The sequence below is a fragment of the Neovison vison genome, chromosome 4 (assembly GCF_020171115.1).
Source record: "Neovison vison isolate M4711 chromosome 4, ASM_NN_V1, whole genome shotgun sequence".
NCBI classification, from domain to species: Eukaryota; Metazoa; Chordata; class Mammalia; order Carnivora; family Mustelidae; genus Neogale; species Neogale vison.
Window position 1 is genome coordinate 41,709,472 of NC_058094.1, and position 288,358 is coordinate 41,997,829.

General features: G+C 39.7%; 4 protein-coding genes, 1 long non-coding RNA gene, 1 other non-coding gene and 1 pseudogene across 20 annotated transcripts; 3 read left to right on the plus strand and 4 right to left on the minus strand.

The window, feature by feature from the left end:
- Nucleotides 1-360: 360 nt before the first annotated feature.
- Nucleotides 361-13,957, plus strand: CCNE2 (cyclin E2). Of its 3 annotated transcripts, none has more exons than XM_044245270.1 (12): nucleotides 361-450; nucleotides 1,634-1,673; nucleotides 1,760-1,856; nucleotides 1,935-1,988; nucleotides 2,924-3,075; nucleotides 3,948-4,083; nucleotides 6,228-6,374; nucleotides 7,561-7,656; nucleotides 8,956-9,090; nucleotides 11,166-11,277; nucleotides 12,049-12,206; nucleotides 12,576-13,957. In XM_044245270.1, the coding sequence occupies exons 2-12, from the start codon at nucleotides 1,660-1,662 to the stop codon at nucleotides 12,687-12,689; spliced, it is 1,215 nt and encodes a 404-aa protein (XP_044101205.1). In that variant the 5' UTR covers nucleotides 361-450; nucleotides 1,634-1,659; the 3' UTR covers nucleotides 12,690-13,957. The 3 variants fall into 3 exon arrangements, with proteins under 3 accessions (XP_044101205.1, XP_044101206.1, XP_044101207.1); XM_044245271.1 differs by lacking the exon at nucleotides 361-450 and adding an exon at nucleotides 663-698; XM_044245272.1 differs by lacking the exon at nucleotides 361-450 and adding an exon at nucleotides 679-706.
- Nucleotides 13,958-13,976: 19 nt separating this feature from the next.
- On the minus strand, nucleotides 13,977-63,026 carry INTS8 (integrator complex subunit 8). Its single transcript, XM_044245273.1, has 27 exons — nucleotides 62,755-63,026; nucleotides 61,276-61,450; nucleotides 58,927-59,067; nucleotides 58,340-58,411; nucleotides 57,353-57,404; nucleotides 56,298-56,480; nucleotides 54,463-54,570; nucleotides 52,978-53,133; nucleotides 49,645-49,745; nucleotides 49,086-49,227; nucleotides 42,614-42,684; nucleotides 42,076-42,251; nucleotides 40,810-40,943; nucleotides 39,053-39,163; nucleotides 36,522-36,723; nucleotides 32,779-32,900; nucleotides 27,503-27,687; nucleotides 27,054-27,087; nucleotides 26,119-26,175; nucleotides 25,968-26,029; nucleotides 22,939-23,057; nucleotides 20,808-20,911; nucleotides 20,016-20,066; nucleotides 18,214-18,287; nucleotides 18,074-18,138; nucleotides 17,876-17,919; nucleotides 13,977-14,166 (listed from the first exon to the last, which is right to left on the minus strand). Exons 1-27 carry the CDS (start codon nucleotides 62,882-62,884, stop codon nucleotides 14,050-14,052), a joined length of 2,988 nt encoding a protein of 995 aa, XP_044101208.1. The 5' UTR covers nucleotides 62,885-63,026; the 3' UTR covers nucleotides 13,977-14,049.
- A 23,009-nt stretch (nucleotides 63,027-86,035) lies between these two features.
- On the minus strand, nucleotides 86,036-155,465 carry DPY19L4 (dpy-19 like 4). Of its 7 annotated transcripts, XM_044245274.1 has the most exons (20): nucleotides 155,361-155,465; nucleotides 148,132-148,242; nucleotides 147,233-147,304; nucleotides 139,171-139,295; nucleotides 135,816-135,906; nucleotides 134,912-135,033; nucleotides 134,662-134,807; nucleotides 124,800-124,923; nucleotides 121,761-121,895; nucleotides 118,221-118,352; nucleotides 118,027-118,125; nucleotides 117,408-117,481; nucleotides 113,477-113,635; nucleotides 112,013-112,132; nucleotides 106,058-106,178; nucleotides 104,379-104,435; nucleotides 99,926-100,008; nucleotides 96,495-96,627; nucleotides 89,517-89,675; nucleotides 86,036-86,882 (listed from the first exon to the last, which is right to left on the minus strand). In XM_044245274.1, exons 1-20 carry the CDS (start codon nucleotides 155,374-155,376, stop codon nucleotides 86,718-86,720), a joined length of 2,244 nt encoding a protein of 747 aa, XP_044101209.1. In that variant the 5' UTR covers nucleotides 155,377-155,465; the 3' UTR covers nucleotides 86,036-86,717. The 7 variants fall into 7 exon arrangements, with proteins under 7 accessions (XP_044101209.1, XP_044101210.1, XP_044101211.1 ...); XM_044245275.1 differs by lacking the exon at nucleotides 147,233-147,304; XM_044245276.1 differs by lacking the exon at nucleotides 121,761-121,895.
- An 8,658-nt stretch (nucleotides 155,466-164,123) lies between these two features.
- LOC122905581 lies at nucleotides 164,124-164,309 on the minus strand. Its single transcript, XR_006384365.1, has one exon. It is a non-coding gene; the product is annotated as a U2 spliceosomal RNA (small nuclear RNA).
- Nucleotides 164,310-168,372: 4,063 nt separating this feature from the next.
- Nucleotides 168,373-227,216, minus strand: ESRP1 (epithelial splicing regulatory protein 1). 7 transcript variants are annotated; one of them, XM_044245284.1, is made up of 17 exons: nucleotides 227,084-227,215; nucleotides 225,313-226,543; nucleotides 224,670-224,798; nucleotides 223,310-223,423; nucleotides 219,135-219,249; nucleotides 205,015-205,113; nucleotides 204,822-204,876; nucleotides 203,223-203,333; nucleotides 202,975-203,107; nucleotides 202,838-202,880; nucleotides 200,543-200,844; nucleotides 196,871-197,089; nucleotides 194,528-194,714; nucleotides 190,761-190,929; nucleotides 178,790-178,940; nucleotides 174,318-174,427; nucleotides 168,373-169,834 (listed from the first exon to the last, which is right to left on the minus strand). In XM_044245284.1, the coding sequence occupies exons 2-16, from the start codon at nucleotides 225,442-225,444 to the stop codon at nucleotides 174,353-174,355; spliced, it is 2,034 nt and encodes a 677-aa protein (XP_044101219.1). In that variant the 5' UTR covers nucleotides 225,445-226,543; nucleotides 227,084-227,215; the 3' UTR covers nucleotides 168,373-169,834; nucleotides 174,318-174,352. The 7 variants fall into 7 exon arrangements, with proteins under 7 accessions (XP_044101219.1, XP_044101217.1, XP_044101218.1 ...); XM_044245282.1 differs by having other exon boundaries at nucleotides 194,516-194,714; nucleotides 227,084-227,213; XM_044245283.1 differs by lacking the exon at nucleotides 227,084-227,215 and adding an exon at nucleotides 226,784-226,849 and having other exon boundaries at nucleotides 194,516-194,714.
- An 817-nt stretch (nucleotides 227,217-228,033) lies between these two features.
- LOC122905550 lies at nucleotides 228,034-234,341 on the plus strand. The gene is made up of 3 exons (XR_006384352.1): nucleotides 228,034-228,285; nucleotides 231,252-231,310; nucleotides 233,810-234,341. It is a non-coding gene; the product is annotated as an uncharacterized LOC122905550 (long non-coding RNA).
- Nucleotides 230,295-230,558, plus strand: LOC122905549 (annotated as a pseudogene).
- Nucleotides 234,342-288,358: the final 54,017 nt, after the last annotated feature.

A 288,358-nucleotide genomic window follows, 5' to 3' on the forward strand; every position in this document is an offset into this window, starting at 1 on the left:
GTCCCAGACCCGACGGGGGGCGCGCAGGGACACACGTGGCCCGCAGCGCGCCGGGCTGTGTTTACATTCTGCAGCAGCTCCACGTTGTGCCGCCGTCGTCGCCTCCCATTGGCCAGCTCGCCAGCCGAAGCGGCGCTCCTCCCGCAGGGGCGGGCCCTCCCGGCCCTGGCGTCTTTTCCGACAGAATCGGGTTCCTTGAGGCCTTAGCGGGACCGCCACGGTGCGCCGCAGGATGGCCACTACCTCAGTACTCTATGCTCGCCCGTGACGCCTCCACCTGGCCGTAGGCCGGGACTGAGCCGCGGCCTGACGTGGACGGGACCTGGGAGTTGAGGGCGGGAGGGAAATTGAAAGTACTGGCGGGAGATGCGGAAGCAGAGCGGCCGGGAACCAATCCTCGGAGGAGGAGCCTCTGAGAGACTCCCTCCCGCCTCCGGGCCGCGCAGGCAGGTGAGGTGGAGAGCGGGTGAACGCGGACTGAGGGCCTGGGCAAGCTGGCCCCGGCCCCTCGGGGTGGGCGGGCGCGGACTGAGATCAGGGCGCGGCGCGCGGGCCTGCGGGGCGGGCGCGCGGGAGAGGGGAGCGCGCAGTCCGGAGGTGTCAGTGTGAGGCGCATGCGTGCGGGGCGGGCCCGGCCCGGCCTATATATTGGGTTGGCGCCGGCGCCAGCTGAGAGCGGAGCGGTAGCGGGTCCAGCGGTGAGAAGGTGCCGGGCGTAGGGCGGAGTGCGGGAGGAAAGAAAGCCCACGGGGCCGATTCTTCCCGCGGGCGGGAGCCTAGAGGAGGAAAAATGGGAAGGCTGAGAAATAGGCGGCTGGGGCGGATGGCTTCCCGCGTTGCGTCCCTGTCAGGATCTCTGGCAGGGAGCCGGGGAAGCGGCGGGGGTGGAAGACTGCCCCGAAGGGGGAGGCCACGGAAAATGCCCTCATTCTAGGGGCTTCTCTCGCCCACGCTCGTTAGGGGAGCTCTCCCGCGGGAGGGAGGATAGGGGTCTGGGTTCCCTTCACGGGGCGAAGAGCTCCCTGACCACCCCAGTTTCCCCTTTAACTCTCTTTCCTTTCACTCCCACCCCCATCTGGAGTCGGGGTCCCGGTGCCCCTTCAAGCAACAGGCAGGGCCCGGTGGGGCTGGGAAGGAGGGAACGGAGACTGAAGGACGTGACACAAGTCTCCGTTCCCTCCGCCCCCTGCTTCCCCGCCACCGCCGCTCTCCAAATTGGCGCGGAACCGGCTTCTCCACAGCGTTTCGCCTCCACAACCCCCTCTCTCTCCGGGACTCGTCCTGGATGGAAGGGGGGACGCGGGGGCGCTGCCCAAGCCCCCGTCGGGGTTCCGGGAGAGAGGATGGAGGGCGCAGAAATGACCCATTTGGGGGGAGACCTGCCTCCTTGCTGGGGTGCTTTGTAAATTCTTGAAGACACTCGCGTCCCGGCTGTCTATTCAACTGAGGAGACGCAGGCATGTGTCCAAAATGAATACCGTGAGATAACCATTGTAGTGCGTGAGACAGCATGGTCAAGTGGCTCAGGCCATCTCCTGAGGGACTTAGCCGAAACCCCTGAGTGAGCGTCTGATTGGCACTTGGGAGAATATGGGTGACAATATTTGACTCTCGTTTTTCCTGTCCCCTCCAGGGATTTCACACACTTGAAAGAAGAGAATGTCAAGACGCAGGTAACACTGTCTTGTAGACATGTTTAAAAATTCGCTGCTGCGCTTTAAACGCATGATTAAACTTTCTTTTAAAAATTTCACCGTAGTAGCCGTTTACAAGCTAAGCAACAGCCCCAGCCCAGCCAGACGGATTCCCCCCAGGAAGCCCAGATAATTCAGGCCAAGAGGAGAAAAACAGTTCAGGTGAGTTGAGAGAGAGAGGAGAGAGAAGAAATTCTTTGCTGGGACTTCAGGTTAATAATGGTCTTTTTTATTTTCCAGGATGTCAAAAAAAGAAAAGAGGAGGTCGCCAAGAAACAGCAGTACGAGATTAGGGTAATGCAGAACTGGGCTGGGTGGGCTTGGGGGAAACAAATGCAGGACAAATGATAAAACTGTTTTATTGCTATGCAATAGAAAGATACCTCTGACACTTTTACTTCGAATGCCCCTAGAGGTCAGCAGAAGGCCCCTATCTTTGGGTGGTTTTTACGTGCCTGAATCCTACTACAGCTGCAGATCAAGTTTGCCTTGAAGCAGCTGGTTCCTCTTTGTAAAACCCTCCCTCTTGGAATCGCCTGGTGCACCAGGGCCCGCCTAATCTGTCCAATGTACTGCTCTTTGTTCCCTCTCTGACTATAGTGGAGGGTCCTAATAGCTGTTCCTTGGGGCATAAATAGGATGGAAGTCACTGACAGACTGGCACATAGCCCTTTGCCACCTATTCTCCCTATGTGTGGTGCAGAAAACCCCAGAGACAATGGTTCTCTTTGAAACCAGCATTGGTTGGGGAGAGGGTCCTTTAAAAGCGATTTAAGTAATTGACATCAGTTGATTCCACTTTTAAGGTTTTGCTTTATAGTATTCTGAAGTATCAAAGACTTAACTGGCGTGGGGGGAGGGGCTTTTTATAAAACAAGGTGCCCTTACCACTATTGTAAAGAGGGAGAATTTCAGTTTTATGATCTTGAAAGTGATTATTAGTGTTTGACTACAGATGCATTTTGTTATTACTCCCTTCCCCAATATCTAATGCCTTGTATATTTCTAGAATTGTATTTTGTTCTCTAAAACATCCCCACCTGTTACACTTTATGTATGAAGATCCGTATGAACGGTGTCTTAATTCTAAAATATGAATGTCAACTGGATTGTCAGCAGTGGTTAACTAACAGTGGTGTTGGGGGAAACTATAGACGTTTAGAGATACTAGCTTCCATCCAAGACAAAAGCTGATTTTCTTTCGCACAAATTTTTGTTTTATATGACAGAACTGTTGGCCACCTGTATTATCTGGGGGGATCAGTCCTTGTATTATCATTGAAACACCCCACAAAGAAATAGGAACAAGTGACTTCTCCCGATTTACAAATTACAGATTTAAAAATCTTTTTATTAATCCTTCACCTTTGCCTGATTTAAGGTAAGAACATTTTTTATAATTTAATATCAAAGATTAAAACTACTTAGTATATTACACTATCTTGAATCCTATTTTGCCTTCATTAGAAGACCGAAAAACATCCAAAAACTGCTTTACTAATATTTATGCATGTACTGAGAATGGTGATGTTTGCAAAGGATATGGGTATTTAAAATACTGATTTTATGAAGTGCTTTTCATTTACTTGTTGAATACTCTAAGCCTCATTAGAGGCTTTTTAAATGAGGTTTGTCATTTTTCTAAATTTTAATAAGGAAGCACTTTAACAGGTATGACATTTTCATTTGATAGATCAACCCTATTTCTTACCAAGTTTAGAAATACCTATATTTTTTCTAGTTACTATGACTAAGAGGTACAGCTTATACAAAGCATGTAATGTAGTATATTTGGCTCTAATATACAAATTAATGGGCAGACATTTAAACTCACCATCCCTCCCCTTTATTATACTCTGTCCCAGTCACCACTTTAGGTGACTTTACTATTGATTTATTTGGAGATGACTGGAACTTGTCTCTACTGGGATTATATGCTTAAATATTTAAAATTTGCAGTGTTGCTCTTGAGAAAATATTATCTTAAATGGAAGCCTTTTAATTTATAAATGGGGGAAGCACTCTTGAAAGCCGTAGTCTAAGTTCTTGCTGTACAATTTCAGGCTTCTGCTTTTTTATGCTAAAGAAATGGTTTCTAAAAGTTAAAGTAGCAATTTTTTCCTAATTTACTTTAAGAGCTCCTCCTTCCAAGTTCTAACTCAAAGTTGTTTTTCAATACCTGAAGTTGACTCTTTGTACAACAGTTAGCTTGAATATTAAATAGGTCACATATTCTTTTCTCCCCTTCTATAGCTGGGGATGTTCAAAGGATGTTTGGCTAAACATGCTAAAAAAGGAGACCAGGTATGTTCATGACAAACATTTTGAAGTTCTGCATTCTGACTTGGAACCACAGATGAGGTCAATACTTCTAGACTGGCTTTTAGAGGTATGTTCCACCAATACAAATTTTCTTTATCTCCGTATAATGGAAAAGTATTTAGATGTGTATGTGCTTTCCATGTGCCCTTGCTATATTTTCAGTAGCCATCTTTTGGGGGATATATACTGCAGTTAACAGTACCAAAATGGAAAATGTCTGCTTTGTGAGAATAAAGTAACATAGCCACTGCATCCCATACAACCTAAACTTAATTCAGAACTCCTGGTGTCTGTGGGAATTGCTGTGTACCAGGCACTAGATGCTGAGGATAATCAAGATAAACAGAATATATACATAGTTGAAAAGGTTTTGAATTCTGCTATGCAAAGTGAAGAACCAGGACTAGGCTTCGGCCCTCAGAAGTCCTTTTTCTACATCACCAAAATCAAATTATGATTTGGAATCCTGATTTCTAGGTCCTAAATAATAAGGAGGCTTTGAATATCCGGAAGCACTAAGCCCTCTGGGCTTCATGTAGTTTCCCTTTATTACACACCTTTATTCCTTTTTGAAACACACTGTACCATTAATCTAAAGAAGTAACCGTGTTCTCCAAATCTCTAAAGATCTGTGACAGAATGTTCTGTTTAGGCCCATTCCTTTTCTCTGGATAATAATTCCAAGAGTCTCTAAAATTGAGAAAATTACTTGTGTAAATGACAAACTGATTTTTCTCCAGCCCCTGGATGTTTACTCTGTAGTTTCCCTGTGTTTGATAGGCTTTTCAGTGGAATAATACATGGCAGAGTAGATCTCAGAAGCTATCAGAAAAGTTTTTAAGATTATAAAACACTGTCCTTTTGAGTTAGGTTATCAGTTCTTATTCTGACTAGCAGGGGAGATATTTCAGTCATGTGGGTACAAGAAGGTGGCTGAATTTTTACTTTTGGAGTGCCTAGTGACCATGGAAGCAACCTAAGCACAATTATGTAGATTTTTTTTTCCTTTTTATGATTACGCTGACTTTATCCGGTAGTCACCCATCAAATTTATTGCTGTCTTCCCTTAAATAGGATTATATGCAAAACTATAGAATATAATCAATCCAGCAGTGTTAAACTCTAGTTTTTCTTAGTATATATCCTTTTAGTCTATGAATGCAAAGATGGTTCAATATTACCTTAACAGTTTAAAAGAGAAACATAAAGTGTCGATAGACTTGAAAGACATTTTTTGAAATTCAGTTTCTGTTCCTCATTTCAAAATATGTAATAAACTAAGAGTTCCTTACATAATTTACTAGAAACTCATGTACTTCCGTCCCTGTTTCCTCATCTTCAAAATGGCGATAAAGCTGCTACTTCCTGGAGTTCAGAATTTAAAGCTTTCCCTATACTAAGTATGGAAATGACAGATACTGTTTATTAACAATAGTGAAACATTAGGAAAGTTCCCATTACAGTAAGAAACAAGGGATGAGATCAAGACTTTGTCTATCACCAATGTTGTTCATTCAGTTGTCTTCTATAAAAATTCTTAGCCAACACAGTAAAACTTGAAAAAAATGAAGTTAAAAACACTGAAAAAAATGTTATTTTGTAGTTAAATGTCTACCTAGAACAGTGAAGAGAATCATTTCGAGCTGTTAAAATTATAAACTAAGCATGAAAATGTAACCACTTACCAGTAATAAACAATTAGGAAACTAATGGAAAAAAGTTCCCACTCACAGTCAGCAAAAGTATATCTGAGAATAAGTTCAGTCCATATGAAAAAAATACATATATAAAACTAGTAACAGTAGGGACACCTGGGTGCCACGGTCAGTTAAGCATCTGCCTTCGGCTCAGGTCATGTTCCCAGGGTCCTGGGATCAAGTTCTGTTTGCTCAGTGGGGAACCTGCTTCTTCCTCTGCCTGCCGCTCCCCCTGCTTGTGCTCTGACATATACATAAATAAAACCCTTAAATAACTTAAAAAAAAATCTAGTAAGTAAATGAGGATAGTAATAGATTCTTTTATCCTATATCCTAGTATATGTTAGTATCTGTATATAATTAGTACCCCCCTCCTTATCCCTGCCCAATCTTAGCTCTGGTATCCTAAGAAGCAATTTTGGTCTTGAAAGTATTCTAAAGACTGGTATTTTAGGTGAAACTTTCTAATTTGGAGAAATGCATAGAATATTTAAATGTTCGGATTCTTCTCTAGGTATGTGAAGTATACACACTTCATAGAGAAACATTTTACCTTGCGCAAGACTTTTTTGATAGATTTATGTTGACACAAAAGGATATAAATAAAAATATGCTTCAACTCATTGGAATTACCTCATTATTCATTGCTTCCAAACTGGAGGTGAGTTCTCAAGCTTTATCCATGATCATATATCTCACTTTTTTAAATCAACACATTAATAATCTCAGCAAATACAGCTTTTGACATTAACTCTATAGGAAAGCTGAATGGGTTTTTTCCCCCAGAACATTTTCTGGATATTACTGATTTGGATAGATAAATACAGTTCTCTTTGTTAGTATCTGAACCTATTATAAGCATCTGGTTTACTAGATTCTGGAAGCATCAAGGTGAAATATCCTATGGTTCATTCTGCTGGACAAAATACACCAAAAGTGTGGTCTGTATACATATACAGCACTTGCATTCAATAGAATGGCCTTTGAAAACTAACTGACCAATCAAATGAAATAAATACTATGCTGGGTTAAAATAATGGTCTATATATACTGAATGGTCTATATTCTGTTTTTGGGTGGTGTTGCCAGGATGGAAGGCAACCCTTTTTTGCCTGAGGTTTTCTTTCACATAATCTCGTTTTTCTTAATCCATTTTGGATATCATACTTTCTTCTGAAAGTTTTGAAAAACTTGTCATCATTTTGAGGGTAGGAGAGGGACTGTGAATCCGGCCTTAATCTAAGTGTGTTTTTCTTCCAAATTTGTCTTTTGAGCACCAAGAGCTATCTCCCAATTCTGACATATTTGGTAAATAATTTTGTGTTCGGTCTATCCTTACTGCGTGCTTCAGGTAGCTTCCTAGACTGAACTCTTGATTTTTAACCTGTTCTCATCTGTAGCAGGCCTCTTTTCTACTCTGATCATTTTGTTTTTCTCTGGGCTGTTAAGACAGACCTGTCAGCCAAACTGCATAACGTATTTCTTGATGTACCACACCTTTATAAAGGAACTGTTTTCAGTAGTTTCTAGACCTTGTTGAAGTGTCTTGTTTTGGTGTGGCCAATATAAATAAGCAATCTTTAAAAAAACCTGGCTTTTTGTTTTTTAACAAGTATTTTAAGATACTCTAGTTTATTAATTGAAATTCAAGATCAAGTCTATGAAAAGAAGTGTCAGTGTAGTTGGCTGATTTAGACTCCTACATCTGTGAAAAATCTTGTTACTAAGACACATAATCACTTTATGAAGCTGTCCTTAAAAATGAAGCCTGTATGTGGTTTCTATATAACCTTTTGTTTTAATCTCAGTCTCAACTGTGCTTAATTTTTAAAAAATCCACTTTAAAGGAAATATATGCTCCTAAACTACAAGAGTTTGCTTATGTTACTGATGGTGCCTGCAGTGAAGAGGATATCTTAAGAATGGAACTTATTATATTAAAGGTAATAAATTTGTCTATTTTGCTATTTACTAAGTTAGTAGTTACTACTGAATCTGAAAGACCACAATGTAAATAGTGAAAACAGGTTTCACTCAGCATTAGGATCCAGTTCAAAGAGGTTAATGTATCAAAATACTGACAATAGTATATAGACAGAATGGAATTTACATAACCTGTAGATTCTTCTTTTTCTGTGTCTTTGTTTCTATTGAGAATATATTATTTTCTTAATTTTAAAGTTAAGGAAAACACTTTGAAAAGTATAATTAACATAGCCTAATTCATTTGTGTATACAAATGAATTTCAACAATTCAAATCTTAATTCTTATATTTTATTCTGATAATTCAAATCTTAGTTCTGATACTGCCCCCCCTTTCTTCCAGTAGACACAGAATGAAAATTATTTCATTGTCTTTTTTCTTTCTATATGCAAAAAAGGACTATTAACAAGCGGGAGAAGAGAAGCATAAAGGTGTTTAATCAGGCCCTGAATTAAAGTAAACGCTGAATGTTAGCAACTAGAAAGTATGTTATTAAATTTGAACACCCTGAGTTTATATATAGGAAACACCAGAAAACAAGGACTTTTTATAGATTATCTAAACTATATTTATTATAAATTATAAATTTGTATTTTGTAAATTATGTTTACAATCTATTCATATTCGTAGCTCTGTTAAATATCAGCTTACCAGAAAGATGCCATTCTAACAATAACCTTATTCACATTCAGGCTTGAAGCACACTATAAGGAGTAGGTAAAGAGGAGATGGAGTTTTCTGTAACACTGTTCTCACCTAATTATTTTAGACTGCTTGTAAATGGTAAAGTCCTAGGGCTTCATGGAGGAGAGGATATCATAAATCGGGATTTGTCTTTCTTGTTCTAAACTTTTAAATTTGACAAGAAGCCATCAAAGATCATGAAAAGATCTACATGGAATTAGCTCTGCTCACTGAATACAATTTTACAAAGGCAGTTTCAATAAATAATAATAGATGTGGAAGACCAGGGGCGCTGCAAGAAATAAGAGGATGAATGAATACCGGACCTAGTAAGCTTTTTAAAGAAAGACAACTAGAGAATTATAAAGGGGCCTCTATTAGTAGACTGTAAAATATAAGCATCTTTACATCCTGAGGTACCTATAAATATTTTTAATAAAAATAAGGGTCAATAAAATTCCTAGGAAGAAATAAACCTAAAGCATAAAGTTTTTAAATGACTAATAAAGTAGCTATGTATTATAGTGTATACATATCTACATTTATTAACAGGTATTTTAATTCCATTAACAGGCTTTAAAATGGGAACTCTGTCCTGTAACAGTCATCTCCTGGCTAAATCTCTTCCTCCAAGTTGATGCTCTTAAGGATGCTCCTAAAGTTCTTCTACCTCAGTATTCTCAGGAAAAGTTCATTCAAATAGCTCAGGTATTTTCAATGAATATATGCTAATGTTTATTATAGCTATTCAGTGCATTTAAAGTCTTAACTAAGTTATATAATAAAAAGCATAATGAATTAAATCCACTCCTTAATTGACAAGAACAAAACTGATGCATGAAATTCTGTTCCCGATATTTATATTGCTTAGTAATTCTAGAAAACAAACTTTTTAAACTTAAGAGTTTAAATGTATTATGAATACTTTTCATTCTTTGAGTTCAAAGTAGAGTTAAATACCTCTTTTTGATATATAAAATGGAAAAAGACATTTAGCCAGTTGTCTTTAGTTTGATGTGAAATTATTCTGCATGATTATCTTATTCTTATTTGAATACAAAGAGTACCTACTTTGTACTTTAGAATTAAGATTTTTTTTTTTAAAGATTTATTATTTATTTGACAGATCACAAGTAGGCAGAGAGGCAGGCAGAGAGAGAGGAGGAAGCAGGCTCCCTGCTGAGCAGAGAGCCCGATGCGGGGCTTGATCCCAGGACCCTGGGATCATGACCTGAGCCAAAGGCAGAGGCGTTAACCCACTGAGCCACCCAGGCGCCCCTAGAATTAAGATTTTTTTTTAAAATTAGGTTCAAATTATGCTTTCCTAGGCCAGCGTAACAAATGTTCTTTCCTGCCTGCTTCTCCTAAGTATCTTAAAGGCCACTGTAACTGTTCTGTGTTTTAATTCTATGTAGGATATGAAAAGCTTAAATATGGAATTGAAGGAACTGTGGTATACTGGGATGGGTTTTAAATAACCTAGGGTGAAACTTAGTTTTATTTTAAATCTAGTCAACACAATTATGAACACGAACACTGAAATACCAGTAAAATATGAGAATTGGTTCATTTTATAACATTTTGTAACAAACGAGAACAAACATTTGATAAACTGGTAATTACTGTATCTGTATTGTTTATTTCTAAGTCTTCTGCTCAGTTTATTCCACAGCACAGGTATTCACCTTAGGCCTCTGAAATCTAGCCGTTTTACACCATTCTTCTCCATTATACCGCCTTTTAAATAATCTGTTTAGACTACAGTGAAGCAGATATAGGGGAACACGTTTCTAAAGGATCATTCTTAAAATGTGGCTTTCCTGGGCGCCTGGGTGGTTCAGTGGGTTAAGCCGCTGCCTTCGGCTCGGGTCATGATCTCAGGGTCCTGGGATCGAGTCCCGCATCGGGCTCTCTGATCAGCAGGAAGCCTGCTTCCCTCTCTCTCTCTGCCTGCCTCTCCGTCTACTTGTGGTTTCTCTCTGTCAAATAAATAAATAAATAAATAAAAGTAGCTTTCCTGATTTAAAGTCCTCCAGTAATTTCAGTAATCAGAACTAGAATTCTTAAGGACCTTTTATGATCTAACCTAGGCTAATCTATGATCTAATCTATCCCTCTCCAGCTACTGCCCCCCCCCTTTAAGTAAGGAATGAAGGAAAGGAATTCCTTTGTTCTGAACTAGGAGTTCTAAGGGCAAGGAATACTTTCTCATTTGTCTCATTTCTCATTTGCAAATGCTGTTCCCTATATGTAAAATACACCTTCCAATCTTCTTAGCTATCTTGTTTTTTTAAGATTTAAGCAGCACAGGGACACCTGGGTGGCTCAGTCTTAAGCGTCTGCCTTTGGCTCAGGTCATGATCCCAAGGTCCTGGGATCAAGCCTTGCATCAGGCTCCCTGCTCTTCGGGAGGCCTGTTCTCCCTCTCCCACTCCCTATGCTTGTATTCCCTCTCTCTCTCTTTCTCTCTCTGAAATAAATAAAATCTTTAAAAAAAAAAAAAAAAGGATTTAAACAGTACAAGTCTTCCCCACCCTGGATTAGGTGCCCCTCCTACTATTACACAGCACACCACATCCTAACAATCCTTGTCTGTTAACTTCCTAACTCAAGCCACCACCCTCAAGGAAATTACCTTTGGATCCCTTAGTTTAGCAATTCTTGGCATATGGATCCACATCATAAGTACTCTAAAATTGTACCTGACTGATCTTTAGTAGCAACATGTATCACTCATCCTTTCTCCTCTTAAATATGTGTACTTTTGCTTTTCCCTTGGTTAGCTTTTAGATCTGTGTATTCTAGCCATCGATTCATTAGAGTTCCAGTACAGAATATTGGCTGCCGCTGCCTTATGCCACTTTACCTCTATTGAAGTGGTGAAGAAAGCCTCAGGTAAGGCACTGTATTTTGTTATCTTCTTACATGTTTACAACTAAATATTAAAGGGGCTTTTATCAACTTTAGCTTCCTATTAAAATGGAAGAAAATTAGTTTAGCCATTATGTTCCCTTTTGCTAGAAGTACTTTCTAATTGTCAATATATATCCATAAACAAAAAGATCAAATGTAAATTACATCCATTTCAAGTTAGTCAACTTGGATAAAGCTCTAAGAGTTCTTTGGGTTGACAATTTGTTTCATATATAGAAGGTACTGATTAAGAAGCTCTAAGTCTCGGTGGCTCAGTTGGTTAAATGTCCAACTCTTGGTTTTGGCTCAGGTTTTGGGGATCGAATCCTGTTTTTGGTTCTGCACTCTGGGGAGTCTGTTCCTCTGCCCCTCCCTATACCCTTCTCCCTGCTCGAGTACTCTCAAATGAATACATCCTTTAAAAGAAAAAAAGGCTCTAAGTTGAATGGTCACATTATTAAAAGGCCAAAATCAGGGCATCTGGATAGCTCGTGGGTTAAGTGTCTGACTCTTGATTTCAGCTCAGGTTATGATCTTGGGTCATGGGATCGAGCCCCATGGTGGGCTCCACACTCTTTGTGGAGTCTGTCCTCTCCCTCTGCTGCTAACATGTGTTCTTTAATAAATAAGTTTAAAAAAATAAAAGGCCAGAATCAAGTTCCAACAAGTTAAAGCAGTTTAGCACTCTCAAACTATGTTTAAAGACAGTTTCTGATGGAACCTTCACATTTTCCTAAACTTTCCTCTGTCTAGGTTTGGAATGGGACAACATATCTGAATGTGTAGACTGGATGGTGCCTTTTGTCAGCGTAGTAAAAAGTACTAGCCCCGTGAAGCTGAAGATTTTCAAGAAAATTTCTATGGAAGATAGACACAATATCCAGACACATACGAATTATCTGGCTATGTTGGTATGTTTCTTGTGGGGCTTCTGGGTTTTATCTAGTAAGTCACTGAAACTGATAGTAAGGATACTAGAGATACTTTAGGGCAATGGTTTAGCTACTAGGGGCTAGAAAGTTCTTATGGGCACACTAATGTCACAGCAAGATTTGTGGAGTGTCTCAAGATCAATGCCAGTATTCCAGATAAGAGTTTTTAAAAATACAGCTGTAGGCAGTTCAAAACGTTGTATCTCTAAAACGTGATTAGTCATGCTTGCAAAGACAGAAACCTACATGAGGCCTAAGTAGTCTCAAGTTAATACCCAAAAAATCTGGGTTTTGTTTTACTGTCAGTGCTTACCTGTTAATCTCTGCATGATTTCTTCACATGTACAGGATGAAGTAAATTATGTAAACACTTTCAGAAAGGGTGGGCAGTTGTCACCAGTGTGCAGTGGAGGTATTATGACACCACCGAAGAGCACTGAGAAACCACCAGGAAAACACTAAAGAAGTGAACTGGCAAACAAGTTGGAATTGAGTATTGGGTAGAATTTCATAGAACTGAACTACTAAAGTTTTCAGGAAAGTAGTGCTATGACTGTCCTAGCCAATTCAGAAGTTTCACTGCCATTCTTTGATTTTAAGAAAAAACACTTAAAATTGGCATTAAGGAAGAAATTCCTAGGTTAGCTGTTTAAACAGCTGGACTTGTTTACAAAGATGACTTCATTCCCAGCATGACTGGATAGAAGCCAGCCACAATTTATGCCGTAAGAATTTTTTTGATCCAGTGTTACTATGTTTATCTTGATAAATTAAGAATTTTATCATTGGAGTTTTAGACTAGACAAGTGCTACCTTAAAGGGGACACGAGTAATACAATACTTTGAATCTAGTTTCTAGATTCACAAAATTCATATTCTTGACTAGTGCAATTTGGTTTCTGAAAATAAAATTTAAACTTGTTTACAAAAGTTTAGTTTTATAATAAGGTGACTAATTTATCTATAGCTGCTGTAGCAAGCTATTATAAAACTTGAATTTTTACAAATGAACTTTAATCTGTTTTTTAACTGATACATTTGCCTTGCCATAACATTTTTTAACCAATAAGGCTTAGATGAACATGGTGTTTAAACTGTGCTCTAAAAAGGGGGAATACCAAAGAAATTTTAAATAAGATAAATGTTGTAGCTCCTACTTTGGGCTTTGACACAGAGGTTGCTTTATAATAACTTTTTGTACATCACAATTTAAGTGAAGAAGTACCCTTTCAACCTATTTATATGAGAAAGTCACTTTACTAACTCCAAGATATCCCTAAGGACTTTTTCTTAATTTAGTGTGACTAAGACTATTTATGTTTGCAAAATTATTAAGGTCCTTTTTAAATTCCTACATTATGAGTTAAGGACAGTGTCAAAGTGATAAAGCTTAACACTTGACTTAAACTTCTTTTCATAAGGCAGAAAAGTAGTAAATGTATACTGACTGCTAGATTATTTATTGAAAACAAACAAAAAAACCTGACATAAGAACTTGCTGTATATAGACTAGCTACTTATACATATTTTAGTTTTTTAAAAAAATGAAATTTCAGCCTCAAGAGGGAGTCTAAGTAGAAAACAAATTATACTAAGTTGCTGGTTTATTCTGTTACTGGACATGTGAATCTCTTCCTTTGAAGAAATTATAAATTTAAGCTATGGTTATGGTATGAAGTCTTCTGTATAGTTTTTAAATTTTTTCAGTATTGTCTGAAAAGAAAACACCACTAAATGTGTACATATGTATTATATAATCTAATACTGTTTATTTTTAGCCCATTGTTTAAAAAATAAAAGTTAAAAAATTTTAACTAACTGCTTAAAAGTAAAGTTTTGCCATTGCTTGGAGAAACTTTTTTTTCCTTCTCTGTGCTGCCAGCTGTAACACTTCTTCTGGGTTGCTTGCATTCAGTTCTGTCTGGCCGATGGCTTTGATCTTCCAAAACAAGAAAGTGACATTATTATAGGTGTGGTCAAAAATACTAGTATACAATAATATAAAACTACCTACATACTAACACTCAGCTTAATGATTAGTTAACGTCTAATTCTAAATGATGAGAGATATGGAAGAAATTAATAAAAACAGACTAGAGCCACTCTTAAAAAGGATATGCTAAGCCACTTTTTATGGAATTATAGTATAGGTCCCCCTTATCTGAAGGTCTAGGGTCCGGAAGCAGATGATCCTTCTCCTGACATATCTTAGAAAGTCAAGAGTAGGGGGGCCTGAGTGGTTCAGTCAGTTACGCATCTATCTTAGGCTCAGGTCATAATCCCAGCATCTTGGATCCCTGTTCAGCAGGGAGTCTGCTGCTCCCTCTGCCTGGTTTAGTGCTGATCAAAGCCTCCACCTGCTCTTGTGCTCTTGCTTGCTCTCTCCCCCTCTCAAAATCTTAAAAAAAAAAAAAAAAAAAGTTAACAGTAATCTAATACTGTACCACAATGCTTACATCATTCACCTCACATCACAAGAAGGGTGATGATACTCTTGAGAGACTATATTCACATAGCTTCTTACAGTATATTATTATAACTGCTCTTATAGGTAGATATATACATGTAGCATTTAGTACTAGCCATGATTTCAGGCATCCACCAGAGGTCTTGGAATTTACCCCTGTGGAAAAGGGGGGAGACAACTCTATCTACAGTAACATTAATTCATAAAAGATTGACTAAAAATACCAGTAAATATCATGTCATTTGACACATTTGTTACAGTTAAATTAGGGCTCCAACAAAAGTTTATAAATCAAAATTCATGTTTCAGGAAAGGCTTCACTTTTTTAATGTGCAAAAATAGCTAGCTGTTCAGCACTGTAACAGCATATAGTACTGCACTTCTTCCATGATTAGAAAGAAATACCTCAGCCTACTAAAAATCGACAGTATTCTGCCAAGGAGCATTTTGTGAGAACATTTTAGTATCTTTGAATTACCTTTAAAGAAACCCAATTAGAACATCTTTAAACAACAAAGACTGTTCTGATATGTAGCTTGAAGGGGGATAGCAAGACTACCCAGAAATGATCAGAGTAGGAAGACTTGCTGGATAATACCATTTCCATATGAAGGAATACACATGGAAAAACATGGTCCCAAGGTATAACTACAGAGTAATTTCCAACAAACCAAATGTCACAAAGATAACTGGCTATAAAAGTCCAAAGTAGAAGACAGAAATTGGAACAGCCCAGAGATTTGAGAGAAACAATGTACTCTGTGTAGCAGTCAAAACTGTAAGTGGATAGAGCTACCAAGGGAGGACGCAGAGCAAGCGGAATAATGGAGGGACCAACTTTTGGGGGAAATCAAAGTTAAGGGGCAGACAGGGAGATACCCACAGAGAAGAAAAGTCCTAACAGTCAGTGAAAACAACAGTCAAAATGATGTCAGGGAAAGAATTTTAAGAAGTGAGAGATAAACAAAAGGATAAGGACTGAAAAATAGCCACTGACTGAATGAACCTTGAGATAACAGGAGTGGTGAGTTACACTGGACCAAAGAGCTTCAAAAAACTAGGCAGAGAAAGGGAAGAGGGAGGTAGAGGCACAGCCAAGGATCAAATAGTTCATAAGCTATGGGGCAGATTGACAATAGAGGAGAGGAGACAACTAGTTAAAGGTCACCGAAGAGAGAATCAAAGCCTAAAAACTTGCCTTCATCAAGGAGTAACAGAACCTCTTACTAAGAGGGCACCTCGTGGTGAGCACAATTAGATTTTAAAGGTGGGAAGGAGGGATTTGAAGCTGTACTCATATGGCCACAGTTCCCAAAACTACAATTCCTATATGGATAGGAGCTGGTCAGTCTTTTTTCTGGTCTGAACACAGGCAAGGAAGTACAGAATACGGAGAGAAAGGACAGGGGGGCTAAACAGAAGGCAAGTCTAAATTAGTCCATGAAAAAGTAGACCCCTGACTGCTGGCCATAACACAAGAGATGAGGGGCCAATGAAGGTTGGAGACCAGGGTTTGGTAGTGGCACCAGCTTCTATGGTTGCAGGAGTTTTTCCAGTTGGACTCTGGCTCAGAATAAAAAGCTTACATTTTTGAAAAGGGATTTTTCCAGGTGAAGTGAAGGACCAAAAAAAAAGCAAAGATGCTATAATATTGATCAAAGGGTAGTTCTGACAGTCAGCCATAGACAAGCAGGGGTTTCCAAATGTGGTTTGTCATCAGAACAACCTGCCAAAATTATAATGTGGATTCCAGAACCTCGTCTCAGACCAACTGAATCAGTATCTCCGACAGCACACAGGTTGGTATTAGCTATACTCAAGTGAGTAGGGAAGGACGGGAAGCTGGGGAGGCACTGACAGACTGAGGAAAAACTAGTCTTGAACCTGAACATCTCCCTGATAATGAGGAACATGGGAGCCAGGAAATAAGAGAGGGATAGATTACTGGCAGAAAGACCTTACGTAGAACAACTGACAATAAGGCCGGGCTATGGGTGTGGGTGGCTGATTCAGAGTAAAGGTAACAATGGAACTATGCAAAGCTAGGGGTACTGGGTTAACAGATCACATATTTTGATGTACGTAGAGGAACACCCAGTAGGTTGGTTTAGATGAACTCATGTGGAGACCGACATAAGCTTTAAAGAGAAAGCATGTAAGATGATTACAAGTAAAGGCAATTTGGAAGTAACAATTTCAGTACTGCCTTCCAGCCCTGGATAAGCTGGAAATGCAGGGACAGTGGCCCCCAGTCAAGTGCAGCTAGTTTCACGTTTTTTTCCTTTCATTTTTTAAAAAGATACTATTATATTTTTCCTCTAAATAATGGTCCTACAATTTAGTCCAAGTAGAGAGTTTTAAAATACGGACAATAATATGTAATTTTGTTAATGTGGGTGATAGAGGAAAGAGAAAATATCTTTGGTGATAATGATGCAAAAATGTTAGGCAAATAAAAATGGCCATAAATTTATAATGCTTTGGCTTATAAGTCAAATCTTTAAATAATCTATTTAATTACTACTAAGTATCTATTATGAGCCAGGAAACATTCTAGGTATCAACTGTAACAAAACCAAGTCCCCACCTTGTGGGGAAGTAACCAATAAGTAAATATACAGTGTATCAGATGTAATAAGTATAATGAAGGAAAATTTCAAAAGAGAAATGAGAAGTGTTAAAGGGTAAAGGGTGGGGAAAGACTGCCTATTTTATAAGATGCCCAAGAAATGATGATCACTAAGAAGACAGTTGAGGAGACCTGAGGGAAGTTAAGAAATGTTTCTAGAAAGTAAAATTTCAAAGGCCCTTCAGTGATGGATGTCTTCAGCACGCTCAAAGAACAGCTAATGGTATAGCAGAAGTTAGCAACGGAGAAAGTGGAATGGATAGTGGTCAAGTCATCTGCAGCCTTGTGGGTCATTATTAAGGACTCTGGCATTGCAGGAAATGGGAAACCATTTAAAGGTTTGGAGCAGAGAGGGATATGATCTAACATTTTAATATAAAATAAACTAGAGGTAAAAGCTCTAAGATAAAAATAGGACCTATTAAACAGATAACTAAATTCTGGCAATAACCAGGCACACAAAATCTTTTTTTGTTGGTCCAAATGTTAACAATGGTTTAATACCATGGAAATTAAGTATATCACTGAAGAAAGGCATATGAAGTAACTTACTGCAATTTGTCTTTTATCTGTTTCTCCTCTTTTATGGTGAAGATCTAAACAAATCAGTTAAGAATAATAAATCTGATACTATTAAATACCATGACGTAATCTCAATTGTTCCTCAACTTTGATTTAGGAAATACACAGTATTTTTTCAATTTACAGAAATGAACTGTTCCAATAACACATATGCTGATGAAAGGATACAAGTCAAATATTCCAAAATGGTAACATCCCATATGTAGTCATAGTAGGAGTCCATAGCATCATGACTGAAAAATAGAATTTAGTTACTTCCTCTTTCTTAAGCCGAAAAATTTCAACTTCATTTTAAAAATGATTCGTACCTGTTTTGTTCCTGCAATGACTTAAAGGCTGTCTTGTAGTCAATTTCTCTGAGGAACTGACATAAAATTGCCACCTACATAAACAAAGATTTGAAAATGGTTTCACGTAACCAGTGTCAACAATGACTCCCTTGGGCGGGGTAAATTTTTTAATTTATTAAAATTTTTTTTTAATAATCTCCGCACCCAATGGGCGGTTTGAACTCACAAACCCAAGATCAAGAGTGGCATGCTCCGGGGGCGCCTGGTTGGCTCAGTGGGTCGAGCCGCTGCCTTCGGCTCAGGTCCTGATCTCAGGGTCCTGGGATCGAGTCCCGCATCGGGCTCTCTGCTCAGCAGGGAGCCTGCTTCCCTTCCTCTCTCTCTGCCTGCCTCTCTGCTTACTTGTGATCTCTCTCTGTCAGATAAATAAATAAAATCTTTAAAAAAAAAAAAAAAAAAGAGTGGCATGCTCCTCCAACTGAGCCAGCCAGGTGCCCCTGGGAGGGTTAAATTTAATGATTCTTACATCAAGAATATATTCAAGAGGACTTGCAGATCGTACTGAGTAGATCCGCTTGTATTTATGGACTCCTACATCTAATTTTAACTATGAAAAACCTTTACACAAGAATCTGTCTGCCCAGGGCGCCTAGTGGCTCGGGGGGTTAAGTGTCAGGGTCCTGGGATGGATCCTCTCATCGCGCTCCCTGCTCAGTCTGCTTTTCCCTCTCCCTCGGCCCCTCCCTCTGCTTGTATGCGCATGTGTGCACTCTTGTATGCATGCTCTTTCGTGCTCTCAAATAAAATCTTTTTAAAAATCTGCCCAATATTTTTTAATCAATGAACTAAATCATAGTTTAGTTTTATTGGAGAAACTGGCAAAAAGCCAGTTCAGAAAACTGAAAGGAATGGAAAACTGCCAAACAAAAGTATTACATAATGACTTTCAAGGACATACAGAACATGCAATTAGACCTGTCACAGCTAGTCCACTCCTCCACACCCTCGGTCTCTGGCAACCACTTACCTACATTTGGACTATAGATTCGCCTACTCTGGACATTTCATATGAATAAAATCATTAATACAAAGCCATGTTTATGTGGCTTTTTTTCACTCAACAAAATACCTCTAAGATTCATCCCTGTTGTAGCACGTATCAGCCTTTCATCCGCTCTTATGGCTAAATAATATTCTACCACAGGATCTACCAAATTTCATTTATCCATTCACCAACTGATGTACCTCTGGGCTGTTTCTACTTTTTGGCTGTTATGAATAATGTTACTGTGCACTTTTATGTACGAATTTTTCTGGGGACTGGTTTTCAATTTCCCTGGTTACAAATCTAGGAATTGAACTGCTGGCTTACATGGTGATTTTATGCCTAAAGTTTTTGAGGAACTGCCAAGCTGTTTTCCAAAGGAGCTGCCCCGTTTTATATTCCTACCAGCAATGTATGAGGGTTACAATTTCTCCACACCTTCACCAACACTAGTTACTGTCTTTGAATTACAGCCATCCTAGTGAATATGAAGGGGTATCTCACTGCCATATTGATTTATAGGTCCCTTGCTGACTAATGTATATACCCACTCTTACATATTAAAAAAAATACTTGAAAACGCAAAGACCAATGTTTTCTAATTCATACTTTCATTTCAGTTAAAATTTACTAAAAAATTTGAAAGAATATGCCAAAATCTTAAGCACCATAAACTTTATGATACAGAGAAAGGCTACTTCCCAGTTCAATGCTTTATATTTAAAGTAAACTCAATACATGAAAATAAATCAACAACATGGTATCATGAACTAACCTGTGTGTGGCAATTCAGCAAGGAACAGCATTTTATCATTCGTTTTATTACCTACAAAAATAGATTATTTTCAAAAACAAGTCAACATCAATGGTAACCAACTGACCCGATGTAGAATGTCAACAGTGGTAAAAATTTTGTGTATGTGAAAATGGTGGGTATATGAGAACCCTATTTTTTGCTCAGTTTTGCTGTGAATCTAAAACTGCTCTAAAAAAAAACAATTTTTAATTAAAAGTAGCTAGTTACTACAAAATTTAAGATCTCATTTTAAAAACCATTTATTACTAAAGTACTGAAAAATACCATTCAGTAAGTTTTGATAACAGCGGCCTAAACCAGAGGAAAGAGCAATACATAGGAGAAGAAAATGAAATAAATTTGAGATTTAAGAGAGAATCAGTATGTCTTGAAGGCTGATTAGATTTCAGGCGGAGTGTCAGTAAAGAAGAGGACATCAGGATTTGGGCTTGGTCAACTCAAATGGTCGAACAAAGGTGTTTGGTATTTTGGTGTTTTGTTGTTCTTTTTGTGGGAAAAGGTTATGAGGAGGGAGACTGTAAGGTCAGATACTGAAATCAGTTTTGGACAGGTTGAGTTTTAAGTGTTTTGGGAAATCAAAGCAGCAGTGATCTGTGGGCCCTGGAAATATACAGTGGAATTGCAGCTAGAGCGTTCAATTTGGAGTTATCCCCACATACACGGAAAGAAATAAATTCACCCAAAAATTTTGGAGCCCCAAAAAAACACTGTAAAGGTAGGAAAGAAAGAGAGCCCACAAAAATAGTTTACCTGGTCTGTATATACATCAGGGGGCACAGCCTTATTGAAGAAATCAGAACACACAGCTCCTGCCTGCAGGTAATAGTGGAGAGCTGCTGAATACTGATTTGTTGCTAAAGTAGAAAACAGAAGTAAAGAATTACTGATCATTAGGCATAATAGGTGAAAAAATAGACAAGGCCTCTTTTGTGAAGAGTTGGGTATTATTACTTCATGAGTTGATAAAAGCAGATTCAAACCACAGGAGTAGGGATAAGACTTATCCAGGACAACGCATATACACACACACACCACATTTTTAAGAACTACTTTAAAGAAGAAATATAGTATGTTCCTTGCTTTCTAAAACCGATTAGCCAAAAATTTAGCTCAGATCTCCTGTCAACCTTACTAGCACATTACTAGAATTTAGTATTAGAGGTATCTGTTTCCCAAACACCCATACTAGAAACATAACCTGAATTTTCCGAGGTAGTTTATAATCAATAAATCTATTTTGAACATGGATATTAAGATTTTGAGAGTAAGTTCTTCGAGGAGTTCTGGTAAAAATGAGCATTGAAACTAGTAATTATTTGCTTCAAAAAGAATCCAGGAGAGGGGGGATGATGCAGGTGAGGGTACAGATAAAATAAGCTGGGCATAAGTTAATGACTGTTAAAGCTGGATGACAGATACATGGGGGTTCATTTTACTAGCCTTTACCCTCTCTTTTATTTTGAACTTTCTCTTTAAAAAATTTAATTCCTAAAGAAAATTGATCCTGAACCACCACCAGTCAGAAATTTGATTTTATCGATACAGTAACAGAAATATTGGAACTTTCATATCAAGTATCTATCACATATAATGGGGTGGGGGAGGAGTCAGAAATCTACTTCCAAGAACACAAATAATTATCAAGAGTGCCGAGACAGATTTTAGAACAGCATATTTAGAGTAGAATATTTTAAATTTCTTTTTAAAAGGTGATTTTGTTGTTCTTGTTGTTGTTTGTTTTTTAAAGATTTTATTTATTTACTTGACAGAGATCACCAGTAGGCAGAGAGGCAGGCAGAGAGATGGAGGAGGAAGCAGGCTCCCTCCCGAGCAGAGAGCCCAATGTGGGGCTTAATCCCAGGACCCTGGGATCATGACCTGAGACAAAGGCAGAGGCATTAACCCACTAAGCCACCCAGGCGCCCCAAATTTCTTTATTAAAGATTTTTATTTATTTATTTGAGAGAGAGCAAGTACAAGCAGGAGGAGGGACAAAGGGAGAAGGAGAAGCAAACTCCCCACTGAGCAGGGAGCCTGAGTCAGGGCTCCGTTCCAGGACCTGAGCAAATGGCAGCTGCTTAACCAACTGAGCCACCCAGGTACCCCTGGGATAGAATATTTTAAAACAGCAATTTTAAAGGGGCGCCTGGGTGGCTCAGTCGGTTAAGTGTTTGACTCTTGGTTCTGGCTCAGGTTATGATCTCAGGGTCCTGGGATCAGGCCCCCACATCATACTCCCAGCTCAGGGAGGAGTCTGCTTGTGGATTCTCTCCTTCTCCCTTTGTCTCCCCCCCTCCCTGCTTGTGCTCTCTCTCAGTCTCTCTCTAAAAATAAATTAAAAAAAAAAAAAAAAAGAAAAGAAAAAAAGGCAATTTTACAAACTACCTACCTTTAACTTCTTTTCCTAAGAATGTTTTAACCGGGGCGCCTGGGTGGCTCAGTGGGTTAAAGCCTCTGCCTTTGGCTTGGGTCATGATCCTAGGGTTCTGGGATTGAGCCCTGAGTCGGGCTCTGCTCAGCAGGGAGCCTGCTTCCCTACTCCCTCTGCCTGCCTCTCTGCCTACTTGTGATCTGTGTCTGTCAAATAAATAAATAAAATCTTAAAAAAAAAAAAAAAGAATGTTTTAACCAACTTAGTAGATGAACATTCAAACTTTTTTTTAAAAAAAACAGAAAAAAGGTAATCAATATAAAAAATTAAAAGTATGCAAACCAAATGCTCAATATGGAAAAATGAATATATAAGTCTATCTAGGAAGAAGAGTTAGAGATGAAAAACAAGACTTAAAGTATTGGGGGGAAAATGTGTCATGTATTTATTTTCACTTCCAAAAGTGCTACAAAAAAGCAAAAACACAAAGCAACCATACATCTCACTTACCAAAATAAATGTCTGCCTGAATAATTAGCCAGGAATGGGTGTTGGGGTTTATGCTGAGGGCGTACCGAACTAGCTCTTTCACTGTGATTGCCACAGCTTCAAAGTCCACCGACTGGAGGCTTAAAAAAAAAAAAAAAAAAAAAGACAATGAACATTAATCTCTATTTTTCAACTTCAAATTCCAGACACACTAAAACAAAGACTTAGCCAAAATTTAGGTGACCATAAATACAATGCTAAGTATTACTAAGAGTAAATATATTTAAATGATCACAGCAACTAAGTCTAAAAAAGGAGTAAGGGGAAGGAAGGAAGTCAGCTGCTCTGAGCCTGGTTAAACCTGAAAGTCCTTTGACACAAAAATACAAGATGGAACTGTGGGGATAAAAGCCAGCCCAGCATCCAAGAAATACAGCTGATAGTGCCCACCTCCCAGAAACAGTAAGGGATAGTGGGAGAGAACATAGGCTCTGGATTCAGACACACAAGAGGGTCAAGATCTAACCATAGTTCACCAGCATCCCAGTACAGAGGAAAAGAAACTATGGTATTGTTGGCAAATACTTGATCAGACATTTACAACTAAATGAGTTAAACAGGTTTGTGATACAAGAAATTTATAAAATGTTAGTAAGAATTCTATCTACAAATCAAAACTGATATTAAAACAGTAATGTTTAATCCAGGCCATTCTCACACTATTTTTGGAGTCAATAAAGACTCTTGCTCAAGAAAAATGCTTTCTTGGTCATTTAGTCACATTTTATTTTCTCTGGGTCAATTTACATTAGAGTGCCTTTATCACGAAGATAATGGTTATTAGGCCTATTATGTGCCAGTCCTTATTCTAAACACCTACTTTAGAAAATGTATTAATTTATTTAATCCTCACAAATCTGAGGTAGGTACTATTCTTTCACCCATTTAATAAATGAAGAACTGGCAAAGAAAGCAACTTATCCAAGGTCATCCCCTAGGTAACTGAAAAAGAGGCTCAGACTCAAACCCTACCAATCTAGCTCAAAGCCTCTATGGTAAACTATTCTTTTGCTTCATTTATAAACATACACTGAAAATCAATCATTAAATTATGATGCTACCGACTATCAATTAAAAAAGCATAAGTATTTCTACCTGACTTATGGACTGCTATCTTACATACAGAATTTTACATAAGGCGCCCCTGGATGGCTCATTTGCTTAAGCATCAAGACTCTTGATTTCAGCTGGGGTCATGATCTCAGGGTTGTGAGACTAAACCCCACATGTGGGGCCTCCAAGATTCCCTCCCTCCCTCTCCCTTTGCCCCTCCCTGCCCAACCAGGTTCATGCAGGGAAGCTAGGGAAAAAAAATTTTCAGGGGTGCCTGGATGGCTCAGTCTGTTGCACATCTGACTTCAGCTTAGGTCATGATCCCAGGGTTCTGGGATCGAGTCCCACATTGGGCTCCCTGCCCAGCAGGAAGCCTGCTTCTCCCTCTCCCTCTGCTTATACTCTAGCAAATAAATGAATAAATCTTTTTAAAAAATTCATATAAAAAATGCAGTTACAGGATGCCTGGCTGGCTCAGTCAGTAAAGCATGTGACTTTTGCTCTCCAGGTTATAAATTCAAGTCCCATGATGGGTACAGAATTACTTAAAAATCTTGAAAAAACAAATCTGCAGTTATAACGTTGTGTAGTATAAACATTGGCTTCGTGAAGCATGGTGATTCTTCCGGAAACAAGCCTCTGTAAGTGGAGGAAAGGGTCACCCACCCACTTTTGACCCTCCAAACCTCTACTCAAGATGCACAACTACTTTCCTACTTCTCCATCTCTAAGACTGAGATGAAAGCAAATTACTCTCATTCTATAGACCACTTACCTACCTACCAAAATCTTTCCTTCTTCAAAGACGCCACTAAGAGCAATAAAATAAGGCTTAGTCCTGCCCTTCAGGAGTAAGTTAAAAAAAAAAAAAGCAAAGAAAAAATTGGGGAATGAGGAAGGAAGAAAAAGTAACTTTTGTAAGAAAAGAAATGGGACTCTTGAATGAGAAGTGGCTATGGGTAGGAAAAGCAATGTGTAAATGGTTTCTTCTTTCAGAAAAAGAACATTTTTGGGTACCTGGGTCGCTCAGTCAGTTAAAAGTGTCTCCCTTCTGCTCAGGTCATGATCCTCGCTAGGCTCCTGGGATCAAGTCCCACATTGGGCTCTCTGCTCCACTATGAGCCTACTTCTCCTTCTCCCTCTGCCCCTCCCCCTGCTTGTGTTCTCTGTCATATAAATAATAAAATCTTTAAAATAAAATAGAAAAATAACATTTTCTTCTCTCTCTCCAAAATTCCCCCATCATCTTATTGTGGTTCTCAGGAGATGAAAGAAAGAACATTTCTCAAAGTACCCAAGAACTTCTCAGTAACTAAAAGGGGTTTGGGGCTGGGGCGCCTGGGTGGCTCAGTGGGTTAAGCTGCTGCCTTCGGCTCAGGTCATGATCTCAGAATCCTGGGATCGAGTCCCACATCGGGCTCTCTGCTCAGCGGGGAGCCTGCTCCCCCCCCCTCTCTCTGCCTGCCTCTCTGCCTGCCTCTCTGCCTGCTTGTGATCTGTCTCTGTCAAATAAATAAATAAAATCTTTAAAAAAAATAAAAAATAAAAATAAAAAAATAAAAGGGGTTTGGGAGCCTCTGACAATCACAGTATTAGAGCAGACCTACAAAGAATTATTAAAAAGTCATTTTCAAATAGATACCTGTAAAAGATGCAAAATCCTGGAAATCTAATAGGAAATCAATTTTTTTACCTTGATTTTCTATTTCTACCCATTGACAAATTGTCAGGATCACTCAGGGATCTTTCTGTTCAACTGAAGGCTGGTGTAACTTAGCTCTTAGAGTTAGGTTACATTCATTTTTAGGAACATAATGACTGCAACACAGAAACAAACTTGGCTGGAGAAGCCTAAGAGAAGCCTTTTAGTCAAATTACTCAAGGTTACCTATATCAGGATGGTTTAGTAATAAATATAAAGCTATAATACATCTTACTTGGGAATGGAAGATGGCCAAATAGAAATGTGCTCAGCTGTAATATCATTGACGATGTCCTCCTAAGAAGAAAAAAATATATTTTTTTAAAAGTGTGATTTTTAAAAAATTTCTTTTGAAGATTTTTTTAATGAGATTATGAAATACTGACCCGAACATTGTGAAGTTTCACAAAGAGTGACAAAATAATAGTCAAAACCAATGGCTCCTACAAGAAAGAAAAGAAGAAAGAATCCTTAAATGTATATATTTAATATTCCTGTCAACCTCAGGGACACCAAGGATTTGCTCTCAAAAAATTCTTTCACTTTTGAAATATACCATCTTCTTTAGAGCACATACTACAGGTTGTTTATTTTTAATCTCATGAAAGAAATCAAGCATACAATTTACACAAAAATTACCCTATTTAGCGGCCCCTGGGTGGCTCAGTCAGTTGAACATCCAACTCTTGGTTTTGTCTCAGGTCATGATCTCATGGTCATGGGATTAAGCCCTGAGCTGGGTTCCACACTCAGCATGTTGTCTGCCTGAGATTTTCTCCCTTTGCCTCTACCTGTCCCCCATGCATGTGCACCCATATGTATGCATGTACGCCCTCTCTCTACATTAAATAAATCTTAAAATAAATATTACTATATTGAGGTGACAAGCCTATGGTGCTCCAGTCCTCAGATGACTTTTAAAATTGAGTAAAAAAATCTCTTTCCAATTAGTACTTCCAGCTATCTCTAAAAAATTAAACTTTTTATTCTTATTCCCTACAATAATAAAGAATGGAATGGAATCTAGGTTATGTCCAGTATATAGATGTAATATTAATGCTAACAAAAATTAAAACCAGGCTTCACACAACCAGCTCTATTAGGAAGACTTCTTTAAAAAATACCTGTTCTATTCACTAAAACATGTTAAGGTAACTGCAAAATAAACCTCTGCATTCAGACCAACCTATCTTCAGGAATGATCACTGAAGATAATAAGCACATTATACAAAGTATTTAAATAATCAGCATTTAAACACTCTTTTTCAGTCCTGTTGTATGAAAATCAGCAGTAATTAGATCAACTTTTAATAAAACTTACCCGTAATTTTTTGATAAAAGAAAGTAGTTCGCTCCTACAAAAAAAACACAAATTTTGTATTTACATTTATTATCAGAATTAAAAAGAAAGCAAATTATAAATGGTTTACTTCTAACTCTCCAGTTCTGCACATAGCAAAGAAAATAATGTTCTATTGTCACACTAACCTAATAAAACAACTTGTCTGTTTTATCATTATGAGACTTCTTCAGTACAATGCAATCACAGGCTTCACTGATTCTGAATTCCAATAGATATTAAATGATTAGCAATCTCTTAAAATAACATATAAGCATAAGATACCTCCAAAGGTGGCCATGTCAGACCAGAAATCAGCACCAGAGAACTCTAATAGTGTCTATCTTTATGATATACAAAGATAAAAGGCTGATGTTCTTGAAACAGTACACAGTACACATAACTCAAGAAATAAACTGATAGAAACATACCGATACATTATACCTAATGTAGATTCCCTTTGCTTTATTAAACTAACTCTGCCATCATTTCCACGTTTGTGTTGACTGGACACACTACAGATCTGAACAACAACTTCCCAAAGGTCTTTAGCAGTCCGTCTACTTTCTTTCGGGCCAGGAAGTTCTTTGCATGTAGCTGCTAAAAGCTGTCCAAGCTATAACACAAAAAAAAAACAAAAACAAAAATTCACAAAAGATAATTTGTAACAACAGAATCACAGATATAAGTTCTATTATTAAGGCACACTTGAAGAAAGAAAGATAACTATCCAAATATACCAGTTATTTTATACTGTGCCTTCCATCCAACCGCTGAGGAATTTAGAGCTCATTGTCTACTAACAGATCAGAAATCTGAATGGGAAAGAGGATGCTCTGGTTCTGCGACACTATAAAGCTCATTTTTTCTACACAATTAAAGTTTAATGAGGACAAACAAGTATAGTCTAGTAAGAACAAAACTGAGACAAAGCAAAGAGGTAGGTGCTTCATTAAAAGTTGTGTTGGCAGAGCGGCAGGTGGGAGGGACACACCAAGCTGGTAAATAGTATGATCCCACTTTAAAAGGGGTGGGGGACGTGGGTGTGTGCGTGTGTGTGTGTGTGTGTGTGTGTGATGGAACATATACATAATGTTAACCGTGGTAAAGCCCAGAGAAGCAATTAAAATAGTGCTTGAACTTCACACATGCTTTAATCACTCAAAACAAACTTTTAGTGAAAAAATGAGAGGAGATATTTGGAAATTGAAGTTGGCAAGATAAAGTAGTAAGATTTAAGGACAACCTTTGTCTAAGAAAAATGGCAGCCACTGACTGGAGCTATTGCAGATGTGAGGAGACAGAAGGAAGGACAGATTACTCAAAGTGAATGATCTAAATAGAGGAAGCCTTAATGACCAAAAATGCAGGAGAAACCCATGAAGAGTAGAAGGGCTGAAAGCAAAAGACAGAGAAAAGAAAGGCCCCATATGTACAGGAAAAAATTGGCTTAAGTCAAATTCAGCATTTCTTTCCCTCTGTAATTTCAAAATAAGAGGGCTCCCCCATCCTTCGTTCTTATTAAATCTGATAAGTAATTGTTCTTTAAGAGGGTAAAATGGCAAGGATAATTTCAAGTCTATCAGGAAACCCCAGATCCCTTACTGGACCTAGAAAATATTCATAATGGGGTCCCCACTGCTTAAGTCAGTTTCTTCAAGAAAGTGGCTATATTATGACAAAGATGAAAACTGATACTTCTCTCAATTTATAATAGAACATTTCAAAAATAAAAAAATCTGAATAGTTCAATACCCATACACTTGACTTACTGTGAATATTCTGCCGCATTTACTTTACATGTCTACCTATACAGCTTGTCAGCTAGTGAGCTGCAGACACTACACCTCATCCTTAAATACTTCAGGATGTATCTTCTAAGGCAAGAACATTCTCCTACATAATCACAACTCATAACCACTACTCCGTGATCACACCTAAGAAAATTTAGAACCCTGGTGCTTCCTAAGGTAGTAAAAATGATGTAAAAACCCCTGCTGTGGGGCACCTGGGTGGCTCAGTAGGTTAAGCATTCAACTCAATTTCCGCTCAGGTCATGATCTCAGGGGCACATGACGGAGCACTGAATCGGGCTCAGTGCTGGGTGTGAGCCCACTTAGGATTCTCTCCCTCTCACTGTCCCTTCCACACCCACGACTGCTTGCACTCTCCAACAAAAAAACCAACTCTAGCTGTGCTATGTGAAAGGAAATCAAGAGTCCACAGTCTAGCAGAACATTTCCTCCTGCATGCCTACTGAACCCAAGTCGGCTCCGACAACGAGGCCCACCATACATGCAGGTACTGACGGGCAGTGCAATGAGGGCCTCCTATAGCTCCCGGTCTTCATTCATCTTCTGTTGTCAAGAATCACACACTTAGTTGAACCTCACTAGACTGCTTTACGTGAAAGTAAAAATTGTCAGAAATCCTGAACCCCATGGGCACCTGGCTGGCTCAGTCGGAAGAATATACGACTCTTCATCTTGGGGTGGGGAGTTCAAGCCCCACACTGGGTACTGAGATTACTTTAAAAAACAACAACAACAACAACAACAAACAAAGTCTAAGGCCCCAAGTCAACTGAATTCCACAAACATTCTTAAACATCTGCTATGTGTGGGCACCAGGCAAAAAAAAACACTGAGAACATAAAAAGTAACTATGAAGATTACACTGCATAAGTCCAACAAAAATCTATGTCTATGGTTCAAAAGTAACAGGACCAGTAGCACATTTCAAAGGTAAGGTGAGGAGAAAGGAATAAGGCAAAGCTTCAAAGAAACCACACAAGGGGCACTAGGTGGCTCAGTCATTAAGCATCTGCCTTTGACTCATGTCATGATCCCAAGAGTCCTGGGATTGAGCCCTGCATGAGGTTCCTTGTTCAGCACAGAGCCTGTTTCTCCCTGTGCTTGCTGCTTCTCCTGCTTGTGCCCTGTCTCTGTCAAATAAATAAACATCTTGGGGTGCCTGGGTGGCTCAGTGGGTTAAAGCCTCTGCCTTCGGCTCAGGTCATGATCCCAGGGTCCTGGGATTGAGCCCCACATCGGGTTCTCTGCTCAGCGGGGAGCCTGCTTTCTCCTCTCTCTCTGCCTGCCTCTCTGCCTACTTACGATCTCTGTCAAAAGGATAAATAAAATCTTAAATAAACAAACAAAAAAACAAACAAACATCTTAAAAAAGAAAAGAAACCACACCAACAGGCAGAAGCAGGAAGGGTATCCCAGCTAAATGACCAAACAGCACATGTTTAAGTGTAGAAGCGGAGGAAATATCCCGCACACAGAGACATGTGAGTACTCAGAGAAGTCTGGTACCACCAGCACAGAGCTGGCATGACAGAGGAGCAGCAGAGAGCCAACTGGGGAAGAATCACCTGCACCTTAAAAGGCCTTATAGGCCACATTAAAAACCCTGCTCTTGTGCTATTACTATTACCACCAAGCCCTCCTCCTCCTCCTAGCAGCTAGTCTTTTATAACCCAAGAGTCCATAAATCCCTGTGCACTTCCCAATATATTACGCTTCCTCCTCTCCTGATCCAAGGGGCAGACGGCACAGTTTTGTATTATTTCAAAAGGGCACAATTTAGTTACATGCTTAAGATTTTTTCCCTTTCTTCTTTGTGATTACAGCATATCCAAATAAATAAGAAAATATGGAAAATAAAACTGATTAAAATCACCAAATATTCCACTATCCGGAGATAATGAGAGTCGATACCCTTCCAGATTTTTCCCAATGCACATGTATACATATTCCATGCCAAATTCCAAGTTTGGAAACTGCTCCAAATGAAGGGATTTTTGAAAGGGATTTTCAAAACATCCCTTACTCTAGACTTGTCGGATTCCCTTTTCCTCACATAAACAAGGCAGCAAGTGGCCAACGAGGGAAGGGGACACACGAACCCTAACTAGAGGAGATAATGAGATGCCTCAGTGACTTTTCAGCAAGGTCACCCCTCCTTTTGGGTGTGATCAGGGGGACTGCAAGAAGCAGTGAGATCACCCAGCCCACGGGCAGGGAACTTGCGGCACAATATCCTGCACACTGCAGGCCCTTAACCATGTGCCCAGTCCTGCCTCTGCACAGTTCCACAGAACTCACTGGAGAGAAGAACAGAAAAGCTACTGTATTGTCCTGAGCCACAAGCGACAATCCTAAGTGGAAATCTCTTGGAACAAAATGCTTCTCTCACCTGAGAGTTTAGTAAAGACCAAGACTATGGGGCATAACCAGACAACTACTCTAGATATGAGGAACTCCTATCACAAAGGTTACAAAAAAACAAACAAACCCGCCCCACACACAAACAAAAAAAACAGATATAATCCAATGTCTAAAATTCCAAAGACAAAAATGATTCAAATTATGACAATAAATTTTTGAAACAATTTTAGAGAAGACAAAAAGGAGGAAAACCTTCACCAAAAAATAGCAGTAAATCTTCAAAGAGTTGAAATGAGCTGTTTTTAAAAGGACATACATGAAATTAGGAGGAAAAAACAACCAAAGACAAATGTAAAAAAGTGACAAGAGTCTTTCAAGAGTTCCCAGATAACCACTGATTTAAGAGATTATGTACTAAATTTGAGAGCAGATAAAGAAAAAGCATACAAACAATAAGGAGGAAATCTAAAAAACTAAAAGTACACACAGAAAAATGTTAAATCACTAAATGTTATCTTTTTTTTTTTAAGATTTTATTTATTTGACAGACAGAGATCACAAGTAAGTGGAGGAAGGCAGAGAGGAGGAAGCAGGCTCCCCACTGAGCAGAGATCCTGATGCAGGGCTCAATCCCAGGACCCTGAGATCATGACCTGAGCAGAAGGCAGAGGCTTTAACGTACTGAGCCACCCAGGTGCCCCCACTAAATGTTATCTTAACTATAAGACCAGGAAGCGAGAATAGTCCACTGCTTATTCACAGTATACACAGCACAAAACAGACACAGTCTTAGGGAAAACTCCAGTCTCTTTTCTTGTTTTCTCCACCCAGAAACATTTTCAGTTGCACAGGACAGATAAAATTAAGAAAGGAGAACTAAGCACCAATTCGCTGAAGGAATTCTTTCACTGCAGTGTAATTGCATAAACATTAACAAGAATCACGCCCAAATCTAAAGGAGGAAATAGGCTCCAAAGAAGGTAAGGTGCACAGATAGAAACAGCTGGAAATGTACCCCTCACAACTCCACCAGTTCATACACAGGTAAGCTCATGTATTCCAGACCTTAAAACTAGAGTTTGATTATTTTGATCAAAGCAAGAAAAGCTAACATCTCACTAATTTAGAGTTATACCAAAATGTTGTCTGTTAACTAATTTTTGCTTGCCTTCTCATGAACGCAAAACTATACTTTTAACCACAAACATTTGTCCAATCTTCCATTGTATTATAGAAACTGGACAAGTTCCCTAAGTAGTACAAATCTAAAGAAAACAGGAGCCCCTGGGTGGCTCAATCTGCCTTCAGCTCAGGTAATGACACTAGAGGTCTGGGATGGAGTCCACATCAGGCCCCTGCTCAGCCAACAGTTGGCTTCTCCCTTTCTCTCTCCCTCAGCCTCTCCCCCTGCTCATGCTCACTCTCTCTCTAATAAATAAACCTTAAAAATAAATACATAAAGATAGATCTAAAGAAACAGGTATAATAATCCCAACCTAATAACCCCTTTATTTAGATTAAACACAAGTTACCTTTACATATGGATTATTCTGAAGCAGAAACGCGGGAACTTGCAGTGTAAGGTATTCATTTTCCCTCCAGTTTAACATAAAAGCAACACACTCCTCAGCAATCACCTGACGAAGAGGAATATCTAAAAAGCCAAAAGAAAATAGTTGGAATTACCACATAACATTAAAATGAGAACAAAGCAAACATGTACTAAGATTTCACTTGAACAAATTAAAAACAACAGTTACAGGTGAAAAAATAGAAAAATTCCAACATTTTACATTTTTCCCTAGAAAACTAAGGTTTCCCAATAACAAACAGACTGCATGGTCCCCACTACTAATCAACACAACCATCTACTAGGAATACGTTACATGGCCAATACCCTGAGAAAGTCCACAGTACCTGTCCTCTAGAAATTTGTAATTCAAACAAGCAGAGAATAAACACACAAAGTACAATGGTACCACATAAACTTTTAGCAAACTTAGAGCACAGAAAGAACTAAAACATAATAAAATTGTAATAAATCTAAGTAAATATACCATTTAAAATATTTTTTCAGATTAAAATGTAATAAATACTCCTCAGAAATAAGACTTTCACTTTCAAAAAATATTTACTGCACCAAAACCAATTTTAAATAAAAAGTGATTGGGGGGGGGGAAATCACCCAGAATTCAATTGTTTTGGACCCCCCCCAAAAAAACTGTTTTGCACATAATTTCCTTTGAGATTAAATATACCTTAACTATTTAAATATGCTGCAAATTTTCATAGCTCAAAGTATAGAATATTCAGGGTTTTTTTAAAAGATTTTTATGTATTTATTTGACAGAGAGCGAAAAGCACAAGTAGGCAGAGAGGCAGAAAAAAGGAAAAGGAGAAGCAGGCTCCCAGTTGAGCAGAGAGCCAGATGTGAGGCTGAGCCACCCAGGTGCTCCAATATTCAGGTTTTAATGTACTTCAGCAAAAAGAAAAATCCCAAAGAATACTAAATAACAATGTTAACTTAAAATAGGGAGAGCTATTAAACTTCTTGAGTACTGTATTAATAGTGTAGTCTTTCTAGAAAAGACTGTGGCTATTAGTTTATATCTCCCTTTACCGAAAAAAGGATTTGACAGGACAAAGAGAGTCATAGGAACACAGCAAAATATACATTATTTGCAACATCGTCAAGAAAGAACAAAGACAGAAGTGAAATTAGTATCCCCAATGCATGCATGTCACTGAGTTCTTTACGTTTTGCTAAAGGCAGATCACACAGCATCTGGCTCCAAGGTTTCCTTTATTCACCCAGCACTCCCCAATAATAATAGAGCAATGGTTCTTAAAGATAAATCAGAATCTAGGGAGAATCCTGATACAGCCTGAAAAGCAATGATTTGGAGATTAAACTTCCCTTTGAGCATCTGCAATGCAATTAATCATTATTTCTAAATGTAGAGTCCTATGATATAACAGGCACCCAGGGCAGACCTAAAATTCAATTTTGTTGAAATCCTAGGAACATAACAAAAACACGTCTTAACAGAAAGTAAGCTAATACAAAGGTATTAAAATTGGGAAATTTCTGCTTTAGCTGGTGGGATTGAGCCTTTGCTGGGCTCTGCACTGGGTGTGGAGCCTGCTTTTCTCTTTCTTCCTCTCTCTACGCTCCCCACTCTCCCAAATGAATAAATCTTAAAAAAGAAAAAAAGAGGGAGGACTATGTAACAGATGTCACCTTTCGTGTGCACCCCTCCCCCTGCTGTCACCCATGGAGAGACCATCCTACCCACCCCGACTCTCACAGTGGCAGTGGGGTGCACAACTGTCAAAGAATCAGAGCCAGGTGTCTGCTGAACTCAGGGACCTTAGTCTGTAACTGAGGCTTAAAGCAAGGCACCAAGCCTATGCCTGTTTCTCCTAACAATACATGACATCCTTGCAGTTCCATTTTAAACACTAAATGTAACACCAACTATGGGACAAGCAGCTGAACATCCAGCAAGGTAAGAATTTATATAAATTACATGCAGTGCTAGGAGTCTTGGATCAAAAACAAACAAACAAAAAAGTGATGTGGGGCGCCTGGGTGGCTCAGGTCATGGTCCCGGGATCCTGGGATCGGTCCCGCATCGGCCTCTCTGCTCAGCGGGGAGCCTGCTTCCTCCTCTCTCTCTGCCTGCCTCTCTGTCTACTTGTGATCTCTGTCAAATAAATAAAATCTTAAAAAAAAAGTGATGTGAATTCCAAACTACTTAAAGGTCAAAAAGGTAGTATAAAGTGACCTGTGCTTATTTAAAGGCATTCCCATCTATTTCAAAGAGTGAGAAAAGAGGCTTAGCCAGGACTGATGGATTCAAATCACTGTTCAGTCTCTTACTACATGACTTTGGCCAAATTCGTTCATCTCTCTGGACCTGTTTCCTGATTTATGAACAGGAATAATTCAAGTACCTACTTCACCGAGCTGCCAGAAGGACTAAATGAGTTCTGCACCTAAAGCTGCTCCAACAACATCTGACATGCAGTTAACACTCAACAAATGTTAAAATTAAAAATTTAAAAATTCCTTTTACTTTACATTTTAGAGAAATTATACATAAAAAACCAAACTTCCACCTTTAAAAAGAAAACACACACAGTAGCATGTGTCAGCTGATAGTGCCAATATATTACTGGATCCATTTTTTAAGACATTAAAGGGCACTAATGCATTAAAGCTCAAAGGTACTCTATCAGCAAAGTGCTAAAAAGTTGTAGTATCTGCTAGAAATCAGAATGTAGTAACAAATTCACCCAAAAGCCCCAGAGGGCCAGAAGCCATTTCTGGTTTTGCGCATTACCAGCACCTTCCTTTATACTTCACTTTTATAGCTTTAATGTGTACCATATGATTTAATTGCTCTAAATTATCACTTAAACATGTAAAATTGCTTTAACTAAGCAAGATTTACATACAACAGAGATCATTTATATATCTAAGCTCCTTATCATAACATATTTACACTTATAACTGGACACAGAAGGTCTGTTCCTAAAGTGACAAGTGAGTTCCTAACCCCCTGGCAACGATTTTCATAATTTCTATGATGATAATGAGGAATTAAATGTTCAACCTATACTTACAAGGACATTTTAATTCTTTGTTAACAGAATATCTTAACATTGCAATATAGTTTTATAGTGTGCTGAACAGTGTTCCCTCAAAATTCATTTCCATCTGAGACCTGAGTTTCCTCGCTTGGACAACAGGGTCTTCACAGATATACTTAGTTCAGATGAGATCACACAGATTAGGACACACCCTAAACCCAATGACTGGTGCCTTTATAAGGGGACACACACGTGGGAAAGCCATGTAACAAAGGAGGCAGAGACTGCGCTGTGAAGCTACAGGCTAAGGAATGCCAGAGATTGCTGGCAGCCACCTGAAGCTAGAAAAAGCCAAGGAGAGATTCTTTCCCAGAGCCTTCAGAGGGAGCACAGCCTCGCAGACACCTTGATTTCAGATATCTCGTCTCCAAAAATGTAGAGAATAAATTTCTGCAGTTTTAAATCATCTAACTTATTATACTTTGTTATGGTAATCCTAGGAAATGAATAGTTTCCTCCATTATCTCTGATGCTCTCAAGAGAACTCCACATCTGAATTCTGTTTTAGGAGAGCAGTAACTTTTTGAAGAATGGCAAAAAGCCAAGCAAGTGTTTAAGGTTCTTCCCTACGATTAGTTGAGCACTGCATTTCTGAAACTTGACTTTGTGAACATCTTACCAGGAAGCCTCATTTCCAGATATCCCCGCACCCTACTAATAAGATCAGAAGGAGGCCTCTCTCCTGACTGCCCGGTTCCAGCTTCATGTGTATGAATATCCAAAAGCAGCATCTCATTCAGCATGACCTGACGAAGTTTTGGTGAGAACTCTGTTACCAACTCCAAACAAGCAGCAAACAGCTGTTTGGCATGGGAAAAGTCCTACAGAAAGAAATAGCAGATCACTGGATTACTTTTCCTCCGGAATAAAAAAAGTTGTGCATTTTTTCTAAGTACAGAGCAAAGAGAAGAACTAATTTAGATGGTTAACAACAGTTGTCTCAGACAGTGAGGCTAGAGTATCTTTTTATCATCTGTGTCACTGATTTATTCCAATACTTACTTCTTTTAAAAAATCCAATTTACAGTATACACGTTTAAAAAGCCAATAAACAGTATAAAAACATGCTATAGAAAACAAGTTTTAGGGCGCCTGGGTGGCTCAGTGGGTTAAGCCGCTGCCTTCGGCTCAGGTCATGATCTCAGGGTCCTGGGATCGAGGCCCACATCGGGCTCTCTGCTCAGCAGGGAGCCTGCTTCCTCCTCTCTCTCTGCCTGCCTCTCTGCCTGCTTGTGATCTCGCTCTGTCAAATAAATAAATAAAATCTTAAAAAAAAAAAAAAAAAAAAAGAAAACAAGTTTTACATAAACTATAAAACAAAAAATTTTTTACATAATTTATATACATATCCTATACATATACTTTATATACATAAGCTATACATGTTATATACACACACATAAATTATACATGTCACATACTTATATGTATATAGAGAATGCATACACTTTCTATGACAAGTACCCTACTACACACCTAGATTATTCAGAATTGGATCTTACACTCTTCAGTAAGGTTTTACATTCCACAATCTTTGCATACGAGCTTACTAGTTCATATAATTGGCTAATAAATAAATTCACTAAGTCCAACCCTTTTCTTTACATATCTACTTCTAATTTTTTCAAAGAGTAGTCTTCATTCATTCTTTCTCTCTCTCCTCCCACGTGCCTCCTTGACTCCTACAATCTGGCTCCTACCCCCATCACAATGAAAAAACAGTTCTTACTAAACAAAGATACTCTAATTGTGCAAACTACTCAACACTTTTTAGTTATCTTACAGGACTTAAGGACTGCATCCAATGCTGCCCACTCCCTTGTTCTTTTTTTTTTTTTTTAAGATTTTATTGATTCATTTGACAGACAGAGATCACAAGTAGGCAGACAGGCAGGCAGAGAGAGGAGGAAGCAGGCTCCCTGCTGAGCAGAGAGCCTAATGTGGGGCTCGATCCCAGGACCCTGGGATCATGACCTGAGCCAAAGGCAGAGGCTTAACCCACTGAGCCACCCAGGTGCCCCTCCCGTGTTCTTGATAGTCTGTCTCTTCACTTGGCTATTAGGACTCCACCTCTGTTTGGTCCTCATATCCATCATGCCACTGTTTCTTGGACCCAATGTTGTATCCCCTCAATTCTGTATATTCTCCCTGGGTCATCTCTCAGGCCTACCAAATCTCTATCTGTAGCCCAGACCATTCCCCAAGCTTTAGACTGTTTCTCATTGCAGGCCCAAATTAACCATTGTAAAAATGAATAATCAATCCTTCAAAAATGTTCTTCTGCATATTCACTTGCTGGCATCCAAAGCAGAAAGCTAAGCACTGCTCCCCATTCTTTTCTCCCTCTTGCCTTCCATAGCACATCAGTAAGCAATCAATTCTAGATTTTTTTTTTTTTTTGACAGAGAGAGATCACAAGTAGAGAGGCAGGCAGAGAGAGGGAGAAGCAGGCTCCCCACTAAGCAGAGAGCCCGATGTGGGGCTCGATCCCAGGACCCCGAGACCACGACCTGAGCTGAAGGCAGAGGCTTTAACCCACTGAGCCACCTAGGTGCCCTTCAATTCTAGATTTTACCTCCTAAATGTTTCCCTCTGTTCTCTTTTATCCTTTCTAACACTTGTGCCACTTACTAGCTGAGTGACATTAATTTAATACCTTTGACTCTGATTTCTCACCTATAAAACTGAAATAACACCTTCTACACTGTGTGTGTGTAATAAGTGAAAGAATAAATATATATGAAAACTGCATTAGAGTCTCTCCATGCCCAATTAATGTTACTTACTTTAGGGATGGAAAGAGAAAAGCTGCCAATGACATGCCCCCTATTATAAACTTGTCAATAGCTCCACAATTATCTAGAGCTGTATGGTCCAATATGGTAGTCACTAGCTGTACATGTCTACTGACCACGTGGATTGTGACCAGTCCAAATTAGGAAGTGTCTTGAGTGTAAAATACTAGATTTTGAGTGAAAACCTAGCACACACATTAAAAGAGACAAAGACATAAATAAATTGGAGACCCAAATAATTGAAGACATATACTAAGTTCATAATTAAAGGACATAATATTGCCATCAATTTTTAGGTCAGACCCTGAATATAAAGCACATTCTTAATCAGTAGTTGATGTACGCTTTTACTCACCTTAACAGTACTGCAGTGCAAACCTTTGGCCATGAGAATATAAACCAAATCTCTTGTTAAATTGTCTTTAATTCCCAGGATAACCCCACTATACACGGAAGGCACTTCCCACTAGAAGAGATAAAAATAACATAAATACACATACACACACACAGGAAGGCAAATCTAGGGAAGAATCTTTCAATAATCTTTAATCATGTCTTTTTTTTTTTTTTCAAGAAAAAGTCTTTTAATTAAAGATGCTTGTCCAGTGGAAACTAATATAAAATTGTATGCTAACTAGAATTAAACTTCAGAAAATTTAAAAATAAAATGGGTATAGAGTGTGGTATACAGGATTTAAAGGCAAAACAATGCAATTATAAAAACTGAAGAACTGGTGATTAAAAATATTTTTTTTTAATTTCTTTTCAGCGTAACAGTATTCACTGTTTTTGCACTACACCCAGTGCTCCATGTGATACGTGCCCTCCCTATCTTTAATCATATTTTAAAGAGATTGGCAAGGGTCACTTCTGTAGTGAAAGGAAAATGACAGCCATAATGTAATACTAATCAAAATGAATATATTCACTATCACCCAGTAATAAATTAAATGGATTGGAACTTTCTAAATGATAATCTATAGACAAAAAGAAGAAAATAAAAGCTCTAGGCGTGTATCTATTAATTTATGTGATCCTCACCAAAATACTATTAAGTAGGTATTATTATCCTCATTTTACAGATAAGAAAAGCAAAACACAAAAATGTCAAATAACTTGCCCAAGATTGATTATACAGCTAGTAAGGATAGAGGCCAGGATTCAAACTCAGGCAGTCAGATCAGAACTCCCTCTTCACTATGCTACACTTCTTCATCTGTAAGAATGAGCACTAACAGAAACATCAACACTAATGAAGCCCAACACTAATGTTCAGAGAAATCTTTCATCTCACTGCACTTACATGTTCAAATCCCATAAAATATACATAAACTTCTGGCTGCTTTTTTACTACATTTCCAGCAGAGAAGTACGCAGTGAGTTAGAAGTACTGCCATACTACTTTTATTTCTCCTGTAACCTTTGTATCTTTAGCTACATTCCACTGAAATGGTGTTCTAAAAGTTATTTTCATGTGCACTTTGCATGCAGGAAAGCTTTTAAATAGGTAACTCAGAAACAGGTAAATCCATTGGCTGGACATTTTTAAATGAACATATAAAGCAAAAAATGTCCTATAAAGAAGTTTTCATAAATCAGTTTCAACCTTCAGGCTTTAGACTTCAAGAGGGTATTCATAAAAACAAAAATACTCGTAAGCACATAGCAAGAAGCAGCTACCTAATGCATAAAGAATATTCCTTATACAGGGACGCCTGGATGGCTCAGATGGTTAAGCCTTTGGCTCAGGTCATGATCCCAGCGTCCTGGGATAGAGTCCCACATCGGGCTCCTTGCTCAGCAGGAAGCCTGCTTCTCCCTCTGCCTCTGCCTCTCACTCTTTCTGCCTATGCTCACTCTCTCTGACCAAAAAAAAAAAAAAGAAAGACAGAAAGAACATTCCTTATACAGACACTTACAGCTTTATTTAAAGTATATAGAAATGTTATGACAATAAATAGGACATAAACTTATTTTTAGAAGTTATGGAGGGAGCCTCTTCCCCCACTAGTGCACATGCACTCTAACAAATAAAATTTTTTCTAAAATAAATAAATTACATCAGAAAAGAAGTGTGATTTTCTTATGTGTTCTTGACAAAGGGTTTCTAACCTTGTTAGACACTGTCCAGAACTGGCGCTCTGAAGTCATACCATGTAATTCAATTAAAATCTGTCGAATCCTCCAGGGATCCACTGACAGTATCAACTGATGCTCCAACTGACCAATGTTGACACTTGCTGAAGCTAAGAAAGAAGAGATTTCCATTTCAATAACGACTTAATTCAAAGAAATCCTTAATCCTACAAATGTAAGAATGATAATTCATTGAGAGAAATTGTATGTTTGTTAAGTATTATAAGTGAAAAACAGCTCTCATCTTCAGAACTCATTCATCATAAATTATATATTCTATCCTCATACAGAAAACCTAAGTTTGTATTAAGTCTGCATTTAATAAATAAATACAACGAAAATATAAACAAAGATAAAAATCAGTAACTGATTCAAAGAACTAGGTGGGATATATGGAAAAATTAACTTATGTAGACAGTCTCCTACTTTCAAACATAATGTGTTAACAAAGGCATGTGTAAATATATTTTTGTTTTAGTAAATACTAAAAATGTTGTTTTTAAAGGGAGAGTAAGAGAAGGTGGAGGCACTACCTTCCCAGAAAACCAAGAAGTTCATTAAAATCCCCAATTACAACTCGACATTCAGATATAGTCTTCATTAATCCATTCCCAGCATTTTAGGTCTTAATGTCATTTTCCTAGTAAGGTTCAAAGCAGCTACAATTTTGTTTTGTTAAATCAAGTGCATTATGTCTCACCTATATATTAAGCTCTAAATCTTATGTTTCTTAATAAGAGCATAGTATTTTCTACTTGTAGCCATAATATAAAAGCAAAAATGGAAGAAAATCATCAAATAAATAAGGCAAACATAGCAATGTTGCCAAAGAGGAATGCTTAGTCAGCAGATAGTATCACACAGCACTGCAGACTGAAACGCATGAGAACCTGTACTTTTTTTTTTTTTTTTTTTTTTAGTTTCAGGACCCTTTACCACTCCCCTCCCAGCTCTCATTTTTACCTCCAAGAACACAGCAGCAGCAGCAGAATCACTCTATTTTCCCAGCTAGAATCTTGTATGTAACTAGGCCTCAATCTCCATTAACCATAGACTCAGCAGAGTTCGGCACTTAATGCTTAGACAGAAATACGACTACAGAAGACTGGTAAATTTCTAATTAATTACTGACATAAGTATAAATTAAAACAAATAAGAGGGCATCCTCAAATACACTGAGGGGCAAATATAATAGAGGGGCAAAATGTGCCAACATTTTCGCTAGCAGACTAGAGAGCTAACCTGGGATATCATAAAATGAAGTTACAGGTTTAATGCACAGATTTACTCTAGGGGATCGCTTCCTCATCTGATCAACAAGTAGCTTTCGTTCTTCATCTTTCAACAATGTAATGAAAAGCTCATGTGAAGAAATCATGAAAACATACTGCAGATCTTCCAACCCCAGACACACATTCCTAGATCAGTAAAAATATTGTAAAACAAAAGAAGTTTATAATTTAGTTTGGGAAAAGCAATCATATTAACCAATCTTTACTCATAAACCATTTAACAAGCTACCACTTCATAAACTGTATAATTATATTTGAAATATATTTAAAAATATTTTTGGTCCTTACTTAAAATTGTGAAGTCAGTGTCAAAATATACAAAAGGAGTAACTAATATAAATCCTAAATTTTGTGTCACTACACAAATCTGAACTTAACTGGCTCTCAATGGACTGCCTGGCTATAAAACATGCAGGTTATATACAAAAAATAATGTTATTTTTCTCACAGGACTAACTTGAAAGTGAAGGAAAAAAAAAAGCACTTACTTTAGAAAAGCAGCCATGTTTCCTTTCAAAGAATCGGAAGCTTTTTCTAAATTTATTGATCTTGAACATACCTAGGAATTTGAGTAATTTTTATTTGAATATTGGCACTTTAAAAAACATACCCTACAGTTTGAAAAGTTTACATTTAAAAACAACAAAGTTCTCCTTCTTCAGACACTTATCAATCACAGATTTACCTAAGTAATTTAAAAAATGAGACTGTGAAATAAGACTCATTATGGGGAGAGAGAGTGGAATGTGATCATTTCAACAACTGCAGGTATTTATATGATATAAAAAATAACATACCTAGCATGGTATAAAGCTTTCCCAGAATGTATAAAGTACATTAACCAATTCTATGAGGTGATAAACTCTACAGTAGCTCCAGTCAGAAAAGTGAAAGATTAATCTGAAATAGCTGAATGATCAGTAACAGCTAAAGTATACAGAACCAATGATTAAGAAAATAACCAAGGTTTTAAAAATAAAGACTAAAATTAAGGAAAACGAATTGTGGAAATGTTAGTTATTACACATAAGAGTCTCATAATATTCTGAGTTTATTCATCAGATTTATTTATTTATTACTTACAATAAACCAAAACAACGCCATCAGTATAAAAGTCCCTAACTGATGGAAATTGTCAAATATTCCCTAATATGTTAACAAAAAAACAGAATGTTCACAGCAGCATTACTAAAAGCCAAGAACTCATAATAGCCAAGAAACCTAAAGTCCATCAACTAATGGAGACATAAAATGAACAATGAAAAATGTATCCCTTCTATGGGTATTATTCAGCCACAAAAACTAATGAAGCACTGATACATGCTACAATATGGATGAACCTTGAAAACATTTAGTAAAGAAGTCGGTTTAAAAAAAAAAAAGAAAGAGGGCACCTGCGTGGCTCAGTGGGTTAAGCCGCTGCCTTCGGCTCAGGTCATGATCTCAGGGTCCTGGGATCGAGTTCCGCATAAGGCTCTCTGCTCAGCAGGGAGCCTGCTTCCTCCTCTCTCTCTCTCTCTCTCTCTGTGTCTGCCTCTCTGCCTACTTGTGATCTCTCTCTGTCAAATAAATAAATAAAATCTTTTAAAAAAAAAAAAAAGAAAGAAAGAAAAGAAAGGGCCACAAAGGGGCGCCTGGGTGGGTCAGTAGGTTTTGTTATGACTCTTGGTTTTGGCTCAGGTCATGACCCAGGGTGCTGGATTAGGGCCCTGTATTGGGCTCTGCACTCAGTGTGGAGTCTGCTTGGGATTTTCTCACTCCCTCTGCCCCCCCCACTCACACTCATACACTCTCCCTCTAAAATGAGTAAAATCTTTAAAAAAAAGGGGGGGCATATGATTTCCTTTTATATGAAAGGCTCAGAATAGGCAAATCCAGAGATATAATTAGATTAGTAGTTGCCTGGGGCAAAGGCCACTGAGGGAATATAAGGGATGACTACTAACAGATACGGAGTTTCGTTGTGAGGTAGAAGAGGGAGGATGAAAAGTTCTGAAACTGAGGTGGTAAGTTGCGCAATCTATGAACATACTTTAAAAAAAAAATCACTGGATTGTAGTTTTTAAATGGGTGAACAGTAGGATACGTGATTGTACCTCAATAAGGCTGTTATTAAAAGGGGGGCAAAAGGGAGCACCTCAGTGGCGCAGTTGGTTAAACGTCCAAGACTCTTCATTTAGGTTCAGGTCATGATCTCAGGATTGGGAGACTGAGCCCCACTTCAGGCTCCAGGCTGGGTGTGGAGCCGCCTTATGATTCTCTCCCACCTCTCTCCCTCCCTCTTTAAAAAAGGAAAAAAATAGTAATTTTTCAAGTACCATGTTCAGAAATAGCCTTGTAAAAGAACTATGCTCAGATGAATAGATTATCAGCATATAGCACATCTGAACATCTTGATGTACAAAATACATAGCAATAACTTTGCTCCACACTATAAATACTAATGATTTTATTATAAGTAATACCTGAAAATGCTTTCACAATAGCTTATTCATACATAGTGATACATTGTACACCTATCAAGAAACTTAGGGAATGGGTGTTAACTTCTGATAAGCAATATAACAAATGTGTTAATTAAGCTCAGTTCTTAAAACATGAAATGGGGGCATCTCTATAAATGCTGTAAACATTTTATTTTCTTTAAAGATTTTATTTATTTATTTATTTATTTGACAGCAAGCGAGCCCAAGCAGAGGGGTGGGGGGTGCATGTTGAGGGCAGGGGTAGTGGGAGAAGCAGACTCCCCGGATGAGCAGGAACCCAATATGGGGCTCAATCCCAAGACTCCGAGATCATGACCTGAGCCAAGCGCAGACATTTAACCATATGGGCCACCCATTTTAAAAATATAATAAATTTAAAAATGTAGGTGAAGTGGGGGCACCTGGGTGGCTCAGCTGGTTAAATTTCTGACTCTTGGTCACAGGCTCAGATCTTGATCTCAGGGTTTGAGTTCAAGCCCTGCACTGGGTCCACACTGGGCATGGAGCCTTCCTAAAAAAATTTCAGGTTAAGTGGATAAACTCTTTAAAAAAAAAAAATAACTTCTTAAAGATAATCAGGAAAAATACACTAACTCTATATCCACTGATGAAACTGAAGCAATGCCAGAAATCTTTCCTCACACAAAAAATCTCCAGGTCCAAATATTTCATTGGTAAATGCTACCAAACACTTAAAGAAGCAATGAGTTTATTTTTAGAAGAACTTTTCCAGGCAAGGGAAAAAGATCCCTCCATTTATTTATGAGGTATGTATGACCTTGGTACCAAAATCAAAGGAAGGACATGAAAAAAACAAAAAAACAGCTATATCAACCTCATACACAAATTTAAAACACCTTAAAATATCACAAACTAAATCCTGCAATATGTTTTAAAAAGTGAACATATACCTAAAACTAATATGCTACATGTCAATTATATCTCAATTTTTTTTAAAGATTTTATTTATTTATTTGACAGAGAGATCACAAGTAGGCATAGCGGCAGGCAGAGAGAGAGGGAATCAACCTCCCTGCTAAGCAGAGAGCCCGATGCGGGGCTCGATCCCAGGACCCTAAGATCATGACCTGAGCCGAAGGCAGCGGCTTAATCCACTGGGTCACCCAGGTGCCCCAATATATCTCAATTTTTTAAAAAGTCATGATTTAGCTGAGTTTACTACAAGCAAGCCAAGGTAATTTAACCCTTAAAATTAACATATTCCTGCAGCTACCACAGAAGACAAGATAGAGATTCCTCAAAAAATTAAAAATTGAACTACCATGTAATTCAGTAATTGCACTACTGGGTATTTACTCCAAAAACACAAAAACACTAAATTCAAAAGGATAGATAAACCCCATGTTTACTTAAGCATTATTTACAACAGCCAAACTAAGGAAGCAGCTTAAACGTCCTATGATAGATGAATGGATAAGATGTGTATAGATACAACAGAATATTGCTCAGCCATAAAAAAGAACAAAATCTTGCCATTTGTAACAATGTAGATGGAATGGGAGTATAAAGCTAAGCTTCAGAGAAAGATAAATAGCATATGATTTCACTTATATGTGGAGTTTAAGAAACAAATGAAAAAAGAGAGGCAAACCAAAACAGACTCTTACCTACAGAGAATATCTACCAGAGGGGAGGTGGGTGGGAAGACAGATGAAAAAGGTGGGAGGGATTAAGAGTACATTTATCTTGATGAGCAATGAATAATACATGGAATTGTTGTATTACTAAATTGTACACCTGAAACGAATATAAATAACACTGTATGTTAACTAGAATTAAAATTTTTTAAAAATTAAAAATTTGGGGTGCCTGGGTGGCTCAGAGTGGTTAAGTGTCTGCCTTTGGCTCAGGTCATGATCTCAGGGTCCTGGGACAGACAAAGATGACACAAAGAAATGGAAAGAAATGTTCATGGATCAGAAAAATAAGTACTATTGAAATGTTTATACTACCCAAAGCAATCTACGCATTTACTGCAATTCCTATCATGATACCAACAGCATTTTTCACACAACTAGAACAAACAATCCTAAGATTTGTATGGAATCACACACACACACACACACACACACACACACAACCCTGAAAAGCCAAAGTAGTCTTAAAAAAAGAAAAGCAGGGCGCCTGGGTGGCTCAGTGGATTAAGCCACTACCTTCGGCTCAGGTCATGATCTCAGGGTCCTGGGATCGAGTCCCGCATCGAGCTCTCTGCTCAGCAGGGAGCCTGCTTCCCTTCCTTTCTCTCTGCCTGCCTCTCTGCCTACTTGTGATCTCTCTCTGTCAAATAAATAAATAAAATCTTTAAAAAAAAAAAAAAAGAAAAGAAAAGAAAAGCATCACAATTCTAGATTTCAACTTCTATTACAAAGCTATCGTAACCAGGGCCCCTGGGTGGCTCAGTCATTAAGCGGCTGCCTTCAGCTCAGGTCATGATCCCAGGGCATGATCGAGCCCCGCAGCGGGGTTCTCTGTTCAGTAGGAAGCCTACTTCTTTCCTCTTCCACTCACCCTGCTTGTGCTCCCTCTCTCACCCTCTCTGTCAAATAAAATCTCAAAACAAACAAACAAACAAAAAACACAAAGATACAGTAATCAGGGGCGCCTGGGTGGCTCAGTGGGTTAAAGCCTCTGCCTTCGGCTCAGGTCATGATCCCAGGGTCCTGGGATGGAGCCCTGCATCAGGCTTTCTGCTCAGCAGGGAGCCTGCTTCCCCCTCTCTCTCTGCCTGCCTCTCTGCCTACTTGTGCTGTCAAATAAATAAATAAAATCTTTAAAAAAAAAAAAAAAAAAAGCGGGACGCCTGGGTGGCTCAGTTGGTTAAGCAGCTGCCTTCGGCTCAGGTCATGATCTCAGCGTCCTGGGATCGAGTCCCACATCGGGCTCCTTGCTCGGCAGGGAGCCTGCTTCTCCCTCTGCCTCTGCCTGCCTCTCTGTCTGACTGTGCTCGCTCTCTCTCCCTCTCTCTCTGACAAATAAATAAATAAAATCTTAAAAAAAAAAAAAAGCTACAGTAATCAAAACAGTATGGTATTGGCACAAAAATAGACACATATTAACGGAACAGAACAGAAAGCCTAGAAATTAACCTATAATTATATGGTCAATTAATATTTGGCAAAGCAGGAAAATAATGGAGAAAAAGACAATCCTTTCAACAAATGGTGCTGGAAAAACTGGAGAGCAACATGCGAAAAATGAAAGTAGACCACTGCTGTATACCACATATAAAAATTAACTCAAAATGGACAAAGACTTGAATAATGGACCTGAAACTGTAAAACTAGGAGAAAACATAGGCGGTAAGCTCCTTGACCTCAGTCTTAATGATTTTTTTTTTTTTTGGAGTGGACTCCAAAGGCAAGGGTAACAAAAAACAAATTGTGCCTACATCTGCTTCTGCATAGCAAAGAAAGCCATCAACAAGATGAAAAGATAGAAAATAGTTACAAACAATATATTAAGCAGCTAACATCTTACAGCAACAAAAAAGTCAACTATAAATGCATACGACTTAGAAAAAAAAATCTGTTAAACATATTCTTTAATGAAGGAAAAGAAATACATTTTGTATGATTTCATTTCTATAAAGTTTGAAAAAGGCAAATTAAAGAATATTCTCTAGGGTACATATAAAGGTGACATAACTATAAATAAAAGAAAAAAAATTATCACAAAAGGCAGGATAGTGGTTCCTCAAGGGGAGACGGAGAGGGTTTGGTAAGGGGCATAAAAAGGACTTCTACGGGCACCTGGGTGGCTCAGCCATTAAACGTCTGCCTTTAGCTCAGGTCATGATCCCAGGATCGTGGGATCAAGCCCCAAGCCCCAAGCCCCACATCGGGCTCCCTGCTCAGCAGGAAGACTGCTCTCCCTTTCCATTCCCCCTGCCTGTGTTCCCTCTCTCACAGTCTCTCTGTTAAACAGATAAACAAAATCTTTTAAAAAAATAAAAATAAAAAGGACTTCTAGAGTGTTGGCAATGTTGTATTTTTGGAACTAAGCTGGTATTAACTGTGCTTTCTATATTTTTCTCAATGTCTGTTATATTAAGACAGTTAAGGAGGTAGAAAGATCCAACAAAAACACAAATTCTGGAGCTCACAGAAGAGGTTAAAGTTATGATTTGGGAATTTTTAGTCAAAATGTGACTGAAGCTTTAAATAAGAATTCAAAAATGGTATGAAATAACTGAGCCAAAACCAAAACTACTGTAAACAGAAACACTAAAGGGAGAGCAAAAGAGACGTCAAGAAACGACCAAGGACAACTTGGTACTGAGGAATCAGCAAAGAGTTCTGGCAGAAGACAAGGACGGAGAGCACCGTCTGTCAGGAGTATCCAACACTGGCAAGTCAGATGAAGAGAGAAAAGAGGGCACTGGATTTGACAACTAAGAGGTCATTGGTTAAGTTTATAGCAAAATTACAAATCAAAAAGGGAAAAAGTGTCTTACCTCAAGAAGAAAGTCTATTTTCTCTTTATTAGGTCTAAGAAATAGCTGGTTAAATTGAACACTAATCGCTCTACCTTCCAATATATCACGGACTGTGTTACAGGCACAGACTTTAAAACAGATTTCATCTAGAGCTTCATTTCTGTAGAATACAAAAGTAGATCCACTAATACATTCTTTTTAATAAAAGGTATATATTACAAAACCAAACTGACAAGAATGAGTTATTTATCCTTGAGAGGTAAGATTTTAGGTTATTCAGGCACATGTCAAGGGTGGGGATAGAGCAGAACAGAAAAGTTTTAAATCTGTCAAGGGATGATTTAGTTACAGTTTAGTAACAGAACCAAATTCTGCTAATTTTTTCCAAGTGCTTTTAAAATGGATTAGATGAACATTAAAGTGGCTCCTCTGACTGTGTTAGTTTCCCATTTACTAATAAAGGTGAAACTACTGTCACAGTCTTATAGGTAATTTGGAGGTTATTTTTGATAAACCCAAAATGCACTTACTCTTTTATCCAAAAATAAGAAAGTAATTCTTCAATTTACTTACTTACCCCTGTTGAGCTTTCTGGAAGAGTTCCCTCAGTACTGACTGCCGGAACTGGATAGGTAAACTGAAGGTTAAATTATCTTCAATGAAAATCTTTACTACATCCTAGAACACAGACATAAAATTGCATCCAGTTCAAAAATCCTAGCAAAGCTTCTTTAACAGTCTTTCCAAAAAGAAAAAAGAGTCTTTCTATAATGGAAAATATATATTGAAGAAAATCATGAAACTAGGAAAGAAAATCATCTTACTAGGAAAATCTTTTCTAAAACTTTAAAATTAGATTGAGGATAAAAACAGCCACCCACCACTCCCTAAACCCTGCCCTTTCAAACTGAAGATAATGAGCCAAAAATAAGATGTAAAGGAAGAATCAATCAATCAAAAGCAACCCAGGTACATTATTAGAAGTTGTAAAAATTCAGGGTGCTGGGTGACTCAAGTCATGATCCTGGGGTCCTGGGATCAAGCCCTGCTCAGTGGGGAGTCTGTTTCTCCCTCTCCCTCTGTGCTCACTCACTTTCTCCCTCAAATACTCATCTACTTTAAACATAGGTTCATACAACAAACTTTTAAAAATATTAAAACCGTTAAAATAACTGAGCTGGAAAAAGCACACAAAGAAACAATTACAATAAATTTAAATGGTTTAAAATATAGTCATTGATGAATTACAGAAAATACCTATATCACTCCATACAGACTTTGTATCAGCTCTTAATCAAGCAATTGAAGAGAAGGAGAAAGGAGTGATATCAAGCAATTTAAGAGAAGGGTTGAAAGGAGTGGTAACACATGGAGATAGGGAAGAGGATTTCTGGAAACATTTAAATCTAATCAACTGTCACCATCAAAAAAGTAGTGACCAAGGTGGTTTCACAACTAGGGAGCAAGCACTGTCCATAGCAAAACATGAACAGTGTAGGCCTACACACAGGCAAGACAGACTTTTCCCACATGCAAGAAGACACATTTGTTATAGCTGTTCAATAACTACATTCATTCATTCATTCATTCACTCATTGGGGGTAGGGTGGGGAGAGGGAGAGAGAGAATCCCAAGTAGGCTCACTTAAGCTCACTCCCAGGGCAGTCGAAACACGGAACAGCAGCTCAGATCCCACCAGCCCAGGGTCATGACCTGAGCGGAAATCAGAAGTTGGACTTAACTGAGCTTAAGTGAGCCACCCAGGCACCATCAAGTAACCACAAGATCAGCACAAAAACTACAGAGTTTATATAAATAGGACCCTATTTTTAAAACCAGACTAAAGGGCGCCTGGGTGGCTCAGTGGGTTAAGCCGCTGCCTTTGGCTCAGGTCATGATCTCAGGATCCTGGGATCGAGTCCCGCATCGGGCTCTCTGCTCAGCGGGGAGCCTGCTTCCCCTCCTCTTTCTGCCTGCCTCTCTGCCTACTTGTGATCTCTCTCTGTCAAATAAATAAATAAAATCTTTTAATAAATAAATAAATAAATAAATAAAACCAGGCTAAATATGATTTCTATGATACTCCTGTATACATAACTGAAATGATAAATTTCAGAGTTGTAATAAAATTGTGATTTTCTTCTTCCCAGCTACTCATTACAATACCTTCTGATTTATAAATGTTGGCTTTTCATTATATTCAGTTAATATTTGCCTATCCATGAGAAATATTTCTAAGGTCTGTTTACAAAGGTTTACCACCCCAGAGTTTCCTAAGATTCTGAATCTTACTGCAACTGATTTCCACCCTCTTTATAGAGCCTGTACTAGGGATATATAACTAAAAGATGTCTATATAAATCCATCTGTATCTAATCTGTCTTTAAGAAAGTTTAGTTTTCTTCCCCAAGGCAAAGCAGCATTTAAAAAGGGGGCAGAGGTGGGGGAGGAAGTACTATCCCTACTCTTATTTTCTGTGGGGGGAAAAAATCAATTCTATTTTAGAGTGAACTAAAAAGCTTGGCTAAGGGGCACCTGGGTAGCTCAGTTGGTTAAGCATCTGCCTTTGGCTCAGGATCCCAGCGTCCTGGGATCGAAGGTCTCATCAGGATCCTTGCTCAGTAGTGGGCCTGCTTCTCCCTCTCTCCTTTGCTTGTGCTCTATCTCTCATTCTCTCTCAAATAAATAAAATCTTTTTTAAAAAATTAATTTCATTTAAAAATAAATAAAAAGATCAGTTAAAGGCCTATTTGTAGAGACAAAACTAAAGATATGCTATAGCTTTGTCATTTCATGACTCCAGCTTTGAGCTAACATGAAGGCACTATTCATTTTCTAAAAAGAAAGCTTTCCAATAAAGATTTTAAAACTACAAATGCTAATTCCCAGTGGTTTTCATTATAAAACTAAAAATATATACCCAAAGGAAGCAATAAAAATCTCAAGACTAATTTAAGCCCTTTGCATGGGTAAAACTGAGGTAACAACCACACTCGTTGGTAAAGCAAGCTGTGTAAGAGACCATCCAAAACTACCAACACCACTTTGGTCACTTTCTTCTTCAGTCTTAATATCTGCAGTGACTAACAAGGCTGGGCTATAAGGCCATACTTTTTTTTTTTTTTTTTTAAAGATTTTATTTATTTATTTGACAGAGATCACAAGTAGGCAGAGAGGCAGGCTGAAAGAGAGAGAGGAAGAAGCAGGCTCCCTGCAGAGCAGAGAGCCCAATGTGGGACTCGATCCCAGAACCCTGGGATCATGACCTGAGCCGAAGGCAGCAGCTTAACCCACTGAGCCACCCAGGTGCCCCTATAAGGCCATACTTTTAAGTCAGACACAAGACTTAAGGGTCCACAAAACTAAAAATTCTCTACTTTTAATTTAAAAAATTAAAAGTTCTGCTTACAGAGTTTCTTTAAAAATTTACTTAAGGGGCGTCTGGGTGGCTTAGCAGATTAAGCCTCTGCCTTCAGCTCAGGTCATGATCTCAGGGTCCTGGGATGAAGACTTGCATCCGGCTCTCTGCTCAGCAGGGAGCCTGCTTCCTCCTCTCTCTCTGCCTGCCTCTCTACCTACTTGGGAGTTCTCTTTCTCTGTCAAAAAAATAAAATCTTAAAAAAAAAAAATACTTAATATGGGCAAATTCTTGACCTTTAAGAAAGGATATTATCAAAATGAGTCAATATTTGTACAAGGCACTGCTTAGTTTATAAACTGTAACTTCTCACTTTATTCTCATAGGGAGCCTATGAAATGAGTTAACTATTACCACCATTTTAGAGGTCAATCTGTTTTACTTGCCCCAAATCACACAACTGGTAAATGGTGATGCCAGATTTTGAACTCAGTTCTGCCTGGTTTCCAAAACTTTTCAACTACCCTATTACATCCCTATCATACATCTTACCTGATAGTTGCCAGATCTCAAACAAATATGGACTTGACTATATGGAGTCAATTGTTGAGATGTACTATCAGAAGAAGGTACAAGAACATCACATGCTTGACAATAGCCCGCTAACCGCTTCTCATCTATGGTACAATGAAGAGATAATGAACCTATCTGCAAAGTAAGAATTATACATCATTATCCATCAATGTTACAAAAACAACAGTCTAGTACCCACTCAATGCATTTTAACAGTACAAGAAAATGTAATGGAAAATTTAGGGATGGAGGAACCATAAAAAATTAGCACGAGTTAGCAAACTAGTATTCACAGGCCAAATCTGGCCTGTGGTCAATTTCTGTAGAGCCCTTGAGCTAAGAACCACATTTAAGGTTGTAAAGGAAAAAAACAAAAACAAAGAACACAACAAAAAAATGAGTATATGCAACATAAGCTGAATATAGCCCACAAAGGCTAAAGTATCTATTATTTGGCCTTTTACAAAAGTTTGCTGACTCCTGGTTTAGTTTTCAGACCAACATACAAAAGGCAGACGTCATTACTCTAAGTAGATATGACAATTAAGACATTAACAAAAAGCTAATACTGTTAAAAAACAACTTAAGATACTTAAGAAAACATAAAAGGAGAACAAATCTGATGAATGCCTGGACAAAGGAAAATGGGAATTCCCGACAGGTCTAGAATAGATTTAAAGTAAATCTCTTGAACATTTAATCAATTTCTCTGATGACGAGAGACTGAAATAGGAATTTTTCTAGGCACCAAGCACATAAAAACCTAGTTATATACTTCATAATGCAGGTGCCAGAATCATACAAATAAAAATGCAAGTGATAAACATGAAAAAGTTCACCCCTACTAAGAATTAAGGAAATGCAAATGTTTTAAAGTTACTGTTATTTCTCACCCAACCAAATTAGCAACTGGAAGGGGAAGAAAAAGGAAAAACACATTGCACTGCAGATGAGAGTACCTTGAGAGAAATGTACCTGGAAAGCAACTTGGTTTTATGTTTCACAGCCTTTACAAATTTAGTAACCATTGACTTGACATTAAACCAAAAAACACTTATGCTTGGAGACAGAAGTATCATAGCTTTACAATAAATAAAAGTAGCAAACATAAATGCCCAAATATTAGGGAAATGAAGTAAATCACAGCTCATCTATACAGCAGAAGAGAATACATTTAAGTGTCTATCCAAAGACTTGGGCATGGTAAAAATATGGTAAATACAGTCAGTCTAAGCTTATCTATATAAAAACAAAGAATGAAAACAGGAAGAAAAGAAACTAAAATGACAATAGGGGTAATTTCTAAGCAGTAGTATTACAGATTTTCAAAATGTTTTCAGTATTTTTTAAAACTTACCAAATGTACTATAATGAACACTTATTTTTATTATCACCAGAAAAAGCCAAAAAATAGTTGGACTTTTTAAGGACTGATTATCCTGTGCCTGTTACCACTATACTTACCTCTGCAATTAGTTCTTTGGTTCTAAAAAACTTCTCTCTGGCATTTTCATAGACAGCTGAATTCGTAGAGCCCTGCTGGAAGTATGCTGCCCCCAAATCATAACACACCTAAAATGGTGATGAAATTTGTTTAGTAACTTTTCATTTTTAAGAGCTAACAAAACACTAAATTATGTTTATCTCAGCAAAACACAAGTACATATGTAAGAAAAAAAATTTTCAGTGAGCAATGAAAATGTTCTTAGTCACAAGCAACAGAATCCAGTGGACTGATTTAAGCAGAAAATAGATTTAACTCTTAAGATTTCAGATGACCTTTCGAATTACTGGGCTTACTGAATTATTGTTTACTAATCAGGCTTGGTAAACAAAAGGGGCAAGGGAGGCAAGAAGCCAGATGAGAGCCCAAAGTGACCTAGTGAGCACTGCAGCCATCTCAACACTAGACTCCAAAGCTCTTACCACATGTGGCCATCAGCACTACACAGAGCGCAGCAACGAGCTATACTCTTGCTAGGGCTGCCACTGGAAACTAGATGTTACGATCACCGTTGCTGCATCCACCATCATAATGGATTCTCTACCATCTCTACTTCTTTTATTTTTTTAAGACCTTATTTTAGAGACAGAGAGCGCGCGCCAGGAGTGTGCACAAGTGGGGGAAGGGGCAGAGGGAAAGAATGACCTAAGTCAAAACCAAGAGTTTGACTCTTAACTGAGCCACCCAGGCGGCCCAATCTCCACTCTCTTTAAAGGGAGGAAGAGCAACTAAATGGCCAGAGTGAAATAGTAAGAAATTTGAACTATAAAAAAATAGGAAAAAAAAAAAAAAAAAAAAAAAAAACCGGAAAAGTACTAATAAAATCTGTTTATTTCTTCAAGAACCTTTTTATTTTTTTTTTAAGATTTTATTTATTTATTTGACAGAGAGAGATCACAAGCAGGCAGAGGCAGGCAGAGAGAGAGAGAGGAGGAAGCAGGCTCCCTGCTGAGCAGAGAGCCCGATGCGGACCTCGATCCCAGGACCCTGAGATCATGACCTGAGCCGAAGGCAGCGGCTTAACCCACTGAGCCACCCAGGCGCCCCTCAAGAACCTTTTTAAATTCATGCCTAGATTCACCAAATGCAAAACTCAAAGACTCAGATTATTTAACCCAACCTGAACATTTTCTGAACAAGAACAAGGCCCAGAAAGTGACAATGTCTGGTTACAGGCATATAACCAAGTACTGGCAGAGGCCAGGCTCAAATCCAGATCCCTACAGCTCCTTATATCCTGTTTCAAGTTTATTCTACACATCGCGGACAAATCTGATTTTTCTTTTTAAGGTTTATTTGAAGGAGGGAGAGGGAATCTCAAGCAGACTCTGTGCTGAGCATGCTGTGGGGCTCAACCCACAACCTGGAGATCATGACCCAAGCAGAAACCATAGGTCAGACACTCAACCAACTGAACCACTCAGGCACCCAGACAGATCTTTCTTTAAAAAGTCTTCAAATGGGGCACCTGGGTGGCTCAGTGGGTTAAGCCTCTGCCTTCAGCTCAGGTCATGATCCCAGGGTCCTGGGATGGAGCCCAGAACTGGGCTCCCTGCTCAGCGGGAAATCTGCTTTGCCCTCTGCCTCTCCCCTCTCCCCAAAGATCCCCACTTGTTCATGTGTTCATGCTCTCTCTCAAATAAAATCTTTCAAAAAATAAATATGATGCAAAGTTTTAAACAACATCTTAACTCAAAATCAGAGAGACAAAGGCAGAAATTAAAAACGCTAGAATGATCTCACTTAAGGTCTTCCAAAGATTTGCCACGCATTGATTAAACACAGCTATAAATACCTGGCACTGCATTTCCTCGGTTCTGATTTTCAATCCAGCAGTAGAACTCTCCGTTTCTCCATTTACCATACCTGGCTCCACTGCCAATAAATCTAGTGTTCTCATCGTGTGGACATAAAGATCCTTGTTTAATTTAAGGGCTGCCTCTAGCACCAAAATAGAATCAGAAGCTTGCTCTTTTAGCTACAAGAATTCAATAAAAGAACTATTAAAATACACAAATCACAGAAAATTAACCAAAATATATTTACAGGATACTCAGTAGCTTGTTGCACTAAGCTATTAAAAAATTTTTTTAACACAGGAGAGCAATTAGATCTGTTGAGATTGTTATCTTAAATTTTTAAAAATACAGAAGTTCCTATTTTGAAATTAGAAAATATGAAATGGAAAAGATTTTTTTAAATAGAAAATTGAAAGAAAAATGCTTTAAAAGATTTGTTTCCACTGATTTATTCCAGAAATATTTGTATGCATAACTGATAGCCATTTAGTAGGCACTAGTAACAAAAATAAAATAACGCAGGTTTTTTCTTCCACATTCAAAATACTACAGAGCATGTTAATTTTATACAGATATAGATACAGAAGATTTCTTATCTTCCCTGAGTATCTCTGGCACATTGTAGGTGTTAAAGAATTACAGAGATCACTTTTAAATTATGGTAACTCCCATATTTCTACTTTTATATTAACTAGATTTAAAAGTAACTGCTACATTTTCCTGACAGTAGAAGTAATTTTAAAATGTAAGTATTATGTGCTTATTATAGAATTCTGAGAAATATTAAATATAAAAATATCACTGAAGGAGTGATTTCTCTAATCTCAAGTATCATGACAATTTGACAAAAAAAATGGTAAAGCACCACCATTAACACTGAAAAGCTATACAATTTACAATTATTACCAAACTATGTTCTAACAGTAAAAACCTAAATGTCATTGCTTCTAGACCTTGCCAATCCTCATATACTTAAGGTTATAAGCAGCATGTGAACATACTCTGCCATGCAACCCGGAAATATAAAAGTATAACTGATGCCAATACTTACTACTTTCAAAATATTTTCTGTTAGCTCTTTCTCCTGTTGCATCTGATTCATACTGAAAGAGAAAATGATTGAAAAGAATCAAATGTTACTCAAAGGACTATAAAGTCTAAGCGTCAGAGGATTATTCAACCTGAGCTGGAACTGAAATAACAATGTTTTTAATGCTATTTCTTTTCATGCTTAAAGATAACTAAATAAATAAAAACTCGGGCGCCTGGGCAGTCAGTTGGCTAAGCATCCAACAACTTGATTTCTGTTCAAGTCATGATCTCAGGGTCCTGGGATCTGTCCGAGTCAAGCTCAGGGCTAAGCAGGGAGTCTGAAAAATCTCTCCCTCCGCCCCTACCTCAACCTGCACACTCTAAAATAAATAAATCTTTTAAAATATTAAACAAAAAAAAAACATAAAAACTCAATTATGATGCTTATTTAACCATTATTTTCCCATGTGCTTTGTGTTTAAAAAAATAATAATTCTCAATTTAAAACTAAAACTTACTGGCAGCAAAAGCTCCTTTATATCAACTTAGAAACTATGCTCTCGAGCCCCAAATTTGGGTAAACTACCTAAATTTTAAGTATTAGGTTTAAAACATACAGATAAATTCAGTAATTAATTTTCGAACTCCTATCAATTTTACATATTAAGACAACTTCTCTATGTACAGAATACACCTTCACATAAATTTAATTTTATGAAGAAATCTTAATACTCTGGAGCAGATGAGCTAACACCAAAGATGAAAGGCACAATTCACAAAGCGCCCTCTCCTACCATCTTTCTAGAGCTCTCTATTCTAGATGTCCAGAACCCTACCTGATTCTCTTACCCTTCCAACTCCTTCAAACCTACCTGGATGCAAGCCTTCTGCCCTCTGGTTCTACTCTACACCTTCTGTACCACGGGTTTTTAAAAATTTGCAAGAAAAAAATGTTTTTAACTCTGATGAAAAAAGTGCCAACAAAGGGTCATATCTGCCAACTTACACACTTAACTGAGGAGGTCCAGGTTTTGCCTGTTTGACAGGAAAACTACTTTGAACAATTGTCCTAATTGCCCTGAAGAAAAGACAAAAAAAAGAAAATTTAATACATTATAAATGTCATTTATTTTTTCAAGTACTCCTTAGAACATTTGTATTATAAATTATCCTGTTTTAATTCAGATAAAAACTTCATAAATCATCCATATTTTTATCAGAATGCTCAACTATGCAGTCATCAATTTTCTCCACCATCAGACTCACAGTTTACAAGATCCTCTGAGAGTCTTCTAGGTTATAGCAGACCCTTAAAAGCATACCCGAGGGGCACTTCAGTGGCTTAGTCAGTTGAGGGTCTGCCTTTGGCTCATGCCATGATCTGGGCCAGGGTCTTAGAGTCGAAACCCAATTCAGGCTCCCTGCTCAGTGGGGAGTCTGTTACTTCCTCTGCCTCCTCCCCACTCCTCAGCCTGTTCTCTCTCTGATAAATAAACAAAATCTTAAAAAAATAAAAAAAGGCATACCCTTGAAGGCCAGAGTGCAATTAAAAAGAGGCTGTCCAACACATTTTAGGTCTATGAAAAAATTTACCATCTGTTGTAGAGAAGGATAGCCATAGCAGTGGTTGGAGGTAAAGTGGCCAGATCCATGTCCACATGCTTTGTCCCAGGAGGAACTTTACTGATGCACAGCAATTCATTTAGCAGCATATTCAATACTGGAACAGACAAACTTAAAAGAAAGAAGTAAAAGGTTAATGTCTGCATAAGAGGCATAAAACGCACAATTCAGTATTTTCACTGAACATAATTAAAATGCTAAAGGACTAAATCCACAGGGCCATTTTATTCACCTGTCTCAACAACTTACACAGAAATACTAAATTTCAAAGTATTTTTAAAATCTCATTATGAAAGCAATTTAAACACACACAACAGTATAAGAATAGAATGAACCAATATGTGCCATCATCTAGTTTCAACAATTATCAGCTGATGGCTAATCTGGTCTCATCTCTATTCCTACTTCCCTTCTTCCTATACTATTGTGAAGCAAATTTTTAACATTAAATCATGTCTTCCTTAAGTGTTTCAGAACAGATCTCCAAAAAATTAACTGAACAGGGGGAGGGGGTAGGCGGTGCCTGGCTGGCTTAGTTAGAAGAGCATGTGACTCTTGGTCTTGGGTTCATGAGTTTGAGCCCCACCTTTATGCAGAGAGGACTTAAATAAAACTTCAAAAAATTAACATGGCCACAGTATTAATTTCACATCTAAAAAGAATTCAGTTGCTTATCAAATATTCCATCAGTGTTCAATTTCCACCTGTATCATATATATCATACTTTCTTTGAACACATCACCATCTCTTGATACACCTCCAGCCTATTAATGGACAGGCTCTTCCTCAGATTAAAGAATTCTTTCCTTTAATTCTAATGCTTAACGCTGCAGAAGGGTGGTGAAAAAGTGTTTAAAGACTACCAGTGAGAGCATAAACTAGTACAACTCTCTTGAAATGCAACCCGCCACTACCCATCATGGGATTTAAAAATGTTTATACCACCTTAGTCAGCAATTTAATAATCTGTACTAAGGACATAACCAAAAACTCAGATAAAATTTAAGGACAAAGATATTTAAGGCTCTGATTTAGTAAAGTGAAAATGTAGAAATAAACTAAATGTCAACAGAAGAACAGTTAATAAATTCTCCACATGATGGAATTATCTCCAACAAACCAAAATGGGGAAATATTCATGATATTGTTATTTGGGGAAAAAAGAAGGGGCACTGGGGTGGCAGAGTCATTTGGGCATCCGACTCTTGGTTTTCAGCTCAGGTCATGATCTCAGGGTTGTGGGATCTGGCTCAGAGCTCAACGGGGAGTCTGCTTGAGATTCTCTCCCCCTCTGCCCACTAATTCCCTCTCTAAAATAAACAAACATATATACACACACGTATATTTTAAAGATTTTATTTACTGATTTGACAGAGAGCACAAGTAGGCAGAGTGGCAGAGGGAGAGAAGAAGCAGGCTCTCCACTGAGCAAGGAGCCCAGTTTGGGGCTGGATCCAACAACTCTGGGATCATGACCTGAGCCAAAGGCAGCCACTTAACCAACTGAGCCACCCAGACACCCCTAAAATAAATCTTTAAATAAACAATAAATATATGTATATATATACACACATACATACATGTATATGTATATGGAGAGGGGGTGCCTGGCTGGCTCAGTCAGTAGAATAGCCAACTCTTGATCTTGGGAGTCATGAGTTTGAGCCCCATGTTGGGTATAAAAACTACTTAAAAAAAAAATTGGGAGAAAAACAACAAAAGTTACACAAAAATGTTAGAAGTACTTGTCTCCCCTCCACTATCATTTCCTTCCTAGTTTCTGATTTTTACAAAGTACTTTCTTTTTAAATTGTGAGAAAAAGGGGAGGAAAACAAGTTGTTGTTTTCTAAGCATAGCCTTAACAGTACTTATTGTTAAAATACAGGCATTGACTCTAAGATATTTTAATAGTTTGGGAGCTAGTGACTGATTTATGACCAGTAAAAAATAACTGATTTATTTAAAAGCAAATCATCTATATTACAGAATAACTATCATTAATTTTCATTCATTTTCTTCAGATACGTAAAAATAGACTGAAACATTTAAAACTGTTTAGGTGTGGATTTTCCCTGGTCATCATATCAAATAATAATGATAAACTAAGTCACTATGGGTAAGTCTATACTTCAAAAGTGATTTAAATTCATCTAACATTCAAATATTTTATACCTTTTGAAAAAGAGTTGCATATTTTACCAAGAAAATACAGAAAAATAATATGCATTTTAAGGGCTGGTTATCATAAGCATACACAGAAATAACCCAAAATATCTAAATAGTACTTCAAAAACAGCTTCCTTTTAAATATTGTATACCTTTTCTCTAATATGTCTAAATCCCACTTCAAATGTGCAGCAACTTTAAGAGCAAGCAGTTTTAAAATACGATTTCTCTTGTTATCGGGTGGAGGTTGCACCTGGTTTTGCTCATTCACTGAAGGTTTGGAAGCCTGTTCCAAAAACTGAACAATAAGTTGAACTGGTGCAGGATCTAGGATATAAAAGAAAAAAAAATCTTATATTTAAGTTTTAATTATGAAGATGCAAATGGTTTCCCTGTACTAGTTTTTGGCTATAAAAAGAACCTCAACAGCTGTGTACTTATAATAACTAAGGAATATGATTTCTAAGAAGTATGCTTGGGGATTACAGCGGAGATCAGAAAGGGCGGTAAGGAGAAAGTGTAGACTAGAGCAGAAGAAAACACCTGCAGAGTAAGAACAGAATGGTTATAGGTCTCCAGATCAGCGAATAACCAATGTTAATTACAGGAAAGCCATGTCATCTTTAGAACTAACTGTTTTAACAATTAGTGCGACCTGCATCAGGTTACCTCTCTGCACCTGTTTCCATCAATGCAAAACAGAAGATACCTGAGATTATGAAGGCTGAATTAAATGAGATAACAAATGAGAAGCATTAAGCCTGGCACCCAGAAAGCACTCAGTAAGTGTATGAAAAGCAAAAAATTAAAATATGATACAGGCAGTAAAACTGCCGGAGTGAAACCACTAACTTCTGGCAGAGTTGTCTCTATAATGAAGCTGATGTAGACTGAGCAAGTTACATCTTTATGAACTTTAGGAGCCAAATACTATTCAAGAAACTTACCTTTTCACGCCAGTACCTTTTTCCAGACACGCCTGGAGTTTTTCCTCCTTCCCTAACAGCACTCATTAACTGGGATATTAATCCTGATCATCATTAAACAACCATGTTACAACTGTACAGCATTTCCTACTCCTGGGAGATTTTCTCATTTTAATTCACAGCCCAACGGCGGAATATACAAATATATGGGTATCTATACGTGTGTGTGTGTGTGTGTGCGCAGATGTATATATAATCTGTAAAATCTCCTCGCTGAGAAACAAAACATTTAAATAAGAACCTAAAATATAACGAATCAGCGTCAGGAGCGGCACCAGAACAGCAATTCCTCGCCCGCTCCAAACTGATCCCAGGCCGGCGTTCTGCAGGGGTGTGTCAGAGCCAGCCTCCCCAGCCCACGCAATCCTACACGACCATGTCGAAGATGCTAAAACCGCAAACAGTAAAAGAGCCAAGGGCGCGAGAGGCAGGAGGGCCTCGGTTTTGCGTTTTCAAGTCCTCCACGGCAGCGCCCCGGCTCTGGGATGCTGAATGCTTGGCGAGGGTGCCGGGCCACAGCTCCCCACGGGTTCGCGCCTCCCGGGCCCGCAGCTTCGTGGCCGAGGAGATGCGGGTCCTGAGAGCCAGGCGGGCGGCGCCCGTGGCCGGGTCCCCGTGCCCTCGGGGTGCAGGCGCCGCGCTTACCCGGGCAGGGCTTGCGCAGATGTTTCTCCAACAGCGACTCCTCCAGCAGGAACTCGAACCAGCTGGTCTGCGGTGGGGTGCAGGGCCGGCTGGAGGTGGCCGCCTCCCGGTCCGCCGCCTCCGCGCTCATCCTGCCCCCGCCGCCGCTACCCCCAGGGACGCTTCCCGGCTCCAACCTGACACTCGGACGCGTGCCTTTGGCCTGTGATCTACGGAACCTCCCGGGGCGAGGCCACACTCACTACGTCCTGGAAACCCACACAACTCAAAATGGCGACGCGGCCCAGCAGGAGCTGAGGAGCTTAAGCCCGCCTCCTTACGCCACCGCTGCGCCACCGGACCAATCGCTGTACGACTTGTCGAGATGGGGCGGGGCCAGCCCTTAGATCACGCCTCCTCCCCGGTTGCCATGGAAGACGACTGGCAAAGAAGCTGGGTCGCCGGTGGGCTTTCCCCTTTCCTTGGGAGATGACCAGCAAGAAAATGGAACAGTCTCATCCAGGATTTCAGCGGGCGTCAATGTCCTCAAAAGACAGCGAAGACTACGCGTGTAAACTGTGATCCAGGCATATCTTGTCTTCGGTGCCTTCAATTTCCCCTTTTCCATTTCCTAGATTTCCTCCCACTTAGGTGCGCTGGGTGGAGGCGCCCTCCTGGCTTGGGCACTAGCGTCCCTGACCACCCTTCCCCAAAAGATGACAGAATGATGCCCCACAGTGAGATCCAGCTTTTCTGTTACTTCTCAGGACTAGCTCTCAATATTTAGCGCTCAATTAATCCTTTTGATATCCCAGCTAGAGGTATTGTTAATCCCATTTTACATTTACCGCCATTCTGTAATGTGTTTTTTAATTAGTAATTAAAATCTGGGAAAGTGTATTCATAGATCATGCACACGCTCAGTGTCAAGAGTGCAAACTCGTCTAGGTTAAGCTGTTTAACCTCTCTGAACTTTAGTTTCCATATTTGTACCTAATCTTAGGGTTGATAAGAGAATTCAAAGCAGAGCTTGAGATAACACAGGTAAGTTCGATAATCAGGTAAATGAGATAATGCAGGTGAGCTTTTTAAGATTTTATTTATGAGAGAGAGAACATAAGGAGGGGAAGGACAGAAGGAGAAGCAGCCTCTCCAATGAGCAGGGAGCCCCGCAAGGGTCTCCATCCCAGGATGGATCATGCCCTGAGTCCAAGGCACAAGCTTACCCAACTAAGCTACCCTGGTGCCCCCAGTTAGGTTTTTTAAACAAGGCCTGACATTTAGAACGTGCATGTTACCTGATCTCATATAGTGCTTTTTTTGTGTGTGTGTGTGTGTATTATTTTCTTACACATGAGTCTAATTTTCTCCTATTAACAAACTCATTATACACCTTTTAACCAATAAAGAAACTGAGGTTCCAGAGTTATTTGACCAAGATTTCCCAACAAAGTAGGGGCTGAGCCATGACTTTGGTGAACTTTCAGCTGGATCCAGGCTGCTTCCAACATGGGATAAGCAAAGATCAGTTGCTTTTGGTCTTTTCCAGAATGAAGAAGGAGGGCATTCATAAGTTTTAAGAAAAATAAATGGAAGTAACTCCTTCGTAAGTGAAAGTGAATCAAATACTTCAGTGGCAATCCTTGCCCTTTTCTTTTTTCCTGCCCAATCCTCTTTCTGGGCTCTGTGCTGCTTCTCCTCTTTCATTTTAGTGTTCCCTGGGGTCCCATTCCTTGTCCTCTTCTCACTGTAAAAACCATCACTGGGTCACTACCCCTCAAATAGTGCAATTCTATTCCAGGCTCTAAAGAAATCATTCATGTATTAGACTAATAAAACCATGAGGACTAAATTAATAAAATACAAGCAGGGATCTTAAACAATCATTTTCATGGAAAATTTGGCGTGTTTTACTCACCAGTTAGGCATAAAAAGGTGAGGCGAGAAAGAACGGATCCCATATTCCTGACTCCATTGATAATGGTAGCTGACCTGTGTCTCCATCCTTTATCAGTATAGTGAATAGCTAAGAGAAAGTTTGAAATTCATGCTGAAAATGTTTGACTATGCACCTTTCGTTAGGTGTCAGAATGGAAATGTCCAGAGGGTGCTAACTTTTGGACATGTGATTTGTATGCAGAAAAAAAAAATTTAGTAATAGTAGCCAATGCTCATTTGTGAACTCATTGTGGTGCGGATTTACACACAGGGATTCATGCATTGTCTTAGTCCATTCAGGCTGCTAAACAAGATACCATAAACCGCGGGGCGGGGCGGCTGGCGGGCTCAGTCGTTAAGCTGCTGCTTTCAGCTCAGGTCATGAACCTAGGGTTCCTGGGATCGTGCCCTGCATCTGGCTCCCCCTTCAGTGGGAAGCCTGCTTCTCCCTCTCCCACTCCCCCTGCTTCTGTTCCCTCTCTCGCTGTGTCTCTCTCTGTCAAACAAATAAAATCTTAAAAAATAAAAATAAATAAAAATTAAAAATAAATTAAAAGATATCATAAACTGAAGGCCTTTTAAACAACAGAAATGTATTTCTCACGGTTCTGGAGGCTCAGAGTCCAAGATCAGGGTTGCTAACATGGTTGCATTCTAGTAACAGCTCTTCTGGGGGCAGACTGCCAACTTCTCATTGTCTCCTCAACTGACAAAGCAGAAAGGAAGCCAATTCTTTCCTAAGGACATTAATCCTATCCAAGAAGTCTCCACCATTATGAACTCCTCTAGTCCTAATTATTTCCCAAAGGTCCTGCCTATTAATACCATCAGGTTAGGTGGTAGAGTTTCAACATTTCAACATATAAATCCGATGAGCACAAACATTCAATCCATAACATGCATATTATCTCATTCAAGCCCTATGAGGTGGGTTTCACTATTATCTTCATTTTCAGGTGTTAAAACGGGCACAGAGAAATTTTTAAAACAACTATTAAGTGCCAGATGCTAAGCATGAATTTAAGCAGCATCATGGCAGAGATTAAAATCTTACCCTATGCACTATGTGTCTCTTTAATAAGAAAGGACCAAACAAAACAAAACAGTCCAATAGAAAACTGGGCTGTCAAGAAAATGCAGTCTACAAAAGAAGATATCTGAATCCAAGTAAAACACTGAAGAAAATATTAGGCTCAATAAACAATGAGCAGTGTTTGAAAAGTACAATTAACAGGACTGCAGATTCCAAATTGTAACTAACCTTTAAAAAAAAAACACTTGGGGCGCCTGGGTGGCTCAGTGGTTTAAGCCTCTGCCTTCGGCTCAGGTCATGATCTCAGGGTCCTGGGATCGAGCCCCACATCGGGCTCTCTGCTCAGCGGAGAGCCTGCTTCCCCCTCTCTCTCTGCCTGCCTTCTGCCTACCTGTGATCTCTCTCTGTCTATCAATAAATAGATAAAAATCTTTAAAGAGCAAAACAAGGGGCGCCTGGGTGGCTCAGTGGGTTAAGCCGCTGCCTTCGGCTCAGGTCATGATCTCAGGGTCCTGGGATCGAGTCCCGCATCGGGGTCTCTGCTCAGCAGGGAGCCTGCTTCCTCCTCTTTCTCTCTCTGCCTGCCTCTCTGCCTACTTATGATCTGTCTCTGTCAAATAAATAAATAAAATCTTAAAAAAAAAAATAAAAAGCAAAACAAAACACTTTCTTGAGTTTTGGTGTAGTATCAAAGAAAAAATCCACAATTATCTAAAAAGACTTAAAATACTCCTTTTTCTTTTTCTTTTCCTTAAACTCTGAATCCAACATGGGTCTTGAATTTACATGTTATACCAACAAAGACAACAAAAGCACCCCAAAATACTCCTTTTTACAACTACGTATCTATGTGAAGCTGGATTTTCTTCGTATATTTTTACCAAAAGGATGTATAGTATTCGAAAACAGAAGCAGATATGAGAACCCACTGTCTTCTGTTAGTTATACATGAAAGAGATTTGCAAGAATGTAAAACAAACCCATCTCCTTATCAGTTTTAAATGAAAATAAGTTATTTCACATAAAAATTATGTCAACATATAACAGGCTTGTGATTTGTATTATTTTTATTTATTTAATTCCAATTAACATACAGTGTTATATTAGTTTCAGGCATGCAATGTAGTGATTCAACAGATTTTTAAAATCTTATTTAATTTAATTTTTTTTTTGTTAAGATTTTAATTTATTTGACAGAGAGAGACACAGTGAAAGGAAACACAAGCTGGGGGAGTGGGAGAGAGAGAAGCAGGCTCCCCAATTCCCCAGCAGGGAGCCCCATGCAGGGCTGGATCCCAGGACCTCGGGATCATTACCCCAGTGGAAGGCAGACAGATACTTAACGACTGCCCAGATTTTTATTTTTAAATGAGTTTAGTATCCCCAGCTCCACTGGGCCACTCCACCATTTTAGATTGTGTGGATTTCTAGAATGTTCTAAGCCCAGCCTTGTTGCCTGGATTCATGAGGTTTTTAAATGAATTAAATATTTTTTTAAATTTCTCAGTTTTAATTTTTAATATGGTAAATATCAATAAACATAAATAGCAAATAAAGACCTTATTTATCACTTACGAACCAGGCAGAGTATTTTATTTATTTATATATTATATATAATACATATATTTATATATATTATATAATATATATATTTATATACCATTTATGCACAGAACAGTGCAGAGTATTTTATTACACATGCCATCTCAGTTAAGCCTCATAACAACCCCACAATAAATAGGTACCATTCGCTGTATTATGCCATCTTATAGATGAGAAACCTAACTCTCAGGGGAGTTAAGTGACTTGCCCAGTATCACACACCTAGTTAGTAGAAAATAGGGAGTTGAGTCTGTTTTAATCCCAGAGCCCAAACTCACCACTCCACCAAGAAGATACCTTGCTGTTGATTTTTTAGTTTGCTTTTTAAATAGTGATAAACCTACAAAAAAGGTTGTAAGAATCATATAAAGAACTTTTTTTTTTTTAAGATTTTATTTATTTGAGAGAAAGAGAGAGAGTGAATGAGCAGCGAGAAGGGCAGAGGGAGAAGGAGATGCAACCTCCTCACTGAGCAGGGATCCTGACTCAGGGCTCGATCCCAGGACCCTGAGGATCATGACCTGAGCTGAAGGCAGTCACTCAACGGACTGAGCCATCCAGGTGTCCCCACATAAAGAACTCTTACAACCACTTCACCCAGATGTCTCAATTGTTAATACTTCACTGCATTTCCTCCATCGCCCTCTCTCTGCAACTCTCTATGTATCATTCTGCTTCTTTAGACACCAACAGAGTGACCAACTCATCCGAGTATGGCCAGACCCCAGCACCTCCCTATTCCCCTTCTGGGCAAACCCTAACCTCAGGCATGCTGCCCATGCAACAGCACCCCCTCACTTTGCTTCCAGTTGTTTGGGTGCTGGCGGCTGTCATCTCTACTTGGAGAAAGTAGATGGGAAGTGAAAGGAAGATGGGAAGAGAAGATTGTAGTTAATTATTAATTCATCAAGTGGCCTGAAAGATGCCAGAGTGCTAAACTTTAGAATGAGGGAAAATCACAAATTAGGTGATTCCAGATTTAATAATATCATAAGAATAAGTGCAATTCTAGCAAACATTTTTACAATGGTGATATGTAATTAACAGAACATCTTGCAAGGTTCATATGCCATGTATGTGCAACAATTATTCAAGCTACAGTGGAAAAAATGCAAAGAAGTATTATTACTGTTTTTTAATATTTTAAAGATTTCATTTATTTTATTTATTTATTTGAGAGAGAGAGAGACCAGGAGGAGAAGCAGAGGGGGAAGGATAAGGGGAAAGAATCTCAAGCGGACTAAGAGCAGAGCACGGAGCCCAAGGTGAGGCTGGATCCCACGATCCCGAGATCAGGACCTGAGCCAAAACCGACAAGAGTCAGATGCTCAACCGACTGAGCCACCCGGGAGCCTCAAGATATTATTACTGTTTTTCTATTTAAAGATTTTATTTATTTATTTGACAGAGAGATAGTGAGAGAGGGACCACAACAAGCAGGGAGAGTGGGAGAGGAGAAGCAGGCTTCCTGCAGAGCAGGGAACATGACCTGGAGCTTGATCCCAGGGCTCGGATCATGACCTGAGCCCAAGGCAGACCCTTAATGACTGAGCCACACAGGAGCCCCAAGGTGTTGTTTTTGTTTTTGTTTTTAAGATTTTATTTGTTTATTTGACAGACAGAGATCACAAGTAGGCAGAGAGGCAGGCGGGGGGGGGGGGGGGGGGGGGGGGGAATCAGGCTCCCTGCTGAGCAGAGAGCCTGATGTGGGGCTCGATCCCAGGACCCTGAGATCATGACCTGAGCTGAAGGCAGAGGCTTTAACCCACTGAGCCACCCAGGCGCCCCTGTTTTGTTTTGTTTTTTAAGTAAATTCATTACTATTCAATTATGAATAGATAATTTAAAACTTTTTTCAGTAAGTATTTTAGGAGTGAGGACCCTGGCAGCCTCAGTCCATGGAGCATGCAACTTTTGATCTCTAGGTTGTGAGTTCCAGCCCCAAGCTGGGCATAGGGCTTACTTTAAAATAATAATAATAATAATAAATTATTAATAAAATAAAAACAGTACTATTATTTTAATTAATAAATTAGTAAATTGATTAATAAATTGATAAAAATTTAACGAAATAAAAGAATATATAATAATTAATCATTTATTTATGATTAATAATGATTATTATTATGAACAATGGCCGGGTTAAGTACTATATTGATGTTACACTGCCATCTTGTGGCCATGGCCAGTAGTGTCCGTATCTACCAGTTGGAAGAAGGACTATGACATGAGGCTTATGATTGGAAGTTACCTATTCTTTACATAAGCTATCCAGCTACATCTAACTGAATCACATCTTCACGGGGAATTCCAAAAACAGATCTTTCAGGACTCCTGGGTGTCTCAGTCGGTTGAGCGTCTGCCTTTGGCTCAGGTCATGATACCAGGGTCCTCAAATCGAGTTCCACATCTGGCTTCTTGCTCAGTGGGAGCATGCTTTTCCCTCTTTCTCCATCACCCTCTCCCTGCTGCTCCCCTTGCTTGTGTGCTCTCTGTCTGACAAATAAATAAATAAAATCTCAAAAACCAAACAGATCTTTCAAGAGAGATAATGAATCCTGTAGCTATCAGACTTAACTTCCTGGGGCATCTGGCTGGCTCAAGCCAGTAAAGCATGCTAACTCCTGATCTCAGGGTCATGAGTTTGAGCTTCATGTTGGGTGTAGAGTTTACTGAAAAAAAAAAAAAAATAATAATAATAATAAAGATACTTCCAACCTTTAAAAAAAATTAATTCCTTACACATATATTTCATTTCTCCAGGGCCTTTCCTTGACTCCTTGAACCGGTAAGGCACCCTGTTACATGCTGCCGTAGCACTCAGCATCAGCATCCAGGCCCTCACCTCACCTGCTTGCAATTAATTAGCAGCCTAACTTCCCTGCTAGACTTTAAGCTCTTAGGTGTGTGGTGGGGAGGAGCAGGATAGTGGTTGTATTGTTTACCTAGTACAGTCCTTGGTACATAAGAGGCACCCAATAAATATTTGCTAACTCAATAAATTGTTTGATTGAACATGTAGTACCTACATGCAAACAGTAGAAACCAGAGCTACAAACCTTAATCTCTCCTTTATCTGACCTACACCTTTACTAAATTGCTCCTAAAACCATGCACTGATGTGTTCTAGGCTTTACAGCCAGCAATGAACTTAAAGCTCATATACAGCGGTGTTCATGTCGTAAACTTCTGTCTTTGTATTACCCTACGTAATTTCTAGTCGAATGGATAGCTGCCTGTGGGCCCTGTTTACTTAAGAAAGGGAACAGGCATATGCTGCTGGCCACAACGAAGCCAGAGCCGAGTCCCCAAGGTCTTTCTGCCTTCACCTGGCCTGCTTCTCCCTCTCCCACTGCCCCTGCTTGTGTTCCCTCTCTCGCTGTGTCTCTGTCAAATAAACATAAAAAATCTTTAAAACAACAACAACAAAACCAGTCCTTCACTGCAGATGGTCTGAGAAGCACCGTGCCAGCACTCCCATGAAAGATATTCTCGGCCACAGTTAACAAGCTCGAAGTTCAGCTGTGGCCAATAAACAACAAAATCCACAAAGGACCTCTACGGAAGAAGAGTAATTCAGTTTGTTATTCCGGCCAACCCAGAATGGACACTCTTCCTTCAGACGCTTCTCTACATACGGTTTTTCTACTTTTTAAAAAAATATTTTATTAATATTTTTTAATATTTTAATTTTTTTAATATTTTATTTATTTGACAGATCACAAGTAAGCAGAGAGGCAGGCTGGGGGGTGGTGGCGGGAAGGCTCACCGCTGAGCAGAGAGTACTGAGCCACCCAGGTACCCCGATTTTTCTACTTTTTAAAGCAAGCTCTGCTCCTTCGACCACTTCTTTGGGAGCCACATTGCCTGGGGCTGGAGGCAGGGTTAGCAGAGCAGTGGGAAGGAAGAGACCTCGGCGCCCCATGCTGGAGCTTTCTCCACAAGGCCACACGGGGAAGGGGATTCGGTGGGGCCCACTGAGGCACAGCAGCCTGTGTGACGTCCACCCACCCATGGTGACAGCAAACCTCAAATTCTTACTGTCCAGAGGCAAGCTCTTCCATGGAGCTGCCCACCAAGCCTGCAACCTAGGTGACAGGAGAAAAACATGGGACTAGAGAGGAGGAGCCACCATCCAGCCTGTCACAGGGAACGGGAAACCTACATGCTAGAATGACGCCAGCCCAGCGGCACTATCACCAAGAGCCACGTCCCCTGGGCAAACATGCAAGGAGCCCAGCTCTTGGCTCCAACTAGGAATGAAGCCCTCGCTCTTTTGGTGGCTTCATCTGTGCTGAGAAGAAGGGAAGGGGTCATTTCTGGGATGCCTCTACTGGGACAGCTGCAGTGGTGGACTGCCTCCCGAGAGCTCCCAGGAGAGCAGGAACCATGGGCTCCTCAAAGGCAGACAGCCCACTGGCTCTGCCCGAAGGCCATGACTTCTGCCACATGCCTTCCATGGACACCCTCCGAGGCTCAGAGACTAATGCCAGCTTGTGGAGGGCATTGAACCTGGAGGATCGTAAGGAGTAGGGCTTGGAAGCAGTCATCTGTAGACAGAAGAAGCGGGTCCACAGAGGTAAAAGAAGGGAGCAGACACGCTAAGAGAAGCAGGGACCAAGTTTAGCTCCAGTGAGACAGAGAGTGGCTAACTGCTCGAAGATTTTTTTTTTTTAAGTTTATTTAAGTAATGTCTACACCCAACATGGGGCTTGAACTCATGATCCCAGGATCAAGAATCACCTGCTCTTCCAAGTGACCCAGCCAGGCGCCCCTTGAAGATTTTTTTAGTATCTGTTTCAGGCCTGTTGCTGGGCACAGAATTAGAGATTCTAAGCAGCATTGTTCCTATCCCAAGTTTCCTGTTTTCAGATTCCTGGAGATTTGTTCCTGTCCATGACCATGACCATTTCTGTTCTTTATAATCCCTAAAACTTGGCGTACCTCACTGTTGCCAACCGCCAGCGTGGGAAACTGCCTCATGAGAACACTTTGTCCCTGTAATATGTCAGTCATCCATTTCCACAAGGCGTTCATTGCACAATGCTTCACGCCACAGTGCCCCTCAGCACAACATGTCCCAGCCCATGGGCTGGATGGTCTTGCCTCTGAGGATGAAAAGAAACATTTCTGGCTTTCAAGAGTCTATTTTTTTCACTGAACACAAGGCCCATCTTATTGCCACAATATAATTTCGGTTTCTAAATGATCATATGTTGAACCTAATTAGATAGTATTAACATTACAACAACAAAATTCCTGTAGAATTTCCTAGAACAACATAGTGAAGTGCCTAATTTTTTTTTTATTAAAGCTTTTATTTATTTATTTGATGGAGGGAGAGAGATCACAAGTAGGCAGAGCAGCAGGCAGAGAGAGGGGGGAAGCAGGCTCCCTCCTGAGCAGAGAGCCCGATGCGGGACTTGACCCCAGGACCCTGAGATCACGACCTAAGCCAAAGGCTGCAGCCTAACCCACTGAGCCATCCAGGCGCCCCAAGGAGTGCCTAATCTTGACCAAGGGAAAATTCACAGTACAATTTACAATTCTACCATAGAAAGAGAAAGACATATATTTTTTAAAGAATTTATTTATTTGATGGGGCGCCTGGGTGGCTCAGTGGGTTAAGCCGCTGCCTTCGGCTCAGGTCATGATCTCAGAGTCCTGGGATCGAGTCCCGCATCGGGCTCTCTGCTCAGCAGGGAGCCTGCTTCCCTCTCTCTCTCTCTGCCTGCCTCTCTGCCTACTTGTGATTTCTCTCTGTCAAATAAATAAATAAAATCTTTAAAAAAAAAAAAAGAATTTATTTATTTGAAAAAAAATTATTTGCAAGAGAAAGAGGAAGAGAGAGCATAAGTGGCGGGGAGGGGGGGCAGATAGGGAGAGAAGAAGAACCAGACTCCCCGCTAAGCATGGAGCCCGATGTGGGACTCAATCCCAGGACCCTGGGATCATGACCTGAGCTGAAGGCAGGTTAACGACTGAGCCACCCAGGTGCCCTTAATGGGCATTTTCAAATATTTATAACTATAGCAAATTGTACAGTTTTATTCTTCTAAAATGTTTATACTGTTTTGTTGCTTTTTAAATTACATAATCAATCCATGTTTATGAAATTAAATTTAGGAAATACAAAAAGAATAAATTACAAATTGCCAATAATTCTACCACTTTACCATTATCAATATTTTGGTATATAAGCAGTCTTTGCTTTGTTTAGTAGTGAAGAACCATAGACATGACCATGCAAGCTGAAATGATGCAAAAATGATCTCAATCATCAATAGAAACTGTTACTATTGTTCCATGATCTTTAAATTAAAAAAAATTTTTTTTTCTAAAGATTTTATTTATTTGACAGAGAGAGAGAGAGAGACATCACAAGTAGGCAGAGAGGCAGGGAGAGAGAAGGGGGAAAGCAGGCTCCCCACTGAGCAGAAAGCCTGATGCGGGGCTCGATCCCAGGACCCTGAGATCATGACTTGAGCAGAGGCTTACCCCACTGAACCACCCAGGTGTCCCTAAATTAAAAAAAAAAAATTTTAGGGGCGCCTGGGTGGCTCAGTGGGTTAAGCCGCTGCCTTTGTCTCAGGTCATGATCTCGGGGTCCTGGGATCGAGTCCCGCATCGGGCTCTCTGCTCAGCAGGGAGCCTGCTTCCCTCTCTCTCTGCCTGCCTCTCTGTCTACTGTGATCTCTCTCTGTCAAATAAATAAATAAAATCTTTAAAAAATTTTTAAAATATTTATTTGAGAGAGGGTGTGTGCGTGCAAGAGTTGGGGGAGAGACTCTTCAAAGAGACTCCCCGCTGAGAGTAGAGCCCGACGTGGGTCTTAATCTCACAACCCAGGAGATCATAATCCGAGCTGAAATTTAGAGTCAGAAGCTTAACCAACTGAGTCCCCCAGGCACTTCTAAATTTTAAAACTTTGAAAAATTTTGTCAAAACATTACATAACTCTTTAACCGGCAGTTCCAAGTGAACATGGAAGTAAAAGAATGGAAGAAGTGATATTTAGTATAATTTAAACACTAAAAACTTGGGGTATTAAAGTATTTTATCTCTCTATAAAAAACTTATCAGGGGCGCCTCGGTGGCTCAGTGGGTTAAGCCACTGCCTTTGGCTCAGGTCATGATCTCAGGGTCCTGGGATCGAGTCCCGCATCGGGCTCTCTGCTCAGCGGGGAGCCTGCTTCCTCCTCTCTCTCTCTGCCTGCCTCTCTGCCTACTTGTAATCTCTCTCTGTCAAATAAATAAATAAAATCTTAAAAAAAAAACTTATCAAAAGTAGTTTCAACAGTGCTTGACTTCTTCTCATCACATAACTCGTGATACAGAGCAAGCATGTGTTCTCTGTTTTGGCAAATTCTCATAACCCTTTCTAAGCTCAGATCAGCTTTCATAATTTTATCTTTTGTGTTTTCAATGTCATGAAATATCTCTCAGAATTCCTTTAATCCTAAGTTTTTTTGTTTGTGTGACTTCCTCTGGGACATCTTTTATCTTTTCTCCTATCAGTACGTTCACACGGCTCCTTTGAGGGCATCTCTAGAATCTGCCAGCAGTGGCAGTGTTGATATATATCCCCGTCAGGTATCCATTGTCTAACTTTATTTACATTTGGTTCAACATTCATTCAAACATTATCACTTTTTCCCCCCCTTGGTGTACTTTTATCTTTGTTTGGCTAATCCCCTTTCAGTTCACCCATTTTTGTAAAATGTCACTCGGATTTCTCACTCACTGGGAGACACGGAGGTGACATCACCACCTGCTTTGAGGTCTGTGAACTGGAACAGATGTGCAGTTAGTTACCAATCACAGATTGCGAAAGAGGTGCAGGACATGTATCTGTTATGTGCATCGTCCCTTGTGCGCTGAAGAGCTGACAGTGAAGTTTGTACTTTCTGTGAGTACAGTTACTGTACGATGGTAACTGAAATTTGAACTGGGCTGCTGGAGGACTGCTGTTAACTAAACCATGGTAGCTGACGTCAGTGTATGTCGAAGCAAGGAAAGCCTACATACCCTTCCGGTCTTTTTTCTATTCAACCGTCTGCATAATTTTTAAAAACTGGATCATCCTTGCGGCATATATAATAAACTGGCTTATCACCACTCATCCCAGTAGCTTCTTTTCTGCAGGAAAGCTGAAGTCTACATTCTCCGATTCCCATCTAGAGCTCTGCATGTGACTTAAGGTAGTAAGATTTGTTCTAAGTAGGTTCAGGGTGTGATTCTTGTTTTTCCTAGCTATTTTTATCAGTATTCCTGAAAGTCCCTTAAGGCTATAAAGCTACAGTAGTTAAGAGAGGTTGGTATTGATGAAAGAAAAGATGAATAGATTAATGGGATGGAATGGAGACCCACATATATACAGTCAACTGATCTTTTACAAAGGAGCAAAGACAATTCAATAGAGCAGAGACAGTTCAACAAATGGTACTGGAACATTCACATGCAACAAACAAACAAAAACCCAAGTCTACATATTGACCTTACATACGTCACAAAAATTAACTTGAAATGGATCATAGGCCCACGTGTAAAACACAAAATTATAAAACATCTAGAAGATAACATAGGATACTATCTAGATGACCTTGGATATGACTTTTTAGATAAAATACCAAAGGCATGATCCATGAAAGTAATAGCTGATAAGGTGAACTTCACCGAAATTAAAAACGTTTCTGTGAAAGGCAATGCCAAGAAAATGAGAAGACAAGCCACAGACTGGGAGAAAATATTTGCAAAAGTTGTGTTGGATGAAGCACTGTTATCCAACATTATACCAAGAATTCTGCCCTAAAGAGAAACTAACTAGAGCTTAACAGCTAGGGCTTCATCGGAGCCTAACTACCTAGGAGAAGGTAAATATTCAACCCTAGCCCATGCTAGCCATCCTGTCCCACCTATAGGGAGAAGAATGAGGAGACTTGTGAAGTTCACAGTCTAGAGGTATGGGCTAAGAGTGTAGGCCCCGATCACAGCACGATAGCATGTTTCCCCTTCTTCCACATCTTACCACTACATTACTAAAAGCCCATTTATAGCAATTCCTTTAACCCAGAGTATGCCTGCCTATCAAGAAAAAATTACATACTAAAAGGCAAATGACACAATTTGAAGAGACAGAGAAAGCACCAGAACCAGACATAGCAGGGATATTGGAATTATCTGTAATTTAAAGGAATTTAAAACAACTATGATTAATATGTTAAGGGCTCTAATGGATAGATCACATGCAAGAAAAGATGAGCTATGTAAGCAGAGAGATGGAAATCCTAACAAAAAAAAACAAAAAAAACAAAAACAAACAAACAAACAAAAAACAAAAGAAATACCAGAGATAAAAAATACTGTAACAAAAATGGAGAATGTCTTTGATGGACTATTATTGCTATTTTGTCCAATATACTTAGATTTCACTTAATAAGCCAACCCTTGGATTGCTCTTTTGCAGAATTAATTTCTAATGTAATAGTCAATTATCTTATTTTATTTTCACAAAGATTTTATTTATTTGAGAGAGAGGATGAGCAGGGGAAGGGGCAGAGGGAGAAGCAGACCCCCCCCCCACCACCCAAGCCAGGAGCCTCACATGAGGCTCGATCTCAGGACCCAGATCATGACCTGAGCCAAAGGCAGACGCTTACCACCTTGAGCCACCCAGGTACCGTTAGTGGTTTTAGAAGATAACACTTAATAGGAGCTCTGAAAGTGCTAACATTGCTATGTACGAGGCACCAGACCAGAACTTGATATTCGGATAATAAAAGCTTCAATTTACAAAACACTTGCTTCCTGGTAGGAATTGAAAATGTTTTACTTAGTATCAAATTTACTTAGTATCAAATTTTACTTAGTATCAAATTGAAAATGTTTTACTTAGCACCAGTTACACTATGGGGTAAGCATTATCTTAATTTCACTGTTTTTTATCACTGTGGTTATAAAAAACACAAAACAGGATTATAACAATATTTGCAGCAGTTTCTTTTCTTTTTTTTTTTTTTTTTAGATTTTATTTATTTATTTGAGAGAGAGAGACAGTGAGAAAGAGCATGAGCGAGGAGAAGGTCAGAGAGCGAAGCAGACTCCCCATGGAGCTGGGAGCCCGATGTGGGACTCGATCCCGGGACTCCAGGATCACGCCCTGAGCCGAAGGCAGTCGTCCAACCAACTGAGCCACCCAGGCGTCCCTGCAGCAGTTTCTTGAGCCTATTTTTCATTGCTTTGACATTTAGTTTATTAGGTTGACAAATAGCCAGTCCTTCATTTTGATAGCCCTAGTCATAATTTTTCACGTTATAACTGTTGATTAATTTTATTTCCTTACCAATGATACTAGCAAAAAGAAAGTCAATTAGTAACTACTGTAAATGATCTGCTACATTTTTCTCCAGTCATCAATAGCCGTGAAGTTCGTGTACACAGTCTCACATCTAGAACGGCAGTGTGAGAAGCTCCCATGAAACAAGCCTAACTGGTGACAATTATTTAAAAAAAAAAAAAAAAAACACCATTTAAAAATATCTGGGAATTGACCTAAGCCCATATGGTGAGTGAAGAAATATTTATTCAAAGAAATCTAAAACTCGGTGAGAACAGCCATAGTCTATAGCACTTGAACCCATGTGGCATTGGAACCACTATCCACCCCGTTGCTCCCCACCCCAGCTCAGCATGATGGCAAATCCACTTCAGGTGGGTACAGCCACGAATGTTGCTGTTGAGGGCTACAGTACCTTCCTCGGAGAGGCAGGCCACCAGGATTTCCCATTTCTCCTAGCCATGTGTTGCAAAGGCTAAATTCCAAGCAAGTGCGGCCAAGAGGTGAGGGGTTACCTTTTTTCACCTGTCAACACAATTTGAACAAACCTTTCAGAATCTCTAACAGGAAAAAAGAGAGTTCTATTAGAGCCCAAGTTAGGACAGCTGCCCAGGAATAACTCTTCACAGAGAAAAATTGTGTGCTGGGGGGCACCTGGCTGCTCAGTCAGTGGAATGTGCAACTCTTGATCATCCGGGTTGTGGATTCTACACCCAGCGAAAAGTGTTCTTGAAATGAACAATTTCCACAGGGTTACACACTTCTTTACATCTTGTAAAAGCTGAAAAGATGATAGATTCCCGTATGGTCAGGAATCACAAGTTTTATCATAAAGGAATGCAGGGACTATAAACATTGATCAGGGGGCGCCTGGGTGGCTCAGTGGGTTAAAGCCTCTGCCTTCGGCTCAGGTCATGATCCCAGGGTCCTGGGATCGAGCCCCGCGTCGGGCTCTCTGCTCCGCAGGGAACCTGCTTTCTCCTCTCTCTCTGCCTGCCTCTCTGCCTACTTGTGATTTCTCTCTGTCAAATAAATAAAATCTTTAAAATTAAAAAAAAAAAAAAAAAACAAACGGGACGCCTGGGTGGCTCATTTGGTTAAGCAGCTGCCTTCGGCTCAGGTCATGATCCCGGCGTCCTGGGATGGAGTCCCACATCGGGCTCCTTGCTCAGCAGGAAGTCTGCTTCTCCCTCTGCCTCTGCCTGCCATTCTGTCTGCCTGTGCTCGCTCTCTGCCCCTCTCTCTCTCTCTCTGATAAATAAATAAAATCTTTAAAAAAAAAAAAAAAACATTGATCAGTAGATTATCTCAAGAACAAGGTGGTTTTCCTTTATGGTACTCATTCACAAAGCAGATGTACAATGCATATGTACTGGGTGACAAATCAGACTTTTGGTTTGAACAAAGTTTATATACAGTCACGCTGACTTAGAAATCTGAAATCATTTCCCGTGGGTACTAGGCCTTTAAAGAGTTTTTCTCTCATCACAACCAGCTTCCACTATTAAGAGGAGAGACTCTCACGGTTGCTAGAGGAAAGAAGGGGCCAAATGAATAAAGGAGAGTGGGAGGTACAGGCTTCCAGGTATGGAATGATTCAGGAATAAAGGCACAGCATATGGAATATAGTCAATGATACTATAATAGCATCGTTTGGTGATAGATGATAGCTGTGTTTATAACTAGCATAGCATGATGTATGGATAAGTTGCATCACTACATTGTACACCTGAAAATAATGTAACATTGTCTGGCAATTAAACAACAACAACAAAAAAAATTAAAAAAAAAAAAAAGAGGTTGAGACTCTATCTCAGGCATGGCACATGGGTCATTCTTATCGTAGCTAATTTGTAGGGTGAAGGTGGCAAATTGGGAGAGCCACGGCAAGACCAGAGAGGCTTTCATCTCTACCCAGAAGCCTGCTCCTAACACGGAAGGGCCACTTACACACGTAACTCTGCCTCTACTCCCAGCTCCAGAGCTGTGGCTCAGTGATTTCTGGCTACAGAGAAAACCAGGATGTAAAACAAAGAGCTCCACAGCTATCTCCAAAAGAATTGCCTTCATTTGAAACAGAGTGTAAGGAAGTTCAAGCTTAAGGGTACTCAAAACAACAAAGATTTTAGTGGAAAGCAATTATGAAGAAGCTGGTAACTTCACAGAAGATACAAGCTAAATGACAGCCCACATCGTACCAGAGGCAAGCCGGGAAAGAGACAGCACAAGAGCCCTCTTGGCACTGGAACAAACCACAATCATTGCCCCCCCCCCCACACACACACCAATACCCCTTCAAAGTAGACAGAATTGGATCAGGTTGTGGAGCAATTTATGCTCCGGGGATTGCTGACTAGTAGAGTTTCACAGCTGATTAAGATCAAGGTGAGGGTTGAAGAATAGGGAGAATGAAGGAGCCCTGCTAAAACCCACTGTCACCCCAGGGTGTCTGTATACATGCTCAAGGGAGTGATGTCGGAGGACCAACATCAGAGGCTCCATAATGTGGAGAAAACAGACATCACTAAATAGTCCAGACAAAACTAAGGAAATAAGCAAGCCAACTATAATAACAAGCTCCAGGGAATGGGAAGGAGACCAATACCTACAGTTACTATAAACAGTATCAATAGAGATAAGAATGGTATAGGCACACACACACACACACACACACACACACACAAATGTAAATTCAGAAAGGCTCAAAAGTAGATTTGGACTGACAAAATTAGCAAACTTGAAGACAGACTGAGATTATGCAATTCAAAGAACAAAGAAAAAAAATGAAGAAAAATTACAGAGCCTCAGAGAAATGTGGGTCACCATTAAACACACCAACATATAGGTGTGGATAGGAATATAAGGAGTTGCAAATTTGATTTAAAGAAAATTCTTAATGTGTATAACTAGGCAGCTCAGCAAACTCCAAGTAGGATACATGTCAATCTACTTCAAACACATCATAGTAAAAATGCTGTATCGGGGTGCCTGGATGGCTCAGTCAGTTGAGCATCCAACTCTTGATTTCAGCTCAGGTCATTATCTCAGGGTCCTGAGGTCGAGCCCTGCATTGGGCTGAGCTCAGCAGAGAGTCTGCACGAGATCCTCTCTCTCCCTCTCTCTTGGCCCCTCCTCCTCTGCTCTCTAAAATAAATATATTTTTTAGGGGCGCCTGGGTGGCTCAGTGGGTTAAGCCGCTGCCTTCGGCTCAGGTCATGATCTCAGGGTCCTGGGATCGAGTCCCGCGTTGGGCTCTCTGCTCAGCAGGGAGCCTGCTTCCTTCTCTCTCTGTCTGCCTCTCCATCTACTTGTGATTTCTCTCTGTCAAATAAATAAATAAAATCTTTTAAAAAAAATAAAATAAATGTATTTTTTAAAACTAAATATTTTTTTAAATCAATAACATCAAGTACAATCAAAATTAAAAGCATTTGTGCTTCAAAGGACACTATCAAGGAAGTGAAGCAAACCCAAAGAATGGAAGGAAATATTTCCAAATCATATATCTTATGAGTGACTTATATCTAGAATCTAGTATCTAGAATATACAAAGAACTTTACAATTCAATAGTAAAAAGACAACCCAATTTTTTTTTTTAAATAGGCAAAGAATTTGAATGAACATTACTCCAAAGAAAATACACAAATAAAATACACATAAAAAGATGTTCCACATCGGGACACCTGGGTGGCTCAGTTGGTTAAGCAGCTGCCTTCGGCTCGGGTCATGATCCCAGGGTCCTGGGATTGAGTCCCACATCGGGCTCCTTGCTTGGCAGGGAACCTGCTTCTCCCTCTGCCTCTGCCTGCCTCTCTGTCTGCCTGTGCTCACTCACTCTCTCTCCCTCTGTCTCTGACAAATAAATAAAATTTAAAAAAAAAAAAAAGATGTTCCACATCATTAGCCATAATGGAAATGTGGATTAAAACCACAATAATATACCACTCATATCCACTAGGATGGCTACAATTAAGAAGCAAGGTAATAAGCAAGTGCTGACAAGGACAGGGAGAAATTGGAAACCTCATACACTGTTGCACGAATTGTTAAAGTGGTACAGACATTTTGAAAACCAGTCTGGTAGTTCCTTAGTTATCATATAACCCCAAAATTCTACTCTTAGACATATATTCAAGAATAATGAAAAAACTATAGCCACCCAAAAATTTGTACACAAGTGTTCATAGCAGCATTGTTCATAATAGCCAAAAAGTGGAAACCCCAAATATCCACCAGCTGATGAATGGATAAAGAAAATGTGGTCTATCCATACAATGGAATATTATTTGCAATAAAAAAAGATACATACAACAACATGAATGAACTTTAAAAGCATCATGCTAAATGAAAAAAAACCAGTCACAAAAGACCATATATCATGATTCCATCTATGTGAAATGTCCAGAATAAGCAAATAGAGACACAGAACTGTATTAGTAAGAGTTGCCTAAGGATATAGTGGTTATGGATGACAGCCAAAAGGTATGGGGTTTCTTTTTCCCCTTTTTAATATTTTTATTTATTTATTTTACAGAGAGAGAGGGGGAGGGAACACAAGCAGAGGGAGTGGGAGAGGAAGCAGGAGGTTTCCCGCTGAGCAGGGAGCCTGATGCGGGGCTCCATGCCTGGACCCTGGGATCATGACCTGAGCCGAAGGCAGACACTTAATGACTGAGCCCTCTAGGCAACCCAGGTATGGGGTTTCTTTCTGGGGTGATAAAAATTTTCTAAAATTAATCTAAAATGTGATAACTGCATAACTCAAAATACTAAAAACTGTCAAATTGTACACTTTAAATGGGTGAAATGAATGTATAGAAATTATGTCTCATTAACAAAAAAGATACATATATAAAATAAAAGACAACTTAAAATTCTAAAAACTTTTATTATAGAAACAAAACAAGGAGTGTCATTAAGCATGAAATAAATAATTTCATTCTTGATAAAAGTACATTTAATGTTACAAAATCTGAAGTAAACTAGTTTATAACCCAACTCTTAAAGGATTTCTATTTCTTGAAATTAACTTTTATTCTTTTGTAAAGATGTAACTTTAGTACAGGAGAAACACATTTAATTTGTTATACATTGTTACAGATACAACTCAGAAGTCAACATACATAGAAGCAGCTATATTATTCATTTTTGCTAAATAGCTGTACAAAGCTATTAACGTACAATATAAAAAAAGTTGTTCATGAGATATTTCAAACTAGAAGTTTAGAATGCATGTTTCTATCTGATACCATTAATCCACTAACTACCGTGGCCAGATGTTCAGTGTATCTCTCATAGAACTGCACTTAAAATTACTGAAGTCAGGTAAAATGTTGCAAATTTTAAGGGACATAAGTAAATAATCAAAGATGATTTTATGGTAAATTTGGCAAATCTGGTGCTTAAATGTCCCTTTTTATTACAGAAAACAAGGAAGTCTAATGTTTAGAAACCTTAATGGATGGAAAATAGTTGAGTCAAATATATTCACTGCAAGTTCTACATCTAATTTTATTTAAAGTGTTACCTCTGAACATTTAAAAAGTTAATGTGTTATTATTTTAATAAGAAATTGTCCAATTTTACCTGCAACTTTTCAAAAGTATAATTTTAATACATATTGGGATCTAAAACAACTAGCAAATAGCAACAATCGAGACTATATATTTTAAAAAGTGGACAAATGAAGAGAGAATATATTGGGATGTAAATTAGGAATTAGTTATTTGCTTTACAAAAGGTTCTTAAATATACACAGTAATTCATAACACGTGATCTTTAAGTATTCATGCATTTAAAATAAACTTAGCAGAAAGATCGACTTACAACTTTAAGAAACCCCACGAATTTATAAAGAGAGGCACTACTTTTATCTATTCACTAAAGGTAATAAAATGTTTTAAAACAGTTCAAAAATAGGGCCAAAAAAGTGATTTTTCAAAAACAAAACAGTTTAGTAAGATGGCTATTCACTGTGCTCTTCAAGAAATTCATAACCTACTTTTATAAAGCATATTTTTCAGCCCCAACTTGTGATACACTTTGACCACCATTTCTGCTTCTCCTTGAATCGATCTGGAGTACCTGGAAGAGGGCCACAACAGTGAGGCTACTGGCGGTTTAGGTTAATGTCCTGAAAAAACATGCTATGTACACAAAAAGTAATGAAAAAAAAAGTTAGTTCTGAAGTACAACACCTATTCCCTAGGCTGTAAAACCCTACTAGTCTAACAAAAAGCACCAAGTTATAGGCGCCAAAGTTGGAAAAAAATAGATACCAGCACAGAGTCATTATCATATACCTTATCAATTAAGTTTTATTTATTGGTCTGTTTGGCATTTGGAAAGTAAATAATTTAGCAGGCTAGAAATCCCATTAGTACTCTTGCCAAAGGTTTGCTTATTAACGAATTAAAAGTTAATACTGAAAACAGCATTGTGAGGAGTCTTTCTCTGTGCTTAATGACGTGGAAAGATACCAAAATCATCTTACAGAAAGGAAAAAGGTCCATAATATTTTTTGAAAAGTTAAAAAGTAAATGTAAGTTAAGGCACTTATTTCAATGGTTCTGCAACATCAAGGGCAAAGTATGTTTTGTATTTCTCTGAGAAATCCCTTCCATCCTAAAACCATATCTTTGCTCCTTTCATAGATTTTTATTATCAAATCTAACAACTGTTAAGTTACCCAAATGGAATTACTTACAGAATTTTTAATCACTTGTTTTTCTACAAATAAGCAAGAAAATTAATTGCTCCTCACTCAAAGTTTTCGACTACTTCTGTATTAACTGTAGTTAAAACAGAAGCAAGTAAGCTAATCTTTCATATCCAATATTACTACTTCTGTAATAAAGCTTACATTTCCTTTTTAACTGATGCTGACTGAAAAATTTATCATTTAAAGAATTAAAAGTTTCTCCAAATCTATTTAAGAAATAAGCTGACAGAAGCAAAAGCAACTTACTAATACATATATGTCAAAAGCTAAAAACAAAAAACACACATCAAAACTAATTCAGCATATGTGATAATATAAATCAGTAAAAAGTGAATTAAATATTTCATGCTACACAGATTATTCTATTTTCCTTTCAAAATATGCAAGCTGACTTTGAAATTGCATTGTTTTTACACGCTCTGATCACAAGGACTACCAGGTGACTATTTGTTATACTTAGGTAACCACAGTAATATATTGTTTTAAGATTTTATTTATTTATTTGAGAGAGAGCACAAGCAGGGGGAGAGGCACAGGGAGACAGAACATACTCCCCGCTGAACAAGGAGACCAATGAACAGCTTGATCCCAAGACCCTGGGATCATGACCTGAGCCGAAGCAGACGCTTAACCACCCAGGTGCTCCCACAGTAATATTTTCTTAAGGCTTGAAGCTAAATACTAGTGATTCACTAATTAAGATGTATAGAGAACCTGAAATGCCCTGTCTTTAACTATGTTAATATAATTGTTAAAACTATATAAAAAGCATAAAATGAGAACCAATAAAACTAGTGCATCAGATATAGGACACTGCCATCAAACAATTATTCTGAAGCTCCAAAAAACCAAAACATCCTAGAGCTAGTATAAGAATGCATGTGCTTTTGTACTTAAAAAAAAAAAAAAAAAAAAAAAAACACCAAAAAACCCCAAACCATATATATATATATATAAAACAGAAAATAAAGTTAACGAAAAGATGCTCCCTTCTAATGTAGTAATTCAGAGTACTGAAATTGTACTTTTTATAGCACTCTAACAAGTGAAAATTTTAAAGACCTGTTCACTAAATATGTGTAAGGTAAAACTAAACATGCATCCTGTCTTATTAAAATGATACATCTATCCCAAATCTCTTTATATAGCCCAACTAATCATTTAAGAACATCTTTTCATAAATGATTAAAAATATGAAAACACTTAACCTAAAGGAGCGTAGCATTTAGGTTGTGAAACTGTGTTGTGAATTTAATAAGAATTGTCATTTTGTTCTTAAAGTTGAAGACTATACCATAGTTTCATAAATAACAGCATTTGTGTTTTATAATAAACATACCTGTATACAGAATTGTTTTTAATAGCATCTGCCCCCATCTCCGGAAATTGTTCATTTTAGTGTTATGTCATTTTAGTCATTAATGTTAGAATATTCTTGTGCTGATAAAGATTTAATTTTTTACTTAATACTTCCGTAGAAAATATGTGAATACACTGTATACCCCATTCCTTATCTTTTAAAAACCTGAACAACATTCTTTTTAAGTATCTGTTTTAAAAAATATTTAGGTAACAAGAGTGACTGTTTTATCATGATTAAACTGGTATTAAATTTACAGGCACAAGTAAAAAAAGTTAACCACTTAATAGTGTAAAATAATAAAATGCAACATCATGTATGTATTTTACTAAGAAAGTGCACAGTTATACAAGCAGCAGATGATGAGAGCCGTATCATGGAACATCTGGATATATCTCTATGTATATCCTTCAAAATCACATTCCTTTATACAATTTACAAATTTTAATTTAAATGTCACATATTATCAGCTAACATTTAAATTAGTTTTTACTGTACTATTTCAATTCTATTATAAACCATGAAATACCTTCAGAAACTGCCGTGAGGGTAAGAGGAATCCCTTCTTTTGAGTCTATAATTATATGACATTAAATGAAATATTTATTAAATGTTCTATTTGAGAAATATATTCTCACCTTGAACATATTCAAATTCAAGACCTATGTTAAGACAGAATGAAGATTTATGAGGACAATTTTATAATAGTTGAGAAGATAATGAGAAGATAAAGTCTGTAAAGACCATGTAATGATAAGGAAAACACCTGACCAGAATATGACAGACTGGTAGATTTGACATTTTACCAAAGGACAGTAATGTTTGATGTTCTATTCCCTGCAGAACTCTGAATCCAGTTAAGAGCAGGAGGGAAAAAGCAGCAGCATTTCAAATGTCCATACTCTGATTTCTAAAAGACACCGTGTAGGTAAGAAGAAAATCACATTTTCCTTCAAGTGATATAAGTCTTTGAAATGAAGGCTCCGCTGTCTTTCAAGACTGAAAGGATATCACAGTGTTGATTTTATATACAAAGTAGGATCTGTTCCAGTATACTCTAGTGAAATAATTCACATATGGAGAATAGTTAATTTTGACTTCATGACAAAATCGCCCATATTTTGAGTAGGTTAACTTGTCACCTTCTTCGCAAACCACCTATCAAAAGATAAGAAACAATATTCAAAAAGTTATGAAGTTTATAGGAGAAATACAATCAATGTACAAGTGACTATTTATATAAAAAATACATTATTGCTATCTCACGCTGATTAGTAATCTAGAACCCTCTTTATAGAGAATCACCATCTCCATTAAGCTCTTCAGCTTCTCCTAGAGATTGAGACTAGTATAAAGTGTTTCTGGGTTTTTTTTCTTATGTTTTTTAAAAGATTTTATTTTATTTTAAAAGATTTTATTTCAGAGAGAGACCTAGCAAGTGAGGGAACATAAGCAGGGGGAGTGGCAGAGGGAGAAATAGGCTTCCTGCCAAGCAGGGAGCCCCACACAGGGCTTGATCCCAGCACCCTGGGATCATACCCTGAGCCGAAGGCAGGCACCTAATGACTGAACCACCCAGGCATGTTTCTGATTTTCAGAAAGATTTTTAAATCCTCAAATATAGAAGACTGTCTCCTCAGTTAATTATCATTCCTCTGACTTATCTACTGAGAAATGGACATATTTTTAATATATGTTCAAACTCTTTTCCTTATATAGAAATGACTCACAATTATCTAGTAAGCAAGTTTTTGTGACTTATCCAGTGCAAACCTTTACATTCTCATCTTAATGATGTTCACTAAGATAGCTTAAATAGCTTGAAGGGTTTTCTACACTAAAACATTAAACATTCTTCTAATGCTTGGAAAGTGTCAGAGAACCAACTTTTAGAGTGAAAGGATGGAGTAGCTTTAAGTCCATGCCTGGTTATTACATGAAAGAAGAAATAATCTGATCTTCAAAATGGAGCAGAAAGATGGCCAAGGTCAGAATTAACAGGCTCCAGATAACAGGCAGCAACACAGCAGTAATTACTGAATACCTGATGTTTAATAAAATCCCATTTTGTCACCAATTAAGCCAAAGATCACAGATATCAACTACCAACAGAGAAAATTCAAAATACATGCAGCAGAACACAGAATACATTTATATTACAGGTTTATGGGGTCATGATGAAAGACAAAAGTAGAAATCATAAAAACTAATTTCTCACCTCCAAACTGGTCTGGGACAATAAGAGAAAGAACTTATCATTTATGAAAAGACAGAAAAAATCTTGGCTGTAACCCATATAGAACACGCATGTCAATTCAGAATTGGCAACTGAAATTCTTCTAAGGTCCCTCAAACCCAACTTTCCAAGGAGTAAAGACACCCATTCCAGACAACACTAATTACCAGATAGACAAACTCCCACCTTTCTTTTAGTTGTCAGATATATAAGGTACATACTGCAGGCTGAGAAGTAAGAAAGCTTGGTAAAACAGCCAAAACCAATGAAAAATTAAAATACAGCTATAGCTAAATCCTTAAAACCGAGGTAGCTCTGAATACACTAATTTTTGTGGATATCAGGGACTGTGATAATTTAGCAAGCGATTTTTCTAGCTATGAATCAAATTATCAGAAAATTCAACATAATAATGTAACAACACAACCAGCTGCTCTTTAGATTATAAGTTAAAATAAAATCATCATTCAAATCAAATTATGCCATCTTATTTTTTTTAAGATTTTATTTATTTATCTGATAGAGCGAGAGAGATAGCGAGAGAGGGAACACAAGCCGGGGAGTAGAAGAGGGAGAAGCAGACTTCCCACTGAGCAGGGAGCCCGATGCAGGGCTTGATCCCAGGACCCTGGGATCATGACCTGAGCTGAAGGCAGATGCTTAACGACTAAGCCACCCAGGTGCCCCAAATTATGCCATCTTTTGTACATAAATGTGGAACATAAACAAATACAGGCAATGAATAAGAAATCCAGGTATTGGTAAAATTATTTTTTTCTGCAAACTGCCCAAATTTTCTTTTGTACATTGGAAAAAATAGGGCACCTGGGTGGCTCAGTCATTAGGTGTCTGCCTTCGGCTCAGGTCATGATCCCAGGGTCCTGGGATCAAGTTGCTCACAGAGCTCCCTGCTCAGTGGGGAGTCTGCTTCTCTCTTTGCCCCTCCCCCTGCTCTCTCTCTCACAAAAATAAAATCTTAAAAAACCCCAAACATTTCAAAGTACTTTTAATGTACTCCCCCACTGTTAAAGGTCTTTTTTTTTTTTTTTTAAAGATTTTATTTATTGGGGCACCTGGGTGGCTCAGTGGGTTAAAGCTTCTGCCTTCAGCTCCGGTCATGATCCCAAGGTCGTGGGATCCAGCCTGGCATCAGGCTCTCTGCTCAGCAGGGAGCCTGCTTCCCCCCTCTCTGTCTGCCTCTCTGCCTACTTATGATCTCTCTCTCTCTGTCAAATAGATAAATAAAATCTTAAAAAAAAAAAAAGATTTTATTTATTATTTGAGAGACAATGAGAGAGAACATGAAAAGGGAGAAGGTTAGAGGGAGAAGCAGACTCCCCATGGAGCTGGAAGCCCAATGAGGGACTTGATCCCGGAACTCCGGGATCATGACCTGAGCCAAAGGCAGTTGCTTAACCAACTGAGCCACCCAGGCACCCCTGTTAAAGAACTACTAATTATATTCTTACTTAAGGTCTAGAAATAAAGTTTGATGAGTAAAAGTTTAAAAAAGTCATTTTTCTCAAAAAGATTTAACTTCTTAAATGGTTACTTACGTGGCCATTTGCAATGTCTAATAAATCTTTAACCCTACAGCCTCTCGTGGTTCCCACCTCATTGCAGATAGCATCCTCTACAATTAGGTAATTAGCCTTGTAGGATGTCAGTATTTTATAAATATCCTCAGCAGATCGCTTTGAATAGATTTGATAGATCTGAAAGAATATAATTAAAACAGTAATTTTTAAAACTTGTTATTTGAAACTATACATTGAGTATCTACTATGACTTCGTATTCGGCACTATCTCTGGAAAATAAAGATATTCACTAAGACTTGATTCCTGCCCTTAAGAAGCTTATGGTCATAATTCATTCATTGTCCACTCTGTATCTTCTTTGGAGAAATGTCATTTAAGTCCTTTGGCCATTTCCTCCCCAGATTTGTTGAGATATAATCGACATAATATTTTGCAAGTTTAAGGTGTACAATGTATTGATTTGACACACTTAAATGTGTGGTTTTTTTTTTTTTAAGATTTTATTTATTTACTTGACAGAGAGAGAGACATCACAAATAGGCAGAGAGGTAGGCAGAGAGAGAGGGGGAAGCAGGCTCTCCACTGAGCACAGAGCCCGATGTAGGGCTCGATCCCAAGACCCTGAGATCATGACCTGAGCCGAAGGCAGAGGCCTAACCCGATCCACCGAGGTATCCCGGCACACTTAAATGTTGCAAAATGATTATCACCATGACATTAGCAGGCACCTCCTTTGTGTCACATAATTGCCATTTCTTTTTTTTTTTTTTAATGAAAACATTTAAGATTTACTCTCTTAGCAACTTTCAAGCATATAATACAGTACTGTTAACTACAATCACCATACTAACATTATCCCCAGAACTTATTCATCTGATACCTTGAAGTCTGTATGCTTTGATTAATATCTCCCCATTCCCCTACCCTCCAGCCCTTGGTAATCACCACTCTATTCTCTGTTTCTATGAGTTTGGCTTCTTCATACCTTTTTTATATCTACCATATATAAGGGTATCATATAGTTGTCTTTATCTGACTTCTTTCACTTAGCATAATGCCTTCAAGATTCATCCACATTGCTGCAAATGTGCTTTGCTCAATTCCTAATTGGCCTGTCTTTTTATTATTGAGTTATAACAGTTCATACGAGTTTTACTACCATGTACAGAGTATTTTATACTCATTTATACATGAGATTAGATCAGCAAGGTTAAAACATTATTTGACCACTGTCACAAAATACTGAGTGAACAAGAATGCTTAAAACTCATGTCTTGGGGCGCCTGGGTGGCTCAGTCTAAGTGTCTGCCTTTGGCTCAGGTCATGATCCCGGGGGCCTGGGACCCAGTCCCATATCCGGCTTCCTGCTCAGCGGAGAGCCTGCTTCTCTCTCTCTCTCCCTCTGCTGCTCTCCCTGCCTGTGCTCTGTCAAATAAATAAATAAAATCTTTATTAAAAACAAATAAATAATCAGGGTGCCTGGGTCGCTTAGTTGGTTAAGTGTCTGCTGGTGATCCCACCATCCTAGGATCAGGCCCTGCACTGGGTTCGCTGCTCCTCAGGGAGCCTGTTTCTCCTTCTGCTGCCTGCCATGCCCACTGTTTGTGCTCTCTTTCTCTCCGTCACATAAACAAATAAAATCTTTAAAATAAATAAAATAAAATATTCATGTCTTGGTTCCCTGGTGTTTTTCATTACAATTCTGCTGCTCTTGTAAGATCGTTAAGTTCTAGATCTTATTAAATAATAAGGTTTTTCAGTTTTTCTGAAATGCTAACATTGGACTAGCTCTTGCTACCCTTCAGAAAATAATAAAATAAAAAATGTTAAGCCCAAAGTACCACATACTATATGCCCTAGAAATACCGAGATTTGAAATCTAGACTGGACAACATCCCAAACTAATTTGATACTCAGCAGCCGCCTACTCCATGTTATGGTTGCCGTCCCCCCAGCACCTTGAAGTCTGATGTCCACCAACACAGAGAAATACTCAACTGAATCTTCTGTGATAAACAGAAGGCTAATGAACCAAGAGGAAGTTTCTCCCTCATTTTACTTTTACATACATTCCAATGGAAATAGTTCTATCCAGTCTATATCTGTTTATTGTATTTCACATACATTTTTATTTATTTTTAAATTTTGAGAAACTGTGGCACATTAAAAAAAAAAACACCACCTCTCTGCAATGGCAATAATATTACTGATAGATAGGGTTTCTCGATCTCAGCACTACTGACATTTTACACTAGATAATTCATTGCTGGCACAGAGGAAAACAGTTCTGTGTATTGCTGGATGTTCAGCAGTATCCCTGATTCACTAGAAGGCTACAGAATTCCTTCTATACTTTTGACAATCAAAATGTCTCCAGACATTGCTAAATGTCCCCCAGGGGCATAAAAGTCCCAGGTTTGAGAATCACTGGCCTAGGAGATTATACAAAGATTAGTCATATGTCATGAATTATAGATAGCATCTAATTCAAATTATATGGTCTTATTTATGGAGTTTGATTTGAATTTTAATTTAACAACAAATTTATTCAGCACTTACTATGTACTAGACACCATAGAGAAAGACAAAGATTTGAAAAAAAAAAAAAACATGGTTCCTATCCTCACAGTCAAGTCACGTAAAACATAAACTCTAAAAAGTTTAAATTTAATTAGAACCCAATTAAAAGTCTGACCTAATTATAGGTGATTCTGAAATTCTGTATTAGGAAAAGACTAATCATAAGATAACAAAGAAATCCACAAAAAATAAAGTTCAGAAATATATCCATGAATATATATATATATATATATATATATATATATATATATATATATATAGAATGCTATATCCATTCTGTTTAAGCGACTCCACCCTTTCAAAGTACAGCAAATACTAGTCAAAGGCAGCTGTTGTCTCTAAGGTAAATCACTGCCAGGTAGATCTCTTCATCTCTGACCTCTCCCTGCTTCAATCTGTTTTCTGCTCTGACCATAATTAACTCTCTCAAACAGATCTAAGCATTCCATTCCCAGGATTATTAAAGGTCTTTGATAATTCCTCAAGGGTGAATCTAAATTCTTTAGCAGGTCCTTCAGAATTTGGCCTCATTGTATTTTCTAGTTTCATGGCTATACAAATTTCATAGCTCATGTTACTTTTTCAGCCTGGAATCATAATCATATGCATTCTTTTTCCAAACAAGTTTCTACTAGTCCTTCAAAGCCCAGATCAATGGAATGCCCTTTATGAAGACTTGGATTTTTGTAGCCAGAAGTGACTGTTCCTCCTTTTGAGCTCTTCTTTGTATATTCTATGTTTCTATGTGTGTGTGTGTATGTACAATATTTAGTATTTAAATAACTATTATCTAAGGTCTACTATGTTTTAGGCATGGCGTATTATCTGTAATTCTCACAACTAGGACGTAAGAACTTCCTAGATTCAGATTCAGAAACTTCTCAAAATTAAAGAAATTGGGGCGCCTGGGTGGCTCAGTCGTTGAGTGTCTGCCATTGGCTCAGGTCATGATCCCAGGGTCCTGGGACTGAGCCCTGCATCAGGTTCCCTGCCTAGCAGGAAGCCTGCTTTTCCCTCTCCCACTCCCCCTGCTTGTGTTCCCTCACTCGCTGTGTCTCTCTCTGTCAAATACGTATGTAAAATCTTTAAAAAAAAATAAAGACACGGATAAAAGGAAAGATATTCTATGCTCATGGATTCAAAGAATTAATACTGTTTAAATGTACATACTACCTAAAGCAATCTACAGATTCAATGCAATCCCTATCAAAATTCCAATGGCATTTTTCACAACAAACAGTCCTAATGTTGTATGGAACCACAAAAGACCCTGAAGAGAGAGCAATCTTGAGAAAGAACAAAGCTGGAGGAATCATGCTAACTGCATACTATATTACAAAGCTATATTAATCCAAACAGTAGGGTTTCAGGATAAACAGACACAAAGATCAATGGAACAAAACAGAGAGCCCAGAAATAAACTCACACATACATGTATACAAAATACATGGTAAATCAATTTACAACAGAGGAGTCAAAAAATACACTTCGAAAAGGACAATCTCTTCAATAAACAACGCTTGGGAAAACTGCAAAGCCACACGCAGAAAGAATGGAACTGAACCCCTATCATACACAATACACAAAAATTAACTCAAATGGATTAAAGTCTTGAATGTAAGACCTGAAACCAAAAAACATCTACAAGGAAACATAGGTGGCAAGTTCTTTTTTTTTTTTTTTAAGATTTATTTATTTGAGAGAGAACAAGAAAGAGCAGGGAGAGAGGCAGAAGGAGAGGGAGAAGTCCCCACTGAGCTCAGAACCCACTGCAGGGCTCAATCCCAGGACCCTGAAATCACAACCCCAGCCTAAACCAGGAGCCAGACCCTCAAATGACTGAGCTGCCCAGGTACTCCAGGTGGTAAGCTCTTTGATGTTATTCTTGGCGATGATTTTTTCCGGATTTGACAGCAAAAGTAAAGGCAACAAAAGCAAAAATAAACAACTGGGACTACATCAAACTAAAAAGCTTCTGCATAGCAAAGAAAACCATCAACAAAATGAAAGGCATCCTAATGAATGGGAGAAAATATCTGCAAATCATATATGTGATCAGAGATTAATACCTAAAATATATAAAGAACTCATACAGCTCAATTAAAAAAAAAAATCTGTGGGGTGGCTCAGTTGGTTGGATACCTGCCTTCGGCTCAGGTCATGATTCCAGGGTTCTGGGATCGAGCCCTGTGTCATGCTTTTCCCTCTCCCTCTCTCCCTCCCCAATGTTCATACCCCCCCCCCAAAATAAATAAAATCTTTAAAAAATCTCATTAAAAAATAGGCAGAAGACCTAAGTAGACATTTTTCCAAAGAAGACATACGGATGGCAAACAGGTACACGGAAGGGGGCTCAACATCATTTATCATCAGAGATACACAAATCAAAACCATAATGAGATACTATCTCACATCTGTCAGAATGGCCAAGTATCAAGAAGGCAAGAAATAAGAAGTGTTGGTGAGACTGTGGAGAAAAGGGAACCCTTGCACTGTGGGAAGGTAAAGTAGTGCAGCCACTAATGGAAAACAGTATGAAGTTTCCTCAAAAAAATTAAAAGAGAACTGCCATATCATCCAACATTCCACTTCTGGGTATTTATCCAAAGGAAATGAAAACACTAATCCAAAAAGATACATGCAAACCCATGTTCACTGCAGCATTATTTACAATAGCCAAGATATAGAAACAACCTAAATGTCCATCAATGAATGAATAAAGAAAATGTAGTATATATGTGTGTGTATTTTTTTATTTATTTATTTGACAGAGAGAGATCACAGGTAGGCAGACAGGCAGGCAGAGAGAGGGAGGAAGGGAAGCAGGCTCCCTGCCGAGCAGAGAGCCCAATGCGGGGCTCGATCCCAGGACCCTGAGATCATGACCTGAGCCGAAGGCAGTGGCTTAGCCCACTGAGCCACCAAGGCGCCCATGTGTGTGTATTTATAAATAGGAAATTATTCAGCCACAAAAAAGAAAAAAAAATTTGCCATTTACAACAATATGGATGGACCTTGAGGGTATTATGCTAAGTGAAGTAAGTCAGAGAAAGACAAATACTATATAATCTCACTTATATGTGGAATTTATAAACAAAAACAAAAACATCCAAGCTCACAGATACAGAGAACAAACTGGTGGTTGCAGAGATAAGGGATTAAATGGGTGAAGGGAGTCTATAAACGTTCAGTTACAAAATAAATGTAAAGCATAATGACTATAGTTAATAAAACTGTATTGCACATTTAAAAGTCGCTAAGGGAGTGTATCTTAAAAGTTCTCATTATAAGAAAAAACATTTTTATAACTGTATGGTAATGAATGTTAACTAGACTTGTGGTAACCACTTTGTAATATATATAAATACCAAATCATTACATTGTACACATGAAACTAATATACTGTTACATGTCAATTATATCTCCATTAAAAAAAAAAAAAAGAGCTATTGTGGAAATGCAAAAAAAAGAAGAAGAAGAAAGGAAGAAAGAAAGAAAAGAAAAGAGGCGTCCTGGCTGGCTCAGTCAGTAGAGCCTATGATTTTTGATTTCTTGATCTCGGGGTTGTAAATTTGAGCCCCATGTTGGGTGTAGATATTAGAAGTGCTCAATCACTATATTGTACACCTGAAACTGGTATTACACTATATGTTAATTAAGTGAATTTAAATAAAAACTTTTTAAAAATCTTAAAAAAAAAAGAAACTTGTTCAAAGTCACAGAGCTAGCACATGGCAGAAGTAGCATTTGAGTCCAGGTATTCTAATTCCATAGTCTGCATTCTTGCAGTCTAAATTCTATATTGCTATACTACCTCCTTAGCTTAGAGCTTGATTAAAAACCATTATGAAATTCTCTCTAACTGAAAAACAGAATATTTGGAATTCAGGTTCAGTTAGTCACTGCTCTCAGATATGAAGTTACCATTTATATCCAGACTAAACATTTAAATATATTCTCTGAATAGTAAAAAATTAGATTATCATCCTAATATTATACTAAGTTATCAGTAACAGCCCATACCAAAACATAAACCACAGTGAGATACAATTTTAGCTTGGAAATACAAAATACATCAAGATATTAACTGACAGCCTGACTTCCTTCAATAATCTGGTTGAGAACAATGATATTTTCCAAAGAGGACATATCAGTGTCCTCTTGAAACTCTGTGGAAAATTAAAGGTTTCTCCTAGAAACATCAATACTATTCATAAAATAAAGAAATTATTATTTGAATTTTGATTCTCCCCTTGCTTAAACATACAGCTTTTTAAAAACTAAAGCAAATTAACTCTTTCTAAAATTGTTTGGATATTCCTAGCTAATCAAGAACATATATATCATTACAGAGCTACACTGAAAATAAAGAGCAATGTTAAAAAGATCCAAACGTGTAATCTAAAATGCCTTACGTTTTCATTTCTCTTGAGAAGATCATCATCATTGTAAAGGGGCAAGCTGGTCACCATCCATCCAGTGCATAATTTAATGGCGCCCATTAACTGTGGACTCCCTGCAAACACAGCTGCAACTGGAGCTTGCCTTCTGTAAAGAGACACACAGATTTACACACTATTTAGATCACTGATTTATACCAACTCTGATATAGCACGAACTCAACAACGTATTGTACATTTGAGTTTCAATGTCAGCTTTTACTTCATTTACAAATTCCTTTAAAAAAAAAACTGTGCACTTACTATGTGCCAGGAACTATTCTGAATGCTAAAAACACAGAAATTTTTTTTAAAGCAGGGATGAAGATGAGGTCCCTGTTTTTGAGAGAGACTGTAAGGACAATAAACATATAGGCCAGGTGGTAATAATACCACTAAAAAATATGCAGGGTATATATAATGATAGGAATTGACTACTTTATATAGTGTGGTCAATTCACTGGTGATAATGTGAATTCTCAAATTTATCGTTCTTCGAATATTAACTACCACAGCCCAAAATCTTCCCAATCCATCCACCTTCCTGCTTCTTCCCTACCTTTACCATATACCTGTCTTCAGATAACACATGTAGTTCTCCACTTTGAAGCACGATCCAAAGTCCCAGACAGATGCCACTTACAAAACTAAAAGCAGATCCTGAAGGATTGCTCCAATGTCTTTACTTATTTAATCACTTCCTGTGTTCAACATTAACCTACACAGTCTAGGAACAATGCCAAGCTCTGGAAATAAAAGGCAGCATATAACCACTGTCCTCAGGGCACACCCAGTAATAGGGAAACAAACATGAAACAGGATAATTACACCATGGTAATATGTAAGTCTGACTGCCTGATGCACAATGTTCAATGTTCAGGACCCTGTGCTGGTTTTGAAAATATTGTGATAAATCACAAACCCAGAATCAATTTCCTCTTTTGTTAATAACAATGCAAAGCTATACAGTCAGTGTTCCACAATGGTAAATACAATTCACAGAAAATATTAACAGGCAATAGTTAAGAGTGATCAAAAGAAAACAATTTTTAGACATATGAAGGATGTATTTACAGCAACAAGACTTTATGATAAGACCAATTCTCATTTCTATAAATCTATTCCTCATTCTAGAAACATTTTTGTCTCCCCCCCCATATTTTCTTGGCTATTTTTTTTTTTAAGATTTTATTTATTTATTTGTCAGAGACAGAGGGAGAGAAAGCGAGCGAGCACAGGCAGACAAAGAGGCAGGCAGAGGCAGAGGGAGAAGCAGGCTCCCCGCCGAGCAAGGAGCCCGATGCGGGACTCGATCCCAGGACCCTGGGATCATGACCTGAGCTGAAGGCAGCTGCTTAACCAACTGAGCCACCCAGACGTCCCATTTTCTTGGCTATTTTTGATAGTGTTTCATTTCTTTTTCATGTTTTAGTTTCTTCTTCTATGTCTTAAATAATTTCCAATGTAGTTCATTTTATAATGTCTATCCGTGGAGTATTCTAGTCACAAAACGCCTGCAATGATTCTTCTCCCATACCTATGCTCTCGGAGCAAATGCTGGTCTTGGTCATGTGACCTGCTTTGGCCAACAGAACAACATAAAGTGAGCAGAGACTTTAAAAATGCTTGACATTGGGGCGCCTGGGTGGCTCAGTGGGTTAAAGCATCTGCCTTTGGCTCAGGTCATGATCCCAGGGTCCTGGGATCGAGCCCCACACCGGGCTCTCTGCTCAGCAGGGAGCCTGCTTCTCCCTCTCTCTCTGCCTACTTGTGATCTCTGTCTGTCAAATAAATAAATAAAATTAAAAAAGAAAATGCTTGACATTGGCATCTGTGTTCTCCTGCTGCTCTCTTGGGAACTTTACAACCACTACCTTGTGAATGAACCCAGGCTACCTGGCTGTATGATCAGAGACCCATGACCAAGTCAATTCCATCCCTTCAGCTGATACCTTTAGACATATGAGAGGCCATGCCAGGCTAGCCAGTCCTAGATCAGCTGGCCCAGACCAGAAGAATCCTCCCCACTTCCCTGACTCAGCTGACTGTCAAAATGGTGCAAAATTACAAATGTTTATCGTTTATAGCCACTAAATTTTGTGATAGTCTATTATGCATCAAAAACTGACATAAACAAGTTTTATTATCAGAAATTGCTACAGGTCTGGGGGATCTGGCTGGTGCGGTCAGAAGAGCATGTAATTCTTGATCTCAGGGTCTCACTGGGTGTAGAGATAAATCAAGTAAATACATAAATAAACAAAAAAAATTGCTAGAGGTCTAATTCTGCTGTTGATCTCAAACAACAGCTAATTCTTACTGTATTAGACTGTTTCCTCATGTGTTTTGTAATTTGAGAGCTCATCTTCATGAAGTCTTATTTGTAGGAACCTGTGTAGCCTGGGTTGAGAATATTAACAGATACTCCAAACCACCCCAGGACCACTTTTTATGATACTTTCTTGACTGGGGGTTTCCTGGATTAAACAAGTATAACTTCAAGCTGCAAACCCATGTGAATTCAGATCCAGTGCTACAGATTCAAAGGAAAAACTTTTTTTGACCAAAAGCTGAAGCCAAGGAATATAAGCCTTCTTAACATCTGCTTCTAGCACTCCTGTTAGATTGTTAGTCTATCCTTTCCCTGATGCTGTAACCCTCTGAGGGTCCCTTAGTTATGTGCATGTGTTGGGAGAGGGAAAAGGTGTCTCAATTATGGTTCCCTGCATCCACTGGCCCAAGACCACATCTCTGGTTCTATGTGAGCATTAAAATGTGCATGGGTATTAAAACTAAAATTTTAAGTTTTGGTAAAGTTGGTTACCAAGACTAGCAATCCACCACTCATCCACTTCCAACACAGGGCAAAAGAAGCATCATCTTGACTATTCAAAGGAATATTTGTTTATTTATACTCCACATTTCTAGGTGTTTGATGGCAAGATCTCAAATTTCAAACTCAGAATGCTGTATTTTCTTAAGTTTTTTATTTATTTAAGTAATCTCTATACCCAACATGAGGGCTGAACTCACCACCAAGAGATCAAGATTCGCATGCTCTTCTGACTGAGTCAGCCAGGTGCCTCACAATGCTATATTTTCAGTGAAGAATTCAATTAGAAAGTAATCTCTATACCCAACATGAGGGCTGAACTCACCACCAAGAGATCAAGATTCGCATGCTCTTCTGACTGAGTCAGCCAGGTGCCTCACAATGCTATATTTTCAGTGAAGAATTCAATTAGAAAATTTGAATTATAAGTCAATCAAAAATTAAATATCCCTAAAAGCATGGAGGTAAAATTCTGAGTTTTATGAGAACAGAAAAGCATTAATTTATTATTTCCTCCAAATCAATTAGATAGCATGCAACAATTTAACAGTCTTAAAAGCAGTTCAATTCTTACTTTATCCAGGTCATAAGTTCCACTGTATCTGGGTCATAAAATTCTTGTAGTTCCATTAATTCTGTCATTAATCTTGGAAAAAACTAAAATGCAAAACAAAATTTCCAAAATGTATAAATGTATATAATCATGTATATATCCAGAAAGTTTAAAACCGTTATACAGTATTTCAAAAGACTAAGAAACTAACATAAGACAAAGAGTATTTGAACATTTTTCCCAGGGGAAAAATGTCATGGATCTTTTTACTTCCTTTCAGTGAGCTGCTCTTCCCTCTCAGTTACAAATAATATAAATAATCTATTTTAGGGGCATCTGGGTAGTTCAGTCGGTTAAGCATCTGCCTTCGGCTCAGGTCATGATCTCAGGGTCCTGGGATCGAGCCCCACATCTGGCTCCCTTTTCAGTAAGGAGTCTGCTCCTCCGCCTCCCTCTCCTCTACCCCTGCCCCCCAACTCAGGCTCTCTCTCAAATAAATAAATTCTTAAAACTAATCTATTTTGTTTAATTTAATGCCTAGACTCAATAATTTTCTCATTACCAATTATCAGCTGTATCTTTCATGCACACACAATTAATTTCAATTAGCTTCATGTTACATTATAATAAACTAAAGGATTTAAAATATTTTACAAATATTTAAATTTTGGAGTTGCCAAAATAATTGTTTAAAAATTCCAGTGTAATTAACATACAGTGTTATATTCATTTCAGATGTACAATATAGTGATTCAGCAATTTCATATATTACTAAGTGCTCATCAAGTTAAGTGTATTCTTAATCCCTTTCATCTATTTCAACCATTCCCTCACCCACCTCCCCTCTGGCAACTGTTCATTTGTTCTCTATAGTTGAGAATCTGTTTTGTTCTGGTTTCTCTCTTTTCTCTTTCCTTTGTCTTATTTCTTAAATTCCATGTATGAATGAAATCATATGGTATTTGTCTTTCTCTGGTTGACTTATTTACTTACCATTATACTCTCTAGACCCAACAATGTTGTTGAAAATGGCATGATTCCATTCCTTTTTATGGCTACATAATATTCCATTGTAAGTGTATGTGTATATGTATATGTATGTGTGCATATGTATATACATACATGCACCACATTTTCTTTATCCATTCATCTGTCAATGGACCCTTGGGCTGTTTCCATAATTTGGCTATTGTTTCCATAATTTGGCAGCAATAAACATAGGAGTGCACGTATCCCTTTGAATTAGTGTTTTTGGGGCGCCTGGATGGCTCAGTGGGTTAAGCCGCTGCCTTCGGCTCAGGTCATGATCTCAGGGTCCTGGAATCGAGTCCCGTATCAGGCTCTCTGCTCAGCGGGGAGCCTGCTTCCCTCTCTCTCTGCCTGCCTCTCCATCTACTTGTGATTTCTCTCTGTCAAATAAATACATAAAATCTTTAAAAAAAAAAAAAAAAAGAATTAGTGTTTTTGTATTCTTTGAGTAAATACCCAGTAGTCCAACTGATGGATCATAACATAGCTCCATTTTTAATTTTTTGAGGAAGCGCCATACTCTCTTCCACAGTGGCTGCACCTGTTTGCATTTCTTTTCTTTCTTTTTAAGATATTTATTTATTTATTTATTTGTTTGTTTATTTATTTGAGAGAGAGAAAGAAAGCACAAGCAGGGGGAAGAGCAGGCAGGACAGGGAGAAGCAGGCTCCCCACTGAGAAGGGAGCACAATGTGGGACCCAATGCCTCAATCCTGGGATCAGGGCCCCAGTCAAAAGTAGATGCTCAACCGACTGAGCCACCCAGATGCCCCACCAGTTTGCATTTCTACTAACAGTGTACAAGGGATTCTATTGAGGGATTCTATTCTTCCACATACTTGCCAACACTTATTTCCTGTGTTTCTGATTTCAGCTCTTCTGACAGGTGTGAGGTGATATCTCCTTATGGTTTTGATTTGCATTTCCCTGATGATGAGTGATGTTGAGCATCTTTTCATGGGTCTGTTGGCTATCTGTACATCCTCTTTGGACAATTATGTCTTCTGCCTATCTTTATTTTTTTTTAATTTTTAATTTTTTATTTTAAAGATTTTATTTATTTATTTGACAGGGAGAGAGATCGCAAGTAGGCAGAGAGGCAGGCAGACAGAGAGGTGGAAGCAGGCTCCCTGCTGAGCAGAGAGCTCAATGCGGGGCTCAATCCCAGGACCCTGAGATAATGACCTAAGCCAAGGGCAGAGGTTTTAACCCACTGAGCCACCTAGGTGCCCCATATCTTTTTTTTTTTTTTTTTTAAGGACTTGTTTTTTAAGAGATTGAGTGAGCAAGAGCACAGCGGGGGAGGGGCAGAGGGAGAGAGAGACTCTCAAGCAGACTCCCTACAGAGCTTGGAGCCTGACACAGACTCAATCCCAGGACCGAGATCATGACCTGAACTGAAATCAAGAGTCAGATGCTTAACCAAGTGAGCCACCCAGGTGCCTCAGTTCTATATACATTTTAGATACTAACCCCTTATCAGGTACATCATTTGCAAACATCTTCCATTCAGCAGGCTCTCTTTTTATTTTGTTGACTGTTTCCTTTGCTGTTCAGAGCTTTTTATTTTGATGTAGTCCCAATAGTTTATTTTTGGTTTTGTTTCCCTTCTCTCAGGAGACATATCTAGAAAAAAGTTGCTATGGCTAATGTCAGAGAAATTACTGTCTGTGTTCTCTTCTAGGATTTTTATGATTTCAGGTCTCACATTTAGGTCCTTAATCCATTTTGTGTTTATTTTTGTGTATGGTATAAGAAGGTGCTCCACATTGATTCTTTTAGCTGGCCAGTTTTCTCAACATCATTTGTTGAAGAGACTTTTTCCCACTGCATCTTTTTACTTCTTTTGTTGAAGATTAACTGACCATATAATTTATAATTGTGGGTTTATTTTTGGGCTTCCTATTCTGTTCCATTGGTCTATGGGTCTATTTTTGTGCCACTGCCATACTGTTTTGATTACTACAGCTTTGTAACATAACATGAAGTCTGGAATTGTAAGACCTCCAATCTTGTTTTATAAGATTGCTTTGGCTAATTGGGGTCATTTGCAGTTCCATATAAATTTTAGGATTGTTTGTTATAATTCTGTTGGTATCTTGGAAAAATGCTGTTGGTATTTTGATAGAGATTGCACTAAATGTGTAGATTATTTTGGGTAGTATAAACATTTTAACAATATTTGTTTTTCCAACCCATGAGCAAGGAACGTCTTTCCATTTCTTTGCGTCATCTTCAATTTCTTTCGTCACTGTTTTATAGTTTTCAGAGTACAGGTCTTTCAGCTCTTTGGTTAGGCTTACTCCTAGGTATCTTGTTATTTTTGGTGTAATTGTACATGGGACTGTTTTCTTAATTTCTCTTTCTGCTGCTTCATTCATTATTGGTGTATAGAAACGCAATGGATTTCGGTATAGAGATTTTGTAGTCTATGATCTTATTGAATTCAATTATCGGTTCTAGCAGGTTTTTTCGTTTTTTTAAGATTTTATTTATTTATCTGAGACAGAGAGAGAGCAAGCATGAGCAGGGGAAGGGTAAAGTGGAGAGGGAGGGAAAGCAGACTCCCTGCTGAACACAAAGCCATACACAGGACTCAATCCCAGGACCCTGGGATCATGACCTGAGCTGAAGGCAGAGGCTTAACCAACTAAGCCACCCAGGCACCCCAGTTCTAGTAGATTTTTGGTGGAGTTTTTAGAGTTTTCTATATATATATATACTATAATGTCATCTGCAAACAGTAAAAATTTTACTTCTTCCTTACCAATTTGGATGTTTTTTTAATTCCTTTCTCTGGTCTGACTGCTATGGCTAGGACTTCCAACTTCCAGGACTATGTTGAATGTAAGTACAGAGAGTAGACACCCTTATCTTTTTCCTGATTTTAGAGGAAAACCTCTCAGTTTTTCATCATTGAGTATGATATTAGCTGTGGGTTTTTCATGCCAAAATACTTCTTAATAATATCACCTATTTATTCAGTAATTTCCTTTGACAATTATAAACTGAATTTTAAAAGCATTAGACACATGCATCACATGGCATTCCAAAAATGTCTCAGCAGGGCACCTGGGTGGTTCAATGGATTAAAGCCTCTGCCTTCAGCTCGGGTCATGATCCCAGGGTCCTGGGATCGAGCCCCACATCAGGCTCTTGGCTCGGTGGGAGGCCTGCTTCCTCCTCACTCTCTGTTTGCTTCTCTGCCTACTTGTGATCTCTGTCAAATAAATAAATAAAATCTTTAAAAAAAGAAGTCTTAGCTCTTTCTTTAATGTTCCTACTGATAAAAAATTAAGCATACTAATAGCACATTTTATGTTGTGAGAGTAGTGTCTCAACATAAATATGCTACACAGACATAAACTTATCAATACCTTGAAGTACATATTGAGTACTTGAGAAGCAAGTACATATTAATAATACAAAAATCTGATTTTCTTACCTCTTTCCATAAGCTGAGACCTATTATAGTGGGAACAGCCATACTCAGAATAAGAGCCTAAAACATTGAAAGAAAAATGATTATGGATAAATACATTTCAGGAAGTCTTAGACACTGACTCTATGACCAATGACAGATTCTTACAGTTGTAGAAATTTCAGTCAGAGAAACTGAAGTCAGTGTGGAATCTAGTTCACAGAGTGAGAACAGTGAAGACTAATGAATTTAAGACATAAAGTGAGACATAGATGTTTACTATATAAAGGCAGAACATAAAAAAGGGTAACATTTATACTATATTTCAAATAACAAATCAAGGGGCGCCTGGGAGGCTCAGTGATTAAAGCCTCTGCTTCAGCTCAGATCATGATCTCAGGGTCCTGAGATCCAGAAAGCATTGGGCTTTCTGCTCAGCGGGAAGCCTGCTTACCCCTCTCTTTCTCTGCCTGCCTCTCTGCCTACCTGTGATCTTTGTCTGTCAAATAAATAAATAAAATCTTTTTTTTAAAAAATCAATATTTGACACAGGAATTTAAATTTTAAGAGTTTACAAAGGACACTGAACTGTGCTACCTAAACAGCTATCAACAAAAAGATAATGAATTAACACAGGAAAAATAGACAGTATATATCAATAATTATGCTAAAATAAGAACATACAGGGGCACCTGGGTGACTCAGCGGGTTAAAGCCTCTACCTTCAGCTCAGGTCATGAACCCAGGATCCTGGGATTGAGCCCGGCATTGGGCTCTCTGCTCAGCGGGGAGTCTGCTCCCCCCCACCCCATCTCTGCTTCCCTCTCTGCCTGCTTGTGATCTCTCGCTGTCAAATAAATAAATAAAACATTTAAAAAAATAAATAAAATAAGAAAATATAAATTTCTCTGGAAAAAGACTGGCAAAACACAATATGACTATTACAGAAGATTATTAACTATCATCTCCTTGTCAAAACCTGTTCTTCTTCCATCGTCTCATGATAACCCCACAATCCGTAGTCTCACAAACTAGTGACCTAGGAAATATCTATGATTTCTCCTTCTTCTTTAGTCTCCATACTTAATGAAGCACCAAGTCTTATTAACCTTCTTTTACTATTTTTTTCACTCTAGTATAGCACAGTATTAAGTAAACGGTCTCTGGAGTCAGAAAAACCTAAGTATAAATCATGGTTTCCACATTTATAAGCCATGTGATCTTGGGCAAGTTATTTAACCAGTTTAAGCCTTAATTTTTTCATCTACAAAATACAGATAATAAAACTTGGCCATTAGGGTCTTTGTAAGCACTGAATAGCACATGCAATGTTTTATTTCATTGAGTGAACACTCAATATATTGAAGTTTTTATCACTTCCATCCACCACGTCCAGTACCTGGACAACAGCCTTCTTCTTGGCCTGTTTGTCACCCTTAAGTCTACCCTTCAAGAACTAAAAGCATGAACTGAGAGAAAATCTAAGTCTGACTCTCTCATGAGAGAGATGTATTTTACCTGTCTGCATTTAAATGCATTTACTTTATAATCAGAAATTATATTAAAAAAAAGTTTTTCACAAGATCTTTTAACCTCAAGTCATAATATGATTTACTCGTGCTATTTCAATTATATTCAATGTGCTTTCCATTTATATAACTGAAAGAGAAGCAAGTACTTAACCCAAAGTAACAATGACTCACCAACAATACTGGGTGTACAGTTCGTAATCGAAGCCACTTGAAAAGTGTCATCCAAAGTTCAGGAGAACATACACCAAATGCTGCTAACATGCACACATATGGAGTCCAGAGGTATTTCAAACTAGAAAAGACAAAAGGAGTAACATATGAAATATCCTGTGAACGTCATTACTATCTCATTTCTTTTTTTTTTTTTAGAGATTTTATTTTTTGAATTAATTTCTACACCCAACAATGGGCTCAAATCCTCACCCCCAAGATCAAGAGCCACATGCTCCACCAACTGAGCCAGCCATGTGCCCCCAATTTCTCTTTTCTGAGTTCTTTCCTGCTACCTGTGAAAATACCACAATGTTAAAGGAAAATGAAAATCTTAGCCTCCAAGTTTCAGCAACAAATTGTTATTCATTTCTTAAATAATTAAGAAGACATATAGGGTGGGGGGCGCCTGGGTGGCTCAGAGGGTTAAGCCTCTGCCTTTGGCTCAGGTCATGATCTCAGGGTCCTGGGATCGAGCCCTGCATCAGGATCTCTGCTTCACAGGGAGCCTGCTTCTCCCTCTCTCTGCCTACTTGTGATTTCTGTCAAATAAATAAATAAAATCTTTAAAAAAAAAAAAAGAAAAAGGTAGGTTATTAAAATGAGAATAAGAACACTGAGGTAGATGTAATGATACAGGTGTAATAAAATTGTACTCTTGGACAGAATATAAACTGCTACTATCCAATTTCAGAAGGTGATTGGGCAGAACCTGTAAAAGTTTTAAATATCCCAAGACACTCCCATTTCTAGTAAGATAGCCTACAGATATACTAGCGTGTAAGTGTATAAAGATATAAATACAAGTTTTTTAACTGCAATAATTTGTTTTAATAGCAAGAAAATTAGAAACCTGGCTGTCCTTCAGTAGGTATTAATTAAATAATTAATTATTATTATTCTTAATTATTAATTAATTATATAAAGCAAGGAATTGCCAAATTTCAGGTACTATATACTGTTACACTAGTTTCTTGGTGACAAAAAAATGTAGGGGTGGGGCGCCTGGGTTAAAGTCAGTGGGTTAAAGCCTCTGCCTTCGGCTCAGGTCACGATACCAGGGTCGTGGGATCGAGCCCCACATTGGGTTCTCTGCTCCACAGGGAGCCTGCTTTCTCCTCTCTCTCTCTGCCTGCCTCTCTGCCTACTTGTGATCTCTGTCAAATAAATAAGTAAAATCTTTATAAAAAAGAAAAGTAGGGGTACCTGGCTGGCTCAATCAGTGGAACATGAGGTTCTTAATCACAGGGTTTTAAGTTTGAGCCCCATGTTGGGTGTAGAGATTACTTCAAAATAAATCTTTACGGGTGCCTGGGTGGCACAGTTCATTAAGCATCTGGTTAAGTGTCTGATTCTTGGTTTTGGCTTGGGTTGTGATCTCAGGGTTGTGAGACTGAGCCCTGCATCGGGCTCCACTCATTGTGGAGTCTGGTTGAGATTCTCTCTCCCGCTGACCCTCCCGCTCATGCTCACACTCATGCTCGTCTCTCTTTCAAACAAATCTTTAAAATAAAAAAATAAATTAAAATAAATAAATCTCTTAAAAAATGACTACTACCTTGGACTTTAGAGAAGTAGTGGATGTATACAGAACACATGTTGCTAAAACAAAGAAACTACATTAGTTTTCTCTGGTCAACTAGTATCTCCTCCTAACTTCCTCATGGTTGCTATTCTTCAAGTCAGCCAAAATCAAAACTAGAGTCTGGCTTATAACTCCAGGAGACACCATTCACACTGAATTATACATATACAACATGTCCCGGAATATCAACTTTGTGTTCTAGAGATTAGACCATTATGTCCAATCCACTGATTTCTCTGTATCCATCTCATTTTATTGCAATAGCTGCTAATTAACATCTCTATCTTTTAAGTTTGTTTACTTCTTTTAGTAATCTCTACACCCAAGTGAGGCTCAAACTTATAGCCCTGAGATCAAAAGTCACATATTCTTCCAACTGAGCCAATCAGACACCCTAACATCTCTACCTTTAGTCTCCTTCAACCAAAGTCAAATGAATCTTCTTCAAACATAATTACAAGACACATTCTGTTAAAAAAAAATCTTTACTGGTTCCCCAGAATCTGCTGAAATAAATGAAAACTCATCTAAATGGGTGTCAGGAACCTCAAAAAATATGGTCTTGATTCACCTTTTCAGTTTTTCTCCTAGGACTTCCCGAAATATGATTAGTGTTCTAGCCAAAGTTTGCAGAACAAACTGTGTTTCCATTCCATAATGCACATAAGCTTCTCCCTCCTGACACAAGGGCACCCCTGTCTAGTGCTGCCTAATCATTTATACCCCTTTAAAATTTCTCTTTTGGCTTTTGAGTTGCAACTTTTCCTAGAGTCCCTCCATCACAGTCCTTACTGCTACTTACTAAGTTTCCAGTTACCAAATATTTTAGTTTTGGCCCTTTCCTCCAACTCCACTGCTACTCCCCTCTAGATTCTTTCTTTTTTTTTTTTTAAAGATTTTATTAATTTATTTGACAGAGAGAGATCACAAGTAGGCAGAGAGGCAGGCAGAGAGAGAGAGAGGAGGAAGCAGGCTCCCTGCAGAGCAGAGAGCCCGATGCGGAACTCGATCCCAGGACCCTGAGATCATGACCTGGGCCGAAGGCAGCGGCTTAACCCACTGAGCCACCCAGGCGCCCTCCCCTCTAGATTCTATTACGATTCTTAACTGGCTTATCTTCCTTTAATCTTTTTTCTGAAAACTCTTCTCAATCACTGTTGCCAGAGAGACCTTACTAAAAAGCAAATCTGATATAAAATTTCTACATAAACACTTCACTGGTCCCTGCTTATTTTCCTAGACATATTTCTTCCTTCCTTTCTTTCTTTTTTTTTGAGACAGAGAGAGAGACCGAGTGAGGGTTGGGGAGGGGCACAGGGAGGGAAATAAGCAAACTCCCCACTGAGCAGGGAGCCCAACATGGGGCTCAATCCCAGGACCCGGAGATCGTAACATGAGCCAAAAGCAGACACTTTGACTGACTGAGCCACCCAGACGCCCCCAGATGTATCTCTCACACTAACTTCACATTCATCTCACATTATTAGTTCCCAAAGAATACTATTCTGTCTAGATTATTACTTACATACACACACAAAGGCACATGAGAAAATGGACAGCCTGACCAGTCTCTATCTCTGAAGGCTGTCGTCCCATTTAGGAAATCTTCCTTAGGGGCACCTGGGTGGCTCAGTCGTTGGGTATCTGCCTTCGGCCTGGGTCATGATCCAAGGGTGCTGCAATCGATCCCAGCATCAGGCTCCCTGCTTGGCGGGAAGCCTGCTTCTCCCTCTCCCACACCCTCTACTTGTGTTCCCTCTCTTGCTGTGTTTCTGTCAAATAAATAAAATCTTAATAAATAAATAAATATATAAAGAGGAAATCTTCCTTAAACTGACTTCCTCTACCCACCCTCTACAATTGAGTTAGTACCTCTCCTCTGAGTGACCAAAGTACCCTTTGTATACCTTTCTCATAGTACTTCACTTTGCTCTAACTCTTGGTTCACTTACCTATGACAGGAACTCTGAAAAGAAAGAGTAGATTTTATATATCTTTAATCCCTACTCTCTACTTAGTAGAGTGCCTGACACCTTCTGGGTGACTGTGCATCTTATTTGTATGTATAGGTGATCTAGAGCATTATAAGCCTAGTGAGTAAATTAAAGAAGGGTGAATAACAGAATAATGCAGATTACATGTTCAGAAAAAGGATTTTGAATCTAAAATAGTAGACCTAACAATAAAAATGGTGGCAATAACAAAAAGTTTTTCTGCAGAAAGAAATAAAACTGAGAGAGTACAATGGGAGAAAAAAAAAAGGCAAACCATGGGCCAAAATTCTAGCACTACCAGGCAATGAAATGAGAATCAAAGCATGAATCACTTAGAATATTCATGGCTTAATACATTTCTTCATACCACTTATTAGGCATTATGGAATGCTAATTACTAGAGTGAACAACCATTCTTGCTTCATGTTTCAATAAAGAGATTCCCACTAGTCATGGGTTTGGCAGTCTGATAAAGTCTTATGTTGTCTTATAAGAAAATGTTTGTAAGTGCATAAAATATATAGGCTTACAAAGGAAACCAATTATATTGAAATATTGATATCAAATAATAAATTCCTATACAGTACTACTTAATACATTAAATGCAGATCTAATAAAAACTGTAACTTTGAAGTTATGATGTGTTAAAACAGTACTTCAAAATAAAAAATTAATAAGAAAATAGCTAAGCTTTCTGTTGAGGAAACACCAACAGCACACCATGGGTGCTATAATGACTGAGATTCAGTATCTATATTCATAATTAATGGGAATTTAACTTGCAAAATCTTATACTAGGATCAATCCTCTTCATCTCTCCCTACTTCTCCTCCTATCCCTTCACCTCAGTACCTTAACGGCTCCTCCTCATGGCAGTGATTTATCTGATTTGTGTGCAAGAGAAAGAGTTGAGCATACCCAGCTCAAACATTTCTAGGCTTCCATATTTTCTATCTTCCTTTTGCAAGGTGGGTGTAGATAGGGGCATAAACTTACCAAGGCTCTGCCCATTGAAAAGAGATGGCCTGAAGTTTGAGGACTAAGCTCAGTTTGGTGTGGGAAATAGTAGAGCCCTTGGTCACACATGAAGTGTTTGCCAATGCAACCTTTATCAAAATCAGAATCATGCAGATGATCAAATATATTTCTCACAAATATCTGGTCTTTGTAAGGCTTCTGGCTCACAGCTCCCCAAACTCTTGGAATTCCTAAGTGATGAAATTGGGAGGATGGCTTTTGTCATTAATGGTAACTTTTGGAAGGTACCAAAGGATGGGGTCAGCTGCCAGTGAAGCCAACCATGTGATTAGGGGGTTGAAACTCTCAGTCCCACCCCAAACCTCTGGGGAGGGAAGAGGGCCTAAAGTTTGAGTTCAATCACCAATGGTCAATGATTTAATCAATCGTGCCTATGTAATGAGGCTTCCATAAAAATCCAAAAGGACAGCGTTCGGAGAACTTCTGGGTTGGTGACCACATGGAGACCGGGAGAGAGTGGCATGCGTAGAGAGGTAAAGGGAGCTCCGTACCCCTTCCTACAAACCTTGCCCTATGCCTATCTTCCATCTGGCTGTTCCTGAGTTCTATCATTTTATAATAAATTGGTGATCTTACTAGTAAGTAAAATATTTCTTTGAGTTCTGTGAGTCGCTCTAGCAAATTAATTGAACCCAAGGAGAGGGTCTTGGGAAGTTCTGATTTGGTCTGAAGCACAGGTAATAACCTGGGTTTGCAACTGGAACCTGAAGGTGGGGTATAGAATCTTGTAGTACTGAACCCTTGGACTGTGGAATCTGATGCTATGTCCAGGCGGAGAGTGCCAGAATTAAGTCAAACTGTAGGACACTCAGTTGGTGCCTGAACAATGGCTTGTTGTTGGTATGGGGAAAGCCCTTTCTCCAACTGAAACTGGGTGTTCAAAATCATTTTATACTCATGTCTTATTTTTCATCTGAGTCCAAACTTCAAAGAAAAGGGTATCATTTCTTGAACCCTTAGCCTCACAGCATCATTTATTCTACTTCACTTGTCCAAGTTGTATTTTTTTGTGTGTGTGATTAGTATTTGTTGCTTTCATTAGGCCATAAGTCACATATGGGTCACCACAGTAACTCCAGTGCCTAGTACAATGCCTGGCCCTTGGAAGACATTCAATAGTTTTTGAACAAATGAGTGAATAAGTAAATGTCTGTTCTTTGTACTACAACAACCTCCATAAACTCCAGTTAGCTTAGAAAGTCTGTAGATTTTGAGTTTTTATAGTTTCATAAATAACTTACTAACATTAGAAAGAATAAAATGTTGTAAAAACAAATAGACCCAATAAAGTACACTTACCCTTCTATAACCATTGCAAGAGAGCCCAATAAAATGGTGTGAATCACATGATAAATTATTTCTGGCCTTCCTCCAATTCGTCCATCTTCAAGAGTAATAGTTTCTTTCAAGGACTTACCACTACACAAAGGAAAAATGTTTTTTTACTATTTTGAAAATATATATTTGAAAAATCAAAGATCTTAAGTTTCTTCATTAAAAAAATATAGGTGGTCCTTGAAATTTCAAAGTATATTCTTTTAGTCAAATATCTAACTTACACATCTCCAAGTCTCTGAAATGGTTTCTAGAACACGAAGATAATGGAGTCTGTGAAGACTAAACATGAAAAGTTCAGGAAATATGACAAAAAAGATTTTTAGGGGGCTCCTGGGTGGTTCTGTCAATTAAGCAGCTGACTCTTGATTTCAACTCAGGTCATGGTCTCAGGTCTTGGGATCAAGCCCAGCCTGGGGCTCCATGCTCAAAGGGGAGTCTGTTTTAAGACTCTATCTCCCTCTACCCCCGCTCATTTGTGCTCTCTTTCTCAAATAAATAAATCCTTTTTTTTTTTAAGACTTTATCTATTTATTGGAGAGAGAGAGAGACAGCAAGAGAGGGAACACAAACAAGGGGAGTGGGAGAGGGAGAAGTAGGCTTCGCACAAAGCAGGGAGCAGGAAGCCCAGCACAGGGCTCCATCCCAGGACCCTGGGATCACAACCTGAGCCAAAGGCAGACGCTCAACAACTGAGCCAGGCGTCCCTCAAATAATAAATCTTTAAAAAAAAAAAAAAAAAGATTATTAGGTTTTTTTTCCAAGATCAATTATCACTCAACTAGTGGTTACTAAATCAAAATATTTAAATCATAATTTGAATAGCTAAGTTCTCAAAATTAAAATACTACACACAACCTACTTTTAAACATGACAGAAATATTTTGGAATTCTTGGGCGCCTGGGTGGCTCAGTGGGTTAGGCTGCTGCCTTCGGCTCAGGTCATGATCTCGGGGTCCTGGGATCGAGTCCCGCATCGGGCTCTCCGCTCAGCGGGGAGCCTGCTTCCCTCTCTCTCTCTCTGCCTGCCTCTCTACTTGTGATCTCTGTCTGTCAAATATACAAATAAAATCTTTAAAAAAAAAAAAAAATTTTGGAATTCTTCCTAATTTAAAATCACTTATACTACTAGCTTCATTTAAGTTATACACAAGAAAATTATTCTTACATTAAGTAAAACTATGACTAAATTAGTAAATAAGTCTGTAACAATTTAACTGAGTATTAATCCTACATTAAATTTGGACATTATATATTTAGATGTATATATAAATTTGAATTTTATCTGGATGATATTTTAGATATTGATAACGAGAATGAATCTAGAAACTCTAAAACAAATACAAATATTGGAAGGATATTAAAAATAATTTATTTATTTCCATAATGTATTAGTTAGCAATGTGACTGATTCTCATTGGTACTTACCCAATTCTCCTAAAAATAACTTGCATCATAGAAAGAAAACAAATAATTAACACTAAAATATAGAAAGGTAATAAAGAAGACTGTGTCAATCGCAAAAAAAAATCTTGAGATGGTGCCTGCAGGGATTCTTGACATAGGAGCCAATTCATTGTAAAATTCCTACAGAAAACAAAAAGCATGGTATTAAAATCACAGATGGTATACCCTATTGTACATAAAAGTATTTTTTATCTCAATAAAAACTAAGACAAGACACATTTCTTAATCTATTCACTTGTAACAGCAAAGTGTGACTCTCTCTATATAAAGATAATAGCATCAGCAATTTGCTCCTCAACAAATTGCCCCAATAAATGTAAAACTGCTACTTCTTATTACCCAGTAATATGATCATCTCTAGAACCCAAAATGGTTTCAGTAAGTTTAACTTTCTATTTTTATCTGCAAGACAACAAAAAATTCAGCCATCCAACCTCCATATCTGCAGTGTCCAATACGATAGCTACTAGGTACAATGTAGCTATTAGCACTTGAAATGTGGCCAGTACAAATGGATATACTTTAAGTACAAAATACACCCTGGATTTCAAACATAAAAAAGAATGAAATGGACTAAAGAATATAAAATAGCTCATTAATAAATTTTATACTGATTATATATTAAAATAATATTTTAATTATATAAAATAAAATAATTTTAATATATTGGATTAAATAAAATATATTATTAAAATTAAATTCCTTTGTCTCTTTTTACTTTTATAAATATGGCTACTAGAAAATTACACATGTGACTCATGTTATATTATTACTAAACAGTCTTGTTTTATATGGATGAAAGTAATTCAACTAGGACCCATTTTGAAGAGTAATTTAATTACTAAGACAGAAATCATAAAATTCTAGGGGCACCTGGGTGGCTCAGTGGGTTAAGCCTCTGCCTTCGGCCCAGGTCACGATCCCAGGGTCCTGGAATGGAGCCCCGCGTCGGGCTCTCTGCTCAGTGGGGAGCCTGCTTACCTTCCTCTCTCTCTACCTGCCTCTCTGCCTACTTGTGATTTCTGTCTGTCAAATAAGTAAATAAAATCTTTAAAAAAAAAAAGAAATCATAAAATTCTAGACATAAAATTCTAGACATTTTGAGTTATAAGACTCAGGATACACTTTTTTTGACCCTAAGCTAAAGGTGATCAATAAGACTCTTAGTTATATGTGAATTTATCTGCATTCTCACACCTGATCCATCTCCAACATCCATTTTATCCTTAATCCCTAGCCTGAGAAGGGAGATTAGATATGGAATGATCTCCAGAAGAGCTCTTGGATGGACTGTGAATGCCTGAATCCCAGATCACTGGGTTTAGAAAAAAGTTAGTTTCACCATGTGTCAAGCAGTAATACAGCTGTATCAAAGAAACTGCCTTTAAAATGTTTTGTACATATGATCATATGATGAATCACATTTTTTGTCTACCTACTAAAGTTACCAGTTCTATAAGATCCAATTCAAATCCCAATATAGTGAATATTCTTCCCATATCCCCCAGTCTCACTCGTTCCTTCCCATATCCCCATGGCACTTTACTTATCCCTCTGTTATAGTGCTTAATGCAACTTGCTAGTTTAAAATTATAGTCATTTTTGTCTCTCCCAGAATACCTGGCCTAGTATTCTGCACATCCAATAAATACATACTAACATTTCTTTAGTGGTTCTTGAAAGTCTGTCTCAACAGAAATGTTTCCTGAAATTCCGGTGAACTACAAATCCTAATAACCAGTGGGCACATTTAAGCATAAGGCATTAACTGTTTATACCACTCATGCCATTAACAGTATAAAAACTAACTAATCAGGGCACCTGGATGGCTCAGTGGGTTGGGCCTCTGCCTTTGGCTAGGGTTAGATCTCAGGGTCCTGGGATCGAGTCCTGCATCAGGCTCTCTGCTCAGTGGAGAGCCTGCTTCCCCCCTCTCTCTGCCTGCCTGTTTGCTTACTTGTGATTTATCTGTGTGTCAAATAAATAAATGAAATCTTTAAAAAAAAACAAAAAAAACTAACTAATGAGATGTCAATATTCTTAAGGACAGACATGCCTTATTCTTAAAACACCTAGTGTATTACACTGTGAGGCAAATCTAGTACCTGACATGCTGAGCAAAGAAGCACAACATAACATCAACTAAGAAATGCTAGACAAATGCTAGACAAATGCTACTCCTATGTGCATTCTAGAGTCTTAAAGATTAAAGAGAAAGTCAGGGGAAAGGCCATCAATTATGGAGTTCTATTACCAATTTTTCCTACTTGCCTGGTAAATATCAGGCCTATATATACACGTAAAAAAGATATGGTCCCTCCCTGTCCTTTTGGAACACGTGGCCTCCTAAAGGATCCTTTTACCCCAGTAGATACCTATATATGACTTACACTTCAGAAGATTTCTCCAGTGTTTCAACACATTGTTGTGATACATCACAACATGAAATTCCATGCACAGCATCTAAAATCCCATGTAATCACAGCAAATGACAATAAGGTTCTAAGGTATATTATATGAACCAGAAAAATGTGTATTTAAATATATATTTTGTTATGCAAGTGGACACTATCACACATTATCACTTTCGATTTAATTATTATTTTTTAAGATATTTATTTATTTATTTGACAGAGAGTGAGTGAGTGAGTGAGAGAGAGCACACACAGGCAGAGAGGAGAAACAGATTCTCCACTGAGCAGGAGCCTGATACAGGGCTTGACCCCAGTACCCTGGGATCAGGACCCAGGCTGAAGGCAAATGTTTAACTGACTGAGCCACCCAGGGGCCCCTCACTTCCAATTTAAAAAGTGCATTTAACTAACAAAAAGCACATTACTCGAATTTCAAAAGTCTGCTTCTAGGGGTGCCTGAGTGGATCAGTTGGTTAAAAAGTCAGCTTCCAATGTAATCCACTAATATGACCCCCAAATGAGATTCTTTACTATGGAATAGATATCTTACTGCCCACCCCTTTTTAATGCAAGCATTTTACTGATGTAGTGGTTAAAATTACATTGGTTTTGGGGTGCGTGGGTGGCTCAGTCAGCTAAGCATTTGCCTTGGGCTCAGGGTCCTGGGATTGAGTCCCACATTGGGCTCTCCACTCTGCAGCAAGTCTGCTTCTCCCACTCCTCCTGTGATCTCTCACTTCCGCTCACTCTCAAATAAATAAGTAAAATCTTTTTTAAAAAATTACATTGGTTTTTAAATTCATTTAAATCTTTAATTTATTCTGACTTCAGACTGTATCATTGTTCCACATCAAGGGAGAAAGTAGCCTTAAAACACTGTGATACTATTAAGGCTTAAGTACATCTAACTTATAAAACACCTAAATGAGATTTTATTTATTTATTTGAGAGAGAGAATGAGACAGAGCTTGAGAGGGGAGAAGGTCAGAGGAAGAAGCAGACTCCCCATGGAGCTGGGAGCCCAATGCGGGACTCAATCCCGGGACTGAAGGATCATGACCTGAGCCGAAGGCAGTTGCTGACCCAACTGAGCCACCCAGGCGCCCCTAAATGAAATTTTCTTAAAAAGAGAAAACATATTAATGCTATATTTCCTCTAGATATTGTAATATGCTAAATTATTTATTTTCTAAGTGGTACTACTCCTTGGATTTTTTTTGTTCCTTATCTTTTTTAAGATTTTATTTATTTATTTGACAGAGAGAGATCACAAGTAGGCAGAGAGGCAGGCAGAGAGAGAGAGGGAAGCAGGCTCCCTGCTGAGCAGAGAGCCCGATGCTGGACTCGGTCCCAGGACCCTGAGATCATGACCTGAGCCAAAGGCAGAGGCTTTAACCCACTGAGCCACCCAGGCACCCTGCTCTTTATCCTCTATGTCATACAGAGTTAGGTAAATTTATATATAATCTAAAACTTACTTAGTCATATTTAGTCCAAATTTTACTTCAAGGAATTTCAGCATGTGCCCATTTTCTTTGTGTGGGACAAACATCTGGAAGAAAAAAGGACAGTTACAACAAAGAACTATTAGCTAGGCTCACAGCAATATGTTTCTACCTAGAAATAGAAAACACAGCAAGACTATAAAATAAAAACTACAAACTAAAAATGAATTAAATAATACTTGGTATAACAACTAAGCCAGGAGATCTAGTGACCTAAGTCAATCAAATTACTTTATAGTTAATGGTAAAACTATAATGGGATAGTAAGATTTCCACTTATCCTGCATGACTTAAGTCACTTACCCACTCTTTTCAAAACTTTTACTCATCTCAATTTACTTAATTACTTAATGTTAGTTAATTGGGTAATGGTGACATTTTAAATTAAAAGGAAAATAAAGTGTATCTTTTAAGTATATCTAGAAAAGAATTAGAATCCTATTTTCCCTATAAATATGATCATTGTTCAACTCAAAATTTTACTGTACAAACTCTATTATTATGCTATCTCATTATTCTTACTAAAATTTAGCCCAGCATATTTCATTATTCAACTTGACCTACTACATGAATCTCACATGCAGTTATTTACCTTCATTATAATGTTCAGTGTCACTGTCAGAGTACACACCAAGTAAAACTTAATCACTTTCATTATTTTAGCTATAAAAGTTCCCTTCTTCACATTCAGCTGTGAGGGAGAAATCATAAACAAAGAAGTGAGGTATGAAAAATTAACAATTAAAAGATTCACTGCAAGAATGATAAAAAGGCAATTCTCTTTACCTGAAGGCACTTAGCAAGCATTAAGGCTACTACTAAACTCAATAAAGGAGACACCAATAAAGCTGAATTCTCAAACTGCAGTAAATATCCCAGAAAGAGAGAAAATATATAGATTTTATAAACTTCATGAACCTGTTGGGACAAAATAAGATAAATGAGAATAAAATGAATTTTACTGTACATCTTCTCATTAGTTTCAGTTAGAATAGATTTGATTCCAATTATAAAATCAATGCTCAACTATAATTTAGGAAGTATCCTACAAACGTTCAACCTGTATTTTTAATGTTATAGTATATAATGAATTTATTACTTTCTCAGAAAAAACTCTCATAAGCAAAGTAAAAAGCTTTAAAACCACGGACATCTTAATCATCCTGAATGAACCTGCTTTCACCTTGATTTAATTTTACTTTGCTTGCCCTGTTATTAAAATCCATCTATACAACATCAAACTGCAAAAATCAAAAGTCACAATCTTTAGAAGCAGTTCCGAAAACCTACCTAATGAAAATCTACTGCCATAAAATCTAACACCAGAGACAAGTACTTTTAGATTTGGTCCATTTAACAATAAGCATAAGAAAGCTAAATTCAATGTCCTAATAGAAGATCTCCCAGGAAAGTCACACGTCTTAGAAAATATCTTTTCTAGGGCGCCTGGGTGGCTCAGTGGGTTAAGCCACTGCCTTTGACTCAGGTCATGATCCCAGGGTCCTGGGATCAAGTCCCACATTGGGCTCTCTGCTCAGCAGGGAGCCTGCTTCCTCCTCTCTCTCTCTGCTTGCCTCTCTGCCTACATGTAATCTCTCTCTGTCAAATAAATAAATAAAATCTTTAAAAAAAAAAGAAAATATCTTTTCTAAAATTCAGTAATATAGTAATTTAACCTATCATAAGATTAATTCCTTTTGGAAAAGGAAAACTAAGACAAAATATAGGCATTAGTTGGGGGGAGGTGGAATCGAAGGCAGAGTGCTGAAGGTAAGGGAAAAAAAAAAAAAAAAAAAGAGGGGCGCCTGGGTGGCTCAGTGGGTTAAAGCCTCTGCCTTCGGCTCCGGTCATGATCCCGGGGTCCTGGGATTGAGCCCCGCATCGGGCTCTCTGCTCACGGGGAGCCTGCTTCCTCCTCTCTCTCTTTCTCTCTCTACCTACTTGTGATCTCTGTCTGTCAAATAAATAAATAAAACCTTAAAAAAAAAAAAAGAAAGAAAGAAAAGGAAAACAGAATGAACAATATCCCTAAGAGGCCAGAGCCATTAGGAAAAGAAATACCTTACTGCTGGAAGGCTGAAGCAATGACTGGGAGAGACCACAATGGGATCTTCTGAGTGCTGAAAATTTTCTTTCTTTTTTTAAAGATTTTTTTTCAGAGGGAGAAAGAGAAAGACAGAGAGCAAGAGCATACACAAGCAGGGGGAGCAGAGGCAGAGGGAGAAGCAGGTTCCCCACTGAGCAAGTAAGTAGCCCAAAGCAGGACTTGATCCCAGGACCCCAGGATCATGACCTGAGCGGAAGACAGAAGCTTAACCGACTAAGCCACCCAGATGTCCCTGAAATTCTTCTACTTTCTGATTTTGGAGGCTGGCTCTGTGGATACACATATGTGCCAGTTAATGAATGACTGTCTCTTAGCTCCCAATTTATCCCTCCACCACCTGCTTTGTAATGCAGGGGCTGGAGACTCTGCAATCTATGTTTCTGCTTTTCCAGCTGGCTCCCTATTAAACTCTGCCCATGTGAAACGCTTGAAACAGATTACAAGGCTGGAGGAGAATTCGGGAGCTAGCGGCTTCCTGTGAATATCCTATTGGCAGTAATTCTTCACTCCAACAGAGCCATTCCTTCTAGCGGAAGCAGCTGAATGCAGGTGTAGTCTGTCCAGCACTTGAAGAACCAGCTGTATCACATTCTCTTGCCCCAGAGACCCCAGGGCCAGTTAGCCAGAGCCCCATTCACAGAGGTCTGTGTTGCATCTCCATGGGGCCCTTCCTTCCAGTTTAGAGACACCAGCAAAGCCAGGCAGTGGCCCCTCATTAGCAGCCTGAGTTTCAGCTCCACAGATGTCCCTCCTCTAAGTTTTGAAGTTTTAATTAATTCCAAATTCTCCCCTTTGCTTCCTCAGCTCTGGTAGTGGTATCTGCTTCCTATACACTGCTACCTCAATGATACTTTCAGGTTCTTACTACCCCCTTACAATTAATAAGATAATGACATTATATTTTATGTAATTAACAAGATAATGACATTATATTAATGATTCTTTATCTTAAATTCTTTCTATTCAGTTAACCTAAGTGTTTGTATTCATCAGGATTCTGGATCATCTAAACATATAGCATTAAGAAAAGAAAGAGCAGGGCGCCTGGTTGGCTCAGTGGGTTAAGCCTCTGCCTTTGGCTCAAGTCATGATCCCAGGGTCCTGGGATCCAGTCCCGCATCGGGCTCTCTGCTGGGCAGGGGGCCTGATTCCCCCTCTCTCTGTCTCTCTGCCTACTTGTGATCTCTCTCTGTAAAATAAATAAATAAAATCTTAAAAAAAAAAAAAAAAAGAGCAAGAAGATCCCCAAATTTCTGGCTTGGATAACATATTAAATACTTAATAAATGTTTATAAATAAAAGAAAGATGAGAGAGGGGTGAAAAAGAAAAAGATAAAGAAAGGAACCAAATGCTAATGGGAACATTTAGCCATGGCAGGCACTTACATAAACTGCTATAACCATTCTGGACAAAGGCTAATTATTTAGTATTTAGTTAGGTTGAATATTCACATATCCTTTGACTTGTAATTCCACTATGAGGTATATACTCGAGAAAAATCTTGCACTTATGTGCCAGGTAAAAACGTTTACTACAGCACTGGTTATATGGACGATAAACTGGAAAAAATGAAATGTCTATCAACAATAAAATGTATAAATAAATAAAAATGAATGAAATCTAGCTCTGCACACCATCATGGGTGAATCTCAAAAGCAAATCAGATAAAACTAAACAATACATTGTTTACAGTGTATTTTTAAAGGATCAGCTAGACAGGTGGTAAAACCCATAAGGAAACAGGGGAAAGGATTAACAAAATTCAGGACAGTGAGCCTCTGCTAGGGAGGGAGCAGGATGTGACTGGAAACATGAAGAGAGGGACTTCTGGGTATTTCAGTGTTCCATTTCTTGGCCTGGATGGTCAAATACTCATATTTTATTCTATACAGTATATGTACACTGCATACGTATACTCTTTTGTGCATGTTCTATATGCCACTCTTTTTCTTTTTCAAAGAAATATAAAGGGAAGGGAAAAGGGCTGAACTGGAGAAGCACATGGTTGACTGGTTAAGTAGACCTTATTTAAGGGAATTTCATAGTGCTTCTAAAAGGGTGGGAAGAATGAGTTTAGCAATCTTTTGAGTAGAATTATAAATCAGAGCCTATTAAAACATTTCAAAATAAAACTTAGAAGCTAAATGATCTTAAGATACAGCACTATAAAAACATTTATTCTCTGGATTTAAAATCACAATTTCAAAATTCAAAATACCTTGTCACTTTGCTCCAGTGAAAAACTATCTAGCAAGAAAAGAGATACTGCTTGAAGAAATAAGAGATAGTGGCTGTACTCCCACATCATCATAAATGTGTAAGTTGAAGCACTCATCAATAAGTAGCAAAATCTCTAGGGAAAACAAAGAAAGAAACTAAGTATCAGTAGCCTTATTACTATAAAAATCTATGAGGTTCTTACCTCAAAGTTGCAGCTCTATCACTGGTTATACTTTAAGCTATTTAATTCTAGAAACTTTGTTTTTAAAAGTTACGTAAGTATTACTAAATCCTTATATAAACGGTAAGATCTTAAATAGAGCACACAGAAATCAACGACTTGTCCTTCAAAGTTCAACATCATATTGAGAATTTCAGGATAACAAAGGGAAAAAATTCAGTACACTTTCAACTCAAAAGAGGCAAAGTGGGGCGCCTGGGTGGCTCAGTGGGTTAAGCCGCTGCCTTCGGCTCAGGTCATGATCTCAGGATCCTAGGATCGAGTCCCGCGTCGGGCTCTCTGCTCAGCAGGGAACCTGCTTCCTCCTCTCTCTCTCTGCCTGCCTCTCTGCCTGCTTGTGATCTCTCTCTGTCAAATAAATAAATAAAATCTTAAAAAAAAAAAAAAAGGCAAAGTAATAAATCTAAGATAATGGTGGCTTTACTAGTCTTGGCTGATGGGCTTTTGTTACTGTGAAGGTAACTCCACTCACCCTAGAAAATATTTTCACTTCTGTAGTGCTTCATATTTCCCTAAGAGTTTCCATTTAAATAGTCTGTTTACATCTCAGCCTATTACACAGTCATGGAAAAAAGCCATTGCTTTTTTTTATTACTTCTTAGCAATAAAAGTATGCCCTTCCCCTTCCCCAGTGCTTGTATTGTCAACCACATAAAACTCTCTTTTCCTTTGCTATGGTACTAAACAGAAGGATTTCTTGCCCTAGCCTGAAAAATACCTGGGTAAAATAATTTCTGTCCTTCCAAATGTCATCTCTCAAATGATCCCTTAGTGGGAAACCAAGTCTGACAAATCCACTGTTTCTCAGCATATTTCTAACAACCTCTACTTGCTCCAAGGACCTACATTTTTATTCCCAATTTCCCCACCAGCCATGGTGTCAAATGACTTGGTTCTGATAAGAACAGCAAAGGAGAAGGGTAATAAGGGTCTAGTCAAACCTGAGAAAACAACCATACTCTCTAGAACTTAATCTTTCAGACTCAGCTGACTATACTCAATGATAAATTTTGGAGTCAAAAATACCTCAGGCCATCAGCAGATATAAGGATTTTCGAGCATCCTGAGTAAGATTCAGACCAGAGAACAAAATATAAGAGATGGAAGAAGTCTACCAGTTGGTCAAAGAATAAATACCAACTGCCAGGCCCAGAAGAGCTTAGCACTGACAGAACACATAACCATCTGCTCTTCATATCACCACAGCTATAAGAGAAAGTGTTCTGGAAACTTCTAATGTAGAACAACCAGAACTATAATAACATGGCCTGAAATCATCATCCCCAGAGAAACCAGTTCCAGAAATCAATGAAGGCTCAGATCTAGATCCAGCCTAATTAATCTACTACACATGTGGGTGTTACTTCAAGCATAATAGGAATTAATTACAGTATAATGAAGCAAATTGCTAATTCCAAGGGTTTATTCTCAAACTATTCTAAAGAAAATGCAGCAAAATAAAAGAAATGTATGTCAAACACAATCTGGACAATTATCTATGTTTTTCCTTTCTCTGACCATTTTCATAATTCTGTGCACTCTGGTCTACCCCTTACCTTGCTCACTTCATCTTCAACTACATCTTTATTGCGAACTATTTTATTATACATATTACTTGACACATTAAGTGTGTTTCAGTAATCAATCACAGATGTCTCTAGATAGCTCCAGATAATGGCACAAATATCTGAGATGCAACTGGGACCACAAGCTCTAGCCTCAAGAATGAGAAGCAAACTACAAAATATGTGATTAAAATATACATTTTGCTGTAATCCTACTCAGTAATGAAAACAAGCAAACTATTGACAGAATGAACAACTCACATGGATGTCAAGGGCATTAGGCTAAATGAAAAAAGCCAGTCTTGAAGGAAAACATACTATATAATTCCATTTGTATAAACTTTCAAAATGACAAAATCATAGTGATAGAGAACAGAGCAATTCTACTTTTACCAGAAAAATAGAAAATAGGAAGTGCTACCATAAAAGTTAACGTTACAGCCATTTGTAGTCACTCGTGTTGTTTTTGTTTTTTTTTAGATTTTATTTATTTATTTGACAGAGAGAAAGACAGCGAAAGAGGGAACACAAGTGGGGGGAGTGGGGGAGGGAGAAGCAGGCTTCCCGCTGAACTGGGAGCCTGATGCGGGGCTTGATCCCAGGACCCTGAGATCATGACCTGAGCCGAAGGCAGACACCTAACGACTGAGCCACTCAGGCGCTCCTATAGTCACTCTTTGATTCTTCATTAATATTTCCTTAACTTGCAAAGACTAAAAGCCATCAATATTACAGAAAATGGTAAATTAAGGAGACAAATTAATTTTCAAAATAATATATTCTTCATATATTTGTCAAATAACTGTACCAAAACAATGTATCATCTCCTTTTTCCTTAAAATAATTTACCATCTATCAGACTAGACTAACAGCATTATATAATAGGACTACCTAAATATATTCTTTATTATGTAGTAATTAGGCTTCACTAATGATTAGAACTTAACTGTTAATATGATTAACTTTAGAATTTTACCCCACAGGGGCACCTGGGTGGCTCAGTGGGTTAAGCCTCTGCCTTCCGCTCAGGTCATTATCTCAGGGTCCTGGAATCGAGTTCTGTATCAGGCTCTCTGCTTGGCAGGGAGCCTGCTTCCCTCTCTCGCTCTGCCTGCCTCTCTGCCTACTTGTGATCGCTCTCTGTCAAATAATAAAATCTTTTTAATAAAATAACATTTTATATATTTGCAATACACCAAAATTAATTGTGACAAATAAATTTGTACCTTACCTCTCCATAAGTATTTAAGTTGCTTTTTAAATAGCCTGTAAGTGCAGCAATTTGGCATGCGAAATATGGTAGTGCCCAGTTTTCTCTTAAAGGAATGGAGTATTCAATTCTTGTTGTATCTACCCTAAAGTAAGCCATAAATGAAGAGCAAGATAGCAAGATATTATATTTGTGTAACACAGAACTTTTCAAAGCACTTTCACACAATCTTATTGTTCTGTATACCAATCCTGTGAGTTAGGAATAGACAAAGCCACCACTGTCTTACACAGCATCTTTGAACAAATTAAGCATCTCATCCAGCCCCCATACTCTCCCTTCCAGTAAGACTCAGTGCTGCCGTGTACTGCTTGGTGGAGAGATGGGCCTCTAGAAAAATTGAAAAAGCAATTTTCAATTGAAAAATTGAAAAGGCACCCCTGCTCTGAGCAGACAGGCCTCATGCTAAGGCAATATAGCTTGTTGCAGAAGACACTGGATTTCAGCTCCCACTCTCTCTTAATGAGATGGCTACCCTTCTCTAGAGTACAATCTGCATTACATAATTAGCAGGCCTGACAAACCCAAAGTTCTTATCCTCCCTTATTTAAAAAATATGAAGCTCAGAGAGGTGATATGACCTAATCAAGGTCATACAGCTAATAGGTGACGCAACTGGGATTACAGTGCATATCTTCTGATCTCTTGTTTAATAATCTTTTCAATCAGCAGGTTACCTGGAATTACCATTACAGTAGTCCTTCATGTGATATAACCAGAAACTTTTAAAAATTCCCACAATCACAAATACAGCATGTCTTTCCATGCTTTTCCTAAGTTTCTCCTCAATTTGCACTGACAGCAGTTGTCTCCTGTACATACCCTCACAAGACCTTTCCAATAATCATTAAATTTGGAATTCATACACCCCACGGCTCTTTTCTACACTGAAACAAAGACTGCTTTAAAAATTTTATGAAAATTGCTGTATAACTCTCCTAAACAATGGAGGGGGATATATTTGCATACAATTTAGCTCAACTGAATTATGGTATAGGATATTACATAACAATGAAAATGAATAAACTATTGATATGCCCAACATACATGAATCTCGAAGTAATTATGTTGAGTGGGGGAAAAAAAACAAAAAAGCATATGTTGTATGACTCCATTACATAAAATTCTAGGAAATGCAAACTAATTATAATGATAGAAACTAGATCATTCGTTTCCTGAAGACAACAGGACAGTTAGTAGAGGTGGGGTAAGAGAGGTAAAGAAGAAAGCATTACCGGGGGGGAACAAAGAAACTTCTGGGATGACAGATGTTTATTGTACTGATTTTGTTGATGGTTTCATGAGTGTGTCTAAATGCCCGAACTGATCAAACCGTACACTTTAAATATACATTTTATGTCAGTTATACCTCAATAAAACTGTTAAAAAGTATTTTAAGAAAACTTGTTTTCTACAAATGTATATATGATTGAATATATATATGAAAAAACAGGATCCTATGTGAAGATCAAATGAAATAAAAGCTGTAAAGAACTTAGCAGTGTGTCTACAACCTAGTAAATGATATTAGACTGGCTCTTTTATAATTCTGTAATAACTACTTTCACTTAATATATTATGATCTTCTTTCCATAACTTATGTATCATTAAATACACTTAAGGAATATTTAATGGTCATGACACATCATTATATAGATTAATGATAATCTAACCAACTTCTATTGTTATATACTTATACTGTTTCTGATACTACGTTTTACAAAGATTTTCAAAACATGAACCAATGTTGGCAGCTCCTTCTGCCCACAGGTCCTGTCCCTGTGCTTTAATAAAAACACTTTTTTAAAAAAGATTTTATTTGTTTATTTAACAGAGAGGGAACACAAGCAGGGGGAGTGGGACAGGGAGAAGCAGGCTTCCTGCTGAGCAGGGAGCCTGATGCAGGGTTCGATCCCAGGACCCCAGGATCATGACCTGAGCTGAAGGTAGGTGGTTAACAACTGAACCACCCAGGCGCCCCTATAAAAACACCTTTTGCACCAAAAACACCACAAAAAACATGAGCCAATGTTTCTGTAGAGTAATTATTGGTTTCACTGTTTGGAGCTTATTTTAGTATCTGTATTTTCCAGATGATTGTTCCAATATTATCAACTGAACATCCTTCATCCTAAAGACCATCTATTTTCATATAACATCCTTGAAAAATTTATGAAAGTTAACTCTTTACAGACAAATAGGAGATTTCACGTGTCATGAGGCAGGAAGTAGGGAGGAAGGAGAGCATATCTATTCTCAATCAGGATTCCACAAGCCACTCCATCAGCCCAAAATTGGGAAAAAATAGACCTGGCACTCACCTCTCTGAAGATTCACTCACTACCCTTGTCCAGATCACAGATCACTGCAGGGAAATCTTTAAAACTCTGCACTGGAGAAAGGAAGTCATTGCAACAAAAACTGAGTAAGATCTCTGTCAGTTATTCTCTTCACCTGGACAGGCCTTCCCATTGCTACTTTCTGAACACCTGAGCTACTCTCTTGCCTTCACCATGCTTGACGATTGTGAGGACCAGAAGGCTAACAGTAGGAAGCAAGTCAAATTGGGTCAAATGAGACCCAATTTTTCTCCCCAGTGGCAGAGTCTAACAGCAGTACAAACCAGCAGTTCAAGTAACTAAAATCACCTAGGGTTCATAGGCCTATAGATACATTCACAGAGATTAGCAAACTCTGAGTTTAATTTTGAGTTTTGTTTTTTTGTTTGTTTTGTTTTAAAGTAATCTCTACACCCAACATGGGGCTTGAACTCACGACCCCAAGATCAGGAGTCAAAGGCTCTACTGAGCAGCCAGGAGCCCCCTGAGTTTTCATTTTAGACACATCATAGTATAAGGATAATCTGGATCATCTGGATGACTACTTGTATTCACTATTGCCAAAAGATTTCAGTGTTCACTTCCATGTTTGTGTTAACAATCTAGCTGGCAACGCAGGACTACTTCAATTGGCTTGAGTTAATCAGGAAAAATAGAGAGATGATTATAATCCTAAATGATGTATTGCCAAATAAAAACAAAATGATGTCTTGATCACTGTGGTAAAAAAAGATTTTATAGTGGACTGAGGAGAGCAACAGGATGAAAAATGAGTCCTCTCACAGTACCCACCTGTGCAGGCTTGCCACACTCAAAAGAACCTCCTGGAAGGGTAGCTTATTTATGCTGAGAGCAGAAATCTGGTTCTAGCAAAATATCATTTTCACATTAAATTAATCTTTTCAGTTATTATTTTTCTGGTTGATTATTTCATTAGTAAATTGGTTTCAGTTTTATAATACCATAAGCAGCATAAGCAGTCAGAGCATTACCTAGTTTTATATATAAACAGCATTATAATTCAAATTATTTAATACATGGAACCCATGAAAATACAGAACTAAAAGTCTGAGAAATGTTGAGTTGGATAACATATAAAACAGTTTGGCATATCAATGCATAATGTGTGGAAGTTAAAAAACATTTACATAGGGGTGCCTCGATGGCTTAGTGGGTTAAGTCTCTGCCTTCAGCTCAGGTCATGATCTCAGGGTCCTGGGATAGAGCCCTGCATCACTTTCTCTGCTCAGGAGGGAGCCTGCTTCCCCCTCTCTTTCTGCCTGCCTCTGCCTACTTGTGATTTCTTTCTCTGTGTCAAATAAATAAATAAAAATCTTAAAAAAAAAAATCTACACAGTATCAGTATAACTTCTGATGGCAGCATATTGCCTTGCACTGATGTATCACAAATTACCTAATCATTCTCTTCTGTTTAGATGATTTTCTAATTTTTTACATTATTGTCCTTTTCTGGATTACTGCCTTGCAACAAAATACAATTCCTGGGAAAGACTATCACCTATATTGAAAAAGCTTACACATGCCTGAGTATTCTGAGTATACCAATAGAATCACAACAGAACCAGCATGGTATGTCACCATTATTTTGTTAGCTATACCTTTAGAACATGTGCACTTCCTCTCATCTTACCTCTTTATTATTACTAATGAAAATTATTTGGGGGGGGGCAAAGCCTAACTTTTTTTTTTAAAGATTTTATTTATTTGAGAGAAAGCAGAGGCAGGAAGAGGGGGTAGAGGGAGAGGGAAAGTAGGCTCCCCACTGAACAGGGTGCCTGATGTGGGGCCTGACCCCAGGACTCTGAGATCATGACCTGAGCAGAAGGCAGACTCTTCACTGACTCAGCCACCCAGGCGCCCCCAAAGACTAACTTTAATATACACTTTTAATCACACACTTTTTTTCTTTGCCCTTCAAATACAAAGATGTTTCCACTGAAATGATACCCAGATATATATTTGTAGATTAGGAGATCAGTAGGGACTGTTCCATATTGTTTATATGTGAAGCCGGGTCTCAGGTTAGCCCATTTTTGTGATATATGTTATAAGGGAATAAGTTGCCCCTGATTTTTTCCCCCCATTACTGTCTATACAGTGTGGTTTCCTAAAATTTCCTCTTAATTTTCTAGTATGCCTATATCTTTTGGTTTTATAATTCTGCTTTCCCCTTCTGGTATTAAGGAACATGTAACACAAAATACAATTACCAACACCAATAATATGACAGAATGACTAATATCTTTTTATACTTTTTTAGACATTCATATATAAACTCTAAAGCTGGTGAATAGGGGTGCCTGGGTGGCTCAGCTCAGGTCGTGACCTCTGGGTGTGAGATCAAATCTTGTATTGGGCTCCACACTTAGTGTGGAGTCTGCTTGGGACTCTGTCCCTCTCCCTCTGCACCATCCCCCAACCTCACTCACATGCACATACTGTCTCTCTCAAATAAATAAATAAATAATCTTAAACAAGAGCTGGTGAATAGAAAAAGCATATTCTCTTTCATAGCATCAAAATATATTTTGTAGCATAAAATATATACAAATGAAAAATGAACAAAGAGCAAAACAAAAACTACTTGCTAAGAATGTTTTAATTGCCAAAGGATACATTTTAGTAGGACATATCAGGTTAATTTTTCTACCTAACTCCAGCTCCAGTTCCCCAGGATACACACTGTACAATGAAATAAGGCAATTTCCTTCTAATTCTAAGTGTCTCTAAATACTCTATTTGGCAAGGACTCCTATTATTCTTTAATGCTGTTATTCTTACACGGAAAAGTTGCCTGGGCTTCCTCTTCAAGCTTCTGATAAAGATGAAGATAAGTCTAGAAATTAAACAAAATGAACATTAAAAATTCACTACTAGGGTGCCTGTCTGGCTCCGTTGGAAGAGCATGTGACTCTTGATCTCAGGGTCCTCAGTTTAAGCTCCTCATGAAGGACATGAAGCCCACTTAAAGAAAAAGAAAGTCTGCTGCCTGTAGTAGCCAGTTTCCAAGATGGTCTGCAATGTATTAAAATCCTGTGTAGTTACTTCCCACAATGCACCAAAGTCAGTGCATGATCAATAGAACATGGCAGAGTAATGTCCTAACATTTCTGGTATTAGGTTATAAAAGAGACCTCACTTCCATGATGGCACATTCACTCCACACTCTTTTGGATCACTCATGCTAAAGAAAGCCAGTAGCCAAATTGTGAGCAGCTCTATGGTGAGGCTCATGTGATGAGAAACTAAGGCCTTCCAGGTCAACAATCAGCAAGTTACTGAGGCTTCTTGTAAAAAAGTCACATGAATGAGCTTAGAAGTAGACAGCTCAGACCAGTCAAGCCTTCAGATGACTATAACCCTAAACAACTTTTTTTTTTTTTAAGATTTTATTTACTTTTTTGGCAGAGAGCAGAAGAGCACAAGCAGAGGGAACAGCAGAGGAAGAGGGAGAAGCAGGCTCCCAGTTGAACAGGGAGCCCTCTGTGGGGCTTTATCCCAGGACATCTGAGCCACCCAGGTGCCTCACCCTAACCAACTCTTGACTGTACCCTCAAAAACGGGTCCTGAAACAGGACCACCCAGTTAAGCCACTGTAGATTCCTGACCATCAGAAACTGCCATAATGGTTTTTGTTTTAAGCTGCTAAGTTTAAGGCTGATTTGATATGCAGCAATACCTAACAGATCACATAATCAAGAAAGCAATCCTTCAATTATTGTAAATGCCAGTTTTGTACTAAATAAATTTCATTCTAAAAAGCAAGACTTCCTAGACCTAGTCTATGAGTTCTAAAATACTTTGAGTGGACTATTACATTTCTAACAATGAATCCTAATAGAATTTTAGAAAAGTGCACAGCAACTTAAAATATTCTCTAACAAGCACTTTTCTGATGTAACAAGAAATCATCTTATCCTTGTAGCATCTACACTAGATTCTCTAATATTAGTTTATACTAATAGTTTATACTAAAAGGAACTAAAGCTCCATAGAGAAGTGGCTAACTCCAAATCTTTCACACGGAATGTATAAGCTGATCCTGCTCACCTTGTTGAGCCAGAAAACAACAGAGCTTTCAAAAATTAATGAAGATGTGTTAAAAGAACAGCAGTTAGCCTGAAAGGACTTGTATTAACCAAAGTTGTAACAACCTGAACAACAAAAACAACAGTGGTATAATAGATTTAGCACTATTCAATCAATGAAAATCCCAACGTAGAAAAACATGCTTAGAAAAGAGAATACCAATGTTTTTTTTTTTTTTTTAAAGATTTTATTTATTTATCTGACAGAGAGAAATCACAAGTAGGCAGAGAGGCAGGCAGAGAGAGAGAGAGGGAAGCAGGCTCCCTGCTGAGCAGAGAGCCCGATGCGGGACTCGATCCCAGGACTCTGAGATCATGACCTGAGCCGAAGGCAGCGGCTTAACCCACTGAGCCACCCAGGCGCCCCAAGAATACCAATGTTTAAAAAAAAAGAAGACATACTGACTCAGTCAATAGAGCACACAACTCTAAATCTCAAGGTTGTGAGTTCAAGCCACATGTTGAGGGTAGAGCCTACTATAAATAAATAAATACACACACACACATATATACATGTATATATATATATATATATATATATATATATATATATATATATATATATAACTTATTAAATACATAACTATACTAAAAATATATTTTTTTAAAGAATACCAGAAAGTTTATCACTATATGAAGCAGCCATTAAACAATTTCCTAGAAATGGGTAAAGTGAAATTAAGCATTTCTCTGACTTTCTAATAGTAACTGAATTTAAAGGTAACCAAAAAACCCTGGTTAACTAAGAAATACTAGGGATGAATACTCTAGGGACGACCGGGTGGCTCAGTCAGTAGAGCATCCAACTCTTGATCTTAGGATTTTGAGTTCATGCCCTGTGTTTTGGGGATGGGGGGGCCTACTTTAAAAAAAAAAAAAAAGAAAAAGAAAATAAAGAAAAACTCTACCTTTTAAGAATGAAGAATATAGCTAATGAAAACAGAAAAACGTAATTTAAGGGGCACCTGGTTGGCTCAGTTGGTTAAGCATCCAACTCTTGTTTTTGGCTCAGGTCATGATCTTGGGGTCCTGGAATTGAGCCCTAAGTTGGGCTCCCTTGCTTCCCCTCTCTCTCTCCCCCCTGCCTCTCCCCCTCTTATTTGCACTCTCTCTAAAATAAATAAATCTTTAAAAAGAGAAAAATATAATTTAATAAACCCTGATGTAATCACTAATTTCAGCAAAAATTAGCAACTGGAGTTACAACCCTTAGGTAAATGGTTAATGTTAAAAGGGAGGGACGCCTGGGTGGCTCAGTTGGTTAAGCAGCTGCCTTTGGCTCAGGTCATGATCCCAGGGTCCTGGGATCGAGTCCCACATCGGGCTCCTTGCTCGGCAGGGAGCCTGCTTCTCCCTCTGCCTCTGCCTGCCTCTTTGTCTGCCTGTGCTCGCTCGCTCTCTCTCCCTCTGTCTCTGGCAAATAAATAAATAAATAAATAAGGGACATTCATGTGGTACCCCAAACACCACACATATTATATTCTAGTCATACTATTCAATGAAGAGATCTGTCATCCCCCAAACCAGCAGTCAATCTCAGACTCAGGAGAGGTAGGCCACATAAACACCATGTAACTTTTAATATCTTGGAACATGAAAAACCCATCATCTAAGATTTTTTTTTCATCTATGATACATTCTAACTAGAATTGTTCTCTTGAATTCATCAAGCCTTTGATATAACTTCCAGATTACAGAAACACAAAGAGGAAAGAGCTAGATGACACCACAAGAAAGCAAAAAGAGAAATAAATCCATAAGGTGGGACATTCTGTAGAACAACTAACTGGTCTCTTCAATTAAAAAAAAAAAAGGGATTATGGAGGGCTTAAAGAGAATTAAGGAGGGGCACCTGCTGGCTCAGTCAATAGAGCACTGGATTCTTGATCACAGTCTTAAGTTCAAGTCTCACACTGGACATAGAGCTTACTTAAAAAAAAAGTTGGGCAGGAGCACAGAGTCTGAAGCAGGGCTCAATATCATGACCTTAAAATCACGACCTGAGCTGAAATCAAGAGTCAGACGCTTAACCGACTGAGCCACCCTGGTGCCCTTAAAAAAGATTTTTAAAAAATCCTTTTTATCCAGGGACGCCTGGGTGGCGCAGTTGGTTGAACGACTGCCTCCGGCTCAGGGCGTGATCCTGGAGTCCCGGGATCGAGTCCCACATCAGGCTCCCAGCTCCATGGGGAGTCTGCTTCGCTCTCTGACCTTCTCCTCGCTCATTCTCTCTCTCACTGTCTCTTTCTCTCAAATAAATAAAATAAAATCTTTAAAAAAAAAAAAAATCCTTTTTATCCAATTACTGGCAACATGTGACTCTAAATATAAACAAAGCCCAGTATGAGCTATAGATCTTAAAGCTGAGTCTCAATAATTTGAAAGTAGTGTATTTTTTATTTAGCAATTGCCAAAAGAAAATGTCGTAACAGAATGCTTCATTTTTTAAAATTTAGTCATGATAAGTGTTAGGGGAGAAAAGTATAATGGAAAGAAAGAATATCCATCCTTTAAAACTAAACTTTAGACACTGACCAGTGCCTAGAAAATTTTTATGTCTCAAATCAGCCCTCCATTTCTAAAGACCCACTGCCTACTCTCTATTTACTCACAATTAAAGAAAGGGGGATGCTTTGACTACCAAAAGGGATGGGTTTATTCATTCAGAGCACTCTGTGATAGATTAATACAGAATCCTTATCTGTGGTGATTAACTTAATAGTGATATATGTGATGCCTCTCCTTTTCACAAAATAATGTCTTCAGTTTTAAATAAAAGAGGAAAGAAAAGGCACATCCATGTATACCAATGTTACTATGTCTGATAAAAGAGAGATGTAAGGTAGATGTATTATACTTCAGTTGTTGCATGACAAATGACCACACAAGTATAGACTTAAAACAACATAAATTTATTAGCTCACAAACCTACCCCAGTATTTCTGAATATTCTGCTCAGGGTCTCCCTAAGCTAAAATCAAAACATCAGCCAGGGTTGCTGTTCTCATCCCAGGGCTTGTGGTCCTTCCCAGGATCACTAGTTATTGGCAAAATTCATTTCCTCCTCACTTCACAGTAACGGCGCAGCAATCCATCTCATGCTTCAAATATCTCTGACTTGCCCTTCTGCACCAGATGTAAAAAGATCTCCACCTTTAAGGGCTCATATGGTTGATCAGATCAGGTCCACTAGGAAATCTTCCTACCTTAATATCAACTGTGCCATTTAACATAACAATCACAGGAATGATATCTCATCTTATGCACAGGTGGGGATTAGGGTGTGGAATATTTGGGGGGTGGCATTTTTAGAACCAAATACCACAGCCATAAAAAAATAAAACTGTAAAACTTAATTTAAAAACCATTTCTTACCTGTTAATAATGAACCATGCAACAGTAAGCATTCCTGCTAGCCATGTTCCACTCATAAGCCAACTTGTAACAAATAAAGCAGTAACATATATTCCTTGCAATCCAAAAACAATGCCAATATAGAAATAAACTGGCTCAATAATCTCCTAATTGGGGGGGAAAAAAGAGGAGATAATATAGTGACATTACATAATTTTAATTATTGGCAAATATGTAAGAAAATAAATATTAAAGTCAAAAAAAAACATACATTGCTACCAGTTGCTTGATATAAAACACTGGCAATAAGTTCTGGATACAGAGACATTTGCTGCACTGCATTTATAGTCTTCAGAGATACAGTTTTGTTATTGTGTGTCAATTCATAAACACCTAAAGACAGAAAAATTTTTCTCCAGATTATTTATTCTGCTTTACAATAATTAAACATGTCATTCAGAGATCATTAAATATTTTAAATATTTAGTAATTACCAAGAAAAATCTCAAAGTAAAATACACTGAGTGTGCCTCATTTTTCCAATGCTTTTATTAAGTATAAGAAAGAGTAATACTTGTACTCTAAGACAAATCTCCAAATTCAAGGATTCCCACATAGTAGAACAATGTTTTATTTTAGAGAAGCGTTGTTATTAAAAATATAAATGTGGGGCGCCTGGGTGGCTCAGTGGGTTAAGCCACTGCCTTCGGCTCGGGTCGTGATCTCAGGGTCCTGGGATCGAGTCCCGCATCAGGCTCTCTGCTCAGTAGGGAGCCTGCTTCTCTCTCTCTCTCTCTGCCTGCCTCTCCGTCCACTTGTGATTTCTCTCTGTCAAATAAATAAATAAAATCTTAAAAATAAATAAATAAATAAAAAATATATATGTGTAGGGGCACCTGAGTGGCTCAGCTGGTTAAGTGCCCAGGATGGAGTCCAAAAATCGTACCCCCTGCTCAGCAGGGAAGTCTGCCTCTCCCTCTGACCCACTCCCGTCCTGTGCTCGCTCTCTCTCAAATAAAATAAAATCTTAAAAAAAAAAAAAATACAAGTGTGGGGCGTACGCAGCTGGTTCAGTCGGTAGAACATGCGACTTTTGACCTCAGGGTCCTGAGCTTAAGCCCCATGTTGGTACAGTTTAAAAAAAAACAAAAAAACCCCAAATGTGGTTATCTTACCTCTTTCAAATGAGGGCGCTTTTAACATATCTTTATAATAAGAGTAATAAATGGCACTGTCACCTTGAAATGTGATTTCTCGTTCAAGTTCCTAAAAGAAAATGAAATGATTATTTAAATACCAGTATCCTTTTTTTTTTTTTTAAATACCAGTATCCTAAATTTCACCTGCAATCTTCTTTCTCTTCATCTTCTAAATTAATGCTATTTATTTATCCTTTTATTCAAAGAAACATGCTTGAATTTTCCTTTAATCACTAGTGGCACATTAAGGAGTTAAACTTTTCAATAATCTGACAATTATTTTAATGAAACACCTAAGGTTTGGGGCACCTTAGTGGCTCAGTCAGTTAAGTGTCCAACTCTTGATTGGGCTTGGGTTGCGATCTCAGAATCCTGAGACTAAGTCCTGCATCAGGCTCTGTGCTCAGTAGAGTCTGCTTGAGATTCTCTTCCCCTTCTCCCTGCTCACATGCTCTCTCTCAAATAAACAATCTTTAAAAAAAAGAAAGAGAGAAAGAAACACCTAAGGTTTAAAATGGATTGTAGCTCATAAGGCATTTACCTTATTATATATAAGGAAAATCTAGAAGGAAAACCAGAAAAAATGCCAAGGACAGCAAGAATAGTAAGGCAGGTAATAAAAAATGATGGTTGAGGGGTGCCTGGGTGGCTCAGTGGGTTGGACCCTCTGCCTTCGGCTCAGGTCATGGTCCTGGGGTCCTGGGATCGAGCCCCGCATCGGGCTCTCTGCTCGGCAGAGAGCCTGCTTCTTCCTGTCTCTCTCTCTGCCTGCCTCTCTGCCTACTTGAGATCTCTGTCTATCAAATAAATAAATAAAATCCTAAAAAAAAAAAAAATTGGTTTAAGTGCTAAAGTCCATAATAAAAAAAAAATTTAAAAAGAAATCAGTATTTTCTATTGCTTTTCCACTTCCTTAAATATCCAGAACAATAAGCCCTTAACTCTTTTCTATAGCAAGAACACCTAATCAGTGCTTTTCAAAAGAAATTTCAGACACAGAGGCAAATCTTAAGTTTCTAAAATTGAGTTATACAGGGTGCCTGAGTGGGTTGGTCAGTTAAGCGTCTGACTCTCGATTTCAGCCCAGGTCCTGAGCATGACCTGAGGGGTCATGAGATGATCTCCTGAGAGATCACGACCTAAGGGGTCATGAAAAGGCTCATGACCTATTAGGGTCGTGAGACTAAGCCCAGCTCCACATCAGACTTCATGCTCAGTAGGGAGTCTGTGACTCTGACCCTTGCCCCACCACCCAACTCATGTTCTCTCTTGCTCTCTAAAAATAAATAAACCTTTTAAAAAATTATTATTAAAAAATTGGGCAATATAGGTAATTCAAAAACCACGAAAAACCTTGCACATTTCATGATAAATCAAGCTTTTGTAAATCTACAGTCTCTGAAAATGAAACTCCTTTATTTTCATGCATAACATTTATCAATTAATGTAAAAGATATCAGAGCAGTTTTTCCTAAGTTTGGCTAACAGAATTTCCTGAGATATATAAATGGGTATTACCCATTTAAAGAGTTCTTACCCACATAAAGAGTTCTATAGTTAAATAAGTTGTGCAAAGGCAGCATTCAAGAAAATGGGTTTCTTTAAGACTTCCTAGAGTATCAGTATATCTTATGCAACTGTGAATCTCAGAGGAAACTTTTTCTAGATCTATTTGACCAGTGACTTTTTTCCCCATTTAGAACTTATTGATCAAAATAAATTTCCTTAAAATGATTCTTTATGAATGGAAACAGATTTGTTTCTAAGATTTCAAAGATATAAACTTTGGATCACTGCTTCTCAAATTTAATGTGCATATGAGTTTCAGACATCTTATTAAAAAATCTCCAATTAGCGGCAACTGGGTGGCTCTGTAGGTTAAGTGGCTGCCTTCAGCTTGGGTCATAATCCTGGGGTCCTGGGATCGAGCCCTACATCGGGCTCCCTGCTCAGTGGAAAGCCTGCTTCTCCCTCTCCCTCACCACTCTGCTGCTTGTGCTCTGTTGCTACCTCTCTGCTAAATAAAAAAATCTTAAAAAAAAAAAAAAAAGATCTCAGATTAGATTTTGATTCTAAAGTGGGGCCTGAGAATCTGCAAATCTAAAAAAGCTCCCAGGTAAAGTCAATGTTCCTAACTCATACAGTCTTATAAAAAACACAGTATTTTTTGGGCGCCTGGGTGGCTCAGTGGGTTAAGCCGCTGCCTTCGGCTCAGGTCATGATCTCAGGATCCTGGGATCGAGGCCCGCATCGGGCTCTCTGCTCAGCAGGGAGCCTGCTTCCTCCTCTCTCTCTGCCTGCCTCTCTGCCTGCTTGTGATCTCTCTCTGTCAAATAAAAAAATAAAATCTTTTAAAAAAAAAAAACACAGTATTTTTTGGTGCATGCCTTCTATATTTTCAAATCTTTGGTTGTTCTCAATGCTGCTTACCCAACAGAATTGCTTGGACATATTTTAAAACACTGATCCTAGACACTTCCCACCACCCCACCTAAGAATATGTGAACTTTTTAAAAGCTCATCAGATGGTTCTATTGTACATCCAGTATTTTCAAGCAAATAGGATATGCTACAGTAATAGCTTTTGTCAAATCAATACAGGCAATTATTCAGCTAAATGTTTTGGTGGGATGAGGTCAATCAATGGCTGCTCAAAAATAAGAACAACAACAAAACAGTTTGGAATAAAAAAGAAAACAAAACTCTTTAGAGTCAAGTGGTAACTCTGTGAACCTTATCAATTCATGTAAAGTATATCTGATTGTGAAGGAAAGTCTGAGAACAAATTTACTCAAAGGCTAAATTATGAGTTATGTAAGTAACTACAGTGACTAAAGGGTCTGTGGAATACACATGATTTAAAACCAGACATTAAACATACTAATATGTAGAGACATCTTAATAAATACTGTCACATATGTTAATCATTTCCATACCCCCAAAACATTCTAATCATGTAATCTAAAAATTAAAATATTTTACTACTGAAATGTTTTTGAAATGTAAACTACCAAAACTAGTAAAAGTATGACTAAACTTGGTAACATTTCACTGTCATTAAAGGCCCCTGATAGATTAGTAGCACCATAAATAAAAAGCATCCTCATAGTTTTTATTCCATGGCCTGGAAATACATTGTGTTACATTTTTCAAGGTTGATGTTTTGACTGTGTTTCAAAATAGCTCCTACACCATTTTGTGTCTAATGACTGTACATAAGAAAGCACTTGTCATACTTACACATAGAGTATGGCTCCCTGAAAAATACATTATTTAGATTAAAGTTAAATACTCAAACAACTTCCATATGCTCAAAATTCTTTCTTCTTACCTGCCTGTTGGAAAACCAGAATTTCCGTTCATGGTATGCTGATAAATAGAGAGCATACATCATACCACTAGTAACTGCTGCAAGACAGCCAATGAAAATCTTTGCAAAGCGCTGAAATAATACATCTGAAAAAGCATATTAAAAGTAATCAGATGTAGATGATATTTATATTAATCCACTTCTATTTTTAAAAAGTAATTAAAAGGTAGTATATACCCTTGATGTGAGGAAAATGGCATTCTAACTCTGTGTTCCTCCTCCCCAAAACCTATATCCCCAGTCTAATGAGAAAAACAGCAGACAAATTCCAAAAGAAAGACATGCTAAATATACCTGACCAGTATTCCTCGGAACAGTCATGGTCACCGAAAACAAGGAAAACCTTAAAAATTGCCACACCCAAAAGAGTCTAAGGAGACATGCTGACTAAATGTCATGTGGGATCCTGGAACAGCAAAAGGACATTTGGTAATTAAGCAAATCTGAATAAAGTATGGATCTTTTTTAAAAATAGTGTATTATGGAATACTATGCAGCCATCAAGAGATACAAAATCTTGCCATTTGCAATTACATGGATAGAACTAGAGGGTATTATGCTAAGTGAAATAAGTCAATCAAAGAAAGACAACTATCACATGATCTCTCTGATATGAGGAATTTGAGAGGCAGGGTGGGGGGTCATGGGGGTTAGGGAGGGAAAAAATGAAAATACATGGGTTGCGAGGGAGACAATCCATTAGAGACTCTTAATCTCACGAAATAAACTGAGGCTTGCTGGAGGGTAGGGGGGTAGGGACCTTGGGGAGGGTATGTGCTATGGTGAGTGCTGTGTGAGCCTGATGATTCACAGACCTGAACCCCTGGGAAAATAATATAGTATATGTTAATAAAAAAAATAAAAAATACAAATAGTGTATTAATACTGGTTCCTTAACTGTACCAAAAATACCATACTAATACAAAATGTTAATAAAAGGGGAAATTCTATGTGTGGGCAGAAGGAGGGTGTAAGAAGGGAACTCTGCACTATCTGTCCAGTTCTATAAACCAAAAAGGATTTCAAAACTTAAAGCCTACTACTCAAGGAAAACAATAAAAGGTATGTACTACCAAACATCTAAAGAAAAAAATACAGGTTCATTCAGAATTACTATCAATAGCGTTTCCTATCAAGGAATTTTTTTCTTTACTGAGGAATAATTTACATACTATAGATTACAGCCATTTAAAATACATGTAATTCAATCATTTTTAATGTTTATATATTTAAAACATCATATGCAATTATTATATATATGTAACTATTTCTTGATGAATAACATAAGACACATGTGAATTTTCTACACACAGGATGATTTAATCCTGCTCTACTCTAGCTATTAGGTATAACAAGCACAGGCCTAAGGGCCCAAAGCCCAATGCTTGATTACTGAATGATCTGTAAAACTCAACTTGCTGATTTATGAGGTTAGCTAAACTAAAATCTAAGCCATTTTCAAAATATTATTTAATAAATATTAGTTTTCATGGAACACTAGAGACATTAGTAGACAAAGCAGTTAGATATGACTAAGTCAGTAAGAATTACATTGAAAATGCTTGAAAAACACTTTACCCAATAAATCAAATATTAGTATCAGTAGGATACAATTGTTTTAAAATTACTGTTTTCAAAAGCATGGCCTGGCACATAGTAAGAGCTCAGCAAATACTACTATTGTTGAGATACAGAAGTATACATGCAAAAATATATAAGATAGTTAATTAAAGCAATGTTAACACAATATGAACTATAAAAAGCTGGTAAAAACATCAATGGTGGCAGTTTGGCAAAGGTGCTTCAAAGTTTCCGAACATGTGTCCTGGTTTGTTTTTTTTTCCCCCATTAATTCTCTGGAATAATTTTTTGCTCATTAATTCTTTAGATAATGGCAAGTTAATCCTAATTGTCAGGGGTTATTACAAAAAGTATGTAAACCAAATCCTACATATAAATGCCTTACCTTAATACTAAATATGGTGTTTTCAAAGTTTATTGTGAAGAGTCAAATATGGAATAAGAAAAAAAGAGCACTAAATAAATATCAGTAACAACAATACAGGGCATAGTTAGGTAACATTTAAAGCAAAGGAAAAAGTTAAGGACATGTTAGGAAAAGAAATGCAGGATTCCATTTCACAAAAAGGAAAAAAAGAAAAGAAAAGTATAAGGGCACTGAAGAAAATGTAAGTAATACTTGCCAAAACTTTTGTTCTATCTACTGGAATTATTTATACATTTTATTTTATAACACATTTCTCTATTTTCCACATTTCTAGAAATAAAAAAATATGTTTTTGTATTCAGGGGGAAAATACTATTTTACAGTAGTTAGCTCTAGATTGTTTAATTATCTTCCTTGTATTTTCCAAAATGTTTTAAATGACCACTCTATTAGTAAGCTTTTCTATGTTTTTAAAAAAAAAAAATTACCCCAAACCACTAGTGGCTTACAAAATACAGGTTTATTTCTCACTTATGCTACTTGTGGGTTTGGAGCCCATAGTGATTCTCCACCCAATTCCACACTTGAGATTAGCTGTGGCTCTTTTTGTATTTTCTTCAGAGTCCCAGATTGGGGTCAGTAGCTATTCTTATGAAAGAGGGTAAGAGCAGGAGAACTGGACGCCTGGATGGCCCAGTCATTCATTTAAGCATCTGCCTTCAGCTTAGGTTATAATCCCAGGGTCCTGGGATGGAGCCCCACATCAGGCTCCCTGCTCTGTGGGGAGCCTGCTTCTCTCTCTCCCTCTGCCTGCCACGCCCCTTGCTTCGGCTCTCTCTCTCTCTCTCTTTCAGACAAATGAATAAATAAAATCTTTTTTTTTTTAAGATTTTATTTATTTATTTGACAGACAGAGATCTCAAGTAGGCACAGAGGCAGACAGAGAGAGAAGGGAAGCAGGCTCCCTGCTGAGCAGAAAGCCTGATGTGGGGCTCAATCCCAGGACCCTGGGATCATGACCTGAGCCGAAGGCAGAGGCTTTAACCCACTGAGCCACCCAGGCACCCCCTGAATAAATAAAATCTTAAAAAAAAAAAATAAGGCAGGAAAACAGGCAGAGAATATAATGCCTCTTACAGTTTCTGGTCAAAACTAGAACATGCTACTTCCACAGACAGTCCATTGGTCCAGGCGAGTCACATCAGTAAGCCTGACAATGAGGGAACAAAGTATACACTGCCTCAGAGATGCACTCCAAATGACATGGCAATGGAAATAAATGGATAATTCACTTTAGGGAAAGGAGAAAATACTTGCAAATGAAAGAGTCTATCAGGGTCTGTCCCATTTGTCACAAATATTCACTTCACTCCAAAGGCAAACCACTCACTCCTTCTCAAGAAAGACACCCTAGGAACAGCTTATTCAGCTTGTTTCCTGCATGTATGTATCATTTTAAGACCTGAATAGTTATATCCTTTTTAATCTAGGCTGATAGTTCTTTTAACGGTACATCTCTCCTAAAAGCTTAGCAGGCAATTCTCTTCGATATTCACTTAACAGAAATAAAAACAAATGCCCACAAAAAGATCTGTAGAACTGTGGTCACAGAAGCCTTACTCTTAATAGCTAAATACTGAAAATTACGGCACCTGGGTGGCTCAGTCGTTAAGCGTCTGCCTTCAGCTCAGGTCATGATTCCAGGGTCCTGGGAACAAGTCCCATGTCAGGCTCCCTGCTCAGCAAAGAGCCTGCTTCTCCCTCTCCCATACCCCCTGCTTATGTTGCCTCTCCCACTGTCTCTCTGTCAATTAAATTAAAAAAATCTTAAAATAGGGCGCCTGGGTGGCTCAGTGGGTTAAGCCGCTGCCTTCAGCTCGGGTCATGATCTCAGGGTCCTGGGATCGAGTCCCGCATCGGGCTCTCTGCTCGGCAGGGAGCCTGCTTCCTCCTCTCTCTCTCTCCGCTGCCTCTCCATCTGCTTGTGATATCTCTCTGTCAAATAAATAAATAAAATCTTTAAAAAAAAAAAATCTTAAAATAAAATAAAAATAAATAAATAAATACTGAAAATTACTCAAATGACCAACAAGAACAGAATAGATAAAAAATTATACCAACATGAATGAATCTCAAAATGATTCACTTAGCCGAGCTAAATGAAAAAATCCAGACACAAAAGCATACATGTTATACAATTCCATTTACAGGAAATTCTACAACATGCAAAACTAATTAATAAGAAGAGTAGTTATTGGGACACCTGGGTGGCTCAGTAGGTTAAGTGGCTGCTTTCAGATCCCACGGTCTGGGATTGAGTCCCACATCCAGCTTCCTGTTCAGTGGGGAGCCTGCTTCTCCCTCTGCCTGCTGCTGCTCCTTCTCTTGCATAAATGAATAAATAAAATCTTTTTTAAAAAAAGAGTGATTGGGGGCACCTGGGTGGCTCAGTGGGTTAAAGCCTCTGCCTTAGGTCATGATCTAAGGGTCCTGGGACTGAACCCCACATCGGGCTCTCTGCTCAGCAAGGAACCTGCTTCCCTTCCCCTCTCTCTGCCTGCCTCTCTATCATCTCTGTCTGTCAAATAAATAAATATGTCTGTGGTCTCTGTCTGTCAAATAAATAAATAAATAAATCTTTTAAAAAAAAAAAAAAAAGAGTGATTGTCTTCGGGGGTGGGGAGGAACAGGGAAAATCTGGAAGGGGGTACAAAGAAACTTTCCAGGGTAATGGAAATGTTCTGTATCATGTTTCAACTGTACTCCTGTGTCAAAACTCATTTAATTAAATGCCTAAGAGTCTGTGCGTTTTTACTATAAGCTAATTATAGAAGTATACCTCAGAGATGATACAGGCTCAGTTCCAGACTACTGCAATAAAGCAGATATTGCCATAAGCGCACTAAGTGAATTTTTTGGTTTCCTGGTTATATAAATGTTAAGTTTACACTACACTGTAGCATTATGTCTTTAAAAAAAATACATATCTTAATAAACAGTTCATTGCTAAAATATACTAACCATCACCTGAACTATCATTAAGTCATAATTACTGACCACAGATCACTACAAGATATAATGATAAAGTGTGAACTACTACAAGAATTACCAAAATATGACACAGAAACAGGAAATGAGCAAATGGGGTTGGAAATGGTGTTGTTAGACTTGCTCAACATAGTGTTGCCACTAACCTACAACTCATTAAAAAAAAAAAAAGATATCTGCAAAGCACAATAAAGTGAAGCACAATAAAAGGAGGTATGCCTGTACCTTAATTTTTAAAAAGCAAATCACTTGTTTTTGTAAAGAACAATCTTGTCAGCTTTTTACCTACTTGATTCTAGTCAGCTCCTTGTTCCAACAACTATACAGAAGTCCTCCCCCGCCTTGTGTGCGAGGCATAACGTTCCAAAATCCTTAATGGGTGCCTGGAACTGTGGATAGTACTGAACCCTAGTTATACTATGCTTTTCTGATGAATACATAACTGTGATAAAGTTTAATTTATAAAGTTAGACACAGTGAGAGATTAACAATAACTAATAATAAAATACAACTATAACAATATGTTGCAATAAAAGTTATGGGAACATGGTCTCTGGCTCTCAAAATATCTTATTGTATTGTACTCACCCTACCTTGTGATGATGTGACATGATAAAACACCCACGTGATGAGATGAAGTGAGGAAAATGACATAGGTATCCTGAGGTAGTGTTACACTACTATTAACTTTCTGACAACACGTCAGAACCTGGGATTATCTGCTTCTAAACTGGTGAACACAGAAAACTGAAATAATGGAAAGTGAAACTACTGGATAGGAAGGACTATTGTACTTACAATTTTTTTCCTAGACGAGTCTCGGGAAAGTTTAACTACATGTATTTTGAGCTTATTAGGCTACTGTGGAACCACACGCTGTGTTATTTTCCCTGAATACTTTGTTCAACTGAAAAGATTTACTAGGAAATATCTTCATCCATCCATATATTTTAACAAACTCTGCGACAGCCTTGCCCTGAGGAGTCATCCTAGTCATTCACCTTTATTGCTCAAGGTATTTCTCAATTTTCTGGATTTTGCTAGTTAAAATAGACAGTTCTAACTCAACACTACAAGTCCCAGAAATTCTGGATCCTCTATTTTCCTGCTTGCAAATAGGATAATTCTGTTCTAAATTCATTTCTTTAATCAAAGAGATGTAATCAAATGTAGCTGATAACCAAGGCACTCTAGTAACATCCTATTTTACAATCTTGTTACCTAAAATAATTAAAAAAAAGTAGCATAAAAATTGCAACAAATTCATAAGAAATGGTTTCTTAAAATGTTTTATCACTGCATAATATGGACTATTGTTTTTCTAGCTTCCAAAAAAATTTCCTTGCTGCTAGCCCCTGAACTAGCTCCAAAGATGATCTACTGCGTTTATCTTACTTGAGAAATATATATATAAATGGGCCTTTAGGGGCACCTGGTTGGCTCAGTCAGTTAAGCATCTACCTTTGGCTCAGGTCATGATCCCAGAATCCTAGGATCAAGTCCAACATCATGCTCCTTGCTCAGCAAGAGCCTGCTTCTCCCTCTGCCTGCCACTCCCCCTACTTGTCTGCCCTCTTTTTCTCTCTCTAACAAATAAAATCCTCAAAAAATTTTAAAATTTTTTTTAAAATATGGGCCTTCAACTCTCTACTTAGCGGGAAGCATGAGAAGGCTTTCAGCCTCTAAGGACAGCATGTTCTCCAGAGCCATCTTCATATACAGTTCAGTAGTTTAATAGAAAAGGAAGGACCTCCAGAGGATGGAGTCAAGGACCACAGAGAACACTGAACTGGGAAGCTACTTCCAAGGAAAACAACTAGGGCTTAATAAAGAAACATCCCTAGCCGGGATAAGGAGCCCTCATATTTATCCATAGCAGTTATGAAATTTCGTAACTGCTATGGACCAGTGACTGATATTTCTCTCACTCTTCTTCTTTCTGAATGGAATCATGGAATGCCTTTATTTTGCTTATCCTGTCCCTGTCCAACAATATATCCTGGGAGGGGGACATGTGCAGAAAAGCTAACATAGCAGCCCTGCAACTGCCTTATGGAGAAAGGCCTGCTTGCAAGGTAGGGCCTTTGTTGGAATCTGGAAATTTGGACTTCAGAAAGGTTCCCACCATTCTCTTACCAGTTAGTTTACTGTACCTGACCTATTTGTACAAACGATGTGGTTTATGCTCACTACTTTCCTTCTGGAAATCCAGTTTTGGTATGTGGTAGGTAAAGGGTACATGACCAGCCACCAACAAAAACTCTGTGCAGGGGGTGCCTAGGTCGCTCAGCAGGTTAAAGCCTCTGCCTTCAGCTCAGGTCATGGTCTCAGGGTCCTGGGATCAAGCCCTGCATCAGGCTCTCTGCTGAGCAGGGAGCCTGCTTCCTCCTCTCTCTCTGCCTGCCTCTCTGCCTACTTGTAATCTCTGTCTGTCAAATAAATAAATAAAATCTTAAGAAAAAAATAAACAAAAAACTCTGTGCAGGGGTGCCTGGGTGGCTCAGATGGTTCAGTCTCTGCCTTCTGCTCATGTCATGATCTCAGCGTCCTAGGATCAAGCCCTGCATTGGGGTGTCGACTCAGTGGGGAGTCTACTTCTCAGTCTCCCTCTCCCTCTGTGTCTCCGCCTGCTCATGCTCTCTCACTAAATGAATAAATAAAATCTTAAAAACAAAAACAAACAAACAAAAAATTCCATGCAGTCATTAATAAGCTTCCCTGGTAGACAAAACTTGACAAATGTCCCAATTTGACGCTGAAGGAGTTAAGCACAACCTGTGTGAATCCATTAGTAAAATAATCAGTGAAGCTTATGCCTAGTTTCTTACAGACTTTAGCCCTAGGCCTTTTCCTTTTGCTGATTTTCTTTTAGCTATTTACTGTAATAAATCATAGCTATAACTATTCTGAGACCTATGAGTCCTTCTAGCTAATCACCAAACATAGGGGTGGTCTTGGAAACCCCTCACACAGAGCACATAACTTACCTTTTTAATTCATAGATATATGGAGCAGAATGATTCATACCTGGCCCTGATGTAGACAGGACGACCTTGGGCCTCAAGACTGCTTCCAGAACTAGTAAGACTGAGTATCTTCCTTGGGGTCAGAGAGGCAGTGAATGTATTTTGGTTGAGGGAGAAAAGTAAATATTTATGACCAAAAGGAAAGAATGTGGTAGAGAGTTATATTATTATTCCCACTTATTTGGTCCTTTCTTACGAAAAGATTATTGATCTCTCTCCCCACTACCATGTGACTTGCAATGCCTCCCTGTAGTCAGGGTATACTTCTCAATTTCACTGTCTGGATTGTTTATATGCTTCCTTGGGTCACAGATAGAATCTGAGTACAAGTGACTGAGTGTCAGTTCAGCAGAAAATTTAAGAGACATTGCATGACTCTGCCTATTCTCCTGCTCTTTTCCTCTGTCTTAAAAAAAATATTCCAGGGGCACCTGGGTGGCTCAGTGGGTTAAGCCACTGCCTTCGGCTCAGGTCGTGATCTCGGGGTCCTGGGATCTAGTCCCGCATCGGGCTCTCTGCTCGGCAGGGAGCCTGCTTCCCTCTCTCTCTCTCTCTGCCTGCCTCTCCATCTGCTTGTGACTTCTCTCTGTCAAATAAATAAATAAAAAATCTTAAAAAAAAGAAAATATATTCCAACTAGGGGCTGTTCCTTCACGACACATGAAGCTACACCAGCCAATGTGAAGCCACAACATGAAACATTAGTCAGAAATAAGCATTTTTTGTAAACCAGTGAGATTTAGGCTTTGTTCTACAGCAAAACCAAAGTTGACTGATAATACCATGTAATTAATCTCAAAACAGGTATATGCATTTAAAATATTAATATAAAATATAATACCTAGCATACAAAAAGCCATTTTTATGGTAGCACAAAAACTCCAAATTTATCTAACTTACGTTTTGGAGCTCTTTCAGGAATTGGAGTGTCACTGATTTTCTCTTCTTTGACAGATTCCTTATTTTCTGAAGACTTCAGCTTTTTTCTTTGGCGCAGTTCTACTGTTGGTCCTTAAAAAATTTAAGATGTTATTGCAAAATGTGTACCAAGTTGTTCTAATCTATAACCCAAACTAATCCACTATTATTATACTAAGGTAAAAGTCACACGGAGACCTCTTAGTATCAAAGATTAACTTTCTTCACAATTAAATAAATTATTCATTTAGACAGACTGTCTTTCATACAGAAAGAAATTTAGGTTCTGCCTTCCACCAGTGCCTTCAGAGTCCTACTGATAAATCAACAAGCTCTAATAATGTTATTTTCAAAATATTCCAAAATAAGTAAACCCTCTTCCAGAATGACTAGGGAACAAGATGTTATTTAACTTATTAACATAGGGGTGCCAGGGTGGCTCAGTTGTTAAGCATCTGCCTTGGGCTCAGGTTGTGATCCAAGGATCCTGGGATCAAGACCCAAATCAGAATCCCTGCTTGGCGGGGCACCTGCTTTTCCCTTTCCCACTCCCCCTGCTTGTATTCCCTCTCCATCTGTCTCTCTAACAAATAAATAAATAAAATATTTTGAAAAAATATATTAGCATATTATTCTAATTACCTGAGTATCACACTCATCATTCAAGGATTAACAGGTTTTTTTTAACCTGAATATAACAAATACATTGATCATAAAACTATACTTCATTTTTAAAACAATCCTGCAAAGGGGTGCCAGGGCTGCTCGGTCATTGGGCATCTGCCCTTGGCTCGGGTCATGATCCCAGGATCCTGGGATTGAGTCCACATGCAGGAAGCCTGCTTCTCCCTCTTCCACTCACGGTACTTGTGTTCCCTCTCTCACTGTGTCTCTCTCTGTCAGATAAACAAAATCTTAAAAAAATAAATAAAGTAAAATGAAAAAATGGAAAAAAAAAAGTCTTGCAAATTCTGCAGAATTTCACAGTGTTTATATAGTTTTATCACTGTATAGTCTTAAAGATTTAGATATTTGAAATAGGCATATCCCTATATGCAGAAAACTGTCAGAAAATTTCCCAATATTAGACTATCGTCTTATGTCTGATAAAAAATATAAAAGCAGAAAGTAGCTCCAAACCAGTAAACTAAATTCCAAATGAAACAAAAATTTATATATTCGGGCACCCAGGTGGCTCAGTGAATTAAGCCTCTGCCTTCAGCTCAGATCATGATCTCAGGGTGCTGGGATCAAGTCCCCCAACAGGCTCTCTGCTCAGCAGAGAGACTGCTTCCCCCCTCTTTCTCTGCCCACCTCTCTGCCTAGCTGTGATTTCTCTCTCTGTGTGTCAAATAAATAAATAAAAATCTTTTAAAAAATTATATATTCAACCTAACTACTTTTCCTTCCTAGAGTTAATTATCTTTTTAAAAAAAAAATTTATTTATTTATTTGACAAAGAGAGAAAGCAGAAGCAGGGAGAGCAGCAGAGGGAGAAGCAGGCTCCCCACTAAGCAGGAAGCCCAATGCGGGGCTCAATCCCAGGACCTGAGCCATCATAACCTGAGCCAAAGGCAGATGCCTAACCAACTGAGCCACCCAGGTGCCCCCTCTTTTTATTTTTAAGTAGGCTCCACACCCATCATGAAGCCCAATACAGGGGTTGAATTCATGACCTGAAATTAATACCTGAGCTAAGATCAAGAGTCAGATGCTTAACCAACTGAGCCACCCAGGGCCCCCAGAATTAATTATTTTATAAGGTAGACTATGACTATCTTGTTGATACAAACTGTCCTACCAAGCTTATAAGGTGGTTCAAGAATTTATTTCCTCCTTACTAGAGTGGTGGAGAGTTTTCTTTTTTATCTTAGGGATGACCTTAGGCTATGAATTGAGTCTAAAAAGAAGAGTCAATAAAGGAGAATGAACCTGCTGCTGCTGATCATATGAATGATTCTAGGTTTATTGTGGAAAATGAAAAATAAATATATATATTTTTTAAATTTTTTAGAAAGTCTACACCCAGTGTGGGGCTCAAACTCATGACTATGGAGAACAAGAGTCACATGTTCTTCCAACTGAGCCAGCCAGGTGCCCCCCCGCAAAAAAGTATATATTTTTAAATAGCTTCAAAGCAAATTCAAGTTTGCTAAAATATCTTTAAAACTGGCATCATGATTAAAAAAAAAAAAACTGTATACTTAGTGGATTCCATCCATTTCTATACTTTCATTTATTTTGTACTTAAGTACTAAAGCCAGGGAACAGATTAGAAAAATGACATTATTATTAGAAGAGCCATACTTCAGATTTCGAGGTTTTTTGTTTTTTTTTTTTAATTTCAGAAAGAGAGAGAGCGAGAGCATGTGCACACACATTGGGGGACTGGCAGTGAATCTCAAGCAGACTCCATGTTGAACATGACTCAATTCCATGACCCTGAGATCACAATCCCAGCTGAAACCAAGAGGTGGATGCCCAACTGACTGTGCCACCCAGGGCCCCAGATTTTCAGTATTTCTGCACATAAATCTGGATCAATTAATAGATATTACTATATTTCTTTTTCATGACACTTTTTAACTTTTCTCTGCTCTGGAATAAAGCAAAAGTTAAAAGTACCCAACAAAAATGAAGATTTAGGGGCACATGGACCCCAATAATTATCATGGCAATGTCTACAATAGCCAAAATATGGAAAAAGCCCAGACATCCATTGATGGATGCATAAAGAAGATGCGGTGTGTGTATATATATATATATATATACACACACACACACACACACACAATGGAATATCATTCAACCATTAAAAGAATGAAATCTTGCCATTTGCAATGATGTGAATGGAATGACCGGGTTATTATGCTAAGCAAAATAAGTCAGTCAGGGAAAGACAAGTATCATATGATTTCACCCATATGTGGAATTTAAGAAACAAAAGAGATGAACACAGGGGAATGGAAGGAAAAAATAAGATGAAATCAGAGATGGGAGATGGGAGGAAGGATACAGTAACTGGGTGATATAACTCCAAGTTTACTTAGTTATTACACTTGCAAGAGAAACACATTGACAGTATTAAATTTTTTCTGAAAATTTAAATGGATAATTTCAGAAAACAAGCTATTAAGGTAGTTTACAAATGGGTTAGGTAGGTTTTTTTTATTAGAGAAAGACTAAAAGCAAACATTTAAGATAAAGATAGACTGGGAAGGGGGATCACACAAAAAGTAACCTTTATAAAAAGTTATTGGGCGCCTGGGTGGCTCAGTGGGTTAAGCCGCTGCCTTCGGCTCGGGTCATGATCTCAGGGTACTGGGATCGAGTCCCGCATCAGGCTCTCTGCTCAGTAGGGAGCCTGCTTCCCTCTCTCTCTCTGCCTGCCTCTCCATCTACTTGTGATTTCTCTCTGTCAAATAAATAAATAAAATCTTTAAAAAAAAAAAAAAAGTTATCATTTTCCTTTTTAAAAATTTTCCTCATAAATAATCACTTTACAGAGACATTAAATTATTCTTAGTACATATGGATTCTATTTACAGTAGAGCTTATACAAAAATTCTGCACAGATTCCCAAATGATGCATAAAGTCATTTTTTAAGAATCTGTATTAGGAACAACGAAGGGCCATACAAATAAATTATCTATAAAGGATCTATAACACTATAAATTCTTGGTTCTAAGATGGTATACGTTTTAAGATACTGAGCAGGTATCTTGGGGGGTTTGGTTTGTTTGTTTGTTTGTTTTTAAAGATTTTATTTATTTGAGAGAGAGAGAACAAGCAGGAAGGGAGGGCAGAGGGAGAGGAAGAAGCAGACTCCCTGCTTGATCCTAGAACCCTGAGATCATGACCTGAGCAGAAGGTAACACCTCAATGAACTAAGCCCCCCAGGCACCATTTGTTTTTTTAAGTAGGATCCTTGTCCAGTGTGATAGGAAAACTCTAGAATAGAATTTAAGTTTCCTTTTCTTTTTTTTTTTTAATTTTTTTTTAAGATTTTATTTATTTATTGGACAGAGAGATCACAAGTAGGCAGAGGCAGGCAAAGAGAGAGGAGGAAGCAGGCTCCCCGCCGAGCAGAGAGCCCGACGTGGGGCTCGATCCCAGGACCCTGGGATCATGACCTGAGCCGAAGGCAGAGGCTTAACCCACTGAGCCACCCAGGCGCCCCTAAGTTTCCTTTTCTTTCTTACATCTTTAGCATTATAAAGAAAAAGTCAAACTAAATGAAAATGATAACAAAGCCACAAAAATAACCTGCCATTTCAGGCTCTGGTCCAGTGATCTTCACATGACATAGGAGAGCTACAAACAGGCCTGCAAATATCCATCCAGACAACACACAGCAATTTCCAAATGTAGTGTTAATACTGCTCTACTCAAAGCTGTCACTTCTCTCTGCTCTAACATTTATTTCAAGAAGCGTAAGTATGAAAAACCTGACCCTCTGCTGCAACAATGAAGACATTTTTTACAAGATGAGATTCTCAAAAAATTATTTACCTGGAGTAACAGCAGGACAATGAAAAGGACCCAAGTGAATGTGAATGATCAGCAAAAGGGTATAGGTAATAGATACAAGTAAAATAGACCATTTAGTCTAATTTTAAGATAATATGAATTTTGTGGGTGCTTTTTTTAAACTTTTATTTATTTATTTGACAGAGGGAGAGAGCACATGTGTACAGGCAGGGGGAACAGCAGGCAGAGGGAGAGAGAGAAGCAGGCTTCCCGCTGAGCAATGAGCCTGATGCAGGGCTGTCTTCCAGGACCCTGGAATGGTGACCTGAGCCAAAGGCAGACGCTTAACTGACTGAGCCACCCAGGCGTCCCAGATAATATGTATTTTGAAAAAAATTTATAGAGTGCCAAATAAGTGTAAAGCACTCAGAATCATGCCTAGTACACAGATATGTTTGCTATAAATATTATTACTAGCATTATTATAATAAATAAGACTATAATTACTCATTTATTGTTGATTATTATATCCCAGCACCTAACACAGTAGGCACCCAAATGTTTATGGAATTAAAAAGCTGCCAAATGAAACTATATTTCAACAAAACTTAAATACATTAGTTGTTCCATATTAAGATATATTTGCTTTTGGATTATCAGTAATTCTACAACAAAAAAAATCACTTTTCATTTTATATCCCATCAATAAATTTTACAAAATGGTATAGCTTTTTTTTTTTTTTTTAAGATTTTATTTGACAGAGATCACAAGTAGGCAGAGAAGCAGGCAGAGAGAGAGGAAGAAGCAGGCTCCCCACTGAGCAGAGAGCCTGATGCGGGGCTCGATCCCAGGACCCTGGAATCCCAGGACCCGAAGGCAGAGGCTAACCCACTGAGCCACCCAGGCGCCCCTGGTATGGCCTTTTTAATTAGTTCCACATCACACTAATTTAATTAAGTGTAACAGTAATCTCCTAAAACAATCTCTCATTTTGCATGATGTATAATATTAAAGACTTTTAGTATTGCGGTATTAATTTCACACTAATTTAATTAAGTGTAACAATAATCTCCTAAAACAATCTCTTATTTTGCATGGTGTATAATATTAAAGACTTTTAGTATTGCGGCATTAATTTTTCATGCTTTAGCTTAAGCGTGAAAAGTGTTCATGCAAACACACAAGCTAGTTTATCAACCTACTCCACAGATTTGCAACTACTCAGAAAAAGAAAAAATATAAAGAAATGTCTTAAACTACTGCAACAGAAGAGAAAACCAAGGTAACAAACGGAATTACACTCTTCCTTACCAACTAAAAACAGCGTTGGTTTTGACCTTTTTAGGTAGAGTGTCTTTAGATAGGCTTTAACACTCTGAAAACTCAATAAAGAGGAGTCAAATATGAAACCAGTGTGAGCATAGGGACAAGGCAACAAACCAAAGAGCAGAAAACACTTTTTAAAAAATTGCTTTCCACTGCATTCTTGAAATTCCCTCTTTGCATTCTTGGTTCAATAAGATTTAAATCTAGGGTCGCCAGGGTGGCTCAGTCCTTAAGCATCCGCCTTCGGCTCAGGTCATGGTCCCTGGTTCCTGGGCTGGAGCCCCACCCCCATCGGGGCTCGCAGTTTGGCAGGAAGCCTACTTCTCTCTCTCCCACTCCCCCTCTTGTGTTCCCTCTCTCACTGTGTCTCTCTCTGTCAAATAAATAAAATCTTTAAAAAAAAAAAAATATATATATATATATATATATATGGTTTAACTAAATGAGAACACATTTACAACTGCACTCAAGAAGGTAAAAAGTTATTTTTCCCACCAGAATTCAAAATCTAACTGCTCTGTCAAGCCACACTACTCTATATATCTGTTCCTAAAACTAGCACGGGTATCAATGATGAAGTTACTATGCCATGAATGTTTCCTGTAATATCTACCATTAGCTGATAAGTTCCTCCAACTCCCCCATTTTTCTCTCATACCCATCATTTTCTATGAATAAATATTACTGAAGAGATTAATTTTCTTAGCACGGGCCGTGTGCGGGCACGGGAAGCTTTCTCCAGCCCACCCACTTTCACGCTCAAAGCACTCCTGGCTTCCTAATCCTCCCAAACTTCCTACATCGCTCAGCCCTTTGCCATCTCCCCCTAACCTATAAACGAACTAGCCTTCTTCAGTTTCCCCTCCCAATTCATCTTACCTCGTTAACCCCAAATTCCTGCCTCTTTCCATACCAGCAGCGTGAGGCTGCTCCCCCTACCCCCGGACCTTGTATTGGTCAGGATCCACAGACCCCTGAAGGCACTCAGAATGAGGACATTTGGTTAAACACTATCACTTTCAAAATTTGCACTCCAGCATCTAAGCCTCCATCTTCTAACCCAAACTGCACCTCCCACCCCATTAACTGTCTGCTAGGAGCCCTCCCCCTCGGGGAGTCCCCCCTCCCTCCGCAATACACAAACACAGCTTTTTCTCTCCCTACCTCATTCCCAACTTTAAGCTCCACCTTTGCTTCCCAATGAGGCGGACAAAACTTCGGGCCATTCACTCCGCTCCCAAATGTCCCCGCGCCGCCGCCGCCCCGCTCCTTCGCGGCCCCCCACGCAGCCACCCCTCGCGCAGCCGCGGCCACTGACCGCCCGCAGCCCAGGCCTCTGGGCCCCTCGCGCTCCCGCCTCCCTTTCCCGAGACCACGAGCGACAGCTGGCGCGCTGGACCCTGGAGCCCTCACCTTCTTCTTCCGCCATGGTCTCCGCGGAGGCCCGGGTGACCCTCCGGGTCCCGAGCGGCCCGGAGTCTCCGGCCCTCCGCGTCGCCGAACCCCTCGGCAGCCCCAAGACCGCTCCGGGCCGCCGCGCCCCCACTTCCTGACCCGCCCCCCTCCGGTGTCGCGGCCAACCGCGTCCCACCTTGCGGCCCAGGAACCAGAGAGCCGGGAGCGGAGGGCGGCCGGAGCGTTTTGCTGGCGCGCCCAGGCCTGCGCGGGCAGGAAGACGACTCGACCGCGCGGGTGGCCCCGCCCACGGCTGGAGCTCTCGGCCTCCTCTTCCCCGCCTCCTCCTCCCGGCTCCCCGGACCCTCCCCCTTCGCCCGGCCCTTCCGAAGGCCGGGCGCCCAGCGGTGGAGGGGGCTCTGCGGCGTTTGTCGTTCGACTCAGAGAAAATCATCCGTTTCATCTTCCAGACTCAGACCACATCCGCGCCCCGTTTGACCGAGAGAAAGCTGAGGTCCGGCGAGGTGTCAGGCACAAAGCGGGCGCGAGCTAGCGCCGGAGCGCACGGCTCGCGGCTGCCCTCGGTGCCTGCGCGCTCGGCGGTTCCCCGGGGCGGCGGAATGCTCGCGGTTGGCGCTGGGGTTTAGTGGGCCACTTTCGATGACACGAGCGTTCCACGAAGGAAGCTTCTACTGGGCACTCCGTGTTTATAACGTCCCGGACTGGTTAAACACATACAGTCGCATTTCGTGGTACAATTTATTTTTTTTTTTTAAGATTTTATTTATTTATTTGACAGAGAGAGATCACAGGTAGGCAGAGAGGCAGGCAGAGAGAGAGGAAGGGAAGCAGGCCCCTGCTGAGCAGAGAGCCCGATGCGGGACTCGATTCCAGGACCCTGAGATCATGACCTGAGCCGAAGGCAGCGGCTTAACCCACTGAGCCACCCAGGCGCCCTCGTGGTACAATTTAAAGAAAGAGTAAGGGGCGCCTGGGTGGCTCAGTCGGTTAAGTGGCTGCCATCTGCTGAGGTCAGGATCCCCGCGTGCTGGGATCGAGTCCCACATCGGGCTCCCTGCTCAGTGAAGAGTCTGCTTCTCCCTCTCCCTCTGCCTGCTGCTCTGCTTACTTGTGATCTCTCTCTCTCTCTCTCTCTGTCAATAAATAAATAAAATCTTAAAAAAAAATAATAAAGAGTAATACCATGGTCAATGCGGGGAGCAGGATGCATTTAGATATTCCCTGGCGACCGACCATAGTTTCAACTTACTGTGCTATGTGTCCCCGATCTTGTTACTACGTCGGGTATTCTCCGACAAACACCAGAACTTTCCCCCAACAGTATTCGGAAGTAGGTTTAGGAACTGACAAAATGCTCATTTTAGAGAGAGAGAAAAAGAGCACAGAACTCGCTGAAGTCACCGGGTAATTCTGGACTTCCCATTCTTAGCGGGCAGCAAGATTCTCCTAATAACCCCTTTGTCAAGTTAGGATATTTGGAGAGAAGCTATCGCTTTTCAGGGCTGTGCAAAAAACAGTTCCAGGAACGCTTTTTATGCCTTAGGTTGCCTGTAAATATGTCTCACCCTTAAACAACACTGCACCGGGAGTTAGAAACACGGCGGAGGTTGCCAGTAGACCAGAAAAGACCCGGATCAACGCAGAGCAGGAACAGAATGTGTGGACCTTGAAAACCACAAGATATGGGAGGACCCAGTGTAATGGGCAGTAGATAGCAGAGTATCCTTATCAGATGACCCTTACTGCAAGAGCTCCACCTCCTGGGGAACAATACAGTGCCACTGAGGCCCACTGTTTTTCAACTCAAGAGTCTTAAGATGATGCCCACTCCTCCTATAGTTCCTTCATAATCACCTCAAGGTGACTGAAGGGCTTAATTGCCAATGTGCCTGCTCTAATGGGCAGAGAAGAAAAACAGCCTCTTAAACTGTAAAGGGAATCATGAAAGGAGAAAAATCATTATTCAATCTTTACATAGAAATCAATGGAATCAGGGGCGCCTGGGTGGCTCAGTGGGTTAAGCCGCTGCCTTCGGCTCAGGTCATGATCTCAGGGTCCTGGGATCGAGTCCCGCATCCGGCTCTCTGCTCAGCAGGGAGCCTGCTTCCCTCTCTCTCTCTCTCTGGCTGCCTCTCCATCTACTTGTGATTTCTCTCTGTCAAATAAATAAATAAAATCTTAAAAAGAAAAAAAAAAGAAATCAATGGAATCATGATTGTGTTCCATAGTGGAAACATAGTTCTTCTCTTGAACCCTGAAAACTCCACATAAAAATAATGAGAGTGGAACATTTTATTTCCCCTCAATCTCTTATTTTGCTCTGAGAGAAATAGGCCTTTTTTCCCCCCAAAATGTATACATGATCCCAAAAGATAGAATCCTAAGTGCTCAAGATGTTGCCTTGCAGCAGGCATTATACCTGAGTTTTCAGTAGGTCAATCCATAATTTTCTAATGATGGTCCAAATGCATGGTCCAAAGATCACTTCTGATGATAACTTGATTATTTTACCACTGCAGTCATGGACTGCTAGTTTCCAGTCCAAAATGTGAAGGTTTGTTTCATCGTCGTTTGCCTCGCCTCAACCTAAAGACCTCTTATTTTCTTAAATGGTCTTTTTTTTTTAAGATTTTATTTATTTGATAGAGAGAGAGATCACAAGTAGGCATAGAGGCAGGCAGAGAGAGAGAGCAAGGGAAGCAGGCTCCCTGCCAAGCAGAGAGCCTGATGTGGAGCTCCACAGAGGATCCCTTCTGTATGCAATGTATGTTTTTAGGGAGTGATATAAAATCTTCTTTGTTTTAAGAAGTTAAGTCATGGAAATGGAGCTTAGGAGGCTACAGTAGTAAACTGGGTGAGGAATAAAAACTTGGAATAAGGGCATGGAAATAAAAATGTTCAAGAAGAATGGACTCAAAGGATGCTGGAGAGAAAATCTATAGCACCTGGTGACAAATTAGATGTGATACATGATGAACTGATACATGAAGATGATTCCTAAGATTCCTATCTTGAAATTAATCATGTGCTTTTTATATGCCAAGTATAGTATATGCTGCCAAAGTATGAGAAGAATAGAAGATAAAAGCCCCTGATGACTTACCTACTTGAAATAAAATGCAGGCAAAGTCTATTTTTAAAAAATTCTATCAAATCCTTCATCTTATTATTAGTAACAGAACAGAATTAGTAAATCTTTGCATCAGTTCAGCTTCTCTTCTATTAAATATAGGAAATTTTTAAAAAGTGATTTATTTATTTTTTAAATTTATTTGACAGAGAGAGAGATCACAAGTAAGCAGAGCAACAGGCAGAGAGAGGGGAGAAGCTGGCCCCCTGCTGAACAGAGAGCCCAATGTGGGGCTCGATCCCAGGATCCTGAGATCATGACCTGGGCTGAAGGCAGAGGCTTAACCCACTGAGCCACCCAGGTCCCCCTAAAGGTAGGGAATTTTTTATCTTTATTATGTAATAAAGCCTTAGTTATCCATTGGTTAAAAACATATTTATATTATTCTCAAACGCCATCTCCTTTGTGAAGTCCGAACCATATATGATCAATTTGTTTTTGAAAACATATGACACACTTACTGCCATTATATTCTGGCTTGTGTTTTGGTCATGTTTGATCCTCATACTTTCAAGTCTTTGAAAACAGACAAACATTGTAGACAAATATTTTGAGAATTGACTTAAAAGTTGATGATAATAGCAAGTGTTAGCTGTGGGTGGGACTTAGAAGACGAACATAAAGCTTATATTCTGTACTACCATCAGAACCATCCCTTGATTTGAAGCTATTTTGTTCACTAATTCTGGTTGTGATTTTGGATTAATGTGGGATTTTCTTCCCTTTACCTTTTCTTTAAAAGAGGAATCAAGGTTTAGACTGTCAGTTGCAACTGCAGTTGCTTCTCAACTTGTTCCTCACTGTTCCTCATTGTTTGAAGCTGAGCTTCCATGCCTACTGAATACATTTTCCCTATCGTCACTCATCGTAAGGACTTACTGTCCTTTTCCACTGACTGGGAGAGCGACAATCATAAAACCAACAAGGTCAAACTGTGAAATGTATAATCCTCCCAAGTGGGATAGACTAAACAATGTATGTTCTAGTTAGGGGCGCCTGGGTGGCTCAGTTAAGCATCTGTCTTTAGCTCAGGTCATGATCACAGGGTCCTGAGATCAAGCCCCACAGTTGAGCTCCATGTTGGGGTCTCCCGGCTTAGCAGGAAGCCTGCTTCTCCCTCTCCCCCTCCACCTGTTTGTGCTCTCTCCCTCTCTCTCTAATAGATACAATCTTTTTTTTAAAAAAATGTGTTCTAGGGGCACCTGGGTGGCTCAGTGGATTAAAGCCTCTGCCTTCGGCTCAGGTCATGATCTCAGGGTCCTGGGATGGAGCCCTGAATTGGGCTCTCTGCTCAGTGGAGAGCCTGCTTGCCTCTTTCTCTCTGCCTGATTGTGATCTCTCTCTGTCAAATAAATAAATAAAATCTTTTTAAAAAATGTGTTCTATTTAAATATTTTTTAAATTCAACATATTAGACATCTTAAGAGATTTTCTTTTTTTTTTCTTTAAAGATTTTATTTATTTATTGGGGCTCCATCCCAGGACCCTGGGATCATGACCTGAGCCCAAGGCAGAGGCTTTAACCCACTGAGCCACCCAGGTGCCCGTAGGTGCCCCTAGGAGATTTTCTAAAGTTCAGTTCTTTTTTTTTTTTTTTAAAGATTTTATTTATTTATTTGACAGACTGAGATCACAAGCAGACAGAGAGGCAGGCAGAGAGAGGGAGAGGAGGAAGCAGGCTCCCCGCAGAGCAGAGAGCCCAATGCAGGACTCGATCCCAGGACCCTGAGATCATGACCTGAGCCGAAGGCAGCGGCTTAACCCACTGAGCCACCCAGGCGCCCAGTTCAGTTCTTTTCTAGAGTTAAAACTCCTCTAGAAAGAGATGTTTGACCGAATCGGTCATGTGAGACAATACTCATTAATAAAAGCAAAATGCGGGGCGCCTGGGTGGCTCAGTGGGTTAAAGCCGCTGCCTTCAACTCAGGTCATGATCTCAGAGTCCTTGGATCGAGCCCCGCATCGGGCTCTCTGCTCAGCGGGGAGCCTGCTTCCTCCCCTCTCTCTGCCTGCCTCTCTGCCTGCTTATAATCTCTGTCTGTCACATAAATAAATAAAATCTTATAAATAAATAAATAAATAAATAAATAAATAAATAAATAAAAGCAAAATGGTGTCTGGGCGGTAGATCGGTTGTGTGGCTGCCTTCAGTTGAGATCCTGGGGGGTCCTAGGATGAAGCCCGGCGTGCGGCTCCCTGCTCCGTGGAGAGTCTACTTCTTCTTCTCCCTCTACCTCTTCCCACTACCCCCCCCACTCAAGTAAAATCTTAAAAAAAATAAAAGCAAAACTTTATTGGAACTTAATGGTCTATTATCGAGATTTTCCCAGCAAAGGGATTTTAGTAAAGACACAGGTTGCTGACTTTGTCCCAAGATTGTTTCCTCTCTTCTTTCAGATAGTAAGCCCTCAAAATATTTGTGAAGTTGAATTGATTTGAATTATATTAGAGTTGCCAGATAAAATACAAGACGCTTTAGTATAAGTATGTCACATATAATATTCAGCCATATTTAATACTAAAAATTATCTGTTGTTTGTCTGAAATTTCCATTTAATTGAGTATTTGGTTTATTCTTCAGTTTGGCTTAGTGTTTTGTTCATTTTTGCTAACTCTGGCAGCTCTATTTATATGAATTCAGACTGCCCCATTCAAAGCCACCCAAAACTGGTTGCTTTCAAGCCTTCTGGGAACATGTAATTAACACATTAAATTCTTTCTTACGATAGAGGGAAGGCTGTTAGATCGCAGGCAGACTCTGAGTATATCAGTTGCACAAATTCAGGAACAAAATCTGTCATTTCTAGAACCCTAATGTATGAAGTTGTTTCTGCTGTTTTGCCATGCTGTAAAGGGCTCAGGCCAGACTTGGATTGGCCCAATGCAGCCTTGGAGTGACCACTGAATCACTTCTCAAATCATAATTTATCAGACAGGGGCACCTGGGTGGCTCAGTGGGTTAAAGCCTTTGCCATTGGCAAGGTCATGATCCCAGGGTCCTGAGATAGAGCCCCACATCCAGCTCTCTGCTCAGCAGGGAGCCTGCTTCCTCCTCTCTCTCTGCCTGCCTCTCTGCCTATTTGTGATCTCTGTCTGTCAAATAAATAAATAAAATCTTTAAGAATAATAATAATAATAATAATTTATCAGACATATCTATACCTGCTATGTTGAGAAGTAATCACACTTGCAAATTATAGGGATCTTAAAACCAAAAGAGCATAATGATTTGGGGGGGGGAGGGGGGATTGTTTCCTACCAAAATTGTGACTTAGCAATGTAACAATTTATGTGTAATAGGGGAATTGGCATAACATTTATTTTTAAAATACAGTAAAAAAATCAATTATGACATGACTTAGATATAGATAAAATTTTAAAATCCTATTGGAATCTTAGATATCTAATCTAAGCCGGAATCTTAGTATAGGACCCTGATGAGCCAGTAGCACCACATGTCCAGTAGATGGCAGAAGCAGCCAAAATCATCATGCGTAGGTAAATTTTATACCAAACTGTCTCCTTGGATATGTATTTCAATGTAAAAGTATACCATTAATAAATGGACTAATGCATTTTAACATCTTTAAAAGATTTTTATTTATTTGAGAGAGAGAGCGAGCACAAGGTGGAAGCAGACTTCCCAATGAGCAGGGAGCCCAATGCAGGATCATGACCCTAGCCAAAGGCAGACGCTTAACCAACTTAGCCACCCAGGCGCCCCTAATTTTAATATTTTTAATGGTGTTAAAGAAAAACAGTTTTTTCTGTTTAGCAACATTAAAATTTATGAAAATTCTGAAAGCTGTATGTAACTACTTTTTTTTTTTTTTTTAGAATCACATTAGTTTTCCCCTTCAGGAATGAACATAAACTTGTTCATTCAACAAACAGGTATTATGTATAAATATCCCAAGCAGGGACTAATCACTAAGGATACAGTGGGGAAGAAGTTACACATTGCTCTGATAAAAGTTACAATAGCTAAGAAGCTGATTATAGGGAGATCTAGGGAATCAGGAAAGACCTTCCTCAGGCAATTATTTCGGTGTAGCAATTGGTCAGTGAAGAGAGGAATAAGAGGGGAAAAAAAGTTGTTTCAGACAAAGATGGCAAAGGACTAGAAAAAGTACAACAAAATGTAGCATATGAGATGAGTGTCTTGGAAAAAGCTCAGCAAGTAGCGGGAGGCAGCCCATGCAGTATCACATGGCCATATGTGGGAGGGGTTTTTCCTGCAGCAAATGGGAACCTTCAAAAGATTTTTTTTTTCCTTCAAAAGATTTTTAAGAACATGTAATCATTATGTGTGTTATTATTGCACACATATGAAAAACAAAGAGGCCAGGAGGAAACTTTTGGAGGGGATGAATGTTTGTGGCATTGATTGTGGTGATGGTTTTCACCTGTGTAAACTTAACTCAAACTTACTGAGCTGTATATGTTAAATATGTGCCCCTTTTTGTATTTCAGTCAGACCTCAATAACTTTTATTTTTTTTTTTAAGAACATACAGGGGTGCCTGGGTGGCTCAGTCGTTGAGCATCTGCCTTCGGCTCAGGTGAAGCCTGGGATCCAGCCCTGCTTTGGGCTCCCAGCTGGGCAGGAAGCCTGCTTCTCCCTCTCCTACTCCCCCTCCTCGCTGTCTCTCGCTGTCAAATAAATAAATAAATAAAATCATTTTTTAAAAAAAGAAAGAACAGGGCACCTGGGTGGCTCAGTTGTTGAGTGTCTGCCTTGGACTCAGGTCGTGATCCCAGGGTCCTGGGATTGAATCCCACATCGGGCTCCCTGCTCAGCGGGAAGCCTGCTTCTCCCTCCCCCACTCTCCCTGCTGTGCTCCCTCTCTCGCTGTCTCACTCTGTCAAATAAATAAATTCTTTAAAAAAAATAAAATAAAAAAAGAAAGAACATAATTGGGGGCTTCTGGGTGGCTCAGTTGGTTAGGTGTCTGACTGTTGATTTTGATTCAGGTCATGATTTCATGGTCATGGAATTGAGCCCCGCATCTGGCTCCATGAACAGTGCAAGTCTGCTTGAAATCTTCTGTTTCTCCCTCTATCCCTCCCTATCATCCCCCCACTCTGCACAGCTTGCACTTTGTCTCTCTCTCTAAAATAAATAAATAAAATCTTTAAAGACCATGTAATCAGATCTGTGGTAATTAAAAAAGGGTTTTTAAAAAGCATTTTGGCAAAAGAAAGCAGAATTTGATAAAGAGTCCAGTATTGAGGCAAAAACATGTGAAAGAGAAAGTTAAAGAACGACTTCTTAACTTTGGCATCCAGGGGTTTGTGGCACTGCTTCCTGAAGTAAACGGAACACAAGGAGTAGCAGATCACAGAGATCATAGAGAGAGAAGTTCTATTTGAAGCATGTTGAATTTGAATTGCCAGGGGAGATGTCCAGTTGGAAATGACCATTTTAGTGTTAGGTACAGAAGTCTGTAGCTCCAGCAGAGGAGTGTGGAAGGAAATGAGTTTGTCCAGAGACTGAAAAGAAGGAAAAGGTAGCTGAAGAAGGAACTGGGAGAAATAATATCAAGTGGGGAAGATGACTCACTAGGGAGGCTAGAAGCAGAACAAGCTGAGAATTTCACATGGATTTTTTTTTCCCGACTGTCACCCTAGAGGGGGTGTACAGTTCTTAGAAGTGCTGCAGTACCAGGCTGATGTGTGGAGTGGATGGAACAAACTCCTATTCCAGGTGCCTTATCTGAAAGTCCATTTAACATTGTCCTTGGATAAAGACAGCAGATATTAAATTGATAGGAGCAGATACTATGCTTGATCTTAGCCAAATGGCTGAGAAGCGGTTCACACTGATTTTAATTTTTTAAAAAAGATTTTATTATTTATTTGACAGAGAGAGATCACAAGTAGCCAGAGAGATAGGCAGAGAGAGATGGAGAGCAGGCTCCCCAAGGAGCAGAGAGCCCGATGCGGGGCTCGATCCCAGAACCCTGAAATCATGACCTGAGATGAAGGCAGAGGTTTAACCCACTGAGCCACCCAGATGCCCCTGGTTTTAATTTTTTAAGGATTTTATTTAGTTATTTGAGAGAGAGGGAGGACAGGGAGAGAGAGAGAGGGAGAGAGAATCTCAAGCAGACTCGACGCTGAGTGCAGAGTCCATCTCCGCAGGGCTCGATCGCACGACCCGAGATCATGACCTGAGCCAAAATCAAGACTTGGACACAACCAACTGAGCCACCCAGGTGGCCCCACATTGATTTTTTTAAAAAATTTATTTATTTAAGTAATCTCTGCACCCAGAGGCTCAAACTCCACTGGGTGGAGTTCGAACTTGCACTGACTGAGCCAAACAGGAGCCCCTACATTAATTTTTTTAAAATATGTTTTTGGTGTTTAATTCTACCATCATACAGGTTGGGGTTATAAAACATTGGCTCAAATTCAAATGTGTAGCCAGAAGCTTTGTTACCCATTCATCTACATTCACTTTCAGAACAGAAACAATATGCAGCTACTGAATAATTCAGGGGCTGAATTAGAGGCATGCTGGCAATAACATAGAAAGGCAGACCCAAGGAACACTCTGAAGCCCTACTTTGTGACATTGTAAACAACAAACAGTATTTGTGCTGTGCTCAGAAAAAGAGCCAAGTGGATAAAGGAGCAGCTAGGAGAGTATCAACCACATCACCCAGTCTCCAAATCTTTTTTTTTTTTTTTAAAGATTTTATTTATTTATTTGACAGAGAGAGATCACAAGTAGGCAGAGAGGCAGGCAGAGAGAAAGGAAGGGAAGCAGGCTCCCCGCTGAGCAGAGCCCGATGTGGGACTCGATCCCAGGACCCTGAGATCATGACCTGAGCCGAAGGCAGCGGCTTAACCCACTGAACCACCCAGGCGCCCCCAGTCTCCAAATCTTATTTTCCAGGTCCCTCCCTTTACTTTCTGTGCAGCTGTGAGGTTTTACTTAACCGATGCTTCCATTTTCTAGTCTGTCATAATGGCAGTACCTACTATATAATAGGTTGTTGTGAAGATTCATTTAACCAATATAATGCTTATTACTGTTGGACATACATGTTCTCGGTAGTGGTTTTGTTGTCAGTCACGGTATATTCTTCCCATATAATGAGTTCCAGCTTGGTTTTTGGCTCCACGTATCTCTCCACATTCCACCTAATGGAATTGTGTTGGACTACAATGAAATTAGGACAAAATATAAACCTAAGATAGGGGCAAGTCAAGTAATTTGCTTCTGAACCTTTTTTCCCTAGGCCCACACATTGGGGTCTTGGCTTTTACTATGTCACTCAACACAAAGGAAGCAGTAAATGTGTAGAAAAAATAGTTTTCTCCCTAAGGCACCCACGTAGTGCACTTATTCTTGAATTTCATCATCATCATCACGGCCTTTGGTTTTCAAAGTTTTCTTATTTGTTAGAAACAGAGAGTGAGAAAGAGAGAGCCCACAAGCAGGGGGAGCAGCAGGCAGAGGGAGAGGCAGCTCCCCACTGAGAAAGAAGTCCGATGCAGGATTCCAGGGTCCCAGGATCATGACCTGAACGAAAGGCAGATGCTTAACTAATTGAGCCACCCAGGCGTTCCTGGTCTTCAAAGTTCGGATCATCTCCTGCCTAGTCTGTGCTTCCTTGCATTAGCACATAAGACTACAGCACGAACAAGTCAGATTTAACCTTGAACTAAACGCATCCATAAACAGAATTTCCAATAGTTCAATTTTTTTTTACTCGGGACTCAATCCCAGGACCCTGGGATCATGACCTCAACAGAAGGCAGGGGCTTAACCAACTGTGCCACCCAAGCACCCTTACCAATTTAGTTTTGTTCTTCTACTCTTCTCAAGAACATTACCTACTTTAGTGGCTTAATTTTTTTTTTTAAGATTTTATTTATTTGACAGACACCAAGAGAGGGAACAGAAGCAGGGGGAATGAAAGAGGGAGAAGCAGGCTTCCCGCTGAGCAGGCAGCCTGATGTGGGGCTCAATCCCAACACCCTGGGATCATGACCTGAGCTGAAGGCAGACGCTTAATGACTGAGCCACCCAGGCGCCCTAGTGGCTTAATTTTAAACTTGGAGATCTCTTTGTTTTATTTAGTAATATCTACACCTAACACAAGGCTCAAACTCACGACCGAGATTGAGCGTCCCACACTCTTCCGACTGAGCCAGCCAAGCACCGGAGGATCCATTTTAGGCTTGACCCAAAGGATTTGGTTCAAAATAATACAATGGGCAAACAAACTGTGGGTTGCTGGGGGGAGGGGGGTTGGGAGAAGGGGGGTAGGGTTATGGACATTGGGGAGGGTATGTGCTTTGGGGTAAATTGGAAGGGGAGATGAACCATGAGAGACTATGGACTCTGAAAAACAATCTGAGGGGTTTGAAGTGGTGGGGGAGTGGGAGGTTGGGGTACCAGGTGGTGGGTATTATAGAGGGCACAGCTTGCATGGAGCACTGGGTGTGGTGAAAAAATAATGAATACTGTTTTTCTGAAAATAAATAAATTGGAAAAAAAAATCTTAAAAAAAAAAATAAAAAAAAATAAATTAAAAAAAAAATTAAAAAAATTAAAAAAAAAATAAAAAATAAAAAAAAAATAATACAATGGGCAAAATGAAAAGAGATATAAAGCAAGATGGGCCTGGAGTTCATCATTCTACTTTCATATGTCCCCAACAGCTGGGGAAAGTAGGGCGAAGAGAAATTGTGCAATCAGCTATCAACCTGAGACGAAACTTTAAGGTCTGTTATTCTGGTCCTCTTTATGCTCATTTTTTTTCCTTCCTTTACTCCACACCCAGTTTTTTTTTTTTTTTTTCTGCCAGGAGATCATCTACACGTGCACTATCTCAGGGAGGTAAATAGAAGTTAACCAAGTTTAGCACGGGCAGCTTCTTGGTTACAGCAAGGAATAGCCTGGGCAATGTTAAAAGCCTGCCAGGGACAGAATGGGGGTCAGAATTTCAGCTTGCCGAAGATCTCTGCCAACTCCTTGCAGATGACAGCAGACACCCTAAGGTGAAGTACAAACCTGAAAAGACGGACTCCATTTTTGTAAATGACATTGAGGACTGGGACTGAATTTCCCAGGTAAATTAAACGTCCTATCCCATGAATGCTTCACAAGGGCTGAGTGAATGCAAATGTGCTGTCCAGAGAAAATACAGGTATACTTCTTACCCATGATGTTATAATCCAAATTCTGAATTGACATACTCAAGCTCTGTAACAAGATTATGTATGCCAAGGGATCCTGACAATATAGGATAGCTCTGAAATAGAACTCAGCCAAGCCTTGACTGTACTCCTGAGGAACAGACAGAATTCAGATTTGAGAATATTGTGGAAATCCATATGGGCAAAGAGCAATTGGAATAGAAGACTGTGTGGAGTTCAGAAACAGTACTCCATCTTCTCAGTTTTCTGTGGCTTATGTAGGTTTTTAGATGGTCAAGTAGAGCACCAGTAATAAAATGCAAGGACAAAATCATCTCACTGATGTCACAGTTACACATTTCAGAATGAAAGTTTCAGTGATTTATGCTTTAAAGGATGGCTGTTTGGGAGGCACCTGGGTGGCTCAATCAGTTAAGCAGCTGCCTTCAGCTCAGGTTATGATCCCAGGGTCCTGGGATGGAGCCTGCTTCTCCCTCCCCCTCCCTTTCCCTGCTGCCAAATCAATCAATCAATCAATCAATCATTATTTTTAAAAAGGGGGTAGGGTTGTTTGACCTGTACCTGGAGTGCACTTATCCTTGGTGGCTTTTACAAACCCTTATGGCAACCAGGGAAAAACCTTACCACTTTGGAAAAACATGGCTTACCCATGCTCTACCACCATGACCCTAACTCTTCCAGGGATAAAAAAAAGCACACATGCTTTGAGATTAAACAGGCGGGTTTTATTATCAAATGTAACAATTCTACGAAAACTCTAGTACCATGGTTAAGTATTACTTTCTATCTTAAAGTCTCTCAGAGCTTTGGGCTGACAGCATCTTAAGGCATCAAGTATAAACAACTCTTTTTCTGATCTTAAGTGCCAGTTGTCACCAATTTTCAGACCAAATGTTGTGTTTTGTTTTGTTTTTTTCCTACTGCAGTTAGAGGGCCATTGCTGGTCAGGTGAAGAGGGAATGTTTGGCTCTCCATTCAAGGTGTTAACCAAAAATAATGCAAAGGAAATAAAAACAGCAACCACAGAAGCCTGCAGGGCATTGCATCCGAACTAAGGACAATAGGAGTAACTTAAAGACACATGAGCACTTAATCAAATCCTGTTTTCCTCTTTGGAGTTGCACAAGGCAGCAGTACTAGCTAGCTAGTGTCTAATATTGCACTTTTTAGCATAAACACAGCTAAACACACAGTGCTAAACACTGACAGCATCAGTACCTGCTCTAGTGGCTTCAGTGTTTACCTCTCAGTCCAGCATGCTGACTATAATCCTAGGCTTTTAAAAAGTTTTAATTATTTGACAGTTAAGGCATTAGAGAGAAAGTTTTAAGGCTCTATCTTAATATATACAAGCATTCACTTCAGTTAGTATATTGCTTTCTAGAATACACTGTTCAAATATTCTCATTTTACGATATTAAAAACTATGGAATTTCTCTTATTAAAGTCCAAACCATCGGTAATGGGCAAAGTACAATATAAAATAATACATATTAAGCCACAATGTTCAGTTACAGTTTAAACTAGAAATTACTAACTACAGATAGCTGCTTCATTTTTGGTTTCGCATTTTGGCCCCTAGTTCATTCTTATTTACAACTGGTACCTGCTGAGAAAAAAAGGAAACTTTGAAGCTAGGATTGTTTGGTGGTGGGTGCCAGAGGTCTTCTGATTTATCCCAAGGTGTTTAAAAAGGCAGTTGCGTGGTTTAACTGTAAGACTTAAGGATTCCAAGACCTTATTCTTGAATTAGTAAGAGGGCACGCTTGTGCAGAAGACATGGAGAAAGAGAATGAAAAATGGAAACAGCTTCCATGACACAGTTCCTGATGGAGATGGTAGACACTAGTATTTTTTGTCCAAGACTTAAAACTTAGGAAACACCTACGATGCCACATTAGCTGGAAGTAATGGAGTCACCTGATTTCAAATTCACATTTTAAATGCCTATTTGCAATCAGCAAGGAGCCAGGCGTGCTGCTTGCTATAAGGATTTGGCTTCACTGGCTCAAGTTTTTTTTATTCTACCAAAAGATTGGGCAAAAGCCCACCGTCCAATCATGTTTGCTGAAAATACTGCAGCCTGAGCGTAGACAAACTTCCCCTGAAGTTGCTAGAAGTTGTCATATCTGACGGCTTCAGGATCACCATACATCTTTTAAACACTGAAAAAAAAAACAAAAAACAAACAATGAAAGGAAATATTATAGTCTCCAAATTTTTCAATTATTGGCAGCTATAAAAAAATTATTTTGAATGACACAAGGTCTTAAATTTTAAAAAAGCCTTAAGGTAGTCCAGATTTTTATTTTACACCAAAAAAACTGGCTTTTACATGGCAAGTTTTCAGGGAATACAATGCTGGCAAATGAAGTTTCTGTGATACCTGGCATTTCCACAACTCCCTGCCCTGTGTATTACCATGCATGATCATGTGCAGGCTGAGACCTCCACACTTCACTCAGCTCCCTTGTGAAGAGTCCATTTTACAATGCCAATAAGCACACCGACATTCCTTAGTCTGGGTTCCTGAGTTACCACAGCATTCTTCTGATAGTAGAGGCTCAATACCATTGTTAAAACCATGAAGACAATTTTTAAAAATTAAATTCTAATATAAGAAATTTCAAATAAGGTGAAGCAAAAATATCCAAGTAACAAGCTATGAGGCATGACATTATAGTTAACATGAACCCTACATGTGACTAGCTGATGAACAACCTTGATGTGGATTGATTCATTTATCCACACAACCATCCTGTAAGATTACCATGTTATCCCCATTATACAGATGGGGAAATGGAGGCATAGAGCTATTAAACTAGTAATAAGCAGGTCCAAAATTTGAACACAGATTGGTTCTACTATGCTATTTCACTTAATTTCACTTACACACCACACTTGGGCTCCATGCTCAGTGGGAAGTCTGCTTGAGATTCTCCCTCTCCCGCTTCCCCTGCTTATGCAAAGCACGTTCTCTCTCTCTTATATAAATAAAACTTCAAAAAAAATTACTACAGGATGCCTCCCATTTCCCCTGCTCATGCTCTCAGCAGTCTTTTCTCACTCTCTCTTAAACAAATAAATAAAACTTTAAAAATTACTATGGGATGCCTGGGTGGCTCAGTTGGTTAAATATCGACTTTTGGCTCAGGTCATGGTCCCACGTTCCTGGGATCAAGTCCTGTCCTGCATTGGGCTCTTTGCTCAGTATGGAGCTTGCTTCTCTATCTGCCTTTCCCTCTGCTTGTGCTCTCTCTCTGACAAGTAAATAAAATCTTAAAAAAAAAAATTACAATTTGAAAAAAATTACAACCATATAAAAAAAATTTATAATTTGGTGGCTTAAAACAACAGAAACTTGGGGTGCCTGGGTGGCTCAGTGGGTTAAAGCCTCTGCCTTTGGCTCAGGTCATGATCCCAGGGCCTGGGATTGAGCTCCACACCAGGCTCCCTGCTTCCTCCTCTCTCTGCCTGCCTCTCTGCCAACTTGTGATCTCTGTCAAATAAATAAAATCTTTAAAAAACAAAACAAAACAAAACAAAAACAAAAAACAAAAAAAAACCCCAGAAACTTACTCTCTCACAATTCTAGCAGCCACAAGTCTGAAATCAACTTATCATCCAGGATGCATACTCTCCAGAGGCTCTTGGGAACACTCTTTGCCTCTTCCAGCTCCTGATGGCTACAAGTGCTCCTTGGCTTATGGTGGCATCATTCCAGTGTCTGCCTCCATGCCTGTACTGCCCCCTCTCCTTCTGCCTCTTTTGTAACTGTTGTAAGGGTCCACCCAGATAATCCAGGATAAACTCCTTCTCCCAAGATCCTTAATTTACATTTTTGGCCAGATAAGGTAATAGTCACCAGTTCCAGGGATTGGGACACATATTTCGGACCACCATTCATCCTGCTACAAGTACTCTGCCATGCTCAATGGAAAAGAGTATGAAGATTGAAACTAGAAGTCATGGCTCTTTCGTTCAGCCTGGTCATAAGCTGTAGGACTCTGAAAATTACCCAGCTTCCTGGGTTTCCTTTCCTTGTCTGTCAGATGGAGCCGTGGGGGCACCCACCCCAATGCCTCACAGTGCTGTGAGAAGACTCACATGACATTGGAGGTATAAAATGCCTCAACAGCATAAGGTCATCTACTGATGTGAGAGAGGACTGGTGAGGATAAATCCGACTAGTAATATAGAGGAGTTGAAAACAATATATAGTCACAATAGAAGGTTTAAGGGGAAAAGAAACTAGGTCCAAATTGCATGAGGGCATACACAAATGAAGCTGAAAGGAGACATTCGTTGTGGTTATTTCTGGAGGGTGGAATCATTAGGAGACTTCTTTGTACCTGTCTATATGTTCCAAATTCTCTAAAATGAGCACGTAATACTTTTGTGATCCTTATCTCCCAGGGTTGCTGAGATCATTAAATATCTTATAACTTAGGCCAAGTGTTTCACACAGTTAACTCCAAGTGACTTTAAAAAAAATTCTCAATATAAAAAGCGTATTAATCTGATATTATAATAAAATGCAAAAATATGGGTTTTGACAGAGCAACTGATTTGCTATTCTATCCTGACTCCAAGCGTAAGACAGAATCAAAGCTGAGTAATGGCTATAGTCAATTTAGGGTATTTCTAATGTAATAGCAGAAAGTTTCATTTCTAATTTAATATGTTCCTTTTTCTATATAGATCTTTATTAAGTTCATAAACAGCATTTAGAGGTTGAACAAAGAACATTTCAAATTACAAAGTACGGACCAAAAAGAGTATCAGAAAATTAAATTAATGTCTCCCATCATTGTGAACTAAACTAGAAAACATCCCACTTCCCACTGCAAAGTATCTGGGCATGATACTCTTTGATCCCCAAGAGATCTTGAAACCTCACAGAAAATGGCAGAGAATCACCACCTCCACCCCAAAACTGAGGTTTCAAAAATCAGAGGGAGAGCTAAGAACCCAACTGTCATTTTTCATGGACAACAGTATACTACTGATAACCATATTTTCCAATTCAAAATCCGTATGTTTAAGGGCCATAGGCTCCTCAGCCATAAAAATGGTAACAAAATCTGAAGATGGTATGCCAGGAAAACCAATTTCAGCAAACTCAATAATAAAAAAATGAAGAAATTAAGCCACACCAATTCCTGACCATGTCCCCAAAATATATTCTCTTCAGTCTCACAAAGAAAGTCAATATTCTTTAAGAAAAGGTTATCGGGGGCACCTGGGTGGCTCAGTGGGTTAAGCCTCTGCCTTCGGCTCAGGTCATGATCTCAGGGGTCCTGGGATCGAGTCCCGCATCAGGCTCTCTGTTTGGCAGGAAGCCTGCTTCCCCCCCTCTCTCTGCCTGCCTCTTTGCCTACTTGTATTCTCTGTCTGTCAAATAAATAAATAAAAATCTTAAAAAGAAAAGAAAAGGTTACCAATTAAAAAACTATTTTCAAAAACTATCAGGGTTCCTTCCCTCCAGGTATAGACAATGAAACTTAAAAACATTATGTTAACAGAAATAAGCTAATTATGAGAGACAAATAATGTGTTATTTATGAGGTACTGAGAACAGTCAAATGCGTAGAAATAGGAAGTAGAAAGGTAGTTGCCAGGGCCTGAGGGAAGAGAGAAATGGGGAGATCCAGCTGGAGAAGATGAAGCTAGATGGTGGTAATGGTTACATAATCATGTCAATGTATTTAATGCCACTAAACTGTACACCTAAAAATATTTTGTTATGTATAGTTACCACCATTAAAAAAAAAAAAAAGGAAATGGAAAAAAAGTACACCCAACTCAACAGAATTACCATAGGACTCAGTGATTCCACTCCTAGAAACATGCCGAAGAGAATTAAAAACAGGTACTCATAAATATTCATATCAGCACTATTTAAATAGCAAGAAGGTGGAAACAACCCAAACATCTATCAGTAGAGAAATGAATAGATGTGGTATATCCATACAATGGGGTAGTTCAGCCACAAACAGGAACAAAGTACTGAGACATGCCATGTCAAGGATGAACTTCAAAGACAAGTGAAGTGAAAAGCAGCCAGACACGAAAGAGTCACATGTTGTAGGATCCCATTCATATGAAATATCCAATATAGGCAAATGCATGCAGAGAGGAAGCATACTGGTTGCCAGGGTCATTGGGGAAGGAAAATAAGGAGATACTGCTTAAAAGGCATGAGGTTTCCTTTTGGCGTGATTAAGAGGTTTTGGAAATAGATAGAGATGGTTGCGCATGTTGTGAATACACTAAATGCCACTGAATTATAGACTTAAAAGCAATGGATTTTGTTATGTGACTTTTACTGCAGTTAAAGCAAAACCAAAAAAAAGCACACCCAACCTCCATTCCACACGAAATACAGCAAATGGATTCCCAAATAGAAAAGTTTTCCCTTAGCCCAAAATAACATGCAACTATTATCCATAAATGTTGCTTAGATACTGTCTTTTTGAATGACACACTGAATTCCAGTCTCCCATTTCTTCCAGGATTTCTGACCCTCCAACATCACACCGAAAAAAGGGGAAATCTCTCACCCAACTCGTAAGAAACACTTTCGAATTCTTGATCTCTATTTGTTTGGGCCCTTTATGATTAAGCTTTCACATCGTAGTGCCTTACCTTCTTTTCTGAGGATGGTCTAACTGCTGGGGCCCTTAAATACAAACCCATTCTTTGGGTAGAGTCCTGGCCTGGTCATTTGTGTGTACAAGTCCATCATCGGCTGCATACTAAAATGCAAGTTAGAACAAACAGGATCAAAAGATGGACAAACTGCCACTATGGATTATTAGTATTTCAACTGAGTAGATCTACCAACAGTATTACACTCTATTTAGACCAGAGGAAACAAGTTAAAACTCTTGGTATAAGCCACATACATAACCACAAATCCCAAGTCGCTACATCCTATTTAATATGTCTAAATACCATAAAACTTCCTTTTTAGGAAACTTCCTTCCTTCCTTAGGAAGGAAGTTTAATTGACCCAGGGAGAAGAAAAGAATACTGTGATACAGTCAACACCAAACCTTTCAGATCTTGCTAACGGTACAGTATCCATGATACCACAGGCGCGACTAGATACAAAGGAATTGAGTATCAACTATTTGCAAGGTACTGTACAATAAGCCCAGCATCTGCAAACAACTCTGTGAACTTTAAATATTAGCTGTTATTTGGAACATCAGCCTAATTCTTCAGGAGGACAAGTAAAAATATCAGCCATGAGAGGCCCAAAGAGATACCGATTAAAGCCAGTATTTTTAGAGGAAACAAAAACTAGCACTATGGAAACTGCAAAGCCTTTAACAGTAAAGGGTAAAGCACAGAGCAAATACAGTTAAAGGAATTATGTAAGAATACCAGAGAGTCCAGAATAAGAGGCCCATCAACTAAAATATAGATATGGGTTCATTTTCACAACCAGAAGGACATTCTTCTGACAAAGTATTTTCATGGTAGCTTGTCTTCATATAATCAGTTCTCATTCTATTAATCTCATTCATCAAAATGGGCCCAACCCAGGCACTTTAACTTTGTAAAATTACTGAATTTTTCTTATGTATATTTTTTAATCTCTGCACCCTATGTGGGACTCAAACTCATGACCCCAAGATCAAGAGTCACATGCTCTTCCAACTAAGCCAGCCAAGTACCCCTACAAATTAAAGATTTGATAGCAGAAAACATTTCCTGCATTGTGTTTTAGCCACAAGAATTCTTCCCTTTTTGTAAATCCTTGCCCTTTCTGGCTTCACACACCCTTTCCAAATATAAAGTATAGAAAAATTAAATTGAAGTACAAGGAGTTTTACTAATGGTAGGAGAAACATACATCTAAAAATTGTATTTAAATATAATGTTTATAGAAAATGACACAGGCCATTATTACCTCGACATTTTTTAAAGGCAGAATCAGAAACTACCAAGCAATTTCCTTCGCATAACCAATTATTACCACGTATTTGCTTAATTACATGACTATATTACATAACCATATAATAATCATAAATAATCAGAAAAATAAATGAAAACCTCCCATTAAATAAAAAATAGCAAGAAAAACACAATAAAGACAAACACAGAATTCACAGTTTTTAATCATCCTTCACTGATTTTGTCTTATGGTAAAGCTATACTTAAACAATCTGAAATCCTGTAAGTGGCTTATTATCAAAATAATGGAGTACAGGGTCTGCCGGGAAAAAGACGATATGGACTCTCAAAGCCAGAAAACATGAGCCTTTATGTTAGAGTGATACAAAAAATTTCAGATGCATGCATGTAACTGCCTTAAAGCTAAAATTACTGAAGACACTGGAATAATCTGATATACTCAAAATTGGGTAAGTGAGGTTCGGTAATCTTTAAGTGCTTTAGGCCCAACATGAGGCTTGAACTCACACTCTGAGATCAAGAGTTGCACGGTCTCCCGACTGAGCCAGCCAAGGGCCCCAGGTTCCTACATAATCCTAATTCATTGATCTAGTTCATACACTTCAAGCACTTCAGCAGTGAAGGTCAAATGCCTTGAGATGAAGTAATTTGCACAATCTTCTTACTTCTGATTATATCAGGTAACTCTAACCTTTAATGATTCCCAAGAAGCTAATAGAAAATAAACTACTACAAACTTATTTGATCTCAACTCTGAAGCAGGTCAATCTTTTAGCTCTCAATCTAAAAATAACTGCTTTTATTTGTTACTGGTAGAGTAAATACCTACTACAAAAGTCAGCCATAGAACTCTTCATAGTAAGAGCAAATTTGCTTGGGACGCCTAAGTGGCTCAGTCGGATGAATGTCTGACTTTGGCTCAGGTCATGATCCCAGGGTCCTGGGATCAAGTCCTGCGTCAGGCTTCTTAATGGGGAGCCTGCTTCTGCCTGCCTGCAGCTCCCTCTGCTTGTGTTCTCGGTCTCTCTCTCTCAAATAAAATCTTAAAGGAAAAACAAAAGAGCAATTTTGCTTCATGTCATATCCAGTTTCTATGTCTATGACCACTTAATTCTATTCAGTGTGAAGGTGTAAAGTTGATTAGTCAAAACAAAATATTAAACTAATTCAGCTGACCCCTAAAACCCGATACTTTGCTTGTAGCTTTCTAGAACTGGGGAACATTGGGAGAAAAATAAAAACTCAAATGTTTATCTTGGTCACATTAAATAATTTCTTCAATAGCTTTCACTGAAAGTCTCTATTCCTTTCATAACCTCATGAATCTCACTATGAAGTTTAGAAAGTAACTTTGTTTAGCCCTGCAAGAGCTCCCAATAGGTAGTATAATGGCTTAGGAAAGAAGCCAAGCATCTCCAATATTCCCCTTACCAGGAGTTTAAGTTACCCTCCACGGGAAGCAGAGGGTCCTAATGCAACATCACCATCCCTAAGTCTTTCCCCTCACTTCCTCTCACCACACAGGCATTTTGTCCTCTCACACCATCTCATCACAACAAGGGTGAGGGCAATACAGTAAAGATATTTAGGGAGAGAATGACCACATTCACATCTCTTTCGTTACAGTTGTACTTTATTATTGTTGATAATCTCTCACTGTGCCCAACTTACAAATTAGCACAGGCACGCAGGAATAAGAAAAAAAAGCATATATAGGGTTTGATACTATCTGCAATTTCAGGCATCCACTGGGGGTCTCAGACTGTGTCTTCTATAATGGGGAGATGAAGCATGAGAGACTGTGGACTCTGAGAAACAAACTGAGGGTTTTGGAGGGGAGGATGACGGGGGGGGAGGGGGTGGGTGAGCCTGGTGGTAGGTATTAAGGTGGGCATATGCTGCATGGCGCACTGGGTATGCTACACAAACAATGAATCTTGGAACACTGAAAAAAGAAAATAAAGTTAAAAAAAAAAATGTTTCTCCCATAGATAATGGGGGAAGACTCACTGATTTCTGAAAAGTTATCTTACCTCTAGTAAGAATGTATTAAACCAGGCAGCAACAAAAAACAACTCTGTCCAACCTTCCTTAGATTTTCTTCATTTGTCAGAAAATACTCTATGTTAAAAGCCCTTAAGACCATTAGAGTAACTTGGTGGGTTTGTGGTATCTCCACTGATTATTATTTTAGCTGAGCTCCACAATCCTCCATGATTCATGGATGCCAAGCTTGTAAACCCATTCTAAGAGCAACACAGCCTCTGTAGGCACAACCTGTATAACACCATACCGTAAATGTTCAAGGCCTATTTTAAGATTTGACAATTATGTCTATAAACGCTTTTCAACTCTGGAGAATCAAGCAAAGCTCAGTTCCAAGAAGAAAGATAATTTTTGCTATTGATGCAATTAAGCAGCTTCAGGATATTGATTTTTAGACAACGCAGGAAAGGAATTTGGGTTCTAGGTAATTATGTCATTTGTGGGAAAGAAAGGTTGCTCAGATGTGATGTCATTGAGGAGACTTTGCTTCCTGCTAAAGAGCTCTTATCAAAAAATGTGTCATTTTTCAGCTTGAGTCAGAAGACAACTGATGGACATCAGCAGTGGTAGAAAAATCCTGTAAGACTGAATGTTCGTTTTACAGGAATTACAGCAGATTATTTCATAAAAAGCTAATTATCCTACAGCTCATTTTAATAAGTTAGCCTCTAAAGATTCCTTGAGTCTCCTTTGTTTTTTTCCAGGTTAGGCAGAGGCCTCTAACCACTTCTTAAGTACTCAACTTTATGTTTAAGAACTTTTTCTTTTCTTGTTCATCAAGAATTTGAGGAAAACTACTCAGTAGCCAAGCCTATTCTACGTGAAAGACCCACAATGCTGGGTGCTCTAAAGAGCTTTCCCAAAGTAGCCCAATTTTCAAAAAAGAGCACCAACAAATTATGTTGAGACCATAAGAACAGCACGGAAAAGCGCTCATCTTGTCAAAGGGGTGAGTCTGAAGTGAGCACTCACATAACTAGTCCCTCGGACTTTGCCTCGGGTTCTTTTTGCCTCTGTAAGCAGATCTTGCAGCACAGGTACACATGACAGGTTCCAAGACTCTGCTTCTTTCCTGGCTGCTGCATTTTTCAAGAAAATCAACTTAAGTAATAAGGGCACTGTGTATTTTTCTTCTTCAAGCTACTGACCTGGTAACCTTGGAAGAAGTTAAGAATTTCCTTAACTCCAGTATTGTAGGCCAGGCCCTGCATTCTGACCACCGTGCCAGGCTGTGGAGGGACACCGCTAAGATTAGCAGCTGTAGGGAAGTAGCCAAGACTATTGGGCGAACCTGGGGGGCTAAAGGGAGAGAAAGCACAGTGAACCAACAGGAATAGACAATGTCCAATATTTACTCTAAAAACATTAGTTATTTAAGGAAACTGACTTTCTTAAGATGATCTTAGAATTCTCACTCATCTCTCCCAAGACAAGGAAGAACACCACAGCTGATCTGTCCCACACTTCCAGAAAGTCAAAAGTTGAAAAGTAGGACAGTTAATATAGAGTTAAGTGCAAGGCTTCCCCAGAGATCCAGTTCTGAGATTCTTAAAGGGACAGTCAGGAGAGAATTAAAGCTTCATAATCACATAACCACAAAGCACCACTTCCAAAGCCCAGCTCACTGATGATTAACTGGCTAGTTGCCAGAATAGTAAGGCATGAAATTCAAAGGACTTCTAGGAACCATAGCCACAGTGACCAAAAGTATCCAAAGTTATTGCTCCAAAGAATACACTGTTCCACCCATATGTACAAGCAACTGTACAGCACAAAACACAAAGTACCATAGCACTCATGAGTTAGTTCTTCCAACCTGACTAGAGAAAAAAAAAAAATGTACTGAAGTGGGTAAACTGGAAGGCACACATAATAAATTAAATCAATCACCATTAACACAAGGGGAAAATTGATGCTTGTGTCCTCTTGTTTATCTGCAGCAATTACCTCCAAGGAGAAAACCAACTGAATACATAATCATTCTTTATGTGGCAGCTCAAGTGATTACCATATTGTGAAATTAGTTTCACCCTGTCTCCCACCCAGCTGGTTTTTTTTTATCACAATTAGTGGCCAGATACTCATACTTGAAAATACACAGGTGGAAATTTTTAAAGGACCTTATTAAATTTTTAAATTTTTAAAGGACCTTAAATTAAATTTTTAAAGGACCTTAAAGAGTAATAAAGACCCACAGTTATAGATTATTAAATCTTATAAATCTAGGTAATTATCTGATTTCAAAGACCAGTAAACACATAATGGAAGGGACTAAAAATCTTTGAAATTATTTATCCTATATAATCCTAACTGATGGGTTAATGGGAATGGTGCCAGATGTACAAACAGTTCCAGGTTCCTTTTTTTTTTTTTTTTTTTAATTAGCACAATAACTTTGTGTAAGTCGCTTAATTTCTCGGAACTTCAATTTCATCATTTGCAAAATGGGCATAATAGCACCTTTTTAGTTTCACAGAATTGTTCTTCAGTTCAATGATACAACATACCAAATAACCCCGTAAGTCACACAATGAAGTAATTTATGTTATTTCCATAACCATCATTCCATTTTATCATTTTTAAAATATCAGAGCCTGAAAATATTACTTGACATCAAGCTGCCCTTAACCTTTTAGGTGTGTATAAAGCAGGGATCCTCAACTTGTTTGCATAGTAGAGATGTTTACTACTCTGTATGATTAGAACCTATTTAGAGACTAACAGTCAATCTATGTGCAACTAGGAGAGCAGAGACCGAGGGAATGCTGAACTTGACACCTGAGGAGAAATTTAGCCATCACTCAGACACACCTCATTTTTACAGAGGTAGAAAGAGAAACTAAATAATTTCCCAAAGGTCATACAACCAGTTAGTTCTTCACCAAACCAGAACCACTCAGATATTTCAGCCACCATTCATCATTCATGGACCATATTCTGCTCATGTCAAATGCCTGGTAGATACGCACTCTAATTCTCAAGAACCACCAAGCTTTCTCTGTGTATCTGTGTTACTAGGTTTCCATACTGACTATGAGCCTCAGACTGTTTCCACAGTATAGACCTTACTACCATGATTCTGTCCTGGCGCATTCTAGTCCTTCAGCTAAAGATCTCTTACAAATTAAATCTAGGTGTCTAGTACGTTCAAAATATAAACAAGACAAAACAGAAAAATGAAAGTTACCAACTGGAAATGTAAGGTTTTAAGTGACAATTATGTTCGGCATCTATAAGGTAGCGCCTACTCTCATGAAGCCTAAACATGGAAACATATCCTTGTTTTTTTGCACCAGGATTCCTGCTATACACAAGTTATCTTAAGGAAAATTAAACAATTTTTTATCTACCTGACAGGACACAAGAATAAGAATTTTCTAAACCTAAATGCGAAAGTCTTTCAGATTATTGAAATAGGAATCAACAAAAAGAATTTATAAAATAAAAGTGACAAGATGTAGGCAAGGTAAACCTCTAAGTAGAAAATAAAGAAATTACTAAAAAAAAAGGTAAAATCAAAAAACCAGTTAAGTATAATTTATAAGGTCCATACATAAAATAGATCAATTTCATTTTTATACACTATAGTGAAAATACAAATATGACATTAAGAAAGTAATTCCGGGGCACCTGGGTGGCTCAGTGGGTTAAAGCCTCTGCCTTCAGCTCAGGTCATGATCCCAGGGTCCTAGGATCAAACCCCACATCGGACTCTGCTCAGCAGGGAGCCTGCTTCCCTTCCTCTCTCTCTGCCTGCCACTCTGCCTACTTGTGATCTCTATCTGTCAAATAAATAAATACAATCTTTAAAAAAAAAAAAGAAAGAAAAGTAATTCCATTTACAAGAGCATCAAAAAAAAAATTTAGAAGAAATAAAATAGCTAGACCTGTACACTGAGAGTTAAAAGACATTGCTCAAAAATGAAACATAGTCGGGCGCCTGGGTGGCTCAGTGGGTTATGCCGCTGCCTTCGGCTCAGGTCATGATCTCAGGGTCCTGGGACAGAGAGTCCCGCATCGGGCTCTCTGCTCAGCAGGGAGCCTGCTTCCCTCTCTCTCTCTCTCTCTGCCTGCCTCTGTCTACTTGTGATCTCTGTCTGTCAAATAAATAAAATCTTAAAAAAAAAAAAAAAAAAAGAAACATAGTCTAAATACAAGGAAAGACAGCCCATGTTCACAAACAGAAGACTTAATATTGTTAAAATGACAATATGTCTAAATTCACCTAAAAAGATTCAATTCAATAGTATCAAAATTCCAACTGGGTTGTTACAAGAATCAAAAAACCTGAACCTAAAACATACAAGGAAATGCAAAGGACTCAGAAGAGCACACTCCCTTGAAAAAGAACAAAATAAGAGTTACACTTGCTAAATTTAAAACTTACTATAAAACTATAGCAATCGGGGTGCCTGGATGGCTCAGTGGGTTAAGCCTCTGCCTTAGCCTCAGGTCATGATCCCAGATCTTGGGACGAGCCCCACATCAGGCTCTCAGCTCAGCAGGGAACCTGCTTCTCCTCACCCCCCACCCCCTGCCTGCCTCTACTTGTAATCTCTGTCAAATAAATAAATAAAATCTTAAAAAAAAAATACAGTAATCAAGACAGTGTGGTACTTCCGTAAAGATTGGTAATGATCAGTGGAACAGAACTGAGTAGCCAGAAATAAACCCTAACATTTATGGTTCATTTGAGTTTTGGCAAGGATTCGGGGACAATTCATGAAGAAAGAATACAAAAGCAAACCTTGGAGATGTTGTGGGTTTCCAGACCACTGCAATAAAGTGAGTAACACAATACAGCAAATCCAATGAAGTTTCTGGTTTCCCAGTGCACATACAGCATTTGTTTAGACTATACTGTAATCTCCTAAGTGAGCAAAAGCTGTAGGCCCCAAAGCACAGTGGGTACACCTTAAAAATATTTTACGTTACAAAATGCTAAGGGCCACTTAAACTTTCAGCTAGTTGTAATTACTGATCACAGATCGTAACAAAATAAAAAACTGAAATATTTCAAAAAATTGCTTAAATGGGGGAGAGAAAAGGAGTAAATGGGGGCATCTGAATAGCTCAGTGGGTTAGGCCTCTGCCTTTGGCTCAGGTCATGGTCTCAGGGTCCTGGGATAGAGCCCAGCATCTGGCCCTCTGCTCAGCAGGGAGCCTGCTTCTCCCACTCTCTCTCTGCCTGCCTCTCCACCTACTTGTGATCTGTCAAATAAATAAATAAAATCTTAAAAAAAAAAAAAAAGAAAGAAGTAAACGCTGTGAAAAAGATGCTGTAGGATTGCCATAAACCTTCGATTTGAAACAAACAAACAAAAAAACCCCCAGAAACCCAGTATCTACAAAGTGCAGTAAAACAAGGTATGCCTGTTATCTTTTCCATAAATAATGCTGGGATAATGTACAAATGCCAAAAGAATGCATTTAGACTTCTATCTCATTTTTGGTTAGAAATGTAAAATGGAGGGGTGCCTAGCTTGCTCAAGTCAGTAAAACATGGGACTCTTGGTCTCTGGGTTGTGGATTCCAGCCCCATGCTGGGTGTAGACACTGCTTAAAAATAAAATCTTCAAGAGGCACCTGGTGGCTCAGTCAGCTGACTAAGTGTGACTCTTGGCTTCAGCTGAGGTCATGATCTCAGAGTCAAGAGACCCTCACGCTCCAAACTGGACAGAGAGCCTGCTTGGGATTCTCTCTACGCTTCCCCCAGCCCAACTCTCTCACTCTCTCTCATTCTTCAAAAAAAAATATTTGCCGAACCAAGAAAGATATATGATAATACTGGGGGCCAAGGTGCCTACATTATCAGACCACTCATTATACACATTATTGAAAACATGCCTTGTAATATACTTCCTTCATGTATTAATTACAAACTACTAAACATTGGTAATACTAATTAATGTTATCAATGACATTCAACACAGAGGCAGTGGTAGTGGGACAATATTCATAATTTGAAGACTTACCATATTTCTCTGGGAAAGAGAGAAGCAAAGTTTTATCTAATCTAAAGAAATAGGTTAGGTGAAAAGATTAGAGAACTACATTCTCCCCTCTAATGAGTTACAACACATTAACTTAGGAAACACTGCCTTGCAAAATTATTGCAGACTGTTTGTATTAACATTCGTAACACCATAGTGTTACAAAGACTATGTGTTTGGAAAGTGAGTGGAAAAACACTGTTTGAATCCCAGTTAAGTGTAAAGGCTGGAGTCAATTTTCATGTAGGAACTTTTTTAAAAAGGTTTTTTTTATTGGGGCGCCTGGGTGGCTCAGTGGGTTAAGCCTCTCCCTTCGCATCAGGTCATGATCTCAGGGTTCTGGGATCGAGTCTCACATCGGGCTCCCTGCACAGCAGGGAGCCTGCTTCCCCCTGCCCCCTACCTGCTGCTCTGCCTACTTGTGATCTCTGTCAAATTAATAAATAAAAATTTTTAAAAGATTTTATTTATTTATTTGACAGACAGAGATCACAAGTGGGCAAAGAGGCAGGCAGAGGGAGACGGGGAAGCAGGCTCCACGCTGAGCAGAGAGCCCGATGCGAGACTCGATCCCAGAACCCTGAGATCATGACCTGAGCCGAAGGGAGAGGCTTAACCCACTGAGCCACCCAGGCGCCCTGAATTTTTTTTCCTAAAGCAGTTTTTTTTCCCCTAAGCTCTGGGGCTCAACATGGGGCATGAACACATGACCCTGTAATCAAGAGTCAGTGCTTAACAAACTAAGCCACTCAGGTGCCATTAGAAACTCTTTTGAAAGTAATCTTGTTGCTTAATTGAAAGCACAAAACAACAACATAACTGATCCTCTTAGATGTTTAAAAGAAAAATGTTTATTTTTTAAAAAGATTTTTGAGAGTGTGTGTGTGCAAGAGAAAGCACATGGTGACTGGGGGGTAGGACGGGTTGTAGGGGGGAGAGGGGCAGAGGGAGGGGTAGAAGTAGGTTCCTCACAGAGCAGGAGTCCAACTGGGGGCTGTATCCTATGGCTCTGGGATCATGACCTGAGCTGAAGGTAGATACTTAATGACTGACCTACCCAGGCACCCCAGAAGAAAAAAATTTGAGGGGTGACTTGCTGAGGTACATCTGTCAGAGCATGTGACCCCTGATCTCAGGGTTTTGAGTTTGAGCCCCATGGTGGGTAAAGAGATTACTTAAAATAAAAATATTTAAATAAATAGAAGAACTCATAAGGAAAGTCAAAATAAGTCACTAACCTAAAACATTAAAATTCATAGACAAATGTCATTTCTTCCTTTAGGCCTCCTTCAGTGTAATCTCTCAAACATATACCAAAGAAATGTTTACAGCAATAAAGGTGAAAGAGGGTTATTTTATCAACACTGATGTATGTGTTTTATTAAATTCTCCTGCTTTACAGTCAGTAACGTTTGGAGAATAAGGTGCTTAAAGATATATTTGGCACACAAATAGTATCAGGTGAAAGAAATGGCCTCTAGGTTTTCTACTTTAAAAATATTTGTGAAGGGGGCGGGGAAGGTTGGGGCATGTGACTAGCCAGCTCAGTGGGCAGAGTGTGCAACCTACTTAAAGAAAAAAATATATATATATATTTAATATTTCATTTATTTGACAGAGATCACAAGTAGGCACAGAGGCAGGCAGAGAGAGAGAGGAAGAGAAGCAGGCTCCCCGCTGAGCAGAGAGCCCAATGCGGGGCTCAATCCCAGGACCCTGAGACCATGATCTGAGCTGAAGGCAGAGGCTTAACCCACTGAGCCACCCAGGCACCCCTGTCCTGGAATTTTTTTAAAATATTTTTTCTTTGGGGCGCCTGGGTGGCTCAGTGGGTTAAGCCTCTGCCTTCAGCTCAGATCATGGTCTCAGGGTCCTGGGATTGAGCCCCGCATTGGGCTCTCTGCTCAGCGGGGAGCCTGCTTCTCTTCCTCTCTCTCTCTGCCTGCCTCTGTGCCTACTTGTGATCTCTGTCAAATAAATAAAAAAAATCTTAAAAAAAAAAAAAATTCCAGGACAGGAGTAGAGCAGGGTAAACTGAAACAGATGAAATAATATTATCACAAGCAGGGAGAAGATGATCTCTTGACTGAAAATTTCTGTAATAGTTTTCTTAATGTTATGCTTGAAAGTAACATGATACAAATTTTTTAAGAAAAAATTCTTAGAAAAACAAGTTTACAAATCAGAACAAATTGTATTAGGTGTTTTGAATGGTTATTTTTCCTTGATGTTCACCACACTATAATTTTCTGCCATGCTAAAAAGATTGTTAAGCACATTTACATTTTAAATCCCTGAACTACTCATTACATGAATAAAGTCTTCAGCCTAGCTGATTACAACTTTGACTTTATTACTATGAAAGCTATACTGAATTGTCACGGACTGTAGAGTTAACTGCCCACAGCAGTTCTTGCTTATGTGATTTAGAACTGTCATCCAAACTGAAAAACTTCAGTTATAATCATTCCCACCAACAAAAATTATCTGACGCTTCTCCATTATTACAACTTTGCTTGATACTACTCTATTACTACAGTATTCTGGTATCACTTCATTGTATGCTGAATTCCAGCTTGTATTTGTAACACTAAATATTTAAGTTATAAAATATTATTTTAGGGGCACCTGGGTGGCTCAATGGGTTAAAGCCTCTGCCTTCAGCTCAGGTCATGATCCCAGGAGGCTGGGATCAAGCCCCACATCGGGCTCTCTGCCTGCCTCTCTGCCTATTTGTGATCTCGGTCAAATAAATAAATTTTTTAAAAAATTATTTTTTTTTAAGATTTTTTTTTTTTAAAATTATTATTTGACAGAGATCACAAGCAGGCAGAGAGAGGCTCGATCCCAGGATCCTGAGATCATGACCTGAGCCAAAGGCAGAGGTTTTAACCCACTGAGCCACCCAGGCACCCCTAAAAAAATTATTTTAATAACCAAGAAAAATATAACACCATACTAAAGATATATTTTATTCGTTCCCGGGTTTCGGCACCAAAAAAAAAAAAAAAAAAAAAGATACATTTTATCTTTTTTCCTAGTCTTTTGGAAAACTTTCACCAAATAAACTGGCTGCCAAATGTTACTATTGGGACAAACCTGGTGAAGTGTATAGGAGATCTCTCCCCACTATTTGTTACAATTGCACGGGAATGAAATTACTTAATTCAAAAGCTAGGCACTGAAAATACAAAATATAGGCATCTCTCAGAGGGTTGGTATTTTTTTGGTTCAAATGTGAAGAATTTCAAAATAGAATACATAAATGCTATACAACAAACCAAACAATGCAGAATGCCTCAATATTATTACATATACATATTCACTGCTTAAGTAGAATAAGCTGATTAAATAATGAATGGAAACGAAGCACACTCATGAATAAAATATCCCTTGCCCTCTTTCTTGATTCAAGGTGGTATGTTACTTATTTAATGCCCTACCAAAGGTAAGGTGATGCATATAAAGACATGTATGTGAATCTGGCTTTCCTTAAATTGGATGGCACAGAACTGAAAAATCAACGTGTTTCACCTATGCCACAGGTTTGGTGCAAAGGAGAATATACTTTTCTAGGAAAAATGAAAGGGGAGAGAAAAGGTGTGATAGATAAAATGGAGTTCTCAGTGATAAGCAGGATAGGCAGAGATGTATCTGCCCTTCTAATTCCTTTGTATCCTCGGCTAAGCGCTAGGATACTGGGTAACTGAAACGGTCTTCAAAATGGGAGAGGAAAGTCCATAAGCAGAAAATGAAACCACATATGCTTTTATTTCACTCATTCTTCAAAATGTTATTATCACAGCCACACATTTAGGCTGCTAAAAACTCCTTTAATGGTTCAAAAAAAAAGTTTCACGTTTTCTCCTTAAATGTTCCTCAAGTAACCCAAATCCTTATGATAAAAGATGTTGTATCTCAGAGCAGCAGCCACTGGAGAGTTTATCTTCAAAAAAATTTTTTTTAAAGATTTTATTTATTTATTTGACAGGCAGAGATTACAAGTAGGCAGAGAGGCAGGCAGAGAGAGAGAGAGAGAGGAGGAAGCAGGCTCCCTGCCGAGCAGAGAGCCCAATGCAGGGCTCCATCCCAGGACTCTGGGATCATGACCTGAGCTGAAGGCAGAGGCTTTAACCCACTGGGCCACCCAGGCACCTCTATCTTCAAAATTTTTAAATAGACCAAATTAGAGATAAAATAAGGACAAATGCCCTCCAGCTGAAGAAGTCCTCTGATGTCACTGACTTAGCACAGGGTCACACATGCATTCTGTCAGCCACTCTATACTAGGAAGAGTCTATGTTTTATGAATCGTATTCCCAATAGATCTCACATTTGCTCAGTTAAACTGGAAGTTAAAAACAGTTAAAACTGGGGTGCCTCGCTGGCTCAGTCAGTAGCGCATGTGACTCTTGACCTCAGGGTGGTGGGTTTAAGCCCCATGCTGGGGATAGAGATTACTTTTAAAAAATACATAAATAAATAAAATCTTTAAAAAAAAAAGTTAATCACTTCTTTTCGAGGTGACATGCTTTAAAAAAAAAGAGGGGAGGGTGTCTGGGTAGCTCAGATGGTTAAGCACTGGCCTTTAGCTCAGGTCATGATCTCAGAGTCCTAGGATGGAACCCCACATTGGGTTCCCTGTTCGCTGGGGAGCCTGCTTCTCCTTCTCCCTCTGCTGCTCCCCCAGCTTGTGCTCTCTCACTCTCTCTGTCCAATAAATAAGTAAATCTAAAAAACCAAAACAAACAAACAAAAAAAACCCCAAAACAAACAAACAAAACTGCAAAATAGGGACACCTGGATGGCTCGGTCAGTTAATCGGCAGCATTCAGCTCAGCTTATGATCTATCTCAGGGTCCTGGGATGGAGACCTGCATCCTAGGGCTCTGCACTCAGCAGGGAGTCTGTCTCCCTTCCCCTTGGCCCCTCCCCCCCTACTGGTGCTCTTGCTCTTTATCAAATAAATAAAATCTTTCCAAAAAAATCTACAAAATACATTAGCATCTTAACCTCTTGAAGAACACACTGAATTAATCTCAAGTTAAATCTCCTGACATCCTGAGGTAGAAGGGTAATCAAAGATCTTTCTTAACGACATATTTCATTAAAAAGAAGGGAATTTTAAAACCTTTAATCTTAGAAAAGACAAGAACTCTAGAGTGTCTGATTAATATCCCTTTTTGCCTCACAGACACTCTCTTAAGTCTTCCCCATTATGAGGGAATATGGTCAAAATACACTTGAAAACTTACACAGGAATTTTTCAATAGCCTCAAATGCCTTTTAGTCAGGTCAGGTTAGAAAATTAGTGGTATTCTGCTATTTTACAGTTTGGGATTTGTTTTTAAATTATTCTAGATTTTGCAGTATAAGACGACATTCTCGTGTTTAAACACTTTGTGTGGATAATCTCACTACAATTAGGGAAATGTCAATTAAAATAATGAAATATGTTAGGGGTTATTTGAAAGTATTAATTTTAATTTAATACACATAACCTCCAATTAAAATTTTCATTTCTGGGGCACCTGGGTGGCTCTGTCGGCTAAGCAACCTGACTCTGGATTCCGGGTCAGGTCATGATCTCAGGGTCATGAGACTGAGCGCCACACTGGGCTCCATACTCAGCGGGGACTCTGCATCTCCCTCCCCCTACTTGCACTCTCTAAAAAGAAGTATTTTTTAAAAAATCCCTTTCTGTGAAATTGTCCACAGAAATATAAGTACTTAAAGATCAATATGAGCTTTGTTTAGCAGAGAAAAACTTTTTTAAAATTAGAGGTCTAAAAATAAAGGAGTTGTTAAATTCTGATGTATTTTCACCCTTGTGACATCATGTGGAAGTTGCAAGAATGAGGTGAATATATATTCCTTAGGGAAGATGTCGATGAAAAAAAAAGAAAACACAAAACAAAAGGGACAAGTGAGCAGTTCATGTTAATGCCACATTATTCAGAAGTACACATGTATGTCTTTATTACCAAACCAGTAACAGCAACTGCTTCTAGACTTAGAGGTGTATAAAATGGCAATCTGCTTTTACTCAGTCCTTTTTTTTTTTCCCCCCAAATTTATTTATTTGACAGAGACCCAGCAGGAGAGGGAACACAAGAACGGGAGTGGGAGAGGGAGAAGCAGGCTACCCGAGCAAGTAGCCAGCTGTGGGGCTTAATCCCAGGACCCTGGGATCATGACCTGAGCCAAAGGCAGAGGCTTTAACCCACTGAGCCACCCAGGCGCCCCAGGCCTGGTGTAATTTTTAAAATTTTGAGCAATACTGCTTGAGCCAAAGTAAAATTGTGTGTTAATAAAAATGCATCTTAATAAAGTTTGAATTTTAATAAAATAAGTTTTTATTTTAATAATGAACCAGTCACTGGCTAAACAGATCTTTTTGAAAAGCGAATTTGAAAATGAGGGCATTCTACATCCAAGTTAGAATTACAAGCAATCAGACCTAGAAGGGACTTCCAAAAATTTGGCCAATCTCCTCATTTTGTAAGAACCAGAAAGGTTAAGTGACTTGTCCAAGTTAGACTAAGAGCTCAGAGTAAATCTCAGGTCTTTCAACTTTCAGACCAGTAGTTTTCTCTCCATCGTACCTGTTGCTTTCCAGAAATTGAGCACAACCATAAAGAATAAATCAGATTGAAAATACGTTAATTCTAACAAAGTACTGAATAATCTCATCTTAGACAAGTCAGAACTGATCTGGGGGGGAAGCATGGAAGTTCTATAAAATTTAAAACAGTATTTATTATGGGTGAATATGTGAACTGATGCGACTTTAGACTATAATGGATCTTATGATTTTCCTGTTTTATAATCTGTTCACAGGATATTGCCACGCTGTTACGATGCCTACTTATGGCCCTGTGACAGGAGAAGGAAAAAAAGAAAGTTGTATACATATGTGACCTAAGAGATTCTGCTGTCCAGATATGGTTAAAAAACAAACTTATTTTGGTCCTGAAACAGACTTCTTGGTCAGAGAGGTAGGACAGAAGCAAGATTGCCATCCGAATCTTCAGTGGCAAACAGTATTCTTTTGTGAACTCAGCTACTGCCTATCAAAGGAGTCCTTTGTTTCTGTCCCTCATTTCCACTTCCATCAGAGCCTTACCTGGGATAGTATGCAGTGTAGTTCATGAAGAGCTGAGTGCCCGCTGGGTAGTAGGCTGTGGTGGGCTGCAGTGCTCGTGGATTCAAAAGCACAGAGGGCTGATAAATGGCAGCTTCGGTAGGAATTACTGCTGCAGGAGCTGGAAATGTGTAGGAGGGAGGAGACAGGCCTAAATAAGCAAAGAGAGAGACTTTGAGATATACTGTTCCCAAAGGACAATTTTTGCTAGCTCTCAAGTCATGACGTCACTGCTCTACACATACATACATTTTAAAGACACCAGTTCTTTATCATCCCAAACAACTTCTCTTTATTGTATATAATTAGTATTTTCTGAAATTTTTGTAACAATGTGAAATTTCTCAAATGTAATCTTCTTAAAAGTTTGAAAACAATTTTTTTTAATAGTGGGTAATTTTTTGGTAAATTTTCGATTCATTAATCATTGAATCCTAATCTTCCATGTGATATTTGATTAAAATTTCCAAGCAACATCCTTTGATTATATAGATTAACACCTAAATATAATCTCAAAACCTGAAGAGCTAGAAATTGGTGAAAAAACCATTTTGTGACATAGGAGTAGAAAACAAAAAATCACAAGTGCCAGTTACCACAAACTAACCCTTTGAGGAAAGAAACACAGGACTGACATTTAGTATAACTTCACACTAAAAGCTGGGTGGTTTGTTGCTTTTATGAGAGCTATGCTTCTCTTTCACCTTGTTCTCTACTCTGTAGTACAATTAAGATGAAAATGGTTAGGATAAAAATGATTTCACAAGTCCTAAGCCAAAGCATAGATGGGTGCCAGAGTGAACTGACCTAAGAGTAGATTAACTCTGCATTATTTCCACCTAAATGAACCCCAGAAGATGGACTCTGAAGCTTAGCTCCATCTTTGGACCTGTTCTAAAAAAGAAACCACCACCCAAAAAACCCCACTACCCAGCCTGAAAAATAACTCAAGAAAAAACATGTTCAAGCCTTCCTGAGAGTCGGCTGATAAAAAGCGGACTGCAGTTGAAGAGAAAACAGAAAGGATAAAATTCTATTATCTTCTAGCTATTCAACATCTTCCAGGCCCCGTAACTCTTTAAGCCATACTAGTTACTGCTCAACAGCTAGAACACGTGGGATGAACACAACTTTCTAGGCCATCTGCGTTCAACAGAACAGAACAGGTCATGGAATGGTTGCCTGAAGTTAGAATTCTTCAATTTTTTTTACCTAGAACCATCTAATATATTTTGCGAATAGCAGAGGCCCAAGGGATACCTTTTCACAGGAAAATCTCTACTGTCTCGTGTGTTTCTTGGGAGTTTCTACATATGTATGGAGATAAGGAAGACAGTCTGCTGCACAGGGTTACATAAACCAAAGACCAACACAGCAATCTCATATTCAACTTTTAGGTATCTCCTTCATAATTTACCAAAAACTGTGCTGCATTTTCAATACTTAATGTAGATTAAGTTTTAAAATGAAGATTCCTGAGCTTAAAGACTCCACAAAAGGGCAAACAGAGCAAACTGAGGCACCTAAGTAATATAGAAAATTATGAAGCCTCTGCCTGTACCTTGCTTTCAAAACTATCAAGTAATTTGTTACAGGACAATATAAAAAAAGGCTGAAATTTTTAATAATAGATTAGGCTGCCCACGTTTGGATATTCCTCAAATGAAAGGACAGCTATTCTTATACTCTTAAAGAATCAGATGTGTGTATTTATAGATTACTTTAGAAAAGTAGAGTTTACCTTCAAATGTTCAACTTTTTGAAAAAGTTAAAATTTCAATAAACAAAGTTTAAAACTTTGAAAAACACTGAGACTACAGCAGCATTTCTTTCCCAGATTTAATAAGAAACTCCACAGGGGGTATTTGACTTTTAACTTTTTTAGTTGTTGAGAGCAAATTTTAAAAAATATGCAATTTCTCTAAGTTTTTTGGTTGCCGTAAAAATGGAAAATCACCTTTTTTTTTTTTTTTAAAGATTTTATTTATTTATTTGACAGAGAGAAATCACAAGTAGGCAGAGAGGCAGGCAGAGAGAGAGAGAGGGAAGCAGGCTCCCCGCTGAGCAGAGAGCCCGATGCGGGACTCGATCCCAGGACTCTGAGATCATGACCTGAGCCGAAGGCAGCGGCTTAACCCACTGAGCCACCCAGGCGCCCAAAATGGAAAATCACCTTAAGTGAGTTTGTAGGTTAAAAAAAAAAAAGTCCAAAAAAAAAAAAGTCCAGTTGAATACGTATAATATTAGCATGTGTCAATTGGAATTCTGACTTTTTTTTTTTTAAATGAGTGAATTCTCCTGCTCAAGTAGCAAGCAGTCAATTTTGGTTAAGATTTTTTGGGGATATTAAAATACATAGACATCTATTTTTGTGTGGAAAACCATTTTAAGTTTTTTCTATTACCTTAGGGTTTGTGAGAGGAAAGGGGGAAAAAAAAATGAAAGTCTTGTGAAGAAAGTCTGTAATGATCAGTTTTCACCAGGAAGAGACAGAGGTAAAAGAATACCATAGCAGAATAAATTGGGTTATACAGTATGAAGAAATCCCCTTATCTCACAATGCTTGATAAGATTATCACTCAAGGAAATCATAAATGTTACTGATAATATCAGTTGTTTATGGACAGAATACATGGGACTAAGATCACTCTAAAACACCACTTAAAACCAATCATAAGTTTCCAGAACTTGACATTCATTAGTCATAAACTCTTAGATATTCACCAACAGCAAGCAGCAGATGAATGGAATTATTAGCATTTAGGAAGTCCAAGGGGGAAAAAAAAAGGATTAAGCCCCACTGAATGTTCTATATGAAAAATACTTTATCAAATAGTTTTGAGATAGATCCCTCTTTACAGAAAGTGATGTCCTAACACACTCCATTTTATTGGGATCAAATACATAATCCAGTTAACTTTCTCCATTATCTTTGGGCTATATCCCAAGTGCTACATTCTTTAAACATACCCAGTATTGCTCCTAACAAGGTATGTCTTACTCAAAAGTGAAAATTGTGTCAAAAAGATTCAAGTTTTAACATCAGATCCACAAATGTTCCTTAGTTACAAACCACAACATGGTGTCCAGACTAAAGGGCTTATTCCTCTCACACAGGATTCCAGATGGCTTGCACCCAGGTGCCAATGAGCAAGAGCATGGCTTGAAATTAAGCACTGATCCTGCGATCCAATGGAAACTTTGGCTAATTTATTTACGCATTTATAATTTATTACTAACTAGCTCTTTCAAGATATCCTGGAGAACAAGAGACGTGCTCCCCAGATTGTCCTCTCCAAAGCAATACTTAATGCTCAAAAAATTAAAAATGCAAAATGGGATAGCAAATCACCCTTCCAAAAAAAAAGAAAAAGAAAAAGAAAAATGATCTAGCCATATTTATTTTACCTTTAAATGCGTATTAAAATATCTACATAGCCAGGTTGCCTCCCAGAGTCAGTGCTTATCTTGAGCACACTAAGCCTCAGAAATCAAGTGCTTATCACTGGAAAAGCAAGAATATAATTTGAAAGGAGGTATTCGTAGCATCTCTAATTATGGGTGTCCACAACCAAGGTCTTAAATGATTACCAGATACTACCAATTTCAGATGGGAAAGCCTTATATAACCCCTCACCTGCCTGAGAAAGAACCAGGGGCACAGAAAGTTATGAAAGCAGCTTAAGCACCTACCAGCATATAGCGTAGAAGAGCGCCAAGACCCAAGAAAAACTTACATGGTAACTTACATGGCGGTGGGGATAAGCCATTTCGATTTAAAGTGCCCCCCATTAACACAAAGTTCATCTCCTCAGCTGAACACTGAAAGACTTCAACATATCTGTCCTTCATGGTTTTTTTATGACACTTCTGTGCAGCCATAAATGCTCTGTCCGCAGACTTCATCTGGATAAAGGCATCTCCTGATGGGCGGCCCTGAGCGTGTGGGGGAAGAATAAAAACAAAAGGAGACTGTCTCCTTCAACAAGGAAATGGTTGCTTACAAAACATGCAAAGTGACAATCACCCACAGTACAGACATTTTAGCCACAAAATCTGGGTGACAAGTGTAGTCTACGGAAATCTAACTTGCATTTTATCACCTAATCACCAGAACGGCCCACAATACTCTGGAGAGAGTTTTGAGAGCTCATAGCTGAAAACAATCCTTTCTCATTTCTACTAATTAGTATCAGATTTACAGGGTTTTGAAAGGGTCTCCTTAGAACTGGTTTCAAAGTATAGGACTATAGATTGGGTTTTGACTTTCTGAAAAATCCAATTAAATTTTATTTGATTGACAAGTAGGAACACCAGGATAAGAGTTTTATGTGTGCTCCTACATGAAGCTGAATAAACCAGTGTTCTGTGTTGGCTCTCAGCTGTCTGTCACTGACCTGCAAGATCCCTTTTCCTTCTCCCTGAAGCCTAGGTTGGGATGTGGGTGTAGGAACAGAGAAGGGGGAGAAGGAAATGGGAACTGCAAAGCACAGGGAGGGTAGGTGAAAGCTGTATCATCAGCCTTGCTTAGGAGTCTTCCTCTCACCTCTTCCCTGGCACCTCCACCTAAACCTCAGCCAGACACGTGTTTATAGACATTTCCTCTATTAGTAACTGCTTGCTAAAAATCCTGTTTCAAACCAAGCTGACCTCTATTTCACCGAATCAGAACATGTTGGTTTTCTTTAATATGGACATTTTATGGGGGAGAAAAAGACATGATCAGCTTTTAAGACTCCCTTCCTTTTTTTATGGATTTCTTTAAAAGTCTCTAAGGGACTATTTTGTGCAAATTATAACCATGCAAGTTACCATAACAGTTACCATACCAGGGAAATCAGGGATACCAGGGAAACCCAATCCAAGATGGAAACCTAACATCTTCAAGGTAGCTAAAAGCTCGACCATCATTCAAGCAGCATTTCTCCCAAATGCAATCACATAGGTCACGTGGGTCAATAACAGGCAAATATGTCCACTGTGGTTAATCAAAGAACAAAAATAGCCCCTAGATTATTAGAAATGGTGCTCAAAGAGAAACCAAACAATTTCCTGGCAATGCTGAATTGTAGGGAAGTTTTATTCAAAAGGACTCCCACCAGTGAAGCATGCTGAGAGGGTACATAGATTAAAAGTTGCAGAGTTTAATACTGACACGAGAGTTAGAACTAGCATGTGCTGGTGTGGAAAACCAAGCCAGGGACTCAGCAGGTTCGTTGGTTCCTCATACCCAGACTAGGAATTTAGAAAAATATTGGTATTTCCAGTACACACCTATATCCAACCCATAACGCTCAGAGAAAACTTTTAAAAACTAATGCAGCCTTGCTTTTAAGAGTTCCAAAATTTTAATGGGACTCACTGTGGTTTACAGGTTTTTAAAAATTCTTCTCCACTCACCACAGCATACAATCCTGGTGACTTATTTAGCAAGTAATAGGACTGATTTCATTTAACCAAAAATCAGGAGACACCAAGACAGAACTACTTTTTATATGCCTAGAATATATACTTGTGTACCATTAGAATTCGGTTATCCTTTGATGGAGGCTTCCCAACAATTCATTAACACGTTTGAGCACCCGTTATGATCACCTCCTGTTTCAGGTGGTACAGATACAAATCCTTACTAAGTCTGTCCTCTACTAAATATCACGTAATGTCATATATATAAAATAAGCGAGTTCTAACCAATCTTGAAGTAAAAAAGACTCTGGAGCACAGACACGCTCTTTGGTTTATATATGGTCTAAAATCACTTTCAAGCTACAATAGCGAAGCTCAGTGGGTGCTACAGTAAAAATGTCATATTAGACAGATGATGTGTTTGTATTGTTCCTGAGAGTACGGATAACCCGGTGGATACAAATGATGGTGTAATCAGAGCTGAATTTAAATTACCATGCCGATGACAGCACTCTTTTCTTTCAGCATTCATCTGAAAGACCTCAGGCACCTACAGTTAAAGCTTTCCTTAAAGGCTTAGGATACCACTGACGGAACACCTGTACATTTTTTTTCTTTTTTAAACTGGAAGAAGACCTTTGCCCCTCAGAACAAGCAAATCAGTTTTCTAGTAAGTTGCTACTTACCTGGTGATTCAATACCATGTGAACCCCATGAGTTCGAATATCTGTGGAAAACTCCCCCAGAAAGTCCAGGATGTCCTCAATTGTGGCCGCATAGGGAAGACCTCGAAGGCGTATACAGTCTCTAACATTTGTAGGGGGCACAAATTGCTGAGGTAGTACTGGAATAATGGGAGGGGTTGGAAGTGGAATAAGAGGGGCCGAGGAGAACCGATTCAGCACCTGTACTCGAAGCAAAAGAGAAGTGATTTAGAGCCCTGCCCCGCCAATGCAATCTGCAAACCAGAACACAGCACTGTGGAGCTTGTTAGACATGCAGTGTCTCAGTTCTGCCCCAGACCTAGGAAACATGAACCTGCATTTTAACAAGAGCCCCACGTAATTCATAAGCATATTCAAGTTTGAGACGCTCCTATGGGGAAAGGGTTTCTTACTGTTCAGCGGCGGAAGCAGGAGACACCCTCCCCGGCCCCCCTGGCTTCTGCCACACACAATACAATGAGCTCCGATCAAGGACTGGTCTACTGGACAAGCATCTCACGGTCTCAGGACAAATATCCTGAGAATTATGCTGCTTGTGTAACCCTCCAGACATATGGCTAAATGTGAACTTTTGTAGCAATCTATTCGATTTCATCTCATGAAGCACAGTGTTCCCCTTAATATTATTATCACATTCTACCTCCAAACCCAAGCAAGAGAATGACACCGTAAAGGAACCACAAGTCAAACAGTGTGGATTATACTAGAATACAACGCTACATTTATAACAATGTATAAAGCCCAAGACTGAAGGGTTGGTAATGTAAGAATGAAAAAAACTATTTGGTGACCACAGAATAATCAGTCTTGATGTGAATTTGAGATAGTGGAAAGACAGAGCAACTTGACTGTTTTTTAAAATTTTTTTTATAAAGTCCTGGAATTCCACTATCTTGAAAATGAATGAGAGGTTCTGTATACTTAGAAGAAAGGATTACTCCCAGGCAAAACTCTATTATAAAGTTCTGGTCTATTTTTATAAAAAATAAAAAATTGAAAAAATTATAAAGGGGCACCTGGGTGGCTCAACTGGTTAAGTGTCTGCCTTTGGCTCAGGTCATGATCCCAGATTCCTGGGATTGAGCCCTGCATGGGGGGTGAGGGAGGGTTCTCCTCCCTCTTCCTTTGCCCCCACTCCCCCCGCCCTCATCCATACTCCTTCTTTCTCTCAAGTAAGTAAATCTTTAAAAAAATATATATAAGGTTCTTGTTTGCTCTTGCCTTAGCTTAGAACATGCCTACTAGTTTATACTACTAAGAGGTCCTTGTGCAAACAGCATATATGACAACCCTGTTTTCTGAACTTACTTCTGTAACCTTAATCATGCCATAAACTGAAAATACAGAATCAAAACCCTCCCCCAAATTGCCCTAATTTCCTCACTCCCACCCTGTTCAGTTGCTAAGTAAGAGGTAACTGAAATCAAAGAACAAATACAACACAGCCAAAGAAACCTAAGAGACAGCAGGATTTTTTTTTAAAAATTTATAAATAATCCAGACACAGCACAAACATTATGGAATGAACATGAACACAACGTAAGTGTTGCTGTAGACAAACAGCACAGAAATGGTCGAGCACCTTCCGATACCTGCCAAACAGGAGATAGGAGATGAGCAGGGAGTTACTGAATGAAATGATTATTAGGAATGAAAAGAGGACAGTGCAGAGCACGTGATTCAGCACTTCTTTAAAAGATTTCATTTATTTATTTGACAGACAAAGATCACAGGTAGGCAGAGAGGCAGGCGGGGGGGCGGGCAGGAGAGCAGGCTCCCCGCTGAGCAGAGAGCCCCATGTGGGGCTCGATCCCAGAACCCTGGGATCATGACCTGAGCTGAGGGCAGAGGCTTTAACCCACTGAGCCACCCAGGCGCCCGATTCAGCATTTCTTAAATAAATCAGTAGGATGGGGGCTGGAAAGGGAGTTCATCTATCACCCAAACCTCACTGTGGTGAAGTCACATAGCGGCAGCATATGCTATACCTAAACCAAATCAAAACACAGTAGCCAAGGCCCTGAAGTAGTCTCTTCTAGGCCAAGTTTCCATAAAACTGTTCTTCCAGTTAAAGATCTAAGATTTTATTTTCCCCTCCTCTGGTTTGGCACTGATGTGTTTAATGTTTGAAACCTCAAGCATGTTTAGCATATTTTAGAAATTCAGAATTTATATACTCATTTTTTAAAAGATTTTATTTATTTCAGAGAGAAATAGTGAGAGAGAAAGCATGAGAGGGGAGAAGGTCAGAGGGAGAAGCAGACTCCCCACTGAGCAGGGAACCTGATGTGGGACTCTATCCTGTGACTCCAGGATCATGATCTGAGCCAAAGGCAGTCGTCCAACCAACTCAGCCACCCAGGGACCCATATGATACTCATTTTCAACAAGGTACAGAATTGTTTAAATTCTAAGGATGTTCACAGTTTAGGGTTCAAGAGCACTAGTACATCAGGATGCAGAACTAGCTTAAAATGTCATGTATGTTTATTCAAGATATAAAAATCATGTCGGTATCCTACCAGATAAGAGGTTCTTTTCAACTCTGAGCAACTGTTTCAAATCACAATACACAATGGGCTTTGCAGAAAGAAGCTAGACAAAATCATTTTATGAACTCATAGGAATGATAGTCAAGTCAGTGTCCTAAACTACTTTTAAAAATTGAAATGTATCATTAAAGTTGCTCTATTCTACTAGGGGACCCAAATAGATTAAGTTGGAAGAGCCACATGTGAAGCAGATTGCATGATTTCAGATACAAAAGAAAAATGTAGACCCTTAAAGACCCTTCAGCTGGTAAGTCAAGAATAGCCAAAAGGTTTGAAACCCTACAGATGGCTTCATGTCTGGATCATTTCGGGCCAACTGCTTGTCCACCTGTGCCTCAAAAACATTTTTGAATTCTGGGAGAGTAACAGGACAAAAGGACAGTTTATACCATTACCAGCAGTATAGAACTGATCAGGCCTTTTGGGATATTAAGACATTGGTAAAATATTAAAAACCTTGGGGTGTCTGGGTGGCTCAGTGGGTTAAAGCCTCTGCCTTCGCTCAGGTCATGATCCCAGGATCCTGGGATCCAGCTCCACATCGGGCTCTCCACTCAGCAGGGGGCCTGCTTCCTCCTCTCTCTGACTGCCTCTTTGCCTACTTGTAATCTCTGTCTGTCAAATTAATAAATAAAATCTTAAAAAAAAAAAAAAACCTTAAAAGCTCACTCCATCCAGTTCTAAAGACTCAATCAGAAATTGAGAGTTTCATAAGCATGTTTATCTAGAAATTTCTTATAGATGAAAAAAGGCCAATTTAAATGTGTAATAGAATTTCTCAGTAAATTATGTACATAACATTAAAAATGAAATTTTTTAGACATGGTTAAACTTGCAAGATACATAGTTTTAAAAAATATATAAAATGTATCTATAGTAACAGTCTAATTACATAAAAACAAACACATTTTCTCTGGATGCATAGAAAATAACAGTGGCTATCTTCTAATCACAGAATGAAATTTTTTTAAATGCACCTATACTTTCTGTATTCTTTAAGTTTTAACACAATAATGTAGGGTTGTTCCTGAAAATAAATAGAAAATCACCCAGAGCCACCAAAATGTGCTTAAAAACCAACCTGCTGTACTTCAGCTGCTGTGCTCCTGAAGAGTTCAATGTATCTTTTACCCAATAAGTCCTTATGCTTCCTCAATGCATTCTGTGCATATTCTTCACAGGCAAAGAGGACAAAAGCATCTCCTGTTGGCCTACCATCTGGGTAGGTAACAAAGAGGATGCCTTCCTTCCCCCCAGTGATGGGGCAATGCTGTCCAAAGAAGGCCACCACTTCATCTGCTGTGGCTGTGAAAGGGAGCCCCCGCATGCGGACAATGACTTGATTTTCCTTGGAGAGAAATTGCGCTACCTCATTGGATGTACCTAGGGAACACAAATACCAGGAAGCATGGGGAGAAATGGTTAAGACATCGACTTCACCCAGCTTAAAATGGTAAAATTCTTGGCAATGTCTTGTGTTTATCATTAAAACTCATTCTCCCACTGAATTCATGACCAACATTCCAGGAATCGGATTTCTCTCCCCACAAATTCAAACCCTGGCCCCCCCCAATTTCATAAAAAACCTAACTTGGGAAGGTGACCAGACAATCAAATCATGGACCAATCACTGTACTCTTCTCATGGAGAGGCAGTAAATCATCATGCTAGGTAAGAGCACAGGTCAAGAACCTAGAATGCCTGGGTCCAATCTTGACTTTGCCATTTACTAGGCTATGACTTTAGTCAAGTTTAACCTCTATTATTTTAGTGTCTTCATCTGTAAAATGGGAGTAAAACTACCTACCTCATAGACTGATGATAGTAAGTTACTACACACAAAGCACTTTGGCAATTTATTATTTTCCTGATTACTTTTTATTAAGAAAGTTTCAAATGTATGGAGTATAATGAACACGGCAGCCAGTTCTGAGATTCATTACCATTTGACTATCATCAAGCTTCTTGTATAATACTGTCATGTAGCAAATATTTAGAAGCATATCCTTCAAGCTCATATACTCAACATTTTATTATTTTTAAGTAGTTCTATCGCTAACATGGGGCTTGAACTCACAAACCCTAGATCAAGAGTTGCATGTTTTACCTACTGAGCCAGCCAGATGCCCCCGTAACATTTTCCTTCAAGAAGCAGACTCTCCTACCCACATACTAGGAGATCCCAGGATTAATGCAGGAGTTAACTTTGCCATCTATCATGGAACCTCAGAACCATAGCAACTCCAAATATATTTCATCCCCAAACAGTATCAAACATCACTTTATGATTTTGGAAGCAATCTTGAAGCTGTACAAATTTGGAAGCCTTCATATCTAACGAATTAAGTGTCAAAACGGAAATATACCAGCAAATTGTGCAAACAAGATGTTTTTGTTACAAGTTCAACAGTTCCAGGGATTTTAACCAGGGCTATGTATTACCAAGATACAAATGTTCTCTACAGTTAAGGTGAAAGTTACCCTAGCATATATTTGGCAACAGTATATTTTCAAAAGTCTCTTAAAAGGTCTACCTACATTCTTAGATTTAGCTATCCTAATTTTAGAGTTATCCTAATGAGTGGCACTTAGAGATACAAGAATATTCACTGCAACGTATTTAGGGTGAAAAATTGGAAATGAGTTATAAATGTCCAACAGGGTGTTTAAAAAATGTATGATACATAATACTGTATATTAATTAACATTTAAGAAAATTTGGTTACATGGGGAAATATTCACAATATACTAAAAAGAGATAGTTATAAAGCTGTGTTAACAGCAATAGAAACTTACAAGATAGTTTTATGTATAGAAAAAAAAACCTTTCAAACCATAATCAACATTTATTATGCATCTGTTCCTTAGAGGTTTTAAAGTAACAAATCACTCAATAATGAGATAAAAACAGTATCTGGTCCCATTTTTTTCTGACCTTATTACTGCAAACACTATGTACTCAAACATGTTAGAGCCAGAAAACTACTGTGTTCCTGGCCATTGAATGAGGAGTTACAGAAGCTTGAGAGCAAACCTACAAGCACATAGCCAACAATTCCAGGTACTCTGGTGTGGCTATTTGCAAGTAGTTTTCAGACTAACTTCTTTCAAGAACTACTCTCTCCCACTGTACATGACTTTAAAGGACCCTTTCACCTTTGTACGGTTTCATATATATGTGTATATATATTTATTATACATATACAGACACACGTGTGTGTGTGTGTGTGTATATATACACACACATTTTTTTTTTAAAAAGTCAACTCCTATGTTTCTTTAGGTAATAAAAACTATTCATACCCCACTTATCTACCCTGGTATATAAATACATTTCAGATTCTTCTTATAGCTGTATTATATAAAAAGCACTCACCACCAGCAATTTTAAGAAAATCTTCACCTGTTGCTTTGTAAACCTAAGAAAAGAAAGAAAAAGTAAGTACAGGTTCTGAGCCTTCCAACATGAATACTCATTCAAGACGTCAAGGATCTCAGGTTGTGAGGACATACCTCTATGTACCGGGTCCCCATGTGATGTTTGTGCCTCTGTAATGCTAGATCCCTGTGTTCCTCGCTTACAAACCTAACCAGAGCTTCTCCATTCCTTCGACCCTGGGCATTCAGACAAAGTGCTGCACCTCCCCTTTGAAAAGGACAGATAGCAGTGGGGGGGAAAAAAGGCACAGTGAGGAAAAATGATAGGACACCCATTATCTCTTTGGGATTACTAAGTAAAATAGAGATTAAAGAAAACCAACTTGGCAATGTTGAGTCCTTTGAAGAATCTTGCAATATCTTGATCTGAAGACTGCCACGGTAAACCCCGCGCGCGGACTATGGTGTTGTCATCAATAAGCTCCATCTTGCTGCTGTGGGTCAAGCAAAACTTCATGTTGCCTAATGAGCTCTAGAGGATCTGACCTATTCCAAGTTACCACTTTCCTAGTTACATATAAGGTATCATTTGGTATCCAGACAGACTTGTAATACTGCCTGATTTATTTCATAACCTCAAAGATTAACTAGGCACAGTTCAAATTATTCTTTAGGTAGTTCACTATAGAAAGCCAAGCTGAGGTCACTCAGCAAACCATCCATCAGCTGAGCTGCTGCCTGCTGGGCATACATGCAAAAGGACCCAGGATCAGCTCATAGGAAGCAAAATTCTCCCAATACCCTGACGGCCAGTAAATTCCCCCAGAACTAAGAAGGAGAGGTTTATATTTACTCTCAGATCCGGCAAGTATTACCAGTGGAGTTGAAATCCAGTTTGACAGCAAAACTTAAGATATGCATAAAGCTGGCAATTAACCCACGTCAGGAATATATACATGCAGTCAGAACTCTGCCATTAAAATATCTCCCCCATCAAACATGGGAGCCATCACAGAGTGTTTATGGAAATGCACAGGAGTTCCCACACCTTAATGAGTCACTTGCAAATCATCTAGTGTATATTTTGACGTCATTATACATTTATATTAACATTTATATGTATTTCTATAACATACTATTTAATATTTAATATTATATATTTTGATGTTCTGTTCCTCCCATATTCGTATTTCCAGAAGTCCTAGGACACTTCTAAATGAATCACTTTCTCCCCAACTAAACAGATCCAAAGTCTCTCTATGGGCAATGAAGTCAGAAGTTTCTGCTCACTTCAGGCACCAGGCAGTCTCAGGAATTCACTGCAGTGATTACAAGCAAACAGGTCTACCTGTGATCACAGAGATACCACCATTTCATACTTCTTACCACTTATTTCCTTTGCTTTCAAGTAGAAGCTGATAGAACATACTTTAAATTATCTCAGTAAAAATCTTGTGAACTCTTAAAAGCCTACGATTTTTCCTTTGTAAGTTTTCCTGTGAGAGGATGAATAGTTCAGAGAGGCAAAAAGAAGCACAGACAGGATATCTAAGGGTCATAGTGACTGAAGTTGTAAGTATTAAGTTTCATTAAGTTTAACCCCCAACGTCCAAGCTCACTTTAAGAGATAACCTTCTTTTATAAATAACCTAATACTTAAAAAATGGATAGCCGGGGCGCCTGGGTGGCTCAGGGGGTTGAGCCGCTGCCTTCGGCTCGGGTCATGATCTCAGGGTCCTGGGATCGAGTCCCACATCGGGCTCTCTGCTCAGCAGGGAGCCTGCTTCCCTCTCTCTCTCTGCCTGCCTCTCCATCTACTTGTGATTTCTCTCTGTCAAATAAATAAATAAAATCTTTAAAAAAAAAAAAAAAAGGATAACCAAAAGGTTTAGTGAAGTTACTGAAATACAAAGGGAGTTAAGTATCACAATATGAATAAAACATATCAAAAGACTCAAATGGAATACCACTCTATGACTTACCAAGTGCCACTTTCAAATTTGTAATTTACTCTCTCTGGATCTGAAAACCTGTGATCTAAAAAACGAGAACACAGAAGTCATCGTTTTAGCTATTAGGGAGAGAAAGCTATGGGAGGACATTTGCAAGTGTGTATGAGGTGAACACGGCAAGACCAAATTCTAGGTCCACAACTGTTACCACAGCAATACTTACTGTAAGGCTCAGAAATCATTGCTAGAATTATATTCCCCATATCTTCAACTTGAGAGGCTCCATACCGGGAGACTGAACTAGTCTTCTCAAAGTTTAAGCCTGGGATATTAAGTTAAGGAAACACTTTGAGAAAGTAAAATGAGGTGCTTCTAGCCCAAGATTAAACTCCCACAGAGCCAACAAGCCAGGTAAAATGCATCTAAGGTTGCAAATTATTTGAAATCACAGAATAGTTGCTTCCTGTCACTCTGGACTTCACCCATACTTCCTGGAGTCTCCAATTACCCTCTTGGGTAAATATATAGTAAAATGGCCCAAACAATCCTGTCCTGAGGCAATACCAGTAATAAAATTTATTGAGTAGTAGCAAATGCATGCATACTAAACACTTTCATTTAGTGTCAAACCATGAAGTATACACCAGAATTAGTGAATTCCTTCACCCTATTACCTTTACAGCATATGCAAGGCAATGAATATGGGGACTGAAAGACATATAGTCAAGACCATGAGGTATCTATCAAATGGCTTTTTTAGGCTGTTTGAAAAAGACACTTCATATTACTGATAACACTATTTCTACGATGCCACTTTTAAGAGGAACTTCCCTACTAGGAGATTTTTGGAGCCCCTGTAGTACAGCTGTCTTAGATGGCAGCAAATGCTTGTTCTTTTAGAGTCAATTTGTAGAAACAATTCAAATGCTCAGAGCTAAAAATGACCTATGTGGCTCTGGATCAAGTGAATACATGCTTTGGGTAAGCCAGGAAACAGGGCTTTTAAGAAATAGTGCCTTATGGGGTGCCTGGGTGGCTCAGTGGGTTAAAGCCTCTGCCTTCAGCTCAGGTCATGATCCCAGGGTCCTGGGATCAAGCCCCACATCAGGCTCTCTGGTCAGCAGGGAGCCTGCTTCCCCTCATCTTTCTCTCTCTGCCTGCCTCTCTGCCTACTTACGATCTCTCTCTCTGTCAAATAAATAAATAAAATCTTAAAAAAAAAAAAAAAAGCAAGAAAGAAATAGTGCCTTAAACTGTGATACAGGGTGAGACCAGAAAAGATTTCCATGAAGTTTTACAGATTTACCATCTTTTTTTTTTTTTTTTTAAAGATTTTATTTATTTGGGCGCCTGGGTGGCTCAGTGGGTTAAGCCGCTGCCTTCGGCTCAGGTCATGATCTCAGGGTCCTGGGATCGAGTCCCGCATCGGGCTCTCTGCTCAGCAGGGAGCCTGCTTCCCTCTCTCTCTCTCTGCCTGCCTCTCCATCTACTTGTGATTTCTGTCAAATAAATAAATAAAATCTTTAAAAAAAAAAAAAAGATTTTATTTATTTATTTGACAGACAGAGATCACAAAGAAGCAGAAAGGCAGGCAGAGAGAGAGGAGGAAGCAGGCTCCCTGCGAGCAGAATGCCCCGATGTGGGGCTCGATCCCAGGACCTTGGGATCATGACCTAAGCTGAAGGAAGAGGCTTTAACCCACTGAGCCACTCAGGCGCCCCATTTACTATCTTTCTAAAATAAACTTTTATCTTTGTCAAGAAGTTAACAGCTACTACAATGGTTAATTCTGTTATTTTTAAGTTTCAACTATAGTCACACTAGGTATTATGTATAAATTTGCACAAATTTCATAATGCAGTGTGATACGTGTAATAGATAACACTATGCTACTCTGTCTTTTCTGGAGCTTAAAATAAAAACAGCCATCTGGTGGGTGGTTATTAGAATGTTTGCCTTTAGTTTTCTAACTGGTATTTTGAATAAGGGTGAAAAATGAAGACAGACATTAAGTTCAAGGTACTACTTCACGGCAATCAAAGAGGATACAATGTTAAAACAGTTCAGAGAGCTCGATCCACAAAGCATCAAAACCAATAATCTGAAGAGCTAATTCAATGAGCAATATCCTTCTCCATTCAATCCAAAATCCTTTTGCATTTCATTCCCACACACCCTCCCCTCCCCCTTCTTTCTCCATAAGGAGCTACTGTTTCTCACTATGCTGGACAATTTCACTTCCTTCACTTCCTGCTGTCCCTCACCCAGCTACATTTCTCAGCCCTTTAAACATACCTCATGTAGAAATGCAGCCATATGTTCCTTGGCAAATTACTCAACCCCACTGAACTTCAGCTTATCTGAAAAACCAAAGCTGTGATAATCTCTGCCTCCCTGGGCATTTTTGTGAAGATTAAAGGAGATAAAACAAGTCCAGGGCACAAAGCAGGCATTATAAAAAGTGATGTCCTCCCCTTCTTCCTAGAGCCCTGGGGTGGCCAACTTTCATAACCCATGATAATCACTTTGAGGGTCATTCACCACATGCTAATTTGTATACTAACAGGATAATAATCAAACTGAAATGACAGATAATTTCTGCACTTCCCCACCCCCCAGTCCAACCCTTTACATCATCTAGTGATGAAATAAATGCCCTGACCACTGAGAGATTAGAGAAACAATCCCAGGAGATGCTCAAGCAACAAGAGCCATGATTATTGGGGGGCATTGCTGGCTCAGTCAGTAGAGCATGTGACTCGATCTCAGGGTTATAAATTCAAGTCTTACAGTGGGTGTAGAGATTACTCAAAAACAGTCTTAGGGATGCCTGGGTGGCTCAGTCAGTTAAGTGTCTGCCTTCAGGTCATGATCCCAGTGTCCTGTGATGGAGCCCCGCATAAATCTCAAAGAAAAAAAAATAAATCAAGTCTTTAAAAAAGATAAATAAAATGAAATGATTATCCATGGAAAGTACACAATAAAGTATTAATTGAGTGGGATTAAAAAAAAATTTTTTTTTAAGATTTTGTTTATTTATTTGACAGAGATCACAAGTAGGCAGAGAGGCAGGCAGAGAGAGAGAAAGGGAAGCAGGCTCCCTGCCCGGCAGAGAGTGTTCTCAGCGGCCTCGAGGCTCAATCAATCCCAGGACTCTGGGATCATGACCTGAGCTGAAGGCAGAGACTTTAACCCACTGAGCCACCCAGGTGCCCCTCGAGTGTTGTTTTCAAGGAATATGATGACAGGACAGAAAAACAAGAGTCAAATGATGAAAATACTTTGGGAAGACAACTGCCCTAAGTTTTCTGGGAAGGCAGGGGTGGAGGTGGGAGGACTTTAAGAATCCTTACAGAACTAAGAAGGATTAGCTATGACTAGCCATAGTTGATCACACAACCTCTGCCAGTAAACAGTCCTCTGGAACGCTGCAATTCTAATAACGCTTTTAGCCTTGTCAGGGGCTAGGTGCAATGGAGTCAAGAGAAAGGCATTCAAGAAATGGAGACCAATCCCATTGTATAAATCACTGTTTTTCAACCTTGCCACTACTGACCAATAGGCCAGATAATTCTTTGTTCAGGGTGAGGATGGAAGTGGTAGTCCTGCGTACTATAGGATTTTTACTAGCATACTGGCATCTATCCACCTCAGTTCTGACTTAAAGTTATCTCTGGGCAATGCCAAATGTCTCCGAATGGGAAAAAATTAACCCAGGTTGAGAACCACCAGCATAGGCTAAGAGTTCCCAATTGTTCCAACTTCACCCCTTACTATCTACTGAACCATCAGAAAAAGCTCTTATATACGAGACCATTATGGAACAGATTTTCAAGAAAACCGACCAAAACACCACTTATGTACCCAGTTCAGTGCGGTGTCAAAACCCGTATCAACAGACACACACACACAATCTAAATTATTGACCACCTGGCCCTTGACTCAAAGTTTGCTGACCTCTGGCCTAAAGGAAGAGATCGGTTGGAGATGGCCAAAACCAGAATGCCACACAGGAATGTATGTTTACCACGTCCTGTCCCCAAACAGAATATTGGAGGGAAATTAAGCTTTGTAGGAGTAGGAGGGAAAGTATATTCCACTCTAACCACTGTTTTCTCTCCTCTACACATAAGAGGTGTCGAGCTTTCTCACCTTTGCTCAGGTAATTCCTCTATGAAGTTTATCTTCATAATCTCCTAACCAAATGAGACCATAGGTAACTCCTACCCATTCATCACCAATACCTTTCTGGCTGCTCTAGGCTGCAACCATCAATTTAAGAATTGATTAGATATTACTACTCCTATAAAATACTCTCTCAACAGTACTAGACATTTCCTAAGCATGTAGATACCTCTGCTATCTACGACAGCACCTATCATTTCTCAGAATCTATTGACATAAATGATGGCATTAAACACCATTTCATGCCAAACACCATCTGTTTCCTTCTATTTTCACAGCAGCCCCACCAGGCAGATAATGGTAAAACCAAATGGATGAAGAAACCAGGATTTAGTAAGTTCCGTAACTCGCCCAGGCTCCCAGCTGGTAGGTGAGAGCCGGAATTACAATACATCTCTGATTTGACTATGTGTATATAATTCCCTGCACCAAGATAAGAAGCTTTGCTGCTTAATTCATTCTGAGAATATTTTATCAGAAGATTTCTAAATGTATATATAAAAGTCAAGTGGGAAAGACTGAAAGTGGGGCACCTGGGTGGCTCAGTGGATTAAAGTCTCTGCCTTTGGCTCAGGTCATGATCTCAGGGTCCTGGGATCGAGCCCTGCATCAGGCTCTCTGCTCAGCAGGGAAACTGCTTCCTCCTCTCTCTCTCTGCTGCTGGCCTCTCTGCCTACTTGTGATCTCTGTGAAATAAATAAATAAAATCTTAAAAAAATAAAAAAATAAAAGACAAAGTAAAAATGTAAAGTATCCTGTCTGGACAGACATGGATTAGTAGATGAAGAATTATTTACTGAACTCTGCTTTTAAAGTAGGAATATGTTCTAGACATTTGGCTAACTTGGTTCCACAGGACACGTCCCAACACGTTTCCCTTCAAGACATCACACACTAAGGATCAGCAGCTCTGAGCTCCTTACAACTTTCAAAAGTCACCCAACCTCCTGCATGCCCAAACCAAAACCAAAACTTACACACATTTACTTACACACACACACACACCACACACACACCACACACATCCTCTTCAGAAGGCATGTTCAATTCATAATCCTTACCAGAATTTAATATGAGTAACAAAGGAGGGTTAAAAAAAAAAAGTTTAGTACCAATTCTTTCCCCTATCAATTTTAATTACATATTGAATGGCTTGCTGCACGTCTGATCTTGAGGGAAGGAAAGATGAGTCTATGCCTCCTGATTTATGGCTCATCATGCAACTTACTCATTCTACCCTCGAGGCAGCCACAACAGCACGAACAGGCTTAGCCAGCTTTACAGTGAGAAATGCCATGAGGAAATGAGAAAGGGTAAAGCCAGACATGGTGGGAACAACACTAACATCTGAAGCTACAATTGAGCAAAGTGCTACATTTATACCAAGCTTAGAAGTCCAGACTTTGCCATTATTTGAATAGTAGGAACATTTCCTTAGTGCTTCCTTCAGTGAAACGGATTTCAGGATTTAGCCCAAAATGTGTACTAGCGGAGGGTGAAATTTAGAGAGCAAGATTTTACAGAGTCCAGCTATATGAACTCACCATCTCAAAAATAAATAAATAAATAAACAAAAAAACAAACACCTTTAAACAAAGCCCGCCACTATTAGCTCATCCACTTAAAAAAGTTACCTTTTATGACTGCCTAAAAATGGACACATTTGATTATAAATTTTCACTTGTAAGTAACATCTTTTTTAAACTAAATTTGTAGTTTATATTAGGAGAATTACATATATAAAACACATACATAGTGGAATGATTAAGTTTAAACTCCATTATAACTGCATCCCAATTAAAAATTCTAACCCCAAGCCATTATTCCCTGCCACAGACCCTTCAGCAGACAAGTCTGTTTTCCTCCCCTTCTACTCCGCTCCTTTATTTAGAACACAATGGCTTAATGGCCAGACATATTACAACAAAATGCCTATGCTAAAGCACAAAGGGATAGCCAACAGAATATGGAAAGAGAGAAGTGGAATTAGTACCCCAAGGAAGAATTCAAGTTTCCTATAAGTACGTGAAGGAAGAAGGTAAAGAAGTGATAACTCACCCTTAAATGACTTGCATAATTTAAAAAATAGATTCTCTAAATAACCTTTTATATTTTAAAGTAAGCTCTGAAATAAACAAATCAAGAAGGCCACTATAAAATATAACTAGGAGTCAAGGCAACAACTTTTTCATACTAGGAATAAAATGCTGGGGAAAAAAAAAAATCCAAAACCACAGTTTTAACTCTATTCCAAGAGGGCTTACTCCTTCCAACAGGGAAAACAGTAAGACCCATCCTAACAAATACTACCTCAGGAGATATTATTGTAACAAAAAATAGAACTGACAAATCAATTATACTGTCAAAGAAATAAGACAGACTTCCGTAATTCACTAAGAGTGAAAGTGAGTATTTTTACTTTAAGAAAAGACACTTGGGTGGGGTAAGCAAACTAGGAAAGGGAGACTATGTCTTCTCAGTCCTTTTAAAACAAACCAAAAAATTACCCTGTAATTCCCAAACTCACATTTTGAAATTATTTTATAACCTAGTGGGTTAAGCCTCTGCCTTCAGCTCAGATCATGATCTTGGGGTCCTGGGATCAGGCCCCACACTGGGCTCTCTGCTCAGCAAGGAGTCTGCTTCCCCCCCACCTCTCTGCCTAACTCTGCCTACTTGTGATCTGTCAAATAAATAAAATATTTTTAAAAAATTATTTTATAATTAAAATAAACCACAAAAAATTAACATAACTAAGTGCTGGCCAAGAATATACAGTATTTCTAGTCACCTATTACAGACCACAAACCAGAGTATTTACGGATTTGGCTCATATCATGCCAACCTGATGCCAAAGATAATTTCTTCCCCCCACTAGCTAACAAGGTCAACTACTAACCTAGCTTAACTGTACACCTGAAGATATTTAAAATCCCCTTCATACGCAGAAAGGTACCAAGGAGGATTCAGCTCTTCCCTCCCCTTTTTAAGCAAGGCAATGAAGGTTTATGCAATTGTCAAGGCCCCGTTCAGTTTATCAGAAGGACGGAAGTGCAGAATTAACCACACATACAATTTTACAAATGGAAAGCAAAATTAACCTTGAAGATTAGCTGTACTAACACAGCTAATACTAAAGTGTTTTAGTGTACTAAAACACTCAATGTTTAAAAGGTCTATATCCAATCTCACTCAAAGTTAAAAAAAAACAAAATCTTAAGTGTAAAATAGTTTAATTAAGTTCTTAAATCAGTAATCAAGTCCTTTTTAAGTCCTTGGAAGCTATTTTTCTTCATCTGAGGACCCCCACCCCCACCCCCACCCCCAACCAGGTAAAGCTCAAAGGATCAGTCATCACAGAAAAGTGTATGGCGGGCCAGGTACTGGCCAAGTGGTTGCATACAGTATCTTATTATTCCTTACAATAGGCGTGTCCATTTTAAGATAGGGAAACTGAAGCTGAGGGTACACTAAATTCACCCCCAATAAATCTGACTCCAAAGCTCCTGTTCTTTTTTTTTTTTTTTTTAAAGATTTTTATTCATTTATTTGATAGACAGAGATCACAAGTAGGCAGAAGGCAGGCAGAGAGAGAGGGGGAGAAGCAGGGTCCCCGCTGAGCAGAGCGCCCGATGTGGGGCTCGATCCCAGGACCCTGAGATCATGACCTGAGCCGAAGGCAGAGGCTTAAACCACTGAGCCACCCAGGTACCCCCAAAGCTCCTGTTCTTAACCACTCTGCTGTTAAGGTTTTTGTCTCTTTTTTTTCTTTTAAGATTTTGTTTATTCATGAGAGAGAGAGAAAGGCAGAGGCAGAAGCAGGCTCCCTGCTGAGCAGGGAACCCAAGGCAGGGCTCAATCCCAGGACCCTGGGAACACAACCTGTGCTGAAGGTAGATGCTTAACCCACTGAGCCACCCAGGCACCCATCTCCATCTTTAATATATGGGAAAAAATAGGCAAATGTCACTGTATTAGCACATGCACACACATAAATCCTTCACCCCATCAAGAAGTGGTGAGACAGACACACACACTCCTACTAACCCTTGGACGGGGGAACAGGAGTGGTTTAGCGATTACTGTTTTCATCCCGACAGTGGAAAACTGCACTAGTGAAATGGTATTTGCTAATAATAAACAGCACATATGCATGCAACTGGATAAGAAATTTTATGAAGTTAATTCCTCTTTCTTGCTGACAGTTCAAGTATGTGCTCAGGAAATGGGAACACAAACCTAGAAGGGACATAATCTATTATAAATAGCCAATCTCACCCTCAAATGGCTTTATAAATTCTAGAGTATTATCCCCTAGTTAAGGAGCACAATTTTTACATGAGAATGACTGGCTAAAGTGCTGGCACCTCTAGCTAAAAGCTCTAAGTCTCAGTCTCCCCAGCTGTAAAAAGGGGGTGACACTCCTCCACTGGTTGTGAGGGGGCTGCTGGTGGCATACACATAAGCACTTAATTCACAAACCTTCTTTTACCTGCTTGCCTACAAGGCCAGACTTTATTAAAAAGCTCTTATTAGGGATGCCTGGGTGGCTAAGTCATTAGGCGTCTGCTTTGGGCTCAGGTGACCATCCCAGGGTCCTGGGTTCGAGCCCAGCATCAGGCTCCCTGTTCAGTGGAAGGCCTGCTTCTTCCTCTCCCACTCCCCCTGCTTGTGTTTCCTCTCTTACTGTCTCTCTCTCAAATAAATAAAATCCTAAAAAAAAAAAAAAAAGTTCTTATTAAAGGCTTGGCAAAGTAAAGTAAACACAATGGACAAGGTCTTGGTTAATGAGAGTAAGTTAGTTCATGAATAACAAAGCTAAGAAAACACAGGTTAAGAAACTGGGAGGAAGTAATTCCATCCACCACTGGGGAAAAAATAGGGTTGCTCTTTTTAAAAATGGATAAAAGAAGTCATTTATACAAACAGTCCCACAATCAAAATATCTTTTTCACAGGAGAAAGCTTATATTAATTTCCTCTAAATATCTAAGATAATCTCCCCCCCATGCACCCCCCAAAAATCAGAGGACCCAATTCCTATTTTCACACTCTTACCACCTCACCTAATTAAATAAAAAGCTTACAAAATGCTTCCCCACAGTTCACCTGCAAAATGAGGTCTTCTCTTCTGAGACTGCATACTTTAAAAGGCAGGTAACAAAGCTACAACCTGAAGAACTCAGAAAGGTTCAACAGTAACACCAGAAGTGGTCTTAGAACCAACGCAAAGACAAGAGGGAAGTGTGCTAAAATAAGGACCAGCACTGTGTTCAAGAATTCCTAAACCCTTTATTTTATCACAGTAGTCTTACTTTTTCATTTACACTGCTCCTGGTACTTTACAAAGCTTTCATGTAGAACACCTGAGATAAAAGGGGAAGCTTAGAAAACTCAAGTAACTTTCCCAGGAAAGTGAAGCTGGATATTCCCTTACTTGTTCCTTTCCAAGAGTTGGCAAGAGACTCTCCCTCCCCTGGTTTACCTGGTTGGACAGGTAATCCCTCAGGAGCAAATGACTCCCCATCTACTTGGCAAAACCATCAAGGATGTGTAATGACCATCTTTACAGTTTCCAAATTCAGTGTCATTTCCATATGAGAAAGGGAAATACTTAGTGATCTGAAAGAACACAACTCTTCGGAGATCGTGGAAAGCCTCTGCATAGGTAAGGACAAGTACATACTCAAATCTGGTATGACTGTTTTTGACCTGAGGACTTAGGTGGCCCAGTAAAGCCAATAATGTTTCCTCCCAATAGGAGTCATAAAATAACTGATCACAGCTTCACTGTAAAAAACCACTGTCGGGAAAGCTTAAGATTTCTTACCTATTGTTTTTTTTTTTTTTAAAGATTTTATTTATTTATTTGACAGAGAGAGATTACAAGTAGGCAGAGAGGCAGGCAGAGAGAGAGAGAGAGAGAGAGAGGAGGAAGCAGGATCCCTGCTGAGCAGAGCCCGATGCGGGACTCGATCCCAGGACCCTGAGATCACGACCCGAGCCGAAGGCAGCGGCCTAACCCACTGAGCCACCCAGGCGCCCACCTATTGTTATTTTTTGAAATTGTATTTATTTGACAGAGAGAGAGAGAGAGAGAGAGCACAAGCAGGTGGAGTAGCAGGTAGAGGGAGAGGGAGAAGCAGGCTCCCAGCTGAGCAATGAGCCCACTGTGGGGCTCAATCCCAGGACGCTGGGATCATGACCTGAGCCAGAGGCAGTCGCTTAACCAACTGAGCCACCCAGGTGCACCAGATTTCTTACCTATTAAACGGTAAGGAAATATGCAGACAGAACATTAATAAGAACAGTTAAGATTACAATTCTAGGGACAACTGGGTAGCTCAGTTGGTTGAGTAGCTGCCTTCTGCCTTGCTCAGAAGAGAGCCTGCTTCTTCCTCTGCCGCTGCCTGCCTCTCTGTCTGCGTGTGCTCGCTCGCTCGCTCTCCCTCTGTCTCTGACAAATAAATAAATAAAATCCTTAAAAAAAAAAGGGGGGGGCGCCTGGATGGCTCAGTGGGTAAGCCGCTGCCTTCGGCTCAGGTCATGATCTCAGGGTCCTGGGATGGAGTCCTGCATCGGACTCTCTGCTCAGCAGGGAGCCTGCTTCCTCCTCTCTCTTGCTCTGCCTGCTTGGATCTCTGTCAAAAAAAAAAAAAATTAAAAAAATAAAAAAAAAAAAGATTAAAATTCTACTTTCTAACTGGGAAGAAAACTACAAACCTAAGACTCTTCCAATATAAACCCAAAGAAAGTAGGATAGAATCAAGATTTAAAAAAAATTTTTTTTATAATCAAGATTTTCAAGAAATAGAAAATACCCTAGTTATTCCAATGAATGCATTACTAAATGGCCATGAACTTCTTCCTATTTCAAGTGCCCTGTGTCTGAAATGGAGCCCAAGTTAGCTTTATTCACCATTCATTTGTTTACTATAGTCAAATATTTCTGATTCTCATCTTTGTGGAACTTGAAAAAAGAACCACCACCAAGGGGCACTCGGGTGGCTCAGTCGTTAGGCGTCTGCCTTTGGCTTGGATCATGGTCCCCAGGTCCTGGGATTGAGCCCACGTCAGGCTCCCAAGGAGCCTGATCCTCTCCCTTCCTCTGCCCTTACTCCCTGCTCATGCTCTCTCTCTCTCTCAAATAAATCAATTTTGGAGCTAGGATTAAACTGAATGACAAAAAATAATCAGCAAAGCATCCTATTTCTTCACTTAAATGCCAGATAGTTCAATTTTTTTATTTTAAAAAATTACTATATACTGGTATGTAGGTAATAAAGTACAAACCAATCGAGCCCCGCTTCCGGCTCTCTGCTTAGCAGGGAGCCTGCTTCCCCCCCTTTCTCTGCCTGCCTCTCTGCCTACTTGTGATTTCTGTCAAATAAATAAATAAAATCTTAAAAAAAAAAAAAAAAGTACAAACCGAGTATAAAGTCCAGATTTCCACACTGATAATGTTTACTAAGAACCCCAAATTTTATATACATGAAGTCTCAAGAAGAAACCAATGGGAAAAAAGAAAACAGATGAATTTCTAGTAGTTCTCTCTAAACTGTCAATACATTGAGAAAACTGAAAAACCCAAACATAAGAACCTGTTGCTTGTATCTAGGGAAACTTTTACTAGCATGTGACCTATCATCACTAGGGGAAGACTGTCTTTGCCAAAAGAGGATACTGAATAGTCAAAAACAAACAGTTCTTAATATACTGCCTTTTTTACTCACATTGTCTTTTTCTAAATTAGGTAACTTTAAATTAGACTTCCCCTCATCTTTTTTTTTCTCCAGATTTCTTTGGTTTTCTCTTTTGTCTACCTTAGACTTCCCAGACTCCCTATCTATGAACAAGTTATATTCTATTGTTTAAGCCACATAGTCTAATATATTTGTTATGGTAGTCGTAGCAGACTAATACCACTTTCAAACCAACAGAACAATTAGTAACAATTTTTCCGCTGTCCCAATTTTTTAATTCTTCCAAGAATTCCCTCAAAATAAACTTACTGCACGCCTACCCAGTACTAGTGGGAACATGAAAGCAAATTTCTAGCTAACTACTTCTAGAAAGAAGGCAGATACAATGGGTTTTCCCTGCTTATAAGGGGTTAGGAAAAACGTGCAAACATTTTCCAATCTGGAAGGGAAATTTTTTTTTTTTTTAAAGATTTTATTTATTTAGTTGACAGAGAGAGATCACAAGTAGGCAGAGAGGCAGGCAGAGAGAGAGAGAGAAGCAGGCTCCCTGCTGAGCAGAGAGCCCGATGCGGGACTCGATCCCAGGACCCTGAGATCATGACCTGAGCTGAAGGCAGCGGCTTAACCCACTGAGCCACCCAGGCACCCTGGAAGGGAAATTTTGAAATAAAACAAGAATCAGGCTTTAGCTCTTGAAAAGAATGAGAAAAGAAAAAGAATACACATCTACAACCCATTAAGTTCCTGAAAGTAACTTAAATCTGACTTCAAGTTGGCTCTCATAGTGACCTTGGGTCAGTTGCCCAACTCTTCTATTACTCAATTTCACATCTGATGTTAGCACATGACTACTTATTAGTTAGCACTTTAAAGTCTTACTGGATGAAAATGATGGGTCAGTCATGACTACAAGATTTGTGATTATAAAACTTTTACAATACATAGTGCATCAAGGATACAATCTTGGTAATGAAAGAATTTGGGGGGTAAAGTCCCAACATCATTTTATCATCTCAAAAGATGACTTATTATCATCACCACAATCTCAGATGTATTTGAGAAACCCAAGGGGGTTAAAGGGGTACCAATGTTTGTAAAGGGGTATCTGGGTGGCTCGAACAGTTAAGCATCTGCCTTCGGGTCAGGTCATGAACCCAGGGTCCTGGGATTGAGTCCCCCATCAGACCCCCTGCTCTGCAGGGAGCCTGCTTCTCCCTCTAACCCTCCCCACTGCTTGTGCTCTCCTCTTTCACACATACTGCCAAATAAATAAATTAAAAAGGTAGTCTTACAATTCTTCAACCAAAAAAATCCAGACACTTCCAATAATGTGAACCTGAATTCTATTTTAGATGTGCTCAGCTCATAAAAATCCAATTCTAGGTCCATCTAACTAAATCAGTACTCAAATTCAGTAAATCATAACTTCAAGAAAGTTGCCTCTAATTATACGATTAGGTCTTCCTAGTAAAATAAACAAATTTTGGAGAAGTAAATTTCATTCATACACTAACAAAGTTAGAAGTATTTTAGGGGTGGGGTGCCTGGGTGGCTCAGTCGGTTAAGCGACTGACTCTTGATCTCAACTTAGGTCATCATCTCAGGGTTGTGAGATGCAGCCCTACATCTGGCTCTGCACTCAGTCAGGAGTCGGCTTGAGATCCTCTCTTGCCTTCTTTCTTTGCTCCTACCCCTCCTCACGCACGCTCAAATAAATGTCTTTTAATTAAAAATAAATCTTAAAAAAAAAAAATTTAGATGTGCCTGAGTGGCTCAGTTGGTTGAACCTCCAACTCCTGGTTTCGGTGTGGTTCATGATGTCATGGTCATGGGATTAAGCCTTGCGTAGGCTCCCTGCTCTGTAGGTAGTCTGCTGAAGATTCTCTCCCTCTGCCCCTCCCCCCACTTCCATGCTCTCAAGCAAGTAAATCTTTTTTTTTTTTTTTAAAGATTTTATTTATTTATTTGTCAGAGAGAGAGGGAGTGAGAGCGAGCACAGGCAGACAGAGAGGCAGGCAGAGGGAGAAGCAGGCTCCCTGCCGAGCAAGGAGCCCGATGTGGGACTCGATTCCAGGACGCTGGGATCATGAACTGAGCCAAAGGCAGCTGCTTAACCAACTGAGCCACCCAGGCGTCCCAAGTAAGTAAATCTTTTTAAAAATACTTCATACTTTCGGGACGCCTGGGTGGCTCAGTTGGTTGGACGACTGCCTTCGGCTCAGGGCGTGATCCTGGAGTCCCGGGGTCGAGTCCCGCATCGGGCTCCCAGCTCCATGGGGAGTCTGCTTTGCTCTCTGACCTTCTCCTCGCTCGTGCTCTCTCTCACTGTCTCTCTCTCAAATAAATAAATAAAATCTTAAAAAAAAAAAAAAAAAAAAACTTCATACTTTCTTGAATTGCCATTTTATCTAGAGCTACCTTTTCAAATGATTCTTGGGTAATCACTTAAAGGATACATTCTGTCATTGCTGCAACATCCAGTTTATCAATATCAGGTGAACCAGGACAACACTTCTTGAATTCTTTTCGAAGGTCAAAAAAGGAATAGAAGCATTCAGGCAATAATACATTCTGAGGAAGGACAAAAGTAGACACTGTTAACTAGATGAATTTAGTTCAATGCTTCTCTAATAACTAGAAACCTAAGAACTTAATGGAAGTATATTTTACCACAACTGAATTTTTTAAATCAAATATAAGAGTGACTTTATTTTCTGGTACAGTATTACATCCTATATACAAGTGTCATGGAAAAAATACCTTATTCTAAGGTAACAGATTACATTTGTGTTCCATATGTGTTCCATTTAAAACACTTTTGAAGTTGTAATACATTCGGGCTGTCATGTATTTTCTGAGTGATAAAACTACACTCTTTTCAACCATCATCATTTCAGACCACCAGTATTTTCAGGCCACAGTATTAGCCCTTTTACAGTATCTACCTAGACATAGGACTCAGCTACAAAGCACAGGATTTTTAAATACTGGTTTCATATAATAAATATTTTCTGTATTGAAATCAGAGTAAGATAATAAATTCCTGATTGCCTAAAAAGGATGATTTTTGTGCCAAGTTATAGTGCCACATTAGTTTTCCTGGCCATGATTCTGACTATACCTGAGAACTCAAATTAAGACTTTTTTTTTTTTTAAAGGAAAGAAAAGAAAAATCACAGATCTCAAGAGCATGGGAGAAATAGTTACCTGCTGTTCTTAGCTACTAGCACCACTCTTGTGGTTATTAAGCTAGTTCAACGGTCTGGGAAAGTAGTATACACTATTATGTTTTTGTTTCCCCTGGGGCAGGGAAACCCACATTGAACAGCTTTGAAAGATGTTTTAAAAACTGAACTTAGGGGGGCGCCTGGGTGGCTCAGCAGGTTAAAGCCTCTGCTTTCTGCTTGGGTCATGATCCCAGGGTTCTAGGATCGAGCCCCCCACATCGGGCTCTCTACTCAGCAGGGAGCCTGCTTCCCCTACTCTCTCTCTGCCTGCCTCTCTGCCTACTTGTGATCTGTCAAATAAATAAAATCTTAAAAAAAAACAAAAAAAACACCTGAACTTAGATTTTTCTTACAATCTCAAAATAGTTTCTCTTCACTCACTGGGAATTTCTATTCATTTACACATTAGAAAGTCAAGGAAATAAAGACTTTTTAATGTTTGCAACCTATATAACATTTATGCAATGATATCTCTTTCTATCCTGATTTCCTAACTGGATTCTACTAGGTAGAGACCTGCTCCTCCTGTATTTAAAATAGGTATCAGGGCACCAGCTGGCTCAGTCAGTAAAGCATGTGACTCGATCTCAGGGTTGTTGAGTTCTAGCCCCATGTTGTGTGTAGGAATTACTACAAAATCTTTCAAAAATAAGTAAATAAAATAGATATCATTGTACATGGTCAGTTTTTTAAACAGTTACTAAGAAAATGGTGAATCAAGACTACCTACAAGAATGTTCATTTAAAAGCTAATTATGAGGAAAATAACTTACATGTTCAAAAATAAAAGATTAAATAGCTGTATTCACTTAAAATACAGAACATTTAAGTCTTATAAAAGATACTGTTGTGGGCGCCTGGGTGGCTCAGTGGGTTAAGCCACTGCCTTCGGCTCAGGTCATGATCTCAGGGTCCTGGGATCGAGTCCCGCATCGGGCTCTCTGCTCAGCAGGGAGCCTGCTTCCTCCTCTCTCTCTCTCTGCCTGCCTCTCTGCCTACTTGTGATCTCTCTCTGTCAAATAAATAAATAAAATCTTAAAAAAAAAAAAAAAAAGATACTGTTGTAAGATGGGATTGGAAGGAGACAAACCATAAGTGACTCATAATCTCACAAAACAAACTGAGGGTTGCTGGGGAGGGGGTTGGGAGAAGGGGGGTGGGCTTATGGACACTGGGGAGGGTATATGCTATGGTGAGTGCTGTGAAGTGTGTAAACCTGGCGATTCACAGACCTGTACCCCTGGGGATAAAAATATGTGTTTATGGGATGCCCGGGTGGCTCAGTTGGTTAAGCAGCTGCCTTCGGCTCAGGTCATGATCCCAGGGTCCTGGAATCGAGTCCCACATTGGGCTCCTTGCTCGGCAGGGAGCCTGCTTCTCCATCTGCCTCTGCCTGCCTTTTTGTCTGCTTGTGCTCGCTCGCTTTCTCTCTGACAAATAAATAAATAAAATCTTTAAAAATATATATATATATGTTTATAAAAAATTTTAAAAAAAGATACTGTTGTTATACTAAACTATAAAGTGGGCTAAAAAGTGTGGTATGAGTGCTCTTTGTAAAAATGGGCTTTTCTACAAATACCTGGAAGAATATTTGCAAATATATTCATATTAGACAAAAACACTTCAATATAGTTTTCTGAATGGCAAGATTATTTTATGATTTTCTCTATTTTTTTTTAATAAATAGAATTACCTTATGATACTAAATTAGTTTAAGAATACTAATTGTTTTTAGGTTTCTTTATCTAAATCCTAGCAGAAATGACTCAGAAAAATGCCTCAATTATTCTCTGGAGGTTTTCCCACATTTAAAGCAGTCTATCTGAAATAAAACAGCTGTTTTCCCTCAGCACAACAGAAAAAGGATTAAGTTTTATCCCTCTCTATAGGAGTTTGAGGGGAAGAAAAATATCCTCATATATCTATTTCTGGATCAAGGGTGTAGCAATTGGTCTAGCATCTATTAATGAAAACCACTGCCCCTTTTTAATTGAATAATTACTAAAGTTGCTATAAAAGGAGTGGTTTCTCGACTGATAGAGGAACTTGAATTTCTCTTTCAGACTTTTGAAACTGTCATTACATATTTAATCTGTATCTTTCCATTTCTTCCCTAGTGAGGTAAAAAGAAAAATTTGCACTGCCTAGCCACTATACTTGTGACATTAACGTCAGTCTAAATCTTTCTTTGAAAACTTGCCTCATCTACTTTCTTTAAAAAAATATTTCACTTCATCTTTTCAAGTTCAGTATTTGCCTACCACAATAAAAAGTTACAGCTCAAACTAATTAAGTTGATAAGATCAACTGTATTAGCAATGATTGGCTACATTGGGTCTGCCCTCTATACTCTCCATTTTCCCTCAGCCCCTCAGTATTCTTCCCAGGGAGAGAAATCATGTATCTATAGTTAGGCTATATTTTTCTCACCCCCATATGCTTTTCTGTAGCAGAAAGACCAGCAAAGATAAAAGATGAGGCTGAACCTACTGTTATGATACAAAATTTAGTCAGTTTTGAACATTTACTTTAAGTCAAAGTGCAGTATGCTATAATTAATGTTTCACTAGTTATATGGCTCCCTTTACACAGTACAAAGCTCTTAAATAAAATCAGTTACAATTAAAAGGGTTTAATTCAACCTTATTCTTTGCTCCTTCCTTTCTAAGATAAAGCATTTTCCACACAGATGATGATGAAAATACCAGAATGTCTTAAAATTTAAAAGTAAATGTTTTCTCCTGCTTACTGCTATACATTTAAAAGTCAAAAATTCAGCTAATATACTTTGGAAAAGTAAGAATGTTAACCATCTCAAAAACTTAAACAGGGGCGCCTGGGTGGCTCAGTGGTTAAGCCACTGCTTCGGCTCGGGTCATGATCCCAGGATCCTGGGATTGAGCCCCGCATCAGGCTCTCTGCTCAGCAGGGAGCCTGCTTCCTCCTCTCTCTCTCTGCCTGCCTCTCTGCCTACTTATGATCTCTGTCTGTCAAATAAATAAATAAAATCTTAAAAAAAAAAAACTTAAACAAAAAGAGAAACTTTTATTAAGTCATCAGAGAGTACCTATAAGATTACTGCTATGTCAAACATCTCTACTGAAGGGTCATGAATTTTCTTTGTTGTGGTAAAATACACACAGCACGGTATTTACCATTTTAACAGGTAAGTGTACAGTTCAGTGGCATTAAGTACTTTCACATTGTTGTGAAACCATCACCACCCATTCTTTGTCATCTTCTCAAGCTGAAACTCTGCCATCAAATAGTAACTCCCGACAGGCAGCTTTTTAAAAATGGAGAAACTTGGATAAACCATTAAAAAAAGGGAAAAAAAAAAAAAAGCAGCCTCCAGTCACCCCCAAAGGTCCAATCATTCTCTGAGAAGCCAGCTCTCTTACCTTCTTGGAAGCCTCAGGATGCAGGATTTGCCTGACATGCAGCTGCCCATCAGTACAGAGACAGAAGGAGGTTCCAACCCCAATATTCAGTTCATTGCTTACTGACTGGTTAAACTGAAAACAAGACACAGGGAGGCAACTGATGCAGGAATTCCAAACTCTGGCAAAGTGGCCCCACGTGTTGATAACCACGTAAAACCAAAAGGCCATATATAAAGGGACACCAGTGCTGGAGCAATGTTAGAAAGGCTCCTATCTAGACTCCTTTAGACAGGAAAGCTTTCCAATCAACCCACATTTCACAGACAGGAGAATTTAGTATATACATTCTTCCTTCCATCCCCTCTTCTATTTTTGCAATAAATCCACATTCAAGACTTTTTAAGTCGGGTCTCATTTCATCAGTAGGTTGCCTTCAGATTACATCATTCCCTGGTGTTACTTTATGTTTGGATGTGTTGAGATTAAGAAAGATGCCAATTTATGATAAACAAATGTGGTTAATGTAAGGACCTCTGGAAAGTCTGGCAACACGTTTCCTGGAACAGAACCCAAAAAATGGTAACTTACCCCTATTAATTCGCAGTTTGCCTGCTAGGGCAGGGCCTTGAGAGCTCTGACTCTCACCTGCGTACAGGTGTGTAGCGCCCCGCTCTACCCTGATCCAGTACCCGTCAGAACCACGAAGCAGCCGGTTTGGGGTCACCTCAATTCCATTAAGTGGATACCACCAGTTTCACAGTGACCCAACGAGAAGTTCTACATGTTCCGGCCTGCAAACCCTCCCCGGCGCTACGACCAAGGCCACTGAAGAACAAAGAAGGCAACCAGAACCCGGCCTGTCCGAGTCCAGAAGCCTGAAACCAAGTAGACCCCCTCAGGTCCCCCACCAAACTGGGCCACCTCTGGTACGCCGCGCGGGGACCACCCGCTCCTCTACACCACAGCCACAGCGCCCTCTGTCCTAAGGCTGAACCACAGACCCAAACCCCCTCAAAGAACAGGAGCGTCTGGGGTCTAGCCCTGGGGATTGGGGCGCTAGGATTCAAACTCCGCTTATCATTCAATTGGTAAAACCCGACTGATTCCGAGACCCCAGGAATATCTCGAGAACTAGGAACTTTAGGCCCACGAACTAGGCCCTGGGAAGCTTGGAGAAGCAGCGACCACCTCCCGAAAGGTCCACCCGGGCCTCCAGGCCGGGTTTCCACCCACGCGGGCGCGTCTCGCCACCCTGCCCAGGGATGCCCGTGGACCCGCCGGCAAGGGCGTGGGACCTGGTATGGCTGCCTTGTGGGGTGGGGTGGGGGACACCTGAGCGGCCTGCATAAGGGTGGGCGGCACGGCCCAGGGCTGTCACCTGTCGGAGAGCTTGGTCCAGCTGCGGAGCGGAGGCCAGACTTTCCGCGTCGATCTTAGTTTCTTCTTTACAATCCTCCGTCAGCTCCAACTGATCCGGTCTAACTAGTACTTCATGCAACTGTCCCACCTCCAGAGGGGAAAGAAGCTGGGGTCAGTTTTCCCCTTCCTCAATTTGGAAGCGTCCATATTCACCCTCCTCCCTCGCTCCCTGCCCCGGCAGCCGGCGCCTCTCGTGGGGTCTGGCCGCAGAATCAAAGCTCCCTTGTCGCGAGCGGCTCCAGTGGCAGAGAGGTCGGCACGGCCCGGCCTCCGGCCCCACCCCCACCCGGATCAGGTCAGAAAGGCCCTGGAAGTGGGAACCCGGGCTCCAGGGATTCCACTCCGGCTCCGCCGGGCGTCCCCGGACGGGCAGAGAACCTGGCTCGGCTGCGCCGGGCCTCCCCACCTGAGCCAGATTTCGGATTAGTGAAACGGGTTCCAAAGCCGGTGGCCACCGCGTTTGGTTTTACTCTGGATTCCGTAGGCCTCGGGTCCAGCCTCACAAGTGGCCAAACAAGAACACTTGTTTACCGACTCCCCAAACTTCTACAACAAACTTCTTGTCCCATTCCTATCATTTGGACAGGAACCTGGAGAAATACCTTCTTGTTGGCCAGATCCACGACTTTCCACAACAGCAGGATCAGCTCCTTCTCATCCGAGCCCAGCTTGGCCCCGGTGGCCCCAGCAGTGATCCCAAAAAGCACCACCAAGTAATCCGGAGACGCCGTCATGACGATAGGTGGGGAGGGGGAGAGGGGGGTTGGGAGGCGGTGAAGTGGGGTGGAAGTGAGAACGAGAAAACCTGTGCTAAAAATCTCTTCTAAGAGAAAAAGAAAGGGTGCCCACCCCCCCTCCTCGCCGCCGCAGCTGTTGCAAAAGGCGGCAACCTACCACCCAAGCCCACACCTGGCCGGTGCTCCCCACCCTGGGCTGCAAGGGGGGTGGGAAGGAGGGCGCCGGAGGCCTGCCCTTTTTGTATTCAATGGCCGGGGCGTCTATGCAAAAAGCCAGGAGCAGGGCTGCACCCCGGGTGGAGCGCGCAATGGCTGAAAGCTTTTCTGTTTTGGGATGTGGCTCTACCTGCCCGCCCCTTCCCCCTCCCCCACGTGGTGCAGGTAAGAGACACCTGGCGGCGCCGGCCCATTGGCTCCTTCAAACCACGACGTGGCAGCGGTGGGGGAGGAGGCCGCCTGGGGAACGGGGAGGAGGGGGCGGGAGACAATGGCTGGATGAATGGAGAGGAGAGGGCGAGAAAGAAGGAGGGGGAGACGTGAGGGGCGGGGAAGAGGCGGTTGCCACCTGAAAGGTAGCCCAGGCCGGACGGGGAAAGGGTGAGGGGTGAAAGGCGCGGAGGGCAGTGCGGGAGTCGCTGGAGGTGGTGGGCTGGGGGGTCACCCCTTCTTTGAAAGTAATGGAGAGGGATGGAGGGGCAGGGAAAAACGCCGGCTGTGGGGAGCGACGCCGAAGATTCTTTTAAAGGGTAAAGGGAAAAGGCCTGGCGCCGGGAAGCGAAAGGAGGCCAGAGGTGAAGCCCTGGGTGCGGAGCTACTCAGGGCGCGGCGCCCGGGGAGGGCGAATCGCGGGGGTAGCTACCGGCCCACTGCAGCCGGGCGGTGGCGGGGGCAGTTGCCAAACACCGGAAAAACCGCTCCCGACCCCAACACACCTTTAAATGCAAACTGTAAGCGAAACCCCGTGGGCCCTCCCCCTCTCCGGGCCGGAGCCCAGGCGCACGCTCTCTGCTCCAAACCCACCTTCAGGAGACAGAGCCGGGCGCCCGGGGATCACACTCAGCCGCCAGGTTTCGCTCAAAGACGCAGGTGCAGCGCGCTACGAGGAAATTGAGGCACAATGGACCCCACTTCCTTGTCTCCAACTACTCCCTTACATTGCTATGTCTTGTTCGGTCCTGGCTGCTAGTTGGGGACTAGAACCTTCTCCATGGCTGGGCCCACTTCCTTTGGTTTGCCCGAGGCTCTAAAGAAAACGTACACGCTAACGCTTTCCTGAACTGGCCAAAGCAAATGTTTTCCTCGGTTCCCGCTCTGACCCCACGCCCCCTACTCATACCTTTTCCTTTGTACTTCTGTGTCTGGCCAACCTGCAAGCACTCCCCCTCCTGTAGCTAAGCTACGTCTGCACCGAGGCTTAGACGCCCACCATGACCCCCCCCCCCCAGCCACCAGGTCGGAAAGTGACGTGGTAGGGCCTTTAGACGTGTGAGAGAAAAGCTCCAGAGGTGACGTTTCCTCGAGTTTTAGGTTTCAAACTTATCTACTCTCGGAAACCGAAATCCGTCTGAGATATTACTAGTCGGGCCCCAGGTATCCACTCTTTATATTCATGGTGTGAAATCAGGCAAGCACACACCCCGCAGGAACCCAGCCGGGTGCGAATCTTGAGAACCTGTCGGGATGCGCGTCTGTGGAGCATGAGGATCGCGCTTGCCCCACCAGGAGCGAGCGCGGGCGGAGCGGGCAGCCGCCGACGATTCGGGCGGCGGGAGGGGGCGGGCGGAGTTGGAGGAGCCCAGGGCCGAGCCGCGGCGCTTCCCGGCAGGACCGTGCGGGCGGAGGCGCTGCGGCCGGCTGCGCAGGTAGCAGCTCGCGTCCCGGAGAGCGGGCGGAGCCTGGGCTCCGGCGGGGCCGGGCAGCGCTCAAGGTACCACGAGGGTGCTCGGTACCATCCCCGTCTGCAGCTCCAGCTCCAGCCGCGCGTGCTTTCCGCACTCGGGCTTCGGGATGCGGGGTGGGAAAGGGGCCCCCGCGGTCCAGCGGCCGCCTCGCCCCCACCCCCGGTCCGCGTGCGACGCTCCCCCGCCCGCAGGCGCCGCGGGGGCAGGGACTGGGCGCGGAGTGAGGTTGGGAGGGACCTGGAAAAACCACCCAGATTGCATTGCAGTGGGCGAGGCCGCCCGGAGGAGCCGGTTCCCCGGAGCCGCCTCCCCGCGGGGCGTTCGCGGAGCGCGGTTCCCAGGTGCTTGGATTTGTCTGGGCCGGGAGGTTCCGCCTGGCGGGGACGCGGGGCTCGGCTACGTGGTGGCCCACGCCCGGCAGATTGAGCGCTCGCGACGACTGCGAGGAGGGCCAACGCCCGGCGGCCGACGGTGGCTGAGAAAGTGGTTACAGCCGCTCGGGAAGTCCTGCGTCGCCCGTCCTCTGTGGCCTCTGGTACTTGGATTAATCATTTGTGTAGTGCGTTTGGATCAACCGAGAACTTTATTTTCCGCTCGTTTATCAGGGATCCCGCGGCGCTGTCCGTGTGAGAATCCAATCCCAGAGCCGCCCCTTTTCAGAAACTCGTCTTCCTGTTTAAGGAAGTCGGATCCCCGGGTTCTGAGGTTTTTCATTTAAATTTGAATGTGTACAACTAGGTTACAAGGACAGGGATTTTGTTTTGTTCCGTAACGTATTCCCAGGGTTGGAACAGAGCCGGACGTACACTAGGCACTCAACAAATATTTGTTGAAAGATTTTAATGAGTAACACCCACCCATTTTTGCAGCTCTTGTTTCCTAGCGAGGGCAGAGTTCATCACTGAGAAGGCGAAATTCTGAAAATGGGAGTCTACAGGTAATTTAAGTCTCAAGTGTTTAAAAAGAGAGGTGCTAATTCTTCGACGGACAAACGTACTTTTGTTAAATAAACTCGTAAAATGCAGGAATGCCAAGGGGGGGCTCTATGCAACACTGCAGTTCTGAATACAAAAATGATTTATTGTCTATCCCACCATTTAGAATAATTCTAACATTTAAATATGTGATGTACACAGTAATAATTCTGGGAGGGACCTTGAAGGGTGTGGGTCACTCTACCTATGGTTCTCACTCAAGATCACACATAAAACTCCCCTAACAAATGAGAATCTTTTTGTGGTGTGTGTGGGTGTGCTTAGCAGCGGAGACCCAGAATATTTTGCCTGTATTCATGAAAATTAAGGTTATGAAGGACAAAGACTGAAGAACTGTTCTATAGGAAAGGACTTTATGAGACATGAATGCAGCATGAATCCTGGACATGGAACTTTTATTCCCCCCCCCCCCCCCCGCCGTTTAATGGACATTATTGAGGCGCGCCTTGGTGGCTCAGTGTGTGCAGCCTTTGCCTTCTGCTCAGGTCTTCATCCCAGGGTCCTGGGATGGAGCCCCTAATTCGGTACCCTGCTCATTGGGGAGTCTGCTTCTCCCTCTGCCCCTCACCCTGCTTGCGCGCACTCTCTCTCTCAAATAAATAAATAAGATCTTTTTTTTAAAATGGGCATTGTTGAGATAATAGGAAAATTTGAGTAAGGTCTGTAGATTAAATAATAGCATTGTCTTAGTGTTAATTTCCTCATTTTTATGTTACTGGGGTTTGGCAGGAGAATATCCTTTGTGTTAGGAAATACCCACTGTTTAGGGATAGAGGAAATTATGTATATAATTCTGCTCTCAAATGATTATAAATCTATAAATGCATATATATATGAGAGAAAATAAAGCAAATGTGGCAAAATGTTAACATTGGTGAATCTGAGCGAAGGAATTTTTTAAACTATTCTTTGCAACTTTCAGAAGCTTTTTAAAAAATTTTAGAAGACTTTTTGCTGCCACCACCATTTGGTTTTTAACAACGCTCTGTCTGGTGATTTTCTATGCTAATCTAACCCTTCTTCCTTTAGAATGAATCCATTTTCTTTGTCTTTTCCTTGCTGAAAGAAGGAAATAAATAAAGGTCATCACATTTTTTGGTATAACAATCCTCTTGAGTCCTTTAAAGTTGTACTTAAATAACTTTCCTAGACTAAATTACTGCAAGATCCTGAAGCTTTTGTTGTGAACCTTTTCTGCTTTTAATTATCTTCATTACACTCCTTGGACCCTTTTCTTTTTGTCACTTATAGAGAACAGCTCTTGAACTGGGCAAAATTCAGATGTCTCTACCATGGCCTGACCATTAACACAGTGGTATCTCTATGTCAAAAAAAATTTTTTAAAGATATTTATTTGTTTGTTTTAAAGAGAGAGGGTGTGCAGGTGGGGGGTGGTGGAGAAGCAGAGGGAGAGAGAATCTGAAGCCAACTCTGCCAACTGTGGAGCCCAAAGTGGGGCTTGATCTCACAATAGTGAGATTATGACCTCAACTGAAACCAAGATTCAGATACCTAAGTGACCGAGCACCCAGGCACTGCTCTATGGCACTTTCTTATAAGTTACGCAGTTTCCTTTTTAAAGACTATAGTAGTAGCACTACATTTATTGGCTCCAGTTTTGTTTGAGATCTCTAGATCTTTCTTGGAGTTCTCAATTGCACACACATACCTAGCTATTCTCTTATACCCGTAAGAAAAGAGTTTTCAAGGGATGCCTCGTTCATTAAGCATCTGCCTTCTGCTAGGGTCATAATCCCAGGGTCCTAGGATCAAGCCCCATGTCACGCTCCCTGCTCAGTAGGGAGCCTGCTTCTCCCTCTTGTCTGCTGCTTCCCCCTCTTGTCTGCTGCTCCCCCTGCTTGTGCCTTCTGTCTCTGACAAATCTTTTTAAAAGAGATTTAAAAAGTAAATCGAAGTATGGGTCTTTGAATTCTGAATAGATATCATAAGCAAAGCTCACCCTCCTAAGTTGAAAAAAAAATTATGGATAAGAAATTATCATTGAGATTAAATGGTGGTAGACATGTCCAATGAATATTGTAGGGATTTGACCCCTTTATAAATCTTGTGATGTAAGTGTGGCGATGGCAACTCATGGGGGAACAAGAATATTGGAATAGTGGTAATACAATGAAATAATATCATTGTATTAGAAGCCTTGGAACAGGTATAAGCAATAGGTGTGTTCACTGGAAGAAATCAGCTGCTGCCACAAGTCCCCTCTACATAGCACCTGTTTTACTGCAAAAATAGAACCAGGTCATGTGCCCTTTTTATATTGAACTTTTTTGTTAAATCAACTTTAGTAATAAAGTGAATTGAATGTTCTTGAATTAGAGTGGAGATGGTTAGTGGTGAATATACTAAAAACCACTGAATCGTACACTAGAAAAGGATGAATCATACACTTGAAAAAGGTGAATGAGAATTAGATCAACTTTTTTTTGTTTAATATTATTTATTTGACAGAGAGAGATCACAAGTAGACAGAGAGAAAGGGAAGCAGGCTCTCTGCCGAGCAGAGAGCCCGATGCAGGTCTCGATCCCAGGACCCTGAGATCATGACCTGAGCCAAAGCCAGCGGCTTAACCCACTGAGCCACCCAGGCGCCCTGTGATCAACTTCTTTTTTTAAAGCGAATCAGTGGGGACGCCTGGGTGATTCAGTGGGTTAAGCGGCTGCCTTTAGCTCAGGTCATGATCCTGGGGTCCTGGGATTGAGTCCCACATGGGACTCCTTGCTTGGTGGGGAGCCTGCTTCTCTCTCTCCCTCTGCCTGCTTGTGCCCCCTCTCTGTCTCTGTCAAATAAATAAATAAAATCTTTAAAAAAAAAAAAAGGCTAATCAGCGTAAAATCCTGTGTTCTGAGGCTGCCACAAGCCATTGGTATTTCTTGTTCGTTGTTTTAGATGTGGTTGCCAAAGAGATCACATTTTCTACTCCCTGGACAAATCCAACCTCTCTGAAGGTAAGGGGAGGTGATGGTCAAGATAACTAAATGCATTATAATTTTCTGTGTGCACCACATATTTAAACAAATTGTTGGTCTGAACCTTTATTATAGCAATTATTATGGATGGTCTGGAAAAAGTATGGATTTATTAATCAGTCTTGCCATTTGCTCCCTCATGGCCTTGAATGTGTCCCTTAACTTCATAAGAATTCAGTTTTTCACCTGTAAAAATGGGGATGATGACAATGTATATGTCATTGGTTTTCAGGGGAGAAGAAATGCATAAAGAAGTATCTTCCTTAAAGAAAACAAACAAACCTGAGAACTAGAAAGTTTACTATTCTAGAGCAGTCTCCAGGTGGGGAGGGGGTCTCTTCAGACAACCACAAAGGCCTAACCCTCTGACCTTAGTTAGCTTAGACTAAAGACACCATCAAAGCAGGCTGAAACATTTAATTAAGACTATACTATCATATCATAAGGAAATATACAGAAAAATTACATATAGAGAAATGCTCCATGAATCGGACAAGATACACCTTCTCCTTGAGAACTACAGATGTACTTCATTTGGCATACAGGAAATGATTCCACCCAGAGAATTCCTCCTTCCTTATTCCTGGCCTCGTGCCCTTTGCCCAGGAGTACATCCCTGCCTATCCCAAAATCCAGTTAGAGAGGGAAGCACGGCAGCAAACCTTATCTTTTCAGTCCAGGTGTGTTGACAGGAGTGGTGTTTAAAGATTTTATTTTTTAGTAATCTCTACACCCAACATGGGGCTTGAACTTAAAACCCTGAGATCAAGAGTCATACACTCCACTGACTGAGCCAGGCAGGCACCCCTCCACGTTGTCTTTTTTTTGTCTCATTCAGTCTCCCATTGGAAAAAAAAAAAAAAATCAGAATTTTAAAGTCACTGCCTTGATCCCTTCCAAAAATTATTAACAAATTGATTTCCCTGAGACTCACTTGTGTTTTTAAAATTCATATGTATTTGGGTGCCTGGGTGGCTCCATCATTTGGGCCATTGACTCCTGATTTTAGCTTAGGTCGTTATCTTCTAGGTAATGGGATTGGGCTCTGCTCTCAGCAGGGACTCTGCTTGAGATTCTGCCCCTCTGCCCCTCCCCCCACTCATGCTCCTGTGCATGCTCTCTCTCAAATAAATAAATCTTAAAAATAAAATTAATATATATTTACTTAAAGTAGTACAAGTATGTCATCTTATAAGTCTAATTATTCTACATGTTTTATAATAAAAAACTGTAGTTACCTGTCTCTGCCCTGAATTCTGATTCCTGCTTCCTAGAGGCATCTATCCACTTTCTGCTATTTTCTGTTCTTATAACCTCATTTGCAACTAACATGCATTTACTAATATTGCCTACCTCAGTCTTTTTTCTTTGGTGAAAGTGCATCTTACAGGTACATGTATCTGTGCCACAAAGGAAACAACACTTCTACAATGCTGCAGCGATGCTCCATGTCCCCCCATCCAACAGAACTTGCTGAAATTTCCAGCCAGGCTGACATTCCATCTGGTGTGCACTCCAAGTAAAGCTGGTTAAAGATCACTGTGCAGGGTACCTGGGTGGCTCAGTGGGTTAAGCCACTGCCTTCGGCTCAGGTCAGGATCCCAGGGTCCTGGGATCGAGTCCCGCATCGGGAATCTCTGTTCAGCAGGGAGCCTGCTTCCTCCTCTCTCTCTCTCTCTGCCTGCCTCTCTGCCTACTTGTGATCTCTCTCTGTCAAAAAAATAAATAAATTCAAAAAAAAAAAAAAAAAGATCACTGTGCAGGGGCACCTGGGTGGCTCAGTTGTTGGGCGTCTGCCTTCAGCTCAGATCATGATCCCAGGGTTCTGGAATGGAGCCCTTCAGTGGGCTCCCTGCTCAGCAGGGAGTCTTCTACCTCTCCCACTCCCCCTGCTTGTGATCTCTCTCCCACTGTCTCTCTCTCTGTCAAATAATAATAAAAATTAAAAAAAAAAGTCACTGTGCACAAGTGCAGGACTCGAAGTTTTCAAAGCTTGACTTTTTTTTTTAAATCAGCACTCCTCATTTTATAAACCTTAAAGCCCATCAGCCCCATTCTTACCCAAATCTCATGCTAAACTTGGGTATAGTGGGGTTTCATGGGGATCTAAACACTTTTAATAAGGCTTTGAGGCATCTCAGCACAGCACCACCAACTAAGGCTGCCCTGACTCACACGGCCAAAGGTCCAAGCCTACTTTAGTCTTGTTCCTTTTTTCAGATTGAATTGGAAGGATGCAATAAATTATATATTCTTTAGCTGAAATCTCAAATCCATCTATGATGTTTCCCAGAGCTTCGGTGATTACCACTATAGACTATGTACTTAAAATGCTTCCCTGTATTATTTATTTCAAATAGGCAACAGCTTTCTTTTCTTAAATTTCTAGACTCTCGATTAATGGTCACTTTATGGTTGCTTTTGTTAAACTATGTGCACTTTATTATTATTTTTTTTAAGTTTATTTATTTTTTGCAGTAATCTCTACACCCTACGTGAGACTCAAACTTAGGACCCGGAGATCAAGAGTCACAAGCTCTTCCAACGGAGCCAGCCAGTCACGTCCGTGACTCCAGTCACGGAGTCAACCAGTTCACCCTGGTTGAACTTTGACAACCAGTAGTACTTACTCATGCTTAGAGCTTGGGAAAGAGGTTGGGTGAGGGTATCCATCAGTTACACTGACGTTAGAGGGAAGAATAACATTTCCAAAATAGAACTGCTCCCGGTAATAGGACATCCCTTTCTGGTTCGAGTCTGTATCCCTGCTTTAGAATCTAATTTGAATCGGCATCCGTTTCTGCAAACAATATTTTGACTCATTCTGAAAGGCATCCCCCCAAAACCATTGGCACTTCCTCTGTGGTGTGGCCCATCGTGTTGATGAGAGAGAGAGCAGAAGGGAGATCTTTCTCTTTATAAACATAAATAACAATAATAAAGTAGCTTTATTTATTAAACCGACACACCTATCTCATGTGATTCTCACAACAACCAAATCAGGTACAAATATTTTAACCCCCACTTTACTAACTGATGAAACCAGAGGTTAAGAATAACTTGGTGACAACAGCAGCGGAGGCAGCGGCAGAGCAGGGCTTTATACCTAGGGAGTCTGACTCCAGAGACCATGCAGCCACTATGCTGTACTTAACATGAACCACGCTTAGACTCTAGAAATCTTACTAATAAACAAAAACAGGGCAGACTGTCACAAAGCAAAACCTATCTCCCAGTGAGAGGTGGGTTGCAACACATACGCATGACCAATAATAAGCTACAAAAGCAGGCTGCAGTAAGCTGATTTAATAGTCGTAGTAATAACACACCTTAAATTTTATCAAGTAGCCTGCATTTTATACCGCAGCTTGCTTACAAGATAACCATGAATTATGAGGTATCCTTGAGACCCGTGAAGGATATAAGATTCTGCAACATACCGTAAATAACATGGCAGTCAAAAAATAAACATGACATCTGTCATCAAAGATTATGATGTTCATATTTGGTAGAGAATTTTGCACCTTTTATTCCAGCTCCTTCTTTTCAAAGAAATCAGTGACTTGCCCAAACCCAGTGCCCTGGCTAATTAGCAGCAGGGGCTGTTCTCAGAGCTCTGGTCTCCTGGCTCCTAGCCCAATGCTCTTTCCCTGTTGTGTCCATGACTACGCAGAAAGTGTGCTCCCTCTGAGAGTGTGACAGCCTTCCTACATGGGACTCAGAGATGCCTGGGTGGCTGGTTTTAGTGAAAATGACCTCTCATTAAGGTTTAGGTAGGGAAAAGACATCTTGGCTGAGAGCTCTTCCTCGTGCAATGTACAGGACAGAAAGAGTACGTGAGCGCCCCCCTCCAATGCTAACCCATTTCTTGTTGCTATCCTGGAGTCTGACTCCAGAGCTACTGCCTGACGCACTGAGAACTCAGAAGAGTTTTGGTGTGGAGGCAGCAGGTGGGGTGTGGAATTTGGATGAGTCATTCTTAAAACTGTCCAAAGAAATTTTAATGGAGGTATGCTTTTGATACTGGTAAGTCTGTCTGTGGCATATACGGATACACAGGACACAAACTCTGCTGTTAAGGAGCTGGAACTGTGATGACAGAGGCAGAGCTCCAACAGCTCGGCGGACTGGTGTGGTGTGGACCTATTAAGAACATGGCTTTGGCCCAGAGCAAACATAAGAAAGATGATATGACAAATAGTCTAGGTAGGAGTATTTTTCTTTCTCTTCCTATTTATTTATTTATTTACTTTTAAGATTTTATTATTTATTTGAGAGAGAACAAAAGCAAGAGAGATCGCAGAGGGAGAGGAAGAAGCAGACTCCACTGAACAGGGAGCCTGACTTGAGGCTCTATCCCAGGGATCCCAGGGATCATGACCTGAGCTAAATGCCAACCAACCAGGCCACCCAGGCACCCCTCCTTTTTCTTTTTAAAGATTTTATTTTATTTTTTAGAAGATTTTATTTATTTACTTGACAGACAGAGATCACAAGTAGGCAGAGACGCAGGCAGAGAGAGAGGGGGAAGCAGGCTCCCCACAGAGCAGAGAGCCTGATGCGGGGCTCGATCCCAGGACTCTGGGATCATGACCTGAGCTGAAGGCAGAGGCTTTAAACCACGGAGCCACCCAGGTGCCCCTAAAGAATTTAAGTAATCTCTGCCCCCAACGTGGGGCTTGAACTTAGGACCCCAAGATCAAAAGTTGCATGCTCCACTCATGGAGCCAGCCAGGTGCCCCAGGAATGCTTTTCTTTCTTTCCTTTTTAAATTTTAAAAAATTTATTTATTTATTTATTTATTTATTTATTGTGGGGTGGGGGAGAGAGAGAGAGAGCAAAAGGAGGGTCAGAGGGAGAGAATCTCCAGCAAACTCCCTGGGGAGCCTGACTTGGAGCTCAGTCTCATGACCCTAGGATCATGACTTGAATTGAAGTCAATAGATGGATGCCTAGCTGAATGAGCCATTCAGGTGTTCCCCCAGGAGCTTTTAGAATTTAATTTAAGAGCATTTAGAATGGTTTTCTAAATCCCTGGGTCACCAATATGACTAGCCCATTTCCTATGCTTTTTTATCTCCTCCAGCTTGTTGTACCTTCAGCTCCCCACCTTCCTTATTGGACACATAGGTTTCAGCTACATTCTTCACTCTGAAGTGTCATCTTTATTGACTGAGAGTTGGCTAGCAAAATTCCTCCCATGGTTTGGTCAGTGGCTCTGTTATTCTTTGGCAGAAAGCCCTTCTTTACCTTTGCTATTCTCAAAATGATAGCAGCAACTACCACATAGAAGAAAAAGCAGATTATATAAATCAAATTGGGGTACCTGGGTGACTCGGTTGGTTGAGCATCCGATTCTTGGTCTCAGCTCAGGTTTTGAGCTCAGGGTCATGACTTCAAGCTGCACCCAACATGGAGCCTACAAGAAGGAAGGAAGGAAGGAAAGAAGGAATGGAGGGAAGGAAGGAAGGAGGAGAGGAAAGAAGGAAGGAAGAAAGAAAGGCAAGCAGGTTGAATCCAGTAATATATTAAATAGATTATACACTGTGACCAAGTGGAACTTATCCCAGGAGTTCAGGGTTGACTCAACACTTAAAAAAATCAGTATAATGTATCATTATTAATAGAGTTAAGGACTAGAGCCACATGATCATCTCAATTAACATGGGAAAAGCATTTGGCAGAATCCCAAACTGTTTATGATGAAAACAAAATAAACCAGATATAGAAGGAATTTTCTCAACCCAATAAAGTGTATCTGTTCAAAACCCCCTAGCCCACCTCATACTTAGTGATGAAAGACTAAAAACTAAACAGGGATGTCTCATCTTGCTATTTCTATTCAACACTATAATGGAAGTTCTAGCCCAAGAAATTAGACAAGAAAACACAAGGCACCTAGATGGGAAAAGAAGAACTAAAACTATTCACAGGTTATACGATATTATACTTGGAAAATCCTAAGGAAGCCATCAAAAATTTTGGAAAAATTAGCAGCAAGGTTGAAGGATACAAGATTAACATACAAAAATCAATCATATTTCTCTGCATTAGCAGTGAACAAAATGAAATTTAAAACAATTGAATTTGGGGCATCCAGGTGGCTTAGTTGGTTAAGCTTCTGACTCTTGTTTTTTTTTTTTAAAGATTTTATTTATTTGACAGAGAGAGAGAAATCACAAGTAGGCAGAGAGGCAGGCAGAGAAAGGAGGAAGAAGGCTCCCCGCGGAGCAGAGAGTCCAACATGGGGCTCGATCCCAGGACCCCGGGACCATGCCCTGAGCTGAAGGCAGAGGCTTTAACCCACTGAGCCACCCAGGTGCCCCCTGACTCTTGGTTTTAGCTCAGGTCATGATCCTGGGGTCATGAGATTGAACCCCACATCAGGCTCCACACATAGTGGGGAGTCTGCTTGGGATTCTTTCCTTCTCCCTCTCCCTCTGCCACTCTTTCTCTCTCTCTCTCAATCTAAAAGTAAATAAATAAATAAAATCTTTAAAAAGTCAATTGAATTTACAATCATGTCACAAAGAATAATTAGGAATTAACAGAAGAAGTGCAAGATTAGTACACTGAAAACTGTAACACATTGTTGAAATAAATTAAAGAAGACTTGGGCGCCTGGGTGGCTCAGTGGGTTAAGCCGCTGCCTTTGGCTCAGGTCATGATCTCAGGGTCCTGGGATCGAGTCCCGCATTGGGCTCTCTGCTCAGCGGGGAGCCTGCTTCCTCCTCTCTCTCTCTCTCTGCCTGCCTCTCTGCCTACTTGTGATCTCTCTCTGTCAAATAAATAAAATCTTTAAAAAAAAAAAAAAGAAGACTTAATGGAAAGACTTTTCATATTCATGGATTGGAAGATTCATATTGTTTAAGTGGTAATACTCCTCAGGTTGATTTATGGACTCAATCCCTATCAAAGTTCCAGTGGCCTTTTTTTGCAGAAACATACAGGCTGATTCTATAATTAATCTGGAAGGCCAAGGAACCATAACAGTTAAAACAATCTTGAAGAAGAAGAAAATAGTTTGAATACTTTCATTTCCTGGATTCAGAACCTGCTACAAAGTTATAATAATCAAGACAATGTGGTACTGGTGTATGGATAGACATATAGATGGATAGAATTGAGAATTTTAAAAAATCCTTTAGTTTATGATGAATTTATCTTACAAGAGTATCAAGATCATTCAATAGGGAAAGAATGGTCTTTTCAGAAACGGTGCTGGGACAATGGGATAGCCATATGCAAAAGAATTAAGTTAGACCTCTTCCATACACTACAGAAAAATTAACTCAAAATGGATCATAGACCTAACTGTAGGAAATGTGGTATGTTCCTACTTTGGAATGTTACTCAGCTATAAAAAGGAATGGAGGGGCACCTGGGTGGCTCAGGGGTTTAAGCCTCTGCCTTCAGCTCAGGTCATGATCTCAGGGACCTGGGATTGAGCCCCGCATCGGGCTCTCTGCTCAGCGGGGAGCCTGCTTCTCTCTCTCTCTCTCTCTCTCTCTCTGCCTGCCTCTCTGTCTACTCGTGATCTCTCTCTGTCAAATAAATTTAAAAAATAAAATAAAATAAATAAAAATAAAAAGGAATGGGGTACTGGTACATGCCACAACCTAGGTAAAATATGAAAACATTATGTTAAATGAAAGTAGCCAGTCAAAAAAGGCCACATACTATATGATTCAGTTTATATGAAATGTCCAGAATAGGCAAATCCATAGAGATACAAGGTAGATTAGGGTTGCCATAGGCTGGGAAAGAAAGGGGAATAGGTAATTTTTGTTAATGAACATGGCATTAAAAAAAAAAACAAACCAAAAACCCAACCCAAACAAAAAAATATATAGTTTCTTTGGAGGGTGATGAAATTTAGATAGGAGTGTTGGTTTTATAACTCTGTGATATACTAAAACCCACTGGACTGTACACTGTGAAAGGATGAAATTTATGGTGTGTGAATTATATGTCAATAAAGCTGTTATATAAAAAAAAACCATCATACAGCTTTAAAATTATGCATTTATGTGTATTTCTCCTCCTACTAGAATTAGACTATGAACTTTCTTCATCCTAACATATTGTAGGTACTCAGTGAACACAATAAATACCTGTTGAACCAATAATTCATTTCTTGACATCCTTCAAAGAAGTTTAAGACCTTGACAGGCAACTGGAATGAAAGATTGTTGGTGGCTGAGCAGAGGCATGGACAAGGAAAAACACCAGGTTTGAGCAACCTACAATTCCCATCTGGCTAGGAGACACAGAAGAGGAAGCAGTCCAGATGGGAGGTAAGAGTGGTACTACCTACTAAAAGTGTGTGCCATTTTTAATTGTCATTAAATATTTTGGTTAATTGATGGTGTCTTGCTAACTGTATATTTATTTATTTATTTTTAAAGATTTTATTTATTTACTTGTCAGAGAGAGAGGGAGAGAGAGCAAGCACAGGCAGACAGAGAGGCAGGCAGAGGCAGAGGGAGAAGCAGGCTCCCTGCCGAGCAAGGAGCCTGATGTGGGACTCGATCCCAGGACGCTGGGATCATGACCTGAGCTGAAGGCAGCTGCCCAACCAATTTTTAGTATATGTGCTGCCGAAGCGAGCACGGCAGCTGCCCAACCAACTGAGCCACCCAGGCGTCCCGCTAACTGTATATTTAATTGTCATTAAATATTTTGGTTAATTGATGGTGTCTTGCTAACTGAAAGTATTATCAGACAAAGATGCTGATTCAACCTCTCTCCACTATGCCTTTTCTTCTTCTTTTCTTTCCTTTTTTATTGTTTTTAATAACAAGGTTTATAAAAATAAGTTGTTTAAAACCAAAGGCTGATTCTTAGGTCTCATTTAGTTGTTCTCTATGTCTTTTTGTACCCCATTATTTTACTCAAAAGCTATAAGGCAGGGTGCTCCAATTGGAACAAAACAGAGGAGGAAAACCATTCCATCTTTCACTGCTCCAACCCACTCTGTCCACTCTGGAAACCCTGCTTTGAAAGCCTAAGGTGATCATCATGCTTCATTCACACAACTACTCTGCTCTACTTCCACACAATTCAAAAGCGAAAAAACCCACTGTTTGCACCTACCTGCCCAACTTCCTTCCTTCCTTCATTCAGCAAATATTAATCAAGCGTTTACTTTTTGCCAGGTACGGATGTAGCAATGAATGTTTTTAATATGTGTCATAGCAACCAGGGATGGGTTGAAGCATTTCCATTGGACTGTTAGCAGCAACTTTCTAGAAAGCTGTTACACCAGGTTCTAGTGAATGTGAGAATACTATCTTACACTTGAATAGAACTATACGATATTCAAGGACTTTGCATACAATATTCCATTTGATACTCAAATCTATTAAAAAGAAAAAAGGGCAGGGCAAGTATTATCTTCATGTCACAGATGAGGAAAATGAGATTTGGGTAGGTTAGATGATTCCTTCAATTCACACAGATTGTAAGCAGCAAGGCTGGCTTGGGAACTCAACTCTTCCTTCCGACTGATTGCTTTTTCTATTACTGAGACAGGAAGGGTTGACTTTTTTTTTTTTAAGATTTTATTTATTTGACAGACAGAGATCACAAGTAGGCAGGGAGGCAGGCAGAGTGAGAGGAGGAAGCAGGCTCTCCGCCGAGCAGAGAGCCCAAATGCAGGGCTCAATCCCAGAACCCTAGGATCATGACTGAGGCTTTAAACCGCTGAGCCACACAGGCGCCCTGGAAGGGTTGACTTCTTAAGAGGCAGCTCCCTCACTCTGTGTGTAAATAAGTAATCTCTACACCCAGTGTATAGCTCACCTAGAGCTCACGACCCCAAGATCACGAATGGCATGCTATTCCGACTGAGCCAGCCAGATGTCCGTCTTTTAAAGTGTTTAATAAACTATCACTGTGCTTATTGTCAATTTTATAAACAGGCAGCCATCAAGAAGTGGACCACCTGCACATTGTGAAAATATGGTTTTGTAAGACTCGTAAGTGCATAATTAATGAGAACAGAAATCAAATCCTAGCTAAGTATGTAGTTCCTGACCCAAAGTTCTCTCTTGGAGATCTTTCTGTTTACCTCAGCTGTTAGCCTCTTTGGGAATAATTTCCTGAGTCAATTCAACAAGTGTTATGGGAGTGACAAAATGCCTGGTGCTCTGAGAATATGATCAGGAATGGGGGCCCCACCGCAGATCACAGAGCCCCTTGTCTGTGCTAGGGAAAATCTGAACACAATGGAAATACATGCCATAATGGGTAAAGGCTATAATGATTAGGACGTTTCCTTAAGAAACAAAATTAGGAAACATTTACTTCTACTTAAAAATAATTCTACATTGAAGTCTTAAATCTTTCTGACAACCTCCAAGCTTTCCAGCTCTCCTAATGAAAATAATATTTTTAATGATTAGCTTTTATGCAGTGAACACTGGGCTGCTTTATAGAAAGGATATCTCATTTAATCCTCCCAATAATGCTGTGATTATTTTTCATTTTACACATGGGGAATCTGAGGCTCAGAGAGCTTAAGTGACCCGTTCCAGGTCTCACAGCTGGCAAGTGGTTGGAGCCAGTTTGTGTCCCCAAGTGCATCCTCTGAATCAAGACCTCACGGAGCCTCTTTTCCTCCTAAAGTGACTGTTCTTTGATCTTACTGAGCTCTCAGAAGCCTTGGTTTCCTTTTTCTCCCCTTCTCCTGGCCATCACTTTTCCTTTCTTTAGTCTCTATTCTCCAGCCATGCCAAACCCTTCACGGTAACCCAACTGGTGGTCATACGGCACTTCTTTGTACACAATGTTCCCACTGCCTGCCTGAGCCAATTCGCAGAGCCACCAAACCCATTTTGAAATATGACAGAGTGAAAGATAAAGAGGAACCATAATAGGAAAGTAAATTTGAAAAGTTAAAACGTCAGTCCCGTAATACCCAAAAGAATTAAGGAAATGATAAAGCTAGAAAATTCATGGTAGACTTTACACGTGAAAAGATCTTACTGGTAGAATTTGGGAAACACACTCTCAAAACGTTATTTCCCTATATGGCATTCTTTGACAATGACAAAACAAAATTTTAAATACATTCTTAATGTAATATGTTTTAAAATAAATACATGAACATATGTGTCTATGTATATGTACCACACATACACTCTTTTAACCTTTTTTTTTTAAAGTAATCTCTACCCCTAAAATGGGTAGGACTCCATGACCAAGAGATTGAGTCACATCATCTACTCACTGTGCCAGCCACGTATCCCACACATACTCTTAAATAAAACCTAAGTCATAAACCCAGGGATGCCTGGGTGGCTCAGTCAGTTAAGCCTCCGACTCTTTTTTTTTTTTTTTTTTTTAAGATCTTATTTATTTATTTGAGAGAGAGAGACCGTGAGAGAGAGCACGAGCGAGGAGGAGGTCAGAGAGCGAAGCAGACTCCCCATGGAGCTGGGAGCCTGATGCGGGACTCGATCCCGGGACTCCAGGATCACGCCCTGAGCCAAAGGCAGTCGTCCAACCAACTGAGCCACCCAGGCGTCCCAAGCCTCCGACTCTTGATTTTAGCTCAGGTCATGGTCTCAGGGTCCCAAGATGGAGCCCTTTGTGAAGCCCCCTGCTGAGTGTGGAGCCTGCTTGGGATTCTCACTGCCCTTCTCCCTCTCCACTGCCACCCACTTGTGTCTGCTCTCTCTCTTTCTCTCTCTCTAAAAAAATAAAAATAATAAATAATATAAATAAAGCAAATCCTTGGGGCTCCTGGGTGGGTTCAATCAGTTAAGCATCTGACATTGGCTTGGGTCATGATCTCAGGGTTCTGGGATCGAGCCCTGCATTGGGCTTTTCACTCAGCAGGGAGTCCACTTGGCCTTCTCCCTCTTCTTCTACCTCTCCCCTTCCGCATGCTCTCTCTCGCAAATAAATAAATAAAATCTTTAAGTTTTTTAAAAAAAAATAAAGCAAATCCAGCTCACAATATCATCAGTTTTCTTCTTTTTTAAAAATTTTTTTGTTTAGAGAAAGAGAGAGAGCACACATGCATGCGAATGGGGTGGAGAGAGGGACAGAGGGAGAGAAAGAATCTTAAGCAGCCTCCACAGGGTTCAATTTCACAACCCTGAGATCATGACCTGAGCAGAAATCTGAAGTTGGAGGCTTAACCAACTGAGCCACCCAGGCACACCATCATGTTTTCTAAACAAAAATTAAAATATAAATATCAGATCCTATTAAGTCAGTATTTATTTTTTTATTTTATTTTTTTTTAAAGATTTTATTTATTTAGTTGAGAGAGAGAGAGACAGTGAGAGAGAGCACTAGCGAGGAGAAGGTCAGAGAGCGAAGCAGACTCCCCATGGAGCTGGGAGCCCGATGCGGGACTCGATCCCGGGACTCCAGGATCACGCCCTGAGCCGAAGGCAGTCGTCCAACCAACTGAGCCACCCAGGCGTCCCTTAAGTCAGTATTTAGAGGAAAACCTCTTTGCTCTTAAATGCTCATAGTAGTAAAAAAATTTTGTTTAAGAAAGAGTCATGGTAAATTAAGTCTCTAAGGATTATGGAAATAAAAATATTTCTTTTACAGCCCAGTTCTGTCATCCTTAATATTTTGCCATATTTTATATAAAATTGGAGATTTGAAAAATCAGTTTTGTTTGTTTTTAAAGAACTATATTGGTTTTCTCATCAATTCTATTTTTGTCTTTATTTTATTTTAAAGATTTTATTTGCAAGTAATCTGTACATCCAAGGTGGGGCTCCAACTCACAACCCCGAAATCAACAGTTATATGCTCTACCAACTGAGCCAGCCAGGTGCCCCTTCTCTTTATTTTATAACTGATGAAGTATCAGGGTGCCTGGGTGGCTTGGCTGGTTAAGCATCTGACTCTTGGTTTCAGCGTGGTTCGTGATTTCCTGATTTTGAGATCGAGCCCAGGTCAGGCTCTGTGCTCAGTTGAGAGTCTGCTTCAGATTCTGTCTCTCCCCTTTGCCCCTCCCCCTACTCATTCTCTGAATGAATGAATAAAATCTATAACTGATGACAAATCAACAGTTTGCCTTGGGAAAAAAAATTGAGAAGCCACTAGCTGAGTTAATAAAAGACATTCAAATTAACAGAATCATGGACAGAAGAAAGATAACATAACTCGAAGATGTTTTTAATGACAGGAACATTATATTAAGCCACAAGCTTATAAAATGTGCTAAAGGCGCACCTGAGTGGCTCATTTGTTAGGCCTCTGCCTTTGGCTCGGGTCATCATCCTAGAGTCCTGGGACTGAGTTCTGCATCAAGCTGCGTGCTCAGTGGGAAGCCTGCTTCTCCTACTCCCTCTCCCATTCCCCCTGCTTCCGTTCCCTCTCTCACTGTCGCTCTCTGTCAAATAAATAAATAAAATCTTTTTTTTTTAAAGTGTGCTCAAGAAGAAAACACCTGCTTACGATAGTGTAAGGATATCAAACTCAAGGTAACCAAAGAGAGAAACCATGATTATATATGTAGCAAAGAAAGAAATATGTAATTAACAAATGATTAATAGAACAACAACAACAAAGAAAGTGAACATTTCAAGCACTATTGCTGGGAGTATAAAGTAGTATAATTTTTTTTCTGGAATGCCATTTAGAAATATCAAGGTCTTTTTATGGCTACCATTTGCCCCTTCATTTCACTTTAGATATTTTTACTAAGGAGGTGTTAAATTTTTTTATTTTAGAGAGAGAGGAAAAGAGCATATGAATAGAGGGAGGGGAAGAAGGAGAGGGAGAGAGAATATCAAGCAGGCTTTCTGCTCCAGCATGGAGCCCAGCATGGCTCCATCTCCTGACCTTGAGATCATGACCTTGAGGCAAAACCGAGACTGACACTTAGCTGACTTAGGCACCCAGGTGCCCCTAAAGAAGTGTTTTAATGTGAATGTTCTAAAAGTGAGAGATTGTTCACCACAGATTATTTTTATTTTTTATTTTTAAAAAATAATTTTGTTTTTAAAATCTCTCTATACCCAACACAGGGTTGAAACTACCCCTGACATCAAGATCTGCACCCTCCACCAACTGAGCCAGTCAGGAGCCCCTCACCACAAAATATATTGTTTTTTCCAATTAAAAAAAAATTATTTAATTTTATTTTTTTTTCAGTGTTCCAAAATTCATTGTTTATGCTCCACACCCAGTGCTCCATGCAGTGCATGCCCTCCCCTCCTTAATACACACCACCAGGCTTACCCAACCCCCAACCTCTTCCCTTCCAAAACCTTCAGTTTGTTTCTCAGAGTCCACAGTCTCATGGTTTGTCTCCCCCTCTGATTTCCCCCAACTCCCTTCTCCTCTCCATATCCCAATGTCCACAAGTAAGTGAAACCATATGATAATTGTCTCTCTCTGCTTGGCTTATTTCACTCAACATAATCTCTTCTAGACCCATCCATGTTGGTACAAATGTTGGGTGTTCAGCCTTTCTGATGGAGGCATAATACTCAATTGTATATATGGACCATATCTTCTTTATCCATTCATCCATTGAAGGGCATCTTGGTTCTTTCCACAGTTTGGCAACTGTGGCCATTGCTGCTATGAACATTGGGGTACAGATGGCCCTTCTTTTCACTACATCTGTATCTTTGGGGTAAATACCCAGTAGTGAAATTGCAGGGTCATAAGGTAGCTCTATGTTTAATTTCTTTTTTTTTTTTTTAAGATTTTATTTATTTATTTGACAGAGATCACAAGTAGGCAGAGAGGCAGGCAGAGAGAGAGAGGAAGGGAAGCAGGCTCCCCGCTGAGCAGAGAGCCTGATGCAGGGCTTGATCCCAGGACCCTGAGACCATGACCTGAGCCGAAGGCAGAGCCTTAACTCACTGAGCCACTCAGGCGCCCCTCTATGTTTAAAATTTTTTTTTTCCAATTTATTTATTTTCAGAAAAACAGTATTCATTATTTTTTCACCACACCCAGTGCTCCATGCAAGCTGTGCCCTCTATAATACCCACCACCTGGTACCCCAACCTCCCACCCCCCCCCCCGCCACTTTATGTTTAAAATTTCTTAAGGGATCTTCACGCTGTTTTCCAAAGTGGCGGTACCAACTTGCATTCCCACCAGCAGTGTAAGAGTGTTCCCCTTTTTCCACATCCTCACCGACACTTGTTTACTGTCTTGTTAATTTTGGCCATTCTCACTGGTGTAAGGTGGTATCTCAATGTGGTTTTGATTTGAATCTCCCTGATGGCTAATGATGAACATTTTTTCATGTGTCTGTTAGCCGTTTGTATGTCTTCTTTGGAGAAGTGTCTGTTCATGTCATCTGCCCATTTTTTGACGTGATTATCTGTTTTGTATGTGTTGAGTTTAAGGAGTTTTTTATAGATATTGGATATCAGCCCTTTATCTGTAGTGTCATTTGCGAATATCTTCTCCCATTCTGTGGGTTGCCTCTTTGTTTTGTGGACTGTTTCCTTTACTGTGCAGAAGCTTTTTTTTTTTTTTAAAGATTTTATTTATTTATTTGAGAGAGAGAGACAGTGAGAGAGAGCATGAGCGAGGAGAAGGTCAGAGAGCGAAGCAGACTCCCCATGGAGCTGGGAGCCTGATGTGGGACTCCATCCCGGGACTCCAGGATCACGCCCTGAGCCGAAGGCAGTCGTCCAACCAACTAAGCCACCCAGGCGTCCCTTTCTCTTCATCTTGATGAAATCCCAAAAGTTCATTTTCGCTTTTGTTTCCTTTGCCTTTGGAGACATATCTCAAAAGAAGTTGCTGTGGCTGGTGTCGAAGAGGTTACTGTGTATGTTCTCTTTTAGGATTTTGATAGATTCCTGCCTTACATTGAGATCTTTTATCCATTTCGAGTTTGTCTTTGTGTATGGTGTAAGAGAATGTTCAAGTTTCATTCTTCTACACATAGCTGTCCAATTTTCCCAGCACCACTTATTGAAGAGACTGTCTTTTTTCCACTGTATATTTTTTCCTGCTTTGTCAAAGATTAACTGACCATAGAGTTGAGGGTCCATATCTGGGCTCTCTACTCTGTTCCACTGGTTTGTGTGTCTGTTTTTTATGCCAGTACCATGCTGTCTTGGTGATCATAGCCTTATAGTAAAGCTTGAAAAAAAATATTTTTTTAAGGTTTTATTTTATTCATTCTAGAGAGAGTGTGTGTGTGTGTGCACGGGGTGGGGGTGGGGCAGAAGGAAGGAGAATTTCAAGCAGACTCCCCCATTCAGTGTGGAATCAGACACAAGTCTCCTTCCCACCACCCAGAGACCATGACCCCAACTGAAACCAAGAGTTGGCATCTAAACTGCATGAGCCACCCAGATGCCCCTCACCACAGACTATTTCTTTTTAATATTTTATTTATTTATTTGTCAGAGAGAGAGAGAGAGTGCATAAGCAGGAGGAGAGGCAGGCAGAGGGAGAAGCAGGCCCCTCATTGGGCAAGGAGCCTGATGTGGGATTCAATCCCAGAACCCTGGGATCATGACCTGAGCCAAAGGCAGATGCTTAACTGACTGAGCCACCCAGGTGTCCCTCACCACACAATACTTTAAGAATAAAAACTTAGAAACTGTCTAAATTTGATGGGGCATAGAAACAGTATAATTTTCTATGTGTGACATAAATTATGGTCAAAATCTATTGATGAAAGAAAAATGTAGCTTATGGAAGGTATGTTCCATAACATACCTTCCATATTCAATCCAATTTAAAAAGAAAAAAAAGTCTTGGGAGATATATATGAAACTGTTTAACAGTGTTTCTAGTGGATAAAATAAGAATGAAATCTTTCTTTTTACTTAAAACATTTCTAATTGATTTTTTTACAATAAAATTGGTAAAATTAATGAAGATACTTCTGTTTGTGGAAAATGGTTACTTGAAATATTCTTAGAAGAATTTTTCAGACTTCCAAAAACTGTACAATCCCCATATTACATTATATTATACTACTGTCTTAAAAAAAAATACAGGGATATGTTTTACAGTTTTGCTTATTTTATGAGATTAATGTGTTTATTTTTTCTAGTTATATTGAGGTATGATTGAGAAATAAAAACTGTGTATATTTAAGGTGTACAATGTGATGGTTTTTTTTTCAATGTGATGTTTTGATATGCATATACATTGTGAAATAATACCACAATCAAGCTAATAACCTAACCTCACATGATTACTATTGTGTGTGTGTGTGTGTGTAGTGAAAACACTTGAGATCTACTCTTAGTAAATTTCAAGTATATAATGTATTATTATTCCCATAGTCACCATGCTATAAATTCTTCATATTATAAATGAAAGTCTGTACTCTGGTCAGTATGAGGCTTATGTGGTTTTAATTCTAAAAGCTTGAGACGAATAAGCAGAAAGAAAAAAATGTACAGGTTAATCCTGTTTTTGAATATGGGTGTAACCCAGCTCTGCTAGACAGAGGTAACCAAGCCCTCCCCACCCTCCTAAGCAGGTTAGTACTGCAGACATCACAAAAGGCAAAGGGCCACGGCACTTAAGGAGTAAAAGTAAATCAGATCGTTATCTCAGGGGCCTCTACAAGTAAATCAGATCGTTATCTCAGGGGCCTCTAAGAAGGCTAGTAACAATATCCACCATTTGAAAACTCAAGCATGACATGGTTATTTTTTTAAACACAGAATGTACATATGTATGTAAAATGTGGCAAAACCTTAAGATACGTCCAGGGTGGGTGGAGAATGACTTGACGTTCATTATATCATTGTACTTTTCAGCATGCTTCAGTGATTTCAAGATATAAAAGATTAGATGACTAAATTTATATATACACATATATAAACATACATATGTATATATATCTATATATATATATATATTTTTTAATTGTCTTTTCAAACCTTCTCTCTCATTAAGGAAACCTTTTCATGAGCTCTCCTCAAGGTAAAGCCTTGGTTTTTTCTGCTCTTCTAAGCCACTACCTCAAAAAAAAAAAAAAAAGTATCTTCCTCTTCCTTTCCCAGTCCCTCTTTCAACTTGGCAATCATCTTGTAGCTTTAGGTACCCACATGTTGCTGAAACTTATCCTGGCAAAGGTCACCAATGAGAAGTTGTTCAATGCTATGGCCGCTGTTTTGTCCCTGCCTACATAGTCTCTCATAGGTCTATCACTGACTTCTGCTTGGTTTCTCAGGAAACGGTTGGTCCTGATTTTCCTCCTGGCTCTCTGACCAGGCGGTCTCAACGGCCTGTGTGGATTCCTTCTCCTCAGAGCACTGCCTCCCTCCACCACCATGGCTCTAGCGATAGCCTGTTTTGTCAATGGCTGCCAAATCTCTGGTCTTCATGGAGACCTCTCCTCACCGTATCCTCTAGTTCAGAAGCTGGGCTTCAGTCCTAACCCCACTACCTCCCTTAGACCATTTATTTAATCCAGTCATTCTTTGTCTCATCTAAAAATAAGTGCACCTCTCCAGAAGAGTTGAGAAACAAGGTTAGTAAAGCCCTTCCCACAGTATCTAGTATATTTGGTCGATACACATTAGCTACTTGGCATCTTCACTTGGCTGTTCCAAATACATGGGAAAAAAAAATTCCATAAGTTCCAAACAAAACTGATTATTTTCTCTACCTACAAAGCCACTCATGTTTCTAAACTCCCAGCTGGGCCATGCTAGTTAGAATCCTGCACCACGCTAGAGCTTTCTCCTTCTCTGTCACCCCTCTCATTCAGTGTATCACCAGGCCCTGTGGATTCTTGTTCCTCAAAATCTCCTGTCCAGCCCCTCCTTTTTATCTCTGCTTCCTCTTGCCCCATTCAAGCCCTCTGGGTGCTCATCTCAATCATTCCAGGGGCCTCTGCACTGACCTCAGTGGTTCCTGGGTTGCTTTCTTTTTCTTTTTCTTCTTTTTTTTAAAGATTTTATTTATTTATTTGATAGAGATCACAAGTAGGCAGAGAGGCAGGCAGAGAAAGAGAGAGGAGGAAGCAGGCTCCCTGCAGAGCAGAGAGCTCGATGTGGGGCTCGATCCCAGGACCCTGGGATCATGACCTGAGCTGAAGGCAGAGACTTTAACCCACTGAGCCACCCAGGCGCCCCTCCTGGGTTGCTTTCTTAAATCCCTCCTTCACTCCTCTCCAGTGACACCGTCCCCCCCCCAAAAAAAAACCACCACTCTGGGCTAGTTTGTTTCTAAATCCCACAGTGCTTTTGAGTTAACAAGGAAACTGAGCAAAGGGAAGGCTCTACCCCCAAGAACTCTGAAGAGTTCTTGCTCAGTTCTCTTCCTCCACCATGAAAGGCACTTTTATTAGTTCTAGACAGTGACACTTAAAAGTAATTCAATTCTTTCTGATTAACTTCATGCTCCCTATCACTTTTATTTTTTTTTTATTTTTTATTTTTTTATTTTTTAAAAAGATTTTATTTATTTATTTGACAGAGAGAGAGGAGGAAGCAGGCTCCCTGCTGAGCAGAGAGCCCGATGCGGGGCTCCATCCCAGGACCCTGAGATCACGACCCGATCCGAAGGCAGCGGCTCAACCCACTGAGCCACCCAGGTGCCCTCCCTATCACTTTTAAATTGCAAACATTGCAGGAAGGGATAATAAAAGCGAACCCACGCGTACAGATTTCGAGAGAGGCCATTGTGTGGGACTCCCTGAATGGGGCCACTGAAGAAAATCTCTGCTGAGCGCAGGACTTTCTGTCTAGCAATGTGTGAAGGATTTGTAAGAAGGATTTGTATTTCCCAATTGGACTCCCTGCTCCAGAGATATTGGGTCTTGGGTGACCCTTCTGCCACATACTAGAAGGGCTCCCGGTTGCCCATTCAATGCCACCCGGCAGATCCTAGACACTTGAATCACATCTCCCAACGGCTATGACCAGCACATTCATCAGGTGATGAAAGTCAAGCTTGGAACCCTGTTCTGCTCTTTGGAGTGAACGATTTGTGAGCTGCTCAAGACCTACTGTGATTTCTGGGTGTGGGATTTTATTTTATTTTATTTTTCAAAAGATCTTACTTATCTGTTTGACAGAGATCACAAGTAGGCAGAGAAACAGGCAGAGAGAGGGAGAAGCAAGCTCCCTGCTGAGCAGAGAGCCTAACGCGGGCTCAATCCCAGGACCCTGGGATCATGACCTGAGCCAAAGGCAGAGGCCCAAACCTCCGAGCCACCCAGGCGCCCCTGGGTGTGGGATTTTAAAACAAGTGCTCTTTCACCTTTCAACCCCCTCCCCACCTCAGGGCTAGTGGCTCTCAAAGCGTGGTCCCCAGTTCAGTAGCATCACCATCACTTTGCGAACTTGTGAGAAAAGCAAATTCTCAGCCTCTACTTTCACTATGGCTGGAAGATAGAGAAGAAGGAAGGAAGGGAGGATGCTAGCTGAGAGATTGGGACAAGGAAGAGGCTAAGGCCTGGAGGTCTCCCTAAGATCAAGGAACAGCTGTTTTGGGGCGCCTGGGTGGCTCAGTGGGTTAAAGCCTCTGCCTTCGGCTCAGGTCATGATCCCAGAGTCCTGGGATGGAGCCCCGCATCGGGCTCTCTGCTCAGCAGGGAGCCTGCTTCCTCCTCTCTCTCTCTGCCTGCCTCTCTGCCTACTTGTGATCTCTGTCAAATAAATTAAAAAAAAAAAAAAAAAAAAAAGGAACAGCTGTTTTAGGAGGAAAAGAGACCCTTGAGGGTCTTGACTAAGAGGATGCATTTGGGACCCTGAACTGACTCTGTCCTCTGAGCTGCGGTGGGACCTGGAACATGCCACTTAGCCTCTGACTCCTCATCTGTACGATAAAAAATAATCACAGGGTTGTTGTGGGGAGGCAGGAGAGACACTACCCATAAAGCAGCTCGTATTAATGTTCAGCACGTGATAGGGACTCCCTAAAAATGTGATTTTCATTAAGGCAGCTGGAAGGTGTGAAGGTGGTCCGAAAGGTTTCAGATTTCATGGGGGATGGGGCGCAGGAAACTGTGTTGTAACATACCCTCCAGTTGATTCTGAAGCAAGAGCTTGAGTCTTGCAAACCACACTGGGATCACCTGGAGCGTCTGTGAACTCCCAGGCCCAGACGGTACCTTACACCCTTTAAACCAGAATCTCGGGGGCAGGTGGAGCCAGCGCAGGTGTTTTTAGAGCTACCCAGGTGGTTCCAGTGGGCAACCAAGCTGGAGAGCCCCTGCTTGGGCTCACACTAATATAATTTAATAGCTTTCATTTATGAAGCATCTGTAATGTGCTAAGCATGGAGCTTCTCATTCATTTACATATAATCCCCGCAACAACTCTAGAATTTTAGTTGTATTACTCCCACTTTAAAGAAATAAATACTGAGCTTCGTGAAGTTTTCGTCTCGCCCACAGGCACCAAGTCAACGGGTCGGTCAGGACGCACATTCAGGATTTTCTGAATAAAGACCTGGGCCAGAGCTCCCCGCCCCCAGCCCCACAATACAGCATTCCTGGAGCTATCATTAGCATACGGACGAGTGTGGCCAGCGGCAAGGTGAGATTGGGGACTTCCGGGTGGGTAGTAGTTCCGCAGCTGCTAAAAGTACTTAAAAAAGAAACATTCACGAGTTCTGGGTGTTTAGGGTTAGGACTCAGACAACCCACCTTCCATGGTGGCTCTGTGCAAGGTCCCATGTTGTGACTTAACCTCCATTAAGTGTCCGTTTCCTCAGGTATGAAATGGTGATATTAACACCTTGTTAGGTTGCGGTGAAGATTAAATGAGGCAGCACCCATGAAAGTGCCTGGCACATACTGCGAGCACAATAAATGTATGTCCTGGTGTTGCCATGGGACTCAACCTTGGAAGTGGCAGTTTCTTTCTTCAGTATTTTCCACCGCTTGACTCTATTTACATTTTGTTTTCTTTTTTTGTTTTTAAGATTTTATATATTTATTTGAGAGAGAGAGAGTACAAGCCAGGGTGAAAGGCATAAGGAGAAACAGGCTCCCCAAGGAGCAGGGAGCCAGGTCCCAAGACCCTGGGATCATGACCTGAAATAAAGGCAGACGCTTAATGGACTGAGCCACCCAGGCGCCCCTATTTACATTTTCTATGCTTCCCTCTGTCCCTAATGAGAGCCGATTCTTTCTTCTCCCTGACACTGTTTGAATCACCCTACCTAAACCTTTATGCATATGCCTGAAACAAATCACCTCCCTTTCTAGTCTGACAGTCATCCTGCTCAAGTCAGATCCCTCATCTTCTCCGGATTAACCGCCCCCTCTCTGTGGTCCGATGCCTACACGCCTTGCCTGCTGCTGAGGCTAAGTGGAATTACAGCGTCAGGTTGATGGCACATGGTTGGATCACGACTTCCTGGCCCACAGGAATACCCAGCCTCTGGGAAGGGCTCCAAATGAAGCAACCTTCCAAAGCCTTACTCTCTACCTACGTTCACCCGTCTTTTTTCAGCACTCTGCCACGCCTGGCCAGGAAGGCTTGTTTCGCTAAACTCAGAAAAAACTTTGAGGGATTTAGAGAGGAAATTCTGAGTCCATCCCTTTGGTTTTGTAGCTGAGGAAATGAAGTGCTGTAGGTCAAGTGGCAAGTGAGTGGTGGAGCCCAGGCTGGGACTTGCATTTTTTTACCCTCACCAAAACACTCTTGCACCCGGAAGCTGTTTCTGCAGTGGAGACGCTTGTGGACGAGCGTCAAAGCCATGTGACCTTATGGCAAGCCGTGTACTAGCTGTCAGTGTCTTTCTTGCTACTGTTTGTTTAATATTTTAAAATTGCATATTGGCGCACCTGGGTGTCTCAGTTGATTAAGCCTCTGACTGCTCATTTTGGCGTAGGGCCTGATCTCAGGGTCAAGAGGTCAAGCCACTCATCTGTCTCCACACTCAGTGTGGAGTCTGCTTGAAGATTGTCTTTCCCTCGCCCTCTGCCCCACCTTCCCACTGGTGAGTGCACACTCTGTCTCTAAACAAATAAATAAATCTTAAAAAACAAAACAAAACTGTGTGTTAATTAAAATGTGGTCATAGTAGAAAAATATAGCAAAAAAGAAGAGAAAGGAAAAAAATCAAGAAAAAGAGACAAAAGACAGCAGGGGGCAGGCACAGCAGGATAAAAAGAAACAGCTGAAATTAAGCAACAGAAGGAAAGGGTAAGTAAAATCTGAGGCCTGGAATAGGTAGACATCAGAGGCCCACCCTCCCCTTTGGGCTCCAGTGTACACATAATCACAGAGAGAATATCACCATCCTCACCATAACCACCACTGCCCCACCCCACTCCTTTCTCTACTCTTAACATTGTCCCGCACCAGCAGCTGAGCCCAAAAAGTCAGGGAAAACTCAAGAGTTTGTGTGCACCGATATAACTGGCTCAGATAAATTAAAACGTTGCAGTGCTTGGTACAGAATTTGGGTTGCTTGACGTAGGAAACACTCTGGGAGTTTAATCATTCTGGGGAAACTATTTCCTTGCCTGATGTAAGAATCAGGGTAAAATTTGGATATATTTCCATGGCCAACTCAGTCACTCAAAGAGTACTGAATCAAACTGGGGTTCCAAAAACAAGGTCATGTGTCATTCCATTCCTCTTTGGGGAGGTAAATAATGCACAGGCAAGAAACAGACACACCCTGACTCATTCACTTTTTTAAGTGGAAGTTTTTATTGAGATAATTATAGATTCATATGCAGTGGTAAGAAATTAAACAGAGAGATCCTGTCTACCCTTTACCTGGTTTCTCCCAGTGGTAGCATTTTGCAAAACTATTGTAAAATTTTATAACCAGGTTGTTGACAGTGATGGAGCCCATTTATCTAGATTTCTCATGTGCATGTATATTTAGATCTATGCATTTTTCTTACATGTGAAGTTTCCATATCCACCATCACGGTGTAGATATTGAACAACTTTGTCACCACAAAAATCCCTTGTGTTGTTTTATAACCACACCCACCTTCCTCCTGCCCTACCTCGTTCCAGCATACCTAACCCCTGGCAACCACTATTGTGTTTCTTAAACTTAGTCATTTCAAAAATTTTATATAAATGAAATCATAGGGTAAACTTTAGGGGTTGGCTTTTTTCACCAGCATAATTCCCTAGGGGAGTCATCCCAACTGTTCCAAGTATCAGTAGTCTGTTCCTTTTCATTGTTGAGTTCATGGACTACTTTACTCTGTGATTGTGAGCAAGTCACTTAGAAGTTTGTACTTTTTTACCTGATGGATCTTGGAAAGGGTCTTAATCCTTCTAAGCTTTCATTTATTCATCTGCTTTGCTTTGTTTTGTCTTAATCGTGGGAAGTTGGTAAGAGCATAGTTTCTTCCAGGAGTGATAATAAAGATCAAATGAAGTAATAAACATAACAATGTATTGTGAACTGTAAAGTGACATATACAGGTAAGACATTATTATAATTGCCTCTTGGAAGGAAGCTTCTATTTTAAATTTTGTTTTTCCTGCTTCCAGACATATCAAATTACTCCCATTTTGGGATTTTCTTCCTGCCAGCTGAACTCAAGGGGGACTCAAGTTTAGCTTTCAGGGATCCCTTGAGGAAATTAATAACCTGAGCAGAGAGGGAAAGAGGTGGTGTTGTGGGGAGGGAGCTAGGGAGAGAGGAGGGAAGAGGAGGAAGGGCAGAGGGAGAGGTTTAATAAGAGAGGAAGAGGGACAGGGAGAGTGAATGAAGATTTCAAGGCTTTTCTCAAGCATTCTCAAACTTGTTCTGATGGTAGAGTAAGTGCCTAAAAGTCTACTTGCAATTTACATAACACTGTCAAAATTGCTAAAAACAGTTCCACTATCTAGTACAGAACCCAATTTCAATGTCCAAAAAAAATACCTCTAATCACAGTCATGAGCCTTCCTATCCATGAAAAGGAACAGTATGTCTAAGCTTGGAAGTCTGTTTCTGAGTTTTTCTGTTAATATTAATTTTGTGGGGGCACCTGGGTGGCTCAGTTGGTTAGGTGTCTGCCTTCGACTCAGATCCTGGGATGGAGTCCCACATCAGGCTCTCTGCTCAGTGGGGAGTCTGCTTCTCCTTCCCACTCCCCTTCTGTGTTCTCCCTTTCTCTGTCTCAAATGAATACATAAAATCTTTAAAAAAAAATATTCGGTTTGTGTTCTACTGAAGTTCAGCAGAAGACAAGTGATAGCAAGCTCTAAAGGCTGACAAAAACATTTAGGGAAGTTAAACATAAAACTTGAAATTTCTGCCTACCCCAACCCAAACCAGGAGAAGATATTTCTTCTATTTTGGTGGGACTATTCCTGCCCAGCTCACCTTCTCGTCTCATTAGCTAAATCAGAATTACTGATGGAGCTTTCATTTTTTTTATTTTAATTTTTTAAAGATTTTATTTATTTCTTTGTCAGAGATAGTGTGCCCAAGCAGGCAGAGTGGCAGTCAGAGGCAGAGAGAGAAGCAGGCTCCCCACTGAGCAAGGAGCTTGATGCAGGACTTGATCCCAGGATCCTAGGATCAGGACCTGAGCTGAAAGCTGTAGCTTAACCCACTGAGCCACTCAGGCATCCCTGATGGAGCTTCTTAAAAAAATAGATTCCATTGTCAATTATAATTCAATAAAAAAACATTTTTTATGAAATACATAGATTCCATTAATAAAAACTAAATTCAAAACTAACGACAATCAAAAATAATTTACATACATGTATTCCAATTCCCATGCCTACAAGTTCAGTAAATCTGGGAGGGGACCAGAAACTTGTTCTATTTTTTAAGTTCCTAGGTGATTCTGACATTCAGCCAGGTTGCGAACCTCTTCTATTTCTAGTGCCCCTGATGGACTTTATCTGACATTTCTGGGTATTCCTCTCTTTCCTGGAAGATCTGTCCTCACGCGTTTTCCTTTTTGTCAAAAGCTCGTTTCTGGTGGGTTTTCAACCTCACTTCCCGGAACTACATTTATCAAGGTCATTATCACTTCTCTCTCTTACTCAACAACTCAGCAGCTTTAGACTTGGCGGCACACCCTCTTGGCTTGAAATACTTTCGCCTCTTGATTTAGGCAACGTTGGGCTGTCCGACCTCTCAGATTCTTCCAACTCAGCTCCTTTGCAGGCCCCACCTCCCATGCCTCACTCCTCAAGTTCCCTTTGCTGGAGCCCCTGCAGGGCTTCCTTCTCTGTCTGGGCAACATTCTGTCTCTCCATGATCCTACTGCGGCAGATGGCTTTCAATACCATTCACATAGTGTGTTCCCCTTGCAGCACAAATACTAATAGCTAATGGCATCTGCAGCTCCACCGACCTTCTTCCAGAACTGCCTGCTCCACACCTCCATTGGATATCGACTAGGCATCTGAACCCTAACATGTCCAAAATAGAACTCTAGACCACCCCCATGCCATCAGCTCGTTCTGTAGCCTTCCTCGTTTCATGTTCCAGCCCCGCCACCCATGCGGTTGCTCAAGCGAATCATCTGGCAGTCATCTGTGCTTCTGCTCACCTCATCCACCCATAAAACACCTTTGGAACAAGATGGAATCGTGAGGGAGACAAACCAATAGAGACTCTTAATCTCACAAAACAAACTGAGGGTTGTTGGGGGAGGGGGGAGGGAGAGGGTGGTGGGGTTATGGACATTGGGGAGGGTATGTGCTATAGTGAGTGCTGTGAAGTGTGTAAACCTGGTGATTAACAGATCTGTACCCCTGGTGCTAATAATACATTATATGTTAATAAAATATTTTTTTACAAAGACCACCTTTAGAGCCTCTCCACTTCTTACTGTCTCTCAGCTGCTTCTCTGACCATGTCGCCATGATCTCTCTCATCAGAAATGATTGCAGTGGCTCCCCAATTGGTCTCTCTGCTTCCATTCTTGCCTCCTTAGAGTTGACGTTCCACTGAACACTATTACAAATGTAAATGAGGGGACACCTGGGTGGCTCAGTCGGTTAAGTGTGTCTGCCTTTTAGGTCATGATCCCAGGGTCCTGGGATGGAGTCTTTGGGGCTCTTTGCTCAGTGGGGATCCTGCTTCTCCCTTTGCCTGCTGCTCCCGCTGCTTGTGCTCTCCTTCTCTCTCATTCTTTCTCTCTGACAAATAAAATCTTTTTAAAAAGATAAATGAGGGGTGCCTGGGTGGCTCAGTGGGTTAAAGCCTCTACCTTCGGCTCAGGTAATGATCCCAGAGTCCTGGGATCGAGCCCCACATCAGGCTCTCTGCTCAGCAGGGAGCCTGCTTCCTCCTCTCTCTCTCTGCCTGACTCTCTGCCTACTTGTGATCTCTGTCTGTCAAATAAATAAATTAAAAAAAATAAATAAAAAGATAAATGAGCTCAGACCACTCTCTTGTTTATTTTTTATTTTTTAAAGATTTTATGTTTATTTATCAGAGAGGGAGCACAAGCAAGGGGAGTGGCAGGCAGAGGGAGAAGCAGACTCCCTGCTGAGCAAGGAGCCCAATGTGGGACTTGATCCCTTGACCCCGGGATCATGACCTGGATTGAAGGCAGATGACTGAGCCACCCAGGCACACCCCCGCCCCCCGCCCCCGACTCTGCTGTTTAAAACTCTCTAAAGACTTTTCACTACAAATAGAATAAAATCCAGTTCCTTATTTTGGAACTTACAAAGTCTAAATGACACAATCCTGAACCCTCCTTGTACTGCTGTCCTCTCTGCTTGGAAGGTTCTTCCCACAGATCTTTGCGTTGGGGACTCCTCAGCATTTAGGTCTTGGTTTGAATATCCCCTTTAGAGACAGTTTTCTGAGGATTTTCAACCTGCCTCGTCTTTCTCTTTGTTGTTACCTGACATCTTTTCTCCCATTGCCTTTTCACTATCTGAAATTTTATCTATGTGTTTACTTGTTTACTGATCGTCCAGCTCCATTGGGATGCAAGCTCTAGCACCACAAAGTAGATGTTCAATTAACATTTGCCTAATAAATCAATTATTCATACCACAATATAAATGATTGACAGGTACTCCAAGTATTTCATTTTTCTTGGGCATTACATTTTAATTGGGATCAAAGCTTTAGGATCAGGAAAAAGCAAACTGGAAAGATTTTAATCATCAATTTACTGACCGAGGAGAATTTCTTCACCACTCCCCTGAAAAATCATACCTCTATTTTTATAGGCCACCCCCATTTTCTGTCTGTACTTGCTTCTGGATCCCCTCCAACTTTCCTGGGAGGTTCCCTCAGAAATCTGTTCTTCCCTAGTTGAATCCACCCCCTACTCCCAACCTTAATAAATGTTTGAACATCTGGGCTTACAGATTCTTGTTTGCAGAAACTACACCTTGGCAACTCTTGTCAGAGGGAACGTCAGGTTCTGGGGGTCGAGGAAGCCCTACTCAGCCTGCGTCTCAGCGGTTTTCAGTAGCCTACTGCCACCTCAGCGTTACGCTCCTGGCCTGTCCACACCCTCATTCTTGCCTACCAGCTCTGCTGAGCCCATATTTCCTGTGCCTTTTCTGGCCTGTACCTTTGCTTGGCTTTCTGCTGGCTGGATGCCTAATTTTGCCTCCTGCTTCTCCATTTCTGGAAACACTCCACCGTTACCGCTGCTGCAATTCTGCCCCCTAGTAGCTGAAACTGGAAACACATCTCTGATTGGAACCACAGCGCTCGGATTTCTACTGCCGCTAGCTTCCATCATTCCCAGAAGGACACAGGTGCTGGAGAATCTCTCCACTCATACCGGCTTCAGGAGAACTGGCTGTCTCCGTGGCATGGTGACAAGGTGACAGTCAAGATATTTCTGTGAAAAATCAAAGATATTTCTGTATTCAAGTCACACTATCCCCATCATCCCATCAATGGTATGTTCTCCCTTTTTTTCCTCCCTGTCCCTTGTTCACGACAAGGATGGCAGTTTCTCTCAGGGCTGGCATGAGAATTTGGTAACTCTTCAAATTAATGGATATTCTGTAAGTGTCCAGCGTTTACTAAGTGAGGGTGGAAAGAAACTAGTTTTCTCTTAGTAAAAATCCCCTAAGGGATTTATAACATGTAATTTCCTAAACCAGAAAACATCCTGGGAAGGATAATTTTCTTCACGCTCCAGCAATAACCACATATTTATTTCATATAAATTATATAAATATATATTATATAAATAAATTTATATTTATTTTTATAATATTTAATTTATACAATATGTATGGGGGTGGGGTCTGGCTTCTTTCATTCAGCAATTTTCTTCTTCTTCTTCTTTTTTTTGTAACCTCTACACCCAATGTGGGGTGAGAACCTACAACCCAGAGATCAGGCGTCACACACTTTACCAACTGAGCAGGTTAAGTGCCCCTCATTCTGCATATTTTTTGTTTGTTTGTTTGTTTAAGAGAGGTAAGTGGGGGAGGGGCAGAGGGAGAAAGAGAGAGAGAGAATCTTAAGCAGGCTCCACACCTAGCATGGAGCCCCATGTGGGGCTCAGTCTCACATCCCTGAGATCATGACCTGAGCCAAAATCAAGAGTCAGACACTTAACAGACTGAGCCACCCAGGCTCCCTTCATTCAGCACGTTTTCGACATTTATCCATGTTATTGCATATAATTGTTCTTTTTCTTGCTGAATAGAATCCCATTGTATAGATGTAGCATAATTTGTTTATCCATTCTTCTATTGTTCATACTGTTCCCAGATCTTTCCAGGCTGTTGTGAATGAAGCCACTCTTTGTGTGCTACTTTTCATGGATGTATGTTTTAATTTTTCTTGGGAAATTACTTAGAATTCGCTGAGTCACAGGGCATATATTTGAGTTTACTAAAAACTGCCCGTTTTCCAAGGTGGTTGTGTCACTTTACTTTTTTTTTTTTTTTAGATTTTTATTTATTTATTTGAGAGAGAGACGATGAGAGAGAGCATGAGGGAGGAGAAGGTCAGAGGGAGAAGCAGACTCCCCGTGGAGCTGGGAGCCCGATGTGGGCTCGATCCCGGGACTCCAGGATCATGACCTGGGCTGAAGGCAGTCATCCAATCAACTGAGCCGCCCAGGCATCCCATCACTTTACATTTTAGAAGATGTATAAACCTATAAAATGCAGGTAACAAAATAACTTACCCTCACTATCTTTTTCTCAGTAGGAGAAGTTCATCAGCTGGGGCATCGAACTCCAGGAAACTGTCAGCTGGAAGGTCTTGGAGCTGGAGGCTCATCTTTCAGTTGTTAAGCACAAGTTGCACAATCAGGTCACAAAATTAGTCACTCCAGATTGGTCAGTTCTAGCAAGGCATGACTTTATTTTTCCAATAAATAAATAAATAAAATACTGTGTGCTTTTCGTCGGTTCCATAAAGGTGAAATCCCAAGTCAAGTGGTAACAATATTTCAGATTTATTCCAGTGATGTTTTCAGTGTCCCCTCTAGATCACTGCTGGGAACATTCAGATCACATGGGTGTGTTTCTCATATTGTTCTTCTTGTTCTAGGAGATGGGGATACAGACACCTTTACTGCATCACCTGAAATATATAATACTTTTTAGTTATAACAATTTTTTTAAAAGCATAAAACTAATACACAGTTTAATACATGATTATAAGGCAAACACTGCAGTAATCACCCTCCATGAAAAAAGTCGGTACCTCATTGTCACTCCAGAAGCCATTCGTAGGCCCTTCTTAAACACAAATCGTCTCCATCACTACAAACTGTAACCACTCCTGACTTTTACATTCATTGTTACCTTCTTTTTTTTTTAAAGATTTTATTTATTTATTTGACAGTGAGAGAGGGAACACAACCAGGGGGAACGGCAGAGGGAGAAGCATGTAGGGAGCATGTAGGGAGCCTGACAAGGGGCTCAATCCCAGCATCCTGGGATCATGACCTAAGCCAAAGGCAGACGCTTAACCAGCAGAGCCAACCAGGCGCCCAATTGTTACCTTTCTTTTATTTGCAGTTTTATTGTCCAACTATGCGTCCTTAAACACAATAGGGTTTATTTTTTTGTAAAATATGTCTTTCAGTTCTTTAAATATTAAAGTTTCCCTTCACCTCTTTTCTCCCCTTGCAATTTATGTATTAAAAAAACTGGATTGGGGTGCCCGGGTGGTGCAGTCAGTTAAACATCCAACTCTCGGTTTTGGCTCAGGTTGTGATCTCAGGGTTGTGAGATTGAGCCCGGAGTAGGGCTCCATGCTGACTGTGGAGACTGCTTAAGCTTCCCTCTCTTGCCCTCTCCCTTGCTCTTTCTCTCTCAAATAAATAAATAAACCTTAAAAACAAAACAGGGGCGCCTGGGTGGCTCAGTGGGTTAGGCCGCTGCCTTCGGCTCGGGTCATGATCCCAGGGTCTTGGGATCGAGCCCCGCATCGGGCTCTCGGCTCAGCGGGGAGCCTGCTTCCCTTCCTCTCTCTCTGCCTGCCTCTCTGCCTGCTTGTGATCTCTGTCTGTCAAATAAATAAATAAAATCTTTAAAAAACAAAAAAACAAAACAGAACTAGATCACTTATCTGTAGAATTTCCTGGAATCAGGCTCTTGTTGACTATAACTTCAAAATGTATCTATTTATCATTAACCTCTGCCCTCTATGCTTCCTGCAAACTGATAGTTGGGTCTAGATATTAAAGTTTGATTTCTTGGGGAGGAAGAGTCCTTCGTCGTTGGTGATGTCTTCTTCATAAGAAAACCCATACTGTCCAGGTAGCTCTCTCTTTGTGTTGCCAACAGCCACTGCAGCCTAATTCATCAAGGGTTGTGAAATGATGATATTCCAATTCTATCATCTCTTCTTAATTTTATTGTTGAGATGCATCTAGATGTGTTTATACTTTCTATCATTATTTATTTGGCTATCTAGTGACATAGCTATGGGAAAGGCAAGATCCACTTTTTTCTTTTTTTTAAGTGAGCCTAATGTGGGGCTTAGAACTCACAACCCTGAGATCAAGACCTGAGCTAAGATCAAGAGTCAAGCACTTGGGTACCTGGTTGCCTGGGTGGATCAGTCATTAAGCATCTGCCTTTGGCTCAGCTCATGATTCCAGGGTAATGGGACAGAGTCCCCCATCAGACTCCCCACTCAGCAGGAAGCCTGCTTCTCCTTCTCCCACTCCCCCTGCTTGTGTTCCCTCTCTTGCTATATCTCTCTCTGTCAAAGAAATAAAAATCTTAAAAAAAAAAAAAAAAAGAGTCAGGCAAACTTAACCTACTGAGCCACCCAGGCACCTCAGACAAAATCAATTCTTGAGTCTTTTTATTTACCAGTTTTCAAGGTAAAGAGTTGGTGCTCAAGCATCCTTCCAAGATGACCAAATGTTTCTTTAACATTATTATGAAACACATGGATTTAAATATATTTTTATCTGTATTGATACTTAAAATGACCCATCTTTGGTCAACAGGAATGTCTTCAAATTAGATTCAAATCCTTTTAACATGACTTTATCAATCTTTTTTTATTCTATCAATTTTTGATAGATTTTTTTCCATATCCTCACCAACATTTTTTATTTCTTGAATTTTAAATTTTTTTAAAAGATTTTATTTACTTATTTGACAGACAGAGATCACAAGTAGGCAGAGAGTCAGGCAGCGAGAGAGAGGAAGAAGCAGTCTCCCTGCTGAGCAGATAGCCCAATGCGGGGCTCGATCCCAGGATACTGGGATCATGACCTGAGCCGAAGGCAGAGGCTTTAACCCACTGAGCCACCCAGGCACCCCACTGACTTCTAAAATTTTTGATAGTTTTTTTCTTTCTCTGGTATAATGTGATTTTCCAGACTCATCATATACATTTTCTTAGTCCTAGATCAGCCTTTTCCCCCAAAAGCTTTATTATTATTATTATTATTATTATTATTTTAGTAATCTCTACACCAAACATGCAGCTCAAGCTCTTCTGACTGAGCCAGTCAGGAGCCCCTGTTCTGTTGGGGTTTTTTAGTGGGAAATGATATTTCAAGGCCACATTTGGTTCTAGAGTAGTTCATTGCTATTGGATTGGTCTTTGTTTCTTCTGCTTTCTTTCTCTTTCTCTTCCCTTTCCTCCTTCCCTTTTATTCCTCCTTCCTCCTTCCTTCCTTTCTCCCTCCCTCCCTCCTCTCCTTCCTTCTTTCTTTCTTTTCTTCCTTTTCCTTCCTTCCTTCCTTCCAACCTTTTAAAAAAGGTTTTTATTTGTTTATTTGTTTATTTATTTATTTGTCAGAGAGAGAGAGAGCGCACATGGAGGCAGAGTGGCAGGCAGAAGTGGAGAGAGAAGCAGGCTCCCTGCTGAGCAAGGAGCCTGATGTGGGACTCGATCCCAGGACCCTGGGATCATGACCTGAGCTGAGGCAGCAGCTTAACCAACTGAGCCACCCAGGCTTCCCATCCTTCCTTCCTTTTTTGATAAAATATTTCCTGAGTCATACTGATACTTTCAATTCAAATTCAGAGCTATAAGATTTTTACATGATTTCTAATCTATCTCTTCTACGTGATATATTCCTTTCATACGATCTTCTGACTACATCTGTACCTTATTTTCCCCTCACTAAAATTCTGCTTCACAAGGACACTGGAGATAATAGAACTAGAATATCACATAGTTTCTCATTTGTTTTATTCCTCTTTTTAACTTTTTAAGTCAGGTTTATTGAAGTGTATTTAACATATAGTAAAATTTACCCTTTTTAGGTGCACTGTCTGATGAGTTTTGGCAAATGTATGGAGTTGTGTGGTTATCCTCACAATCAAGAGATGGAACGCCACCCGCTCAGAGTCAGTGTGAGAAGGACCAGACAAGGGCGTGAAGAGTGGAAGGCGTGGTTCCTTGGGGTCATCTTTGAAGGCTTGCTACATATCACATCAAGCTTCCATCGAGGCCCTCTTCTCATTACACATACTCTCCCAGGCAATTTCATCTTTAATTACTGGGTCACGAGAACTCCCACATCCATATCTCTTGAGCTCTAGGCCTAACATACAGAGATTACCTCCTGGAGGAGCCACATTATAGTTTCCCAAACCTGCCTCTTCCCTCCATGCCCTAGCTTGGTTATTGCCGGTTACCACTGATTGGTTCTTCATCTCAGACCTCATCTCATCCTCACCCCTCTCTCAGTTCCTACCGACAACAGATTTCAAGTCTATCAATTACCTTTAGAAATATGTCTTCCCTCTGTCCTTCCTGCTGCAGTTTGCTGAATTTGTGCTTTTTGTTTCTCTAGCCTCTGCTTCCAGTCTAATGCTTCCCTCCTCCCCCTCGCTGCCCTCCACCTCACACACGTTCACCTTCTCATCTCTTACCTTCTTCCACTTTATCCTCAATAGTCTGCAGAGTTATGTTTCTTTTTTAAAAAAGATTTTATTTGTTTATTTGACAGAGATTACAAGTAGGCAGAGAGGCAGGCAGAGAGAGAGAGGGGTGGAAGCAGGCTCCCTGCTGAGCAGAGAGCCGGATGTGGGGCTTGATCCCAGGACCCTGAGATCATGACCTGAGCTGAAGGCAGAGGCTTTAACCCACTGAACCACCCAGGCGCCCCTGCAGAATTATATTTCTTTCTTTCTTTCTTTTTTTAAAAGCGTTTATTTATTTATTTGCCAGAGAGAGAGAGAGAGAGAGCGAACACAGGCAGGCCGAGTGGCAGCAGAGGCAGAGGGAGAAGCAGGCTCCCCGCTGAGCAAGGAGCCCGATGTGGGACTCAATCCCAGAACGCTGGGATCATGACCTGAGCCGAAGGCAGAGGCTTTAACCCACTGAGCCACCCAGGCACCCTGGGTGAGGGTTAGGTTCTTAACCTACTGAGCCAGCCAGGTGCTCCTTAACCATTTTTTTAAGTTAGTTTTTTAAATGTTTATTGTTTTTATTAACATATAATGTATTATTTGCCCCAGGGGTACAGGTCTACCAATCATCGGACTTGTATACCGCACAGCACTCACCATTATCACATACCCTCCCCAATGTCCATAACCCAACCACCCTCTCCATATCGCCTTCCCCTCAGCAACCCTGTTTGTTTTGTGAGATTACGAGTCTCTTATGGTTTGTCTCCCTCCCGATCCCATCTTGTTTCATTTTTTTTCCTTCCCTACCCCCAACGCCCCACGTTGCCTCTCGACGTCCTCATATCAGGGAGATCATATGATAATTGTCTTTCTCTGATTTACTTATTTCGCTCAGCATAATATCCTCTAGCTCCATCCATGTTGTTGCAAATGGCAAGATTTCATTTCTTTTGATGGCTGTATAGTATTCCATTATATATATATCTATATATCACAGCTTCTTTATCCATTCGTCTGTTGATAGATATCTAGGTTCTTTCCATAGTTTGGCTATTGTGGACATTGCTGCTATAAACATTTTGCTGCATGTGCCCCTTCGGATCACTACATTTGTATCTTTAGGGTAAATACCCAATAGTGCAATTGCTGGGTTGTAGGGTAGCTCTATTTTCAACTTGTTGAGGAACCTTCATGCTGTTTTTCAGAGTGGCTGCACCAGCTTGCATTTCCACCAACTGTGTAGGAGGGTTCCCCTTTCTCTGCATCCTCTCCAACATCTGTTGTTTCCTGACATGTTAATTTTAGCCATTCTGACTGGTGTGAGCTGGTATCTCATTGTGGTTTTGTTTTGTATTTCCCTGATGGAAGTGAGGTAATTTCTTGAAAGGAATACAATGATGTTAGGAAGGGAAAATCGATACCTGGTAGCTAAAAAGATATTCATTACACTAGCACATAGGAAATGCTCAATAAATATATTAATTTAAATTATTAATTGAAATTAATAATTTAATTTAAAACATTATTTTAAATATTTATTCAAATATTTATTAATGTAAGCTCTTGGTCTTACTATTAATCTAATATTAATTTAGATTATTAATAAATATTAATTAATAAAAATTAAAATATTCATTTAAACTTTTAAAAAATATTAAACTATTAATTTAAACTATTAATTTAAAATATTTTAGGGGCACATGGGTGGCTCAGTTGTTAGGTGTCTGCCTTCAGCTCAGGTCATGATCCTAGGGTCCTGGGATCGAGCCCTGCATCAGGCTCCCTGCTCAGGGGGATTCCTGCTTCTCCCTCTCCCACTCCCCCTGCTTGTGTTTCTTCTCTCACTGTCTCTCTCTCTGTGTCAAATAAATAAATAAAATCTTTTAAAAAATAAAAATAAAATATTTTAAATTAAAAATTAAAAAATAAAACAAAAGAAATATAATTAATCAATAAATATTTTAAATCAATGAATGAATACTTGAACCTTTACTTCCTGCCATACTAAACTGCAGCCATTCACCAAATGTCTCAGACAACCTCTTATTTCCCCACCTTTACAAGGGCTGCCACCTCTTTTTGGATGGCTTCTCTCCTCTTGTCTGCCGACGAATGGGTTTGAGTCACCTTAAGTGAAACAACCTCTTAGGAATGTTCCATGTCCTTTCTCCAGCTTGTGCTCTTCTAGTATATTTTGTGTTCCTCTGTCTCACTGCTTCACTGATTGTATTCTGTTATAATCAGACTCCCCCAGAGTTGGTTCCTGTTGTTTGTACCAAAAGTATCCTTATGGATACTTTTCCCCTCTCCTACACTTTACATTTTATTTATTTAAGAATCCGATTATTTTAATTTAAGTTTATACTCTTTTTTTTTCTTCCAGTAAACACTATCTCCAATGTGAGCCTCAAACTCACGATCCCAAGAACAAGAGTCACATGCTGATCTGTACTCTCAGTACAGACTGAGCCAGCCAGGTACCCCTACATAGTTTGTTTTTTTCCTTAAGATTTATTTATTTATTTGAGAGAGACAGAGAACACGGGGAGGGGAAGAAGTAGAGGGAGAGAGAATCTGAGAGAGAATCTCAGACTCTCCACTGAGTGCTGAGTGGGGAGCCCCACATGGGGTTTAATCCCAGACCCTGAGATCATGACCTGAGCAGAAATCAAGAGTCAATGCTTAACCACTGAGCCACCCAGGCATCATGGGGGACCTCTCTAGTCTTAAAATTCAATTTCCAGGGGCGCCTGGGTGGCTCAGAGGGTTGGGCCACTGCATTCGGCTCAGGGTCCTGGGATCAAGGCCCACATTGGGCTCTCTCCTTGGCGGGGAGCTTGCTTCCCCCTCTCCATCTGCCTGCCTGTCTGCCTACTTGTGATCTCTCTCTGTCAAATAAATAAATAAAATCTTAAAAAAAAATTCAAATTCCAGTGCTGTGGGTTTGGCTACTACACTCCCATTTTTACCAGTTTGGCCATTGAACAACCAATTTTATTTATTTTATTTTATTTTATGTATTTTTTAAAGGATTTTATTTTTGAGTAATCTCTACACCCAACTTGGGGCTTGGACTCACAGTCCCCAAATCAAGAGTTGCATGCTCTCCTGACTGAGCCAGCCATGTGCCCATGAACTACCGATTAAAAATCTTGTGCTGAGTCCCTAAAACTAACTATTAAACTATAGAACCTCATGATATTGTAAGTTGTGGCCCATCTGTTTATACATATCCACAAGTATTTCTTGCACTAAGATCTATGGAAGAATAAAACCAACTTTCTGGATAATTTTTATTCCTAGCCTCAGGAATTTACATGTAGATTCTATTTGGAGAGACAAGCATTTAAATAATTATAGCAGAAGCCAAAACATGCATACACAAACACAGGCTACATAGCTCTTGTGAAACATTGTTAAAAAGTCACTTCTCTAAGCACCAAAAATATGCTTTCTCTCATTTCCAATTCTCACGATGTCTGTCAGTGTGATGTTCATGAAAGGGACTTGATTAACAGTGTTTAGGTGATACTCTGGTATAGAGAAATTGGTTGATGATATCAAAAAGGATCCTAGGAGAGATTAAGAAAGAGAAAATGAGTTGTAAATAAATATGTTGGGAAATGTCACATACTAATCGATGAGATAATGCTTACTTGACACCTTAAAATTTCAGCTTGAGATTATGCCTTATCTATGTTTTTAAGTATAAACAATATTGTCCCAGTGCTGACTCAGAGGGATTTTTGTCTTCCTAAATCACCTATATTATGTCCTTGAGCACACTAGGTTTTCCTGAATGTCTCCAAGGATGTCCAGTTTGTCATGCCTAGAAATTAAATTAGTTTGGGAATGTAGCATAAAGGATTAGGGTTCCATTTAGAATTTTTCTATTTCTTTATTTACTTTTTTAAGATTTTGTTTATTTATTTAAGAGAGAGAGAGAGAGAGAGATCCAGTGGACAAGTGCCTGGAGGGGCAGAGGGCAAAGCAGACTCCCTGCTTAGCAGGGAGCCTGACCCAGGACCCTGGGATCATGATCTGAGCTGAAGGCAGATGCTTAACCAACTTAGCTACTCAGGCACACCTTTATTTAGTTTTTGTTTTTGTTTTTGTTTTTGTTTTTAATGACAAACATTTCGAGAGAATTAAACATATTTTTTCAGGAAGAATGTTTTTCATTAAGTGTTTTAAGATTTAAAAAATCTCTTTTGGGGCGCCTGGATGGCTCAGTCGTTAAGTGTCTGTCTTCAGCTCGGGTCATGATCCCAGGGTCCTGGGATCGAGCCCTGCATCTGGCTCCCTGCTTGGCGGGAAGACTGCTTCTCCCTCTCCCACTGCCACTGCTTGTGTTCCCTCTCTTGCTGTCTCTCTTGCTCTGTCAAATAAATAAATAAAATCTTTAAAAAAAATCTCTTTTAAGCCCACCAAATTCAGATGTGAAATAGAGGAAACGAGTCATTAGGAAAAGGAGGTAATATTTGCAACAAAAAGTGTTACATATACTTCTAATTTATTTGAGGTTTAGAAATGAACTCTTTCTTTGGGCTCCTGGGTGGCTCAGTGGGTTAAGCCGCTGCCTTCGGCTCAGGTCATGATCTCAGGGTCCTGGGATCGAGTCCCGCATCGGGCTCTCTGCTCCGCAGGGAGCCTGCTTCCTCCTCTCTCTCTCTTTGCCTGCTTGTGATCTCTCTCTGTCAAATAAATAAAAAATAAAATCTTAAAAAAAAAAGAAATGAACTCTTTCTTCTTTTAAGTAAATCACTACACCCAACTTGGGGCTCAAACTCTTGACTCCAAGATCAGGAGTCTCATGCTATACAGACTGAGCCAGTCAGGTGCCCCAGAAGTTCCTTCTTTGTAGTTAAAATAGAAGGCTTCTATTAAAATCTAACAATCTAGAAAAACATAGGAAATGAAAAAAAATGTTTAAATCTTTTAAAAAGTAAGGTGTGTCATTGATGGACAAAATGCTTTTGTGAGATAGAATGGCATAGGAGACATACAAGTCTGATGATTACCTGACTGCACATACCCAGACATCTATTTTTGAAAACTGGTGGAAGGAGTTTCACTGCAGATGCCTGAATAATTTTGTGATTATGTAATGCCCTGGTTAATTTCAGAAATCACTCAAAGCAGTGTAGGGGATTAACAAAGTAACCAAAAAAGATCAAAATGTAAAAGGGTCATGCCCAGATATGTTTTTTAATGCTCAAATCTGAATCTTTGACTTTTATCCTCTCCTCTTTCTAAGCTGCCAAACTGGCTTTTCTGGAGGCAGGGCTGGTCCGGTCCGGGTGAGTGACAGTTAGTGATATTTCTGTTTGGGTAAAATCTCCTTTGATTTTTGGTCTCCTTGCTCCTCCCCCTCCTTAACTCTGTAATCTTTCTCTTTTCTTCCTTTTTTATCTTTAATCTTCATACTGTGTCCTTTTGGCTTTCTTGGTTCCTCTGGGCTCCATGTTTGCTCTCTTCATGTTTCCCTCCAACTCTTTCTGTCCCCACTTGTCACTTTTCTCATGGCCGGCTAGTTCCACTCCTGTTTTCCTACATGAAGTGTTTAGGAGGCGTCCTGGTGTGGGAAAGTAAACAGCAAACTTGACTTTTCAACTTCCCTGGGCCAAATATTACTTAGTGTAACAAATCTTAACAAACAAGCATAATTATTTATTGGTAGTGTGTCTTCTAAGGATACATAGGACATATAAAATGTGGGTGGCTCTCACACCCAGTGGGGTCACTATAATGAAAGGAAAAAAGCAAAGCAAAAATGGAAAACAACAAGTGTTGGCAAAGATGTGGAGAAATTGGAACGCTCGTGCCTTGCTGGTGGGAATATAAAATGGCAAAACTGCTATGGAAAACAGTTTGGCAGTTCCTCGAAAAGTTAAACACAGAATTACCCTATTACTCAGCAATTTCACTCCTAGGTAAATACCCCAGAAAAAAAATTTTTTTTTTAATTTTTTATTGACAGAGAGAGAGATCACAAGTAGGCAGAGAGGCAGGCACAGAGAGAGAGGAGGAAGCAGGCTCCCCGCTGAGCAGAGAGCCCGATGCGGGACTCGATCCCAGGACCCTGAGATCATGACCTGAGCCGAAGGCAGCGGCTTAACCCACTGAAACACCCAGGCGCCCCCTAGAAAATTAAAAGTAGAGACTTGTACAGATTCTTGTACACCAATGTTTGTAATAGTATTAGTCACAATGACCCAGCGGTGGAAACAACACAAATTCATCAATTGATGAATGGATAAACAAAATGTGGTATATACATACAATGGGATATTACTTAGCCACAAAAAAGAAGGAAATTCTGACACATGCTACCACATGGATGAGCCTTGAAAACATTATGCTAAGAGAAATAAGCCATACACAAAAGGACAAATATTGTATAATTCCATTTACACGAGTAATCAACTCTTGGAGAGAGAAAGTAGAAAAGTGGTTGCCGGGGTGGGGGCAGCAGTATGCAGGGCCAGAAGGGAATCAAGAGGTTAGTGTTTAATGGGAATAGAGTTTCTGTTGGGAATAATGGAAAAGTTCCAGAAACAGATAGTGGTGATGGTCGCACAACATTGTTAAGGTACTGGGCGCCTGGGTGGCTCAGTGGGTTAAGCCGCTGCCTTCGGCTCAGGTCATGATCTCAGGGTCCTGGGATCGAGGCCCGCATCGGGCTCTCTGCTCAGCAGGGAGCCTGCTTCCTCCTCTCTCTCTGCCTGCCTCTCAGCCTGCTTGTGATCTCTCTGTCAAATAAATAAATAAAATCTTTAAAAAAAAAAAAAAACATTGTTAAGGTACTTAATGCCATTGAATTGCATACTTAAAAATTATTACAATGTAGGGGCACGTAGGTGGCTCAGTCAGTTAGGCAACTGACTCTTGATTTTGGCTTAGGTCATGATGTTAGGGTTGTGAAGTCAGGCTCCACATGGGGCATGGACCCTGCTTAAGATTCTTTTTCTCCATCTGCCCCTCCTCTCCTCTTAAAAAAAGATTGCAATGGCAAATTTCATGTTATGTGTATTTTACCACACATACACAAATGTAGGTGCTTTGTGGCCAGCCCAGAATGGGTTCCACTAAAGTACGTTTTCCTAATAAGGGCCAACTTAGGGCCCAGAACTGGCTATGTGTCTGCTTCAATTCCAAAGACCTGGAGGAGGTTGAATCTCTCTTCCCAAACCTCTGCCTGAAGTGGGAATTACTATCATCACTTGGTTATTTTCATAGAGCAGTCCCAAGAAAGTACTATTTAATAAGACTTAGGACTTTGGGAAAAACACAGAGTTGTGCATTGTAACTGGTCGTTATATGGGATTTCCATAGGGTTAATATATTGGAGAATTCAATTTTTAAAAACCCAAACTTTCATTTTTATTACCAAAACACCACCTGGTTGTATTAGAAAATTTAGAAAATAAAGGTAATGAGGAAATAAAAATCACTTATAACCCCATCATCCAAAGAGAGATAACTGTAACATTTTGGTATATATCCTTTCAATAATTTACATTTCATCTATATCATATATATGTATGTATCTGTGTATAGTGTATAGATATGTATATGCACTTATGTTTGGGTATAAACTGTTTTATGTGTGTGTGTATATATGTATATGTATATGTATATATATGAAATATATATATATATAATGAAATTTTATAACCTCCTCTTTGAATTTAACAATGTCTTCATACAAGTAGTGGTTAAAATTTGGATCTGCAGGACGTTACTTTTGTTTAGATGCTCACTTTGTCACACTGGTCCCTTAGCTGCTTTGGTGGAGCAGTAAATAAATAGAAAAGGCTCCCAGGCATTATATTATGTGAGGAAAACAGGACTGTGTTTGGCAATTTGGTTCCCTCATTCAGATACATGTTTAGGTTGGAGCAAGTCAAAGACATAGATGACTCCTTGAGAAAAAATGGTAGATGGAGTCTTAGCGGTTTGCCTCGGTCTGGTGGCCGTGTGCAGCTGGTAGAGTCATTTGCAGAATTACCAGTCAGCCCTTAGGGCCTTTTGTTCAAGTTCCTTAAAATAGACATCCCTATTGGGGGATTCTTCACACTAAGAAAATAGAGATTGTTTCAGGCTTTTGCTTTTCTTTTGGTAATTTTGTCTTACACGTGGGAATAATGTCTACAGCTCAATTTGAAGTTTCCTCCATAGGAAAGCGGACTGTTGGAAGGCCCTGACCAAACTCAAGTGTGGAAGCATAGCAGCAGGGGCAGGGGAGGAATCAGAGCAAAGGTGATTTTCATGGCAGCTTTCTTTGTTTGATGTACCTAATCAGTGAGTGTGGCTGGAGCTGTGCACACATTGGGACAGGAGCTGGTCCAAGGTGACTGACGTCTCACCATGGAAGTCCTCTGTGGGGAAATGAGTTGGCTTTCTTTGGAGACTGTGTACCTCGAGGAAGCAATCCGTGGCTGCCACAGATTGACCTCACGCTGTATGCATTCAGCTCAACCCTCCTACAGATTTGCCCCCTCTGTAACATTTTTTCCTCACTCTTCACAGCACTGGTTCCCTATCTTTCAAGGCTCAGCTTAAGGGCTACCTTCTTACTCAGGGTTTCCCTGACCATCATATCTGTTCTCCATCGTGGACCCTATTTGTTTCCATCCTTGAACTCACAACCCCAAGTTTAAGAGTCATATGCTTCTCTGGGGCTCCTGGGTGGCTCAGTGGGTTAAGCCACTGCCTTCGGCTCAGGTCATGATCTCAGGGTCCTGGGATCGAGTCCCGCATCGGGCTCTCTGCTCAGCAGGGGCCTGCTTCCCTTCCTCTCTCTCTGCCTGCTTGTGATCTCTCTCTGTCAAATAAATAAATAAAATCTTTAAAAAAAAAAAAAGAGTCATATGCTTCTCTAACTCAGCCAGCCAGGCGCCCCTGGGGAATTTTTTTTTCCTAAATCTAGAAACTTTTTATTTTTTATTTTAATATGTAAATAAATAAATGAATTTATTTATGATAGGGAGAGAAAAGGAGAGAGGAAGGGGGAAGGAGAGAGAGAGAGAGAATCTCAAGCAGGCTCTACACCCAAAGCAGAGCCTGACATGGAGCTTGATCTCACATCCCTGAGATCATGACCTGAGCTGAAATAAAAAGTTGGACCCTTAACCGACTAAGCCACTCAGGCACTCCTATTTTATTTTATTTTATTATTTGTTATACATAGGCTCCACACCCAGCATGGAGCCCAAGTTGGGGCTTGAACTCACAACCCTAAGATCAAGATCTGAGGAGACCAAGGGTCAGATGCTTAGCTGACTGAACCACCAGGTGTCCCTAATCTAGAACTTTTTTTTTTTTTTAAGAAATGAATAATATAGGGGGCCAGGAGCCCCTCATTGAAACTTTCTTACTCTCAGTTGAATTTTTCTTGACCCAGCATACTCTTCAGTCACCCTCACGTTGCCGGTTGGTGTGCACGCAGGGAAGGCGTGCTATTTAATCTGTGTTTTCTCCACCACTTCTTTTCATCTCCTTTTCTTCTCTTCTTTTCTGGTCTATTACCTCCTCCGCTTGCTTCTATGGTTATTCTCTTTAATGCCTCCCCCTTCATTTTTCTTGGACTCCGTCTAAGATATATTTAAAATGTCTTGATTCCAAAGATATTAGAAAGCATAACAAAATATACACGCGTGCACATATGTGCAGCTGTACCTATAGACACAAATTGACTCATAAACTGGGGCGGAAGGAAAGCTGGCATGGAGGCACCCACTTCCTCATGGAGCCCATCTCACCAAGTCTATAGCCATCTCCAGCTGGGCATTTTAAGGCCCCAGATGTTCTTGCTTTACTTGCCATGGGCTGAATATGCCCCATGATTAAAGCTACCTCTTCTATCAACTCCTTTTAAGGACAAAGGCAGAGTTCACTACAAGGGACAGTGTACTAGTCTGCTAAGGCTGCCATACAAAATACCACAGGCTACGTGGTTTAAACAGCAGAAAATTATTCCCAGTAGTTCTGGAGGCTGGGGAGTCCAAGACCAAGTTGCCCACAAATTCAGTCCTGGTGAGAGTACTTTTCCTGCCTTGCAGACAGCTGCCTTCTTCCTATGTCCTTACACGGGCTTTCCTTGGTTTATGTGTGTGGAGAGACATCATCTCTCTCTTCTCCTCATCCAATCCTATGGATGAGGACTCCATCCTTATGACCTTATTTGACATTAATTACATCCTTATAGGCCTTGTCTCCAAATACAATTACCTTGGAGGTTAGGGCTTTGACATATGAATTTGCAGGGTTGGGGGAATACACAATTCAGCTAACAGTGGGCATGAACTGGATATGACTGTGTGCTGTACACTTTAGAGATTTTGTAGATCATGTTCTCTGGTTGTGCATATTCTTTTTTTTTTTTAAAGATTTTATTTATTTGACAGAGAGAGAGATCACAAGTACACAGAGAGGCAGAGAGAGAGGCAGACAGAGAGAGGGGAAAGCAGGCTCCCCGCTGAGCAGAGAGCCCGACGTGGAGCTTGATCCCAGACCCTGAGATCATGACCTGAGCTGAAGGCAGAGGCTTTGACCCACTGAGCCACCCAGGCGCCCCTGGTTGTGCATATTCTACTTGATTTCTCAACTGTCGCTTTTAAGTCTTTTTAAAAGATTATTTATTTATTTATTTATATGACAGACAGAGATCACAAGTAGGCAGAGAAGCAGGCAAAGAGAGAGGAGGAAGCAGGCTCCCTGCTGTGCAGAGAGCCCGATGCAAGGCTCGATCCCAGGCCCCTGGGATCATGACCTGAGCCAAAGGCAGAGGCTTTAACCCACTGAGTCACACAGGCGCCCCGCTTTTAAGTCTTTAGTGAAGACTTTATAGTGAATAGCAAATTTAACTGTACAACAAAGCAAACAAATTGAAATTATATTATTACTATTTCTATTTGTAATAAAGGAGTGTGTAGTCTGCATTTTTAAATAAGTAAACCCTATGCCTAACATGGGGCTTGAGCTCATGATCCCAAGATCAAAGGTCACATACTCTACTGACTGGGCCAGCCATAGGTAACCCTGTAGTCTGTATTTTTTTAAAGAGTTTATTTATTTATTTGAGAGAAAGAGAGCACAAGCGGAGGGGAGGGGCAGAGGGAGAGGGAGAAGCAGACTCCCCACTGAGCAGGAAGCCCCATGTGGGTCTGTATCCCAGGACCCTGGAATCATGACCTAAGCTGAAGGCAGACACTTAACTGAGCCACTCAGGTGCCCCTGTAGTCTGCATTTTTGTTTTTTTAAATATTTTATTTATTTATTTGACAGAGAGAGATCACAAGTAGGCAGAGAGGCAGGCAGAGAGAGAGAGAGAGAGAGAGAGAGAGAGAGGGAAGCAGGCTCCCTGCTGAGCAGAGAGCCCGATGCGGAACTCGATCCCAGGACCCTAAGATCATGACCCGAGCCGAAGGCAATGGCCCAACCCACTGAGCCACCCAGGCGCCCTGTAGTCTGCATTTTTTTTTTTTAAAGATTTTATTTATTTATTTGAGAGAGAGAGACAGTGAGAGAGAGCATGAGCGAGGGGAAGGTCAGAGAGCGAAGCAGACTCCCCATGGAGCTGGGAGCCTGATGTGGGACTCGATCCCGGGACTCCAGGATCACTCCCTGAGCCGAAGGCAGTCGTCCAACCAACTGAGCCACCCAGGCGTCCCTGTAGTCTGCATTTTTAAAACGAGAATAAAATTGATTAAATGTGGCTTGATTTTCACTATCATTATGTGCCAGTAATTCTGAACAATGCAAGCAATAACCTACTCATCTAAAAAGTCTTTAGTTGCTCTTGGTTCTAAAGATTTGCTGTGGTTACTGGTGAAAGATTTTTCATAGCCTCAAACTGACACATTTTTATTAGTTATCCTTTAATAAACCTGGTATTCTACATCGAGGTAAAGTGGTAGAATTCAGTGATGCCGCGGACTCCTAGAACACACGGACTCAGCTATATGCATTTGTTTCAGGAGTAAGTTCATAGAGGCTCAGAATGATCTTCGCTCCCTTCTCGCTCAGTTCATGTCTCCAACCTTTGTGTTATTACATATTCTGTGTTCAAACAGTAGATTTTAAATAAATAATGATAATGCTTTATAGATAGTAATAATTATATAGACAAACAGAATTTGAATTACTTCATTTCTGCATTTGAATCACACTTCATTCTCCCTTTTGCAGGTGGTTCAATTTTATTAAAATTTACTCAGTTACTGGACAATTATTTACACAAACTATTATTATATTAAGGTATAATCAAGGGATCAAAGTTCAGGTTGGTAGGTATGTATAAAATCTTTCAAATAAGCGGTTGTGCTTTTTCCTTTTTGTACTGTAATATTTATCTTATTTAATTTTTAATTTTTTATTTATAGGAATGCATATATAAAGTTCAGTAGAGAAAATTTGTTATTGTCTCTTTCTTTTCTGGTCATTATTGTCATTCAATTTCTTGATTGTAAAAAAATGATCCATTTGTGGTTTCAAAAATGCCCACCCCTACTCTCTTGTCTCCTAATCTTCTTCCCACTTCTCCCTGATCTTTTACCCCTAATTCACTCACTCCTGCCATTTTTTTGTTTACTTTTTTTTTTTTTTTTTTAGTAATCTCTACCCCCCAGTGTGAGGCTCCAACTCATGACCCTGAGATGAAGAGTCACATGTTTTGCCACCTAAGCCAGGCAGGTGTCCCAAATTCTTGCCATTTCTTGAGCACAGAAATTTAGCTACCTTTGTGAATAAAAGAAAGGCATCTGTGAGTGTCACAGAGTTAAAAGGAAGGGAGGAGTACGCCTGTGAAGGGGTCAGAATTTTCGAGGAGTGAACCCAAAGGCCAGCACTGAAGATAGTCAAGGGACAATGACGTGGGGTAAACAAGACGAGGCTAGGAGACCGACCTGCCCTTTTCCTGTTGGTAGTTTCCATCCTTTGTCAAACGGATGTTAGATTCTGTGAGGGAGATAGAAGCTTCCTTCTAATCCAGTTACCCCAAACCCCTTGCAGAGCTGTATGTGTATGTTTCACTTTCTAGTGTCCTCAGGAACTCATCTCCTAGGGCATAGTTTTAGGCTGAAACTGGGTTTTTCAGGTCAAAAAAGTCAAACAGTTGCAATTTCATGGTTTCAAGTGTTTCTAGTTACTGGTCATGATGGTTATGATGAAGACCATCTTTCGATTCTCTAATATGAAGATATTCTTTTGGTAGGTCCAGCAGGTTTCTGGCCCTGGATACAGACTCAACAGAGGGCCTCACCGTTTGCAATGGGAAAGATCTCTATAGAGATACATGGTTACAAGGAAAAAGGAAGTTCATTGTGTAACTTTAAATTCCGTTCCTATTACCAGACCATGTAGTTACGGAATATTACAAATACTTCTTAAATAAGTTCCCTAATTATTTTGTGATTTATATAATTATATTGTATCCTATATTTTGTATTTAAAAAGTATTAATGTGTTAAATACAAGCATTGAAAATATACTACAATTCTTACAATGCTTTTTTTTTTTTTTTTTTTTTTTTTTTTTGCATTTCTTCAATTCTTACTGAATCAGCAGCTGCCCCAGATCCAAGTGACCTAGGTCTTTCTTTACCTCTGAGAGGTTCTGGCCAAGGTTCATTTTCACTTGTTTGTGTTTGCCCTTAAAACTCATTGTTCATTTGGCAAATGCTAATTAGATACCAACTAACCACCTACTTTTATTAACTCTAGAAGAGGAATACAAAAACTTCTTTTCTTTATTTATTAAGGAAGCAATATGCCCAATGTGGGCCTTGAACTCAGGACCCTAAGATAAAGAGTTGCATGCTCTTTACTGACAGAGCCAGCCAGGGTCACACCCAAATATTTTTTCCTCATCAAAATCGTAGTCTAGTGACACATAAAGACAGATTTAGAAGTGGCACTCAATAATTCAGCAATAACTTTATCATTTGCGGGTTTTTTATATGGATAAAGTAATAATTTCAGTCTTAATACCCCTCTTAATATTTAGACCATTTTGCATAAAGATTTAATATTTTGTGATCCTTTCTGGCCAAAATAGCCTCTTTATCCTTTTTCTTTTTTTTTTTTTTAATTTTATTTATTTATTTGACAGAGAGAGATCACAAGTAGGCAGAGAGGCAGGCAGAGAGAGAGAGAGAGGGAAGCAGGCTCCCCGCTGAGCAGAGAGCCCAATGCGGGGCTCGATCCCAGGACCCTCCGATCATGACCTGAGCCGAAGGCAGCGGCTTAACCCACTGAGCCACCCAGGCGCCCGAGAATACAGATTTTTTTTTTTTTTTTAAGATTTTATTTATTTATTTGAGAGAGATAGACAGTGAGAGAGAGCATGAGCGAGGAGAAGGTCAGAGAGCGAAGCAGACTTCCCATGGAGCTGGGAGCCTGATGTGGGACTCGATCCCGGGACTCCAGGATCACGCCCTGAGCCGGAGGCAGTCGTCCAACCAACTGCGCCACCCAGGCGTCCCGAGAATACAGATTTTAAAGGATTGTTTCAATCAATAAAAAAACTAAAGCCAGACGGCCTATCAACTCAGCAAAGTTTAGTGCAGGAAATAAGCAAATCAGCAGCTGTCATGTAAAAGGCTGTATACCTAGCTGGGGACTTGAGGATGGGCCTACTGTGATACGTTTTGAAGTCTCTGAAACCAGAGTTTAGTGTGAAATAGGGCATTTTATATGAATATACAACTGAAGATATGATGTTGGGGATCAAAGGCAGGATGAATATAAATAACCCTATAATGCCATAGACCTGTTTAGGTTATGAACCACCATCACACTGGGAAACTGACACCATTCAACTCTTCACTGGATATTCAAAGGGAATTTTGTCTGAGTCTACATTTCTTCTGCTTTTTGATGGAGAATCATAATTTTCACATTTCTTTTATACCTTACTTACTTTCGGATTTTTTTCTCTAATGCCCTCTAAATCAGTGAGATATTTGGGGAAGAAGTTTCCAAATAGTAATGGCATATGTTAAAAAAAAAAATAGACAACAGGCTCAAAATGGAGTCACTTGTGCTAAGACCATGTCACCAAACTGAAACTTAATACCTAACCTAATTGCAGTTTCAATCTCCCCCAGGAATATAATCTTTAACTGGTCAGTCTGGAATTTACTGGTCAGCAGTAGTGAGATAATTCACTTGAGAGACCCCTCTAACACCCCCCATCCCCGAAGAGAGATGAGGTAATCCATTTTTTTCCTTGTCCCTGCCCCCTTCTGTCTGTAGAAGTCCCCTATTTTGTGTAGCAATTTGGAGCTTCTTTCTATTTGCTATATGGGATGCTGCCTGATTCATGCATAAAGCCTGTGTGATCCTTAAGTTTATTCAGCTGAATTTTGCTTCTTAACACACATTAAGCTTAATTTTACAGAGGTATTCCCACAAGATTTCTTACAGAGACATGCATGAGACCTTTTCGTTTTGTGAAATAGGGATAGGGTGAAGTAAAGAGTTATTTTTTATTTTTTATTTTTAAAATTTTTATTTATTTATTTATTTGACAGACAGAGATCACAAGTAGGCAGAGACACAGGCAGAGAAGAGGCAGAGAGGAGGAAGCAGACCCCCTGCCGAGCAGAGAGCCTGATGTGGGGCTCGATCCCAGGACCCTGAGATCATGACCTGAGCCGAAGGCAGAGGATTAACCCACTGAGCCACCCAGGTGCCCCTGAAGTAAAGAGTTTTTAATAGGGAACACTTTTTGGGAATCTCAGTAAGTCTGGGTGTCGTTCTCCTGTGATTTTGGAACTCTTTTACTTTTAGAGTCTAAAATTTACACTGACAGTGTCCTCAACAGTCTGCCATTCCCAGAGATAGCTATATATTTTTATTTTTAAATTTAAATTCAATTACTTAACATATAGTGTATTATTAGTTTCAGAGGTAGAGTTCAGTGATTCATCAGTCTTATATAACACCCAGCGCTCAATACATCACGTGCCCTCCTAAATGTCCATCACCCAGTTACCCCATCCTCCCATCCCCCAGAGATAATTATTTAATGTTCATTCATTTCTTTCTAACCACAGTATCAAAACAAAACACAAAAAGATTTGGCATGGCAATCTCTGGCAGACAAAAGGCTAGTGAAATTATGAAACAATCATCTCATGTTGCTAAAATATTGTAAAACAGCATTTAATCTTATGGTTGTTAAATTCACTCCTGGCTCTATACTTGTTTTTGTTTCTTGGTCTTTCCACATTTTTTTCTTTAGAGTATATTTAACACACAATGATATGACATCATATAGCTCTGTAATTGACTTGGTAACTAAGTACACACCAATTGCAGCCACTGAAGACAGCCAAGTCTGAAGACATCAGATGTTTGCCTTGACACAATCTTTTCCACAATATGTTCCATGGCTGTTAAAGGTGTTCCTTGGAAGAAGGTTTCTTCAGTCAAAGAAGGTTGTGGAACACTTGACTAAACAAAATTCAACAGCCTTTTCACTGAAGCATTTCTCAAAGCCTTCATTATATTTATGTGCAATGAGAACCTCTAAGAGTAGGTTACAATATATACTATTTGTCAAATGTATTTGCTCATAGGACTTTTTTAAAAAAAGATTTATTTATTTATCTGACAGAGAAAGAGAGAGAGAGTGATCATAAGTAGGCAGAGAGGCAGGCAGAGAGAGAGGGAAGCAGGTCCCGGCTGAGCAGGGAGCCCGACTCAGGGCTCGATCCCAGGACCTCGAGACCATGACCTGAGCAGAAAGCAGAGGCTTAACCCACTGAGTGGGTGCCCCAGACATTTTTTTTTTTTGAGGAGCATCCCATAAGACTAATATTTAAACCACACACACAAAAATGTAATTTTGAGGCAGTTTATGTGGACACTTTTGTCAGTTGCTTTCCCAGCAACATTTTCCTCTTCTCCCTTCTTCTAATCCTCAGTTTCCATTTTCAGAACTTACAAGGTTCTAGGGAGGCTGATTCTGACCCTCAACCCAGGGATGAAACATATGACCTGGGCTAAGCCATTCAGTGTGTTCCATCCAACAGCTTTGGTGATTGGTTGGAGGGGGCAGATATCAGAGCCCAATCCAATCAGAGTTCTTCCTGGAAATGCATGTGGGAGAACTGTGCTGGCTTATTCCTGCTGGATATTGGTGAGCAAGCAAGCCATCCTAGGAACTTTAGGCTACCCTTCTGGAAATGCAAAGAGTGCCAGTTTTATCAGGAAGGCAGTGACAAAGAAGGCAGAAGGTATGGTGAGAAACCAGTCCTCAGGGAGCTTGGAGCAAGCTCTCCCTGTGGACATTTTTTGTAATACCCCCAAGATTTCCTTTATTGTTAAGCCAGTTGAGTTGAGTTGAGTTTTCTTCTTAAAGGATTTTATTTATTTATTTATTTATTTGAGAGACAGCACATGCAGGTGTGTGGGAGCTGGAGGAGGGGTAGAGGGAGAGACAGAATCTCAAGCAGACCCCACTGACTGAAGGCCGGAGAGGGGCTCCATCCCACAACACTGAGATCATGACCTGAGCTGAAATCAAGATTCGGATGCCCAACTAAGTGAGGCACCCAGGTGCCCCTTAAATTCCCCCCGCCCTTTTTTTTTTTTTTTTAAGATTTTATTTATTTATTTGACAGAAAGAGAGATCACAAGTAGGCAGAGAAGCAGGCGGAGAGAGAGGGGGAAGCAGTCTCCCCGCTGAGCAAGAAGCCCAATGTGAGATCCCAGGACCCTGGGATCATGACCCAAGCTGAAGACAAAGGCTTAACCCACTGAGGGATCCCAGTGCCCCTTACGTTTGGTTTTCTATTATTAGACAGTTTGCTTCCACAGTGAGACACACACTGTAAAGGATTACCACCCCTTTTAAGAAAATAAATATCTATTTAACCCTAAAAGGAAGATTTATTCCTCTTTTTCCTCTCTGCAGTCGACTTTCAGTTTTACTTTCCATTGGGATCTGTAATTGTTTATTGTTGCCATGACAACAATGTTCCAAAAGTGTGCTATTCTCATTTTTACACTCCTGTACAAGTGTCATCAAAACACCCTGCTCCAGGGGCACCTGGGTGGCTCAGTGGGTTAAGCCTCTAACCCAGGTCATGATCTCAGGCTCCTGGGATCCAGCCCTGATTCGGGCTCTCTGCGCAGTGGGGGAGCCTGCTTCCCCATCTCTCTCTCTCTCTCTCTCTGCCTGCTTGTGATCCCTCTCTGTCAAATAAATTAATAAAAAATTTTAAAACAACAACAACACCAACAACAAAAAACCCCACCCTGTTCCAACTTCATCAAATCAGCAACAAATCTACCTACTCTGTACCAGGCAAGAAGGGTTCCGAGTTAGGACAGTTCTTGATTCTGAAGAAGCTCATAATCTAAGTGCCAAATTTTCCAAATAATTTTACTCAAAATTGTGGGAAATAGATATAGAAGTTAGAAACATTATAGATGCCTGTTTTACAAAGACATTTCCACAGTTAGCATAGCTAATCTGTCCTTATTCTCCCTGTCCTGTGGTATTTTCACTCTAGCTCCAAAGAGATGGCCCAAAGCAGCCTGTCTAGGTGCCCCACCTCCTGTCTGCTTCCTTTTCCTCCATGGAAGAAGCTACCTTCATTCAATACCCAGAAGCAATTTCCTAGGCATTTTGGCTTTATTTATTTATTTAGGCAAAATTCACATAATATAAATTACTTTAAAGTGAACAATTCAGTGGTTTTTAGTACATTTACAATGTTACACAACCACATTTTAGTACACTCAAAACATTTTCATCATCCCTCAAAAAACTTTTTCTGCGTGAAGCAGTCATTCGCCTTCTCCTGGCAATTACCTCAATCCCTGGCAGCTACCAGTCTGTTTTCTGATTTTTATGGATTTACCTATTCTGGATATTTCATACCAATGGCATCATTTAGTATATGGTTTTTCTGTCTGGCTTCTTTCACTTAGCATAATCTTTTCTTTTGCTTTCTTTCTTTTTTTAATATAGCAACGAGTCAAGAGCATTCACATTTTCATAGTGCTTCCAAATTTCTAATAGATATCTTCATGATTCAGGAAAAAAAAAGAACCCAGAAATTCTCAATTCATAAGTAATTAGTATTTTTTCAAAAAGATTATTTATTTATTTGAGAGGAGAGAAAGCATGAGTGGGTGTGGGGGGAGGGGCAGAAGGCTAGGGAGAACTGGACTCCCTGCTGAGCAGAGAGCTTGCCAGGGGGCTCTGTCACAGGACTCTGAGATCATGATCTGAACAGAAGGCAGATGTTTAAACAACTGAGCCTCCCAAGCACCCCCTTATAGCTAGTATTCTGACACAGATTCAGAAGCACATGGTCTTATTTGGAAATATCAAAGAGAAAAGATGAAAATATTCTGTAAATTAGTAAGAACAAAAATATAAAGCAATACACATACTCTCTCTCCACCTTCAGGAGTGCTTAGGTAGAAAAAAAGTAATGAATGTTTATTGAATACATAGTATTTGTTAGGGACTTTGTGGCATTTTATGAGACTGATAAGCTGCCTAATACACTAAGGAGGCCAGTTAACACCATATGGGTTTTTAACACCATGAAGAAAGGTTGGTTAGAATATAGAAAAAAAACAAAATAAAATGATATTCAAACAACCCTCACATATGGTATATTTCTAAGTTTTTAAAAATATGTATGGATTGTTAACATTTTGTTTAGTTTTATATAGTTTAATAATTCATTTACATGACTTTTTAAAAAATAAACACACTTTCCCATGTGATTCTAAGTTATTCATGATATCATTTTGATGGCTGTAAAATACTTCATTTTATGATCACAGCATCATTTATAATTGCTATTTTATTGGACATTTACATTACCTCCAATTTCTTGTTTTACCAATGATGTGATACATGTTTTGTAAATAGAGCTGTTTCACCATTTTTTGATTATTTCATTAAGAAAAACCTCCAAAATGAAAAGTATTGGGTCAAAGGGCATGAATAGATTAAGGATATGCTTCTAGATCCAATATTACCAATATTAACCTATCAATGTTCACTTAAATATAGGATCACTCCAGTATATTTTAAAACATATTACTACAACACAGCAAAAGTAAACACTTTATGGTACTGAATAAAAATTTTTAAAAAGATTTTATTTATTTATTTGACAGAGAGAGAAAGAGAGATCGAGCATGAGCAGGGGAGAGGGACAGAAGGAGAGGCAGAAGCGGGCTCTCCTCTGAGCAGGGAGACCGACATGGGCTTGATCCTAGGACCCAGGACCATGACCCTAGTTGAAAGCAGGCGCTTAACCAACTGACCCACCCAGGCTCCCTGAATCAAAATTTTTTAAAAATCAAATTGTTGGGGCGCCTGGGTGGTATGCAGTTGGTTAAGCATCTGACTCTTCGCTTTGGTTCAGGTCATGATCTCAGGGTGGTGGGATCCAGCCCCCGGTTGGACTCTGGGCTCAGCTCGATGTCTGCTTGAGTTTCTCTCTCCCTGTCCTTCTGCCCCCTCCCCACGCCCCACCCCTGACACACACACACTCTCACTGTCTCTCTCAAATCAATCAATCAATCAATCTTTTAAAAAATCAACTTGTAGAACAAAACGGATGTCTGGTACAAACAAAAGAAAAACATCCTTACTTTTCAACAAGTTTTTGTTCTCCATTATTTTTCACAATATTGTGAAAGTAACTAGCAAACTTCCACTCTTTCAATCTTAGAAGTGAGGAAATCTAAGGAAATCCTAAAACTATTCACACAAATAGAATGAAAATGGGATAAGGCATCATGTCTGATCAACCAGTCACAAATCCATAGGGCTCCTTGAGCTGGGTGTGATACAGCAATTGGGGTATATAATAAAGAATTGAAACCTCTATTGCCATTCAGATGCTTGATACTTAGATGACTACATAATGTTAACTATAACATTTGTAGGTTTCACAATTATGAGACGATAGTCTTCCCTCTGCCAGCAGGTGGCAGTAGATACTACAACTAGGTCTTGGAGTCCAAAATGTAAAACCGTTTGAGATTTTAATTTTCAGCATGACTTTTTATATTTAAATAATAACAGTAGTACCCTGTAGGAAAACAGATGAATTCGTTATGTCACCATCTTGCTTCATCTTTATTTCTGTCATTGGTACCAATCAGAATTTCTGAATGTGAAGTAATCAGTAAACGTTAAGTAGCATGCACTTACATGCTAATCATTAGAGACCACCATTTTAACAAATTCTTATAACAACTTTCTTTTTTCTTCAAGATTTTTATTTATTTATTTGACAGACAGAAATCACAAGTAGGCAGACAGGCAGGCAGAGAGAGAAGGGGAAGCAGACTATTATTATTAATTTTATTATTAATATATAATAATTAATTCTATATATTAATTACATATAATTAATATATAATTTTATATTAAAATTTAAAAAGTAATTTTATATAGATAAATATGAATATATTTTATTTTTATTTATATATTTATTTTAAAATTTATTTATATTATTTATTTTATTTATTTATATTATATATTATATATAATATTTATTTATATTACTTATATATTTATTATATAAATGTAATATATATTTAATATAAAATAAAAATATAAATAAAAGAAGTAATTTTATAATAATAATAATATATAATTAATAATAATTATTATTAATATAAAATTACTTTCTTTTAATGTCTCTTTTCATTCTTTTCCGTTCCTTATCTCCTGCCAACAATCCAAGTCTTTTAACCCCCTCAGATGATTTATTTTGGTAACTTTCTTACTGACTTTTTTGCCTTTACTCTCCTCTTATTTCAATTAACTGTAAACACCACAAGAAGACTAATCTTCCTAATACATCTTTTGTATAATTTAATTCTCCTTTCAAAGAGGAGTAGTGTAAGAGCAGTCAGAAGGCTATTGTAGCTCAGTGGACAAATGTGGAGGAACTCAGAGCAGATAGGACATGGGTTGGAGAGGAGGAGCTCCATGTAAATGTCATTATGGCTGTGAGCCCATCAGGACTGACTGGATGGGATGGGAATAGAGAATAAAATATGATTGCCAAGTCTCTGCCTTAAGGAAGCAAATGGAGAGTGGTAGGAGAAGTGAATGGTGGCCTGGTGGTCCCCATTTCTTGGGGGGTAAGCTGAACTAAGGTTCACTGAGCCTAAGTCACTCTCCAAAGACAAAGAGATCATTGTGGAAGGAAAGAGACTGAGGAAAGCATGTTCCACAGCATTTTCCATGCAGAGCTCAAGTTTTATCAGAGATTGAATTCCTCTAGACCGGTGTTTTTCAAACTATCAATGGTGAATGACTTGTTTTTTAATTTTTAAAATTTTATTTATTTATTTGATGGGACGGAGATCACAAGTAGGTAGAAAAGCAGGCAGAGAGAGAGGGGCAAGCAGGCTCCCTGCTGAGCAGAGAGCCCAATGCAGGACTCCATCCCAGGGCCCTGAGAACATGACCTGAACCGAAGGCAGAGGCTTTAAGCCACTGAGACACCCAGGCGCCCCTGAATGATCTTTAAATTACCATCCCACCACTGACCAATACTTAAAAAAAAAATAAAATGAATTACTAGAAAAGTGAAATTAAAAAACCCAAGACCTATAAAATGTATTCCCCAGGTTTTATATTGTTTGATTCAACAAACATTAGTCTTAAATAGGTATAGGAGTTTCTAAACACCCACTCTCAAATTCTGTTCTTATTTCTTTCTAGATGGTAATGAATAGTTTGTAGACTCCTGGCCCCAAATTTGCGGCTATAGCTCAAATGATTTCTTTCTTTTTTTTTTTCTAAAGATTTTATTTATTTATTTGACAGAGAGAGACCACAAGCAGGCAGAGAGGCAGGCAGAGAGAGAGGAGGAAGCAGGCTC

Bases quoted from the DNA above. Each gene is read 5' to 3' on its own strand.
- INTS8 (XM_044245273.1), bottom strand. From the start codon at position 62,884: ATGAGCGCGGAGGCGGCGGACCGGGAGGCGGCCACCTCCAGCCGGCCC. The intron at 56,481-57,352 runs GTAAGTATTGGC...GAATTCTTGTAG, and splicing joins CAGAAAATATTTTGAAAGTA to CTAAAAGAGCAAGCTTCTGA. The intron at 27,088-27,502 runs GTATGTTTCTAT...TTTTTTTTGTAG, and splicing joins ACATTAGGTATAATGTATCG to GAGCGAACTACTTTCTTTTA.
- DPY19L4 (XM_044245274.1), bottom strand. The intron at 117,482-118,026 runs GTAAATAACTGC...TTTTTCTTCCAG, and splicing joins CACTGAACATTATAATGAAG to ATGTTTGTCCCACACAAAGA. The intron at 106,179-112,012 runs GTAAGTGTACTT...TGTCTTTTCTAG, and splicing joins CTTGCAATGGTTATAGAAGG to TTTGAAATACCTCTGGACTC.
- ESRP1 (XM_044245282.1), bottom strand. From the start codon at position 225,444: ATGACGGCGTCTCCGGATTACTTGGTGGTGCTTTTTGGGATCACTGCT. The intron at 223,424-224,669 runs GTGACAGCCCTG...TCTTGTTTTCAG, and splicing joins TGGACCAAGCTCTCCGACAG to TTTAACCAGTCAGTAAGCAA. The intron at 202,881-202,974 runs GTATGTCCTCAC...TTCTTTTCTTAG, and splicing joins TGGGGACCCGGTACATAGAG to GTTTACAAAGCAACAGGTGA.
- CCNE2 (XM_044245270.1), top strand. The intron at 1,857-1,934 runs GTGAGTTGAGAG...TTTATTTTCCAG, and splicing joins AGAGGAGAAAAACAGTTCAG to GATGTCAAAAAAAGAAAAGA. The intron at 1,989-2,923 runs GTAATGCAGAAC...TTTATATGACAG, and splicing joins AACAGCAGTACGAGATTAGG to AACTGTTGGCCACCTGTATT.